We start from the raw sequence: 288,358 nt of genomic DNA, 5'->3' as shown, positions 1-288,358 counted from the left end.
AATGGCTCTGTGCTTTTCCCTGGCATTGATGGCCTTGCTGTGCTGGGGGAGCTATCTTGTGGAGACAATGAGGGAATACATCTCTCTCTTCCTACCCAGAATTTATGTGGATTCTTTTATTATGCAGGCTCCCACAGTCCTTGCTCATCCTTACATGATCTGTTTAATTGGTACTGTAAGCTTATCATGGGGTTTGTGGAATCTGATATCATGGTGGTGTATGAGAAAACAAATTTTGAGTGAGGAGACATCCAAATGCTTCCTGAAGAAGTCAGTTCCTGGGTGGCAGGGTGCGTGGAAGGATTTGGGCAGGTTCCTAGGGCGGTTATCACCTCCCATTGCCTGGGAGTTTACCCATGAGCAGGTAACCAAGCCTGACAAACTGACCCATCAGCTGATAGAGGGGTGTCTTGCCCAGCCCAATGAAAGCCAGCAGCTTCTCGCCCTGTGCTGGGGCCTGGCCTGTGCCTACAGAGCCACAGTTCTGCACTGTCACAGGACTGTGGCTGAGGCAGGGACACAAACTGTGTGTGAGGACATGATGGTTGAGATAGGAACCCAGACCACAACTACTACTGAAACTGTCCCTGTAATGGAAAAGGAAAGGTGGACAAGGAGAGCAACAAGTCCTTGTTGTCAATTAGAAAGGGGGGAAGAGGAAGAAGAAAAAGAAGAGGAAGAAGAAAAAGAGAGGGAAGAAAAAGAAAAGAAAGAAAAAGAAAAGGAAGAAAAAGAAGAAAAAGAAAAGGAAGAAAAAGAAGAAAAGGAAGAAAAAGAAGAAAAGGAAGAAAAAGAAAAAGAAGAAGAAGAAAAAGAAGAAAAAGAAAAAGAAGAATCATCAGGAAAGGAAGGGTTTGATCAAGAAACCAGTCCTTCAACAAATAGATCAAAGAAAGGAGTGAAAGAATTCAAACAGGAAACAGAAATTACCCAGTCTCTGACATCATCAGAAGTTCAAGACCTGCAGAAAGAGTACAGCCGCCAGCCAGGCGAGCGGATTTCTGCCTGGCTGCTTCGATGCTGGGATTGTGGGGCTGATGGTCACCTGCTGGAAGGCAGGGAAGCCCAGCAGCTGGGATCCCTTGCTAGAGATCGGGGAATTGGAAGAGGAATTGGAAAAGAGACAGCAATTTGCAGTCTCTGGAAACGACTTGTCTCAAGTGTGAAGGCAAAATATCCCTTTAAGGAAGATCTTGTGAACTCCCCAGGAAGGTGGACCACTGCACATGAAGGTATCCAGTACCTGAGAGAATTAGCAGTGCTAGAAGTCATCTACAGTGATCTAAAAAATGATAACATCTCTAAAGATCCAAAAGATGTCCCTTGCACAATGGCCATGTGGAGGAAGGTAATTCAAAGTGCCCCTGCATCATATTCTAACAGTTTGGCAGCAATGTATTACCCAGAAATGGAGACACCAACAGTAGAGAGAGCATCTTTTTGGCTCCAAAACTTAGAAGAAACTCTTTGTACCCAGGCCAGCGCCTCAGCTGTTAAGGGTAGTCCAAGAAATCAGTCTTCTCCTGCCCTGATCAGAGGGAAAGAGAGGGCCAGACACATGACACGTGGTGCACTGTGGTTCCTTCTGTGTGACCAGGGGGAAGACATGAGGAAATGGGATGGTGAACCCACCTTTAAGCTGGAAGCCCGTGTCCGTGAACTGAGAGAGAAGAAAGCTGAGAAGGAGGAGAGCTGTGAGAGAAGAGAGAAGGGGCCATCCCACAGAGCTGTCAGAGTAGTCTCTGCAGACACAAGACAGCAATCAGCAACCCCCCAGACACAGAAGAACTGACATTACCTCTCTTGATCCTGGCGAGGGGATTTCTGGTCTGGCACTGTAAGGGTCAGACAGTGAATGCTCCAACCAGGAAAAAGAATAGAGGGTCCCTCCCTTCTGCCAGGAGGAGGAGAGGGATGACTGGTTGTACTGGATTTGATAGCCTGGCATATCAGACCCAGAGAAGTACACAAGGCTTTGGTAGATACTGCTGCATAGTGTACGTTGGTGCTATTGGGGTACAGGGGCTCAGAACCCATCTGGATCTCTGGATTGACAAGCGGATGCCAAAAATTGTCTGTTTTGGAGGCTGAAGGGAGCTTAACAGGGGACAAGTGGGAAAAGTGCCCCATTGTGACTGGCCCACTTGTATCCTTGGAATTGACTGTCTCAGGAGAGGATACTTCAAGGACATAAAGGGGTACCAGTGGCTTTTTGGTGTAGCTATTACAGAATACAGAGAAGATAAAGTAGTCATCCACCCTGCCTGGTCTCTTAGAACATCCCTTCCTTGCAGGAGAGCTGCCAGGTGAAGAACAGCAGGTGGCAATTGCTACCAAGACAGTGCATCAGCAGCAGTGTGGCACCAACTGAGATTCCCTGGCTCCCATCCATGAGCTGATTCCTCAGCTGGAGAGCCAAGGACTTATCAGCAAGGCCCACTCACCTTGTATCTCTCCCATATGGCAATTGCAAAAGTCTGATGAAGAATGGAGGTTAGCATAGGCTATTGTGGCCTAAATGAAGTCACAGCACCCCTGAGTACTGCTGAATCAGACATCAGACATGTTATCCAGTGTGGAGAGTGTCAAATAAACCTGGAATTGATGGCCCCAGGGGGTGGAAATACAGCCCTATGATCTTCCATGTGTGTATCACATCCCTTATCACCCACAAGCCTCTGGAAAGATTGGGAGGTATAATGCACTGCTGAGGACTATGTTGAGAGTTGTTGGGCAATGTGGCGTGGAAGCTTTGGGATGCAAATTTAGCAGAAGCCACTTGGCTGGTTAACACCAGGGGATCTGCTAACCGCCCTGGTCCTGCCCAAGCTGTGGGAGGAGACAAGGTCCCTGTGCTACACATGGGGAAGCAGCTGGGGGAGTCAGTGGGGATTTCTCCTCCCACGGAAAAGGCAAACCCATTTGTGGGATTGTCTTTGCCCAAGGACCTGGGTGCACTTGGTGGGTAATGTGGAAGGATGGGGAGACCTGGTGTGTGCCTCAAGCAGATTTCACCTTGGGAGAAAAATAATCTGTGGTGTGAGTTTTATGTTGCAGGAAGTAAAGAAGCAAGAGTGACATGGACTGGTGAAGAGTGAATTTTGTGGGGGGCAAGGCAAGTGTGACGACAACCCGAGCCAGGCTGGTCAAGTGTGCTGCTCCTCCTGTCCTGAGCACACATCCTGATGGAATGGAATCCAAGTCATGGACTGTTTCTGAACATATGGACGAGCAGAGGAAGCCCATGGAATGGGAAAATGATATCTATCTGTGAAAGGACTGGGGATAATAATTAATGAAAATGTATGGATGTGTATGTTTGGTATAAAGGTGGTTTAAGGGTGTAGTTTAAGGTCTAAGTGTTGGTAAAAAGGGAGTTCAGTAATGAGAAGTAAATACAGTGCAATAGTTAGAAGATTAAATTTTGTGAGATCTGAGTATGACATGAATGGTATGGAATAAGGGGTGGAGATTGTATTTGGTCTGGCTGAGGTGGAGTTGTTTTCCCCATTGCACTGGGAGCTGGAGAGGAGCTGATAGCACTCCAGAGTGTTGGCTGCTGCTGAGCAGCGCTGGCACAGCCTCAGCTCTGCCTCTCCAACATTCTGCCCCCACACCAGTAGGCTGGGAGTGGGCAAGGTCTTAGGAGGGGACACAGCTAGGCCAGCTGACCCAAGCTGACCAAAGGGATATTCCATACCACATGACGTCTGCTTGGATATAAAAGCTAGGAAAAGGAGGAGGAAGTGGTGAGCATTTGTTATTTACAATGTTTGCCTTCCAGAGTAGCTGCTATGTGTCCTGAAGCCCTGCTTCCCAGGGAGTGGCTGGACATCACTTGCTGATGGGAAGTAACTCTTTGGAGTTTTTGCATTTGCCTGTGTGCATGCAGCCTTTTATTTGGTTTTAGTAAACTGCCTTATCTCAACCTATGAGTTGTTTTCCATCTTATTTTCTCTCCCCTGTTCAGCTGAGAAGGGGGACATGATAGAGTGGCTTGGTGGGCACCTGGCACCCAGCCAGGGTCACCCCCTTACACACCCTTCAGAGGTTTGCTGCCTCTGGTGTCCTCTCCAGTACCTTGGTAGCTCAGGGCAACCATTTTTAAAGACCTTGCATACTATACATGTAGTCACAGTAGATGACTACTACAGATACTGCAGTAACAGAGAGTATAAAATTAAACCCACCCAGGTGGATGGACACTTTGCAGAAGTCAAAATTCTTTTCAGTTGTTGGGGTGAAAATCTAACCTTCATCCAAATTTTAGGGAACGAGTGATGTAGGGAGCAAAAGATATCTCTGAAATTCCTTTACTGCAGAATTTCTGTACTGCAGAATTTCTTGCAGTACAGTAATTTTGTGTCATGTATGAGTGTGCTGTAAGCACCATGTGCCTGTGCACTGAGTCTGTCTCACTCAAAAAATGTTTCAAGGTGATTCCTGCATGTAGCCCTATGGACAGTAGCATTAATTTTTAAGGTTCTTTAAATTGTTAGTTTTATTTTCTGTAGTTTACTTTTCACCAGTGGCCATCAGGTGAGAGTGAGGGCTGGAACACACTCTGTGGGATCTGCAGAGGATGCAGGCAGTAGGTGACTGCATGGTGGTGGCACATCAGTTGTCCAACACTGATGCTGGCTGAACTGGACCTGAACTTCTGCTTGTGCTTCTTCCTCTGGGGAAAGGATCCTGATGCAAAGAATATGGAGTTGTCTCTTGCATTTGGCTTGCTGACAAATGGGGCCCCAAAAGGTTAATATAAACCAGGCTCATAGCTCAGCATTATGGGAAAAACCCCAAAACCAAAAAACCTCAAAAACCTTAAAATAAACTTGGATCCATTAAGTGAATAATGCAAAACTTGGGTAAGACAGATAGAGTCACCTTTATGCTCTCACTTTGTGGAAGAATTAATGCAATTTAAATACCCTCAGTGGTATACATCCCAAATTCTCTCATCATACAATACACTTTGCTAGTTCGATTTTTTTTCAAAATAAATCAAACTCAGAATAAAAAAAAGGTATTTAGTGATAAGGATTAGAAATACAAGTGAATTGTGTGTAAATTATTCACCTGCATACAGAAAGGAATGTTTTGCAATGTTAATTAAAAGATATATATCAGGGGACTTTTCTTTCTGCCAGCCTCCTCTCTCCTTGAGATTTGTGTGGTTGCATCTGAAATAAAATGCTCTGTTCTCATAATAGCTTCTTCAGTCTTATGACTTTGGGAACAGACAATTTAGCAAGAGCCCTATCAGTAAAAGATGAATTGTTAGATTCATGTTCCACACAGTGATTTTATTCAACAACTAAAAGATTAAGGGCAATTCTTTCAGGAAAGTCCCCTGAGTTTGAATGCTTTCGTTTGGAGGTGTCTCTGGAGGACATTGGAAGTAGAAGGAAATAAATGTAACATGTCTTAAACTTTAATCAAGTCCAATGTATGGTCAGAAGTACTTTAAAACTTTGATCATGATCATATCATTTTGGCATAGTGTCACTGCAGAAGAGTAATAGGATTTTTGGGATGCCCTGATTTTTCATTTCCATGCTTTGTGAGGATTTTATGTATTTTATGTTTTGTCTCAGTTTTTGTCTGCTGACCCTATTCTGCTTGGATTGGAGACAGCTTCAAGAAGACAAAAGTAGTATTTTTAAAGTAAAATTACTGATACTGCTCTCTGTCTTTGTTATCCACACTGATATTTTTTTTTTTCTGGGAATGTAGAAGGTGTGGTGAGAGCTCTTTTATGCTGAGCCCTTAGATTCAGCACAAAGGAACTTTTACAAAAGGGAAAGACTTGCAAAGAGGGGAAGTAAGGCTACAATACTGAGGTAAACCATGGGACTTCACTTTCAAAAGTAATCCTCCCTGGGCTATAATAGATTTAAAGGAATTCTATCTAAATGGGCTCGAAGGAAATAGAGCATCAAATTTCCAAAAAAAGATAAACACAAATTACATGACACTCCTACTAGCTTTGATGAAAGGACTGGAGGCTGTTATGTGTCAGGGCAGTTGTGACATTTTGCAAAGCCAGAATTGTGTCATGCTGTACAAGAGAATACAGAAGAACTGTTGGAAGTGGATTTCCAAGGTGTCCTGCCATCCATAGTTGTTATTTTATGGAAGGCACCACTGGCCAGAAGGTAGCACTCATGGCCATGGAGATTTCAAGGGAAGACAAAGAACCGTCATTGTTCAAGTCAGAGGCCAAGGGTTATCTTACTGTGTCTGACAGAGCAGAAACAGACAAAATTATATTTGACAACTCACTGTCAAGCCATGGCTAAGCAAGGTTCTCAAAAAACCACAAATATTAACTTCCATGAATAAACTGTTCATATTTTCCATAGATGACTGAGGCAAATGTCAGACATTTGTATTTCTGGAAATATTAAGTGAAGAAGTCTGTTATCTAGTGCTATTAGTGATAAAAGATGAAAACAAAGGAACTTCTGGAGGACAAGTTGAATAGGTTTGTACCAAAACTCAGAAAGAACCGGTGTATCTTTATTTGTAAAACTGATGTAAATATTATTTCAACAGTTTCATCTAACTTTAGGAGGGTTCATTGCTCCATCCTTTCAAACACTGGGCCTTTTAGATCAATTTCTTGCTTGAAGTAAGAACCAGATCCACAGACTCAGATATGTTACCAGTGCAGGGGCTCCTTTCTATGCTGGACCTTCACCTGTGTCTTTTTGGACAGCAGAGATTTCCCCCAGAGAAAATACAGGCAAGGCATCCCTACTCTGTAGCAAGCAGCTGCTGTAGGCTGTTTCATTAGCACCTTGAAAACCCTGGTCAACAAAGTTTTTTGTTTCTGGTATCTATTTGAATGGAAACCACTTAGGACACATGCTCCTGGTAGGTAGACAAGGACACACACACACACTCTATTTTTCACTCTTTCTTTGTGTGTGGGTGTGGGTTTCAGAAGGCTGTAGTAGACAAGATGAGTGGATGTGTTTCATTTTCTGCAATATTCTGAATGAACTTTTGAAAGCTTATCTTTCTCCTTATCTGTCCATTGCTTCTGGTGGACAGTCTGTGGTAGTGGGTGCACACTGGATTGGCAACTTCTGAACCTGCTTGCAGCACGAGGTGACAGTAACAGCAGAGCCACTTCTCCTTGGCTGGCACTGCTAAACTTGCATTAGGGAACAGAGTTGGGTTTCTGCAGTAGGAGCAGAAAGGATTGTTATAGGATTGGATTCCCAGCTGTCTGAAGGAGAATTTCCCTTCAAAGGGACGTGAGCATTTCTCATTCCACCCTTCTGCTCCCCTCAAATAATTGTAGGTAAACTGGGATGATCAAAAAGGTGGCCATAGGAGAGAGGTGAAAAGACTTGACATAAATTATGCCAGGTGTGATGACCTTTTGTACGTAGCAGCATGTGGAAAAGGTTGTTGTATATGATTGTCTTCAAAAGAATCAGAAACAAAATTTGGGGAATGATTGGCAAATCAACCTTGTTTCAGTCTCTGGGGAAATCAGGGAGTCCATTTCTGGGCACATGAAAAAGAATGTGAGAGAGCCCTCACACAACTTTACACAGGCAAATCATACCTGCCCAGCCTGTTTGCCTTCTGTGATACAATGACCACAGCTGTGAATGCAGGGAGAGCACTGGATCTCATTTACTTCAGCTTTAATGATGTGGGTGAAGTTCATGTAAACTTTAGCAAGGCTTTTAAATGTTGTCTCCCATTATATTAATGTATCTAAATTTGGAACTTGTAGTCTGAATGGGTGGGGATCTAAATGGTAAGAAGCTCTTTGGATGGCTGGGCTCAGGGGATCACTGGGTCATAAACCTTCTTCCTGGGAGCTGGTCCTGAGTGGAGGTCTGTCCTGTGGCCTGTCCTGTGTGACACCATTGCCCTGGGGAAGTGCTGCAGAGCCCTTTTCCTTGGCAAGGCTGTCAGTGTCACTGAGCTGGAATGATGGCACCATCCGTGCTGCCCTCCAGAGGGACCTGGACAGGCTGGCGAGGGCATCAGGCAGGAAGCTGTGCAGCTCAACAAGGACAGCTGGACTCATGCAGCTCTCCAGAAATCTGCAGGGAAACACCCACTAACTCCTGTTTCAGAGATAGGAATCCATTGAAGCACTAGAGACAAGCTTATTGCTTCATCCATGGGGATCAGCACCAGAAAGAAAAAGCAAATAAGCAGAGTAACCAATTAGCCCATGCTGAAATGGTCCTGACACAAGTTTACAGCTCTGCAAAGTGTCTTCTTTGGTTTTTCTCCTTGGACAAAGATATTCCATGCTGGCTTCTCTCAAAGAGAAATGGATGAAAATATATCACCATCTTTTCTAAACCTTTTCTGTAATTGGGATGAAGGAGAAGGGAATCCCTGGATTATGTAATTTTTTTATGTAATTATTCGTGTTTTAGTTTTGCTGTGCCTCCGGCAACTTCACAGCTTCCCACATCTTGTTTATGATAAATTTTCGACAGATTCAAAACTTGACAGCTATTTTGGGCTGCTGTATTTTTATTGCTACTTCAGCACCTGGAAGTGAACAGAGCTGTTTGAAATGTTATAGTGGTAGCAAGAAGTTTCATGCCAGAGCACTGCTTCTGAGTTCCTCAAATAAACTTCCATAGCAATGGGAAATTCTGAGCTTAGCCATCCATATGACTGGAGCAATTTGGAGGAACTTGTCTGGTGTTGGAGTGGTGTTTTCATTATTGCAATTTTCTTTCTATATATCCTGTTACTCAGGAAACAGGAGATTTCCAGTGAAGACATCATATTTATTGGAAAGGAAGGTGAAATTTTTCATGAAAAGGGTGAGAGAAAACGCCCTAGAATTGCACACAGGCCTACACTGTGGGTTGTGAACTGATGCCTCTGTCACCTTGTCCTCTGTGCAAGGTGTGAGCTCTCACTGGAATGGCTGTGTTTGCTGCTGCTGTGAGGTCTGGACGTGTGTGCACAGCTGCACTACCACACCTGCCCAAACTACAGTGATGTTAGAGGCTCTGGGAAGCAATGAAATGTATCCAATGGAGCTGAACTTGATCCAAAAGACATCCATGGGATGCCACTTGCTTAAGTGCACAAGGCTGCGTGTCCTGGGACCTGGGCATGAAAGACTCAAGCACTGGTGATGTAGGTCCACTTTTGTGGTCCAAAGTGTCTCTGAGAAGCTGGGGAGAGGGTCCCACACAGCAGGTTTATTTAGGCACACAGTCATGTTTGGGACTGCTTTGGGAAAGTCCTCTGCAGCAGCAAGGTGTTGCTGGATATTTTGTGTCATTTTTACTTTAGGAGGCCAGAAGAGAGGTGCAAGTGTCTGGCAAAGCAGGAGAAGGGCACTTTAATCCTGTTGCAAAAGTATCAGCTTTGAGCCTTGTGGAGGGTTGGCACGAGACAAGGATGGAATGGGCAAGTCCCTGTCCCTTTGTGTGCCCTGGAAGGACATGGGGCAAGGTGCTCCAGATGGCCACGGGGTCATGCCCAGCCCTAGAGAACATGCAGACCTCCCAGAGGTGTTTTCCTTGTGGTAGTGTGCCTGTGAAGCCACAGTTTATTGGTTTGCTGTGATTTATCTGCTTTATGCTAATAGAGAGCTGTTTCTGCAACTTTTGAATTTATTTGGCCCAGAGCAAGACCAGCCAGCTCTTTTGTGCATGCTGGAAGCCTACTGTGAGAATCAGGAGTGAAAATGAACATAAATGAACCCAAAGAACAGGTGCTGCTGTAGAAGGCTGGGAGTTGGGACTAAACTGTCATTCACATGCACAAGCACAACTCCTACTGATTTCATATCTCACAGCTCTACTATCTACATGCACAGTCTCTTGTCACCCTGTCCCTGCCATCCTTTCCATCTTCTGTGACCAAATTTGCCACCAAATGAATTCCTACAGCTTTCCCTAAAGCCACATGGAATTTCAAATATGTTTTACATTATATTTTAAGTACAAGTCTTGTTTTCACAAGGATCAGTACCACTGGGAATTCATTTTGTTTTATTAGCAGGTCTTGATTTTTCACAATGCAAATGTTAGTGAGCTTTTCTGAGATTGGACACATTAAATTGCTCCTTATGATTCCCCTGTCATCTTGCTCACAATACCTGGGTAAGTGTAGATTTGCTAATCATACCATGGGGAAAGTAAAAGAAATTTGCCAAACAGACCAACAAGGAAAATAAATTGGTGTCTGTAATCTGAAATTGCTTACTAAAATGTTAAAAATATTAATGTAATAGGTTGGTAGCACTTAAAATGTGACTCTTTAGATGAGGACAGAAGCAAAGATTGAATTCAATATGGATAGAAACCTTGAGACACTCATACCAAAACGCGTCTCTGCTCCTGTGTCCTGTTACCCACTCGAGCAAAGATCTGATTGCATTCACCTGCCTCACATCAGATTCACTTCCAGTATCAGCATCAGCACTTTTCAGTTATCACTGTATTGTGATCCAAGACCTGAATTTCCACCGTGAAAGACCAAACACCGACCTGAGCTGACTTGAGCTGTGCTGCTCAGGCAACCCCGCACCTTGTCCCACGATGCCATCCAGGGAATGGAATCTGTCCCTCCACTGCAGCTTGCAGCTCAAAGCCAGACCTCTGCCAAAGCAGATTTGCCTGCAGTCCATACTGGGCCCATGGAAGTCCCTGTCCACACACACAGAGTCTGGAGACTCCCCAAAGGAAAAGTTTTTGGCCACCCCAGTCCCCTCCCGAGGGGCCAGGGCCACCCACGCTCTGCTGGCAGGAGCCAGGGGAGGGAGCCTGGGTGAGGCACAGGGAGTGCCAGCCCTGTCACACATTTCTTGTCACTTCCCCAGCAGACCTGGCTGTGCTTATTTTGTGTTCATTTTGTGGCTCTCCTCCTCATTGTGTAGGAATGAGATCTGCAAGGGTTATGGCACACTCAGCCTTAAGGAAGACATGAAATAACAGAGACAGCTAGCAGCTAGTGGCAGAGAAAGAGAAGGAAAGAAAGGGAGATTTAAAAAAGGATTCTGTGAGTGGAAAGTTGACACTGGGTTCTCTGCAACCTGGGATAACCATTGATCCAAATGAGTACATGTACTGACTGGAGCCTGGTTCAGCTGGGCAGTGCAACTGGTAAGCTCTTTAACTGCAGGCCAGCTTTCCATTTGTGCTTGTTGGCTACTGTTATAGACCCATAATTTTTTTTAACATGGTTTGTTTGGTTTTTTGTTTGTCTGAACTAAGTATTAAATAAGTTTTTTCTCTCTTGGAAATAAGCAAATCAGCAAACATGCTGTATTAGAAGGGGTGCTTTAATGGAGAATGTGAATGAGCTGAGGTTTGAATGGCCAGGTCCCCCTTCAAACACTGATGTTCTCAGTCTATTGTTGCTCAAGCAGCTTCTCACAAACCTCTAACTCTTCTTGGTTTCTCAATTGTTGCCCTCCCTGAAGAAAAGTGTTAGGAAAATAAAATTTAAAAAATAGCAGCAGCGCTAGAACAAATGAAATCCATATTTTTGAAAGAGTTGAAAAATATCAATATTTGCTTTTAAAGGCCAGCAAGTTGTTACTTTAGAATTTCCATGTGGTCTGCAAAAATAAGTTTATCACACCATCCCTATGTGGAAGTGAAGGTATCAATGTGTTCAAGTGGCAGAGCAAGCTGATGGGAAGCATGGATGGAACAAGCTGGGAGCTTGCAGCGTGTTCTGAGGAGGGCAGGGCAGAAGGTGACATTTTGGAAGCCAATGTATTTTTAAATGGGGCTGTGGTTACTATTTCCCTTTACCTTAAGATTTGGCTAAATTTTAACTCTATTTTATTATTATTTAAAACACTGTTCGGCAATCAGGGCACTCATGGAAAGGGGTGTCTGGCAGCCCTAGGGAGCAGCACCCTGTCCCTCAGTCTGGGGACAGTTTCTCTGTGCACATTGCCCAGCCTTCCCTGTCCAGGCAGCCACCACCTGCCCTGCCCTCCTCCCGTGGCTGTGTCCAGCCTCTCCTGCAAGGAATGATGCTGCAGCAGGAGGCACCTGGGAGAAGCCACACTCTGCTGGGCTCTGGGTCTTGGGTTATTTGCCTTCATCTTGCCTGAAGCCTGGGCTGCCAGTCCCTTCTTGGACACCTCTGTACCTTCACTGTTGTTTCTGCTCCTGTGAAACCTTTTGTTTTGCCTCATTCATATTCTTGGGAAAGTGGCTAAATTAAAATAGATTCTGTAAATTGCATGGATAATATACAGCTTCAGTGACATGGCCCTGAAGTTTTTATTGGTAACTGTAACATCTTACTGCAAAGTCTTTTTTGCACACAATTCCTCCCCACTAGGTTATGGAGAGGTTATTGCTGAGGCAATAATTTTCTCATATGCTTGTTTGTGATTTTGTTCTTTCAGCTCACAGGAGAGAGAAAATCACTGTCCAAAAACAGCATGCAGAGCCAGGTGCCCAGCTTGAAAGTGTGATGCAATTTTAGTATGGGGGGAGTGTGAAGCAGGAATTTCTGGATGAAATTTCCCAATTTGTGCTGTGCAGAATTCATAGCCTGAGGGATTTCCCTTGGCACTACCTTTAATCAGAGAGAATCTTTCAATCACTTGCTTTCTGCCTTAGCAGCATGTGGACAGGTGGTTGGTGTTTGATCATGACCCCAAACTGTGACCACTAGGTGCAATCCTGCTGCTTGCTCCTGCTGAGGAGGATGACAGAGCCTGATTCCTGCTTCCACCTCTTCCTGCTTCTTGTCTCTGACCACACTGGGGGCACTGCCAGCAGCAGGCAAGAAAAAGTACTGTCAGGCCAAGGTATATATGCTTCCCAGTTCTTATATAGTAGAGTAATGAAAAAAAGACCTTTGCCTGGAGATCTACATTTTCAAGAGTCACTACAAGCTTGGGGATGTAGTTTTGCAGGATGGTCGGACCAGAGCTGTGTGTTTCAGAGTTGGGATCCCACCTGCTCACAACCAAAGCAGCTCAAGTCTCTGCTCACATTTAAATTCCTTGTACTACATCAAAAGACATCCAGAAATTTTGCCTCAGTTGTGCCAAAGCTGCCAGTGCCTTCACTGGACCCAGTCACCTGGTCCACCTTGCACCTCCTTGGTGGACTTCATCTCAAGGGGCTTTCTAGCCTTAATGATCCTGTAATCCTTATTTTGCTCCTCAGTTTACTGAGCCCTGGCTTCCTCCCAGTGTGACAATCCTGGGTGCTTAACAACTGCATTTGCAGTTGTTGTAGGTGAAGAGGGTCTGTCTCTGTGTGTGTGTGTGTGTGTGTGTGTGTGTGTGTGTATGTATGTCTGCCTGCTCAGGGCAGGAGGAAAACAATGCCCTCAAGGATGGTATGGCAGATGCTTCCTTGAGTTGCAAATTACAATACTATGTAATGCTTATTAATGTTCTAGGTACAACGAAATAAATTGACTGATCTATTCATCCATTCTCTGATGAAAAGCCACTCATTTGGGCTGGCCTCATTTCCTTTGTCTGCAGCTCTCCTATTTAATTTCCTCTTCCATCGAGACACCACACATCCAAATGTGAGTGTTGTTACCATGTTCTGCCTAATTAGCTATAATCATCCTTGTTGAGGGAGGCTGGATTCAGAAAAGTCCAGTAAAAACTGAATCTTTTCTCCCTCCCCCACCATTAGCCTTGGCTATCAGGCTGGTTTTTTCGTTGTTACAGTGCTAACCACAGCTGGTACAATGTCCATAGCTCAAAGGCCATTAGTAGGGACAACAAGCATGGAAAGCATCTGGCATCTTCTGAAGGAGGGTGAAGGCAGGCTTGAGCACCATCCTCCAGCTGGAGGCAGCCAGCAGAGGATGGACCAAAGCTTAGTTCATGGTGTAATCCTTTCAGAGGGGGTTATGACGTGTTATTTCCAGTACCTGGAGGCCTGGGAAACCATGCCAGCAGGGATTTTAGGAGCCTCCAGACAAGGAGATGCCTGGGCTGGATATTCTCACAGTTGTTACTTTCATGTGGAATTTATTTGCACTGATATATTCCTTGATTTCTCAATTGTTGCCCTCCCTGAAAGTACTTTTTGGAGACGTTTACACCCTGCTCTTGATGGAGCTGTTCTGTACCTATGCAACCAATCCTCCCCATGAGGGAGGAGCCAGGCATCCTACTGAAAGATGTTTTCTTGCAGGAGCAGCACATTGCCTGATGCATAACTGCATTGCTTGACCCTATGTGTGCAATGTGTGATGGTGCCCTGGGATGAGCCAGCAGCTGATCCAGCTCTGGGTGGATCCAGTGCTGCTCCTCAGGAAGGGAGGCTGGACCCAGTGTCCCCCACTTAATGCTCTCAGGCACATGGTGACATTCATCATGCTGTCCTGTGTAAGGACAGGATTCAGACTTGATGACCCTTGTGGGCCCCTTCCAGCTCAGGGTATTCTGTGATTCCCTTCTGAGGCTTTGGACACTCAAGAAGCATTGGAGTTACAGGTCAGAGCAGCAGCAGCAGCAGCTCTGCTGGCTGTGCAGGGCAGTGATAGGCATGCAAGCTGAGGGTCACACTGTAAGGGCTTTTCCTGGGATTCAAGAAAGCTTTGTAAATGAACCATAGAGAAAAATGGCTGTAATTTTTCAGAGCTCACTGTATATAAAGATGACATTTACCCAGAGGAGAACTGTTTCCACAGCATACAGACATCTGGAATACACTGTTAGATTGATCCCTTGTAGCTGAAAATTACCATTACTGTTCAATTGCACACAGACATCTTAAATTATTAATGGAATTCCTGCCTGAGGGTAAACATTGTAGATTCACATTCTGAGATTTTCTGAGAGCTCTTTGATTGCTCACAACTAGGGCTGTTAAATACAGTTATTTGCTTTATACATCTTAAATGGATCAATATCAACTGAAGAAATATAAGGGGCAATGGAGAGTGAGAGCAAAGGAGTAGGAGTAAAGCTACCATCAGTATCCCTTGCATCTTAAGGGATTTTTAAATCTTGCTTGAGGTTTTGTCCCTTAACCTCTGTGGAGCAGTTTGGGAACCAGCCCCAGACCTGCACACTGCCCTTATAGCCATGGATATCTCAGGGCTGTTTCCTGGGGTACCAAAAGTCTGCAGTTTATGAAGGGGGAAGGAGAAGACCACATGGCCCTTGCAGCAGGGATGCTGTCCTGGGCAGTCCCACGAGCTCTTGGTTACCCAGAGAACTCATCCTTGTGCTTTCCTTTCCTTAAGAGAAGTTATATTTTACTCCTGGATAAGAATGGCTTATTTCTAAAGACACACCGCTGGAGATGGCACACAGGGTTTCAATCTGCTCTTTGCTGTGTGCTGCACCTTTTTTTGGCACCTGTGTCCACTATTATTGTTCTTTCTACTGTTGTTCTTTCTACTCCTGTCCCCTCACCAGCTTCTTAAAGCCAACTGCCACAGAAGAAAAGCCAGGCTGAGATGGAAGAAGCTGCTTTGCCTCCTTTCCAGGCTGCTCTTTGTTCTCTTCCTCCTTTTGCAGCTGTCTTGGGGTAAGGTTTCCTGAGAGGGTGTGAGCCAACAGAACAGTTCCCTGCTGCCAGAAGGGGTTGGTTCCCATCCCAGCCCCTGGCCAAAGCTCCCACCAGCACCTCTGCCAGGGATGGCATGCACCAGGCTCCTCTCTGAGCAAAAGCAGTGGCCAGGTTTGGCCATTTTGCTGGGTGAATGGGAACAGGAGAGGGTCTAAGGAGGTGCTAACCATGCAAGGTGGGGGTAGTGGGTCAGCAGCAGCAGAAGTGGGACCAACTCCCTTTTCTCAGCCACGAGCAGCTCTGCAGGCTCAGCTGGGCACCCAGCTTCAGCTGCCAGCAGCAGCTCAGCTTTTCTTTCTGCAGGTGCTTCCCAGGTGCCATGTGTGTCCAGGCAGAAGGGAAGAGCCCTCAGGTTCAGGCAGACACCTGCTGGGTGCTGTGAGAGGGTGCCAGGAGCCCATGCTCTCAGGAGAAATGCAACAGAGAATTTCAAGCCCTCCCCATTGGCAGGATGGTGCTGTTTGCTATTACAAACTCGGTCATGCAAAAAGAGGAAAGCTTCTCCAGACAAAACTGGCACACAAGCAGAGTGCTAAAACTTTGAAAAATACTTATGTCCAGGCTCTGAAGGATGTTTCTTTTTAATTCTTGTAAGCAAAATGACTTTCTCTTCAGATAAAAGAGAGACCAACCCAGCTATTTTCTTTTTAACTCAGCCTAAACCTGTGAATGCATTGGCAAATCCTTTCTTATATCAAGATTCATTCTCACTCCTACCATTTCTATCTATTCCATTCAATCTACACATTTCTTCATAAAATCCTGCTGCCCTCTGACTTCCCAACAATGTCAGAAAACTTCAGCACTGAAGTGAGGAAAATGGTGATTTAGTATGCCCTGTAGGACAAAGAGAAAAGATTCTCCTAACACTGTGGAGAGAACTGTTTTTATATTTGATGCCCCATTTGCCACAAACAATATCCTAATACAAACATTTAACAATCTTAAATCAAGCATGTCATTATTGAGACTGCTGTAACACACCTAGAATCACAGCACAGTAATTAGTCCTTACAGTGCCTTTAGTTTGGAGCATTTTAAAATGAATGCTGACATTCAGAGATATTGTAGGGTATGTTCATAATTTTCAAACAGTGAATCAGATCATTTCCTTCATCCCAATGTCAGCAAACATGTGGTCTGCTATAATCCACACAAATGTATTTGGGATTTGAAAATGAGAATTAATTAACAAGCTTTGTGGGTCTGGAAAGAATGGATGGAGTTTCAAAGCCAGCATTGGGGCCATATATTAAGTGGATTCTGTCACTTTGCAGTGTGACCCACACACGGTGAACAAGCACAGTGTAAGGCCCAGAAGTAAGCAAACAAAAAAAAAATTTAAACAACGTTGCTTTTGATGGAATTACCTCTTAAAAAACTTTTAGGAGGTAAAATACCACACAGGCAAAGCATGATCATTCCAAATGCCCCAGGAAGCAAAAGCAGAAGGGATATTGATACTACAACATGTTTTTGAAGACTGAAAACTCAAATCTGACCCCTGAAGACATATTTAGCTGGACTTGACATTCAGGCCCAGAAGGCCATGCCAAGTCATTTGAAAGTCCAGGACCTCGTTTTTAGCTGGCTCTTCCTCCCTTACAAATGCACAAATGCCATTCAAAGCTGACCTAGAAAGAATTACATGACACTAATATTGCAACATGAGCCCACCTTCAGGAGATGTTGCACACTGTGATTTTCTCTAATACATTGTAGTAGTAAAGCTGAGGTTCAGAAGGGCCAGTGCAGTAATTTGTTAGCACTGGAGTGCAAAAGCCATCTGACATGAGACAGGAAAATCCAAAACTGTGATATTTCAACCATCTGCCAGGGCTTCTGATAAAACTACCCCAAATCCCCCAAAGTACTTGAACACTGAATGTATCACAGTCCATAGTGTGGATATCAGGGCCAGCAGGTCAGGCTAACAACCATCATCAAATCAGAGGTATTGCAAACACTTTTCAGACATGTACGTGGCCCAAATCCTTCAGTGGCATAAATCAACCTGATTAGAGCCAAGGAGGTAATAAAGGGTCCCCTTAAAACACAAAAACCTCCCTTGCAAGTCACTCTCCATCAGAGGCATTTGCAAGGGCCATGGGCTGGCTGCCAGGGCCCCTTTGCTGGGCCATGCCTGAACAGAGGCATTTGTGGCTGAAGGCACTGCACACCCAGCTTCAGGCACTGAACCCTCCCATTTCATGTGCCCTCAGCTTATTTTTTACTCATTGAGCACTGAGCATATTCTTCTCAGCTGTGGAAAAGCTGCAGATTTTTGCCAAAGACGTTGTTAGAGAAAATATTTCTCCTTTAGCTATCACTTGGTATTACCAGCTCTCACACTTGCCAGATGACTTATGACAGAAACCTCTCTGTGTCACACACCTGCTGAACTGCATCCACAGTTACTTTGGCCCAAGGCATCCTGCTCAGCAGTTCACTGTTTCTGTAAGGAACATCACCACCTCCTGGCTTACTCTGAGATCACTTTATTGCTAGACAAGGCTCAAAATGGAAATAAACCAGTGCTAGCCTGCTTACAAAGGACTGAACCTGCTGCCCATCCTGTGTTTTAGCTGTTCTTTTCTCTCTGACTCTTCTCCCTGCTTGCCACAGCTTTACTTAAAATAATATATTTTTAGCAAGGAATCCTTTCTTAACTGTTTTATTCCTGCTTGCATGTGGCCATTTTATCTTTGTGCTCTTGAAGTGCCAAAGCATGTGGCTTTACAGGAGTGGAGTACCTCCATGTTGTGTTGATATGTTTATACTAATGAAGTATCTTTTAAATGTGAGCTGTTTGAGTAGAGAGTCCTTGATCTCCAGTTTCCCTCATCTATTTACCCCTTCTCTCAAGTGTCAAGCAATTTGCAACCATCAGATGACTTCCTAACATTTTACAAATCACACATACAGAAGGAGCCCTGGGGGACAGCACTTTTTTGTCTTCTCAGAGATGATGGGAACCCTTTCGTGAGCTGCATGAAAATTTGCCACTTACAGAGTCTAAAATGCCTGACTTTGACACACTTCTATTTGTGTAGTTGATGTGGTGCCCTCAGTGTCTGCAGGGGCTGCACATGACTGGGGTGTCACAGATGTCTGACCCAGCAGGCCAGGTGCCAGGGGATTCTCTGGCAGAGCATTGGTGTTTAAATTTTGTTAGAGAAGTGCACTTCAGGAGAAAGTTGAAAAACTAAATAAAGTCACCAACACAATGAGCCTCATTGTTGCATTTCAGCTTTTTTGTCACCAGCCTGATCTCAATCTCCCTTGGCAATTTTTTCAGATTTCTCCTTCTGAAATTGGTGCAATAATAGGCTAGTGAAGATCTAACTGGTGAATTGTGTTACTCCAGCCCTGACCTTTAAAATTCAATGCTAACATGGTTTGAGGCTAGTGAACAACAAAAAGAAAAACCAAAAAACCCTATTTTTTATTTAAAGGGATTTTTGTCTCTCTAAACAGTAATCATTCCCAATAAAGTAATAAAAATTGAAGGGTCTTCAGACCTCTGTCTTATATTGAGTACTGAGTTCAGAATTAAGTTCTGTAGCCCTTAGGTTAGGCTGTAGGAGAAACAGCAGACAAAAAAACCCAAAAAACCAAAAAACCAAACAAACAACCAAGGAGTGGGTGAGCTGGTCTGTCTGTGCTGTGACAAACACGGGGTTAACATCAGTTTTCTTACTCACTTGTTGGCTTCATCCAGGTGGAGAGTAGCTCAAGAAATCCCTCATGCTTCAAGCATTCCCCCAGCAGTGGACATGCAGGACCAGGGATGAGCCCCAGACAGCTTTTCTGTCCCAGTGCTGCACACCAGCCCTCCCCAGGAGTGAGCAGTGTGATGTGTGCAGGATGGGGGTGCCCAATTTGCTGTGGGTTGGAAACATCTGGAGGTCTTGGCTAAGGGAGAGCTGCTCTCCATGGCCTGTGGTGAGAGAAGAGCTGCACATCCTGCATGAAGAAGCAAGGGGTTTTTATCCTGGCAGCCCAGGAGGTGTATGAGGGAGGGGGCTGGCAGGAGGGTCCCTTTATGGGTAGTGTGGTTTTTCAGGTTCCAGCCCATCCCAGACCAGGCTGCCCTTGCACTGATGGCACTGTGCAGCTGTGGCAGGCATTTCTGAGCAGTTATCTCCCAGGTCCCCATCTCAGCTCTCTCACATGCCTTTTGTAGGCTACAGGAGCAGGGATGGGGGTGTGACTGATGCTGTGTGTGCACGAACACGAGCTCCTGCAGCGTGCCTGCACAGAGTGCACGGTGCTGCCATGGAATCAAGGCATGATCCTCCCTCAGGTGCCACCTTTGGGCTTCCAGGGCAGAAGGTTGGCAAGGCCACCCCAGGTTATTTGGGCTGACAGTGTAGAGGTCTTGTGGCTCTAACAGGGATGCCCTCAGCTCCAGCATTCCCAGCTTTCCATCTCCCTTGACTCCCCCAGTCCACCTGCTCTGCTCATAAGGAGGAATCACTGTCAGGCTGGTGACCCACAGGGGGACAACCACAGTCCTAGCCCATGTCAGTGAGCAGCTGTCTGCTACCTGCTTCAGGCTTTCAGGGCTTTTCTAGGTGAGTTCTCCTGGTGGCTTTCCATTAAAACATGCACCTTCTCCCTGATAAGAGAGTCTCCCTGGGTGTAAAAGCATTTCTCAAATGTTCCAGTAGAAGGCATACAGGTGGCACGTGTACACCAGGTCCACCTGGGTTTCAGGAAGGTGATAGAAAAATGCTGGGTTTGCTCCAGGCAGAGGCTACTCTTCCTCTTCCCCAACAAAGCCATGACTCTGATGGCTTGCAAAGAGGCACGTGCTGAGACCAGCTGTGGTGCCCCCCAGCCCAGAACCGGGCAGCCCAAAGCAGTAGGACTGTCCTGCTGTCTCAGGGATGAGCCAGTGAGCAGGACCCTTGCCCTCCTGTGCTGTGATAACCCTGTGGCAGCACAGCCTGTAGCTCGCCCAAGCACAGCTTTCTCAGAGGAGGCTTTGTCCTGCCAAAGGGAAACACCCAGGTCTCCTCCTGCCAGGCTTGCACTGATGTGATGCCACTTACCTGCCCTGGTAAAAGTGACTTTGTACTAAACACTCTTTTAAACAGCCTGCATTATTTGAGAAAGGCCAGTTCCATGCAGTTTCTAACAAGTGATGCAGATTTTAAGTTGTGGACACCTTCTGCTGCAGACTGAGCATTCTCTGAAAAGTCAGGTCAGGCCAGTGGACAGTGCTGGCCTTTGGTTCCTCTCCCACGTCACTTTATCCAAGACCTTCAAAGAAACAAGGAGACAGAAAAGCTTTAACATTAGCTTTAGGAGTAGGGATATAAAAGGAGAGATAAATAAGCAGCTGAAAGGAGGATATGGGTGAAGTCTGAGAGAAATTTATGTTGCTATCTACATTATTCAAAATACTTGTAAGTGATGTGTGAAGAAAAGCATCCACCATGAGATGGGAGGGTTTGTTGGTCAGAGAATCATAGGATTGTTTAGGTTGGAAAAGACCTCTCAGACCATTGAGCCCACCTGTTAAAGCAGCATGCATGTCCACCACTAAACCATGTTCCTAAGGGGCCACATCTGCAAAATTATCCCAAGGTATTGAACTGTGACCAGCTGCAGACAGTTGCAGAAGATCTCATGGTACAAAGTAACTGTGACTAAAGGCAGAGGTGAAAGTTGGTGTTACAGCATTCACCCCAGGTCATGTGAGGAAAACAATCTTGACTACATACACACAAGTATTGGTGGGCTCTCCATTTCCTCTAAATGCATGAGAAATATCTGATAGTGCTTTGAGAACACCATTTCAGTGTTAAGGAGTAAAGAGACTCTCAGTAATTACTAGGAAGAGAAGGGAGCACAAAACAGCATGCATCATTACACTGTAAATTTATGATGCATCCTCTTTTCATATACTGTCATCTCATCTCAAAAGGTTATCATGGAAATGGAAAAGAGGCACAGGAAATAACAAGAATATGCTCTATAGATCCACTTCAAAAAAGCGCCGAACAGAATGTGATTCTTCTGCTTGGGAAACAGATGATTGAGGAGAAATATGATGCAGCTCTACAGAATTGTGTGCTGCATAAGAAAATTTATTCACTTCTTCTCACAGGACTGTGGGTCACCAAATGAAACCACCAGAGACAGCAAATGAAAAGGAGCACTTTTCAACAAAAATTGAATTTTCACAAAATACTGATTTTTTTGAGCTCATTGGCGAAGGATGTTGTAGTAGTCAAAATTATGAGCAGCTTCAAAAGTAATGGGACAAACTGATGGAGGGGAGGCAGTCAAGGGATATGGGAAACTGGTGTGCAGACACACACTGACCAGGGCAGGAGTTGGTGGCAGAGACAGGCAGCAGCACCAGGGCTGCAACAGCAGGAGCACAGCGAGGAGCTGGGGCAGGAGCCCGTGCCCAGCCCTCGCTGCCAGGGCACATCTGGGCAGCCCCACTTTGGTGCCCCAGGGCAGACAGACGCCGATAACCGGAGCGAGTTCAGCCCTGCGGGGCTCAGGGCTGGAGCCTGGCCATGAGCAGAGGCTGGGGCTGCTCCAGCCTGGGCAGAGACAGCTTTGGGGGCACCTCACAGGCACCCCAGAGCCCCTGGGGAGGGGAGGGAGAGGAGGCAGCCGAGCCCTGGGCAGCAGGAGCTGAAATGGGAGGGCTCAGGCTGGGCACTGAAACATTTCCATGAGGACAGGCAGGTCCTGCACCGGGAGGCTGGGCAGGCTCCATCCTTGGGGATTGTGAAACCTGGCTGGGCAAAGCCCTGAGCAACCTGGTCTGACCTCACTGCTGGCCCTGCTTGCTGTGGTGCAGGAGGCACCTCCTGTGGTCCCTTCCAGACTGAATTTCCCAGTGATCCTATCCTCTTATCCTCTGATTCTGTAATCGCAATTCCTTCAAGGAAAAATTTTCAGAGGTCAGAAATGGGGAAAATACATGAGGTAAAATATTATATTGAACAAGACTGGTGTGAATTTGGATTCAATGCATCTGTTTATTTTTAATGTGTTCGTACAAAGAAATAAATGTAGACAGTAAGAAAAAAATTGAATTTTATAAAATTGGAGGACATTTCTGGGGATAACAGAGCATGTGAGGAGAAACCCTGAAGCCTGAGAGTGACCTGAGCCTTATGACAGTGTAAAACTGTAACTGCAGTTGATTCATGTCTATCCTGAGGAGGTATTTCAAGGAAGAGAAAGTAGTTTAAGGCATCCATTCTGTCTTGTACATCTTCAGCTGGTTCCTTTTGCAAGTTCCTATTACTCAGCCAATCAATCACTCCTGCCCTGCGGCTGCAGAGGTGTCAATGAAAGCCTTCAGTACCCTGCACAGTCCTGAATGCACTCAGTAGTGTATCAGACAGAGAAAAAAACCAGCTCAGACCTATGTTCCTAGGCAGAGTTTGTAGGTTTTGTGGCTGAGAAGATCTAGCACAGGTGTTTTTCAGAGCAACCCAAGCTACTGGATCTGTAGTGTAGAAAACACAGATGTGTTTTTCACCTAATTTCACACAAGGCCATTTTCCACCTAATTTCAGCCCATGTTTTGGTACTGAGTGAATTCCTGAAAGAGTTGCAAGTGGAAACTACAGTTAAAGAGCTGTTGGTCTCTTGGAAGTCCCTGGGTGATGTTTCATAAATGTCCATGGTGTGAGGAGGCTGCAGCTCACCTACTGATACAGAACAGATGCTGTATGGGAACAGTGTGAGAGACATTTCCAACCACTTCTTGGTTGCAGAGAAATCTCTGTGCTGTTCAGCAGTATTCATCCTTTTTTCTTTTTATCTTTATAGCTTTTTATAAGAAGGACAAACCAGCTCCACCATCAAGTGCTAGACAGATGCTGGCAAACGTTTTTCTCATGCCATGGGACTCTCTGAGATAGTTGTGTGCTCATGAGTCATTTCATGATGATGCACATTCATTTTACCCTCAGGTAAATGTTAGGCACAAGTGGGCTTTCCCAGCAGAGAAGAAGACCTTGGTGACATTGCATCTGAAATCTAGACCTAGCACTGCCATCACAGAACCACAGAGGCACAGAATGGGTCTGGTTAGGAGGGATCTCAGTGGTTATCTTATCCAAGCACCCTGCTCAAGAGGGGCACAGCGCACAGGATTGCATCCAGACAGTTCTTGATTATTTCCAGTCAGGGAGACTCCACATCCTCTCTGAGCCACCAGCTCCAGTGCATGGTCACCCACACAGTAAGGAAGTTCTTGCTCATGTTCAGGTGGAACTTCCTGTGCCTCAGTTTCTGCTCACTGCCTCTTGTCCCATTGCTTGGCACCCGTGAGCAGAGCCCGGCTCCATCCTCTGACACCTCCCTTCAGACACTGACAGACACTGACAGAGTCCCCTCTCAGGTGTCTCTTCCCAAGGCTGAACAGCCCCAGCTCCCTCAGCCTTTCCTCTCAAGAGAGATACTCCTGTCCCTTAAACACCTTTGCTCTCCTCCACTGGGCCCAGTCCAAGTGCCCTTTGTCTCCTTTGTACAGAGGAGCCCAGAGTGGGACCCCATTGTGTCTTAGTCAATGCCTTGTTCCACTTTGTGTAAGAGCTGGGGAGCAGACTTAGAGCATCATGTTTCCCTGTCCCTAAACAGCAATGCCTGATTTCCTAGGGCAAGACATCACACTTCCACATTAATCCATATAGATGTTTCCAAAGTTTGATACTACAAATCAAGCAAGAAATTCATTTCAGAGTGCAGGAGCCCTGTACTTTCTTTCCCTCTCAAATCAGTTCCAAATGCTTCACTCAACAAGTTTCTCCTCTTTTCAATTACAGTTCTCCAGTGGTAGCAAATAAATTTATTTCAAACATACACTTTTCTCTTCTTTTCAATTATAGTATCCTCTCAAGTAATTTAATTTCTTTCAAGTCTTCAATTCACATCCAACTCTCTCTCTAGCAAATGTATACCTTGTAACAGAAATGCATTCCAGGATCTATTTTTCCATGGAGGTTTTGTAAGGTGTTTTTTTTCTCCATTGCCTCTGAATTGGCTGAAGTGGTTCCACAAGAGATACTTACTCATAACACATGAAAGCTGCACCAAACAAAAGTGGCCTTTTGTTTGGGCCATCTCCTTTGGTTCCAGCAGCTGCCCTAGTCCAGCCACAGGAGGGACTGGAGTGCTGAACATCAGAGCTCAAAACCTTATTTCAATAAACATTTATTCACTATGATTTGCAGCACTAGCTGATGGGATAGTGAAACCCATGAAGGCCCCATCATTAGCTGCTGTGGGCTGATATTTATCCTCATCTTGTCTTCACCAAGTAAGAGCAGATGTGGAGAAGGACAAGGACAGGGCTTACGAGGCATGTAGGTATGGACAGAGGGGTGAAGGAGCTGGAGTTCAGTGACTTCCTTGGAGCCGAGGTTGGGATGAACAGTACAGTGTCTGACTGCTCTGGGAGGGGTCTCCTGAAAGACTGGAGGACAAAGGAATCCTAGGAGGGGTGTTCTGAAAGACTGGAGGACAAAGGAATCCTAGGAGGGGTGTCATGAAAGACTGGAGGACAAAGGAATCCTAGGAGGGGTGTCATGAAAGACTGGAGGACAAAGGAATCCTTGGAGGGGTGTCATGAAAGACTGGAGGACAAGGGAATCCTTGGAGGGGTGTCATGAAAGACTGGAGGACAAGGGAATCCTTGGAGGGGTGTCCTGAAAACTGGAGGACAAGGGAATCTGCCAGTACGTGCACTCGATCCCTCCTGAGAATGAACCCAGGACTGAGGTGACCATTTGTGTTCCACATGTGCAACACTGCATGTTCAAAAGGGGAAAGGTGGTGAAAAATGCACATAAATCCATTACAACAAGCCCTAATTTAAACTGCTCATGTGACAGTAAGGGGTTCAGGGAGTGAGGCTGTGCATGGTTCTCACTTGGCATAGCAGAGATAGGTGGTTGGACTCTGGGATATTTGTTAATTCAGCCACTTGAGCCAGTAGCTCACAGAACAGGCATGAGTATTTCTCTGATGCTTTACTACAGCCACCTGTCAGAGGATGGGTAGAGCAGTCAGTAATCCACAGAGATCCCCAAGGAGCTTTCTGCTGCCTTTGTTGGCTTAATCACAGCAGCAAGTAGTGATGATTCAGGCTTTCCTTAGAGCTGTGTGAGGGTCATGAGAGTGAGGGACAGCTCTCCTGAGTCAGCTCTCTGAGCTCCAGTGATCTGATCTCCACAGCTGGCACCTAGGGACGGAGATTCTGTGGTGTTTTCCCTGTTCCCACCTGCTCCATCCCCTGGCAGGTCACCAAGCAGGCAGGATGGCTCCTCCCATGGCCCTGGGCAGATGGACCTCAGTGCCTGTGGTGGGCAGCCACCAGCAGCTCCTGGTGGCCGTGGCCAACAGAGGCTCACGCTTGCTCTCATTCTGGACATCAAAATAGAAAGCATGTTTCTGTCTTCAGACTCCTCAGCTAATAGTGGTTTATTTCTCTCTGGATTTGGCTTTTATTGTGCACCCTAATTGACACCCACTGTTTTTTTATTGAATCTGTTTTGATGAGTCTTTTTTTTTTTCCTTTTCTTTAATCTTTTGTTGTTGTTTTGTTTTTTGTTTGTTTGCTTGGGTTTTTATTGATAATTCTCTCTCCCCATTTCACTGTGGTTTCAGTTCATTCAGTAGCTTCCTAGTTCTATAGCCCTGACCCAGGATCTGGCACAGGACTCAGTCTGTCTCTCTGCCTATACAATGCCATTTCTTTCCTTACAAAGGCTTGTTTTCCTAACATCTAAATTGTGCAGAGAGGCCCATATGTTTCCATAGCCCATGTGCTCTAAAGCATAGCAAACCACTATTTAGAAAGAGTGCTCTGCAGTCCCCTGTGCAAGCCCAAACACACTCCTTGGCACAATGCCACTCCCATTTACAGAACAAAGCAGTCTCAGGGAGAAGGTTCTCAAGAGGGCACCAGAGCTGATGTGCACAGCAGAAATACAGATGCAACCAGAGACCAACTCAGCCAGTACACCCAACATGTAATAATCTGCAAGACAGAAACCTCCCACATCTTAAATGCTGCACAAGGCACATGCTGAGTTCCCCTTCCTGCAGTGTGCAACAATTAAACTCCTTCAGAGGTTCCTAAGTACACTGAAACCCACCTCTAAGCCATTTGGAGTGGACAAGGGATTGTGTGGGAGTGCACAAAAAACATTTAATGAAGCTGGGGCGTCCTTTCCCATTTTTCCTCTGTGTCAAACATCTGTTCTCACAACAGTCTCCCAATTTACTCCCCTCACTATCTGAGAGGGATTTTTGTTCTCACTGCACCAGCACACCTCCTTGAAAGCCTTGGTAGTGGAAATGATGGGAGTGACTGGAGCTTGCTTGTGATCTGCTCCAAAAAGCACCTGCTCTCTCCTGGCAGCTGTGGCTTGTGCTGAACAGGGGAACTGCCCCTTGCTGCTGCCCCCCAGGCAGGGTGGGGAACATCTGCTCCCTGCAGGCAACAGGGACAAAGGAGCTGTGTGCATCCTGCTAGGATGAGCCAGTGGCTCTGCACACCTTTGGGTTCAGGCACTGGCAAGGGACAGACAGACAGAGTAGCTGCTGGAAGGGTTCTTCCAACCTCTTGGCTGGTTGTCCTCCTTGTCAGTCCTGTTTCACCCAGTTAATCGATTCCAGGGGGAAATTGGATGTGGAATCTCTTCTTGCTCCAGAGTCTTCCTGCATCATTTAGGCTTCCACAAAGCAAGGAAGCCCTCTCCAGGACTGGGACCTCCTTCCCATCCTCCCTCCTCCTGTGAGCTATGCACCTCCATTGCTGCAGTTTGGTATCCTAAGTATTGTATGTCCTTGCTTTGGTTTTGGTTTCTTTTTCCTAGCAGATTTGGAATATTCAGTTCCGGCTTATTTCTCTCTCTCTTTGCTGGTGCCTCTTCACTTTTGGTTTTAGGGTATTGCCCAAGCTCTGCACACCCTCAGGGAGCAGCAGAGAATCCAGGATGGGGTGAGAGCAGAGCTGTACTCAGGGCTGCAGACAATAAATAATGTAAGGAGGGATGGGGAATCCTACACGTTCGTGTTGCCTGAGAAGTCAGAAGGGGGTCTTAAAATGAAATCTGAGGTAAAGGAAGGATTTTTTCAGACTGACATGTTACAGGAGCAGGATGTGGAGGAAGACTGTTCTTAAATGTATAATAAATCAAACTTGCACATAATCACTGTGGGACACAATCTGTAACATTCAGAGTACTTGATATTTTCAAATAGGTTCCTATGGGAGAGGAGGAGAAAAGACAACATCTCAGTGTTACTGCCACTCCACGTTGGAGCTGCTGTTTTCTGAACTTCTTTCAGGATGAAAAGAGGCAATCATGCTCATGTTTACTGTCTTTAGTCCCACAGTACCCAGCTGACCTGGGTCAGTACCCAGCTGTCCAAGAGGTCCCCTGTGCATGACTTGGTTCCTCCACTCTGCAAATCGAGTCCAAGGGATGATCCTGTTCTCCATTCTCTGGATTCAGCAGGATTATTCCCTCAGCTGTTCTGCCTTTACTATTGGGGTCATGGCAGGCTTAACCTCAGCAGACTACCAAAGACCTAACAAATGGAGCTTGTTACTCTGGGCTTGGTGCCACGCTAACCTGGTTACAGAGCACGCAGCTGGCACACAGCTGGCACACAGCTGGCTGGGGCTGTGCAGGGCTGCTCAGGGCAGCTCACCAACAGCCTGAGGAACACAGGGCTGCTGCAGCCACCAAGCCTGTGCCACTCCCAGCAGGGGAGGCCTGGTGCCAGGGACTGGGAGTGCTGGTCCTGCTGTGCAGAGGGGTCTGCCAGGGGTGAGGGCCATGCTGCCACTGCTGCTTTCCTTCCCTCTGGAACCTTCCATCCTGCAGCCCTTTGCCCCTGCAGGCCACACAGCAGTCTAGCACAACCCCACCCTGCTGATGGGCAGGGCTGCCCTGCCAGGAGAAGCTGGCTTTGCAGGCACCTTGGAAATGTGGAGGTGGGTGCTGCCACTGTGGTCCAGATCCTTGCTCCTTTTCACACGAGCATGGATAATGGTGATTCTTTAGCTCCAGAAGAGCAGTTGGAACACTCTTGCCTCCTGTAAAACTGCCATCTACCCAACTGATGGAGGCAGCACTGCTCATGTAGAGAATTGCTGTGAATTCAAAAAAGGGGTGATCAACGATGTTTTACTTGATGTCAATGCCAGCCTGTACCTGCAGGATGATGCTCTGAGATGAAGAGTAAAGATCTATCCAGGAAATGGTGACAGTTTCAGTGAAACAGTGTCCAGCCCATCAGCTAATGGAAAACATCTCTGTGATTTATCAATACTAGAATTTCAGCTGAAAATGCAGATTTGAAATATTAATTATGAATATAGTCCAATAAATAAATCCCTGGGCATTTTATTAGATATACTGTATATAAAAAATCCAAAGGATTTTACACTTCCTAGAATTTACAGGATTTTCTGGTAGGACATCTTATAGTAAGAAGAACTGCTTGATCTCAGGAACTACCATTTAAGTAAGTGCTTTTCTACATCATGCATATACTTTTTGCTTGGTTCTTCTTAGATTGTGTACCTTCCTGATTTTCATAATTTGTCTTTTTGGTACTGATTTTTAGAAAATATTTGTATTATACTGTGTGTCGAACATGAAGCAGAATAAATTCAGTTCTAAGCTAGGTAGCTAAAGTTACTGACACGTGATCCAAGTTGTAACACCTTTTAGAAACAATGAGAATAAAGGAAATAAACTTCAACTTCTCCTCCCCCATACAAAACCTGCAGGCACTATGAAGCTTGTGGCTGGAAAGCACAAGTGTCTTTGGTGACACTGAGCTGCCAGCTAGCACTTACAAACAGCACTTGACCCTTCAGTAACATCACAAGGAGAACTCTTCTAATACATGGTATTTCCTGTGCAGTAAGATTACATTGTACCTTTGCAGCAAAAGAAACTCAGACAAACTTATTTTTCTCCTTCAACTTATAGTTTTAGCTGGCAAGAAGAAATATAATTAAGACTATGCAACTTAATTTTGTGTTCAGCTTCAAGTACTTGGTTATTTCCCTTGTGGAGCCCTGCTCAGATTAGTGATAGAGCCAGGGCACTTGTCTTCAGTGACTGCACTTCAGCCAGCTAAACCTAATTCCTGCTGATCTGGAAATGGTTATCAAGTCCTGGATGTGCAGCTCCATCTCAAGGAAGCAAAGAGAAGTTACTCATCAACAGTTAGGCTTCTTGATGAGAGAGATGATGCCCAGCTTTCATTCTCATACCACAGGTAACATTCACTATGCTTTTTGGGGAATGGGGTATGATTTTGAGAATGATAAAGCTTTTAAATTGGATATTAATAATTACCATTCCCAGAACTGAAGTAGATGGCTCTTTTATAAATTATTCCACTGTATTAAAAAAAATTAAAGCCAGATATGCTTTAAAAATAAACCATCTGCCTTAAACCAGAGTTCTTTTGATCCTTGCCTGTGAACAAGCAGGCACCAATATGAGACAGGAAACTCTGGGAAAGGAAGGAGAGGTGTGAAATGTCTGGGAGTCATTAGGCAGTGCAGCAGAAATGTAGTTACCAGTTGCCAGGAATAGTAAATCCTGCTTACACAAGACTCCTTTTTTTTTTTTTTTTTTTTTTTCCCTGATTCAGCTGGGTCTCAAGGATTTTGGCTCTGTGAATCTGTGCTCCCCAGTCCTGCAGCAGCAGAATGGGATGCTCCCAGGGTACCATCTTCCACTCCTGCCTCTGATGCTTCAGCCCAATTGCTGCACAGCACTATCCAGAATAGGAAGGTGCCACTTCTATTCCTTTTTGTCCCTGTAGGACATCCACCACGCTGCTCCATCCCCAGGTAACCTGACCCCAAACATAGCATCCAGGACTTCCACCCTGGAGCATCAAGAAATTAATTTTAGCTGCAATTTGACACAAAGATATACTTGGATTTAGGGGCAAATAACAGAAAAAGAACTACAAAACACTCCAAACCCAAAAAATCACTTATTAGAGTCCCAGAGAAGGTGTGGGGTTTTTGTCACAAAGGCCCCTAAAGGCACAATTAAAAAGAATTTCACCGGGTTAGTCACCAGCCTGGAGAACATGTATCAGGGCTTGAACATGTCAGTGGGAAGCTGCAGTGTGTCACAGGTAATGGCACCAGCAAGGGAGGGAGGAGTGCTCCAGCCCCCTCACCCTCTGCTGCTACTGCCCTGCATTCCCAGATCAGGGCACCCAGAGGATGTACTGCCCTGGCTGTGCCAGCCTGGAAACACAACCTGGGCAGCTCTGGGCTGGGGAAGGTGGTTTGCACCCACTGGGGGAAAGTGGCAGTGCACACAAGAGGTGGAGATGTGTGCAAGGCTGCAGCCGACAAGTGTGTGTGTAGCAGTTGTACTGGAGGTGGTCCCTTGTGGGACAGCAAGAAACCCTTTTTTCTAGGTGTGTTTTCTACTCAGGACTTATTCCCATGGTTGTGAGGCAGCTCTTTTGGATGTATTACATCTGTAACTGGAATGACAGAAGCTCGGTAGTGATTTGTAACTTGGCTATAAACAGGAAGGTGGTATTCAGTTTCTGACTGCAGGAGGACAATAGTTTGTTAAAGCAGTGAAATACACTGGATTACAGAGTGTCCTTTGCTAGCTTACTGAATGAGAGACAGAGCAAGGACAAGGATTTGGTCAGTAAGATGCAAGACCAGCAACCGGGAAAGTTCACAGGGTGTGAAAGTTATTTGTACCTGCTCTTGAGGCCAAGCAGCATCTCATCTTAATCTAATACCTATCTCAAATGAAAGCCTTCCTTCCTCACTGTTGGAAGTTTAGACTAGATTTTATTTGGAATCAGGGTTTGTTAAAAATATTAAGGACTCTAACTACGTAAGAAGTAGTGTAACACTTCCCTCTTCCAGTGCTGCTAATTTTAACTACTCAGTCAGAAATATTCTGTATCAAAATACTGCCTGAATCTGTACTGACTTGTACTTCTGCCAAAATTCTGCAAATGGTTTTGAAAAAAAAAAATAGGAAGGGAACTACATTTAGGGGGAATTAGGGCAAAAACATCTGTATCAGCCAGAAAGAAATAAACTGAAATTTCACACAAAATTGAGAGTCAAAGAGATTATGAGGAAGATGGTAAGAGTAACCAGTTACTGAACTCCACATGACATTTGCAGTGGTGCTATCGAGTTACATCTGGCAGATGGAAAGAAAACTTTGCTTTTGGACAGCTACTTCCAGAACCAAGGTAAAACAAAGCAATGCCTAAAAAAAAAAAAATGTTTGCTTGATGCAAGTATTGAGAATTTGAGACTTGGACACAAGGCCCAAATATGAACAGTGCTACAATACTACTGCCCTTGGCAGGCAAAGAGCTGGTGAGACTTTACCTCCAGGTGTTTTAAACCCAGCAGCCTCTTCAGAACTGCAAAGCACAGCTTCATTCAAACAGCTCAGCACTGCTGTCAGCAGAATCTGAGACTCGGTAACTCAGGCCTGAGGAGGGCTTGGGAGCTGACAGCCTTCTCAGACTGCCTCAGCTGGTCTGGCACAGCAGCCCCAGGAAAGTCTTCTGCATTTTAACAGCAAGATACTTAAAAACAAGGCCTCTGCATCATCAATAATTGCATGTAGCTGCCCACAGCAGGAGGTTTGGAAGTAGATGATTTTTAAGGTCATTTCTAACCCAAGCCATTCCATGATTCTGTGGTACAGAAAGACACAGCTGCGCCTGGCAGAACTCATTTTGTGCTTGACAATCCTTTACCGACCAGCTCAGCACAGAAGTGCAGCTGGATCTGCTGAGCTCATATAACTTATTGCTCACATGTGTCTCAAATTACAAGGCAAACTGAAATCCAGAAAATCCCAAGGAAGTATGAGAAATTTTTTTCCTGTGAGTGTGGTGTGGGCTCACAAGAGCAGCATACACTTGGGTATGTATTCACCAACCTCAGCCATGCTGGGATCTGTGATTCCCTATTTCATGTTCCATTGAAGATTTATGGGATAATTTAAAAACAAGACTTCAGATGGCTTTTGCAGTAAATAAATATATTGTCTCAAAGAGCACCTGCAAAAATGCCATCTTTGAATTCTCATCCTTATTTGATGTTTTAGAATTTATACATCTCAGCTCTTGCCTGAGTCATCCTCTGTCACAGAGCTCTACTTTTGCAACATGAATACACTGCGAGCATCTTGTGCCTAGTGACCCATACAGAGTGTAAAGGCTAATTCAAACACTGACTTCTCTGCAATTAGTAGCACTTTGCTTAAAAATGTTTGAATGAGACTATAATTTTTTTTTTATTTACAGACAGGCAATATTTTAACCCAGTATTTTTTAAGCTGAAGGCTGATGTGACTGTCATACACCAGGTTTGTGTTTGCGTAATTCAATCAAGGACAACTTGTTGGGCTGTTCCCATTTGCTTTCATATACTGACAAAAAGAAATTCACCAGCAGCACTGAGCAAGATTATAAACTACTTATAAACTACTGAATGCTTTCTCAACTTGCTGCTAAAATAATAACATCTAAACAAAATATTCAGATACAATGTAATATGTTTCTTTATTTTTTTAAAATCCAATTTGTAAAGGTCCCTTTTTAAACAAAACAAGAACAAAAAAATCAACACAATTCAGAGGGCTTATCTCATTTACCATATTCTTCCCTACTCTTCACTTATAACACAAGCAGCAACTTATAGTATTAGTGCTCATATAGTGCACTTATATGAATTTTGATTTGTGTATTAAGCATTAAATACAATGTATTTTCTGTGAGCATAGCCCGAAGAGTACACGTTACATTTTCAAAGCATATGTTAAAAAAAAAGACAATAAATGTATACCCAGGACAGTCAAACTCAAATATTTTGACTTGGCAAATTCTATAACGAGTAACAGCAATTTTAAACTGCGTACAAAGCAGAACAGTGCCAACATGCCTCCAGTCTGTGAGCTATGGTAAAACATCAAGCACACATACAAAGGAGAGAAGCCAAAGAAACCCACCACAGAGCTAACCTGAGGCACACCCAACTGCGACCGAACAAAGGCAGCTCACGTTCCCACTCTGTAATGCAAAGAGCCCAACAACAACAAAAAGCATTTCTACGCTACAGAAAGTGAACAGCAACTTCTTCCAAATTTGTCTCCGCATTTTAAAACAACTCGCTCGAAAAATTTAAAGATGAACATCTAATTATACCAAACAAATGTACAAACTATAAAGTCAGAGAAGCTCCAGAAGATTGCCACTTTCACCCTTGCATAGTGAGAGCTGGCATTGATATTGCTACCATAGCTTCAGCAGAAGATACGGAAAAGAAAAAAAATTACCTCTAAGTGATGCACATATGTAGCATTTTCTTCACAAAATTCAGTTAAACATTGTTTTAATAAAAGGGAAAACAGCTCTAAAAAGGGAAAGATAGTGTTCACAAGCTTAGAAAAAAAATACAAAACCAGAACATTCCATAATAAAAAAATAAAAACAATAAACATTCCATCATGACAGCACCTATTTTATCACTAAATAAGCCCCATACATGCAACAAACTACAACTATTGTATAAGGCCATCAAATTAAATGTTTACTTTTCATATAAACAAAGTGTAAAAATAGCAACAAGTTGCGATCTTCAAATTTAATGCTATGTGAGGATTCTGTCCCCCCAGTTTCATTTGGTAGCAGTTTCAATATGGTTTGATATAAATGTCACTCATCTAGGAACCGTGGTACAAATACATTGTGCCTAGGACAGTATTGTCATATCTCTGTTCGACCTTGACAGAATTGGAATGCTCAACAACACTACTGAGTTCAGGGATGCTCTCAGCAGTATCCCCAAAACCATGATAGTGTCCATAGTGCAAAGTGTCCCCGGGGTCTTCCACCCAGGAGGGCCGGTTAGAAACACAGCTGCTGGGGCTCCCATTGAGGTGCAGGGATCCACACATATCAGTGGAATTGCTCATGGCTTTCTCGGGCTCCTCGATGCCGTTAGCGGTGTGCAGCCGGTGCCTGCTGGGAGAGGTGACCCCAGGAATGACACCATTGGGTGCTAATGCCGAGCACTCCTCACGCCTGGCATCCATCCCACCGAGCTGCTGTGCGGCGCTGAAATCCAAATGTCCATTGATGGCACATCCATTTGTCAGTGCATTCAATATGGAGCTACTGCTATTCATATCTGCATTAAGAAATACACCTGTCACCAACAATTAACAGTAAATTGAAATACATCAAAACATCTCCACTATACTCCACTTACTTAAAAATGTTTCCATACACAGCTTTGAAAATAAATCTATCCTTTATAACAAGGCAGGTAGTTCCAAGTAATGAGATCTGACCAGTAAATTTGTGGCTGGATTCTTATGTTGAAAATGCAACTATCTATCCACATTTGTTTTGAAAATATGCCTATATTAATCTTTGCAAAGACAATGTGAACTTCTCAGATTTCTTTTTTTTTTTTTCATTTAACTGTAAGAAGTGCAGCTGACAACATTCTGGACAGTGTTTTCAAAGGAGGAATAAAAGTGATCTTTCCACCTTAACTGTAATGCCCTCTTGGGATGGAAGATTATTAAGTACATACAAGAACTGAGTATCTGTGAGACGGTGAAGGGTGGTTTTTTTTCCATTTTTCAGCCGTAATTTAACTTTGGCTTTTTTTAATTTTTATTTGTAACTCTCAGAGTACAGTATGCACTGAAGTAAGTCACATATAGAAATGTTACATTAGAGTGCTAAGATAAAATGTTTCCAAGTTCCTTTATTCAGAAAGTACTTCACTGTACCTAGCAGCTTGCTAAATAACATACTGGGCAGGTTTGTATTTAATGCTAAGTTTATAACAGCATGTGTACAATCCACATGCAAAATGCCATACAACAGCAACAGCAGAGTGTATAGAAGACTAAAAAATACTAGTAGGAAACAAAATTCTAAAAATGTGCATGCAAAAATCACTGACAACTGTTTTGAAGCAATTTCCCCTTTGAAGTTAGTAATTAGTACAGTAGGTTTTGTTTCCATGAACAGATTTCATCAGTCTGTCTGAACTGCATGTTTTTGCAGTGGTACTCAAAAGTACTAGCAAAAAAAATTCATGATACATTCTGCCTTTAAAATATAATTTATGTCTATATTGGTAAAGATGAGCAAGGCAAACATAGCAACTACAGAGCTATGTGGTGACATTTTAGGATTTTACATTCTGTCATTATCCTTGGATACATGCACATATGTTTATGCCTCCATGAATGCATAAACCCATGTGCAAAACAGGATTGCATTTACTGTGTGTATGCAAATTAATTCAGTTAATTTAGTCTGTGGGCAACTTCCCACATTTGTAAAACACTGGGTTCCCATTTAAGTGACACATAATGAGTACCACTGTCTGACAAGGAAGAATCTGGAGTTTTGGTTCTCTCTGTTTTTTGCATGGCTATTATTTGAAGTAGGAATTACAACACTGATACTTCACAGACACCAGTATGTTACAAAAGAAATGTGTCCAATTTGTAACTCCCTGGATGTACTAACTGGAGTTCCCCATTTAGTCCCTACATCAGTTAAAATAACCACATCAGCCAACCTCGCTAACCATGAATTCTCATTAAAAGTGGAAAAAAACCCCCACAAACCCATCACGACATCACAGTTAATACTTCAGGGATAAAAACGCACAGAAGGAGTTTCATATAGTGTTTATTAACTGAAAAGTGCAAACTTTTAACTGTTTAAAAATAAACCATTATAGGCTGGTTTTGCCATATCAAATTTAATAAATCTGGCACTTCTATTAGGTAATATGCAAAAGTAGCCAATGAATAGTTTTAGTGATAATTATAGAATGTTATTATTGGTTAAAAACGAGCACCTGTAGTAATACAGCAATAGTATATATTTATGAAATAAAATAATTTTTCCATAAATAAGAACACTTAGTAATTATCACTGGAAAATACCATAGTCTACTTTTAAAGTATTGATTATATATATGTATATCTATTTATTCCTAATATATTAAAATATCTATTATTATCATTCCCTTTGTTGACTTGGATTTGTGGTACAAAGCATAAACATATTTCTGGCAGAAAAAATTGATAAATAAGAAATTAATTTCTGAATGTAATAATGCACGACTGTAGTAACTCCATGTCTTAAACTACAAAGTGCAAAAAAGGCTGACCCAAGACAGTTTTAATCAAACTCTATATACATCCCCTCACCAAAAGCATCTTGATTAAGCAGCCCTTAAAAAATCTAGAGCATTAATATAGACCAATCCTAGTAACATTTTGACTGTTTCATTATGATTGGTACAAAACACAAAATCTGTTTTCCCAGGTACACTAGTTCGAAATAGTAGATTAGAACTGTGATGTCTGGTCTTCTATTTACATAAAAAACCCCACAGCAGGATCCCGCACTTATGTCATTGTGTCTGAGCAAGTTCTGAACACAGGGTGTTTGCCTAGATTATTCTCTGTAGTATTTATTGTATTATTTTGAATATAGTTTTGTCATAACATTATTTTCAAAGCTAGAATATGCTTCCCTATCAAGTCTTCTTACTATCTATTCAATCAAAATTAAACAAATAATTTAACTTATTTCTGAATTTCCTTTAACTCAAAATTATAGCAACTAGAAGCAAGGCACAACGTAACACAAGCCTCAGGTTAAAAGAGTAACAGCCATCGTGGACTTGTTTACTTGAAATGTTAAGAAATTACTAATAAACCTTCTCTTTCACCATTACAATACATTGCATGAAACAGCTAATTTTCGATACCTACTAAACTCCCAATATAATGGGTGTTACAGCAATACAATAGCTTTCAAGACTCCAGACAACAATGTGCAAAAATAAAGGACTAAGTTTTATACTTAAAAATAAAATGCATATTGATTCTTGCAACGACAAGGAGTTTGCATTGCAGAAACAGTGTATATTTCAATTTCTTTTGGTCCAACAGAAGTACTCTCCTGTTGTTTGGTGTCTTCAACCATTTGAGTGTTGTTGTAGTTAACAGGAAACTGTCCACTCCCACCTGATACAACAGCAAACTCTCTATCAACGTGCATATTGTCAGCATCGTCCTCAGCTCCTCCATTCAGCACTGGTATTAAGCCATCAAAGCTGTAAGCTGACAAAAAAAGTCATGTTTAGTCATAAGTGCCCACTTGAAAACTAGCCAAAAAAAAAGATGAGTACTTTGATTATTAAAGCAGAACAGAAAATTACCGGGGTACGTATCAGACTTTGCACCTACATAATAAAGTTACTAGCAGGATGCACAAACAGGTTCAATGAGGAGAAATTTAAGATATTCAGGCTTTACAGGGGTTGTGGCAAAACAAGCACATTGCCCAATTCACGTTTGTCTACTGTCAGTTTAGACTGCTCCCTTTTTCACTCTCACGGGCCAGGTCCCAAAAGCCACCCTTATCCACACCAGACTGCTCCCAGGGATCTCTTCAAGAGCTGAACAAGCAGACCTGTCTTCTGAAATAAACTGCCAAGGGGTTAGACTGCTGGGGGGAATGCTTTAATAAGATGGGCTTGATTTCACTACTTCTTGTACCTACCCAGAGCACTGCTCCACTACTACCCCAGCAGGCCCTGCCCTGCTCTCACACTGACACTGACACACTTTTCTACATACACTGCACACACTCTCAGTGTTATGTTTTAAGTGCCTGCTTTGGCAGACTGCAATTCAGCTCCTATTATCTTGGGCACAACCAAAATTTTCATAAGCTACTAATTTTTAAAGAAGTCCTTAAGTCCTGAAGTGTTCCAGGGCCAAAGAGATCACTGAGGGCTTAAATGACTTCAGGGACCTTGGATCAGCAGGCTTCAAATTACCCTAAACCAGGAAAGGAAAGACTTTTTGTTTTAGTTAACTAGAGGAATATGTAAGTGCAATTTCATGTTGGCCAATTCCAAGGTTCAGTTCCAGGAATGCTCTCCATCACACCTCACAGAGAACACCCAAAGCATCTGTGCTGAGGCTTGGGACACCCAGACAGTGGCTATAAGCAGCACACACATCGCAGAGCACAACCTGCTGAGGGCTGGATTACAGGGGTCAGGATTATGACTGACATGAACACAGCTGTGTGTGACCAGTTGGCCCAGTGGGCATCATCATCATCATTGAACCTGTGCACCCTCTGCTGATCTTCCCAGGAAGCAGGATGAAATTTCTGGAATTGATTTCAGAAATATGGACATAAAATTCAGTTTATGTTCCTAAATTAAAATTAAAAACTATTTGGCATATATTCTGAAAGTGGTCATCAATTTACTTCTGTTAATTACACTTAAGTAATTAGCTTCTGATACAGTGTATCATGTATCGGCGTTGCCTAATTTTGAGGTTTAAGACTTTTTTTAATACTATACACATGTGAGCAGATACACCTGTGTGTATATAAACTATTACAAGTAATGCCCATCCACTGCCCAGTTTAGTTATCCCAGGGCAAAGCACACCTTTGTGATTGTTCCAATTTGGGGTATGGCTATCAAAACCTGAGTTTTCCCTGCAAATATAGGTTGGCTTCACTCTCTGAACATCTGGAATCTCCTGTGCAAATTGTCTTTAAAGGACAACAGACCAGTGTGCTTTTAGTAAGGGTTTAAAAATAACATAAAATTGGTCTTGTTCTGTAAAAAGGCCAGCTGAGCACAAAAACGTACTGATAACTCATTACTCAGCTCTATTATTATATCTATTTGTTGTTTACCAAGATGCCTCAGGAACAGTGACTCATTCTCAGTGCAAGAGACTTTTTACATCGATGCAATAGTTATTACTGGTGCTGATGTCTTTGAGGGCAAACACGTCAGATTAGAAACTCCCACAGCTGGGATGCATCTCTTAGTTACTCCAAAAACCTTCAAGCAAAAGCAGCAAAGCTTTTGCATTTGTTTGTGAAGGTCTTAAAGAGTCATATTGTTAACAATTTCAAAAATAACCTACTCCAATTGCTTTTCCAATATTTCTGTAATTGTTCAGGAGCACTTCTTCACTTCAAGCACTGTCTTTATTGCTCAGTCTAACTGAGGTGCTGGACCAAGTCTGAACAGTGAAAGGTAAGGCAGATACAGCGCCACTCTCCTGACTGTGGGGAAACGCTGCCCACTACTAGCTTGGGGCCCATTCTGAAAGAGACAGCTGCTCAGGAACACTCAGATGGGGCAGCTCTTCAAAATGCAAGGTAAGTTAACTTGACTTCAAGCAGTGCCTCCTGGTAGATCAACAACTGAAAACATCTTATTGCAGTTGTTATGGACACTTGTGTACTGGGCAAGTTTTCTTATTCTATGTAGCTACTTAAGAAATACTTATTCCCAAAGTCTTGTATTTAATTGCCCAGAGACTCTTCTCCATAATGAAATTTATCATTTAGACCAGCTACATGAAGCACATATCCTGTTTATGATTGGCCATGGAGTTCCCAGTTAAGGTCTCTGATCCTGGTATAGGTGAAGTGGTGTTTGGATAGCAAGTACTGAACAAACAGTAGTACTGATATTGATGTGATTTATGTTGCCTATGTCATATTTAGAAACATGGTTTAGGTCTCAATTCTGCCCTTGCTATCTGGAATTAAGCACTGTTTAAGCCAATTCTATTTGGTTCACTCGAAGTAACTTATGTTAGAACATCAACTTTAACTGAACAAAGTGCCTTCAATGAAGACCTATGAAGTCCCTTTCTTGATGCTAAAGAACAGCATCCTTTAGCACCATCAGGAAAAAGGAGGTTTGAGTGCTGAATTACTCCCTTGTTTTTAGTAAGAATTTATTGGGATGACCAATAGAAAGGAAGATAATTCTCCTCCATCATGTTACTCAAGGTGTTTCTAAAAAAACCTAAAATCTAAAAAGATTTCTACACAGAGCTACCAAAAAGTATCTTTAGGTTATACTATTTCATCATTACTGGCAAAGCAGTGTCCTCAACATAGAAGGCTGGATAGGAAACCTTAAGGTTCATTCTGTTCTTACACCCTTGTGTAAGACAGCAGCTCCCCTTGGAAAACAATTCTGGAAACTTAGGGTATGTTAATTTACAGACATTACCCCTCTTGATCTGGGAAACTCTTGTGCATTCAATTTCTTCCATCTACCTTATGCAGCAGTCTCCGAACTGTGAATTAATCCCTGAATGGGAAATTATCATCAGAACATCCAAGCATCTCTGTAAATCAATGGAACACTACTTGGCCCTCCTGAAGCTGAAGAAACTGTGGAAGAAGCAGAAGCTAATTTCTGCTCCTACTCCTCTGCATAATTATTCTCAGCATCATGCAGCTTTAGCACTCTCTGGAAATAGAAATTTCTGAACAAGCCAGGATGATGACAGGGAGAACTGGGATCTTGTGGCATGGAGTAATTGTATTAATCTGCTTCTTGTATTAATATGTAATTTAGATATGTGAGTTTGTCAAAAATACTCAACATCCAGTCCAAAAGACTTTAAAACGTTTATTTTCCTTTCTCAGCACCAGTATCAACCCATCCCTTTTACCTCTGGGGTCTCACCTTCTGTTCTAGCCTTCTTCACTCCAGCAGACTCCATATCTTCAAAGGATCTCTTTCGACTTGTCCCACCACTGAATGGATTGGGACCTGCATTCTGATGAACCCCATTTATGGTGCCATTGCTATAGAAACGATTCAGGTGACAGTTCTGGAGGTTCAAGAGAAACTGGGCACATTCTTGGAAGCCCTGGGTATGTGCAAGGTCTGCTGCTGTCAGGCCACTGGCATTTCTCAAGCTGCACAATACAAAGAAACTGGATTACACTCATTCATCAGGCTAGCTGGCTGCTGCTGCTGCCCTTACTGACTATCTATCTGCTGGTGATGAGAGAAAACATACACTTAGCAAATTTTCCATTAAGAAATTAGTTATCAATCTTAGTTTTATAACTATCTTAACTTTTTGCACATATATCTCACTTCTAAGCAAAATTTGGGAGACAATACACTTTTAAATAAAATCAATATACTATGTGCCTTAAACCATCTTCCTATTTAAACTTCTCAAAATGCTTTACTCTAAAATAGTCTGAAGTAGCTAATTTTTACATAAACTTCAGACTAATTTAAGTGTTGAATTTTACCATCTTCTGCAGTTTATTCTGCAATCTATTGCTTTAACTTCAGCAAAAGATCAAATACTCAAAACAAACTTAACATGACTTGGCAATTGTCCATGGCATTCTGGTTTCTAAGGTAACAACAACATCACTATTTTTCCTAACAACAAAATACATACATATACAGTAAAAGATAAGTAAAGATGCTATACTTAGCTGTGCTTTGCTTATGCTTTTGTTGCAGGTTTGTTTCTCATTTCAAAGTGTGTGACATCATAAGTACTGGGACTTGCTTTGGTAATTTCAACCAAGACTTTTCTGTGCACAAGAGAATGGCACTGGATTTTCCATATTCTAGTGCATCAAGGAGGTTAGGAATGAAATTAGGGAAGACATGTAGATATGCGGAGGTTTAATTTGAAAAAGTGTTGAATCATGTGCATTTACACAAACACACAGGATGCCTTGTGCTCAGCAATTTAGGCTAACTTCATCAGGAAGAGCATAAAAGTGGAGGCAAGAAGGCCAGGAATGACAAAACTAGATGGTGATGCAAAAGATGCCCATTACTCTTTCCTAATATTTTTCCAGAGAGATGTAACTAGTCAGAGAAGAGGAATTTTTTTCCTTGGCTTCAGTCATTTAGACAAGTCCCTTACTTAGAAATCCAGAAACAGACCAGCTAACAGAACAAGAATTCAGAAGATTAATAGATCTGATTCTCTTGAAACTCCAGCTCATGAGAAGAAATCAAAGAACAAAGCCCAGATTTGCTTCCTAGATCATAGTAACTTACTTGCTACAAATAAGAAAACCTTTAGAAACTCTTACAGAATCACAAAACCCATAATCTAATCCAGGATTAATTTCATTCCATACAGTACTATTCTAAGTCATTATTTACTTGGACTACAAGTGAAAATCCACAGCACAGCAGTCAAGAGTGCTCTAGAAAGTAAGACTTCAGAATACTGGAAAACCTAGGCAATCAAAAGAAATGAAACTTCAATGTGGTATTAGTTTTGAATACCTACAGAAGAACTGCGAAGTGCTGAGCATCCAGTGTAGGCAGTATATGAATGGGATTAATATGAACAAAGGAGAATTAAAGCTAGCATCAGGAGAAAGTTTTAGAGTATAAATGATGCTGAATCTTGAGAGGAGTCTCTTCTCATTTTAAGAGCTGCCTATGATATCAGAAATTCTACTGTCAATCCTTTCCCCTGCTGAACTAGATGACCTGTTGAAGCTGCTGCTAAGCAACAAATACTTGACACTCCTTTACCAATTCTGATTTACTTGTGCAGCGTAAGGATGTAGAACAATTAATCTACAGCTTAGGAAACAGAAATTTTAACAGATCTGTTCAAGAAGAAAAGCTCAGTTCTCTGACTTTTTTAAACTCCTGAGCCCGAAAAGAACAATAAAAGAAATCTAAGCAAGAGCAAAATAAACAAAGTTATGCAAAGATAAAAATGACAAAACCAAAATGGTATTGAATGGCCATCTAATTTAAGAGAAGTTCAAGTAACTCTATTACTTAGCAAGTACTACTGAACACTAACTCTGCTTTTCAAAATTGACTGTTCAGTCACCATTTTCCAAAGGATCGTCAACGTAAGATGCCAAAGGCATTTGGAGATTTATAAACGAAGATCAAAGTGTGTAAAGCTACACAACCAAACTTGGGGAAAGAAAAACTAAATTTCCCAGAAAAAAATAAGCAGGATTTAGAGGTTGAATAACTTTAAAATGTAATGATCTTTGATATTTAAAGATCTGTCCATTCCTACCTCTTCCTGAACTAATATTACTCTTAATAGGTAGACAAAGATGTGCTTGTTTTACAGAAATATCCTGGAAGCACTGCATAGATTTCAAGGGACTCAAGCCTACTGGATTTAACATTCTTGCTTCTGAAGTTTAGAAACACCTCTTTTAAATGTGTGAATCTGAATTTAGCCTATCAAGTTAGTAATGAAAAGGAAAAAAGTTCAATGAAATAAAAGGAGATTATAGGTTCTAGATGACTCTGAAAACTGTTTGAACAAATGTTATGGAGCACAACACAGATGCTCTCTCTGCTCTCTTACAGTGGGAACACTAATATGAATATTTTTCCTATATCCAGCTGTCCAAGTCCATGATTTTAATCAAAGCCTGATTATTCTTGGACTTTCATATACTTTCAAATTTCTGTTAGACTGCCTTGAATTAACAGGAGGCAGTAGAGGAAAAGCTGAAAAATTTTGCAGAAACCTTCCGTCACTTTCTCAAAAACAGGTGAGAAAGATAAAAAAAAGACCTACTTCTTTAGCAGATTTCTCTAGGAGGAAAAAAATCTGTCAATGGGAACACAAAAGGCAGCAAGAGGTAGCTGTGCAATAATAGCCGATCATAACCAAATGCAAGTAATAAAAAAAAAATTGCAAATGTAAATAGGAAAAAAATAGGAAAGAAAATGCTCTTAACAGATATCACGGAGTTTTACCAGACTGGAATAGTTTATGTATTTTCAAAATCATTTAGAACTACTGTCAACAACTGTAAGGATTCTGAGTCTGTAAGAGAAAAACAGTGTAATACAGTCCTTCCAGAAAGCCTGGAGTACTTGAATGAATTAAAAAGCCAGCATACCTACTAGACCATTCTTTATAAGTGTTAATCTGAACTTGGAGTGGAACCACCCTGTAATTACAAGGAACTAGGAACACATTTAATACTAAATCTGCTGCCCATGTCTGGCAGTGAAATGTCTATCTCAGCTTATCCCAGGAGCTAAGAATTTAAGTGTCATTACTGTAGACAGACTAGATTATATGGATGAAAATAGAAATAGTTCACTGTCCCAGCCACACATAAGAGGAGTTCAACCTCTTATGTGCAATCCCTGTCAGCCCTTGGTTATGAACTGCAATTATATGTAAACTGACTATCAAGTGAAAAGGAGGGGGAATAGTATGTGATTCATTTGGCTACAATGTGTAGTAGCTCGGTGACATGGAATGCGTGGCTAAAAAAGGGAAAAAAAATCAACAAGCAGGAAACTCAGTGATAATCACTATATTCTAGTAAATTTACAGCTTTCAGTTAATAGGTGTCTCTTGAAAGGTACTTCATTTATTGTAGCTGCTGACATAAAGAATAAGGATTGGTAAAGAATATTATAACTCAAAGTAACTTCAAGACCTGGGCTGCAAAAGAAAAACACTGGAAGAAACAGTGGACAACATGGACAGAACTACCTAAAGGTCATGGGTCTTGAAAAATAAATCTTCTTTTCCACCCATCCTCTGTGACCGTGTTCACAGGGGTTCTTGGATGAGGGAAGAGATGAGAATGTCGACTCCATGTTCAGAAGGCTTGATTTATTATTTTATGATATATATATTACATTATGACTATACTAAAAAGAAGGACAAGGTTTCCTCAGAAGCTAACTAAGCTGAGAATAGAAAAGAAAAGAATGATAACAAAGGCAGCTCTCTCGGACTCTGTCCGAGATAACTTGGTCCTTGATTGGCCATTAATTATAAACATCCAAGATGGGCCAATCACAGGTGGACCTGTTGCATTCCACAGCAGCAGATAACCATTGTTTACATTCTATCTCTGAGGCCTCTTAGCTTCTCAGAAGGAAAAATCCTAAAGAAAGGATTTTTAGTGAAAAGATGTCTGCGACAATCCTCTGCTTTTTTAGTTAGTTGGAGATAAAAATCTCTCTGGTACCAGCTTTGATCTTTAATCCTAAATACCTTGAAAATAGTGGAAGCTCCAAGAAGTTTGGAACACAGTGATATTGAACCTTCAGGCAAACTGTCCTTTTGTTACTGCTAATCATACAGCAAATATGAGAGGTCTATTTCTGCAACTGCATTACTTGGAATTAAAAAATGGGGACGGAAATTTTAGCATGTTTTATACTTTGTTTTGTAGGGGTTTTTGTTGTCATTGGCTTTTTTTAAAAAACTTCTTTTGTGACAAAGATGCCAAACTTCAGGACAAGCTTATGTTTCTTTTCAAGGTTTGTCTCTCAGCTAGGCTTCTAGCTGAAAAAAAATAAACAGCAGGTCACAAACACTGCATTTTTCACATAAATTCATTATGAAGGAAGAAGCCAGCAGCAAGGAAGGTGTGGAAGGATGGAAGGAAGACGTAAGTAAGAAAATCAGAATAAGTGTTGGAAACTGACATGTGTTTTATGCTTACTCAGCAGTATTCACTGACTTGATGCAGAATTTTTTAAAGGTTGGCCTAGTAACTATCAAATCAGAGAGCAGTGCTCCAAAAGCGTACTTCCTTCTCTCTCCAGTAAAAAAGTCAAAAACTAAACACAACTTTGAAGGTCAGTCTAGCTACATGAACAGGTGGAAAGAAAAACTGAAGAAAGGACACTGAAAACAAAAGCTCTGAAAATGTCATTCCTTTTTTGGCACCTGCTCCAGACAGGAATATACATGAAGGCACGAACTGACAAACAGGAGAAAAATTCCTTACTTAACATTGCCCAGGGCTAAAGGCAGCCATCAGAAAGTCAATTCACTCCATGTTTAGAAAACACCTATCTTGCATCCCTTCCAAGGCAATTAAAGTATTTGAAAAATGACTGAGTGTTCAGGATTTTTCACTAAGCAGCATTTTTTTGCTATATACTTTATTCACTGTTCCCATGTAATTCTTATTACTAGAAACAAATTAAAATCATGAAGCACACTATTATTTACCCTCAGCCTTCCCGTAGGCTAAAAATCCAGGAGCTGGGAATAAGAACATCTTGTTTTCTTCAAAGTACAGAAGTATAAGATGCTAGTTCCAACGCAAAAAAAGAAAGCCAAATGTAAGGAAGGATACATTTTCATATTACAAAGCTATTCTAAATAGAAAAAAATCCATGAGAAAAGACGATGAAAGTCTGAATATGGATGAGTAGGTGATCTTGAAGTTTCTTGACATATGACACTTGCTTATCACACTCTGTAGTGACAGGTGTTTTCATAAATAAACTTCAAACACACACTGATATATTGAGCTAACGCTCTGACTTTTGTATATGCATTTATTCACAGACCTACAGTGCTTAAAACACTCTTATAATGTGTTTTTCTTCTCCCATCAAGTGATGTCCACAGGCAGTCTTCAAAACTGAGTGATCTTGGCATGAAGAGGACTTTTTTTTAGGATCCATTCTTCTCCCTCTGGGTTGACATCATCTGAACTCCCATTCTAAATGCCCAGTTCATCTGAGAGTCCTGGTACCCAATTAAAGCAGCTATAAAGAGGACACTGATGAAGCATGACTTTAGGTATTTCCTTCTTCTGAAATGCTTTTTCAAAAATGTTGGCTGCGAGTGTAATTGAATTGTCACTCTAAACCAAGAGACAAGTGCATTATCTGGCCAAACAGGATTGGTGTACAGAAACACGAATTTAACTTTCAGCTTAGCTTTATTTAGTAGGAAATTTTTATTATATCAACCTAATTTAAGAAGTTTCCTAAAGGAAGAAAAAATTGAAGCAAGCTTTTAAAAAATATTCAAGATGCTTCCACTATGGCTAAGCAATGGAAAGTAAAAAAAAAAAACAAAAACCAAAACCAAGAAACACTCAAAATTTAGAATTGTTTAAATATGACTTGGTGCAACAAAGATTTAGTTCAGTGTAATGTACAGAATTTACTCTTTGAAAGATCCATAGAAAGAAAACAAAGACTTGTGCTTCTCATATTGAATTATAAATGCTATTCAATTTACTTTAAAAAATTGCTTCTAAGTTGCTTCAACTGTTCATTTTTCATATTCATTGGCAGAAAAAAACTGGTAGATTTCTTTTTAACATAGAAATATCTTAGAAATACACTATCTTCAACTTATAATGTCACATACCTTGAAAAACAAAACAAACATTTGCTACACAAAAAGTCAACAATAAATATTTTTGAAAATCATATATGTAAAAAAAATCTCCTGAATGTTTAATTTGAAATAGTGATTACAGCACCTACAGCTTACTGTGTTTTTGTTAATGCCATGCGACAATCTAAGAAAATAAACCACAGTTTTCGTATATCAATGTAATATCTGTTAAAAATTACTGATCTCAACTTATCTATTGTTAGTTTACAAATAAAAATGTAGATAATTGTAAATTAGGGTAAGCAAAGCATGCAAATCTATAGATTCTATATCTGAATTCCTAGATTAGCATTAAAACCAATCACCGCAACAAATACCTCAACAGTATGCCTTGTGTGCAGAAAGGAAGCGATACTGAACATTCAATGCCACAACTGTAAGGTTTTCGGAGAAGCACCTGTGGCAGTTTCAGCAGTTTCTATATGGAATGCTCCCCCTTTCTAGGATTACTTGAAAAAATCAAGTCAATTCGAATTACGTAGCTGTAAAACATTGACATGTGTAGTTTTTACAGTTTCAGAATCTTCTGTTTGATTTAAACGGGCAATGGTGCATAAACAGGAAACTTATATCATAAGGGATCACATATTTGCAGGCAACATTAAGATTAAAAGTACATTAACATACATAAAGTGCTGTAGCACATTATTCAATATGTAAGCCATTATCATGTGACCACCTTAACAACAAGATACTAAGCCTTTTATGCCTTTAAAAGCATTATAACTTTCATCCTGAAACCAATTTTTCAGTTCTCCACTGAAATTTATATAGAATGGATTAAAGTTACCGGTCAACTCATGGCTTCAATTACTTTAAATTTAGTAGGCTGTATCTCAAAAGAATTAGTAGCTATTCCTATATACAAAAATTAGCAGATACAAGGATTAAAACAAAACAAAAGAAGAAAGAGAAAAAAAGATCAGAACACTAAAACGCCCACAGTGAGAAAAATTGTTTCCTATATAAACAGTAGAATACTAGTGTAAAATTTCTAAAGCAAAATTATTTTAAAATACTAAACTTTAAGTGTTTTAACCCTTTGGTGTCCAAATACAGAAGTTATAAAATTGTTTCAAACTTTTTTTTTCCAGATACCAAGAGAAAAATAATCTTAACTAAACAGATGTGTGTCACTGCTGGGGCAGTTATACAAATTCATGCTAGAATTACACACTGGGCATCTACAAAAGCACAAGTTGGTGCCAAGTTTTTATTTCACAACAAAGCATCTGGCAGCTGAAATTATTTTACACTTTTAAAACCAGTGCTAGAGTTCCTGTGAACATCATCCAAAATCATAGCAAGAGGAATATACTGAACAGAAGGACTCTGTTTTGTGAAGCCACTTTCTCCACAGGAAAATCAAAGTTCACTATGAATTATGCAGCTATAATTAGCTCCTAGATACTTCAGCTCCTGACTGAGCAAACACTGGCAGAAGAAAGAATTCATTAACCATGGTAGGCAGCGTTGCAGTTACAACAAACATCACCATCGGGATTTTTTATTCTATTTGTATTCCCATTTATATGCTTTACTAAAGACCTCAAGCAGTGCACTTCATTTTCAGTACCTTTTGTACAAAATATTCACATTTCCAAGTAACCTTCCCCTGATCAATATAGGCTTGACTTGGCCTAGTTCTAGCAACAATATTTTTAAATTCATATTTCATTATTTAAGAAGTGATTCCTAATAACAATTCACAAAGGGAAGGTAGGAAAGACTATGGTAATTCATGAAACAACAGTCTGATTGCAATACAGCATAACAGAAAAGACCTTTCCTACTAAAATCAAAGTATTTCCTAGATCACTAGCAAAATTTGATTCCAAATAATAATAGTACTGCAGCCACTTAAAGAGAATGTAAGAGTTACTTAGCCAACCTTATGACAATGAGAACTATCACTGCTGTTAACTTCATTTTTCTAGGAACAGAGCAAGAATTACAAATGAAGTTGCTAACAATGAAGAAAGTGTAATGGAAAACTACTGAGAACAGGTTCAGAGCAAACTCTAAATTGAAAAGATAAAACAACCTTACAATACAGATATCGACCAAGATGACTTTAGTAACAAATAAAATGACATTATTTGTCCTCAACATAGCAAATAGCTACCCAAAGGTAGCTTAGAATTAGAGAAATGAAGGAAGCAAGCTTCTATCAAATGTGCCAAACTTGAAAGAAAGTTCAAGCTGTTCAGTACAAACAGCATGGACAGTGGAAGTTTGGAAATAAAGAGGTAAGTTAATGTAACGGTACTTTTGTACCAAAAGCAGAGCAAAAATCAAGAATGAAAGGACTACAGGTAGTAGATGGTTTCATTATTTTCCCATAATAAGGACACTATCAAACTACACAGTCTTGTTGGACTTTTTTGGTGTGAAAAATAACTTGGTGTGTTTACTCAAGCAGACATAAAATCTTCCGGATTAACGAACTGCTGAAGTGCACAAAACCAGTTTAAATGAGCTTCATGAAAAAAAGTTTTTTGAACTTAGATTTTTCTCCCTTTATAAGAAAATTTATCCATCGTATATAAGTGCAATCAAGCAAAACAGAATGAAGCTGAAGAGTAATATTTTCCCTAGGTTATGATTACCAAAGCTCTTCCATGGTTTGTTAAGCCTCCACGCCATGAGATACATCTTGTAATCAGTAGTGCATGACACATAAGAAAACTCTTCTGACCAACCTGAACATGTTCTGGGCCATACCACATCTACCTCCTGGTTTTTTTGTCCAGAGGCTAGTATGTACTAGTTGGTCTACGAACAACTTTACTGAAAAGACAGAAATCAGATCAGCAAACAAAACCCAAATCAACACGGCAGGCTAGAGCAGATGTTGCAATAAACAATCCTTTCACCATGTATCTAGTCAAAAACTATTGCCAGATCAAGCATAGCACCCCTACAAATCACCACCACTGACATCTGGACTAACCATCAGAACTAGTAAGATTACTATATTTGGGATATAATTGTTTCTTTCACTGTATTTAACTCTGGCAAAGCTCCACTTCGTAACACTTTGGTTTCTCCACTTGACTTAACTGTACCCAGGTTTCTGTAGCCAGAAGAGCAACAGAATAGCTTATCTTGCAGGAAAAAAAGAAAATCTATCTTAAGGGAAACTGCACACACTAATGTGAGCATCAGCACAATATCTTACACGAAGGCAGATCAATCCCAACAAAAAACCCCAAACATTCCTGTCAGAAATCTGACCCATCTGCATATAAAAGTCTTGGTAACACTTCCATATTCTTTACCCAGCTCTCTTGGACTGAACAAAGTCAAGAAACCAGTGCTATAGGGTTTCTCACTAATGAATAAGCTAAACTATCAAGCTCACATGTATCTAGTGAATTTCATCTCTATGTTTCAGAAAGGTCATAAGTATCATTGCTTTAATGATGGATTTTACTTTATTCATAAAAAGCACAGCCTCTCATATTCTGTGCTATCTTCCAGCTGATGCTAGTAATCACTGCTGTTATTCCACCCCCACTAAGAATAATTTGCATTCAAACTGAACAGGAATTCAGTAGTATGAGTTTGCCTCAGCTTCCTGCAATTATTAGGAATACCAGTAACTCAGAAAACTACATTTTTCCAGACTGGTTTACTCTAAGACTGAGCCTCTCTCATTTTTTATCAGTCACCCATGCATATACATTCTGCTTTGGTATTTCCAAATCTTTTCTTCAGACTAAATCCAAATTACTGCCCTACTTCATAATCACAAGCTCCTACAAACCACCTCAAGTACTGCTACAACCATAGCAACCAAACAGGAAACCAAACATGGAAGAATTTGCCAATCTTTACTTGCAGTTTTTTAAAGAAGAATTAGTGTTTCACCACTGAAATGTACATGCCACTTTGAATTTGCCTTCCCATAACAATTTACATAAAATGGGAAAGGCAGAATAAATTCCAACGTGTGTATCCTCTACACTGAAAAATGGTCACTACAAGAATACTACAGTGATGGCCCTTAAAATGCTTGTTACATACAATTAAAAAGAATTGCCATATATTCCTCATTAATTATACAGCAATGTTTAATAATGCAACAACAGCAATTAATCCAGCAGTTTAACTAGTATCTGGAGGCAATCAGGTTTATAAAAAGAATGTGTATGAAGTGGTCTGAGTTTGGAAAGTACCAAACAGATTATACAAACTCTAATATACTAATTAACAGATAAGAACCTCTCAGCTGAAAAAGCACCTAAATCCAAATGATCAGTAAGATCCTGAAGCATTACTCTCAAGATGAGGTTAATTTAATGACTGTAAGAAAGCAGAATGTTGCTTCTTCTACACTGAATCTATGCTGTATTACAGCTTCTGAAGTAAAGAGGTGACATCATTCTGGCCCTTCACAAGTATGTTAACACCAGAAATGGACTGCAGTTCAATATTAAAAGTTTGGTAATTAAGTTAGCTAGGCAAGAAAAACAAGCTCACAGTAAAAACCTGCAAATAGCTCCTAGGATCTTAAGAAATCAAGAAGATATCCATTAACTAAGACAGGAGATTTCTGAACCCTGAGACCCTTCAAGAAAAGAGGCCATGTAAGCCTCCCCCCCAGACTGAAAGGAACTGAGGGTTTGCATCAGAAAGGAATGGCTGACTTCTGTACTGTCATGAGAACAACAGGCCACTGTCTCTTCACTAGAGGTGACTGATTTTCAGAAGTCAAGAAATCTCAAAACTACAAATGAGAAGAATAAAAGCTGAGATATCACAAGAGTGATCACATGGAACAGAAATACAAGAATTTCGCAAAGGACTAATCCAGCAGCACTAAAAAAATCACAGCAGACAGATTTCTGTTATGGAAGATGGATAGCAGTTGTGAAGAAGAAAAATTATATTAATATTGCCTTTTTTAACAACACAATGCAGTTTGTGACACACAAGTTTGACAAGAAGAAATAAAGTTAAGTAAATCTCTGTCAAAGAATGAGAATAAAGGTCTTGCTGAAAAATTTAGTATCAGTGATAGGACATTTCTGACATTGAATTTACACACTCAGATGAATGCCAGACAGCTTTAACAAGAAAGTGGCTGAAGTGTCTGCCTGATCCAAATCAACATCACTGTATGAATCTGTCATCTGGTGGAAACAGATGTACTGGTTTATTTATCTCAGCATGTCACTGCTTCTACTCAAACCCTGAGACCAGAGTATATTAAAATTAGAAATTATCTCTTTAGATAATATGTCTCATAACATGCAATCATAGTATACAACCCAAATTTACCCAAAACCTGAAGATTTCTTGCAGGCAAATAAAAAGCTTTTCTATAATACTATTCAAATATCATGATCAGTAAAACCTTTAAGCAGTCAAGAATTTGTGTTTAACTGGATGGGTACATACCAAGCCACAGTCCATTCCACAAGTTACACCTCTCTCTATCCCAGGATAATACAGTGTTTGAAACTTCTCTCTTAGTTCTAAATCAAGACACTAAGGAATACACATCTGCTTAAATGACAGCTGCAGAAGAATTTTTATTCAGAGATAAGTGGACACAATGCACAAGTGCACTATATGCAAACGGACATGAAGCAAGTCAGGATAATCAATAGTTGCATCTGCTTCTTTTTGATTCAACAGTGTCCTGTGTTTACAGCTGAATTTTGTATTTTTAAATATGCTGTGATACAAGCTGTATAACTACATTAAAACACAGCATTTACATAAGAGTGCAAAAGAGCAAAACAAAACATGGCACCAAGAAGGCTTTTCCTCTACACAGAGCTGTGGACACTTGTCTGTCACCATGATAAATAATACACAATTAACCATACATAAATTGCATCAATATGCCTTTTAGTGAAAATCCAGCAGTAATTATGGATACTTTAAAAGGTACTATCCACATTAAAAAGTCAGTTACACAGCAAACCTTTTCACTCATATGAGGACATTGTGACCACCTGCTTCCCCCTCTTCAAGGGTCCATGAATACCATAGTTAGTGGAGCAACCATTTTTATGGCTGTAGGACATACTGTGCACAGAATATGCTTCAGCTAAAATGAGAAGGTAAATACCACAAAAAAAATCAAAATATTTTCACTAGGGTACAATTATTATTTTTTAATATTATTAAAAATTTACACAGGAATAGAGACCCAAATTCTCTCTCATCAATTAGGAAAACAATGCAACAAGCTTAATGAGATTTATACTGCAACAGTATAAATAAAGACATCCTGTCTTTCTCTGCAAAAGCAATACACTAGTAGCAAGCCTGAAATATAGTAAACTAGAAAAATTCAACTGAGGCTATTCTATTAAAACTAAAATTCTTACTTTTATCCTTGACTATTATCAATAGTCTTTGTCTTCCAATATAACCAAAGGAGGATATAAAGTAGAAATGTGGTAAACACTGATAATAAGGTTTCTCTAGTCCAAGTTACTTCATTTTAACAGCAATAATCACTAATTAACAAAAAAATACGTTTCTTGCAATATTACATTAGTGGTTACTAGTGTCTGTGTAATAATGAAATCTTAGCATCCCTGTTCTACTTGCTATAAAAAACTAGGGATGATGGCATTTTGGACCTATATTATAAATACCGTGTAAAGGTGCTGGACTATTTGGAGTCCCAAGGGGTATTCCATTCATCCTTATGAAACTAGACTTCAATACTGTTAACTACACTAAGAAATAAAGAAAAAAATGGATTAGAGGATCTAATCCCAGTAAAAATAGAAAGTACTTATTCATCATCAGTACAGATCAGCAGTTTAATTATAGTTAGTGCTATGTTCTGTATTTCATAAAGTTCTTGCCTTGGTTTTATCAATCAATTATCAGTCAATTTTATCAGTCAATTATCATTTCAGTTAATATATACAAATTAAAACTCAAATATACAGCTAAAATCCCTCTCCTTTTCTTCTAACTGGAATCATAAAATAAAGGAATCAGAACTTCCAAAGCATTTACATTTTCATGTTTTTACAAAAATGAGGAAATCTACATAACCATTAATCAGGGCCAGCTTTCAAAACCAGATGACCCAAAATTAATCAGTGTCAAAAGCATATACATGGATTTGGCCTAATTTAACATACTGAACCTGGAAACTAAGGAAAAAAAATCCTCATCCCTATCAGTCAATAGCTAACTCCCTCAGGTGACAGGGCCAAGTCCTTATTCTCTAAATGATTAAACTTGGGTTGCTCCACAAGCCTTTTGCATTTGCATCCCTGATTTTACCATTCCCATGATAGGACCTGATGTTTAATTACCTATTTGAAACATAGATGGAATTCAAAGTTAGGAAACTGAGAATTCACGTTGTTTTCCTGTTCATTAAAACTGCTATAAATCTACACTGCTTCTGCTGCAAATAACTTTGGTCAAAGACAGGTATCACGCATTTCACATTGTTTATGTAGTTCCACAACTTTTCTTTTGATTGGCTACTTTGTTAAAACCACAAGATTACATACTAATTGATGATGATAATTAAGGTTTGCTCAATTCCACAGTAAATTTAATTCCAAGTTTACCTTAAAAATATCCAAAAGTGAGTGAAAAATGGGAAATTATACATTCAAGACTGATTTATTGTGCTTGTCAATAACTGAGACAGCTTATTTCGTTTTTCTATAAAGAAATCTCTTCATACAAAGCAATTAGTTCACTACTATTAACCTAAAGGTAATATACTCCCTGAATACTCTATGACACAGCTAAAAGAGTTAAATTTTATGGTAGATTTATCAAGGCAGCATTACAAAAACAGTAAGATGGAAACCAAAGGGTAAAACAAGAAATTAACTACATGATTCTTATTTCACTTACAACTTCAAAGTTTCATAGTGCAGGTTAAAATACAGTAACTAGTTACCATTTAAGATAATAAAGCTAGTTCTAATTAAAACATATTGCTAAAGTATTGATATTATTTATAAGCCATAGAGCTTATACTCAACATTTCTAGGTGAAAACTGCATCCATTTTGTCCATGCTGTAAGTTGCAAAAGTTTGTGAGCTTTTCTGAATGTTTTTGCAGTACATAAACCTTTAAAGAAAAAAGTTAACAGGGCAAATACACAATACACTAACAAACAGTAATAAACTAATGGTGAAGTGTGTGAATTGCTGTTTTGCACATAATGCTGCTTTTGCATTGTTTTCTATATTTATTCATCAGTGCAAGGTGTAGATTTCTTGTAAAAAATAACTACATGCTGAATAAACTGTATAGTTTGGGGTCATCTGACAGAAGCACAATAAATATTTTACTATATCAGATGTATGTGCAACACTAATGTAGCACAATGGTATCATTTAATTAAAATTAACTTTATTACTAGACATGCAAAATATCTTAGGCTTCATTACAGTTGGACATGTCTAGCTGTCATTATTATTTGGATCATGTGTCTGCTGTTTTGACTTTTCTTTCTGAAATTAGTATCTATGTTTACCAATCTAAGTTAGTCAGCTACACACACAACAATCAACAACAAGAAAAAATACCTCACTTACTCTATTTGCGCACCATGAGCCACAAGGGCACTTATGGAATCCATACTACCAGACCGTGCTGCTTTATGAATAGGAGTTTCACCAACATAATCCTGTAAAGACAAACTACATTTTGTCAAGCATAATCTTTCTAAAAATTAAAGTACTATTATTACATTACTTTAATTAAGATAGCAGATATATAAAAACAGCATTTATTATAGCTAGTAAATACACCAGGTACTTCATCATTACTTTAAAGTCTGCAGTTGGCTGTCAAGCACATTAGACTTTTAGCAAGAAGTAACATTAAAGACATTTAACTCACAAGATAAGCTTTATCCAATAGCTCAACAATCAGCAGACTCAGATTCAGAAAACTGGTCAACCCTCCCAACATCCACCACCGCAAGACGTTACTCTAACACCTTCATTTCCTGGCACTCCTTTCCCAATACACTGGGCTGCACAAGCCCTCTTGAGCTCGGGAGCAGCAAGGCTGAGTCTGTGGGACTGTGCTGCTTTCAGATCTTGCTGGCACACTGACTCAGTCCTTGAGGCTGGCACCATCAGTACTCGGCAGGAGAGGAGCCCATACGCAGAGCTTACTGCAATAGAGGTATGCCCAGTGTTCACAGGACAGGCCAGATCTCCCCCAACACATACACATTGATTCACATCCTATATATTTTTCTTTTCTGATTTTCTGTCAATTTATATTCCATTAGTATTAACCAGCACATCCAGTAATTCAATTCTTTTGCATAATGTGTGGACATACTGGGGTAGAGTATTGCTTTTCAGGCAACTCCCCGTCTTTCTTACAGGTAACAGGGAGGATCTACAACAATTTTACAAATCCAAGCAAGCAGCAAGTAAATTCATACATCATGATCTACAGGCTGCAGAGGAAGTTTAGTACTTGCAATTAACCATCAGTATTAAGAACCACAGAGAAGAATCTGTAATGAAACATTGCCTTGGAATAGCAAGTAAATGTACTGGTCTGTTAATGTGATTCATCCTCAACACTTCCACAGTGTAGCAAGGGTTTTTTGGGTGGTTTTTTTTTTTGTTTTTTTTTTTTTTTTGCTTTGTTTTCTTCCCCTTTCTCTTTGTCTCCAAACTTTTGACAGGCTTCATTAGTCTGTTCCAGATATTAAACATGCTCTAACTGTATGTGCCTCAGTTTAGCTTCCCTGTTCCTTTTATTAAAATATCAACATTAGGTATTAAATTAACACAGCACCTTTACTGATTCACCAGTGTTTACACACAACAGTGTTCATGCCTAACTCCACAATACTGGCTAGACTTTAGCTCTACTTGAAATGTGAATACATGCAAAATATGATCATACTACCTAGAAGCTACTAAGTGTCTAAAATTGTCTGCCAAGCTTTTGAGAAATTTAATCCTATCTTTTAGGCCATGTAAGTATAACTTGAAAATGAATTTTGGATTATAATGTATGTATTCTCTATTCTACTTGACAATTTTATTTCATGGTGAAATATCTTTATAACAAGTTACAAATTCATGGAGGGTAAGCCAGTGCTTAAGACATATATTCAGCCAGACAGTGAACTACTTAGCACACTCAGCAGGGAACAACAATGGCACCAAAGTTTACTTTCTTATAAAATAAGGAAAACTGTTGAGGCTGACAAAGTTTGGACATAGGAAAGAGCAGCAATGTCTTAGAGATTAGAAAAAGGCTATAAAGCCCTTCTTCCAAAGTGGATGTCTGCAGCTGATGGATAGAAGACTGCTTTCCAATGAAGTTTATGCAAATTTTTCCTATTTGTAACTTCTCCTGAAGTAACAGGAAGAGAAAGAAATTTAAGAGAGGACACAATTTTTAAACTATCATACATTGAAATTTATTTGAGGCTAATTTATCCAGAAAAGCTTTCTTTGGGTAATAAATTTTCCAGTCATAAAAGCTGTCTTCAATTCATCATTCTGTTACAGTGTCCTCCCCTCCTCCCTTTTATTAAAATGGCCAAAGTATAGAAAGTAAGTGATTTGCCTCTTTTGGTCAGCATTAGTATCTGCAAGCCCAAGTCTAAGTTACAATAGATTTACTCAATATGAAGTTCAGGTTAGGGTTAGTTGGCCATGCATATGGCAGAGATAAAATCTTCCCAAGCCCTAAAAACCTGGCACAGCCCACAGTAAGATCTAGAGAACTGAATTCCATCATTGCTGTGGGGACACACAAAAAGGATGAGACAAGACCTTTGCAAAAGGACTCCCCAGCATTGCATTAGAAGGATGAGCTAAGCTTATAGCAGCTACCACTTCCATCACCAAACAGAAAAGATTAGTATTTCAGAAGGGAATATATGTCTTGAGAAGAGCTGCTTTTAATCACTGGCCCAGAAAACCATGTGTCTGAAGTTAAGGAATTCAAGTAATACTTAAAAAACAACAGAATAGACTTAGGTTTTTATAGCATTCCTTTTAATTACAGTACCCAAATTTCAGTTGTCATTACTATTATGTTGTTTTGAAATTCTCATAAGGGGCCAAATGTATTTGCACTGAAACACTTTCCTAGCTCTCCTCAGAAATTCTCTCTAGATTTTAAGTTTGACTAAATGGAAAATACACATGGGAAAATATATACATCCCACTGAAAGATGGCTTTTATATCTTTCAATGCATAGAGGAGAAAACAAAAGTATTCTGTATGAGTCTCAGAACAATTGTTTTGATTCAACAACTGGAATGGATGTGACCTAACAGGAAAACAAAGTAACATTTTTTTCCAAGAAGTTTCTGCGAGCGGTTCAGGGTATAGCCTGTCAGCACATTCTCACGTGTAAAATACTTCTTCCCTATCTCTTTTATCTCACAAAAGAAGTTTTTTATTTTGAGAAGCTCTATTAATTCCTCATTACCCCTGATAACACCTCATAATCCTTTAAACTGGTCACACTCCCCATCTGTGCTTGAGTCTGAAACAATCCCTTTTGTAATAATATTCCAGGAAGAGAAGCATCAATGACTCGTACTGGCCTTTCACAACTAGAGCAGAACTCATCCCTCTGTTGCAACACTGCACAAACAGCCCAAACTTGTCTCACAATCTAGAGGATGCATTCTAAATAAATGAGTAGAAACTCAAACTAAGTTTCATTAATTTAGCATTCATGATAATACATTTGATTGGTTCTGTGGTTACTACATATTTTGTGCACAGTGCTCTTGAAGAAATGACAAAAAGAATTCATGAACCATCACAGACACATTTAGTTTTTGCAACCCATTGCTGAATGCCTTCCTCCTTTCCCTTGGAAAGAATGGCTACCCTCTCACACAGACAAGGGCAGTCTTCTCCAGCTTGGCATCATGACTAGATTACCTTTGACTTTTATTTCATTTTACTGCATAAACATCTAGCTTCCTTCCTTATTATCTTTTTATTTATGTGGCTAAAGAGTCTTTTGCTTTTTTTGGCTTTAATCAGTAAATCTATCTCAGCTTGACTAATCAGTTTCCAGTTCCTCACTATGCTCTTAACCTCAAAAGACACTTCCTCTACTGATTACATACTTTTCTCAAACTCTCTTCCCAGGCCTCTTTCATGTATGGGTATTTTTTTCATTTCAGTCTAAAGCCATTTTTAACTCCATTTTTTCCTCCTTCTGTCTTTTGGGACCTGAATTCTGTTAGCTTGAGGATGGTCCAGTTGAATTCAGAGCACATTTCCTATTTTATTCTCCAAATTCCAAGTCCCTGGACATGATTCAATTGATTTCACTCACTGGTACCCTTACATTCCTTCCATTTATCAAAAAACAACAACAACAACAACAAAACAACAAAAAAAAAACCAAAAAAACCACAACAATAAAAAAACCCAAATAAAAGAAAACCCCAAACAAAAAAAAACCAAACCCCAAAAAACAAAAACAACAAAAAAAAAGCCCCCCAAAACAATCAACACAAAAATAATCAAAAAAACCCCCAAACCAAAACAACCCTCCCAGCAAAAAGCAACTTAGTTGCAGGAATTTATTTTTAAAGTAAAAAGCTCCCACACATATTTACACTGAAAACTTTCAACTATGAATACTCTTTTGGATGGGACAGAATTGATTTTCTTCATAGTACCTGGTAAGATGTTTTGGGCTTGTGAGCAGCAAAGTGTTTTTAGTACACCAATGTTCTAGCTGGGAGTAGGCTGGGATGTGCCCCAGCTGGGACCACTGACCCAAAGGACCAGAGGATTATCCCATGCCATGTGACGCCATGCTCAGCAAGTAGAACTGGGGCTGCCATTGCTCCAGTGATGCATCACTGGCTGGCATCACTGAGGTAGTGGTGAGCAACAAAGCTTTTTGTGCTGTGCTGTGAGGTTTTTAAAAATGTTTTATCACTTGATTTTCTTGGATTTCTTTTTCTTTGTTTCCTTTTTTTACCAGTTAACCTGGTAGTCTTTATTTCAACCCATGAATTCTCACACCTCCCTGCTGATCCTCCCCCTCACCTCACCGGGTGGGGGAACAAGGAAGCAGCTGTGTGGTGCTTAGGTATCCACTGGGGATAAACCTCAACACTGTGCAAGCACTTCTAAAATATTTCTAGTAGTGATACCTGACTAAGACACAGAAGCCCTTACTTGAAAAGAAATACAAACTAACCCCATTCCTTAACTGAACTGACTGAATTCAATCCTCTATCAGATGATCACATTTCCAAACATTACTCATTTCTTAGAACCTGTATCCTATCCTTTCTGAAGCTAGGAAGCAGAAACTAGAGAACACCGAGTACTTTCCTCCTTTGCTAAAAAGGCTTTTTGTGCGCAAGTGAGAACTTATGGAATCTTTTTATCTGGATTTAGACCTAATTGTTGTTAAAAATAAAAACTGTAATATACCCAAAGAATGTTTTCTTCCTCCCTACCAAGGATATCAGCCTATTTACAGTTCTTGCTCCTATGGGTAGTCTAACCCTCCCCTAAAACTATCTGACACCACTGCCATGTGATGTTAACTGACTGCATGAATAGTAAGTTGCATCTCCTGTAAGGGTGCAGTATTTCTTTTCCCTTCCCTTTATGACAGGCCACACAACACTTTTTTTGGCCAATCAACAAAGGCAACATACAAAAGAAATGTTTAATAGGCTGAGGCTAGAGGGAAAATATATTTAAATGAAGTTAATGGTTTTTTAAATCAGAAGTACTTATTATCTGATGTATCTAACATATACAACAGCCCAGAACCAATCTGTGTTGTGACAAGGATAAATCAGAAAAAAATCCTCAGGAAAACTAGCAGGATAATTGCTTTGCACTGTTACAGTGAACTAGAGCAGGCAGGCAGCCAAATGCAGGTCCTGAGTCACACTACTAACAACTATTAGCAGGCACAGCCCACTGAGGGGAAAAAAAAAGAAAAATCAGAAACAGTAGGACATTGTCTTGAATACACTGATGGGTAGAAACAAACCACTGCTTGGCACTTCAGCTTTCCTCCTGTGTATTGTTATATGGTGATCCTGGGGGTAAGGAGCTGCCCACTGATGAGAGACAGATGTGATTCTAGCCAGCACAAACAGTTACATAAGAGGGCTGGGCATCACAGGATATACTCACAAAATTTATTTGGGGAGCAAAGTGAAGTTGGGACAAGCAGTTTTCAGCATTTGTCCTTCATTGCTGCTGCCTGAGAAATGTCCTGGGCAACCCTCACCAGCAACAAGATAAAACATGTTTAAGTTTTCCTAAACTTCAGGGCAGGCAGCATGAGCTACAATACAATACCTCAGGGCAGATATGAAAGCATGCATGCAAACTCTACTGAGTACCGGAGGTTTACGGTAAAACTGAGAGACTCGAGTGGATTCCTTTTCAGAAGCTATCCTTTTCTTTTTCCAGAAGTGAAGGGTTAGTCTGTAGCCAATGACCAGAAGTCACTTTGGAAGGAAAAGTTTACTAGTTTAAATATCAAGCATTCCCAGATCTTTCTCAGCATGTGTTTTGTATCCAGTGTCCATGGAACACTTGTCCTCACACAAGCATTAGCCAGTGACTATGTCTGTTTGGAGTACAGCATCAGTCAGCGAGCTGGAAGGAATAAACAAAATACACATCAGGAAATAGTGCTCCAAAAGCTCAAAAGTGTGGGTGGAAGCCCTAGATGATCACCTAAAAGTGCTTGCAAATTAAATAAGGAACAGAGATCATTTAAGGAGTTCAAATCAAACAAGAATAGTAGAATTTGACTGCAATTCAATAAACAGCTGAGGAAACTGGGGATAGCAAAGCATGCACTGTGCTTTACATAGTCATGTATGCAACATTCCAACTATCTGTGGGATGAGCTTTCTGCTTTAGTTATCACCAAGGCACACTGCCTAGCTTTCAGTGCTTGTGCATGAGAAAACAGGGTGACTGACCAGTTGTATCCTACAAACTTCAGAGACTTTCTGTTTCTATTACCATTTAATTAACCAGAGGTACCTTATATTGTCACTAAACTGAGTCTGAAATACCTCTGGTCATATGTTCCATTAGTATCTTGTGGGTGCAAAAAAAAGTTACTACACTGGAGAGTAACTTGAGCCTACCATTAATGACATAGAAGGCACCCACCATGTCAGCTCTCAGCACCCACCTCTGCTGTGTCCGTGGTCTGTCACTGCCTCAGTCTGACCACATAAGTCTATAAGATGCTATCATCACTATCTGAGAACCTGACAATGTGGAAGATCATTTGCTCTGGCAACAAGCCAGCAACATACAGACTTCTGAGTCACTGTCTTGCCTTAGTAACTTCTTTAAGCTGGAATGAGTCTCCTGCCCATTTTTAACTGCCTATTATACTGCCTTCTGTTTTCTTTTACAGTCATCTGCATGTTGCCCTCAGCCCATGGAGAGATCTCTCCACACTCTTCTCCTCTTCTTCTGGGAGCTAGCTGCTACTTTTCTTCTTTGCTACAACCTCACTCACTACATGTGATTTTTTTTCCCCCTCATGTTCCAGGACATCAAGCTTGTTCTTCAACTCCATTTCAACCTCACTGGTCAGTTCTTCTCTTTATCCTCATAGCTGGAAACTTTCATTCTTCTCATTCATTCACTTTCATTCATTCTTCTCTTCTCATTTAGCAGTTATTTGTATATCTTTATTCTGTGCATGCCACGTTTCCTCTCTAATCACCATTTCTTTACATTCTTACCTGGTCTCCAGATGCATTTACAGCTCTTGTATTTTCTCTTCTGAAGATTCTACCACTATGCAGCAATAACTTTTTGCATAAGTTATTTTTGTCAGGTATCAAGGAGAAGATGCCATCTATAGCCTCTGCATCCAGCCACCTTCATTGTTTCTACAATTCTCCTGATGTCTCACAGCTGTTCTCAATGCACCAGACTTCTTTTCTGAAAACTCAACACAAACTTCCCCATTTCTTATTTTTGCACAGCTTAAAAAAAAAAAGAACCAAACTCTAGAAATGCAAATGTTTTAGTTCTTCAGCAGACTTAGCTTAACTTTACTGCATATAAAACGCAGTCTGGCCCTTAAATATTTTAAGAAAAGTATGATGCAAGATTTAACAGGCCAGACATTTTATGGATGCTGTGCTATACCACAGCTTTTAACAACAGCATATGCTGTAGTATTATTACTCTCAGAATATTATTAAAAATACTTTTGATTACCATTAAAAAGGATGTTATGGATGACCAGCATACATAACAGATTCATTCAGTACTTTATAAACATTTTCTTCAAAAACATGATGATAGTTTTTAGGTATTGATTCTGTTACAGTACCAGAGAGTACAACACTCCTTTGCAGGAATTTTGCTATATTAATGCACTCCCTGCTACCAAATAAATTACATACTCACCTAAACTAATTACAGTTATAGTAAAAAAATGGGCAAAAGAAATTTTTAAAATCACCTATTCATTCTTTGTTAGTCAAGTACATGTTTCTGATCTATTTTCAGAAAGCTACTAGAAAAGCTTTAGAAATAATCTAAAAGAAAAACAACATAAAACCAGATGCACCTTAAAATAAATCAAGGCAGCTCTTACTAGTTAGATGTATGATAAATCATGAAGCACCACAAAGGTCTCATGGTTCTGTAGGTAATAGTAAATTTTTCTATTATTAGCAAATTTATTAAGTATTATGTTCCTCACTAGTCTTTTTCTTGCCCCTACAGCAGCACTACAATATCAGGGTATTTGCTAATGCTGCCAATACAAGGCAACATTACCACTTAGTTCGAGAAGCAGCAAGATGTCAACTCCTAAAACAAATATCCCCCAAACCCCTAGAGGCTTAAAGGACATTTATTAGTCCTACCTCTACCTCAATGTAAAATGTCTATAACTGATAATTAAGTCACTTGACTTCAGCTGATGTCAAAAATGAAGCATCTGTATGTTAATGTAAGGCTCATACATGTCATAAAAAGGGATCAAGACACTCCTTGCAGAACTATATGCGCACATGAAATACACATTAATCCGTACCTGTTTGTTTATGTTGGCCCCCACTTGAATCAACCAATTCAGGCACTGTGGATGTCCTCCAAAAGCAGCAATGTGGGCTGGTGTTTGAGCAAAACGTGTCGTACTGGCATTTACAGAAGCTCCAGCTCTTACTAACTGCATTAGGCACTCCAGCTTTAAAGACATGAGGGAAAATAAAACCAAAAATGTTACACAGATGTGCTATGACAATTAGCATGTGGTAATAAATACATAAAACCCAGAAGAGCTAGATTTACTAGTAAGACTACATGAATGAAAAATAAGACAGAATATGAAATTTAGGACTTCCTCCCTTCTCCTTCACTCCTTCCCCATTTGGTCATAGACCACACCTGAGAAGTACTTAATTCTCACCTCCAAAATGGAGTTTCATCTTTAATTTCAGAAAAGAGAAAAAGAGGACATAAACCCTTCAATCCTAACTACAAGAGATATTCAGTTTCCTTTTGTTAAGAAGGTGGAAAGGGAAGAAAGAAAAGTAGGGGAAAAAAAGGGCGAGAGTTCTGATCCAGCAAACATAATGCTAACCAGATATTATTAGGTAACATTTGCCAAAACAAAAGTGTTGTTAGGAGATATATAGATGCTGGACTCGTACTCCCAGCAGAGTTTACATAAAGCTAGATCATAAAAACAAGAGATTTTTCATTTCTTTACTGTATTCCTGGAATGACAGAAGATTAGTCAAGAAAAATAATACTTAAGAATACATATAATGTGTTAAATCTATGAAAGGAATCAATTCCACCATTTTCTTGTTATTTCAGATAAGAAACTGTTTAAAACAAAACAGGCTGCTTGTTTGTGACACCATAAAGATAAAAGCTTTCTTTTCTTTTAAAAAATTGCAGTAATGGTCAAGTTATATTCTGCCTTTTTTTCCTAACATACTAACCAGAAGTGTCAGATAACCAGATACTATTTTTAAAGGTTCATAACTTGTCATTTGTAGAAACTAGGCAAACCACAGCTACGATGACCTCAACTTTCAAAAATAGTCAAAACAACACTCCTTTCCTGTCACACAGTAACATTGTATTGTTGATAGGAAAAGAAACTCACCATGCTGAAATAAACAGTTTAGTCTAGGCATCCATTTACTGTGGGTAGAAAACAAATACCCCTGCACATAGATGCAGCAGCAAAACAAAGACCCTTATACCAGCTCAGGCATTGGTTCATATAAAACAAATCTGTGGTTGTCTCAGTGTATCACCATTAAAGAAAACATCAGCCACACCACAGCTGTGGAATAGTCTGTCCATAAAGGAGCAATTAAAAATCATCTGAATGTGGGCTGGCAGCTTGACTCAGATAGAAGCATCAACATCAGGATAACATTCTCTGTTGCTGTGTGTCAGCCTTTCTTTTTCCCTCTCTTAACCTGCAAATTCCTGATCTTGCTGAATTACAATGAGATGAAAGTACCAAACACTGTAATGAAGTATTTTAATTAGTTTTGCAAATACATTGTCAACTTTGTTTCCTTCCCTCATATAATTCAAACAAAACACATGTGAACCCTATCCCTTTGGACACACAGAAGTCATTTTTTTGGACTGTAATGGAGTTAAGGCTGGACACAGTTGTACCAGGAACTCACTAACTGCATGAAGTAAGGGTGAGGATAACTGAAATATTGCATATTAATGAATCTAGCTCCATAAACATCAACATTGCCAAAGAGAAAGTACCTTTTCAAAAGAAAATGAGCACTTTTGTTGGGGAAAAAAACCCAACGTATCCAATAACTTAAGAAAATTTATAACTCCAACACTAGACTACTGAACTACATTTTGTACTTGCCAATATTGGACTTTCCATGATCTTCACATGTTAACACTCATAATATTGTTGTCAATCTTTAGTAGGTATTAATTAAATTGTAACACTTCAATTATTAATAAGTCATGTGATGGAAAACACCCCTTCAGCTACAGAGGTTCATCTGTGGCAACTGAAGGCAAAAATAAATTTCGGCCTGTTTTTAGAACAATAGACTTTATTAATAGAGTTCATTTGAAAACACTTCCAGACAAGCATTACAACTTCAGGAAAGAATAATATTTCCTGCACAGGCACCAGGCTGAAAGAATTCCATAATTAGACAGGCATTACAGTCCATCTACTGAAAAGGAAAAAACACAAACTGATTCACCAGCACTACCCTGCACTGCTTGGATCTAAGAGGGCCACACACCATGATTATCCATGCAACTTCACTTTTAAACATTTTCCTTTTTTTTTTTAATACTCTGACTTTAGAGTCATAGAGCTTTCAACTATGAATACGTTTCATCCCATTAAAGGTTGAGTATGGCTCTTCTGTATCATGGCTGTCAGAAAAACCTGCTTCTTCCAACATTATGGAAGAATGAGATTAATTCCATCCATGAACAGAAAAAGTCATCATGACAAAAAACAATACCTCACTTGATCATTTATGCTCGAGATCAGGACACACAAGTCCACTTTCATTAAATGACCTAAATTTAATACAGTAGATATTTTCCAACCTAAAGCAGATGTTAAACTGATTTAGTGAAGAAAGACAGGCCTCTATACAGGCCACAACACTGGAAAAATACCAAGCAGGAGACAGGCATTTTTATCTCTACCACTTTTGTTCCAAAAGAAACAACATATTTACTATTTTGCTTCCTATAATGTGAACAGTCAAATGACAAAAAACAAAAGTGGGCAAAGAGCACAAGCAAAGAGATGTGGTCAGGGAAAATAAAAACTCAATTGCAAGTGATTAAAAAGAAAATTAAGTTTAGTCCAAAACAATGAACTAAAATTAATATCAAAATCAATTTTTTATGCAAGCCCTGTATTTTCTACCTCTCTGGTAGCTTTTTTAGACTATTAATATTTTTACATTCTGACCCATCTTCTCAGAAATCTGTGGAATACCAGTGTAATTTAGGGCACCATATAATTAACTCCAATTAAAATACAGAAACTCTAATGGGATTTAATTCACATCTCAGGAGACAAGCACTTTTCTGCAGTCAGGGAATGTCCTGAAATGCAAACTCCACCACAGGTACTCCACACAGCAAGTAAATTTGCACTTGCTGCTATCTCTAAAAGAAGCTCCATGCTGTCATTAAATGCCCAGATATTACAACTAGAAACACAAACTGCAATACCCATCACCTCCAATTGACTTTGCTGGTATTTTAACTATTACCTGCAAACTGTAGAAGTGTGCTTTAGAATAAGTTATTCAAGAACCCTGTTTTCACTTTTAGTTGTAAGAGACCCCATTTTTACTGGGTGTTACAGCGGTATTTTCTCCCCCATAAGCCACCTTTTCTCTTTCACATATTCATTTACAACCAACTTGACTGTTGCTGCTAATTCCTTCCTGAAGCATATCTACAACTATATGCAAGAATTTAGCTCTACATAGTTTCACTGTAAAATCCTTCTGTACTGCCCTTTGATGCAGGGAGAGCCATCTTATGTTCAACTTGTGCCACAGGCAGAGGGAAAGAAAACTTTCTTTGAAGTTCATCAAATCTGGACTCCTGCTGTGTGTGCTGGCACACATGTGTGTACATGTATGAACTGGGTTAGATTTCATTGCTCACAAGTAGCTCCAGGAAAGAACTAAACCAATTTTGTCTTTTGAGTGTCCTAGAGAGCTGCAGCGAGAAGCAATGGTCTGGTGGACCACATTACTAATTGGCCCTGTATCACAGACAGACACAAAGTTCTGTCATCATATATAACTTTTTCCAGGAAAAGAAAAAACCAAACAAGTGAAAATCCCACAAAATCTAGAAAAACAAAGAAGTGAAGAGAAAGAGACCTGTTCAGTAACTGTTAACCAATGCTTCAAAAATTAACATTTGAAAACTGTGGTACTATGAGAAACAGAAGAATTTTCCATTTCCTTTTGTTGAATGTGAATTTGGGAAACAAAAATGCCATAAATGCAAATGTAAGACATGCATCTGAGCAGCTCTTGTCTCACTGCTGGCAACACTCTGTTAACTGGTGAAAGGTACAAGTGTAATTGTGTCACACAAACACAAAGCCAGTCGGATTTGGGCTCCAATACACTACTCTAACTTTTTCAAAGTGCTGTGCAGCCTTTGGCTCTGAGAAAATAATTTAACTAGACTATAAAGTATGTAGATAACTTCCACAAATTGCTGCCTGGGTCTGATGGCTTTTAGGACAAAACATATGAAAAAAATTCTGTAAAACCCATGTACAGCCTATGTCATCTCTGTAAGACACATTTCATCTGCCAGATTTCCCCCCCATATGTAACACCACCACCCATCAAATTCTGCCCATACCTAAGAATGAAAATAGCAAATACAAGCACAACGTGTTGAGGCCGACTTGTTCCCTTTGTTTGCTCTTGCTGCAAGTCTCTTCAACAGAAACTGGAATGTACACAAAAGCTCACTCAACCTACGATGGTTAGCAGCCACTTAAGATGCTTAAAGGAAAAAAAACAACACATATACTATCCAAAATCTACATCCAATAATTAAGTAAATACTACCTCGCAAAAGCACGACTGTCAGAAGCTCATACTGAAAAGAACAGAAGACCGTAAGGCCAATCAGTACCTTAATACTTCCTGCGAGTGTATTTCAGAAGGAAAATAAAGGCACTCCACTTTTTTTCGGAGTGCAGATTATTAGCTTCTTTCTCAACCGATACAAGACTAGTCTACATTTTGGATTTTGTGGCTTTAGGGTTTTTTGTTTGCCTTTGTTTTAGGACTGGAAGACGACTTAGTTAAAGCTGCTTCTAAAAGCTTCTCAAAGAAACAACTGCAGCTAAGATCACATAACGTATAGAAACCATCTCCTAATGTCCTTTTATAAACCATGACAACTGCCTAAGTACATCAATCTTCCTGCTCTGGCACACAACCAATAAGTAAATAGAAGTATATGGGAAATGGGAGGGAGAACAAGAACAAAAGCCCCTCGAATTCTAAACTCAGACAAATCAATGAAGGGAAAAAAACAGATCCCAATCCTCTAGGCTGGAATCCTGCATAGTCTGAAATACTCACTGCATCAGAAACAGGAAACGCCTATATTAAAATCCAGGAATTAGAATACCACTCATTCTAAGATGTGCAGTTAGCGGAGCTACTTCGTATGTTTTGGTCTTTTCTGCAATGCAACGGCGCCAATGCAGAAAATTCCATACGGATGAACCGCGATTTATTTTTCCTACCGAAGGCAAAAGGGGAGCGCCTTACAGGCACAAGCAGCACCTTCTGCCCAAACTCCTACGAGCCGGTTGTCATAACACGGGCACCACAACACAGCGGTCTCCAGGCGCGGAGTCCGAGCAGGGCCCGGACCGCGCGCAGACAAAGCGCCCCGGCAGGCAGGGCCGGCATGCAGGGAGATCAGTCGAGGGCGGGGAAGAGGTCGCGCCGCGGCGGTGCCTCCAGCCCGCATGGCCGGCGTCCCCCGAGGGTGTCCGGGGGATATCGGCCGCTCCTCGCCACTCGCTCCTGTTGCCGGTGGCCCAGGCGAGGCGCGGGGCCGCCGCTGCCAGCCGGGAAAGCAGCGGGGAGAGAGCGGGGCGGCTGCCGCCGGTAGCGGGGGTGAGGATGAATGATGCCGAGACGGCAGGTGCCGCCAGCCCCGTGACCTGCGCCACCCACGCCTCACTGACCGCGGGGACCGGAACGGAGCCAAGCACCAGGGCTGTCCGCTTCGTCCCGCCCGATTCCCTGAGGAGCGGCAGGAGGCGGTGAGCGGAGGGGGGGGCGGCGGCGCCTCCCGGCACAGCGCGCGCTAGGGGCAAAGATGGCGCCGCGATGCGCGCGAGCGGGAATCGCTCCCTCCTTCCCCTTCTCCTTCCCGTTCCCACCCCCGCTCCCGCCGCCGGCTGAGCCCGGCCAGGCCCCACCTTGCCGAAGTGCGCGGCCCAGTGGATGGGCGTCCAGCCATAGAAGGAATCCTCGGCCGCCAGGTCAGAGCGGGGCGAGCTCTGGAGCAGCGCGCACAGGGCGGGCAGGTCCCCATCGCGGCAGGCGCGGTGCAGGGGAAAGCGCAGGGTCAGCAGCTCCTCGCTGGAGAAGCCCGCCTCGGGGCCGGCTCCCAGCGACATGGCGAACGGGAGAGCGGTGAGAGGGAATAGGAAGGAATGGGGGAGGGAGAAGGGGAAAGAGGAGCGGGCGGGCGCGCGCTGCCCTGGCGGGAAGCGGCGGCGACTGCGGCTGGCGCGCGCGGCCCCGGCACAAAGGGAGCGGGGCGGGGCCGCGCGCGACGCTCCGCCCCCCGAAGGGCGGGGTCGCGCGGCCCTCAGGGAGCCCGGAGCAGGGCGGGCGGAGCGGGCCGGCGTGAGGCGGGGCGCGGTGCAGTGAGCGGGGAGCGCGCGGCTGCTCCCCTGCACACCCTCCCGTCCCTTCCCGTTCGTGCTCCTTCCTCCTCACGCCTCCCGCTCCGGCTTCGCCTGTCCCTCCTTCCCTCTCCCTGTCTCTCCGCCTTTCCTCCCTCCCGCCTTCCCTTCCCCTACCCTTTCATTCTCTCCCTCCTTCTCATTCCCTCTTCCTCTTTCTCCCTCCTCCCCTTCTCCCTCCTTCTCTCCCTCCCGTTTCTCCGTTCCGCTCTTCTCTCTCCCTTTCCTCGCCCGCGCCCGGATTTTCCCTTGTCCGAAGCGGCAGAGCCGCTCTCGCCGCCGCCCCGGGCCGGTGTGGCCGCAGCGGCGGGGGCAGGGCGGGAGCGCCGCGGGTGTCCCCGCCGGGCCGTGTGTCCCCGCCGGGCCGTGTGTGCGCAGGGAAAAGGTGCCGGCAGCACTACAGGGCTGAGCCGCGGGGTAGCGGCTGTCGTGGTTTGCTCCCGTGCACCACGGACGTGCTGTCAAGCCAGCTTCAGCACTCGGAGATCGCTGTGGGTTTGTGCTGCTCAGTGGATTGCAAACCAAAGGATAAACCTGTCAGTGTCTGGTTAAAATGACAGTGCCTGATTTTAAATTGTTTGAACCAGAAGTCAGTCCCTGAGTAATGGCTCCGCAGAATTTTTAAGGAGCTTCTCTTTGTTGCTAATTGTTTTCTTTGTTAACGTCTTTTTCTGACACTAGTAAAATTTAATTGATAAATGAAGAGTACAATTGTTTCGATGTAAGTTCACTCACCTGTCGCTGAAAATCGAGGAATCACAGAAGCATGGAATGCTTTCAGTTGGAAGGAATCAATCCAACCCCCCCGCCATAGTCAGGGACACCTTCCACTAGACCAGGTTGCTGAGATCTCCAACTAACCCCCCCTTGAACACTTCCAGGGGCTTCCAAAACTTCTCTGGGTGTCAAGGAGTATTCCTTGTTCAGTATACATTATTAAGCAATGCAAACCAGGAGTTATATTCTGAGGCAATGAAGGAACAAATAAATTTCTGTTAAATTGTCAAGAGATTTAAAAAGCTTTTATTTAACATCAGTCTAATTTGATCATTAAGATACTGTGAAATATCTTTTTCTTAATATAGGACTTCTGACTTCTCAGAAATTGTGATTCTGTAGGCATTCCTCACATTTATTTGGCTTCTTTGCATTTTGGCATGTATAAAGCTGTGTGTGTACAGTACCCAGTGCTCAGAGATAAGGTTCTAGCACAAAGAAAAACACCTGCAGACAGGAAGAACTGCACCTTGGCTTACAGCCCAGCATGAAACACCCCTCTGGCATATACATCCCATAGCAAGTACTCTTTTTGTACATATGTTAAGTCTTAGGAAAGGAATTGGACAGTCAGCATATGAGGCCATTTTTTAGCTTTCAAGAAGGTGATTAAGGAATTCATTCATTGTGGAAAGGCACTGATAAAGAGTGGGTGTTTGGTTGGATTGTACTGCTCTCATGTAGAGAAGATCCTTTCCAGAAAGCTGTTGCAACAGCAAACTGGAGATTTGGCTTAAGATTTTCCTTAAAAACATCACAGGGACGGCCTGAGCTTCAAACCATGGATTTAGACTGTAAAAATAATAGCAAAATGAAACACCTTTTTTTTGTTCTCAAAGTTTTGTTTTGATCTGCACATAATAACATACAGCTCTCTGTATTTAGGACTAGAAGAACAAGTCTGGTATCAAGATATTTAACTCCAAATTCACAAAAATAATTAACTTGAAATGTGGCTATATTTTTATAGCTGTATCAAGTCAGAATATGAAGATGGAAATTCTGCTTTCAGAAACTTTTGCTTTAACCTTAGCTGTCTTTCTATTTAAACTGTAAATGCTTATTTCCTTTTTTTTTTTAATCTGCAAAAGAGGACTAATAAAATCCTGTTCTGAGTGGTGGTAAGAAGCTCAATTAATCAAAGTGCTTTAAGGTAAAAAACATAACACTGTGATATGTAGACAAGGCGTTTCAACATGAGGCATTACTGCAGCTGATATTTACATCCCCTATATATTATTATATATTCACCAAAATAAAGTATCACTTCAGCTTCTAGAATGCTGCCAAGTTATAGATCTCAGAATAATGTGCAAAGGAGGATGGATTACACATCAGCTCTTTTATAGATGGTGACACTGAAGCATGGGAAAGCGAAATGCTTTGGCCAGGGGAGGGAGTACTTTCAGCTACAGCAACTTTCAGTTCAGTCCCTTATCCTTAGCCTTACAAAAATAAAGATTTTATTGGCCCCTTTTTATGTTGGACCTGGCCTTTGTTTTCAAAAGCTCTGAAAGTTCATCATACTAGATGCACTTCTGATCCTGGGTTATGGGGATTTTTTTCCCATATGCAGCTAGGCAGATGCTAACACTTTTATATCTGCATGCCTGGTTTGGGGATTAAATAATGCGGATCCTATATGATGGAGCAATTGAAAGAAAAAAATAAAAAAAAAGCAAACCACACAAAAACCAAAACCAAACCACACAAACCCCAAAAACAAACAGGGAAAAAGCCAAAACAAAACCAAACCCCCCCAACCTATACCACAGCTTATGTCATAAAAGTGGACCTTACCAAAATGTCTGGTATTAAAGGACATGGTTTCCCAGGTTGAAAAAGCAATGTTTTTTATAGTGTAGTGTATAAGCACTGACATAGTTGTTCACATCTTGTTTATAACTATCATAAAAGGCAATAAATGTAAAGACCATGGGTTATAGTGAAGGGGAACAAAAAGATTCCTGGCCTTGAGAAGGTTAATATTCACGATTTGCATGTGTTTTTTGTCTCATACAAGGATATAGAAACTGCCACACCAGACAAAGGTAGTCTGGCTAGTTTCCTTATGGGCAGTGACTTCATTTACCTGCCAGTGATTCCTACAAGGTAGACAACTACCACTTTTGGAGGGGTGGAAGGAGAATGCAGGGAGGGGAAGAGGCTTTAACAATGCTGTGCAGGAATTCAGCATGTGGAAATGAACTCTGGTATATCTTGTTTTGTGACTAAATTCTTTGTTATGAGGTCAATCTTTTTTATTTCCATGCTAGTGATCTACACCAAAAGTTCCAAAATAGCACAGCACAGTGCTCTCTATATGAGACTGATTCCTTAATCAGTCTGTAGTTGGCATATGACTTGTGAAATCACATTTGTCTCTCTATTTTTTGAAATGTGAATCATTTTCCAGATACACGTAAAAGCATGTATGTTTTGATATTTTGCATTTCATTTGACTTCCTTAAAATATTTTGGCAATGGACTTCATAAGTAAATTAAATTTAATAGAACTAAAATCTTTAACTACTGTCATACCTTGTGAAACTGAGGACATGGAAATTCTGGGATTTCTAACATTTCCTTACAATTACATTATTATTTATTCTTTTGTACTTCTTTATCATTATTGTGGCTTAATTCTGTACAGAACAAGACACATCTTAAAAAGCTTTTCAACAGTCTTGCTGTGCAAAAGATCAGATACATAAAATATAAATCTGTTTTGTGATTCTAACTTCTTTCTAGGTTCTAACATTTCAGGTTCTTTGCATTTGCTGTTTTATATAAAGACATTTTTGTGTTTGATATTTTTAATGTTTTTTAAGCTGAAGTCTTTATTGGAATGCAGTAATTAGTATTGTAAATAGTTACAGTATTATTTACTAAAAAGATACATTCTTGGTTTTTTAAATTACTCAGAGAGTTCACCTACTAAACTTAGTAGAACATAGTTGAAAAACGTAGTTATTTGCAGTCCTATTTGCATTAATTTCATCCTCAGTTCTATTCTTGGTCTTTTAAGGGAAGTGAGAAGCTTTGTTTCTGTTTCTGTCAGATCAAGGAGGTAGACTTCATGTTTTGTTGGGGCGTTTAACAGAATTAAATTTCGAATAGCAGAACAGACAGAGGAGCTTATAGGCAAAGTGGAGTGGAAGAGATTGGCTCTATTTTAGCTAAGTTTGCTATTATGTTCTCTTTTGGCTAATTGCACAGAAATAAAATGGTCTATAAATGAAGGCTTCTTGAATATTCATTAGTCTAACAAGTATATTTTAAAAGTAAACTTTAAAGTTTAAAGTAAATATTACTTTAAACATGTGGTTTGTGGAAAAGGATTTGCTGTGTTACTGACCTGTAGTGTACTTGTCCTCTCTGTGCCACTCTGATATAAATAAATTATATTTGCCCATTTTTCTTTTCAGACAGGCTGAATATGGAGCATGTTATAATAACTTGTACTGGACAAAGTCAGGATTCTGTTGGGGTTTTTTGTTGTTGTTGGTTTTTTTGGTTTTTTGGGTGTTTTTTTTTTTTTTTGTAAAAAGTACTCTAGAATTTAATCAAATACAGAATTCATTCAAATTCCTCCATTCTTGCTGTAGCAAGTTTGCACTGGTTAACACTTAGGGCTTTATTTAGTTGCCCATACAGACATTCTAGTGCCATTTGAGATGCCCAAGAGTATTTGTCCCTGTTGCCAGCTGCTGCTGCAGAACAGGATAAGTTTACACAAGTTCTCTGCTGTGCCTGCACAGAGCTGATAGATATCTTGGGAGTCTGAAGGCTTCTTAGGCTAACACTTCTCCACAAATGTCATTTAAATTGATGTGCCCAGTTACATAAGGAGTTCCTCAAATTTTGTCTGGTCCTGCGTCCCATTAACCTCTTGTCTTTGAAGGTGGTTGTCACAGAGTTGCTGTTTACATCCTACATTATGCCCAAGTATAGTTCTGAGTCTGTGAGTCATTGTAGTTGCTACTTGTGTTTCCTTCTGTTTTCCTATCTTTGAGGGTGATTTTCCCAAAGGACAAACTTATTAAGATGTTATTCATCTTCCTTTTTTCTTTCTTTATTCCTTTTTTCCTTTTTTTCCCTAAAACTCTCAGTGAACTGTAACGAAAATGTGACATTTCTTTAGATGCCATGATTTTTTTTAGCAGTGGTGGGAACTTTACATCATTTTTCTAGTGTAGAGACTGACTCATAATTTTCAGGGAGCAGTTCAAAGATTAGATTTACTTCCTATTTTTGCTTAAATTAAACCACAGCTGACTGATGCACCACTTGAAGGATGTTGTTCTTATCTTGATTTTTAGCTGTCTTCACCTTTATTCAGCGAAGACCAAGTGTTCTATTTAAATCACTTCTAAAACAGAATAAGAAATAAACACTTTTTTTTTCAGATGGAAGTTATTGGGTAAAAGAGCTGAAACATTTTGTAAAAGCTAATTTCATAAACTTAGAAACATTGGTGTTCAAGTACTAAAACTGAGTGTGCATAGTATGTGAGGCCTCTGGAGGTACAAAGATCAGAAAAGTAATAGCAGCAGTAGCTGCTAACATGGAAAAAAAAAGTCATGAGTGGAAAAACAGTAAACTGAAAATCCTTTATCCTCCTTTCCACTCCTCAGTTCTCAGAGTTTTGTCTGGCAAGAAAAGCAGGGAATCTGTCTGACTTTCAAATAATTACTGATGTATTACTCTGTTGGAGGCTAGTAGCAAAGAGCAGCTGTGCCCTGTAGACAGAGCCAATTTCTCCCTTTCCCATCCCCCATTTCTGACTGCCTTCCCTGGAGAAAGCAATCTCACTGTTAAATAAACTAGGGTTGGGTTGCAAGACAAACCAAGAGTTCATTGGGAAAATATTTACTCATGCGTAAAGAAGCCCTTTTTAAAAACTTTGCTGCTTAGGAAACGATGCGATTTCGTGGGTAATAAATAAAAACGGATTTGTTGCACTACAGTTGTAAAGCTGCCATCTTTTATGAGCCTGGGAAGAGTGACCTTTTTCATCATAAGGCTTTGTCAATTCTGCCTCTGTGCAACTCTGCTCTCCTCTTTTTCATATGTGAATCATCTGGGCTGTGCTCAGCTGAGAGGTCTAGTCCCTAAAAGATAAGGTCTGAAGGTCCCTAAAAGATAAGTTAATTATAGTTCTTGGCTTTTTGACAAACTACCTTTCTTTTTCCCACATTCCTTACCAATTTTAACTGAAAATTAACATTTCGTGAGTGGCAAAATACCAGTATTGTGGTTAAAAACAGTACTGTAAGAAATCAATACCAAACCATTTCCATTTATATTGAGCCTGAATCACAGTAACAAGAAGGTTCTTCAATGTCCTCATCTTCAAATGGTGTCCTGACTGCAAAAATAAAAATAAAATAAAATAAAAAAGTTAACATTTAGGGTGAATATAAATCTCACTTGCTGATTTTGGATTTAGTAAGTAATTCCTATCTGGAAAACTGAATGGGTTAATTGTGTAATAATCTAGAAACCTTCACATGGGAAAGTATTTAATAAAGGTGAAAATGCCATTTCGACAAAGAGAGGAAACAAAAATCCAGAGGAAGGTGAAGAGTATGAAACATCTGTCTCTGAGCCTAGCAATTGTTCTTGAAACCCATTCTTGAAACCTTGAAACCCTAGGCAGTGAGATCAGATGTATTTGGGGGGTTTAGTTCTTACTTCTCAAAAGGACTATGCTCCTCCCCAAACTGTGGTTTAACAAAGCAATTGTGGCACCACATTTTCATTGGAGATTGGTGCCTGGTGTTTCAGGAGAGGGATTGAAAAAAAGCTAACCAGCCTGTGTTATCAGAAATGGTTTCTATTTCAGCTTGCATTATATGAAAGGAGCCATCTTGTGGTTGTCTCCTTTGAAAATAAAATGTTGCTGTAAGATTGCCTTGGAAAGTGGAAGTGAAGCATGTTTCTACACCTCTGTAAAGATTTTTCTTCTGTTGTTTAGAAATGTAACCTTCCAAATAACACTCGACCTTTCAAATGTTTTTACTCAGAGAAATTTTCTTCTATCAGGTCTCAGTTCTACCAAATCTTCTGAATTAAAATAGCACATCTGTCTGTTCATACAGGATTAAACTAGATGTGTTCAGTCTGATTTCACTGCTAATCAGTTCATCCCAGCAATTTCTAGTCCTCTGAGCTCTGTTCAGACAAACACAGTAATCTGCACTCTAAATTTTGCTTTAAACTAACAATCAAGAGCATGTCCTCTGAAATACAGCTCTTAGTGGAACTGTTTGTGATGCTAAGTGATATATCTATATTTATGTCTATATCTCTATATCTATATCTCTACCTCTATCTATCTATAGATATGTAATCTTCATTGAAATGTGCTCACTAGGAACTCTGGGCATTCCAGGTACAAGGCATCCCTACCCTTTGCTCCTGGACTTCTAATTTGTCTTGGGGAGCCAACATTTAGATGATACAGCAGTCAGATTTCTTCACCTCTTTGCTGATACACAATAGCACTTACCAGTTTTAGAGTGTGATAAATCCACAAAAAACAGAGTAGATAAGCAAATTGATTTTATGTAGATTAGCTCACTGATGCTTGTATCAATTTATTTAAATATATTTTTAAAAATCCCCACCAAATAACCCTAGTTAAACCATATAAACACAAGCTTCAGTCTCATGTTCAATTTCCCTAATAACTTTGAGTAAGGTTATGTATGATTCAGCTTCGGTAGCCATCTGCCTACTGCAGTTTTTAGTAACTAAATGTAATATCCAGGACAAGGATCACCAGAACTTGCTGAAAATACAGAAAAACGTTACAGATTTTATTTTATTGCTTTTTGATACTGATTGGAAGGCAAAAATGCATGGAATCTATGTTTGTGGTAAATTTGTGCACATATGACAACTAACAGATAAGTTAAGTCTTACTTTAGAATGTGCCGTTTGAGGTTTATTGTGTTCCTCAGAGCTGAAGAAAAGATTATTCTAGAAAAATGCAAATCTGGAATTGGGGTTTGAAGTGAGACTAACATTTGTTCCTGCTGAAGTGGAAGGTAGACTTTGACATCTAGGAGAGACAGGATTAGTAATAGTTTTTACTACATCTAGATTGGAAAGACATTGTAAAAATATATTTTGGGAAAGTATTTGAGACATTGGATTAAAATTAAACCTGATAGAATTTTCAATCAGAGAATACTGATTGCTTTTTTACTGAAAAATATGCGTGGGCTCCTTCAGAATATGTTTTCTTTGTTAAGTATAACTTTTTTAATGCAAATCTGATTTAAAAAATATGAAATAGTTCAAAACTTCATACGAAAATTGGGATTTTTTAAGCTGTTAAATGAGATGCTTAAGTTTCTTTTCATTGTTTAAATATCTTACTGATATCTTTACTTTTTCTTCTCAGTTAAAGAGAAGACTTAAAAAATTGTATTTTTCTTGAGATGGAAAAATCATTTTCAATGTCACTTTAAATAAGATCAAACAGTCAAATGATATCTCAGTGTTTGAGAAAATTACTTAATTGAAGCACCACAGTTGTAGAGAGCATAAGCAGGGAAATGACAGGTATCATGCCATATAGAATTTGGACATAATCTATCAGTAAGACTGTGTTTGCTCTGCTGTAAGCAACAATAATTTTCATGCATAATCATAGATATTTACTTTCTATTTTAATTACTGTTCTCTATCTTGCACTAGTAAAGGAGATACAATCTCTGGAATGAAACATGTAGGAGAGGATTGTAATCTATTTCTTGGAAATAGATTAAAAGCAAATAAGTTAAAATATCTTCCCTCCAAAAGTTTTGCTGGTATGACAGTGATGATTATTCTGAGTGCTGGAATAAGAAAAACAATATATATATCGGATTATTTGTCACACAAATATGCGGCTATATGGGAAAGCAAGTCTTTCAATGTCCAGGATTATGGAAGATGATGGATTAGAATAACTATTTAAAATAATATTGATTAACCTGCCTAATTTCTGTAGCTGTTTGGATACAGAAAGTCTCCTTTCAAAAACTGAGTCTGTGCATCTCTCAAGACATCCACCAGTTACCTAGAACCACAGCTTGACCTCTGTCTCTACATATTTGAATGGTACTGGAAGCAAAAACTTATTTTTCTTATGTTTCCACAAAAACATGTGTTTACTTTGGTGAAACTGAAATCACAGATTCATAGATCCCAGACAGATGTAGTTGTGGAATTTTTTTTTGAAAAGGCATATAAAAGTCCAGAAATTTGACAACTATAGCATATTCAGAGGAGAATAAACACACATTCTAAGAAACGTGGAATGTAAAGAAGTTAAAACAGGATCAAATGCAAGAATAGACTGCTTGGAAGTGAGTACCTTTTTAAAGTATTGCATTCAGAGGGATGAATGCAGTACTAAATGAATGAAGCTCCAAACTCATCTTTCATAGAGTTTAGAGTGCTAAACTCTATGAAAGCTGGTGAAAAGTACCAGCATGTACTCATTTAACAGAACTGATCAGAGTTGATTAGAATTACCTGGATTCAGCATCCAGAAGTTTCTTGTTGCTAAGTGAATTTGTAGTCATAGATACATTTCTTACCTAGGTCAGCGCTTCCATATTAATAAACAAGAAGTCGAGTAGGATTTTCCCTAGGAATAAATCACTGCCATGCACTGTTGATGGAAGCTTTCAGCAGATCAGCCTTATAGTTCCCTTTGTCCAGATTTTTTTGTTTCTGTTAACTATGATTACACTGAGTTAGCAATCAAAAATTGTGTTATTCAAAACAGTAAGGAAAGCATTTATAAACTGTTTTGTGAAATAATTAAATGGCACAATCTGGAAGAGAATGTTGCAATGCCACAATCTGGAAATTCATCCAAAAATGAAACTATTTGTCTCCCTGCTTCTCTTTGCACCTTGACATATTAAATGAATGTGTAATTTACTTGATTGAAATCTTTTGCTTCAATAGTAAACTCCTGATTTGCTAAAAATAAAATACTTTTGACACAGAGAGACATTTCGAACATCTTTGGAGGAAAAGGAGCTTTATCTGTGCTCTGAAAAGTTTACAGATATCATGTACATGGTAATGAATAGCCAGTGAGAGAGTCCAGTGGAAGTTAATCAGTGATATTTCCTGTGAATTCACCTTCAGATGGGTGCTGTCTCTTTTTGTCATTTACTTTGGTATTATATTATAACAATTGAAGATTTGGTCCTTTTTATAAAACTTTAATCTTGATTAGTATACTGTATTTTTACCACATCCAGTAGATGCCAGACCTCATTTAAATCAGCTAAATTCTGCTACAACCCTATTGCATGCCCTTGGTTCTTGCAGACACCAGCCTGTCTTTCAGCAGTGCCATCTCTTCTGCAATATCTAAGTCTAGGTTCTGATCTGATTGGAATCATGTTAATTTGCACTGAACTCACCAAATTACAGAACAGCTTTGAAGTGGTGATTTTACTGTATAAATGTGTGCCAGTGATAACTATTTGGCTGGACTGAAGAAATGGTTATGGACCAATTGCAGCTGTGTAGAAAGTGACTGCAAAGACCTTGCCTTATGTGCAACTTCAGTACATTTTCCTCAGACTGCTGGGTGTATCAGAATACTTTCTGAAATAACACAGTTCTCAGCAGGAAGTACCAAGAGTAAATGCTGGCCTGAAAGCAAACCAAGCTGATTTGCTTGGTTAGGCAGAGCAAACCAACATGGCAGCGTGGAAGCCTCTCCATGGAGTAGTTTTTATTCTATCAGATGCAGTCTAGCTGGCTGTAGTAGCAACATTCTTGTATCAAAATATCCTAACATGCAGATATTCTTTTTATTGACCAATCTTTCTGACAGGTACAGAGATTTCAGGGAGAAAAGATATATCTTGTTTAGTCATGGTGTTCCCATTCTGAAGATATTTCTGAAATTAGACCTAGGAAGTTGTATGGAGCATCTTACAAGGAAGCTTAAACCACAGCCATTATTTATATCAACATAAAGTAGTGGTGTAACCCCAAAGGAATGGCAATGTGTTATTTTAAGCAACCTGACAGGACATGAGAGGCTGTCTGATATCACACGTTGGCATAAAAGTTGATGCTGAAGATCTTTAGCTGTACCAGGTTTTGAAATGAGAGATAGTACCATGTCTAAAATGTGTTATCTTCTTTGAAACACATGTAATTTTCTCCATGCTTGGGGAATAATTTTCTGCTAATCACAGTAATTAAATGAATGGCCAAACTTGCAAATCTGCCTTGACTTTCAAGCATTTGAGAAGCTGAGCAATATCCAAGCAGTTTGGATACCAGCCTGCATTTTGGTAGAATGGGTTTGGTTCATTCACTGCTTGAGGTTTCTTATGTTGTCCCAGAGAAGACATACTGGTCCAGACCTACAAAGACTCTTGCTTCCATTTGTAGCAGCTGAAACCCTCTTTAAATAGTAATTGCCTTCTTAAAACCTTCTGTGGATCTACACCTAGGTCCATTTTCATTGGGAAAATATCTGGGAGAACTGCTGGGACTCCATTGTTCCACAAGATTTGCAAGGCAAAGTATAATTTATGTAAAGTCCCAAGCCAAGGACACAGAAATAGAAATACATAAACAAAAGCTTACAAGTTTCTATAATACGTCACCCATGAAAACATCTTCGATACTAAAGCTGTACTATATCCATACCAAAAGGCGTATTATCACTGGAATAAAAAAACAAACCCGACAAAACCCCCAAAGTACAAGCTATAAAACTTTTGAGAAATGCTTTGGGTTTTTTTCTCAATGAAATTGTAGGAAAATAAAGCCCTTTGTGTGGATAAGAGCCATTTGGCTTAAATAACCCCAACATTTGGTGCTATAAGCAAATTAGTATTGAAAGAATTCCAGGCTGTTGTGATATATAGTTATGCAGAACAATAGTTCTTTGCTTTCTGTGTGCGTATCATTACATGATTTTTGCACACATTTCACACATTTAATAATGTATTTTCTTAGCTTAATACAGTGTATGATTTGCATTCAAGTTACAGAAATCATAACCTAAACAATTATTTGTTTACCTGTACCTCAGAATCAAGAAGGATTATTTCTCACTTTTAAAAATAGCTCTCTCACCAGGTGATACCTATTTTCCAAAGGACAGGAAGCACTGGTGTGTTTTTGCCTCTTCTAAAAGTATTTCTGCTGCCTTTGGAAGGGAGCAATGTAGGTGACTAATTACTAGCACTCACTCGCTATCACTGGAGCCTAGGTTAATGCCCATCAATTTGAGAGGCACGTACATCATGAGATATGTGATGCCCTCTGTCCCAGCATCACCCCTGGCTCATTGAGGCAAATTCAGCATACTGGATCCATACCCATTCTCAGGGGAAGGCAAGGAACAAATCTGCTGTTTTAAGCTGCTCATTCTGACTTGGGTTAGCCCTCCATTCAAAGTTGCACTATATAGGAGCCAAGGCACCTGTTTGGGTATGAAAACATCCAAGGTTAGATGTACTAGTGCTCCATCTAAATCAGTTTGTAGAACAAGTGTATAAGGTTTTTGATGGTACTAGACTGAGGTTCACCCCTTGTAGAACAAGACATGGTAAAGGCAGCAGCAGGACCACGGTGTTAAAAATCACTGCTCTGCCAGTCTGTTTCAGCCTTGACCAAAGACCAAGATCTTTATGATTCATTGTCAATGTCTGTTCTACCTTCAGTTTTGACTAGAAGAAAAAAAAAAAAAGAGAATGTTTGCCACTGTTTATGGTTTTAAATATTCTAAGATGTGCTGAGAAGTGTGACCTTCAAAATTAAAGTTATGCATGTACCATGTACCATGTGTATTTGGAACCTTGTCTCAGAGCCTGCATACTTTTCAAAATGTATAGTGCTTGGGATGAAAAGAAAGTATATTTAAAATTTTCATTTTTGGGAAAAAGCCTAACTAAAATAGGAATATGAGTCTGTAAATTCACTGGGGAATTGTAAGGATGGTTGCTGATCAGGCCTATAGTGAATTTAGGAGCAGAGCTTTTAAAGGGAGATGTAGCTAGCTGACGGTTTGGGAAAGGGCACAATGCTGGAGTCTCAAACAGATAGGATGTCTCCTGAAAATGAGAATCAGGAAGGAAAAGGCTAATGATTTTTTTCAGCCTGACTTTATATTTCTCACCTCTAGCTACCCCTTTGGACTATTCTGACCAAATACTAAAAAGGTCTTTCAGGGTAGGTCTTATGTAATAAGTTCCATTAGTTGAGTTTAATCCCGCTGTTTAGATTTGGGACATACTTAGCTATTTCTTAGAAGCATTACCTCAATTTTATTCAGATTTTCCATGGTTTTACTGCCAGGCAGTTTAACTGAAAGTAACTCAGTTTTCCCCTGTGTCTTATATTGTGGGAAAGAACCTGTAACTGCCAAGAGTTCCTATGATGCTTTATGATGTTTTTTCTAATACTGATGTAATTCTTGCACAATATAGGTGTTCTAGTGTCACCCAGACTCTACAGTTACTATTATACAGATGAAATACTGCTGGGAATATAAATGGGAAAGCCTGTTGTTCAGAACTACATATTTGTAAGAGCAGTGTGTTAAGAATAGGAGCAGTGATGGTGCTGAATCACAAATGGTGAGGCTCATCTAGTGATGGCTGTGACACTTCCTGCTCCCAGCTGTCCTTTCCATCCCATGACACGGGGTTTTCCACCCTCAGTGCAAAGATAGTTCAGCTGTTCAATGCAGCAGCTGCTGAATTTCTTTAATTTGCAGCCAAGTATATTAAGGTAAGCCCAAATAATTTTTGGGCTACCTTAAACTAAATTAAATTGTTCTGCCAACAGTAGTACTTCAGTTTTCCAACTGACACAGATGCAACTAAACAAAAATCTTGGGGGAATGGGAGAGATGACTTTTATCAATTACCTCAATGGACTCAGATTATTGGATGGAAAAGAGGTTATATCATTATTCTGTGTTGAGAAGCTCAGGAGCATTTTCAGGCTCTTTGGTGTGGGTACATGCCTTAGCCTTAACCCAGCTCCATATTCTGATGAAGTGCACATCCAGGACAAGTCATCACTGATCTTGAATGAGAACAGGAATTCCTGCTCCTAGAGCTCAAATCAACTCCAGACTCAGTTTAGATGTCTATGGTGTAGATTTCTACATATGATGTATGTGTTTAATGCACAGAAGATTCAGTGAATGCAGTCAATAGGTCTCTGACATGAGTTTTGTATCTTGTTGGATTATATCCTCTCCTTTCATTCACCATTCCAGAAACAGTCACTGTATCATACTCATCTCTCTCTTTCTATAAGTGTTAATGACTACTGGATGATCTCCCTCTTCATCAATTTTCCTCTGCTCCATTTGTTGGTAATACTTCTCAAGTCTAGTTGGGATGTAACTGCCAGAGACTTTGTGTTCTCTTGCAGAAATCTCATGAATGTTAGTAGATTGAACAGTGTTTGCTCTGCATTATGGACTCAACTTCTAGATGTGCCAATAAGTCTACAAACAGAAGACAGACAACCTGCATCATTTGGTGTCCCTCCTCTCACACACAAACTGCCATGTGTCTCACTGAATCAATAAGATTCGATTAATGGTACATAATGGCTTGTTCTTTTTTCTCTCTTTCATACATGTGAAAAGGCATTATCTTATTAAACTTCAGTTGTGCCTTTTCCTCCAGTGTTCTCTTTAAGAGCACAGCTGTTGTATTGGGGCAAATTACAGTGAGCCCTTTGTAGTTACTCTTATCCCTTGGTGACTTCATCTGCCATGAGGTTGTCCATATAGCCAGAGCACCTACAATTTTCTTCCAATATTCCCATCATCTTAATACTGAAAGAATTCTCCATGGATTTGTGAAATGTACCCTTATGCTGACCATCATTATGTTTCCCTTCCATTTCATTACTTTCCAGGGTTTTTCATTAGTTTGTCTTTTTAATGCTGTTCTTAACAAGTGTGCCTGAGATTAAAGTGAAACATTGTTCAGGGAGAAAAGAGCTTCTGGCTAAACAGATGTCACTTGAAGGACTATATAACCCTTTCTTTTGGCAACTGGCACAGATTCTGGCTAACATCAGTGGGCATCCTGCCCTCCAGCAGATGGTGAGAAGTGTGGAGAGCCAAAAGCCCATCTACAAACGTGGAATACGTTGAAGAGTTTATGTCTCAACAAATGTTGAACGAGCTTTTTTAGTCTGAACTTCTGTGCCTGCAGCCAGTCTGGAGAAAAGGAGAGCTTTTTAACAAAAGAATATTCTGCATCAACATATGGCTGCTTTAGTGTTTAGAGCAGATGATTGTTATGGGAGGGTTTGGGAGAGGGAGATCGTGAAGTAATCAGCGTATTAGAAGAGTAACTCCATTTATGGCTTCTTTCAATTGGGAATACCTAGTAAGAGACCAAAATGCAATGTTTCTGGTTCAGCTAAGTTTCAAAGAATTAGTTCTGAAGTTGGAAAAACCTGTAGCATAGTTGTTCAAATTAAGTTAGGTAGCCTTTCACGTGTGTTTTAATAGAAATTCTAACTTGTTTTCTTATGGCTTAGTCATGTTTGCCAATAATTTTGAGAAATAGGGATGGTTTTGATGTCAAAAACCATCTTGCAAAACACAGAAGTTATCACATGGATCAATGAGAAGTTTGTGTGGCTTCTTATAGTCATGCTTAGGAACCTTACTGGTTCTTAGTTTTTAGGGGAAAGGCAGTGCCCTACGGTACTGTAGCTGGGCCAGGAAATGTGTATTGCAACAAATACAGATATACATAATTAGGTCAAGGCTTTTGCCTTACATTTTTCTGTGGCTAGAAACACTAATATACAGACTGTACTGTACATGTGATTTGTCTTTACTTGTAAATGTTGAATCCCTACCCATATGAGCTTAAATACTGAGAAGGTTTAAATCAGTTGCCTGGCATGCTAGATGAAGGAATAGCAAACTGGGATAAACTCAAGAAATTTACTGGATAATATGGAGAAGGAGATTTACCTGAGTCCAAGCAACTCAGCTGCAGAATTTGTATGTTTTGTGCATGATTGTAGGGGCAGAACTGACTTTAGCTTTGAAGGAAAGCAGAGGCAGGTATTAAAGAATTGTGAGGAACACAGTTGAGAAGCTGAAGGAGCTGGCTTCTTGTTTGCTGTGCCCTGAGAAGAATATTACGGGTGCTTGCATGCCTTGGAGCATGAACCAGAACAAGGAGAGGCAACAGGCAGCCTGCACTCCTCACCATCAGTGCATCCAGGCTTCTGAAGATTGCCTTTGTTATAGCAAAAGTTTGTCTCTAGGGAGTTCATGCAGAAATGAGATCAAATGCAATAAAAAATTGGTAGTGTGTGCACGTTCCTATGGAGGCTTGTTTAGAGACTGTTGGAATTGTTCACTTAAAAGTTATAATACACAACTATCAGGTAATAATGATTTTCACTCACTGTCAAGGCTGTTTTGTTGACTGAGGGATAACAAGTCTCATTGTCATTTACCCATACTTTTTTGCATCCTGCTTTCACATTGATTCCCCCTTACACTTTTTTGTTATAATTCATGATGTTTTAAATTCTTTCATTTTCAGAGTGGCCAAAATCATATGCTTTGGGTTTTTTAAAGAATTTGATTCTCTGTAGATGCGTTATTTCATTGCATACACGTTTCTATAGCTGATGATTATAAGGTCAATCCCCGAGCGAGCTCACTAGCAGTGTGCATTCAGTAGCACTCCTCATTAGCTGGTTCATAAAAGCATAGGGTTTTTTTCAGTTCTTTGTACATTGTACTGGAGTGAAGTGTCCCATGAACTCAGTACCAGCTTTCTTGTATTTACCAGCCTGTTTTCTATTCTTTTAGCTCAGCTAAAAATCACTGTGATTACTAGCTGGTGCACAATCTCATGAGCAACGTGAGATTTGCTTAGTAATAGCATTTTATTTAAATAATGAAATTTGCAATGGAGTTGAATTACAGTGCTTGCTACAGAAGTATTTTCAAGCTTTTTGTCTTTCTAATATTTAAAGCACATGTGGCAGGTGTAAGAGAAGGGAGGACAAAGCCTAACTCGCTGGGTAGAAAAGTGTGTCTTTGTGTTAGCACTGTGAAAAAGGCCCAATCAGGGACCTAATCAAGAGACTGCAGAAGCTAAAGGCTCTCTGTGATCCACAGGCCTGGCATGGGGCTATTGTGTACTGGTTTATAGTTGAGGCATTGTGTTTAGTATTCTTATGGAGCCCTGCACAGGGTATGAATAGGAAAATGGAGGCCAATGCCAGTTCCTGTTAATTTTTTGTTCTGTACAAAAATCTATTAGCGATTTGCCACGCACCCTGAAGAGTCCTACTGTCATGTGGTTTTGTTTCCTGGCCATGTCTCTGCCAAGATATTTTCACAATCCTTTGTTCATTATCCTCTCCTGGCCCACGTGCTGCACCTGTGTGCCTTTGAAGTGGTTCATGCATCTGGAACTGTTTGTCAGACTCTGGACAGTAGTTTTTCTCCCTTAGGAAATCTGTCTCTCCCTACTGTATGAGGAAATCTGGCTGTGTTCCAGCCTGCTTGGAAGCGTGGCTTTGCAGAATGAAGTGTGTACATGTGAATACCGAAGTGAGTACTTAAGTAAATCTCCAGAATAAATCTGTGTGTGTTACCTGAGTGAGGGCTGAGTGACAAGTCAGATGATTATGGAGCCATATTTCACAATTCAACAATTACCTGCTACTAGATCCGAATCCACACAGCTTTTAAGGTGTGTTAAATGTTTTTCTTTTTTTTGTTATGCCTGAAAAGAAGAGCTTTTTATCCTCATTTACCAATCTAACATAAATACTACCATCATTACTAGAGAAATTAATAGCTTTAAGTTACAAGAAGATTCATCTGATAGCTATTCATGCTCTTGCCAGGTCAATAGAAGGACTCTATTGATTTTTAGTACTTCCAACACACACGTCACAAGCTGCAGAGCAGTCCAGTGTCCATCTATTGCCTGTAGGAGTGCTTTAGCCACTGGGCTCTAGGTCGAATTGAGGGCAAAAGAATTCATTGCTCTAGTTGAAGCTTGGCCAATGTATAGCATGGGAAACTTAAGGAGACTCTCAAGTGCTGTATGTTCAGCTTGGGGACAATAGATCTAATATTCCATTAGATTCAAATTTACATGACTTCTGCATAGAAAATAAACTGGCCATCTGAGTCTGAATATATAGGAGCAGAGCCCTGCCTTTTTTCCCCCACTTAAAAGCTTGTAGCTTATCAAATTATCATGCAGGCATTCAGTGAGCAAATGTGTCATGTCAGTGAACAAAAATTAATTGAATGTATTTATGCCTGTTACCATGGTTAATTCTACATCCTTATTGCAGAACTGCTGGGAAAATTAGAAGATTATTGGCATGGTTGATTTGTATTCCACATCTAATGCATAATACATTTTGCTTTCTTATTTGTGAACAGAACAGTTGGGACTTAGCGTGGACTTGACAGAGCCACCAGGCACTGCCATCTCATGTCGGTTAGGTCTTAAGTAAATGCTTGAGTTAGAGGATGCAGGGTTGCTAGCCTTCATGGTTTTAGTGCAACTTCTGGTGCTTTCCTTAAGATTTCAGCCTTTTGTTGGACTTCAGCAAAGCATTCAACATGGTTTCTTTCAGCCTTCTCCTGCACAAAGTGGTAAGTGACTGCATGGGTGGTCTGCAAGATGGGTATGAAATTGGCTGAGAGGTGGCACTCAGAGGGTAGTGATCAATGGCTCGTACTCAGGCTGAAAGCCTGACACAAGTAGAATTCCCCAGGGATGAAAACAGGACCCCATGCTATTCAACATCTTCATAAATGGTCTGCATGATGGGGCTGAAAGCAGCTTCACCAAGTTTGCTGGTGACACTAACCTGGGTGGATGAGATGGACATGTCAGAAGATAAAACCCTCTCATACAGGGGCCTGGCCAGGCTGCCAGAGTGGGCAAGCAAGAGTGGTATGAAGTTTAAGGAAATGTGGCTGGAGAGCAGTCTTGCTGAGAGCCCCCTGGGGCTGCTGGTGGACTCAAGCTGAGCAGGACTTGGCAGTGTGCCACTGCAGCAGCCAAGGCATCCTGGGCTGTATCTGCAGGGTTGTGAGTGGCAGAGACAGAGATGTGCTCATCCCACTCCTCTTAGCGCCTGTCTGGCTGCACCTGCAGTGCTGTGTTCAGTTCTCATCCCCACAATTCCAGAAAGTGGCAGATGCACTGGAGAGGGTCCAAAGGAGGACCACAAAGATGATCAAAGGGCTGGAGAACCCGCACAGCAAGGAAAGACTGAAGCAGTCAGGCCTCTTCTCCCTGGAGAAAAGAAGGCTTGGAGGGCATCATCACAGTATTCCAGTAACAGCTGCTCCAGGAGAGGTTTCATCTCTGTCTAAAAAAATTTTTTTTGCAATGGTAACAATCACTTACTGGAACAACTTCCCCAGTGTTGGAACCCCCACCACTGGAGATTTTCAAGATGCCATTGGACAGTGTGCTAGATAATCTCATCAAGGCTCCCTTTCATCATGATGTTGGGCCAGGCAATATTTTGAGGTCACTTCCAAGGTGGGATATTTGGCGATTCTATTGCTGTTTAAAAGCCTGCTTTCTTTTAAATAAAAGCAAACTTTTTAGTCTTAGATATTGGAGTGTCTTGAAATGTTTAAAATAATGTGGCAAGAGCCTTGAAAGGCAAATAAAAGCAGCTGAAAATGAATTGTTGTAAAGCAAATCTGAAACTTTTTGCAAGCCAACTCTCTATATTTGAGGAATCAGTTCAGAATTTGTAAAGGCATAGAGCATTCAATATTGTGAAAAGCCTCTCTTTGGTGCAGTTGGTATTAATACTTATGGAGTGGATAACTGAACTGGTACCCCAAGTGGCTTGCTGAGCTACCCCCTAAATTCTAGAGTTTATGTTCCTTGGCACCAGAAATGCTTATACATTTCCAGCCTTCTGCAGTCAGTTTAATTATCTCCTCCTCTATTATATTTCTAATAATCTACTGTAGTACTAATTATGTAATCTTATTAATTTTCAAAAATATTTTTCAAATGTTCAGATTCTTTAAGAAATCACGTTTCTCTGTTCTGAATTACTACCTTTATGAATGCATCTCAGCTTTCATTGGACATTAAATACCTACACAGTTTCTGAGGAAATGCTTGAAAATATGGCTGGAGCACACTCTAGAGGCTCAAAATTTCAATGGCAGATAAATTATCCCAAATTTATTTGTATAGCAGATATCATGATTTTGAAGCAACTCTCATGATTTTTTAAAACTTTTTTTCATTTCTAATGAAGATTTGAAGCAAGATTTGTGAATACTATGGATTTCTTTATCTCCATTCTTCCAGGTAAACACATTTTATTACTCTTAATCTGCTGACAGGGAGCTGGGTTTTCTATATTCTGCTAAGTCTTATATCTAGGTCAAAGATGGATGATAATCTGCCAGTTCATAGAGGTTCTGATATTATTTCTGTCATATTTTGCAAACTAGGAAAATTTATCTTGGTAGATTTTAAAAAAGAATTGTGTCCTGAAAAGGACAAATCCTGCACTTTATAGAATTGTTTGGAGAACCAAGATACTAGTATACATAAGTTAAAAAATTCTAAACAGGTCTGTGGATGTAATAAGGTTGTAAAGAATTTATTATGCCACTTAAAAAGGGTCACTACCCTACATGGTAGACTTTGTGTTCTCTGCTATTTTACATCACGTTACATGACTGGAAAGCTTGCATGAAGGCTAGGCAGAGCAAGCTTCCTAAAAATCCTAATTTATATGTTGTTTCAAATAATCCACGTGCCTATGCATCTTCACTTTGCAGTTATTTTTTTTATCTGTGTAATATTTCCAATCAAATGTGAAGCTCTTGAAGTGCAGGAAAAGGATTAGTGCATTTTTTGGACTGCTGACATTTTAGGAACATATTTAGTAACAGGTTCATGTTACTCTCTTGAAGGATGGTGCTAAATGTCCAGTTGAGTGACCTAGACAGCTGAATGCTGTCACTATATCTGAGCAGCAATTTGTGAAGTCATTCATGATGTTTCTAACCTGTTAAATAGGCAGCTATGAATACTGTCAAATTTTTGTTTTTATTTCCAGCTATTTGTTTAACATACCTGTTGCCTACTTGGACTGTGTTGATTGTATACTATTTTATGCTGACACCCTAGAGCCCCAGTGGTGAATCAAACTCAGGCATCCGTGTCTGGGTGTGGAGCCCACAGGCAGTAATCACAAGACCTTTCTTTTTTTAACCTGCAGTTGTTGTCTCTGTTCCCACTTCTCTGGCTGGTCACTGCTTCATTACACAGAAAATGTGCCCTCCAGTCCTCTGTCCTACATTGGCCTTGCTGCTTATTTGAAGAATTTGGGGCAGGTTCAGGCATAAGCAGTAGCAGCCCTCCTGGGCACAGGTTCCAGGGATGTGCAGCAGAGGAGCTGACCTGGCATGGAGCCTCTTGGCACACTCTTGCTGTGAAGACTCTGCAAGTGCTCAAGCCCTGGGGCTGTGGTCAAGGCAGCTGAGGGATGTGCTGATTCACCATGTCCATGCTGGAGCACAGATTCCCAATCTGTAGCCCATGAGCTAACATTTACCTTCTGAACAGGTGGCTGGGGGTTATTTTCTCTAGTTGGTAGAGAGCCTGTATGCTGTGGAAATGGTCTGAATGACTGTTCAGCTCTGTGAACTGCTGTGACTGTAGTTACCAATCCCTGGCAGAAAAGACACAGCTGAAAATCAGGGATAAAAGGACAGGGGTAAACTGGAAAATGCATCTGAGCATATCTTGTCCCTAAAAGGTATGGACCACTACAAAAAATAAAAATTTTGATTCAAAAATTTCCCTGGATTTTGGCTTACAATTTGAGAAAGCCAAAGTATTTTCATTTGAAAACTCAGGGAAAATTTTTAAAACTGCTATTATTTTTTGTTAAAAGGGAGATTTCAAGGCAAATTTGGACATGGCCAATGTCACACTTTTCCATCAGAAGATAGTTCTACTAATCTTACTGGACAGTTTTCAAAAGCAGACCAAATAACGAGTTTTTCTGCCAACCAAAACATACAATTTCTTTCTAAAAAGAAATTTAAAATATTGTTTAAGTGGCCATGACATTCATTTGCTTTTGATTATTTTCAGCATTCTGCATCCCTTAAAATCCCAAGTTTGTCTGAACTCTCGTTACAGAAATAGTGTGGGCAGTACAAACCACCTATTTCTATGTGCATGTGTAGTCAAATTCCCGCAGGCAGAAAAGTTTATGTTTCAACATAACTACCAGTAATGACAAAAGAAAAAGGGGAAAAAACCCACAGAGGATAAGTAAAGTGTATACAGAGGAGGGAGAGAATGCCAAGAAAGAGAGTATGAAATACACCATGTGACTGGAGTCAGAGTGGGAATGGTTATTCTTGGGGTTTGACCCTCAGGCCTGGGATTTGAGCTTGAGCCTTCTCTTCAGTACCTGATTTTGGTGCCCAGTACTGATGCCAGGAAAGACATCTAAGACAGTTTATATGTACCATATATACCATATATACCAAATATACCATGTATACCATGCTACTTTCCAGCTAAATAAAAGTAATTCATAGCGATACATAAGACAGAGTATTCTTAAGGAAGGCATCATCCATACATATTCTTTCAGTGAGTTTGCTATGATTCTATAGTTCTTATATTTTCAAAAATTGTTCCTGTTTATGCAAATGCAAATAATGCTTTCTGTTTCGCTACTTTATATGTGCAAACAGTACTGCCATATATATATGTTTAGCTAAAGGCTAGGGAAAAGTCAATGTGGAATGGGCTTGTTTCTTATCTGGAAGTTTAAAATGTTTATTGATATACCACTTACAGTAAGTCTTGAGAAAGATTATTCTTTTTATCAATCTTATTTTAACAATTACAAAATCAGTAGGTTTATTTGATTGTTAGTAATGCTTGGATATTTTTAAAGATCTTCACATAAACAGGTTTTGTTTAATTACTATTTATTTGCTACAGGTTAGCCTTCAAATACACTTATTTTTAACTGCTTGCAAAAATGCCTTTATCCACTGCTAAAGTACAGTAGGACAATTACACTACAATAGAATTAAGAGAATCATGCAGTGGCTGTATTATTTTGAGCTACTGTTGCACACATGTATGTGTAAAATCAGTGGGGACAGAATTCACACTGCCTGAACAAAATTTGTATGTACTGAGCAGTGTGAACTCCCCAGTTGGGGAGAGCCTTTCACTGCCAGAACGTGACAGGAAGGAGAAGCTGCTTCTGGCAGAGACACATGATGAAATTAATTCCCCTTCATTGAGTTCATCCTACTGCTAAGGGGAGGCACTGTAGGAGTAACTATTAAGAGGCACTGCTAAGAACATCAGTGAGCTCAGCATACTACGCTTTTCAGCTTTTGTGATTTTATTAGATATCTGGATGAGGTAACCTCTTGAAATAGCTGAGAGGAAGAGAAAGGAAAAAAGATGCTGGTTGCCTAACATCATCCTGCTAAAGAAATTGTATAGTGTCTTGCTAACACCAAGAGGTTAATTTTGAGTTGCTGTTTTCTTTATCAGGAAGGATATGTTAAAAATTTGGGATTTTTTTTGTTTTGTTTTTTTTTTCCTTGCATATTCTTGAAGAGTAGATCAGACACATTTTTGTGAATGCAACTTCTTGTCCTGGAAAATCATATGCAATCACCATAACTGTTTCAGTCTTTCTGGTCTTTGGTGACCAAAAAGAAATCCTGTTTTATGCCTGCATTTTAAGACCAGAAGTGAGAATGATGATTATTTAGCCTGACATTCTCCTCAACACAGGTCACATCTCAAGTCAGAGTCACAGAGGTTCTGCTTCATAAGGGGATGCTGTCTCATCTGCTTATTCAATACTGAGTATTAAAATGCCTTGAGCTTATTCCTATATATAATTTTTAATGTAAAGGTGATTACTATGAGTTCCCATAAGCAAATACTATCACAAGGAAAAACTGGCTATTTTTCTCTAAAATCCATTAATTACTGATCTTTAATTTATAGCTGTAATTCTGGTTCAGATTGTATTCTAGATTGTATTTTAGATTTAGGGAATTATTTGTGGGTTTTTAATTGTTTGATATATGGAAGTTTCTATATGAAACCATTTGGCTTGAAAGGACATCAAAGTTCATCTAGGGCATCTTTCTGTTGCCAGGCAGGAACATGTGTAGATATATCCCTTTTGACAGATACTGGTCTAGTGTTTTCTTAAAGATTGCTAACAATGCTAAGGTTATGGCACCTCTCCAGAAACCTGTAAGGACATTTCCCCATGTCCAATCTGAATTTGCTTTGCTGCAGTTCCTTTTCCTTGCATGCACCACAGACATGAAAAACACATTATTTCCATATGGTTTGTAACAGCCCTTCTATGTATCTGAAGATATGTTCCATCTTTCTGCATAGGACATATATTTTGTGTGTTGTGCTGTTGTTCCTGCCTTGCATTCTCACTTTCCCCTTGCTATTATCAGTAGCTTCATTAGCACATGTATCTATTGTTATTCTTACTGTCCTTTCATTTTTGACTCAAGTACTTGGAGTTAGAATCTTCACAGTGAGTAACTTCTTGATAGTGAAACATCAATACTTGCTTTTGCATTTTATTGGAATTATTATTATCACCCTTATTTTGGGAGCTCAACTGGCTGTCATGGAGGGACAGTTTCCATTTCATCTGAGCACGTCCTGTGTGAGATAACTCAATCATGAACATTTGTTACAGGAAATACAGTTGTAGCACATTGGGGTTTTTAAATTTATTTTTAGACTTATGACTAAAGGTCAGTGTCAAAGTTCATGGTCTAAAAGTGAATATTTTGTGACAGCCATCTTATTTTTAGGTCTCAACTTGGAACAGGATTTCTCTTGGCTTACATGGTGATCAAAAAGATATACAGCTGTGATTTGGAGTAAACAAATGCCTTTGTGGAAGCTAAATTTGCTTGTGTGAGATTTTAGTGTTTACAAACCTAGTAAAAGAATAATATTTGACTACAAAAAGTGGAAATCTTTCAAAGTTTGTTTGCTTAGTTGTTATTTTCATTCTGGAAGAGGAAGCTAAATTATAGCCAGCTATGTAGTCCTGTAGGCATGATGTACCATAGTTTCTCAACTCATTAGGTTATTTGGCTGTAAATTAAATGTAAAAATATGTGTATTTCAGATAACCTACACTGTTAAATAAATTCACCTCTAAAATGTACTTTAAAATAAAGCAAATTATCTTGTGCTTTGCAAATTAAAAAGTTCAAACCAAGTCTTAAATAAAAGTGTCTTGGGCTCAAATTTTGACCTCTTTATTTTGTGGAACAGTATCTGCTCCTCAAACAGTCTTGCTGTGTCTCTTTGAGGAGTAAAGCCAATCTCCATGTGAATAAGACTATCCCAGCCTTGTCACACATTATTCAATTATGTTTGATTACTGCTACAGAAGATCTGCTCTTACAGTTGTTAAGGCAAAGATGTCAGTGTGTTTATTTAGGACCGAGTAAAAAATATGGGATCACTTTGTGGCTGCTATTGTTAAATCAAATACATTACAGTCTGGTTGTGTGCAATGTTTAAATAAATATATATGGTGTTGAACTACTTGATTCATAATTTTTTCCAGTTGGAGTCTTCAAATGCTAACACCTTTCCTTTGAATGAACTTGGATACTAACTGGAAGAGCATAGATAGATAGACCTCATGTTGTTGTAGAATTCATCACTTTATTACTTTCACTTCTTATTTTTACATATGCATGATCTTTAGCTATGGTCCAAACACAATGTTGCACTTAATAATTCAAAATTTGCTGCAACTTCTGCATAAAGACCAACCAGTATTCAAAATCCAGAGAAATTCAGGACAATTTTTCCTGGACATGAATTATTTCTTCATGCATTAAAGACAATAGGAAAGAGTAAGGAAGGAGAATCTTTATAAAAGTCCTGTCACAGTTCTCTCCACTGCCTTTTAATTTGGCAAAAATGAAATTCGGTATTCAACATAATGAGCCATGAAGCTTGGGAAATGTACAATCTTCCTGTGTCAGTATTTCTCTCATTCTTGTGCAGTTCTACAGTTCAGGATAGTGCAGTGTTGTTTGGTCATGTATGAGCAGATTTCTGTAGCTGCAGAGGAGCATCCTTCCTGGAAGGACGTTCAGGGCAGATTCAGAGGGGTCTGTCCTCACTGGCACTGGCAAACAGCCCCGTTCCTCTTTTCAGGCAACAGCAGCAGTGAATGGTGTCTCTAACTTCTCATTTGCCATTTCAGAACTGTAGGAATGGCAGGAAACAGCAAGGCTTGCCTTTTCATTTGAAATATTTCATATATGTATGAAAGTTTTGTTTAAAAAAGTATTTTTATATTTGTTTGAGCAAAAATAGTACAGCTGTACAGGTGTGACAGTAGCCAAAGGCATTTTTCTCCCTGCTGGTTTAGAAAACAACTCCAAACTTGGAGTTAACTTCTGAACAGCTTTCTTGTCAAGAACAAAATGTTGAAACTGCTCAAGGGAGCCCACTTGTGAAAGACCTGCTTTCTGGAGCCTCAGCCTCATCTGTGCCATATCTGTTACATCGTCTGAGCCGTGAAAGTTTGTCTCTCCTGTATCTGCTCATTCCATACAGGTTTATATGATCAAATCCTCAGCCTGGGAAACTGCAGCCAAGAAAATTACTTTTTAAATATTATTCAGCTACAAGTTTTATAGAATGGTTTATTCTCATACACAGAAGTTGCCACAGTTGAAATTTGTCTGCTGCTGTGACATCTTTTGAACAAATGATAATATGAGATTTTATACTTCATCTTTTGTACTGAAATTTAGGGTAGAAAAAAAGTCAGAAGTTGGCTTTGAATTCTTTTGCTACTTCTTCCTCATGTAAAACTCCTATTTACTTTGGGCAAATTTGCTTGAGTGTGAACTTTGGTGTTTTGACTTCTGTGTTAGTTAATTAAATAATCCTGTTTTCAAGAAGGACTTGACTAAATCTTTATATTGTAATGTAGTGGTGTAAATCTGGTTGAGACAGCCTTGTGAGTTTGGGTGGAACAAAATCATGAGAAAATAATGTGGGTTTGAATTGTGAGAATTACACTCTATTTCAGGTGCTTTTTTTTCTTTACATTCACACCAACATTTTTTTTAGGCTTTATCCCAATTCCTAGTATATATTTGGAAGGTTAAATAGGTGGATTCAAGTTATTTTGGTGGTGCTATTTCTTCCCACTGGCATTAAGCTGTGACATTCAAGCCACAGCAGCACAGCAAAGCAGCATTTGAACACCTCTTGTGTACATTATTTATGTCAGACATCAAAGAAGAAGGCTCCCATTTAGATCTGATCCCACCCATATTATTAAATTTTAAGATTATGTCGATACTGTTGTGAGTTAAACATAAAATACAAATTGGTTACAAAACGTTTCTTAATGTTAAACTACCTCAGATTGCCTCAATTTGTGTAATTAGACAGTGAATATAATTTACATGTTGAGCAGTAGAAAAACTTCCTTGTACTAACATGGATACATTAAACAATGTCTCCAGCAAATTTCCTTCCCTTAACATCCTTTGCTTCTTAAGTTATTGTTTAATACACTTCCTAATCCTAAATTAGTGCGGGTAGTACCGATTTAGTACTGTTTGGCACTGATGCAGTGTTTGCACATTTTCTTCTGACTGACATACATGATAAGGAGATTTTAATTTCTGAAATGAACAATTACAGACACTACAGTGTTTTGTTGTTGAACTGAATATGCAAATAATTATGACGAAAATAGGCAATGGTCCCAGGAAACCTCTGGTTTCCAAGTCCAGTCCAATTAGTAAAGAAGGAAGCTTTTTTACACAGCATTTATCATGGTCTGTTTCACTGACCAGATAGAGATTCTTGACAGAGATGGACTGAACACTCTTCAGGTTGAAAGATAACTAGGTAGAGAGTCAATCCATTAAATCAATCACTGATTAATCTAGTACAGGTTTATAAATATCATCACATCAAGACATCACATGAAACATGGTGAAAATACAGAGATCTGCACTGCTTTGAGGGTGCTCTAGAAAATTCAAGGTAAACACTGAAAATCTTACTTTGTTTAATTAAAACCAAAAAGCTTCTCTTACCTATGCAATGTTGTTTCTTTCTGCAGCAGTATCTGATGAATAGCTGGAACTTCTGGAAATTGGCTGAAATGTGACAGCAATGTCTGCAAAGCTGTCTTCAAAATAGGCTTTACATGTATATAGAAACTCTCCACTGGGAGCATAGAAAACATGAACAAAGAAAAAGGAGACAAAAATTTCAGGCAATCTTTACCCTTTCAACGTTTCATAGTCCAGTTCCTGTGTTTAAAAGCAGGAATATCCCATTACTTGGTTGGAAACATAAGATTTAAGACAAGGCCAACAAGTAATGAAAGCCTGATGCTCTCCTTATAAGGGGCATTTTTATATGGGGTAATAATTTCTGTGAGGTTACACCTAGAATCCTAGAATCATGAAATCATTATAGTTGGAAAAGACCTCCAAGATCATTAAGTCCAACCCTGGATTGAATACCATCGTGCCCACTAAATTGTATTGTGACATGCCATGACTACTTGTTTTTTGAACACTTCCAGGGATGGTGACTCCACCACTTCCCCAGGTAGCCTGTTCCAATTGAAATGGGAAAGGTTGCAAGGAGAACATGGCAGGGGAGAATATGGCCTATGAGGGCAGACCTTACAGAGAGTTTGTTTGCTATATGGTGGTGGCACCTGAGCTTGAGAACTCTAGGAAATTCAGCATGCCAGTGATACTTATTTCTCCTTTCTAATCAGCTCTGGTGTAACTGTATGTGCACCTTGGCTTTTATAACATTGTAGATCTTTAGGATTCAAGCCCTCCAAAAGACCTTGTTTGGTAAGACGCTTGTCAAGTAAATGCTAATTTATCAGAGTATACTTATTAGTTTTATTTGGCCAAAATGAAGAGCACTGAGAGTTATAATTGCTGCCAACAGGACTATAAGCCAAGGAAAAATACACAAGATTAAGTCCTTAAACACTGAGAGCTTAAAGAGAAAATGGTAGAGAGCTGAGCCAAATAATCATAATCCATATTTGTTGGGTGGCTGTAGTTTAAATCAGAAAAAAAGAAAGTAGCCAGAGGTATCCAGAGATTCTGAGGCAAAGCACAAGGTTTCAGCTGTTTCCATCTCTGTATATTCTGTCTGAGCAGCTTCTACAACTGGGCCTCCACCTTCTTCTTGGTACCCAGTGACAGCACCCCTGAAAACCCTTTAGTGTAGGGAGGTGAGGCTCCCATTAGCTAGGTAAGCCTATGGCAGGACTTAGTATTTGGTTTCTTTCAAAAGGAGCACTAGAAAACCATCTTATTACTGATTGAGAGTGTCACAAATACATCTGAACTGGTGATGATACAAAGGTCTATAAGCTAAATTAACATAACATATATCAAATATCATATCATATATCATATCATATAATATATCATTACGGGTTGGAAGGATGCAGATGCTAACTGTAAGGCAGATAGTGCAATTTATTGACTGTAACATTTAATGACTGTAACATTTATTGACTGTAACCTTTATTGACTGTAACATTTATTGGTCAATCATTAGAAGGCTTCAGTACCTCCTGCATAGGAAAGAGGCATAGTCAACAAATAGTACTGTAGGACTAAAAATAACAGCTCCATCAGCTCCCGTGGTCTCTTGCAGAAGCAGTGCAGAGAGCTCTTGAAAGCCTGATGGAGCCATAGATGTTCTGCTGCGCGCCAGGCTGGGGCTCTGGCCCAGTGCCAGGGGAGCAGGCTCCCAAACCCTCCCCTGAGCATGCCCTGCTGTCAGTGGCAGCAAGTGCAACCCCCACACCCAGAAAAGCACAAGGGTGACCCAGCAGATGGTGACACTTGCTGTCCTACAGGGAGACAGCAATTTCCCCTGTGAATGGGGAGTAATCCAGTTTTACAGTTTTAGCAAATGTATCCAGTTTGTTGTCCACTCATACAACTATGAATAAGAATCCTCTTGCAAACCTCACCAGCCAACCAATCCCATCAAAATCAGTTCTCCTTCTCTTTACCTGAGCCAAGTGTGGAAATCTTGTCATAAATACACTCATGGAAGAGCTGTATATTTTGATGCTCCTGCTCCATGCATTGACTAAGAGCTTCTATCATCATGCATTCTCTTCCTCTGTCTCATTCCCTGTGCTGCCCTTCCATCTGCCCACACTTCAAAAATGTCTTCAAAACTGTCTGCCTACTGCCTAGGATTTTGGAGTAAAGTGGAGAAGAGGCAGTGGAGTAGCAGGTTGCTACTTCACTCTGGTAATTGCTGTGTGTTTAAAAAAAAAAGAGGCATAGATCCATAGCAAACTTTTATAGGATTGAAAAATTTGAATACAAAAGGGCTCTAAAATAAAATCCAAGGGTCACTATGTGTAGCTTCCATCTCTGTGAGCCTATATCTCAGAGAAGAGGGTTTTCTTCCATTAACCTAGTTCACTGAGTGCATTTTCCAAGCAGAAATGAACGGGTGTCATTAGCATTCACTCAGAGTGAGAGAATGGCTTTGACTGCGGTTCTGCTTATTTGACTTCTCTCACTAAACTTATCCATCATGATGAATGCTTGGCCCACTTTGATTCTGGTAGGAGTAATGCACAGTCTGCTGGGGAACAGAGCCTGGGCAATGTCCAGTCCTGCCACTGCACTCAAACCATAGAATCCCTTTAGCCTGCACATTTACACCCCTCTAAAAACAGCTGCGTTATTTGCCCTGCTCTTTCTTATCAGCATTGAAAATTTTTATGGCTAGAAGAAACAAATATATTTTACTGATTTCCAGCACAAATTTATTCAGGAACTCTTTATATCCATTTGCTCTTGTGCTAGCATTGTCCTGAAACTTAGATAGCTGCATGCCTATCTGTGATATTTACCCACTGGTATATTTATAGTTGGCCCTCCTGTACCCTTTCTCAGGCTTTGTTTCACCAGGGCAAACAAACCGAGTTCCCATAAGATCACTGTCAGTCTTCTAATGACTCTATTGCTGTGTGATTTAGTTTTTCCAGAGAACAAGTGTCCAAGTTTCTGTGCTGTAATCCAAACGAGTTTCTACTGATGACTCAGTAACACTCTTACATTTACTTGGCCAAAATTCTTCACCAGATACAGTTTAGAATCCAGTTTGCCTTTTTTTATGGATAGTCAAGTCAGTCCCCTGTGATCAGAGCTCTTTGCAAATTGTTGAGCTCGCTGTTTAAAAATGTCATAGATTCATCAACTTTAAGGGAGCTGTGTCAACTTCCACCAGCTGGGAATCTGCATCTGATATTTCAGCTTGCAGGACACAGCTTTCTCTGCGTCTGGCCTGAAATGGTGGAGCTCACTGCCAACTCCCCTCCCCCAAGTCCTTCCACAGGGGAACCACCGATTTGCTTCTGTCCAGCCTGCAGTGTTAAAAAAGCACATATTCCAACTCATGCTAACAAAATATGGGGCAGAATTTGGAAAATACTTTTCATTCATTATGCATTTGCTTAAAAACATCCAAGAATCTCAGCTCCTTTTTTTGTTTGTTTAAATTCAAAACATTTTCATTCATTTTAGTAATTTTGATTTCTCGCTGCTTAATTCTTGTCCTTCATTTTTTTCTGAGACCTTATTAAATGTGAATAAAGCTTTTGAAATGGCAATTAAAACAAGTTTCTTCCTGTGGAGACAGCCTAAGTGTGACTGTGTGGCTGCCTATTGTCCTGCTTCATTTCTTCCTTTTTCAGGTCTATCCTTCATCTTCCATCATCTGTGATTTAGACTAAGCCCTTCATGGCAAGGACCTTCATTTTATATTCATCTCTGCCAAAAGCAGAGACACTTACTGGTTTCTGAAAGTATAAAGAATGTAGTGGATCAATGCCATTTTCCTGAACTGCACTTAGAAGACAAAGGCAGCTCTTGAATTGATGCTCTCAGGAGTGCAAAAGCAGAGCTACATTTTGGGCTACTGCAGACTTGCCAGAGGACTCTGTATATTTCCACCTAAAGATCATAGACAGGGTAAAAGCCACAAAAGCACGAGTGACTGTGATAAAGCTAGGATTGCCTCATCAAATCAAGCAAATGCTAACAAAAAAATTGACTGCATAGAATTAGGATAGCCAAAGACTTAGCAGCAGATTGGACTCGGAGCTCAATCAGAGCATAGTGTCAATAGGCTGCGTTGATTTAAAGTAAAGACATGGTGACAGTATTTCTGCTTTTGGGTAGGCCCTAAAGGCACTTGCACAGGAGGCAGTAGGGCAAGTGCACTAGATCCTTGAGAGACTTGAGATCTGTAATCGGGGGAAATAAATAAGGGACTTCATCTCCGGGGCATCTCTCCCCCAGCTAAAAGCTCTCATGATGATAAGCATCCCTGTTTTCCCTCAAACTCTGCAACAGGTACCTGCAGCCTCCATGAAAGAAAGTGGTTTTAAAGCATCTTTTTTCTTTGGTTTTTTGTGTGGTTTTTTTTTGTTTGTTTGTTTGTTTGGGGTTTTTTGGTTTTTTGTTTTTGTTTTTGTTTTTGGGGATAGCTTGGACACTGGTATATTCAACACACTGCATTCTGTGATGCCTATTTGAGAGGCCCAAGCCTGCCTGGGCACCCATGGTGCTGCCCTGGAGCTGAGCAGGGCAATCCTGAGCATCATGCTGCTGTCACCCTTGGTCAATCATCTGCTCTCAGAGTCCTGGATTTGTGTTTCTGCATCAGCACTTTAGTTGCTCTCTGTACGGTACTTATTTATTCAGGACAAAAAAAACTTTTCATCTGCCTATTAAAATACTTTGCAACTTGGAAGATTATGAAATAATTTGCTCTCTGTTGTGTTTTTTGTTGTTTTGGTTTGTTTTTTTTTTTTTAATTCATTGAGGCTTGTGGCAGTACCACACAGCTCATTGATCTGCATCCCAAATTCACCAGCACAATCTTTGGTGTATGGGCTTCAACTGACCCCTTCAGCTGAGAGGTAGTCAATCAACAGCAGAGAGCTGGTGACGTTGAACTCGTGGTAACTGTTTTCAGGACCTGCAAAAGACTAGCTCCTCTATAAGCCTCAAGATTCTTTTGAAAGGTAGGTTTAAATGGCATGGAAATACATCTCTGAGTTTAACACAGAAGTGTGCTTTGTTGGGGTGAGGCTTTTATTACAGAGAGATGTAAACCTCCCTAGGCTAAAACTACAGAGATAATTATGTATAGCGTGGGAACCCCAGCACAGCAATTGATCCAGTATGACCCCTATATAGCTAATTACAGATTGTCAAGGCAATTTCTGTTCAGGCTGGACTGATAATTAATCAGTTACCTCCACACTGAAATCCTGACCTTGGCCTGGCACAGGGAAAACAGAGATTTGTGCATCTGGCCAAAGCACCTCATTGCTGCCCAGGGGCAGGTAGACAAGGCATTAACAGCTGAAAATGGAAAACGGCAAATGGAAAGCCAAAATGAAAGAGTAGCTTTCTTTACCTGCTCTTTCCTTCCTCTCCTGTTCTCCCTCCTCCAAAACCAATTGCTCAAGCTAAAAGAATAAATAAAATCCACAGAAGTGTAGTCATCTTTTGGAGACTTTCAGTTAATTCATACCACAGAATAGAGGTAGTATCTCTGCTGATAACTTTTTGGTCAAATTGCAAACTGGCAATTTATTCCTGATGTTTTGTCTTTCAACCACTCACTAATCCATGACAGAAATTTACCTTCTACCTCACGCCTACCTGGTTTCCTTAGTAACTTCTCATAAGAATATGACAAAAGCTTGGGAAAGACCAAATAAATTGTCAACTGCTTAATCTTTATTTATACAAAATTATGTGCTGTTAAATCTACTAGACCTCTGCTAAAGCTGCCTGATGTATTTCAGAGAACATTTATTTCTTTCTTGTTCAGAAGAGGTCCAGATTTTATTAAACTGAGACACCTCCCCCCCCTCCCCCCTCCAAATATAAGAATCTTTTTGCTTGTGTGAACAGATTTAAGGCCTGGAGGTTACCTGAACCTACCTGCATGCTTCATATATATCCTTTGTTTATGAGAACCAGTACCAAAATTACTTTTTCATCTTTGCATAAATTTAAAATGTTTTGCAGAAAAAAGTGGTTAAAATCATCCCTCTATGACAACTTCACAAAAAATTTAGATTATTTAAATACTATCAAAATGGATGCTTGAATAAAGATATCATGAGTTTATGATTTAGAAGCAACAGTGGGACCAGAGTCAAGACATAAGAGAATCAGAACATCTTTAATTGAGAAACAAAGAAAGAGTGCAGAGTTGCAATAATTGTATGTTTCATTGTGTGTGTTACTTCAAAACTCCCACCATGGCATGCGCTCCACTTGCCAGATACTGCAGGTGCAAAATATCTGTCTGTCCTACAAGGTTGTAGTATAAATGGACAGTACTGGGACATGCAGAAGGAAAGAATGAAACAAGGGAGCTGTGCAGAGAGTTCAGGTGCTTTGCAGTAAGTACCTTGTAGGGGAAAGTCTGACAAGAAAGGAAGCCAAGAAGGGAGTGGCATGCTCCTAAATCTTTTGGGCACTTTAATTTTTTTCCTTTAAAGATCTGGAAATGGTTTTCTGACCTGTGTCAAGCTTCTGTTAGAAGTCTCCAGGCAATCCATCCAATCTTTCCAATGGCAAAGAATTGCCATGTTTGTGTTCTTCATAGCTGGCAAATCATTGGATCAGAAGTTGTTGCTGAAAATAAATATGGAAAGGTGTACAGTTAAGAGCAGAAGAATGGTGAGGAGATAGGTCATGGATGTCAGTCAGTGACAACCCAGATATTGCTTATAATTAAACCCTTTCTGCTTTGTTAAGATCATGTTCTGTGTTGTAATATGTTGTTACTTCCATTGCCTTTGGATGGGTTTTCCCACATCATGCTCTCTGCTGTAATCTGCCATGTGTTTTCACCTTGTTCATGTACCCATCACATCTCTCACATGAAAAGCTTCATAAACTCATGCCCATTGTTTTCTACTGTGGGCCAGCGCCAGGGATGGCCCCACTTGCTGCTCACCTTGCTTGGGAAGCTACTGGGGAACCCCTTTCGGGGTTGCTGAGGTAATAAATGCCTTCTGACCATTGCTGTGTGCATTGTACTTGTTTCTCTCATCCTGCTTGAGCCCAGGTGGGCATTAATATTGGCAGAGGACAGTCTACTGCTCTCACCTCGACCAAAAAACAAAGAGCAAAAGGAAAAACAAATTCTGGAAGAGGTATCTACCTGAAGTGTCAGAATTTAAGAAAATCTGCACCTGTTATGCGTTAGGAGGAGATTGAGTGTTGAAATTAGATTATCTTGTATCAAATTGAAATACACTTCTGTCTTTCTGGGCTGGCCAGTGGTTTGGGAGGAGATTCTGGGTCAGAAGAACGTACCAGAGCTGCTGCTCAGGGACTGTGATGGTGGTGGATGCAGTACACCAGGCTGGAAGCAGAACAGCAAGGATGAGTTTGGGTTGGCATTATTCCCTCTACCTCTGCCTTGGAGGCGTTTTGCCCCTCGAGGGGGTCAGATGGGGTGAGAAGGGAAAGGAGGGACTGTGGTGGTATCGCCTCTCCTGGCGTGTGTGCTGCATCAAGGGAGGCTGATGGCAACGGAGGGACCCTGGGAGCCCACACCAGCCAGCTCCTAACAAAAAAATACTGATTGCTCATAGTGCCCTGTCCAAGCAAAGCCTCGAGGAATGGTTTTTGTCAGAATAAAAGGCACAGGAAGGCTCTGTTTCAGGTTAGCCTTCACAGTACTTCTGAGTATTGGCGCTGGCTTCCCAAGCGGTGCCGCATCCCATCGGGATGGAAGCTGGCGGGAGGCGCTCCGGGGATGGAGCATCCCGGCAGGCGCACGGCGGGGATGGCGCGCACCGGGGCGAGCCCGCTACCCGCCCGCTGGGCCGAGGTTCCCGAACGGGTTTCCGTGCGCAAGGGAACGGCGGGCAAAGGCAGAGATCGCATGAGTGCGGCCGGTCGGGCCGGAACCCGCTGCCGGTACTCCCAGAGGTAGACGGTCCGACACCGGTCTGCCCGAGCCTGGCACCGAAGGCTTTGTAGGGGTTCGTTCTCTGCGCGACGGCGCCGTCCGAGGAGGAAACCAGGGGCCGGGGTATCCCGCAACTTTTCCCCGCGGCCGGCAGCGCCGGCGGCTCCGGCTCCCGCTCCCGCCCCGCTGCGCGCCCGCGGAGGCGCGGACCGCCCGCCAGGGGGCGCGCGCCGGCCGCCCCTGGGAGCGCGCAGCGGGCGCGGAGCGGTGCGCGGGTCTCCGCGGGCGCGCGGCCCCCGCCCGCTGCCGCTGCCAGTGATGTCATGGGGCGGCGGCGGCCGCGGCGGCGGCGGCGGCGGCGGCGGCGGCGGGGGGGCGGGGAGGAGGCGGCACTGCAGCTGCATGTGTCTGTAGCGGCGGGGCCGGGGCGTCGTCATCTGCATTCACATGGGGGCGGCGCCGCCGGCCTCCGCCTGAAGCCCCCGCCGGGGGAGACACAAAACCCACGCGAGGCGCGGGGCGCCGCGACCCCCGCCCGCCGCCGCCATCGCCATGAATTCGGCGGAGCAGACCGTTACGTGGCTGATCGCCCTGGGCGTGCTGGAGTCGCCCAAAAAGACCATCTCCGACCCCGAGGGCTTCCTTCAGTCCTCCCTGAAGGACGGCGTGGTGCTGTGCCGCCTGCTCGACCGCCTGCTCCCGGGCACCATAGACAAAGTAAGTGCCCGGCGGCCCCCGCCCCGCCGCCCTTTGTGCGGCCGGGCCCGCCGCCCCCGGCCCCGCCCGCGCCGCCCCCCGCGCCGGACGGGGGGGACCCCGGGCCCGGGGAGGGCGGCGGGGGGAGCGGGGGGCGGAGTGCGGCCGGTTCCCCTCGGGGGCCGGGGGAGAGCGGGGAGCGGCAGCCGGGCTGGAGGGGCTTCCCCCCTGAGGGGCCACTGTTGTGCAAGTGTTGGACCAACGCTCCGCTCTCCAAAGCGGAGTCCTAGCTGTGCACGGGAGATGCATTCATTTTGGGGGGTGCACTATGGACCCTTCCTTGCGTGCCACGAGCCGGCTGCAAACTTATCTACGCAACTGCTGGAACAGCCGGTGCCTCACCTCGCTGGGGAGGTGATTCAGCTCATCCCTTTCAGCCTCTGAAGGACATTTTAGCGTTTGATGCTTAGTTTTCTTGAAGGCTGTTTTAGCGTTATTTGGGTCCTTTACTGTTCGGTAGCCTGTGGAAAATAATCTCATCCTTTTTTTGGGAGGAGGCTGAGAAAACGCGTTACAGCTCTAGTTTGCGTTGTGTTTGAAGAAAACGTAGTCTGTCAGGTAACTTTTATGTGTTCTGTGAACGTACGTAATTCCTGTCGTAACTCAGCCAGAGGGAGAGGGGTTTGGTTGTGCCTCAAAACTTGGGACAGTTCCGTTGTCTCACCTGATGTTCAATAACGTAGTGCACGCAGAGATCCACGTATTGGCAAAAAACTTTCCTCGTGTGCCAATCTAAGGTAGTAAAGAGAAGATTGATGAAGGTCATCTGCTATGATGATGGGATGAATTCTTGCTTGTAAATAACACCCAATTTTTCACTTTTTGCAGTTGGCAGAGCGCTCCATTCGTTGGAGCCTGCTGACAGTGGGCTTTTGTTACCTTTTGTGGCTCTACTTCAACTAGTGCTCAGACCCACAAAGTTGTAACCAGTGCCTTGAGCTCAGCAGGACACTGGGGCTGGGCTGTCCCCCTTGGTTCTTCAGTTCGCCACCCACTGGGGTTGTTACTGTTTTGTGTTGTACTGTAGCGTGGAGGTCCTGGCTCTGGACTGGAGTCCCATTCTGCAGATGTAGTAGATCATTCCTGCCTCCCGAATTTGCAGGTACATTGGGAGGTGGTGTGGGGATGTGGAAACCTCACAGGAGCCCGCAGTGCTATTGGCGGGCGATGGAAGTGATGAGAGCGGGCACAGTGTGTCCGTGGCTGTGTGAGTGTGGGTAACTCAGGGACCACCATGGTGGCCACGGGGCTAGCTGAGACAGCTGAAGCCCCTGCCACTGCTGCTGCCAGCTTTCCCCACCACCATTTCCCCGTAAGTGGCTGTTCAGGCAGTAGAGCTGAAGAGGATGTCGCTGCTCCCAAGGGGCTGCAGCTTTGTGAAGGTGGTACGTGAGGTGCAAACTGCTGTCCAGTTCACTGGGCTGCAAAGTGGGGCTCCAGAGCAGGTAAATGTCCTGTTCTGCCATCGGGAATTGTCCTGTTCTGCCATCGGGTAAATGTCCTGTTCTGCCATCCGGGGTGACACGTGTGACGTGGGGATGGGGGTAAGTGGGGGCTCCTCCGCCTCACTATCCACTGGCTCTGACAGGCTCCGCCCGTGCCTCCCTGTCCCCAGGCTCTTTTGCCTGGTGGCACCAAGCCCAAGGAGGGTTTTGGCAGCCTTTCCCACACTGCTGCTCCAGGCACGCTCCCTGAGCACCTCTTGGGCTTTGGGTTCTGAACTTTAGGGCAGGAAAGGTCTTTCCCCTTTGTGTAGATGTCAAGCCTAGTAAAATGGGGTCCTGCATTCAATCTGGGAAAGAGGCTCTACCAAAAAACAAAATAAACGAAAGAGCATAACAGAAATAAGTGTTAAAAGAGTGTTTCCCAACTTAATGTGCTCCTCTGTTACAGTACAGTTTGGGACAGCTCGGTTATTGAATGAAAGGCTCTCTTTTCATGTCAGAGGAGCAAACACCCCTCATGTTCGGGCGGGGGTCCCTTCACAGCACCCACATGCAGAGGAGGGGTGGCAGAGGCTCACAGCTCCCCGCAGCCAGCAAGGACACCAGCCTGGGTGCGAGGAGCCGTCAGTGGAATCATGGTGCAGCAGCGCGGGGTTTGCAGCGGGCTGGGATGGCAGCAGGGCACCAGGAACGCTGGCATCTCCCAGCCTCCCACCCCCCCAGCTCGCCCCGTGTCCAGCAGGGTGCTGGGACAGGAGTCCCCGCTGACCCTGGGAGTCTCCTGTGGCTCTTACTTAGTTGTAAGTCTGGGGAGAAATAGCCCTTTTAATTTTTTTTTAGGGGGATCTTTGGTTTTGTGAGGGTAACTGCTCTTATTTCCACGGGTCACTCACAAAGCACTTTCTAATTCATAGATGTCTCTCAAACTCATTTTTCTAACTTTTTCAATATTCTTTATCTGTAGACTCAGAATTTATACTCCATACCTCTTTCATGTTCTCATCTATGTTATGTCTGAGCTGTTTCCGTGTTACTTTATTCTCTCTCTTTGTTTGTTGGTAAACAGATATAAAATTTACATCCTTTACTGTGCCATGGTATTTTTTTCCAAGTCTTTTTGGCTACTACTTTTTGTTACTTCTTTTATACTGAGTGCATTTAAAATATGAGCCTTTTTATTCCTTATTTGCCCGCAAAGTCTCTAGTTTAAACTGGACATTTTTGAAGTTTAAAAGATATAAGGATGTCCCACAGATGTAGATTGATTCAGTTCTTAAAATCATTTGAGATCATAACTTTCTATAAATATCTGACATTAGCAGACACTTTGAAGACTTACAGAGCTCATTTTTCTCTAAATACAAAATAGTAACTAAAGCCAAAGAGAACATTTAAAAAATTACAAAATATAAATATGTAGGAATGTTTATCAGCTTGGAGTGCTTTTAAAGATGTTTTCGAGAAAATGTTATAAATGTATTTCTTTCTTTCAAAAACAGATTAGAAAGAGGATTCAATATATGCAGGAATGTAGTAATAAATTTTTTGGCATTTTGTGTTTTTTAAAGCCTCTGGGTACCCTGAGAGTAATTAGCAGGAGATTTTTAATAAATAAAGACTGTGCGACCATAAAAGGAGTCAAGCACTTGAAGGTCAAAGAACAGAATTTTCATAAGTCAATAAAACAAATTGGTGGGTTTCAAGGCTAGTTAGTATATTCTTTCTTTAGATTGCTCTGTATTTGTATACCAGCATTGCACAGAACAACCTACAAAGCTTCTTGCCAGGAAGTTTTGGCTGAATTTGTTTACATTACAATCATATTCTATCTTGAACAGGAAAGGACAGATATTAAATTGACTAGATTTCTCTAAGTCAGAATGAAAATACCTTGAAAAGTAATGTTGTTACAGACTGTTCCTTATTTTTGGGCTCACATTTTATGTCATAATCATTCCTTTGCATTTTGAAAGAGACCATGACAGGGTAAAACAAAATAGTTGGGTTAGGCAGTGTGATGGTACTACACAATAACCTTGTCCTGAACACAGGAAATGAACAAAAGTGAGGGCAATTATTAAAAAAAAAACAATGCAAAATCAACAAAACTGACAACAGCTTCCCCCACCCTGTCCAAAACCAGCTATGTCTTAGTTTTTTAAAGCGTGGAGATCTATGCTGAAACGTGGTTAGTTGATTTGCTCCAAAAGATAGGGAATTGCTGAATTTAAGTAATTTGAATAAAAAAGCCATAATTTCAAGTTAGAGGGTTTCAGCCTTGTGTGCTAAAACTGAATTACTTTGATGGCAGGGAAGGGATCCCCGTGGAAGCATTGCAGTGCAGTTGTCTGCCGCTTAGATGCTTTTCCTCTCAGAGATCATTTTCCAAACAGATTCCTCCATCGCAGACCAGTTTGACCCACTTTCAACGCTGTAAACAGAGATCAGAATTGGAGCGGGAATTTTCCTTGTCTTATGAGGCTTCGCGCTCCATTAAGTTTTGTTTGTGCTTTTTATTTTTGGTCAGCTGTTCGACAGAAAGCGCCGTTTTGAGAACAGCTTTGTTCTTTTTTTGGGGAAAACGCAGAAGACGCATCGGGCAATGTGATGCAGCAGCCATCTGACACCCCGTGGTGCCCCCCCTCCGCCGGGGCTCCTGGAGGGCACGGCCGCGGCTGGTTCGGGGCTCGGAGCCGGGGCATGGAGCGAGCGGGATGGGCGGCTGGGCCCCCTCCGTCCAATGGACCATGGCCAGGGGTGCGCCGAGCGTAGGACTGAGCGAGGCAGGAGCTGCTCTGCTGCGCGGGGGAGGCTGAGCCAACACACAGCCGCTCCCTCCGGCTGCGCCCGCCGCGCTGAGGTGGGAGACGGGCTGGCCCCGGGAAAACACACGGCTCTGCCTCCTGCTGGATGGGACTTGGTGCATGGCCGAAAGGAAACGTCATCCCCATTCCCTGAGGAGGATTGGGTACCGGCGTTGACATTAATTTGGTTATTAATTGGGCTAGTACCAGAGCTGATGGCAGCAAAGATTAAGATCTTTGTACAAATACCTCATACATCTGTATGATTCTCTTTTTAATGGGAGAGGTCTTTGGCTAAATGAGGCGTTCTGAATTGTAATTTAGGAATAAATTAACCCTTTGTGATTCGCAAGGCAAATGAACTGTTGTGTATGAGCACAAGCACTGAGGGTTTGGGCTGCCACGTGTGGCAGCCATGTCACCAGCCTTGTCCCCATGATGAGCGTGTGCCCCTAGGCTTGGGCAAAGGGATATTTATGCTCACTTATCTCTCATTTCACACGTAAATATCAGGCCTAAGTATACTTCTCTCCTGCTGTGACAAGGTGTGACCTGAACATGATATGTCACGTGTTGAACATGATATTTCACGTGTTGAGAAGGAAGAAGAAAGGAAAAGTGTTTTGGACCCAGAGTTAATAACAAGTGATGATTTTTGTAGCCCAGTATATTTGCAAAGGGTGTAATGCTGGCTGGGGGCTGAATGTGGAGCCCAGACAGAGCTTGAGAACATCCCACCAGAAGGTAGAAATTTCCAGATGCTATTTGGCCCTGAGCAACCAACATTTTGGAAGTTCTTCTGGCAGGATATTGTCACCCTGAAGCCTTGGTGAGACTGTTTGGGTCTGCCTGGCTGACCCCAAAGGCTGTTCTGCCTTTGCTCACTGAAATCTGTTGGGAAGGTATTGTGGTTGCTGTGTGCAGCAGCAGCAGCAGGTCATCACAGGACAGGAAGCAAAATCTGCATTTCAATGTGCATATGCTCCCTTCCTTCAGCAACAGTCCTCCCAGGGAGATTATTGTGCTTCTGGCAAGAATAATCCATGGTGGACAGGTGTGCCTGCCGTGGCTGTGTGCTCGGGGAACGCTGGTCTGTGTATGAGCACTGCTGCTGCTCCAGGGGGGAAGCACTGCAGGGATGAGCCGAGAGCCTGGGGAAAAGTTATCCCAAACAAAGTCATTAGGGTGCCTTTTTCCTGAATACATGCTGTTCTCATCAGTGATACTGTGAGCTTTGTAGGATTCTTTGGTACTGTTACAGACTTGTCATTGACTGTGCTACTCCTACTGCCTTGTGAGAGCAGGGATGCAGGAATGCTTTGAAGGAGAATGCCCTTGCTTTTCCTGTCTATGCACTGGCTCTGGAATTCTGGCAACTGGGATATTATCCAATGAAATATGGTCTGCCTGTGCTCATTGAGGAAGCAGAGGACTTGTCTATGTGCATTGCTTTTTTCTTGAAAATCAGATCCTGTCAGTGCATAAAGACCTGGACTGAGTTCAATAAGAAGAGGGGGCAATTAAGGAAACTGTTGGTGATTAAATTGTTTTTTGTGAGAAAACGTGGAAAAATAATGTAGTTCTGCTGGTCTTACTCTCACTAATGTCTTTTCCACAGTTTTTATATGCATTCTTTCTATGCCTGTACATAATATGGACAACGAAAACGTTAGCCCTCAGGTGCCCTACTGCTACCCAGGCTATCCTCCAAATGTGTGTGTGTGGAGAAAAGGAAGCACTGTGGAGATGCCACCAGCACGCTCCCCTCTGGTTACACTGCGTGCTAGTGGCTGATGGCACCACATTGTTCAGCTGAAAATGTTTATGACTGTAATTCCAGCCTTAGAAAACTGGAAGTCTAGCTTTAAAATTGAAGTGTGCAGACCAGGTATGAATGTAAGTGTATTTATACATACACACATGTATATATTTATATAAATTTATATATATTAAATATAGTATGCATATATATTATTAAAATCTGGCTATGAATCACTGAGGGAAATTCAATATATATCTTCCTTAAATAAAAATTTAAATTAATTGTTATTCAGTGGCTGTGATTTGAAGAGCTGTAACTTTAAAACATTTGAAGCATGACAGGGCTTGCAAAAATACTGTGAGCTGGCAGCATGGATGCAGTGTCTTGCACTTTGGCTGGCTGAGCTTTACTCCCTGATCCTCAGCCAGGGTGACACTTCTGCTCTCTCCCTCACTTTGCTGCCTAGGGCAAAGCCATTTTCTCTCCACATCTCAGTATGATGTGGTTGCTGCCATTACCCACCACCAGAGTCACAGAACCATAGAATGGTTTGAGTTGGAAGGGACCTTAAAGATCATTTAGTTCCAACACCCCTGCCATGGGACGCCTTCCACTGGACCAGGTTGCTCAAAACCCCATCCAGCTTGGCCTTGAACACTTCCAGGGATGAGGCACCCATGACTTACCTGGGCAACCTGTTTCAGTGCCTCAGCACTGTAATTGTGGTGGGGAGTTGAGCAGGGGTGGCCAGCTTCATCTGCAGGAAGTTTCCTGGGTGCCACTCCTCATCACGGATCACTGACACCCCGTGGGCAGAGGCCCCTGTCCCTTCCTGGCCAATGAAACACTGCTTGGGTCTAAGTGCATTTAATACGGGTCTCCATTTTCCTGCTCTGCAGTGAGTGCTATTGGATGATGTTGGCAGCTTGCCCAGAAGAGAATCCATCCCTTCTGTAGGGCTTTGGTAGTCCCATGGAATATTTTCATGGGGTGGGGGGAGGGGGAAAGCAGTAAAAACCATATACCCCCCACTGGTGCAGCTGTGCTGTCAGAGAAGTGGTTTTGTTGGCTTTGTTAATGTCACTGGGGGAAGTGGTACTGTTAGACTGGCAGAGGAATTCCCTCTCTGGCATATGTTACATCCACACTGAGGAGCTTTGCCAGCATATCTAGCAGCAGAGCTCTCCCAGTGTAAACAAACCCTGAGTGATTGGACTCCTGAAGCCTGAGCTTGCGCTGCATCAGAACAGCGATGCTCCACAGCAAACACTGCAGGCTTTACGTGACAAGGGGTGCAAAACCCTTCCCCACCAGGCTTCCTTCACAGGGGAATGAATCTCTTTGGCTCAGCTCCTGCCAAGCCCACACCTGGAGATGCACTTCATCAGGCTTTTTTCATGCACTGACCTCAGGGAAATACACATCTTCCCATGGACATTTAATGCTGGCACCCCTGGAGCTCTGCAGCCTGAGGCTGATGATGCTGCTTGGGATTGGGGTCAATTGCATGCTAGTTGATTTTCTCTTTTTCTTTGAAATAGCAAGAAAATAAGCAAAACTACAGGAATTAGGAATATTAGTTCTTAGCTTTTAGGAAGGCAGGGGAAGCAGTTCACTGCTGCAGCTGCAGCCAGACTCTGTTATGTGTATGTATCACATCCTTCAGGCACACTCCCATGCATGTGCTCTTGTAGGACTCCTGCCTAGCTCAGGCCACAGCAGGGGGGCTTTCAGGGTTCCTAATAGCAGTTGCAAAGACAGCTTGTAAGTTTTATGTGCATGGCATTCTGATTTTCTTAATGCTGTGCCAACCTATGTTTTCTGTCTGAAATACAAAAATTAGATGGAAACTTGAGAAAACAAAAGTACCATACGGACTGCCATGGTGCCTGCCCTTAGACTACAGTGTTTGTGTCTTAGGGCTGGGTTAAAACCTGCTTCATGGAAGTCAATTTATAGACTTTCACAAAATCACAGAATCAATCATGTTGGAAAAGACCTCTGAGATCATTGAGTCTTTGAGTAAACACCACCTTGTTAAGTCAACCTTGGCACTAAGTACCCCATCCAGTCTTTCCTTAAACACGTCTGGGGAAGGTGACTCCACCACCTCCCTGGGCAGCCCATTTCAATGTTTAATCACCCTTTCTGTGAAGAAAAGCCTCCTAGTGTCCAACCTGAGCCTTCCCTGATGCAACTTGAGTCTACGTACATTGATGGGAATTTAATCAGGGTCTAAGGGAAGTGGCAAAAGTACTGTACTTCTACTGCAAGAAAAAAAAAAGTACTGTTTTCCTGAATATTGTTTAATTCAGGTACATATCTGAAAAGATGAACTCAAAACAGCTGAATCAGTTTTACAGAGTCATTTTTGGAGGGCAGATTAATGGAAAAAAGCAGCTCTAATTTTTGCATAAGGTCCCATTTATAAAGGCTGCCACAAGACCTGGCTGCCATTTTAACCAAACTACACATTTCATTTGCAAACTTAGCTGAACTTATATTTTGAGGGCTATTACACTAAAGAACTGAAGCAGCTAAAGCAGAACATTTGTGTGTTTGAATGTAGGTCACTGTTAATGATGGCCAGTCAGGCAGAGGAGCATTTCTGAACGTGTGCAGAGGAAAAAAATCAGAAGAGCTGGAGGAGTCTTCGGCCAACTAAAAGTGCTTCTGGCTTCAGATAGCAAAGTGGAGGTTGAGGGAGCACAGAGTGGTGGCCGATGAATTGGTGTGGCCTGTTGGGCAGTAAAGAAGAGGTGGTGGGTTATGTTTGTGTGGCTAAATGTGGGATTGCATTTGCTGATTTAGAGAGTGGTGGTGTGTGTGGTCTGAAGGGGGAGAGATGGAATACAGGGACTGGTGTGGGGATGGTAGGATGTAAAGCAGAGGAGTGTCAGATGTGGGGTTAGTCATGCTGATGGCTTTGGAGTGAGGTAATGAGATCTAAGAGCCCCTTCTGTGGCTGTCACCAATAGTGGTGTCCAAGGGCAAGAGGTTTGGGAACCTTTATGCTCTATTGTTAATAAAAAATGGACACTAACCACTTTTCAGAGAGTTCTTCCAAATGACACTCAAAGGACTCTTGTAAGTCTAGGAGATGACTGGAATTTGGGACACTAAGTAGATACCTGCTTTTACCTTCTGCTGTGTCTTGATTAACTTGGTGTCTGGGTATCCTTTTCAGCAAATAAGAATTTTAGAACATATCATAAGGTACCTTTCTTCCTCTTTGTATTGTATGCAGAGTCTAGCTGATGTATAGAAATGTAAAATTTCAGCACATAAAAAAAATTTAGTGCATGACTTGTAGAAGCTTCAGTCTTTTGCTGGATCTAGCTCTTACTATCTATGTGTCTGTCTGTCTGTCTGACTGCCTGCTGCTGTGCTTTCAGAGCATGGGGGGTTCCCTCAAGCCAAAATACAGGTGCGTAGTCTGTGCTGACTGCTGTGCAGGTTATTATTGAAAAGTTTGTGGGTTGCAGGTTTTATAGGGTGGGAAAAGTCAGTGCTAAAGAGCTACAGTAGTGCAGAAACTGTATCACGCTAAGGTCTGGTGCTCTGTCAACCTGATTTTAAAACAGAGCTGCACTTCATTGAGAATCCTGATCTATGTTTTTAGTTTAGTTATAGCATCCTGCTAATGTGCCATCAGTAGGATGTACAGTTCTTTAAGTGATTTGGCTCAAGTGCAGAGTGCTCCTTACTTGGAGATGTGGAAGATGCGATCCTTAGGAGTGCAGCTGTGCCTCCTGCCGTCCTGGGAGGAGCAGGGACTCCCATCTGCAGTCCTGTCAGCCCAACTGCTCACTGACTGTGGAGGAAGTGCTGCACCTGCCATTGGTCCCCAGCAGTGGATGCTTCCTCGAGAAGCAGAGGATGTCTTCCTGTGTAACTGTGTAGCCACTCTTTCTTTTCCACCCCCACAATCCCCAGGGAATTTGTGCCTCACAAATTTGTGCCTCACATTGGCAATTTGTGAGGGCCAGTGGTCTGGGACCGAGCAGGAAACCCGAATGCCCGAAGGGATGGGCCCTGCTGGGCATGGGTGCAGGTGCAGGCAGGAGGCAGCAGCTGGGAGGGAAGGAACCGGCAGGAGGTGTTGCACAATCTCCTGCAGCTTCACCACCCAGGATGGTGTGAGAATGGCCAGGCTTCCTCCTCATGATGCTTTTAATCTCATTTTTGTCCCTGAACACAAACCTTGGCAACAAATCCCAGCCTGTAGTGCTTGTGCAGGAGGTGTTTGCCCCATTTGGAAGATCAGTTGCCCTTGACCAGTCAAAGGGGTTGGAAGCAAGGGAAACACAGCTGCTGTGGGACTGAATGTGATCAATAGGAGCCTTTTGTTAGCTTTGCTGCATTGTGCAATTATGGTATTTTTACTGATTAGATTGTGGTAATGCTCTGTGTGTACAAGGTGCTCTGAAACATGGAGAGACAACTGTTCTGTGCTGCTAGGGGAATCTGATATAAAAGGGTCCAGGCAGGATGAAAAGGATTTCTCTATTTAAGGGCTCAGTCTTTGAACTTCAGGCTCAAGCAGCCATACACCTGAACAGAACGTTTCTAAGTGTTTGCTGAACTTGGCTACTAGTTTGCAGCTAGGTTACATTTTCTATTCATTTCTGCTTTCTAGTTTCTGAGATTGTCTTCTTACATAGTAAACCATGTTGTACTTTTTATATGTTATGCTAGATAAATGATTGATGTAACTTGCAGGTAGGAACTGTGTTCTTACTCACTCTACCTGGTAGATTCCAGTTTCTATATAAAGGCCTTGTACACTTCTCATTCTGTGACCCAGTTTGTCAAGTTGTTCAGCAGTGAATGCAAGTAAACAGCTGATTTCCAATACATATAGCTGAAGATGTCTCCTACTTTTTATTAATATCTCATGTTTACTTGAGATTGCAGTCAAAGAACTGTGGGTTTGCTTGGGTTTTAAAAAAAAATATTTATTCATTATTATACACATTCCTTGCTAATTTTCTTCATATAATTTCCCTGTCCAAATGAATTTATAGTAGCCTTTTTAATTTTTTCTAAGACTACCCCTGTCATACCTTTTCCGGATTCAGCCTCTTTGCATTGCCCTTTCTTATTCACTTGTTATGTTGATTAAAACCATAGATTTAAACTGGTCTAAAGGGATGTAACATTTAGCTAGGTACCATCTATTTGCATTGCACATTGTTCCCCACCTTTTCTGGACAGTGGGAAATGTACTCTGCTCCTTGATAGCTACAGTGCATCACATAAGTGTCCTCATTGAACTAGCTGTGGTTTCTAGCACTGCTCCCCAAGAGATTAAATCTTAATCAGAACCTGTCCCTGAACCACAAAGAAGTGGTTTAAACAGTGGCTGCTCTGCATATTACCTTCCTCTCATCTCTTTGGATTCCACTGTGGCACCCTGGTCCCTAATTAAGAATCTGTCATGCCCCTCTGGAATCCCTGTCTTTTCTAATTACTATTAACCTTTTTTATTTGTATTACTAGAGCACACAGAGGTTCCAGTTGGACACTGAGGTCTCTTTGTACAAAAAGCTGTGTATACATATAAGAAGTAGACAACCCCCATTAATGAACTAATGGTGTTGGTCTATGATAGGAAAAGGATGAAGCAAATACTGGAGAGGAAAATACCTAACCTCTTTATTTCACTGGCTTTATGTACATGCAACCTACTTTTTATTAAGCTAAGCAATTTGGGAGTATGACCCCACTTTCATTTATCCTTTGTCTCTGTACTGATTATCTGTCTGTCAGGTGGACTAGGACTTACCTGCCTGTGGTCTGCTTGCATGATGTTCTGGTACATTTTGAATAGTCTGTGAGGCTATAAATGTGATCTGTGTGAGAGGTCATGCTCCTGAGCTTCCTGTAACTATAAAGGATATCATGTACCATATGTGTGATTTTATCATGGGCCTGGCCCACATAACTGCCCTTCAACATTCTGTCACAGGGCTGGTTTTGTTCTTCAGGTCCCTTACTGTGTTTCTCAGCTGTCTGTAGGAGAAGGTTACCAAAATCACATTAACATTTTCCAGGTAAATAATTGGTTTGCTTCATTTTATGGGATCATTAATACTTTACATTTCTAGCAGAATGCAAATGCTAAGATATTTTTAAATTCTTTATCCATATGCTTCTGTCTTCTGTTGTATAAAAATGCTTGCAGCCACAGAGCTGAGAAAATGTACCCTGCTATGTACCCTGCTTCTTTTATCATTCCAAAGTCTTTTCCCTTGTTTTGAAGGAAGAAATGACATCTCTAAAGATTTACTGTAACTTATTTTATTGTTTTGAGGAAGATGATTTTTAACTGAAAACATGCATTACAGTGCTGGTGGGGCTAAGGTCTCAGTGGTGTATTTGGCATGTTTTTTAAGCTTCCAGATCGGATAGGGAACAATTTGCAGGGTTTGAGTTTTCTTTCCTTGTTGTTTCTTTAATCTTCAATTGAAAATTTTTGCCTTTCTCTAATCATGTCTCTCCTTACCCTCTCCCCTTTCTTCCTCCTAACTCCCTCCTTTTTTTTTGGCGTCTTTTTTCCAGTTATTGCTCAGTCTTTTATGAATTATGTGTGGCCTCTTATGAGGTGGTAGTACTTGTCTGGGTTTCTTAGAATTACTGAGTTTAATGTGTTGGAGACTTTGGGACATTTTGAGTTAATGTGGATTACGAGACAAGACATTTGCTTCTTTTAAGAGAAACCTGGATTTACTGTGATTTCTTGGGAGACATTATTCGTGTTTGAAGAGCAGAAGTAATGTTAAGGTTTCTCAGAATGAAAAGAGGCCTTGATGAACAAAGTAGATGAAAAAGAAAATGGTGGGTACAAAAAAGAGGCAATGAAGTAGCACATGTAAAAGGAGATAAACCTCAGTTAGTATGCAAATAGTTTAAGATAGAACAGTTATAAATTGTAATTGTTGTGTGGATATTAAGAACATACAGGAGAGAGCATACTAGAAGCATCAACATGAAAAAATTCCCAGCATCTTATTCTAACAAGGGATGTTGGCATGATAGCTTTAGATTTCTAACTAGAATTAAGAAATAAATTAATAGAGCAATCAAAAAGTGTTTCAAGCAAGAGACATGAAGGTTGTGGTGTTTTCAGGAGGGCTCTCTCACCTCTTGTGTCCTTTGAACTTACTGAATTTATCTTTTGGGCTGTAGTCCTTCCGTAGGGCTTCTTTAGGATTCCCTTTATGTTTTAGTGTAGTAAAGGGTTATTATTAATCACAGTGATTTATCATAGTACCAAACAATTTGAGGAGTTTGGAGGGTGTGTGTATGTGCTCTTTCCTTAAGGAAAGGAAGATTCTTCAACTCATATCCTTACCAAATTCCTTGTATTACAGACTAGTGGCTTTCATATAAGACTCATCTGAATTTTGTTTAGAAAATGATAGTGACTTGTGTTTTAAATTTCTTTGTGCCAGGTTCACCCTGTCATACTGTCACATTTGTTAATTTTTGTGGCATCAAAAATTACCTCTGTGGTAATAATTCTGTATCAAAAAGTACCTCTGTGGGTCAGAGATATCTTTGTGGGAAGGCACTACCTTGGTTTCAGCTTGACAGAATGTTTGGAGTCAACCTTATGTGAAGTTCCCAGTGCTATGCAGGTGGATTATGCTGTGAGTTTATGTAACCTTGACACACATGCATGTAACCAAACCTCCTCCGAGTGTAACGCATGATCAAAGGCCGTGTGACACTGTGTGTTGCAACACCTCGGGTTCCAGCGGCTTGCCAGTGCACTTCTGTGCTAGGTTTTCCCCTTCTGACAGAGCAAGGTGTCCAGTTTGGGCAATGATTTGTTTGCTAAACTACTTCACAGAAATCAATGAATGTATTGTGAAACGACGCTTATGTGCACACAGAATTTAGTCCAGCTGTGGTAAGTTAAGCCACATCCCTGAAGCTCTTGGGGCAGGCTGCTTTTCCGTGGAAGGGCTACACTTTGCTTTTGGGGTCTACAGAGTGTGAGCTGAAGGCACCGTGAGTGCAGCTGCAGAGAGCTGACGGCTGCCTTGCCAAAACCTGTCTTAGATTCAGTCAAGGGTTTCCTCTATGTGAAGCTGTTTTTCCTCTGGGGTGGGAAGGGGCTGTTAAATAAACCACAGATAAAGGACGTTAACATCAGACCCTGGAATTGGTAGATTATTAACTCCGGGCGCTGGTATTTTCCGCGGAGGTCTTCGGAGCATTTCTGATGTATTTCCTCGTTAGAAAACCGATACCCAAGGGTGGACCGGAACCACAACGAGGGCACCGACGAGCCCCGCGGGCGACACCGGCCACCCGCGGCGTGCGCGTTGTACCCCGGGCGCGGTCACTGCCTGTCCCGAGCAGGGGCTGTCCCCGGCTGCGCGCTGGGCCGCTCGCCCTGCAGCCAGACCCGTCACGGCACGGGGGTCGGTGCAGCAGCAATTTGAAAAATTCAGGAGCACGGTGCGGCGAGGCCCGCGGCCGCTCTAGCCCGCGGGCGGGGCGGGGCGGGGCTGGGCTGGGCTGGGCTGGGCTGGGCTGGGCTGGGCTGGGCCGAGCGGGGCTGGGCAGGGCCGAGCGGGGCCGCGCCTCCCTCATCCATCCATCCCTCCCTCCGCCCGCCCCGCCGGGGCAGAGCCGCCCGCGACCGCGCCTGGCCGGGGCACCCCTGCCCGCGCTCCTGCCCGCCGCCCCCCGCCCTCGCACGCCATTTCCTGTGCTCCGTGTTTACTTCCCGGTTCAAAGCCTCCAGTGGGATCGATCGGCGCCGCTGCCTGCGGAGGGAGCGGGAGGTGAGGGGAGCGGCGGGTGGGGGACGCCGCTCCGATGCGGCGCGGTCCCATCTCCTCCCCGCGCTGAGCCGCCCGCCTCTTCTCTTGCAGGTGTACCCGGAGCCGCGGACGGAGGGCGAGTGCCTGAGCAACATCCGCGAGTTCCTGCGGGGCTGCGGTGCTTCCCTGCGCCTGGAGGTGAGTCGGGGCTGGGGGCGCCCGGCTCGGTCCCGGGGACGGGGGGTTTCTCGCCCTGCCTTTGTGCCTGGGGACGCGGCTGACAAGATGGTGGCGGCCGCCCCTCCCCTGGCTGCGGGCCCGGGGGGCTGCGGGGAAGCCGGGGCTGCCGGGGCGCTGCCCGATGCGGCGCGGTGGCGGCCGCGCCCCGGCAGGGACCGCGTGGAAGGAACGCTCGTGGAAGGGAAGGGAAGGGCCGGGCCGCCCGTGGAAAGGAAAGGAAAGGCCGTGTGTGGAAGGGCCGCGCCGCTGCTCGGGCAGGGCGCGCCCCGTCCCTGTGTCACTGCAGCCACGAGTGCCGGGGACGGGGTTTGCCTGGCCCCGGGGCGCCTAAAACCACTGCTGTTCCGTGCGAGTGAATTCTCGGTACGTATACATTGTGTCCGCTTTATTCGTGGAATCGCATTGGAAGCGCAGTGGTCGGCTTAGAGAAATTAAGTTGCCTACAACCGAGCGAAATGCTAATTGAAGAAAATGGCAGGTGCTGTTTCTTCTATTTAAATTTGTGTTACATAAAAGCCCTGCAAACTGCCATCTTTTCCGAACGTGTGTTCCCAGGGTTGCAAATTAGGTTCTCGAATATTGCTGGTATATTTAGCTATAGCAAGTACATACTGCTGTCGAGTTTACTTTATGTTGGTGTGTGGGAAGGAACTGATGAGATTAAAAACAGGTTTCAGCTTCTCTGCATTGGGAAGTGAGAGGTATTGTCATTTCAGTTCTTGGAGACATTTTTTTTTTGGGTGGAAAAATTGGTTTCTGGTGCTTCTGGACTTAAATTAATGTAGTGTTGTCTTAATTAATTTGCAGGGTCTTATGGTACCTCTGGTCTTGCCTGTGATTTTGCCAGGCAGTAACTGAATGTCATTAAAAAAAGACTCTGATTACTTTCCTGAGGCCTCTAAACAGTAAAGTATCATTAGTGAAATAAATGATACTTGCAGGACTTGCCCTTTTTCTTAGGTTCCCTCATGGATAAAGATGGAAATTAAGACCGCTTTTAATACTCCTCTTGTGAGTAAGCCCTTACATTTTTACCTTCATTCCCTTCTCCCTGCCAAATACGTAGAAAATCCCTTAGTATTTCTTGGGAGAAGAACCAAATTAAGTTCTGAAACCAGATTCTGGGGTTAACAGTGCATTATGTCAAGCATTCTTTTTGCTTTGGAGCAGCTGTCACTCCCATTTGTATTTTCTAGGGCCACATTGAGCTTTTCATGTTCTGAGCATTCAAGGGTGTGAGCAGATTCAAACTTCAGGTGGTAGATATTCATAAACTGGGGAGGACTGGGGGAGGAGGTACTTCTGATCTCAATGCAGAAATAAATTGAGTGTTGTAAATGTTAAAGAGGGGGGAAATGGCATTAATATCGTCCTCTCCCCTTTACTAATTTCCTTTATCAGGTCTCTCACAAAGCTTGAAGCTATTGCAATTGTGACAGGCTGGGAATAGTTACAGTGTTGCAGTTTGGTCTCTAGTTGCAAAAAGCTTTTGTCAGCTCCTTTCCTTGGGGTGCCGAGAAAATGAAGAAAAATGATTGAAAGAAAAAATAATTTTGCTTTTGTTCTGAGAGCCTGAGTATCTTTGGGAATAGTCAAATTGTTAACCTGGCCTCAGGGGCTTCTCAGCAAGAGTGCCGGAAACACCTTTCTTACGTGGAGGTAACTGGCAGCAGTGGCTTCCAGCTCAGCATGTTGGAACAGGAATTACTCCCAAGCTACCAGAGAGTTCAGAAGCTGGCAAGAAGGGGCACAAATGCTTGGGCTTATGGAGTTCTTGTGTGTGTATTTATGGTTTGTATGTTGTCTGTTCCCTGTTGTTTTCTCATTAATTTTTCTAACCCCCTAACTGTGGCCAAAGATGAGAGCAATGGCAGCCTGGATTCAACTAGGGAGTAGCTGGCAGGGGCCTCCTGGCCATCCGCTACTCCTGGGCTCTTTCCCCTCCCTCTGTTAACAAGGTGTGAGTCAGCCCTGGAGAATCTGAGCCTTCCTCACCGTGGGAACTGGGGAGATGCCATAGCTCCCCTGTGCAGGGTCTGAGTAATGCTTCCTGAGCCTCAGTCAGGGTGTAGAGATTGCATTGAGCACAGAGTGTGAGGAGCATCTCTGGAACCGCTTTAGGGGATATTATCAGAGAGGGCAGATGAGCTAAAAAGGAGTTAGTGGTGAGTACAAATATTTGACAAAGGGTTAGATGTGTATCTGGTATCTTAAATAATAGAAACATTTGGACAATATGGGTATCAGAGGAAGCTCTAGGGTGGTGTGGGGAGATGTGACATTATTCTATGCACTAATGTGGTACTTTTCCTAATAAGTGTTCCACAATGTGGAGATTTTTGTGATTTATACAGGTTGTGCTTGAGCCTTACATTGAATGTGAATTATATGTAGTTGGATCAGATGATTTCTCTGTGTGTGATTTTGTGAGCCTGCTGAAAGCATGGTAGTGGTTTGGTTAGCCTAAGATCAGCATTGCACAAGCACTTCTTGCTCCCAGATCTGAGCTCATCTTGGAAGCAGTGGTGGTGTGTTTTTTAAGAAGCCATGTCAGAGCTCCTTGCCTTGCTGGAGCTCTGTAGGTCTCCAGTTTAGGGGACTTTGTTACAGCACGATTGAGAATTTGATAAACTGCTGTGGTTAATGGAAAGCTGCACAGCAGTAGATGGCTTCTTAGAGATGCTTCCATCTGTGCATCCCTTTTTTAGAGGACATGATAACTTTGGTTGCTTTCCTACATGTAAAATAAGGGACAGAGATGAGAAAATCTGTTGGTTTGGAAAAGTGCTGGTGTCTAAAAGTTGTTCTTGTTTTCTTCCTCTTGCTTCCCAGTAAGGTTGGGTTGTTAAAAAGATAATAAAATATTCAGAAAGTGTATTTCAAATTCTAATGAGGAGGATTGCTGTTCCTCAAAGGAAACGAATGGTTCCCTTCCCCCACCCCCCAGTATTTTTTGATATTTAAGTTTTCCATAGAAAAGAGAATACTTAATTTGGAGCTTGCAGCAATCTTTGTACAGCAAAGCATAATTCCAGAAATAACCAGAAGAATGTGCTGCAAGTATTGGGTTTTAAAAATTATTTTTAACAGTTTTCTTGTATGCGGGTACAAGGAACTGAGACCCATTAATGAAAAAATGTTCCTAAGACCTCCACCAGGGACTGAATTTCCATATTTTTTCCCTTCTGAAAGCCATTAGTGCATCCTTAGAATAATTGTAGTGTTGAGTAGTTTATTCTACTTTGAGCCTTCAGTGCTGTTGCTAATGTCTGTATAGATGGAGGGGACTGTAGAGTAGCCACCTGTGTTGTCAGTTCACATCTTACTGTGCGCCTTTTCCTTAGGCAAATATGATATTTGCTAGCTACTGTTCTTGCTATTTTTGCTTTAAAGGCTGTTTTCTCACCCAGTTTTCTCTTTGGGTAGGAAGACATTTAACTGTACTCCCTTCTGAGGAGCATGACCTGCTTTTCCAAACAGGGTCCTAGATACTTGTTGTACCTGAGGGGCTTAGTTCTAGAAGAATGTGGGTGGATATGTATAGTTAAGAAGGAATTCACTGCAGGTGTATCTTTCACAGAAATCTTGCAGAGGAGAGAAAAATGAAAAAGTGATGGCTTATTTCTACCTGAGCCCTAGCAAGTTTTGCCATTGTGATTATCTTGTAGCTGTGTCATGTTACTCTAGTTTTGTTTTCTTTCAAAGGAGCTTGAGCTTCCTGAATATAATGCTGTCTTTTCTTATTCTATGACCAGAGCTGTTTGACAGCTTGCATTGGCCCTGGAGAAATCACTGTATAGTTCAACGGCAGTGAAGTTTGTTGAGGGACCAGTTGAATGTAGAATAATAAACAAAAATAGGTTAATGGAAAACCATGTTAGTATCTGCCTTTTAAAGGGCAGAATGTTTGACATATCCTGTGAACAATGCCACAGTCTGTGTGATCAAATTCCGTAAGTAGCATCTTGCAGGGGTTTTTTTCTGGCTTTCATAAAATAAAAGATTAATGCTTGCTTATCCGAATGTTAACAGGTTTCTTGAGCTCAAAAATATTTTGTATTTCTGACTTTTATACTGATGGGTGAGATAGCAACTGCTTAATGGAAAAAGGCAAGCCATGGATCTTAGAACCCTTTCTCTATCTGCTAAGAGACCTGCTTGCCTCTAGGATTCAAGGATGGTCATTTTATTACAGAGGCAGCAATGCCAAGCCCAGGAATTTATTTCTATGATAAACTAACCAAAGAAGAAATGAAGCAAACCTGGCAGTCTTACACAGTCTGAGATCCTGCGCTTGTATATTATAAAATCTCTTGAACAAGAGGGATTTGCCCTTAAGGTTCAGAACACTGCATGCAAATTTGTAAAATAAAATTCATAGCACTCAAGATTTAATCAAGATATACAAATGCCTGTGAATGGCTATAATGGAGCTCCAGCCTTGGGGAAAAGTTTGTGAGGGGTGCCACTGTCACTCTGTTAGAGCAGGTATGCTTAGGGGAGCAAGGGAACCTGTCTGTCTTCTTCCCTCACACCCACACCTAACACAGCAGTTCATCTGTTAGGTGATGCTTCTTTCCCCTGAGCCTTGCCCACTTCTTTAGATCATTATGGCTACAATCCTGCTGCCAGTGTGGACTTGGAAAGGTATTCTGCCAGCTGACTCTCAAAGACTTATTTGTATAAGGAAGGTGTAGAGCTGTGCTGCTAATGTGGATGGACTTGGCTGACATTCACTTGTCAGTGAATTAGGAATAAATAGGTTTCTAGTACTGAAGACCTTCATGCCAGTCTTAGGATGATGATACAGAAATTAAATCATCTACCTATCCTTTCAGCCCTTGTTCAGAATATGATCTTTATTTTGTCAGGAACAATATTCCTTAGATTTGCTCCTGGGTTTATTCCAACATAATGCTTTTCTAACCCAGAAGGTGTGCTGCCAAATGCCTTCATGATTCTTAAATGTCATAAACATTTTCCAGAATTTCAATGTTTTAAAGTTACCATTCTTTGCTTATGGACTGCACATTGTGGGGTTTTATTTTGAGGCTGAGATTTTATTGGTATATTTTTCAAAGGGGAAAAGTTGTATCTTTTAATTAAGATGTGTCTACTGTATTCCTTCCCCCCAACTCCCACTCTGATTTCTACTTGTTCACTAAACTATTCTGAATATATTTTAGATATTGCTTACAGCAAAGTGCCGTGTGTCTCTGCAACTTGTCTTGTATGTACAGACCTCTGACGTGTGACTACTTCTCTCTCTCTCTCACACCCTTAATTTCTATCCTTTTTCTCATGTGTAAATATGTGTTTTTAAGACAGGTAGATGCTGTTGCTTGACTTATTTACATTATTTTCATAAGCATGGCTTCTTGTGATACAGAGAATTTTTATGATAGACGGAGTGGCAGGCCTAAACACTGAGACTGTGTTTTGTGTGTTTATCAATCCTTTGTATTCCTATGGAAGAGAAGTCTTTGAATACTACTTTAAGGATGTCTTACAGATAGAATGGTGGAAAAATAGTATTTTTTTTCTGATATTAACCCAATTCCTTATCTTGTATACATTTGTGCATAATGTCATGCTAGCTGAGAAGGTGACACAGAGGCAGGAACATATGGCATTGGACAGGGAGGAATGATAGTATCAGAAACTGTTACAGTTTTATTTAGTAAAAGACAGTCTGAAACACAAATGTGCATGGTAGCTTTTCAAATCCTTACGTGATTCCCTTTTCACTTAAACCTTCCTGCTCTTTCTGTGAGAATTGACTTCTTGTGATTCTGCCTGGTGTGAGCTTGTTGCATCAGCAGTAGCATGATATTGTGCTATCACCTCCTGAATAAAGTGTGTCCAGTGGCTTTCATTAAAGAGAAGAACGAACCTCCTTATTGGGGTACAGGTTCAAAAGCACCTGATACACGATAATTTGAAAAGACTTAGAAGAAAGCTATCAAGTAACAAAAGTGGATACTTAGAAGAAAGCTATCAAGTAACAATAGTGGATTACAAGAGTGTCTTTGTAATGAATGATGTAACAAATAGTGCTAGTATTTTTTTTAATGTGCTAGTATGTTGTTGGGTTTTTTTTGTTCATTTGTTTGGTTTATTTTTTTTGCTGCTTGAGGTCTATATTCAGTACTTTCAAGGTAAAAAAAATAATCTAAAAATTTTGAATTAGACCATGAATATTTTAATTCCTGCCAGTTCTTTTGTATTGCCCGATTTGTGGTACTTTGAACGCAAACATATAAGACAGTGTGCATATGGAGACTGGCACAATGGATCTGTCATGGGTGCACATTCCTTTCTTTGCTGCATGAAGCAAATGTGAAGGAGAGTCTAATGTGTCAGAATACACCCAAAATGTTTCAGACATGTCTTGGTGGTCAGCATGCACAAGGCAAGTTGTAGTGACATAGTAAATATTAACTAGTCCTCCTAGATTAGGCTGGGATTGAGTTAATTTTATTCCTAGAAGCTGGTATAATGCTGAATTTTGGATTTAGAATGAGAATAACGTTAGTAACTCACTGTTTTGTTATTTCTGAGCAGTGCTTACACTAAAGCAAGGACTGTTTAGATTTTTGTGCTGTCCTGCCAGGGAGGAGATTGGTGGATAGGAGGTTGGAAGGGGACCCAGCCAGGACAGCTGATCCCAGCTGACCAGAGGGACATCCCACACCGTGTGGTGTCATGCTCAGCACTCAAACTGGGAGGAGGTGACTGGGGGGTGTCCACCTGCTGCTCCTGACCACTGGCTGGGCCCTGGTCAACAGGTGCTTGTGCATCACATTTTTTCTATATTCCCTTATCATTGTTATTTTCTCTTCCTTTTCTGCCATATTAAACTGCTTTTATCTCAACCTATGAATTTAACCTTTCTTTCCAATTCTGTCCCTGATCCCATTTGTTGGGGGGTGGGCTAGGGGATGAGTGAGTGAATGGCTCAGTGGTGTTTAGCTTCCTGCCAGGTCAAACCACAGCACTGGGATAGATCTGTTCAGAGCAGTTTTGCAAATGAGTTGCTCTGTGCTTTGGGAGAGGCTTCTGTGGAACTGCTTCATTTGTGGTGTTTCTTTGGATCTTGAGAATTAGATGAACCTTCATCTAGCAATTAAAATGTATTGCACTATTAATAGTAAAAGCACAGAAGACTTCAGTGTTATGCTCAAATATAGCAGATTTTTCACAAGAGGATTTGGTTGCTTCTTTGATAGAAGAGTTAATCATCTGAGGGAAGGTGTGGTAACTAGGAAAGTTGGGAGAAAAGGGTGGGTAGAGAGAGTTGCGGGGTTTTGAGCACAACTTCAGAGCCTTTAAGGCTTAAAAAGGGAGAAGAGTGTGCTTTGTGATTTATAGGTTGTTCTCCTGACTTGTCAGAGGACTTCTTGCTCTCTGATTCCTTTAGCTCTGTTGTGCCCTCCTTTGTTGTGAAGCACAGTGAGGAGCATCTGCTCATCTGCTGGTTTTCTGAAGGTGGGAGCTGTGGGAAGGGGGGGCTCTTCTGATTAGCCCTGAGCAGGGAGCAAGCAGTGCAGAGGTGGTGGGGATGCCAGGTGTGAAGGCAGCTCTTGGGAGGGGAGCAGGTGAGCTGCTCTGCCCCTCTCAGCAAGGGAACAGCAGGGACAGTAGGAGATGGCATTGGGACAGTGTGGCACCTGCTGTGCTCAGCAGAGAAGTGCATTTCAGAAGTCAGGTCTTGTTTCTGTCAGGACCTGCCTGCCTTTTTACTTCCCAGAGGATGGCTATGGTCTTGTTAGTTGCAGTTGTGGTTTTTATCAGTGCCTTGTGAGGTTGGACTTGGAAGGTCTCAGACTCCCTCCCTACACATACACTTTTTCTCTTGAATAGTTTTGAAGAGATTTTTTAGCTGGCAAGCATACTGAAAATAGAAAAGTAGATAAATCTTGAACTGTACAAGTACAATTGTGTATACTGAACACAGCTACATTGTCATTAGCTGTCAGGTTATTTCCCAATCATGTGTGTGACTGAGGAAAACAAAAACCCCATACAAAATAGGTTATAGTTGGTGGTGTGTTGTGTGAAGAAAACTTGGGTACCTGCAGACCTTAATGCCATAAAATGTTTCCTTAATGTATGCATTTGGACTAAGAAAGTCCTCAGAGCTGAAGTGCATCCTGCAGTGTGTGAGATAACAGTGCTCAGTCTCTTCAGGAACCTGGAAAACTTTCTCCTCTTGTGACAATGACTGTATTGCATCATTTTGGCAAGGGAGGAATTCTGGCAGAGCAGTTGCTTTGAACCTTACCTCAGATGAGGACTGTGCAGGAGAGAGTCCGTCCTGGCAAAGCAGGCTGCTGCTTTTGTTTGCCGTCATTTTGCCAGAATATTTTGACTTTTCTTTGAACTTAAGAGTTGACATAAATCATTTCAGTTATCTGTAAATTGTGGAGTAACAAATCTAGGTCTTTTATGAGTTGCTCTGATTTCTTAAGTGCTTCCAGCTTTGCAACTGTTCCTGACTTTGGCTTGCATGTAAATATCCTGGCATGTGTGGGAAAGGTGATATGCATTCTGCAGTGGAGAGTAGTTTTCACAGGCTTGATTTTGAAAGATGGTGTTGAGGAGAGGGGAAAAGCACATTGCTCTAATTAAAAGGAAAAGAAATATTAGAATATGGTGATTTCTCCATTTCCTTAAGGGGAGTTATCTTATTGTGCTCAGCTGAATACACAAATGGCTCTAGCACTTGCATGTTTCAGCTTGAGCCCTCTATTTCTCTCTAGTTAACTGTGTTTAGATGTTTCATCAGATATTGGGCTGGTCCTGTCAGTATTACTGAGAGCTGGAGTTTGTGTGAAGAGCAGCATGGTTTTTTAACACTTCTAGCTTTTCCCAGGTCTTTCTGTTTTTCAGGAAATACTGAAAAATTCTAGGTCATGGGGAAAATTGTAGTACTGAAAACCTTGGACACTTTTTACTGAATAAAAGCTGCCTTCAGCTGTGTGCCTCTTCCTCTGGGATGAAGCCAGCAGGATCCAGCTGGTTGGGTAACCTGGGGGCAGGTGAGGAGGGAGATTCAGCTGTGTGGGAAAATGATGTGGTGTTTTCAGTAGGTGGCAGTCCTTCTCTGAGTCAGTCCAGGGCCAGTGGTCAGCCTGGTGACAGGGAGAGGCAGGCACAGAGGGAAAAAGAGGGAGCAAAGTGTTTCTGTCAGTGCCATCTTGTGGGCCAAGTGTAAATGCACGGGCCTGAGCACTGGTGCCTTGGAAAGAAGAGGGGTTTTCCTTCTTGTGCAGGGCTGTCTGCTTGAGCGCTGTCCTGAGGTGGCTCTGCCCTGCTGGCAGCTTTTGCTGGGAGCCTGTGTTGTGTCTTTACTTTTGGGACCAACAGGGAGAGGGTGAAGCATTCTTGGGGTACCCTTTGCCTTCTTCAGCCCTGGGCTAGAGGTTCATGTTTAGCAGATGAAACCCTGATTAATTCTTTTTTCCCAAACTTCAGCTGAAGTAATAGACTTCTTCCAGTTTTTTGACTGTTGTTGGCCACACTTCTTTGAATGGAGTGTTTAGAAACTGTTAAGTAGCAGTTGCCTTTGAGTCCAGTTTACAAATAAAACATTAAATACTGAGCCAAGCTCCTTTGATACAAATCTTCAATGCTGCTTCCTTCAGCAGCCCTATAAAAGGTAGTGGTGCAGCTGCCTTAGGCTGTGAAATGATAAAGGAAAAACTAGAGGTGAGGGAACCCAAAAACAAATACATGCTATTACTAGCTGATGTAAGGGCATCTTCACACATCCTCTCCTGCTAGTGCTGAGTGATTTTTTAATATCTAGATTAAAAAAAAATATTCCCATGCTCTCCACTCTTATTTTCTGTCCCCTACCCTGACATGTTTTTCTTGAGGAGGATAGAAGACTTATCAGAGAGAGGACTAGTGATGTTTAGTGAGAATATGGTGATAATGTGCTTAATAATTTTTGCCAGATATATACTTGTTAAATAACTTGCAGAATTCCTGCCTGATCAAGTCTTCTCCATGTGATGTCCACTCTTGCTTCACAGCAATCCCTAGGTTGTTTTGCATGATGTTTTTAGGAGAGTGTTGGCTGGAAATGCCAGCAAAAGCAGTTCTCCTAGGCAAGTACTGCTGAAAACTGAACCACTGCTCTAGCTTTAATTAAATTATCTCTCATTTCCTCCCCCTCCCCCCTTCTTTAAGTTCCCTTTTGAAAAATTTCAAGAATGGGTACTCTGGATATGTTTTCTTGTTGCCCACCTGCCTGGCAGTGACTGAGCATGGCAGAGAAGGGCACAAGTGTGTCAGCAAGTGTGTATTGTCTGTGTATTATTTTTACATCATCTAGATGAGTTTACATTGTGTTTCATGATTATTTCTAAAGAAATTGGAGTAGAAATACATTTTGCTTTGTTTTTAGATGATCTGACAGATTCCCAGTAAATTGTTCATTGCTTCCCTGCCAATATGTGTATTAGACTTTTCTTCCAGTTGTGACTGGCCCTCAGAACTGGATCAGTTGAGTGGTTGGCACAGAGGACTCAGTGGAGAAGGGAGGAGTCTGGGATGTCCTCTTTTGACAGCAGCAACCCAATCTCAAATAAATAGACCTTTACATACTTTTTAACTGGAGCAGCCTATTCTTCAAGTGTTTTGAGGTTCATTCAGTCAGTACAAAGCAAAGAGAGTGGGAGAGGGAGTAGAATTTATCACACCCCCCCACGTGTTCACTTAATTAATGAATAGAAATGAGGTAAGAAAAAGACAGTTCTGAAGTCTTAAGTCTCTTAGCAGAAAGTGCCTGGAAGCATTTGATTTTAAATCATCAGGCACAAAGATTCCTACTTGTTAAATTAACTGGCTTTCTGTTCAAAACACACTGAAATGCCTTTTATTTTTTTTTGCATGTTCTATATGTTTATTAGCGTCATAGAGTGCCCTCAAAATGTGCACTTTAGGCAACTACCGTGTTTTGTCTAAAAGCAAGCCTCTGCAGAAATCATGATATAGTTCATCATAGCCTTTGTTGATAAAGCATTTAAATCATGTATATTAAAGCATTTAAGTGTGTGGAGATAGGGTAATTGTTCACTTTTTTTTCTCTAAAGATTGATGCCAAAGGTTTAGGAAAGTGTTTGAATTACAAACATGGAACAGGATGTAAATCTATACTAATCTAATCATTATTTGAATAGGCCATTTAAATCCATCCACCCTGTGGGCTTGTGAGCAGCATAAAGTAAATTACAAGAAAATGCATTTTCACACCCTTTGCCTTAGGCTAGTTCTTCATCCTGATGTCACATGAACATTTTGCAAAAGATAAATTTCATGGATAAATGCAGCTAAAGTTATTTTCTGTACTTGGCAGTAAAACTGAAAGAGAATTCTTCATTGTTAAAATACAAAGTTGTAGTAATTACCTGACTTTGATATTGTAAACTGCTGATAGTTAAATTGACCACATCTACGTATTATTTATGGCCTAAGTTAATTAGTTGGCTTGGAGGGCTCAGCAGTTTTGAGGATGCCAGTCAGCTAGTTGTTTCCTGCCTGTACTTGCTTGTTAAGATGGCTTATCTCTTAATTTTTTTTGGTTAATATTTCTTGCTAGAGGTATTTCAAATGTCACTATAGCATTCAAAACTAAGGGAATTAGTGTCATTTTATTTATAGCTGTTGTCAGCAAATGCAGACAACATTTATGTGCCTTTAGAGCACTCAAAAAAAATCTCAGGTCTTGGGAAAGTACACTTTGGGACAGAAGTGAAGACTGTTGTAACTTAGAATGCTGCACTTTGTTGTTTTCAATTGACACACTCAAAACACTGTAATTTGGTGTTGTTTTGCACAGGTGTAAATAAATCAGCTTTTGTATTGGTCTAGTTTAAAATAGGTAAGTGGAATACTTATCTTTGTATTGTAAAAGCATTGCAAGACTGGAACAACTGTAGGCTTAACTTTTGCACATCACACTACCCTCAATTCCATTTCTGATGTGGATGTTGCTTTTTGGGTTTGGCATAGCAATTTCTTAAGTGTTATTGGGCTCCCTCTGTATGTGCATTTTGCTAAACAGGTAATTGCTCATTTTTTTCTAGGAACCTTGCCTGGTTCCAGCTGGAAAGCTGTTCATTGCTCTTCCTTTATCCATTGGATGGTCTCAGACTTGGATTTAAGTATGAGTTTGGAGGCAGAATTAGTAGGTGCTGTAGGAATGTAGTGCTTTCCACAGTATTTTGTTGTTGTTGTTGTTTGGTTTCTGAAGGAGTGGTATTACCCTTGTTTCATGGTGCTTGAGCTGCAGCCTTGGGTGTCTCTGGTTTGACACAGCTCCTCTGGGCCTCAGCTGGAGCTGTGAGTGCAGAGCAGGCTGAAGCCAGGCTGTGCTCCTAGGGGTAGATAAACCCTTGTGGCAGTAGAGCAGCAGTGACACGTGCCATCACTTACCTGTTTCTTGCCCATCCATTGTCTGGCATGGATGCTTGGCAGGCTCCAAGGTGAGATGGTGCAGGAAGTCAGCTGGTAGAAATAACCCTTCTAACCTGCTTGCTTTCCTACCAAATTGACCTTGTGGAGGTCAAGAAGGAGCTGGGGCTGGCACAAAATGTGAGGATAGATTATTGTGCAGTGAATATGTAGATCATCTTTAGGTGATCCTAGACTTCAAAAAAAGCAGGGAGAAAGAAAGTTCTCTGTGGCAGCTTGGTGATGTGTGGGAGATGTGTGTCTCTGTGTCTCCATCTCAGCCTCTGCACCTGAGCTGTCAGCTTATCTGCCAGTGGTGCTAAGCTCAGGTTTCTGCTTTGTGTTGAGCTGGGCATGTTCTCAACTGCTGTGTTTTCTAAGTGTTGATAGCAGAGAGATGATATGACTTGGCTTCTACACCAAGTTCTTAGTAACTGTTTGTTTCTCCTCTCCCATGCTCTTTCTTGTTGGCTCTGTTTTTCCACTTGTGTTTTGAGTTCTAATCTTCCTTTCTGCAGTGTTTTCCTAGGTGACTTGCCTCTGTTTCCTCATTCCTGTCATTCCTAGCTTAGCAATCAGCTGTCTAACCCTGATTTCTGATGTTTCCAAGGTCAGTGCTGTTTCTGGCCAAAGAGACAAGTATTTTTCTGTCTGTTGCAACTGCTTACTGTAGACTCTGTGATGCCGGTCAGGTGCTTGAATCGCTGAGAACTATTCCAGGAAAAAAACTGGATTGATTTACTTTTTAGCCAATTCAGTTTGTTACAGCAAAGGGGGGCCTGATGGGCTCAAAAACTAGTGGGAAAGGGAGAGTGCAACTTTGTAGCTGAGTGTGTAGTTAAAGCAAGTGGGTTTAGCAGAGGCTGCAGGTGTCTGTAACACTATCCTTTCCTCCCTGTGGCTTCAGCTCTGTCTCACGGATCCCAGCTAAAGTTAGTTATGGAGAGGCTTCCTCTTATGGTCAACAACAGAAGCCTCTCCAGAGGATAACCTGTGGTGGGTGGTATCAAGTCTTTAGGGATGCAAAAGAAGATGGCATTGACCCAGACAGCTGAAAAATACTGTCCTAAATTTAGGTAAAACTTATTACTGGCAGTGTCATTCTTTGTCTGGCAAGCTCCCCCTCCTCATTTCTGGATGTGGCTTTTGTTTTACATGGTTTGAATTGGGCAGTTGCTTTTTCTTGGAGGTAAAACTTGTCAGACCTCTCCTTGTGCCCTGTGAGAGACTTTGACTGGCTTGAACTGGGGGAATGCACTGCCATGCTCAGCCCTTCAGATAGGGTCTTACTTGTTTTACTTCACTACTGAAAGTGCTGAAGCTGGATAGAGTTCTATCTAATTGCTGTAATTGCTCTCAAGTTTAGTCTGTTCTTGGTAGTAGTTAAGGCAGGTCTCATCAAGGAGTGTCCTCACTACCTACTGAATACTAATAGTTTCACTAGATAAATGACCCAAGGGAAATAATTATATTTTCATGGCAGTGTCTACCCTCAGGTAACTGTGATGGTGCTTGAAGTGATATATACTGAGGTTTGTTTGAAATAATTCTGGTTTTAATATTACAGACACTTTTTTATCTTTGTGCATTTTTTTTTCTTCTGTAGAATAGGGAGGCTTTGTGGTCCAGAAGAGGAAGCCTTGGGTGCCCTTCTTGTGAGTTAATGAAGGATGTGAAATCACAGCATGAAACTCTCTCCTCCTTTGTTTTCCTGCCTTTTAAAAAGTCTCTCTGAGGGAATTTATGCAAGCAGATGCAGCCTTCCCACAGGCAGTGAGCTGTGGCTTGTTTGACATTCAGAGAACTTGCACTCAAGCAACTTGGAGAAAGCATGGCTGCTCACCTGCTCTCATGGCTGGAAGAGTTTTTGACAGAATACCTTGGCCATTAGTTGGGGTGGCAGGTGGTACTGGGAAGGATATACTCTTGTGTTGGAAGACCCAGTGGCTTCTAGTACTTGGAAATTAAATTGTTCAGAAAGCACTAGAATCATGGAGTTTAGGGGGGTGAATTGCCATGAAGCAGGACTTGAATTGCTTTGGTAAAATCCAAGTATTGCATTGTGGCTTAACTCCATTTTAAAAGGTGGCATCAAGTTTGGGATTATGGTTTGAATGCCTGTCTGAAAGGAAGTCCGTGTAAAAGGCAGTGTGGAAACCAGTGCTGCAAGCTTTGAGCACAGTCTTCATGGGTGGATGGGATATTTATTGTTGGGTACACTAAAACTAATGATGTTGCAGGGCACAAATATGAGGAGTATGTACTGTACCTGTACAGTGTATGTGTATTGTTGTATCAGGTGTGTTGTATTGAGCAACAGTCCAATCAGTGCAAAATAAGGCAGGCTCTTCTAGAAGCCTGGCCAAGGCTTGGCAAAGCAAATTCTACCTGGCAGATTGATAGTACAGAACAAGCATATTCAGTCAGTGCTTAACAAATGAGAAGTACTTTTAATGGATACTTTATGTCAGATTTTTTAAAAGTGTATGTTTATTTCCAGAGCTACTGTTACTAAATAGAGGATAAAAAGAGTGTTCTCTTGCTACTGATCACTAGGAGTTGTGATCTCTTGGAAAACTTCAATTTTGTCCTAACTTGTGCTTTGTTTGCTTTGCATTGTTTCTTGCAGTTTATTTGAAAGAGTTTCTCACCCACATAAGAAGATTTTTTTTGGTGTTTGTTTTGTTTTTTGGAACACAAGTCACTTTCTTGATGATGTCATCCATAAATATAAGTTGCTGGCAGTACCATTTTGAGATAACAGCTGAAGATTTTTAAGCAGTTCCACTTTGTTGGAATCATGTCTTTGCATTTCTTAATGCTTCTGGAGCATCCAGTTGGAAAGATTTGTTTACCTTTTAACCTGTTTCTAGAATGGCACATTGTACTCCGTTATCACACAGGAGGTGATGCTTCCTTTTGCCACACACAGCACCTTTGAGGGTGCTCCTCTGAGACTGGATCTTTGTCATCACAACCCTAGTTACTGCTTTTAATGAGCAACTTTTTGCTTTTCTATTTCATTGCATTGGCATATTCTGTGTTAATAAATCAGAATATTTTGCAGTCTGCATGTCTTGTAGAAGTTAGATTTCCAGTGCTGCATGACTCTGGAAATAACTGGATCTCTGCTTTGGTGTCACAGCTAAGAGGCTGACATCTTGAGACTGATATTAGTCACATTAGTGATCTCACTAGGAATTGTACATGGGCTTTTTGGGGAGTGTAATGGAAATAATAATCTAAAAATGGTTTATATATGCTCTTAGTTTGGCTTTTTCTGAGACTTGTGCTAAATGCCAGTGTTACAGCCGTTTATGGCTTTACAGTGATGAATTGTGTTTCTGAGGATGGTGTAGATCCATGAGCTTTGGTTGGTATCCTTTCATCTGAAAGTATTATGTAAATCATAGTTTCAGTTTTAAATGCTTCCCTGTAAGGGTTTCAGTTGTACTTGAAGCCTCATTGTTAACTCAGCAAACTTGACTTTGCATATTAGAAAATTGTGAGCCTCCCACAGAAGTCCCATTAGTATAAACTTCAACTACACAGTATCAAGTGTGAAGATGGGTCAGTATAATAATCCGTGACTTGTTTCTTCTAGACTAAGGCTAACTTTTTTGTGGTATTTAAATAGCAAAGATTAAGTGGGGATAAAACTCTCATGTGTTAATGTATCACATGAAATTTTTTAACAAAATGCTACTTCTGTGCCATAACTTTAACATATTGCTGTAGTGATATTTGGAGCTGTTTCTTCTTGCTAATCTCCTTGCTGTTATTTAAGGTTAGACATGATTGCTAGCTAATTTTGAAGTGGTGCAAACTTATGTTGGTGTTTAGGGGGTGCATTTAGTGGTATTAGCATTACAGTGTTTGCCCCTTTTGGTGGTGAGCAAGGTTTGCTGCACATCTTTTGCTGTGGCTATGGACTGCTAGTGTGAAATCAGGTAATCCCAATAGTCCACAGTCTTAGACACAGCCCTGCCACTTTCTGTGACTCACCCCATGATTCTGTGATCTGTGACCAGGTCCCACAGTGGAGAGGTGTGGGGGGCACACCTGTGGAGGCAGCACTGGCCATTGGAGTAACAGGGTGCAGTCAGGCTGAGCTAGCTACAGTGTTCTCTCAGTCTTCTCAGGGGTAACTGCTTTCAGAATATTTCTATGTCTTCTAATATTAATTGGACAATTTAATTGCTTGGCTCAACTTTTAAATCCTGTAATAATTGTGAAACAAAATTTGATGCATGGTTTTGAGAATTTGGGAAATAAATGCTAATTACTGTTACTCAAGCACTGTTTTACAGAAGATTTTTTGTCATAACTACACTAGCATAAAAAACTTTTTACTTAGCTTGGTTTTGGACATTAAAAATGTAGAAATAGTCTTACTGCCTTCAATGACCTAAAGATAACTATGCAAGTTCACATCAAAGGCTAGCTTACCTTATCTTGTGAGATGCAGGTCTGTAGTAGTTGCCTGGAAGAAATGGTAAAAATCCCAGACAAGCTAGTAAAAATAGAGCATGATGCCTGCTGTTAAATCTTTCCAGCTTCTGACAGTCCATAGCTGAGGAGCTTCTTGTGGAGTCACAGATGTATCTCTATATATTTAACAGCTCAGTGGAACTCCTTCTGTAGCTTATTTAAATAGCTTTCTAATGCTACTTTGAGCTCTCTTTACCTTCACAGCGTCCTATGGCAGTAAATCCTATGTCTATTATTATTTTATAATAATTTCCTTTGTTTCTTCAGCTGGTGGCAGTGGGTGCCTTTGTTTTTGTGTTGGAGATCTCCATGCTTTATGTGAGTTCACATGGCATTAAGGCACTGCACTACATCCTATCTCTTTCCAAGATGAACACATTTTGTTCACTTTTTCCTCATGTGAATACCGTTATATTAATTTAGTTGGTTTAAACAGTTTGCATCTCTGTACCCCTTTTTGTTTTGTAGTATCACAGTGGACCACAGCTGTATTTAGGCTACAGAAATAGTAAAAAAGTCAGTTTGTTGCCTCTAACTTTCCAGTATTGTTTTTCTTGGACTCCATGATTTGGCTAATTAATGACCTGAGGTTGCTGTCTTAGTGTCATTTTTTACCTGTCAGTGTAAATAGCTAATTGAGAACTCATTTCTGTACAGGTATAATGATGGAGCTTGGGGTTTTTTTTCCCTATTATTTTGCCTTGGGGTAGATTTTGCATTTGTTGGCACTGGATTTTGTCCCTCACTTTAATGTTTGGCTGTTTATGACATTGTATGGTGGCTGTTCTGTGAGTTCAAGTTTTGATTAATTCAAATAATTTCATATGCTCATTAAAGTTCTCTCTCCTTGCCTTGTGTGAAATTGCAGGTACATTGTGTTGAGTAATGTGGCTCCCAAGTTAGATCACTATTGGTCACTTTTGGTACTCCCTTCATGGTCAAACGCAATTGATGGTATACTGTTATTTGTTTCTTCTGTTGCATTTCTGAATCTTCAAGAGGAGTTTCCTAGCTCAAATGACCTTGTTTAAAATAAAACCAGTCCTTGTTGTGTTATCTTTTCAAAGGATATTCAGATATGGTGTATTATCTGAACTGCCCTATGTTTGGCTAATTGCTTTAAGATGCATAGAAGCATTTTGGAAAGGCTCCTTCCCTCTACCAAGGCAATGTTAATTCTTTTCTATTTCCCTATTTATGCCAACCTCACCAATTCTGTTTTCTTTTTTCTGTTACAACTTTTAATAATTTACCAAGCTTAGGCATTTGCTTTACTGGTCTATAGATCTCTGGACCTCTTCCCTTCTTTCCTTCCTTGATCTTTAAATGCTTGGTTCATGTTTTCTGCCTTCCATTCCTCTGCTGCTGAGGCTGTGCCAAGTATTATGTTGCTCCCTGTAGTTAAAATTTCAATTTAGTGTCTGAGTTCTTTTACTGACAGGTGTCATGGAGTCCTGGCAAATCACAAAGATGCTGTGCTTGGTCACTCACTATTCTGTGAATTCTAGCATCAAGATGAATTATATTTACAGCAGTGCCTGGGAGAAATGCTGTATTTAAAGGAAATGGAATAGTCTGCCATTTCAAGACTTAACAGAACTTGTTACAAGAAAATGAAGGAATAGAGTCCATGTGAGGTGCAGATAAATTGAGTCTTCTGTCAACAGAAGAGATGAATATGTGAGATCAATAGGTTCTCAGTAACAGGCAGCATGGAGAAAGTGGAAAGGTTATTTTCTATTTCTCTTTGCAGAGGAGCTAAGGGTTACTCAAAAAAACCCAAGCAATTGGCAAGGTCATAACAAATGAAAGGAAGTGATTCTTCACCTTGTAACTAAGTTGTGCAAATGATTTCTGTGGTTTTTGTAGAAGTTGAAATTGCATCATTTATGAAGTGACTATAGAAATCTAAAAAATCCATTTAAGACCTTTAGATGCAGATAGTCCCTGAGACAGATGGTTGGAAAAAACCTCGATGAAGTATTACTATATCATATTTGCCTTTCTCTATTCTTCCTTATTGGCAAATCTGAGATGCAGCTTTTGGGCCTGAATAGGCTGTCACTGATTTTTCTTCAGTGCTTGTCCTGGTTCCACAGATGGCATCGCTAGCTGCTGTTCGGAGGAGTGCATGCCCTCTGCTGGAGATCCTTGCTGTCGAGGAGCAGCACTTAAATTACCAAAAGGGCTCACACCAAAGTCATCTTTGCCAGTCCCTGAACTGCTGTAACTTGTAAAAGGACAAGGTAGCATACCTGAGTATTGCAACAGATTCCAAGCTCTAGTGCCTGTGGACAGACACATTCCTGACCATACAGGGCATCAACCACCACGGGCCTGGACTCCTCAGCATTGGGTGCCTGCATTCAGGTGGTCATTCAGGTGATAGGATAAGGATGTCTCTGTATGGTTGCCATTGATCTGATGGTGGCTGAGGCTTGCTGTGTTCAGTGGATGGCTATAGGAAACCCAGGATGTGCTTTCTGGGTCAGGGCCCAGGCAGCACTGGTGAGGCAGTGTGTGTTGCCAGTGAGAGGCTGGAGTGGGGACTCTGTTCTATGAAGGCTGGAGTGGGAGTGGTTGTGTTTTGGAAAGGGCATTGAAGTTAAGGCATCTGCAGTGGGCGAGGTGACGAGGCTGGGAGAACCCTGGACTGTGGAGATGAGACTGTTAAGAAGGAATTAGGATAAACTGTTGGGCCTGACTGCTCACAGTGTCACCTCTAGCTGCCCTTGTCAGCTTGGCTACCCAAGCCCATCATATAGTATATCACCTGATGAATCAGAGCTATTAAATTCTTGCAATAGCTAATTTCTTAAAGGAAGTTATCTTTATTTCTTTCCAATTGAATTCCCTGACATTACTATGAATAAGTAGAATTGGTGTGGATTGAATTTTTGTGGTTGCTTGTAACCTGCTAGAGGGCAACTTTTATTAGTTTGAAATGTGGAAATTCTTATAAATATTCCCATAAATATGAAGTTTGAATTTCTTTTTGAATTTCTTACAGAAACTTACTACTGAATGATGCTGGATGATTTGCTGTGGCTGGACTGTAGCTAAGTGTTTGGGTTTGGTTGTGATGTTTTTTTTTTGTGGGTTTTTTTTTGGGGGGGGTTTTTTGGGTTTTTTTTTTTTTTTCCCCTGGCAGATGGGATATATGGGATATTTCTCTCCCATGCATTTGCTCAGGTGCTGGTCTTGTCTGATGCTGGACTGGTTTAGCTCATGACATTTGCAGCAAGCTTTCTACTTGCTGGATTAGTTTTCTGTGAGTTCACTTTAATGCCTCCCCTGAGTGAAAAGCATATAAAGTGGTGTGAGAGAAGGTCTGGGAGATTTTGCTCCTGAAATCTTGCACTGATCTGTGGGCTTGCAGATCCAGAGCAGGAATGGTTTTACCTAGACATGTGCTGCATGTCTCTCCCTGAGGTGTCTGCCTGGTCCTTCAGAGATGACTTGTCTGCTGGCCTGGCAGCTGCTGGATGCCCTCACCTTACAGGCTGTTGCATAAATTGGCTTCAGTTTCAGTTTCCTCTCTTCCTTGGCCAAAGACACTGGGCCCCAGGGGTGCCCAGGCAGCTCCACCAGCCCTGCCACAGCAGGAGGGGCTGGTCACTGCAGCAGATGGTGGTGAGGCTTGTCTCTGCTCCCTGGATAAAGTCCTGTGCCTGCTCCTTCAAAGTGGGTGTTAATAAATGGTGAAGGATGCTGGATCACATTGTTGCAGGTACCTGTGAGAGAGGGAGAGATCCAGCCCTCGGCCCCTTTTTAAAGATAATTTGTTCTGGCTGGAGTCATAATGGTAACCTAGGGAGGGAAAAGGATGTGCTGGGGAGGAGCTGTAGTTCAGGGATTTGCCTACAGCTCTGTGTTCTTCAATCAATTTTTAAAAGGGAAGTATTGAAATTAATTTACTGTAGTTGAAACCTGAAGTGTTGGTTTTGGGGCTTGTTCGTTTCTGCTAACTGCTTGAGAATTACTTCTTTTCCATTTTGTGATTCTAAATTAAATGAAAGTTTCAACAAGCTATATGAAAATTGAGTCAGCCTTTTTTCTTAATTTTTGGCACTTTCCACAGTGTATTAACGAAGCAATTGAGATTTTTGATTAAATCCCTTCTTACCAGAAGGGTGTAACATGTTTTTTTCTTTATTTTCCCTTTAATTCTTGCATTTCTTTGTTATCTTTATTCCCCTCTCCCACTTTTTTTTACCTGTGTTTAATCATACTTAGTCAAATTCTGACTGTTACCAGAATATCAATTCCCCCTCAGTCTTTTTTCTTTGGCTACTAGTACATACTTAATGTTAAGAATTTTCCTGTTTCTTTTGTTAACATGTTTATTTTAAAAAAGTATGTGTGCACACAGCAAAAAGAGACTCCCCAGCTGATAAGCAGTGGGGGGAAATAAGCACACTTGAGGTCAGTGGGTCTGTGCTTCTGGCTCGTGCTCCGTCCGTAGTTCATTCTACATTGATGCTGAATCCCTGCATCATCTGATCACTTGGCTGCACACATTTGTTCCAGATGAAATGTGAGCATGTGATGGCATTTAAACTGTGGTTGAAGCACGTGGTAGTGTAGTAAAACAGCCAGCAGGCTATTTTAGGAGGGAGATGATAACCTCATGTAGTAGAAAATCTTTTGCAAAAAGATGCCTCCTTTCACCCACCTCCAGCTCTTGCTCTGGGCATGCCTGTAAAAACCCTGTCTCTGAACACTACTGTTCTGAGTCAAGTCTGCCTCAGCAATCCTACTGTGTGCCTGTGGTACTTGGACTTGCAAATGGAGATTTGGATTGCAGGTAACAATCCCTATTTTGGAAATAATAGGCTTTCCTAGGGTTTTTTTTCCCTCTCAAAATTTTTCATTATATAAATTAAGCTTTTTTGCTTCATTGTATAGGCCTCTCTTCATCTCTCCATACATATGAAACTAAGCTGATACTTCAGAAATTAGTTGAGACATGTTGGCAGAACATGCATCTAGACAGAAGGCATCTGAAATCAGTTATGGCAAGCCATCCTTCCTGTGTTTTTAGGTAAGAGTATGGAGATGTTCACAGTTTAGCTGATGTGTACTTTTTTTATTTTAGAAAATAAATCTACAATTCAAGTATGCCAGAAGTAGACTCTCCCTTCGTAACATTTGAAACCTAGTTGAAAATTTGCTGAATATATCAACTTCCTCTTTCCTAGGAACTGGTTTAATCTGAGCCTTAAAATATTTATTGTGTCACTACTCAGTTCAGCCATTGGGAAGGAGATGATTTCATTCTGAGTGCTTATGTTCATTAACTACTTCCAGACCCTGGCCAGGCCCTTTGGGCATCCTGTTTTGGTAGTCTTAATCACTGTCCTTGTTGCTCTTGTGTGATTTTGATTTCCACTGTGACTGACTGATCTATTTCAGGTCAGTTTTCCTTTTCAGTGCTTCTGATACTTTTAGTTAGCATGAAGCCTTGGTCAGGAGTTTGTGCCAGAGACCTTTTTTTAGATTGTTCTTTCATTAAGACTTTTTCCTAGCTTGTTTCTTTTTAACTTATTATTGAGGAAAAAAAAAGAAAAGTCAGGAAGAAATCGCAGATGTATAAAAATGATGATGCCATAAGGTATGTTTCTTCTCTCAAATGGGAACAGTTTACAGATTCTGTTGCAGTAACTTTACTTGAAAGTTGGACATTCATGTATTATGGAGGAGAAGGTGGGACACTGATCTGTGAGCTAGCACTAGTACTACAGGGCAGGATAATGTTGAATGAGGGTGGTGACAGGATGATTGCCCAACAGAGTCTGAAGTTGCAGGAGCTGTGGAATCGAGGAGTAGCTTCCCAAAATCATAACCTAATACTATGATTTAAAAAGCAGTGCAGCCACTCAAGGGATCAGCTACTCCCCTTACTTGCAGTTGTTCATGTCTAAGAGGGATTGTAGTCTTGGGAAGGTGATCAGTTTATAGTGTTACAGACATCACATGGACTTGGAAGACCAAAATCTGCCAGATTTTCTGGTTTTTTGCAATTTCAAATTATTGACAAATGTACTGAAATAGAGTACCAGCATCTGGCTTGCAGGCAGCCCTAAAACCTGACTTCATAGGCTTTCTTATGTGACATTGATCTTTAATGGACTATTCATACAAGAAGGCACTGGTTTCATGAAATAGATGTGTCTGCTCTCAGAATCAGCATCAGAGTCCTGGAGTAGCTGTTAGCTTTGTTCTTTGTGATGGATAGGGTTGGAGGAAGAGTAGTAAGACCTAGAAGCTGCTTTCCTTCTCTACAGTCTATTTCATTTGGGAAAATCCTTTACCTTGCTCATGTTATTTTCTCAAGAAAATATCTATTTAATATCTTATGTTTATAAGATGTACTGGCAGTGTCTGCCTTGTGCAGTTACTAGTGAAAATTAAGTTTCACCATTTTTATCACTGACTGCTTACTCTGCTTGATAGCAGAGCTGTCTGTATTTCCAAATGTATACTTGGTTTTTTTTTTTCCTCAATGCTGTGTGTCTTCTTACTGGGACACAGTATTCCCTTTGCATTTTGGCCTGCATTTCCACATCTGTGTTTCCTGATTTATTTTAGGAGACTAGCGTACATGGTTGTCTGTGAATACCAGTAAGAGATGGGTTTTGCTGGCTGAATAACCTGAATTTCTCAGGGTATGTTTCTGGCCAATTTTCCTGTTGAGGTGCCTCTCTTCATTGGCACTAGAAGGTGCTTATGCAATTGCTGTTTCAGCCAAGCATGTAGGTGTAACCTGTTACATTGGCAAGAACTGAGATGTCTCAGCTTCAGTGTCCCGATCAAATTTTCTTTGGTAATTTAATTCCAAGAACTTTTATTTTTGCCTGTAGTTCTAGAAGTGTGAGCTTCCTTAAGCCGTGTTACTCAATTGTGTATTAATACTGTGTGCTACTGAATGTCTTTATCTGTCAGCTGAGATTATCACTTTGTGATATCATCTATAAACCAAAACCTACAAAGCAATTTGAAAGTGTTTTAGGATGAAGATTGTAATAAATGTAGTTTTTGTTTTGCTGTGCAGGTAGAAATTTGGAATAGGCTTGTTCTTATGTTTTCTTACTTACAGAAGTGTAGGCAGTGCTAAGCTTTCTATTTATGCTTTTTAAATTACATCTTGTTTTGCTACTACTAGCAAAGTAGTTGGTGTTTATGCTCAAAAATACAAAATTCTATGACATCTTACAAAAGAATTCATTTGAGGATACTAACTTGCAGTGTTACATTCTAAAAAAAGATTTTGAAAGCTTAAGCAAGTGTACAGTTCATCTCCAAAAAGAAACAGCATTTCTTTGTGTTTCTTTTTTAGAAATGATATTTTTGCTTGTGTTGATGAAAAATAGGTTGTGTATGTGAGAAGTTGACTTCGAAGCACTTTCTTAGGTAAAATGTTGTTTAGTATTTGAAATTAATGCTCTGTAGAATCCTTAGTGCTTTGATGTGTCTGGGTTTGGGCAAAAATTCTTGGAGCTGGAAAGCTTTAGAATTCTAAACCAGGTTTTTTAACCTTTGTCCTCTTTGGATTTGTGTTTTAAGTGTGTATCTGGATGCATGCACACACAGATGTGCACACAGACACTACAAACTTCCACATACATTTTTACAGCTGGTTTTGCTTGTTTTTGTGGATATGTCTTAAAAGCATTACTAGTTGCAGGAATTAAAGCATTACTAGCTGCAGGAATTAAAGCTTTCTAGTTGATGTGGTGTTTTAATAGAGTTAGGTTTTTACTTTTGAGGAACAGGTTTGTATGAGCAGCAAAACTTATTCCAGACCATCTCTTAAGTTTTATTTATTCTTTACCACTGATGTTTCTCTTGTGAAATGTTACCAAATGGCAGAGAAATCATGTACTGCAGGTCTGTTCTTCCAGTTATTTTCCAACCTTTCCTTTTAGCTTACTCTTAATTTTTGAAAGAGAACTTATTTTTTTGTTAGCTTTCTTTTGTGCTATACAGTGCTACATTTGGGCAACAGTATGCTTCATAGAGATTTCCAGAACATTTGTAATCATCTCTTCTCCCCTCACCCCTTCCTTTCCTCTCAGTTGTCATAGTTCCCTGCTTTTCTTATCTCTCCTTTTACTGCTGCAGCTTTCAGATGATAATGCACAGCTCGAGCAGCAGCTGCTGCATAATAGCTGCAGCACTGCTTAGCGCTGACCTAATGTGAGAATAAATGAACAAATCTGTCATTTGCTTCTGGGCTTACCTACAGGATCTTTTATTCAGCTTGGGTTTATTAGATGTCATCACTGGAAGGTGAACTGTGGATGGCCTCCGTGGCATCCTCTTTTCAGCTGCTCCAAGGATTGTGGCCCAACAAAGAAAGGTGTTGGGATTCCCAGTGCTTTTTGCAATTACCTGTTTCTTAACATGACTTGCTTTTTTTCTCTACCACTTCTTTATTCATGCTGCCATGGCCAAGAGCACTGCAGTGAGTGCAGCAGGAGCAGGTGCAGTGACACGTTGTGGTGTCACACTGCGCTTTGTCAGGCCACTCTGCTCATTTCCTCTCATTTCCTCCGGCTGAGCGAGCCAATGTTCTCTTTCCTCAGCTTTTGGGGACCTGAGGCTGCAAAACTGAGCTGGAAAGTGTCCTGCTGCTTTAGTACACACAGCCCAGGGCTTCTTTTGGGGCTGGCTGGGGAGGTGAGCAGCAGCTGCCCTGTCTGTGCTGCCACATGCCTGGGCTGCTCCTCAGCTGCTGCAGCTGGTGATGCAGGACTGTAAAGAAAGCTGTCACCTGTTTTTGTCAGATGATTTAAGTGTTAATGCTCGCTGGGAATACTGTACCTGGGTATATTCAAGACAGTAGTTTAGCAAAGAAAAACCTTTCTATTTTACTCTATTTTACTCTTAACCAGAATATGAACTTTTCTTGCTATGACTGTTAGATGCAACTTTACTGATGCTCTGCTGGTTAAAGGATACAAGCAAGTTAAGGTTTGTAGAAGACATATTTGAAGAAAGTGTGTGTCAGAAGAAAGCTTGGCTGAACCACCCCCAATTTTTTTTTTTCTGTCTCCAGTTATCGACATTGCTTAATCAGGTGAAGTACCTTTTATTTTAAAAATACTGCCTCCTAACTGGATTCTGACTTTAAGGTCTAGAAGGGGGAAATAAAATAGTATGAAGGTTACATGAGGCCTTAAAACTGACTGATTTGAAGAAAAGGATCTTGCTGCAGGCTTACTGCTTGCTGTAGTCTGCTCTCAGATATATTTTCAACTTTATTTTCTCATTTCCTTTTTCTTTCATCAAGCTCTCTTGTAGTGTTTTTTTCTTTCAGTAGGTACTGGTTGTTGCAGGGACATGAGGGATAAGCATTGTTATGTTAGTTTTATTTCCTTATTGCTATTAGACAGAAACATTGAACAGAAGTCTCCATCCACTGGGGGTTAGTGGTTTAGATGACTTAGAATGATCCTAATAATACATTCAGGTAATTTTTAATGTTATGGAGTTCAAGTATATCCATGCAGAGTTTAATCTTGTTTAAAATCAGAGGGTAAATGTGGTAGTTGAACAGCCAGTATGTGAATGGAATGAATCTCTAAGGCATTTTGTTTGGTGTTGAAGAAATGTCAGTGATGGAAAAGTGAAAATGGCTGTGATGAAGAGTTTGAAATCTGACTTTATTAATAAACTTCATTAAAATTCCAAATGGAGAATGACCATCCCGTGTATATCTTGCTGTAGGGGTTTTGCTGCTGTTGCCACTTAACCACATTATGTAACATTTCATTAATGACCTGGAAGAGGTCATAGAATTGTTATCAATAAAGTATGGAGCCAGTTGGAATCTGGGGGCAGAAAATGCTTGTATAGTTGTGGGAAGCCAGGCTTGTGTGTTTGGAATTAGTGTGGTGTGTGGAAAGGGAAGCCAGGATCTGTGGGTGGGGGTAGGCAAGTAGCAGGCCCTGCCAGTCAGTGACCAAAAGTGCCAGAGTGCTCTAGGGTGTTATTGATAGTGCTGTTTGTAGGTCACTGCTGGCCTGATCTGCTCTGCCTTCAGAGCATGGTATCCACTGGGGGGTGTTGTGGTGCAGCCACACTCTCACTCTGCCCTGGTGGCGTGGGGCAGAGATGCAGAAGGGTACAGGTGAGAGGAAACTCCCCAGGTGAGGTGAAGGCAGTGTCATGGGTACAGCTGAAGCTGTGTATGCCAGCAAAGCAGAGCAAGGAGTGAATCCATTCCTTCCCATGAGCAGGCAGATGGATGTTCAGCCAGCTCCAGGAAAGCCAGGCTGCCTCACTCCTAGTGGTGACTTGGGAAGGCAAACACCATCGCTCTGAGCATCACCCCATTCTCCTCCTCTCATCTTAATGCTTATGTGCATGTGGGCAGTTCTGTGGTATTTAATAACAAAGGTGTAGTTAAATACTTTGTTCAAAAGATTTGGCTTAGCTTGGTCCTCATCTGATCTGATTTATGATGGTTTTATTTTGGTATTCCTTCTAATGTTTAATCTGACTCTTGGTGGAAAGTAAGGATTGAATGAACAAGAGGGTGAATTTTGTCACAGTAGAGTCTACAGAGTTATAAATTTTGTTTGCCTGGAAGTTGAGGACATATTGGAAATATTTTTTTCCATAAACCTTTGTTTAATGTCTATATATAGCTGTTTCATACTATTCAAAAGACAAATCTTAATATTTGCAAAGCAATACCTTTCTAAGTGTTTGTAGTTTTAGGTTTACAGAGCTGTAGGGATGTGCAGCTTTGAATTCATGTTGTGCTTCTGCTGTGATTAGAAAAGTGGGTTATGCCAGTATTATAGAAGTAATTTATGCAGACCTAATTATTTGGTAATATATTGTGTTATAAAAATAATTTGGCTTGATATTTGGATCTCAAAATCCAGCTTTGATTTTGCAATTGAAGAATTGGGAATGCTGAATGATGGAGGGGAGTTTGCTATCCAGTGTCACTGAATGAGAAGTTATTCTTCTTAACATCAAGATAAATTGTAAGAGTCAGTTCTACAGCTGATTTGTCCATAATTACCAGAATAAAGATTACAGGCCACATGCAAATCAGACTTCCCTTGAAAACCTGGAGTAGATTGTTTTCTCTGGCTACTTGATTTTCTTGCTCTGTCAAAATTTTCAGATATATTGTGAAATGAGCAAACCTCCACTAAGATGGGAGAAGGGTGTAAGTGGTTAGCAGGGTTTTTTCCCTTTTTTTTTTTTTTTTTTTTTTGTTTGGCGTTTTATTTTGGTGGGGTCTTTTGGATTATTTTGGGGTTTTTTTGTGGGTTTTGGTGGGTTTTTTAGTTTTGTTTTGTTATGGGCTGTGTATTTCCTTGGGTTTTGGTTTGGTTTTTTTTTAGTGTTTTTTTTTTTTTTGAGATAAGGGGTTTATAATCAAGAATTAGCCTTAAAATTTTAGAACACTTATGTTATTTCCCTCTCCTTTTACCTCTCTAGGTTAGTTATTTCTTGAACATTTGCTGTGTTAGGAGAAGACCCCTCTGGAGGGTGTCATGTCCTCCTCCCCCTTTATTGTAGGCTGCTGCTGAACGTACTGGCCATGATCTGCTGAGGGTGGCTTCCTGTCAGAACTGCTTCATGTAAAATCACAAGGAAGCAAATGTTTCTTGCATCCTCCCATTGTGCTGCTTCCTGTGAGCAGGCTGGATGCATGTCCTGGATACAGGTTTTTTATGGCACTCTACGTGTTGGGATGATCCAATCAAATTGTTCTTGGTACCCCCTATAGTCTGAGTGTAGCAGGAAACGGGGCTTCCTCTCAACCTTTTGTTCTCAAGTTAGCCTGACTGTGGAGAGCTCTTGGCTCTATCAGAATCCAGAATGAAGGTGAGATTAAAATGGGTTGTTTTAAGGTTTTGTGAGTTTAAGCTATAATTTGTAACCTTTTTTGAAATGTTCCCTTTCTTAGTCATTCTCTTTCTCCCTTGTTGTCCCTTTCTGATCCAGTTCTGGTTTCTGCATGAGCACCTGTCTTGTGTATTCAATTTTTTTAGGATCAGGGCTAGGCTTTTGTGATTCTGTTCACACTTCAAGTTTGTTTAAAAACTACTACAATAAGTGTGTAGCAATGATGGAAATTTCACACTCTTAATACTTTCTTGTTCCATAGCAGCTTAATTTTTTTCCCCAAATTGAGCAGTGGTTAAGCTGATCTCCAGCCTGACTTTATAAATTATGCTATTAATAAAACCTATCATGTCTGTTTGTTAAACCAGATTATTTTTTCTCCTTAATGTCTTTTTTGTGTACATAGTCTTTTACTATTCCTTGTGTTTGAGGAAAAGCCTTACAAAATTCACATCTAGGCAATTCCCTGGTGCCTCTCCTTACTCCTTACAGCTTCAAATAACTAAGAGAAGTATTTTAAAATTATCTGTAGTCCAGTGAAACTTGTTGAAGTAGTTATTTGACTTTATTTATGTGAGCAATAACTGCTCAGAGTATACTGTTGTGTGGCTCTGACTGCTTGATGCTGTGTGTGTTGTGTGGCATTGCTTTTCTGAGCTGTGTAAGTGCTACTCAAGCTTGAGGGATGTTGGCACCTGTACAGCCCAGCTAGAACTGCTGCTTTCTGGGACCAGAGATGATCCTCAGTCTGAGGGGGGAGAAATGAGCATGGTAGATACCTCAAATAATGTGGATGCATTGGGAGTTTTGTGTCATTTTGTATTTTTTTTTCTTTTTTAACTGACTAACACAGTCATTAAATGTTTCCTAAATCTGTTCTACCTTTTCTGTGATACTGCATCACCAGTCAGAACTGGTCTGGCAGCCCCTTCTGTGGTTACTTTCATAGCTTTTGTTAACACTTTTGCTTCTCTTGGGTTAAACTGGCCTTTCTTTGTTCCTTTCTCGCTTCTCCCCTGGGATTATGAGTTTTTCCTCTCCTGTCTGTGAAGGCTGTTTTCTGGGTAAGGACTTTCTGATAGTGTCTGTGGGATGGGTCTGTTGTCAGAAAAGTGAACTGGTTTTTGTTGACTTTTTAGATAAAAACTGCTTCATTGCAGAAAACTAAATATCTTTGTTTCCTAAATCAGTTGGAAGAACTGCAGCAGCTGTCTTTTATTGTCAGCTTTCTAGTCTTGTACAAAGGAGTACTGTGAGTTCTTTCAACCTATGCAGAATCTATTGCAAGAGCTATTTTCATGAGACTTTGGATGAGTGTTTCCATTACCTCAGGCAAATATGGGTTTGTGGGGTTTTTGCCTTTTTTGAAAAAATGTCCTCTTTTCCCCAAAAAAATCCAGATGTTTCATGTCATCACCCAGTGCTTGAAAGTTGCTGGAGTGTTTTCTGCAAGATAATTCAAGGTTTGGATTGCCTTACTGCAGTTAAAAAATATTTGAACTCTCCTTTCATCTGTCCTCTTCCCAAACCTCATCCTTGATCTAACCTGTCCAGCAATTTAATTCTTTTAAAATTCATTAATGTTCAGGAATGCTGTTTTCCTCTGTGTCTTGTAAAGAGATAGCACGTAGGTTGTAGTAATTATTTTCAAAGTACATTATGAAAAATCAGGTACAATGCCTGTGCACTGCCACAGAAAAAGAAGAGTATGCCAAGAGTAATAGTACATAGTAACTTTTTTGGCCAAAATATCTTAGGAAAACTTCTTCTGATACTTGTTTTATTCAGCATTCTTGTAACTTAAATGATACTCGATATATTTACTTTGTCAGTTCTTCAATTTTTATACAAATGCAGCTGTTGCTATATTATCTTTCCATTTAAAAGTGTCATAGTTTGTTGGGGGTTAAAATTTTTTTAAGGAGAAAAACCCCCCCCCCTGTTTTACTGGTTCATAACAACCACCAAAAGACTGATACTTTCAATACTTTCATCATGCAATAGCTTCTACAGTTGTGGTTTGTATGTACAAGCTTAAAGGCTTGTTTGTTAACTACTTAACTACTTGGTTTTTGGTTCTTTTTCAGACTTTTGATGCAAATGACCTGTATCAGGGACAGAATTTCAGCAAAGTTCTTAGCTCTCTTGTGGCTTTAAATAAGGTGACTGCAGGTAAGTAGACTGTTCTGTCTTGTGCTGGCTTACTGCTACTTTCACTTGCATCAGTGTATATTTATATCTGTGTTGTACCCATGATAAAGTGAACATATGCAGCATTTTAAACAAGCTTTTGTTGAAGTTCATGCTTTTAAAAATTTGCAGTGGCTCTGGGTCCTCTAGTCATGTCTTCTGCAGAAGGAAGCTTTGTGGTAGAGCTAAGGCTAAGCCTTTAAGCTGGAAAGCAATTTAGAAAAATTGTATTTTTCAGAAAGGCCTGTTTTTTAGGTTGCTTTTCTTTTTTTCCCTCCCAAGTTTGAACTACTAAAGTTGAATTTTGCTCCGTTCTGTCATTCTCCTATTTGAACAGCTTGGCAAGATTTTTGCCCTCCCCAGCCTACACTTCCCAGTGCTATCCTTTCTTGCCAATAACAAAAGGATATCCAATGTCTTTGATCCCCTAAGTCACATATTTCATTCATTTAGCAGCTAGAAGTCATGAACCACTCACCTTAAGTTCTTTGGTGGGAAGGGAGAGAGCTGTAGAACTAACAGACAGGTGAGAGGTGTCCATCTATCATTGTAGGGTGAGGCTGTGCTAAATTATGCCAGCTGGACCCTGGGACAGTCAGGAAATGTTGACATTGGCCCTTTTGGTTTCCTCCTGTTCCACCATCAGCAGCAAGTTTCAGTACTGGTCATCAGGTCAGAGTATGAGAGACAGTCCAAAATTGAGTCTAAAATCAAATATGTGTCAGTTTTTGTGCAAGGAAGAAAAGGTGATAGAAAAGTCAGTGATGCATAATGTTGCTTGATTTAATACTAATGAGATAAGTATCTTGTCACATTTATAATCTCTCATCTGTTTCATGGGAGAGTTTGTGGTTTGGTGGGTTATTTTTTTCCTTTCATTAGAAAGCATCCCTTAAAATTAAATTTTGCAACCAAATCTTAGTTTTAATGAATAGGTTTGGAGTAATACCCTTGACTTCTTTGAGGCTGTTTACACCAGTTGGAGATACTGCCTCTCATCTCAAGTGTAAGTGCAAATGCAAAGCGGTGCAGTACATCTTTAAATCTGCTGTAACTGGCCATTGCTGCCTTTGCTGTAAAAGTGAAGAAAAAGTGTGGCTCTTTTGTCCAGATGTCTGTGGATTAAGGCCTATGTCAAAGAGCCACAACTGCAGCTGGTTAGAAGGGACCTGGGCTGATCCCTTTCACGGTGGGGGCATGGGGTGGTGGTATGGAAACCAAAAATCAAAACCACACACAAGCCGTGGTGTTCCTAGGAGCAAGCATAAACCTTCTTGATCTTCTAAACAATTTTCATTAACTGGGTAATTGTGTAGCAGGCATTTTAGACTGTATCTCTCTGCTCTGCTATTGGAAGATGGATTTCAGATTCCCATGTGGATCTGCAAGAATTTCAGGCATACACAGATTCTTCAGAGATAGGCCTTCCTACAATATGAGGAATGTGAGGAAGGGGCATGATTGCAGATGAAGGACTTGTGTGGGTTTTCACTCCACTGAAGTATCAGTCTCTGGAGTGGTGGCATCAAGGAAGGAGGCTGCAGCCAGCCCTGAACCTGGCTCTTGGGAGCTGCTTTTGGTGCAGCCCCTGGCTGGCTGTGCCCCCCTTTTTGGCCAGCAGCATCTCATCCCAGGGATGTGTTAGCCCAGTGTCCAGGGCTGGGGCTGCCCTGGTGCCCCCAGCTGCCCCACTCCTGGCTAGGATGGTGTGATGAGCCCTGTTCTGCTGCTCCCTCAGTGCCTCCCAGCCCACAAGGGACCCCAGCAGCCCCTGATGGCACACAACCCTTTTAGGTGAACTTATCACATGGGTGTGCTTCTCAGAGGGGAGACAAATGGAAGAGGGGAAATGTTTTGGGAGGGTGTTGTTTACTTGAGACGCAGCATTTTCCTTTTTTCTATTCCTAGTCCTCCCTCCAAAGAAGAAAACATAGCTTAGTTGGCAAAAAAAAAAAAAAAAAAATGGGATGAGGCAAAGGAATGTAGGAAAAAAGACGGTGGAAGGAATGTTTTAATTGAGAAGGAGATGGGGGGCTGTGGGAAGAGCTAAGAAACAGATGTGGCTGGCTTCACTTCAAGCAAGTTTTATGCAGTTAAAATTCTTGGCTACTAGCTAAAATGATGCTGGCTAATTACCTTTAAATAGACTGGTAGTGAGTAGGAATAGAGAAATACAACCCTAACCCTTCTCTCTCTAAACAGGCCAAGTTGTTTTCTTGTCTGTGTGGGGAAGAAATTGTTGATGTCTCAGGATTTTAGGTTATTTATTGCTATCATTTTTTGAATCTTGAATTACTGAGTAACTGCAGATACATCAAATCTGCTTTAAGCATGTGAATTTTACAGAGATAAGCAGAAGTTCTAGATGCAGATTGTTAAAATTCTAATATTTAATTTTTTTCCCCACCCTCCTACAGACATAGGGCTGGGCAGTGACTCTGTATGTGCACGTCCCTCATCTCATCGGATAAAATCCTTTGATTCTTTGGGATCCCAGTCTTCACACAGTAGAACTTCAAAACTCTTTCAGGGACAGTATCGGAGTTTGGTAAGTTCTGTGTGAATGTAATATGCTGTGGTGTGGTATTTTTTTTTCCTCTTTCTTTTCCCCATTTCTTTTTTAATGAGTTTTTAAAGTAAATTATAGTGTAGCAAAGTAACTGTTTCTTCTCTTTCAGTTCTGTATTTTTAGCCTGTGAGTTTGTTTTGCAGCTTTTTATATGATGTTTCAAAATACATGCAGCTTTTTGTGAACTTCAAACTATTTTTTCCTCCTTTAGTGCTCCATGTTGTCTGCATAGACAGTATCTTCGTGGATTTGTGTTTTTCTTCTCAGTGTAAGGACTTGATTTTCCAAAGGCAAAAATCTCATTTTCTCTCAGAGTTTAGAAGTGATGATTGAATGTTTTTCAAACCTCTGTGAAGGTGATACTTCTAGTTTTGGCAGTAGTGGTAGTTGTTCCTGTTTTCTGTTATATTTCAAGGTTGATCCTTTAACTTGCCTTTGGGTAACTGAGTTGTGTGGGCCTTTGTTTTATAGTCCAGCTGAATTCAGGATTGCATACCTCATGGAAATTGTGATAAAATGTACTTTTAGTCACTGAAGGTTTGCAAGGAGGGTTCAGGTCCCTAATGAAAGCTGCTTTATCTGTAGCTTTATTAGGTGTGTAATGTATTTTATCAGCTAGCAGAGCCTGTGGAAGTTTTTGCCCAAGGCCACTAATTCAAGCTCCTGTTCTGCTGTTCACAGCCCACTCAGTTTGCAGATGTAGCAGTTGGTGGGACTGGCTGTTAGCTGGATCACTGAAGTGATCAGAGTTTTCAGTGTTTCTATCACTTGGGTGATCTGAGTTGCTCTGTGCAAAGTTAGAGGAGAGAGGTGCAAGAAGGAGGGAAAAAAAACTAGTGGCCAAACCCAGGAAATTCCTAGTTTGGTTTTGTTGGTGTAGATAATCTGTTTGGAACTGTTCCCACCAAGTTTGAACTCATTTCCTCTGCTGGAAAGCCATCCTGGCAGAGCGTAGGATTTGTAGTTGACCTCACTGTGCCGTGTTTCTGCTTATTTAGTGGCTTTTTACCATTTACTAAACCAAAACATTCTCTCTTGTTGAGCAGAGAGAATGAAAGCACATAATGTACCAGCAGAGGACTAAGGCAGAGGCACTTGAAAATGTGCCAATCTAATTGTCAAACACTGGGACTTGCACTGTCTTGGGACTTTCTGCACATTTTCAAAGCTGTGTTTGCCCTCATTTTCCTGTAGTTTCTCAGCTGCTAACTCTGATGAAAGTCATCTTGAGTTGTGATACAATAACATGATTGCTGGGGTTATGAATTAAGCTGACATGTAAGATCCTAGTGGCAACATGCAGTCTTTTCATTACCTCAGCTATATAGGCAACATGTAGGGGAAATTCTTGTACCTGGATAGCTGACTAGGACTGCTTACACAGTCATTTTCTCACTAAGCTGTGTTTTTAGCTGTACAGGTATTGATTCTTGGTTATCATAGAGGCAAACATGATTTGTAGTTCTCTCAGTTCCAGTGCAATGTTTTTAAAGTTGTCCAAGTATCGCACTTTTTCAGCATAAAGGTTTGCCCAAACTCTCATGAAATGCTTGAATGGTGCAGATACCCAAAATTGACATCCAAGGACAAAATGCTAAATTTCAAAATCATTAATCTGAAAGACTAATTAGTTACTTCAAAGAACATTGAGATGTTAGGACAGAGTGATAATCTGCCTTTGCACCCATGGTAGGGGATGAGCATACACACATACATAGTGTATATGGACAGCTGCAAGTCTGACTGCTGCAGGCTTCCAGCTTTGCTAGCCTTCAGAAAAATTATTTGGGAGTACTTAGTCAAGGTAAGTTGTGTAACTCTTTCATAGGTTTTGTGAAAGAACACTCCTTCTTTGGCAGGCTGTGGAGACTTGTACCTTCAGCTGTGGAATCCACTAACCTGATCTGTTACAGGAAAAAAGAAAAGGAAAAGGTTTTGTGCTGCAAAATCTTGATATATCTAAAATTAAATTAAACCCAACTCAGCTTCTCCCTCCTTGCAGCAGAGAGAATTTTAGGAAAATGCTCTCTAATGTAAGCCTTTGTTTCTTTGTAGTTGTCCAAGGCAGTTTCAATTTATGCTAGTTATAGAAAAATGTATATGTTTGCTTTTTTCTTTGTGAGAGCAATAATTACTCTCATTTTAGCTGTTAACCCTTTCTGATTTGGAGGGGTTGTAATAAGTAAAATAGATACTCCCATGACTGATAAAAATCTGTAGATTAAAAATTACAGAAATACTGGAAATGCTAAATTGCACCTTATAAAGGCTTTTGAGTAAAAATGTGTGGGGACTGTTATGTGTGGAGCAAAGGCTACTTCCGTTTTATAGACATTTCTGTTTTGCACATGGAAATATTGTTTAAGTCTCTAATGATCATTTTATTCTTTGTTTTCTCTTCCTAGGACATGACAGATAACGGCAACCATCAGTTGGTGGTGAGAGCCAAATTTAATTTTCAACAGACAAATGAAGATGAACTTTCTTTTTCAAAAGGTGATATTATTCATGTAACAAGAGTGGAAGAAGGAGGCTGGTGGGAAGGAACTTTGAATGGAAAAACAGGATGGTTTCCAAGTAACTACGTACGAGAAATTAAATCAAATGGTGAGTTTTGAAGGGGAGAGCATATTTGCAGAAATTCTTGCTTTGGGTAGAGGTTGATGGTTGGTTGATTCATTAAAACTTCTAATGCTTTTTGTTTAAGCTTGATTTTTATTTACTGAAGGTCATTCACAGCAATGATTAATGCTTGGGAACTTGCACTTCCCCACTCCAGCTCACTGTATAGAGTGGCTTCTGAATCAGCAGTAAGTGTGCAGAAAAGTCCCCTTTCTGTTTGCTTGTCTGTCATGTTTGGGCTGCTCTCACTTCCTTGGTCTAAATTCCTAGAATATGGGATTTTGACTCAGATGCTGACAGACTTTGAATTGGTGCTTTTGGTTTAAACAGTGAGAGATTTCCTACAAAAAACCAAAAAAATGAACAAGAAAGACCTCCAAACCTAACAAAAATTTACTCAGCGCATCCCATTACTTAGAAGTAAACAACTGCAGGAGGGAAACCCAATTCTATCAAAATCTTCTTTTGAAAGCTAATGTATTTGTGATTTTTCTTTTTCTTTCTTGTTCATGTGCCTTTAGCTTTTCTTCATACAGGCTTCATCTTTCCACTGAAGTTTTATTTTGAACTTTATACAATCAAAGTACCTTCTGTAAATGTCATCTGAATATCAGAAGTAACATTCCTTTTTAATCCACTAGGATATTGCTGTGGGTGACATAATTTCTCTGTCTCCTTTATTTCCTTTTTTTACCCCATGTCTTGGCTTATTTTCAGAGATTAGGGATAAGCCTGGTAGGATAAAATTACCCAGGGTCTCTGGGAGGCTTTACCACTGTTTCCTTTGTTACAGTTCCAGTGAAAACACTCATCTTCTGGGGCTGTGCTAAAGTCTTGGAGTCTTTGGCATGGCTTTTTTTTTCTGCCCCCCCCCCCCCCCCCCCCCATTATGAGGCAGCTATTCAGATGCCTGATTGCAGTGAGGTTCTGGGAGCAAAAGTCCATTTTAAAACTTACATTTTCTCCTTTGGTTGCATCCTCTGGTTTTCTTCCTTGATTTAATATCTCCAGTCTGTTGCTGCAAAATGCTAGTCTTAGATCTGCAGCTTCATTGTCCTTTTCAACCAGCTTCTCCCAGACATAGTCACAATGTAAGACTTGGCTTTAAAGTTCTTTAGAGATCCCTCAGATGCAACTTATGCTGAGAAGCAATTCTTGAAGCCTGTTTTTGGTTTGTAGTGTTTTTGCATCAGCCATGATGACCCTCTTGTCTCATTGTTATTAATTTAAATCATTGCTGCAGAGATTTTGTTTGAATTTCATCAGTTTTGACCTCTTCCAACTCCTGGAACCTAGGTAGGCAATTAAGCTCTAGAATAGAAATGCTTTAACAGTGAACATGCAAGAACCAGAAGTTGCCAGTAACCAGAATTAAGTGGTTCTTGTTTTAAGAATGCTGCACTTGGGTGAAGTAAGTAGGAAGGGACAAGCTGTAATGCCAAGTGCAGTCTGATGCTTGTGACTCCTTGCAGCCCTGTGTGATCCTTGGGGCTGGCATGGTTTTTACTTTCACTTCTTGCCCTCAGAAGAAAATTCTCCCAAATCTTTTTCCTTCCACTTCATAGGTGTATTCTCTCTGCCACAAAAGTTTATCCCTTGTGGCTTCTGCAAGACTTCTTGCATTCTTGGACTGCTGTCTCATACGTTAAATTTCTTCTATGGAAGTTTCTTCTATTTGTGCCCAAGCTTTTCTCTGCTCAGGAAGCTTAGTTCATTGAGTATTACAAAGTTGAAATGACTGAGCTGTAGCTCACTAGCTTTCTCTGTTTTCCTCCTCCATTTTAAAATTACCGTGGTTGGCTCTTTCCAGTACTTTATGGAACTTCACTTGTCCTCTCTGGTTTCAGATATGGATATAGCTAGTTCTCTTACTATCAGTTCAGCACAAGAGGTACTGTGTAATTTATCAAAATAGTAATTTTAACCTGCTTTAATGCACTTGTAGGTATACGTTTGAGTTGTCTGGAGTTGATTTTTTTTATGAGGAGGATGGGGGGTGGTGGAAGGAAGCATGACATACCAGGAGCTTCTTAGTGTGTTAGTAACTGTGGAGATGCAGATTAGCTTTACCCCTTCATGTATGTATGCATGCTGGGAAATGTTTTCTTCCTACTACCCTCATGACCATGTTAGTTGTATTTTAAATGGTGACCTGACTTCTCCTGCTTACTTTTGCTTCTTTTTGTGTGATTGTGGTCAGTGTATATATTTGTGATATTTGCTCCATTTCACTTTGCATCCACTTTTTCTGGTTTTTTTTTTGACATGCCACTAACTTTTAAAGGAATTATCATTCTCGAGAGCCTATTCTGCTTATGTTGTTACTAGTGGGACTTCTTTTTTAATCCATACTTTTAAGTTTACTGATTTCTTCTTACTTCAAGTCCATTGTTGTAATTTTGCTGCACTTTTTCTTTTATTGCTTGTTTCCATAAAATGTGTTATGAGCATTTTTATTCTCAACTAAGTTTTGCTTTATGGATATTGTTGAAGATCCTAGAGAGAGGGCTTTTCTGGAATTCTCCTCCCTTCTGTATCCAAATGCATTGTCACGGTCCTGCTGCTGGACTTTTTTTGTTCTGCTGTCCTTGTGGAAACAAGGATGTAATGCTGTTTGTTACAAAGCTCTGAAGTTGTTTGAATAGGTAGGTGTTCATGAGAAGCTTCATCTAAGTTAAATGTAATTTCTCTTGCCTTCCTGTGTCCCTGCTCTTCTTAGTTTGTCTTCATTAGGAGAGTTGGCATTTCTTGAGTTGATAATCTTACACTGGCCACTTTTCTTTATTTCCTAGTAACTCTATAGACACCTCACTTCAGGATTTCCCCAATTCAGAAGTATTTTAAGTGCCTTTATGCCTCAAGCATGAGGTTGAAATACAGAAGTACTCTTTTGCCTTACGTATTTTAAAAGTGGTTAGAACTTGCAGCCGTGCTAGCTCAAATTCAAAATGTGTTTTCTATCAGTGTTACTATCAGTGTTTTCTATCAGTGATTGATTTTTAAAAAAGATCCAGATAGGGTTTTTGAAATACATGCTCTTGATTAAGGTCTCTCTGAAAAAAATGTTCATCCTGGACATCTCATTTGTTTTCAACATACTCTGTAAAATGGTCTGGCATTGGTAGTATAACTCTAGGCTTCTTTCTTCTCTGAAATGTAGCTGAAAATACTGCAAATACTTAGAAATTCTGTATAGGATGATGCATTCTATGGAGAGCTCCCAGGACATGACTAAATAAGTTCCTGGGTTTCACTAAATTAAATCCCCTCAGTCTGATATAACCTGACTTCTGCAAATTGAGTAAAAGAAGAAATTAGTGAAGTTTTTTATGCATGTGTGTTTATGTTTTAATTCTCACAAACTTCATAGGCAGTAGATGTTTAGATAAATGGATTTTTGTTCTAAATTAAAATCCTCTAGTGTAAAAAACCTGTAGATATGTAATCTTAGCTTTTACAGTGGCTCTGAAGTTATATATTCAAGGAAGGGAAGAAAGAGATGTGTGGCAATGGAACTGCCTTTACCCACATTGATTTCTTCAAGTGTTTAGAAGAAAAATAAGCTGCATTACATAAATGACACCAGCAGAGACTATCACATGATAAGGTATCTCACAGTGGTTGTGCCATGGCTGTAACTTGTTTGTTTAGCTGTGCCTGGGTGATTAGAGTTAGCACACAATGCTAATGAGGTGAGCTACAAATGGTTGTAGGACACATACTGAGATTGTTGAACAAAGCCCAGCATTTCATTTTCTTAGGTTAGACAATGACTATGTTGGGGGAAAATAAATGTGGTTGAGATAGAAAACTGTTTTTGTTTTGCTTTTGAGTGTGCATTTATTCTGTCCTCCTCCCTGACCTATGGAGAAAAAGAGGATTTGTTTAAAGTTGTGATAGTTATGATCAAATATGTAAAAAAAGCCAAAACTGTTTTCTATTCAGGTACATGCCTTCACTGTGAACTTGAGAAAAAAAGGTTCATTTCTCTCTCCCTCCTCCCTGTGTTTTCCATTTTCAAACCCTCTAACATCTTATGTTTTTAAATGTTCTTTGATCTCTAGTCAGGAAGTACTTTGAAATGAAAGGATTTTGGTTTTATCCTGCTCTACTATTACATGTGACAGAGGGTAGAAAATAATGTGTAAACTTCTTAAGATATTTGACAGTGTGGCCTTATTGAGGTTGTTTTTGCTTACGTAAAATGGAACAGGAAGAGGTGAAGGTGTAGGTGGAGCCTTGTCTCTTAGAGTGCTGCTTCTGTCTCACATGGTACTTAGAGATTTGGAGACCTAGTTTTGAGGGCTCCCTTGCAATGAAAAGAAGGGTGGTTAGCCAGAATGGGATGCACTTGCTTAGCTACTGTCAGATATTAATCAGATTTAAAAAACCCAACAAAACACATGGTCCATTACTGAGTTGTGTCCAAGCATAATCCCTTTAAATGGCATGAGATTACTCAGAAGGGAATACAGCTTTGGACAAACTACATTTGATATGTCACAAAGTTTATTCTAATTCTTTGCAGAAATTAATGTATCATTACTGCTCTAGCCTCTGTTACGCTTTCTTGACAGTTATTGGTATCAGGCACAGTGCAAATTACAGTGATAGTGTTTCTTTTAGTTGGATGTTAAAAAAACAAAATCAGTGTGGGGAAAAGGTCAGAATACAGTGGAGGAGTAGAGTGCCAGCTGCTTCCATCCTGTGGTGTGTGAGGGAAGGAGAAATTACACTTTTGGCTTGGGAGAAAAAAAAAAGCAAAGGGAAAAATAGCTAAAACCCCATGAAGAATGTTGGTTTTTCTCTCCCCAACCATGTACATTCAGAGGAGTATTGTATTCTCTTGTCAAGTGTAACTCTACAGACATCAATAACATAGAGGTTGGCACCAGTGAATGCTGTTGGGGCAGAAGTGTTGGTGTTGTCTGTATTGCAGAGTGGAGCTCTGCAGCAGTGCCGGAGCCCTCTTGAGAACTGGGAATGGGTTTAGGTCTGCCCTCCTGATGCTGGACTTGAACTGATTAGTCTAGGAAGAAGGAGCTTGCTTGTAGCACTTCGCTGATAGGGACCACACAGCTTTTGGTGTTCTTGTTGACACACCTTTCCTCCCCTAATGTGAGATGAAATATCCCAAACTGGATCTTTTTATCTAGATCACGCCCCATGGCACAGGAATCGCAGAAACACTCAGGGGTGTTCTGTAGCAGTAGGGTCAAAGTGCTTTAGTAAAGTACGTTCTGAAGGGAATAAATTCTCTCTGGAGTAGCACAAAGTAGAGTGTTGCATGAAAATGAATATGGCATAAACTGAAGACATGACAGAAGAGAGAGAATGTGGGAATGTCAGGTAATGTGAAGGCATATAAGTTAAAATAGAAAGAAACAGAGTATTGGGAAGGATTGGGTAAATTTCCTTTTTACAGCCAATAGACATTTGTAAAGAATAAAATAACTTCATTTTAGGGAGTTTGTGGCATCTTATACCACTTAGGGGAAGGTTATAAAAGCAGTTGGTTCCACTGAGGATAATTATTTCCTGGAAAAGTAATGTTAAAAGCCTGTGCTACCCTCATTCTCTCACCCATGGATGATCTGTTCAGTGAAGTCCATCTGGTTTGCCACTAGACAATGCATTATCAAGTGTGGCTGAGGGCATTTGAATGTGATGCTTTGATCACAAGAGAGATGGACAGTGGGAACTTAGCTCTTGGTTTCAGTCACCAGCAGGATACCATCTCTTCCTATACTTGAGCAGATGCCTGCCAGCTTTGGATTTGATCATATGCTGAGCCATTTTCACTGTGCTTTCAGTGTTAATGTAAGGGATGCACATTGTGCCTGCAGAAAAGTAGGGAGATGCAAAAATCTGTGTGGGAAAAGCTGGTGTCTGGCTCAGGTCACTCCCTTCCAGAGTTTTGAGAAATAGAGCCTCTGTGGAGTGGGCAAGGTGCCAGGCTTTTGCTGATGTTTCAAAAACCCATGGCCTTCATAAAGATGTAGTGTGCTGAATAGGGGTGGTTCCTCCTTGAAATGTTTAATGAAATATGCTCTGTTTGCAAAATACTCTAATGTTCTATTACCAAGGATAATAAACGACACTTAACTTAGCATAAACAAAGAAAGTGATTTCTTATGTTCAAGATGAGGATTTTCTTCTCTGTAATGCATTGTGCAATAAGCTAATTGCAGCAAGACTGTTTCTTATTCCTCATTATGAAGCAAGGCACTGCTTGGAGGCAGAATACCAGACATGATAGACAGATGGACTAATTTGCTGTGTCTGATTCTGTGTTTCTGCAATAGAAATGGCCTTTACATTTTAAAAACTAAATGTTGATTATAACTGTTCAGGCAAAATTATATGAATGTGTGATTCTTTTTTTCTGTCCTGTCTTTAAATCTGAATTTGGACATGTGAGTGCCTCTGATGGATAACTGAATCAGCTGAACAGCTGGCAATATAAATGACTCTATGTTTCAGCAAAAAAACCTCCCACTTTCTTCAGCAGCTTAAGTGGAGAGGTATTTTTGCACCCTTTAAATAACAAAGAACCAGAATTCCATGATCAGCCAGCTTAACAATGATCAGCCATCTGTATTATAATAAATTCAATGACAAGTATTTACCTTTATCCTTAAATAACTCTTGTTCCTCCTTTCAAGACATCTGTATTATGATAAATTCTGTGACAAGTATTTACTTTTATCCTTAAATAACTCTGGTTTCTACTTTCATGTTTTTTGGCACTTGATAATAAACCTTGAGGTATTTAGTGAACGTGAAAGTCACTATAAATTGTAGGGTAAGTTCAAGAGCTTCCACAGAGTGTAAAAGCAAATTACCAAGTTTGTGGGAATGACATCATTTTCATCATTCAGTACAAAGAAAAGAGTTTTAATTGTCCCATATAGAGAAGCATTATAGATGAATACATAAATGAGTAACCATACATATGAGGTGATTTTAGGTCCTTTCACACTGAGTGTTTGATGGCAAATCTGCTTGAGTTTCCAGCTTGGTTCTGAGGGGGTGGGGGGAGTCCTGTCATTTGGAATTACTTGGCTGTATAGCAGAGCACATATGCATTGCAGGGCTGGTGGCTGAGAGCACCAGTGTTCCCAGCTGGAGAACTGCTGGCTCTAACAGTTTTTGTGCTGTGTGTCAGCTTAGATCTGATGTGGCCTGGCTAGGCAGGGGATATTAACCAAAAGGGTTTTACTGTCATCCCTGAATGTGGTAAGGAGAATGTGTTGTTTTTTTTTTTTTTTTTCCTTTGCACATGTTTGGCAGTTTTAAGACTTTATTTTATTTTTAGATTAGCTTCTTTGAGGGGAGTTCCACTGCAATACAGAGCAAATCCCCTTAAAGATACTTGCATTTGTGTGCTTATGGGGACTGAGCTGCTCTTTGTGGGCTGTTAGCTAAAGCCTCTGGGCTGCCAGGCTGTCCTGGTACTGGAGATGAAAGGGTGATCTGCACCTGGAATCAGCTTGCTTAAGCTGGCATCATCCATGAGCTGCAGCTGGGAGCCTGAAGAAGCCCTAAATTGCTCAGGAGAGGTACCACAGGGAGTGTTCTGCTTATGATGCTGCTTCCCTGGTCAGCTCTGCTGTCCATGGGAATTTTCCATAGCTGGTCCTTGGCTTGGCTGACTGGGCTTCTCCTGGAGAGGTGTTTGAGACTTGCATAATTTATTCTTAGCCTGAGGTATCAGGTAAACTAGACTTAAATTATTCATATATCTTTATTAAAATGTGTTTGAAACAGGAGCTTGCTTTTAAAATAAAGGTAGAGCCTTCAGTAGGTATGATTTGGTGATGCTTCTGTGGTTTTGTTTGGAGCAGTTCAGTTGACAATTTGCTGTTTTATAGCTTGGAGGCGAATTACTCAAATGCTTATTTGACATTTGCATATTAGAGAAGCCTGATTATTTAAGAAACATACAGAAATAGACAAACCAAAATGTCCTGATAAACAGAGTCTCACAAGCATTTTCAGTTGGTTGAGTGCACAGTCAAGTGTGAGAGATCAAGAAGAGATGCTGCAAATCTTAGTTGCTGTTTCTGCAGCATGTTGCTTTAGATTTTCTCTCACCTCATGTTTGTTCCTCTGTAATTGACTTAGAGGAGTGGCAGTGGTGGGAGGGAAGGCTTTAGGGGAGTGTGTTTTCTCTGTCTCTCTGATCTGGGCCAGCACTTGGGTAACTCTCAGGACTGTTGTTTTGATCTAATTTGCAGATTTATGTTGTCCTTCTAGGAAGAGTATGCACTACTGAGGGATAGATTCCCTATGGGTTATAGGAAGGATTTATTTTTATGAAGAACCCTGTTCTGAAGTGCAAAAATATTTTTATTTTATCCTTCATTAATAGCAAAAGATAATTTGTTTTAAAAGATAATTTGTTTTAAAAGATAATTTGTTTTAAAAGATGATTTTTCTGGGCATAAGGTAAGTCACTTCACTAGTACAGTGTTTTGAATCTTATTTTGAGACTGAGTGTAATGTTTCACTTCTGGAGTGTTCAGCTTGTGATTGGTCACTTGCTTTCACAGAGTTCATTAAATCAATATTGAAACTTAATACTGCTATTGTCTGAAAGTGTGTATATGGTTTGGAAATGGCTGTTACTGATTTTTTCTTTTTGCCTTTTTTTTTTTAATTGCAGTTTATAACAACATCTTGTTTTTAAAAAATACATTTGGAAGTGCAAATTTTATTAACTGCCTTTCTGGTTCCAGGAAAAAGAATGGCAGTTTTTCTGCTTGCCTTCAATGAGCTAGAGTTTCATTCATTGTGAACATACTGATTCTTTGCCAGTAATTTCAAGTACACTTATGAATGTTTCTCAGTGAAACACCCTTTTCACTGTATCTTGATAAATATTTTAAAGCAGTTTGTTTGACCTCTAGTGTTGAGCTGTGAAATTGCACCCCATTGACCCCAAAATATCTTTAATTTCAGAAAAACCAGTCTCCCCCAAATCAGGTACATTGAAGAGTCCACCTAAAGGCTTTGATACATCTGCAATTAACAAAAGTTACTACAATGTGGTGAGTGATCATTTTTTCTTCCATGTGAGCTGTTATATACCGTAGAATGTCATTTAACTAAATGCTCTTATCTGGAAAAAAAAAGCAAACAAGGCAGTCTTGCCAGGAAGTACCAAAACTAGATAAGGGTATTGGTGGATTTTCATATAAATAAGATCATTATTTGTTTAATAGAATATCACATATGTAGATTCTTAAACATGGTGCAAAAATTACAGTCTAAAGTAAGTGAATGATATTCATTAGTGTAATATTATGCTCATGTTTTGCTAGTTCCTAATTTCCTTTTTTTCTCCCGTCCCCCACATGTGACAATGTTCCCCAATCTCCTTGAATTACTGAAATTCTGCTGTGTTAAACTAATTAAGTATACTTTTGTCCTTTTTGTTGAATAAGAGACTGTTTCAAAATGTTCAGTTTGCTTCCATTGTATTGATGTTTGTAAATCAACTCTGTTGCTAACCTAAGGAACCTCTCCCTTTATACTGTGCATAGATTTCACAGCAAGGCAGTACAGGCAGAGTGAGCCTTTAGCACACCCCCCAGGAATTCTTAACCTAGTACTCAGGTACTAGGTTGCATGTAAGAAACATACCCAACTCTGTCTTTAAGTGTGTTGTAACCATGTTGAGAATCATTTATTTATCGAGGAGATACATTGGGAAGCTAAACAGCATCTTACTGTTTTTGTTAAGCACTGCTCCCTGCTGGTGTAAAACCAAACCACAACCTTTCCTTCCCTTTTCTTCCAGAAGCTGTCATGGGTTTTCATTTCTATGTCAGTTTTTAAGAAAGATCATAAAGCATCATTTTCTGGTTTTGTCTTGTGTGGTTGTGGCTTGAATAGCACCTGGAAGAGCAGAGGGGTTTTGTCTGTAGTCCCTAATTGAAAGCTGTGAAGCAGCCTCCTGCTCCTCCATCTGGCTCTGCTCCTGCCTCTGTCAGTAGCTGCAATTCTGTGGTGAAGGGAGGGCTACAGTTCTTTGGCTACTGCATCCCATAACTGCTGGTCACAATGGAAAGTATCCATGCAGGCACACCCTTCCCTCAAACTGCAGGAAATAAAGATCTTGCTGTGCTATATCCAGTGACAAAATAGTGGATCGATTGAATTTATTTTTGTTTTCACTGTATCTCTTTATAGTGTTTTTTTTCTTTTTAAGTTGTTGTAGTGTGTGGATGCAAATTTGAGAGATGAAAGCGTTCTTAAGTGAAAAGAAGAGAAAGTAAATGTTGAATTTGTTCAGGCACCTAAGTTATACCATACAATTTTGAAATATCACCTTTGGTTTGTGTGATTTTTATAATGGTTCCCTGGATAACCCTTTCTAATTGTGGAGGCTCAAGGTACTATACTTTGGGAAATACAGCTGTGGCTGGCTTTTTAAGTAGTTTAATTAAAAAACAAACAAAAACCCAAAAAAGTTATATGATGGCCACTAGGGTCCCAAACCCTAGTGGCCATCATATACCTACTCTTAGGATTAGTTTACTTTGTCTTGCTCAGGTGCAACTTTCTTGGTACAATTAACCTGATGTAATGAGATGCCAACTGTTTTGACTGCTAATTACTTAACTGTTGATGACATTGTAGGGAGTGAAAAGGACCAGTTCACAATAATACACAAATATGTTGTAAATCACAGCACTGATGCTAGAGTGGTGGCCTTGAGTCTGTCTGCAATGAATTGGATAATTGTCATTTTCACATTTTTCCATAGTGTGGCAAATGACCCTACTTTTTTTTTTTTTAAGTCACCATTTTATTCTTCTGGTTTAGAAAATGAGAGGCTGTGCTGTACCTTGCCCATTGTTTCAGAGAAGTAAGATTGTATTGCTGTGTCTGAAACCTAAATTAGACATGTTGCCATTTAGATTTTCTTGAGATACATTTTGTGCTTCTGATGGCAAAATACCTATAGAATATTTTCAATTTCTATTAAATATGTAAGATTTTTGCATGTTCTGCATGTAAATAAGACAAACAGCAAAGCCATTCACTGAAGTGAAATTCTGAGTTGAGTTTTTGTTCTATCTTAATATCTAAGCTGCAGACATGGGACTTCCCTGTGCTATATGTCATCAGTCTGTACTGATAATAAAGCTGAGGAAAAAGCAGAAGATCTCTAAAAAAACTTTTGGCAACTGGTAGCTGAAAGGATGTAGCTGGAGTGAAGGAGTAAATGTTAAAATCTGTGTTTAAGGTTTTCTTGGCTACTAAGCTGGAGTTGAGACTGGTACTCTGGGACTATGTACTATTTTTGGGTTGTTGGCTGTCCCCACACGTGGATGTGCTGAGACTCTATAGTCACCCCAGTTATTTATTGCTGTTTACCCTGGGGAAGGTTTTGTGCAGGCAGCACTTGAAGATACATTTTTTAGACTGAGGACAAAATCAAAAGGCCATTCAGAAAGTGACAGGAGAGGCTCCCTTTCTGGGAGGAGGACTGGGATAGGTTAAGGGAAAATACTTAACACAAAGAGGAGACTGCTTTCCCCACTTTCCTCTTTGCCCCCTTGTAAACACGTTCTTTACTTCTGTGGATTCACAGCTCCGTCTGGAGTTCGTGAGACAAATCACATGCTTCTAGTCTCAGTGTGCTTAATTGTTGCTCCTTGCACTACATGTTGCTGAGCAGACACATTTGTTATGTATGTGCATTTGGCCTGGCTCAGGAATTCAGGTTAGTAGAGAATGCTGAGGTTCTGTCCTCCATGAAATGGTACAAGTCTATAGTAGTAGTGTGTAATATGAACCAGACTTGTGATGAAGCATTTTCCATGTAGAAGTAATTTAGTAGCCTATTACTGAAGAAGTGGGTGTATTGTTGCATGTTATTCCCTGAAGACAGAGCAGGCATTACTCTGAGTTTTATTTTTGCTTCAGATCCCTTGAGAGTTTGTAACTCTGTATCCAGAATAAAATCAGGTTCTCTCCCTTTACAGTTGCTTTGAAATTAGGTAGCTATTCTAAAAGCAGGTGAAGAAATGGGCAAATTTCTTCAGTTATGAGTATTTGGATAACCTTGTTTCCTTTTAAGTGTTTGAGAAGTAGTAGAAAATAAACACTCCTTTTGAGGTCACACTTTTAAAGTCAGATCAAGTTGTCTACTGAAGTTCATGTAAGATTTTGAGGACCCTCGTATGGTATACTTGTGCAGTGCTTTACAATGCCCCTCTCAAGGGCCTGTTTTAAGGAGTTCAGCAAATTCTTGTGAACCAGGAGAATGACATACTGATCACAATTTTGCTCAACTTTGTGATATTTTGGTGAAGTGCCATACTACTGTGATAAAATGTCAGTGTGCTACAGGATCATGCCCAAGTGTATCTCTGAACTCTGCCTTTTCTCCCACTGATTTGGAAGGCAATCATCTTCGTGTAGGTAATGGTAAATCCTTTTTTGGGTGGTAGGGAGAAGGCTGAGGTTTTGTGTGACAGACTGTTAACCATGTTGAATTTTGTATGCCATGTGCTTGGGAGAGCTGGTGCTTTCTGAGCTCAGCTGTGTGTGCCTGCCATTCATCAGTGACGGGCTGCAAAGGCTGCAATGCTGCTCTGTCATACCCGGGAGGATCCTGCAAATGTTGTGGTGGAGCTGTGGAAACGAGGTCTGGGAGCTCTCATGGGGTCCTGCAGCAGCCAGAGTGCTCAGAGAGCAGGAAAGGGAAGAAAGGTGATTATTAGATCATGTGGAAGAGATGTGGATGTGAGGAATGTAAGGGATTTCTGGTGCCAAAATACTGAGTTGCAGTAATGACTACTTGTCACTTCAAAGCACAGTCCAATAATCCTCACAGCTTCTCAGTGAGGTAGGTAAGTCAAGCTGGAAGAATGCAAGATATTACAGAAATTATGTTTTAGAGCTATGTAAGCAAGGTTATTCTTTAAAAAATGTATTCAAAGTAAAAAAAAACAAACTTGTATGCAGTGAAAACTGTACTTGTTTTAAAGAAAGGGTAATAGATTTAATATGTTCTGGAGACTGTTGAAACTGTATATCTCAAGTATTGTGTAACATTGTGAGTTACTAGAATAAAAAGATGTGTGAGTGCACCTGGTACTCTGCACAGGTTTTGTAGCATAGTTTTATTTACAGTGGCATTCATTTTCCTTTTTCCACTAATTGTCAGGTTACTAATTCTAGTTTAAGCTTTCTTGTTATTACTTTCCCCTGCCTTTAAGTCTTTTTCCTCTAATCCCATGTTCTCCATATGGCAAAGAATATCCTCAAAGAAAAATCCAAACTAGCACAAGGAAAATAATGAAGTGTGTCCAACATGAAACTAGTTTGATTTCAAGCTTTTCAGACAGCTGTTTATAGCACAGAATGGAAGTTATCTTTGAGAAAATGGAATAGTGCTGCAGTCTTTCAAGATCTTTAGCAAATTTGTTGATTTTTATCTTTCAGAGTCTTTTAAAACTGTTTGGATCTTCATCAGGACACTGTGGTTTTGTCCCTGGCTTTCAGTCTCCTTTTCCCTACTAATTTTTCCTGCCAGTGTAATGACTTTGGGCTGGGAGATTTTTGTGGGAAAAACCATATTGAAAAATATTGGTTTTGCACTTAGTTTTGAACCTCATGGATGCCAAGTACTTTTATATTTGCATTTGAACTCTTTGCTTTCTTTGTTTTATGTATATAAAAGAGAATATGGAATTAGTTAGTGCTATGATTGGCAGAGATATTTTATTTCCCTGGTCTAAAGGGTCAAAAAACCCTCTTAGCTTTTTAAAAATTTGTGTGCCCATATTGTACTTTATGCTGTAAGTTCCAAGTAGCCATTACTTTCCCTGTGACATTTTTCTGTCATAGTGTTTAGCAGAGAATGGAGACATTTTAATCTTCAGTTCAAGATTCAGACTTGCAACAAAAGAATGGACTCAAAAATGGTTTCTCTCTCTCTCTCCCCAAATGAATAGAAGCATTCAAGGAATAAGCAGAATCAGTGACACCAATGAAAGGAACAGTGAATTCTTCATTGACATACTGAACTATTTAAAGTTATTTCATCAGGTTTGCATTTAGGAATGAATGGCTTTTTTTATTTCCTAAGAAAGAGTATTGACTACAACAGTGAATAATGCACTCAATTACAGTTGTTCCTATAAATGCTGAAATGAGATATTACTATAGGCTTGGCAAATATGGCATGTAACAAAATGAGGTTTGTGCTGCAGCTTGTGACCACTGACTAGCAGTAAGTTTTTGAAGTTCAGCTCTGTTCACTAAACTGCATTTAATTCTGATGGTTCTCTTACTAAATAACTTTTGGAGGCAAAAAATAAGTTGCCTTCTAAAAGCACTGTAGGACCTGATTTGATTATATTGGAGGATGTCCTAAAGCAGGCTCCCAAGAAATGGCCCAGTAAAATGTTTTCCTGTACATACTTGGGGTTATTCTACTTGTTTGATTTATATTCAGCCAAAACCCAAGTGTGTGTGCTGTATTTTATAAATACCTGGTTTTGCATCAGTCTATTGTAATTTTCTTATGGTAGTGTACTCCCAAGTGTAAGGTTAGGCAGCACTATTTAAAAATAATGTAATAGTGCTAATTGTATTGGTAAGTGAAGTTGGAAATTACTTGATCTTTGTAAATCTGTTAATATTCAGGTGTTCTAGCAGGTTATTTAGTGCATCTGAACACTCCACTAGCACTATTAGTTGCAATGTGTTGTAATTGAGACTAAGAAACTGACGCTGTTCATTTCTCTTGCAAGTTCTATTGTGCTTTACCATCCTCTGATGATCTGTGACTGTTCTGAAGTACATAGGGGGAATAATTACCCCTGGTTTTGGAGGAAAGCTCTGTGTAACTCAAATTTTGCAAAATTGTAGTGATAATCCTGTAGGCTTACCTTTTTTTTGTATATAGCTAAAGGATGGCTCATCTGGTGTAGTGTGGGTTTTTCCCCTGTGAATTTCATAGATGCATAGTATTCAATATTTGCTGATATTTGCATTTTTAAAGTAGGAATTCTCATTTAAGTTTTTCTCATGATAAATTTTTAGTATGCTTTAAAACTGGTATTGATAAATCTTAAAAAGTACCAATTAGCAATTGTCATTTATTGTAGGTGCTACAAAATATATTAGAAACAGAAAATGAATATGCTAAGGAGCTACAAACAATGCTTTCAAACTACCTGCGTCCATTACAAGCCAGTGAAAAGTATGTGAGTTTGTCCTGTGTTTTAAATTGATATCTCTCATGTATTGGGGAGGGTTAACATGGTCAAAATGTGGATGCCAGTGTGAATTTACCTCTGTGAACTGTGTGATTCTTGAGGCAGGGATTGCTTTTATTCAGCTTGCTTGCTGACTGAAACAGTCTGGTCCTTGATCTAAGAACCAGTAAGCATTTTCTTTTAATGCAATAGATAGTATTAATGCACAGTTAGTCAATAGCTACAAACCTAAATATGTTTTATTTGCTTTGGCTCCAGGTTAACCTTGACAAATACTTCTTACTTAATGGGAAACCTGGAAGAAATAAGTTCTTTCCAGCAAATGCTTGTACAGTCTTTAGAAGAATGCACCAAGTAAGTATCATGCATACTGGACAGAGTAAATGCTAACATGCAAATATCTTCTATTATTGTACTTGTTACTTATTTTGTTGGGTATAGATTTTTTTTCCTTCAAGACTTGTTGCCAGAGCAGCACAGTAATAGATGTTTGGAGAATGTATTGATTGTTTGTACAGATACATGTTGCAATTTAAAAGATAGAAATTTTGATGTAGTTTAAAAGAAGTTTTGGATTTTCATGATGCAAGTGCATACCAGTAGGAAAGTGGTGGTTTTGGGGACATGAATTTTAAATATTTTCTTCAAAGTAAGAGAAAGAAAGAATGGAGGAACTTTATGTGATGGTGCAACAGTGGAGAAGGAGGTAAGTGACTTGGATGCAGGACACTGTGTGAGAATGCTTGTACTTGGTATTCTTCTAGCCTGAGCAAAAGTGGTCATCCAAGTGTGCTGGGAGAGGTGTGCAGGATAGGCAGAAAGAGCAATCTGAATTAAATTAAACCCCTCAGTGCTTGTCCTGCACCATATAGGAAGCGTGGAGCACAGAAAGAAGGGCATGAAGACACTAGTCCTCCTTCCATAATTTAGGCTGAAGTGGTAACTTGGTATTTTTCAGTTTGTTACCACAGAACTTGGACATGTAAGAAAGAAGGTGACCATACTGCCTTTGGATTGTCCTGACAATTTTCTAAAACTTCACTGAAAGTGTAATTTACATTCATTACCTCAGTTGTGTCATTTTCTTTGCCTATATTCTAGTTTTGTCTGACCACATGGGGAGCTAAGACAACTTCCTAATACAAATTTTCTTGGTTTCTGCCAAGTTAGTAATTTGAAGTTCTACTGAGGGCTTAACAAGTTTCAGTTTGCTGTGAGAACAAGTTAATGTCTTGGATGGAGAAGAAAATACCCCTTTGAGCTTTGGATCACCTCAGTATGTGTTGTTTTGACCTCTCCCTCCTCTCCCTGAGCTGCTCTGTGTGAAGCAGCAGCCTTGTCATGACAAAGGAGAGGCTGCATCTCCCCTAGGCAGTGACATATTCCTGGTACTGTTGCTGACTTGAGGTCCCACGTCCTCCCAGCACCTGTCTTCTGTCCCTCTCTCCTGCCTCTAGATAACTTAGACCAGAGAGAGGGGAAGGGAAGATGGTGGGTATTCTTGAAATAAACCATTCTTGAAATGGTCTGTCTGATGCTGTGAGAAAGAAGGATAGTCATTCTGGAAGGTTTGACTTGATCAGTTAAATGTCTAAATCTCTGAAAGTGTCCATTTGTTGACATACTCAAATGTTTCCTTTTGTGTCTTGTCACTGCTCTTTGGTGTCTCCTTTTCTTGTTACCATGATTTTGCCTCTTTGTATCACAAGTTAGGGAAATGAAATACTTTGCATGGAACAAACTGTAATCTTTTAAAACTTTTTTAAAGTGGTCTTAAAAATGAGAGGAAAAGAGTGTATATATATATATATATATATATATATATATATATATATATATACCTTTGTACTATACCTTTAAACAAATATTAATACAAACTTCATTTTGACCTGCAATGTAAGTTAAAGTGATATCATAATGGAGCTTCAAGCTCAGAAATCGTCATTAATAACTCTGCTTGGCTTAAACTGTTTTAAAGCACCTATTCATAATGTCCTTTATTTCTTCTTTCTGCTAAGTGAAATGTTGCTATGTAATAAACTAGAGGAACATACTGGGTACTGGTAGGTGGGCAGAGAAAGTGATGCCCTGGAGTTACATTTTGTCTTATTTTCATTTCATAAATATGCTCATCATGCTGAGTTGTATTTTCAGTTTAATTTTCATCATAGCACATTAGCTTGAGCATACAGCATCCTCCTGTTTGGAATCTAATCCACTAATCCATCATGGTTCCCATCATGTAGAAGAATGCTTGCTCTGCTGCCTTCTTTTTTTTTTCCTTGTCATTTTGCCATGTTTTTTTGGCTGGTGAACCTGTTCTGTAAACTTAGACTAGCTCCCAGGCTGAAAATGGATTTATCATTTTATTTTATTTTTGGCAGAGAGCTTATAGTTCCATCATTGAGGCACTTCATATTGCAACATCCGTTGTGGTGTTTTATTCTAACTTGCCATGTCACAATGACCAAATGCTGTCATCCTGCCAATTGCAATGCTGCCAGCCTACCTTGCTTGACAAATTCCTTTTCTTGGGCATGAGAGTTAAATGTTTTTTGAATTCCACACCCACCTTGAGACAGTTTGTCATTTGAGTTTTCTCTTTAACAAATCCTGGCATGTACTTCAGTGGCAGAAACTTTACTGTGCTTTCCTCTTTTTTGCCTGCACCACTTTGGCTTGTTTAATCCTCCTGGTGTTAAACATTGGGTTGTGCATATGATGCTGTAGTGGGTTCTTTGTGTGTTTTGGGGGAAATGTTGTTTGGGTATGGTTTGGGTTTAGTTCTGTGCCACTCTCCCACCCTGCCCACAGCCTTTAAGGTCTTCTGGTTCATTGTTAAAGGTTTGTCCTCTTTGAACTTTTCCAGGTTGATGTTATTTCCACCTTTGTAACTTCTCTTCTTGATTTACTTAAAAAGTAGTGTATGGAATAAATCCAAATAGCATTGAGTGAGAATCTTCTAGCTGACATTCAAAGGTGGTTTTTTTTGGCTGATCAGCTTCCAGTGCACTTGGTTCAGGACGGAAAAGAACTGTAACAGACAAGGCAGAGAGATACTGTTGGAGCCTTCAGCTGTGAAAGAGCAGATTTCTGACAGTGAAACATAGCAGGAGTGTTCTTTGCTCTGGTCTCTTGAAGACAAAAAGTGGTCCAGTGCTCTAGGTCTCATTCCAGGTCTGTGGTCCTGTGCCAAAGATCAGTTCTGCAGTAGTTCACACAGCGGAAGAGTCTCTGTGAACAAAGTCAGTGTCCATCAGGTGATCTCTGGCCTGATACAAATGATCTTGATTGGAAGTGTTGCTCTTTGGGTATTTTTGTAGCAGGAGAGTGGACCTGATTTGATCTCCTGCTCCAAAAAAGATTCTTCCATTCACCTGGTAGTAGAAGTTGTCAGTCCATGGCTGTATTTCTCAGTAAGGAGGGACACGTGACACACAGCCTGGCTGGTGACAGCAGCCTACATGACATGATATGATAGATAGATATGATCTAGTTACATAGATAGATCATAGATAAATAGATATGATCTAGGTATGAGCTCTGTAGCAAATGGAAGTCCTTTATGTAGTATCACAGGCTTACCTCCTTGCCCTGTAACAGCCAGGGGCAAGGAGGGTTTGTCCTCTCTTTCCCTCATGTCCCTGCTCTTGCAGCCACAGGAACTGTTGTCTTGTTCTGTGTTTAAGTGCAAGCAGATATGTCATGTTTGGGGATGATTCTGAAGTGGAATGGAATTTAAAAAAACTTCAAGCAACAAAAACAGAGAGGCCAGAGTGTGAGGGGAGACTATTTAAATCTAGTCCAAATCTCACTAGTATTTCAGGTTTTGTTTTGGAGTGCAGATACAAATTAAGTCTAAGTCCCAGTATCATCCTTTACTTTTGGTTATCATGAGTATCAACAGAAATAAGGCTATTGATATTAAAGGAATTTGATTGCAGTGTCTTTAGATATCCTGAGACAAACATGCATAGTAACTGATGTCTGAGAGATAAAACAATTAGACAATTAGTGAAAGGTGTGGTAGTGAAGAGGGTGACAATTAGACTGAAGGATTGTGAATAAGTTGAGTAGTGCCTAATTGGTGCAAGGAGTCTCTCAGAAATTTGCAGTGGCCCCTTATTTCATAACTTTATTAACTGTGAAGCCTCAGGAAGTTCTTCACAAACTGCACCCTTTGGGGCTCAATTACACTTACTTTTTATTTCTTTCTTCAAATTGCCATGCACTGGGTGCCTGTTGTAAGTCTGCAGGAACAGAACTGATAGCTGTTGGATGCAACTCCAGCAAGCAGACAATGTTGGGTAGGTGAGATGTAGTCACATGGTGATTCCTCTAGCAAGTGTACAACAGCAGACGCTTTGTTATGGTTCATTTACATTTGCAAATAGAATTAAAACATGTATCTGGCCTTCTTTTAACAGAAGTTGGTATAACTTAAATATATCTGTAAATATTTATATGTGATTCCTTTTTAATGGAATTGTTAAATATGAGAATAATGTTGGGATGATAACTTCAGAGTAAACTGTAAAATAACTATGGTCTTTATGGACCACGTTAATTACTAAAAGGTTTATATGATGTGGTGATAGGCATTAAATTGTTGATTTTTTTCAGCAGGTAAAAGACACATAGATAGTTTATCTCCTGAAAATAGTAGAGCACTTGCAACTAAAATGCACGGATTAGAAAAGTTAAAGGGGATGAGTTACCACCCCCTTACAAAGTCTATTAATTATTTTAATTCAACAAAGAATGTGCTGTATAAAGTGGCAATGCATGTGCAACATGTGAAAGAGAATAATGTCAGTCTTTGATTCTGCTAAAAGAACAGCAGACTGAGAAGACACAGATGTCTGCTTGGTGCAAACAGCCATAATTCACCCTCCACCCCCATCACTGTAGTATGAAATGGGAATTTAACCATTTTTAGCAACTGTTTATTGGAGCCTCTTGCTGTTTAATACTGAGTTATATGCCTTGAGTATGTCTTCAGAGTTTGAGGCTTTGGCTGCATCTATTACTCAAAGAATGTATTATTAGCTCATGCTAGATTTATTAAAGGGGGCCAGCTGCTTGGCAGGAAATGCTGCTTGGCAAGGCTGTAAGAATAGCATTCCCTCAATATGCTTGGTTTTCCCCTAAACACCTGCAAAAGCAGCCACTCTATTGACTGCAGAATCTAAACTTTTTAAAAATAAAAGATGCAGACTTAAAATATGAGTCCTAGCCTTTGATATAGGGAGTGTTGATACTGTGACCTGAGTGTGTCTGGTGTGATGTGTTAGCTGGGCATTCAGCTGTCATTTTCTGGGTGTCTGTAATGAATGTTGCTCTCAAATAAGAGAGTATGTTTCCTCTGACTCACATTTGGAACACCTCTACAGTCAATTTTTACTTCATTTTGGGTGGTCTTCCCACACTGTGCAGAGGGACTGAACAGCTGATTAGGAGACAGACTTACTGTTTTGGAATTCAGGGGAGAATTGCTTGGGAACTTTGAATTTTGACTGCTGTGAGCAAACCTAAGGACTGGGACAAGATGACTGTGTTTGAGCAGAATGGGAACATCCCCTGACTGCAGGAGTGGTTGTCCTGGAAAGCTGAATGGTTTATTTCCTATTGAAGTTCACTGGAACATCTCTCACTTTTTTCTAAAGGGGAAATGCTTAATATTGATGTTTAGGAACTTTATGTACACGTCTGGGACAACAACAGAAAATACTGACTTCTGTAAAATTTTTTTTCCAGGAAAAAAAATATTATTCCAAAAAGAATTGTTGGAGCTAATCTTAGAATGAAGCTCTTTGACTGTTAGCAGTATTTGCATCAAGTACTCAATGAGGGCTCATGTGAAGAGTGAAGTACTGGTTTTGAGAGTAGTTAAAAAGATTAACAACAACAGTAAAATCCACTGCCATGTCTTGCAAAGAAGCAAAAATTCAGCATATTTATTTTATGCAGCCTTTGTGGAAGGAGAGCAAGTGCATGGAGAAATTGAAACATTTCATCTTGCACATGTACAGTGGTTTAGACAAGATGTCAGGAATAAGTTTGTAATCTAGGACTGATGAAAGCTGGTGACCCATCTTCTGGTTAAGTTCAGTGTGGGTTATACAATTGGCCACACAGCCTTCTGCTGAAGAGGCTTAGTCCTTCTAGTGGGAGCTGCTCTTTCAAAAGAAGAGTTTCATCCCTTCTGTCACCCTTATGTTATTGCTCAAATCCAAAGCATGGTCCCCTACCAGCCACTGTGAAGAAAATTAACTCTACCCCAGCCAAACCAAATATACACTGCTTTTTTTGGCTTTAATTTATTTCTCTGTCTGGTTGGTATTACAGTATTTTTATGTTTATTACTCTGTTTTTAGATTGCCTGAAGCTCAGCAGAGGGTTGGAGGATGTTTTCTAAATTTGATGCCACAAATGAAAAGCTTATACCTTACATACTGTGCCAACCACCCATCAGCAGTAAATGTCCTCACAGAACACAGGTATGTTAACTTTGTGGTCTTCTGAGTCTGACACAAAAATGCAAAATACACACTTGAGAAAATACAAAAATACACTTGAATTGTAAAGCTGTGATATCTCTTTTGGCATGTTTGTTGTGGTAGAACTTGTTTGAGAAAAAAACCCTATACTTGTAAATAAAAGACTAAATGCCCCATAAAACAAAGCTGTTTCATGTGGTCAGGACAGCTTGTCACTTTTGGCAGTGTTTTATCAACTATTTGAGAGAATTTTTTCATTGAAAGAACGCATGCTGCACTCTGAATGTGTAAAACAATCTTTACCGATTGTCGTCTTTGTTATAAAAATGTTGAGATAAAAACGAGTTTGTGCAATTATGGCAAAACTGACATGACTTAGGCTTCTTAGACAGTTGGTGCATTGTAACTTAGCCCTGTAGATGCCTGTATATATGTCAAAATGTATTATACCCCTTGCTTTGCTTTTGAGTGGTGTGAGAGAGAGAAGTGTGAGGTTTACAAAATCACTATTTTCTGTAAGAAGTAGGATGCTTAGTTAACATGATGTAGATTGCTCAGCTTTTGGACAGACCTTAAATTTGCATGGAAGATGCCCTGTATCATCTTGAGGGAAAAGTACTGAGGCCAGAATTTGATTAAAATAGTCAGCTTTCACAAGCTTTTGCTATATACTTGTGTTCTGAAGTAACCTTGTGCTGAAGCAGCTGTCAGTTTGGGGCTATTTATGCTTGCTTCTGGTGCAGGACAGAGCCCTGACTTCTTCTTGGAGGTCGGCTATAGTACAAATTCTCACAGGATATATGTTCTTCTTGCTTCACACACCCCTCTCCTCTTTGTCTTGTTGTGTTGGACTAAAGTAAAGATATTTTGAGTACTCTTAACACTTAGAAGACCAAGAGGATCACAATAGATTTTTTTTGTGTAGTGCTAGCTTCTTTCAGGAACTCAAATTTTGTTTTAACAGCCATGTTGTGGTATGTTTGTGAGCTTTACTCATAATGTTATGAAGAAAAAAACCTTCTAGTGACCAAATACTCTGAACTTTCATGTCTGTTAATAATACATGTAACTATATATTCCAACGCCAGCTGGAAAAACCCCAAGCTGCAAATTCACATTACAGTATAGGCAGAAAGAAGGTAAGTTTTTGTCATTAAAATTCAGCAAGACAAAAATATTTTTAAACTTCCCTGATGAAATCCCTGTGTGTTTGCTTTCTTTCAATTTACCCTCTTAGTACCATTTTCTGTAAATGGTTTTTAATACTCTTGGGATTAGAATTTTGTTTGTTTGAGTCTCTGTGCTCTTTCCCAGATGTCTGGGATTTAACCTATAGATGGAAGATGACATGTGACAGCAAAATGATCATTTACATTTCTTTAGATTTGGGGATATCTGTAAAGGATTATCTTGGAACTTGGAGAAACGGTGATAGAAATGTGAGGGAGGAAAGCTATTTCTTCTGCAAACGGAGAAGAGAAACATTTCTTCTCTTTCATGTTTCTTTTTGTGTAAGATGTCCTAAGAAAAATTCAGCTTCAGGTCTCTAAAGTCAGCTTGACATCAAATCCTGGTGGAGAGAATATAAGTATGATAAAGGATAATTTGGTTCTGGAAGTTTGTTTGTATGAGATAGCTCAAGGGAAGACAAGTTGAGATGGACAGTTTTCTGTTTTAATGCTATTGTGTTACTAGGCATGAGCCAACAGAATTGCATCCTATTCTTTCTGATTACCCACCTTTTATTATTCTATTACCTTAATTTTTGTTGTTCAACATTGCTGGAGGTAGCAAGTGGCCTGTCTAAATATTCTGCTTGAGACAGCTGCCATGAAGAAATCAGAAGGTGGCTTTAAGCAGTTCTGCATCTCTGCCTCTCAGAATGCTGGAAAACTTCTGAATTACATTGTTTCAGAGCAGAGGAAAAGAGAGAAATAACAAACTGGTTGGAGGCATGAAGAAATGTAAAATACTCAGAACTGTCTCTTTGTCTGTTTAGCTGAAATGATTTTAGTGTGTAAAAAGTCCCCTATAAACCTAAATTTTAAAGTTGCTGTGAGGTTTGAGGACAGCTATAATTGTAGTAATGGTGAAACAATTACACTGCAGTTTATACTGGGTAAAATACCAAGGTTTAAGGTTCTTAAGGAAAGGCAATATAAGTTGGCTGTTTGTCAGTACAATTTTAGAAGTGGGTCCAAACCCATGTGTTTTAATATTAGCAAAAATAGGGCAAAGAAATAAGTGTATGTGGAATACTTGGACTTTATTATCGTGTTGGTAGCATCTGTGCTGTTCAGTAGCATTTTAGAGAAGAAAAGGGAACTGTCTGGAACAGTTTGATTTGGAACATAAATCCTAACTGTCTACAGAAGGTTATTTCTTGCCATGAGCTGTGTGCAATTCATAAACTGAACACATACACTATTACTGTACCTCTGAAAGCCTTTTTACAAAAAGCCCTTAGCAAATGTCAAATTCTTATATCACAAAATTTGTATTTTCTTCTCAGTTTATTAGGGTGCTTGTTTTTCTGGGAACCCATACCAACAACAAAAAAATCTCCAAGATAATTGCTCTAAATGCAGATTTAAATTTTTTTTTTAAAATATATGACTTTTACTATTTTTTTTTTTACTGTCACTGACTAAAAAAAGCTTTAAAGAAATTGGCTAAAGCATTAACTGTTTTCTTTCTTCAGAGTGATTGGATCACTTACATTAAAATTGTAAGCAGTTGTCTGGTTTGGTAATGGGGATTTTACATGTCATTTTCTGAGCTATCAATGGTGCTCTTCAGGCAGTGTTGTGAGATCTGTTAAAATGTTGTTGGCACCTTGTAAAGTCTCTCTGTTTATGTGTAAGTAAAACATGATATTAATGTGCTCAGAAGTACTGTACACTTGTAGAGAAAAACTTTCTTTGAATAGCATTCTTGTGAAGTCTGTTCTAAATAGCAGTCCTGGGGTGGGGTTGGAGATGTAAAAAAAGGGCATTCACTTGGAATCTGACTGTCTTATTTCTCCCTTTCTTTTAAATGCCATCCACTATGAATGCAAATCTGTTTCCACTTTATCTTTTGTCATTTGTTTCTTGATCATATGCAGCAGCAGCATGGGGGCTTTCATTCAGTTAATGCAGAATAAGGGTTTGTGTGTGCATATATGTTCATGTATGTGCATGTTTATGTAAATACACAGTCTGGGCTGAAGGGGGTCAATTCTGTTATTTCAAGAATAAGACATTTATCATGTTCACATCTTCAAAGCCACAAACACCTTTCATTTCATTAAGTTAAATTATTAATAGACTATTAAAAGACTATTAAAGTCATTGGAGACCTGAGTGTATGTGAACATGAAGAAAGGGGAATAAAGCCAAATGCAGCCCATATGTGAGTTCAGGTTCCAGAGCTATGTGTTTCTGAAGATCTATTTGTCTCTGATGATCACAGCAACAACAAAATCTTTCTGTTAAGTTTGGGAACAGATTCTTTTCTTGGTTCCAGTTGTGGCTTTATAAGTTTTATCCAGGTGTTAAAGTTTGTGTACAAAATAATTTCTCCTATTTTATACTCTCTTCAAATTTGGTAGATACCTTTTTGTCTCAGGAATTATTTTGGAGCTATTGCATACTTTTTCCCAGCATTTAAATTCCTTCTGCTTAATGAATCAAGGTCTTTGAAGGATTAAATAATTTTTCCTCAGATTTGTCATTGTATCTTTTAATTGACTCTTAAGCCACTGGCTAGAGCTGAAGAGGTGGAGTTTGCCAGGTACAGTTGGGTGGTGCTCTGACAGAGCTCAGAGTTTCCCACGTTCCCTTCTCAGAGTGGCTGTAGTGCCACTGTACACCATCCCTGTTTTATTTACTTTATTCCACAACAGTCTCAGCTTTTTGGCTCCATTGTATCAGGTTTAGTTTTGCTTGAAGATCCCAGTTCACATCCAAGGATAGGTATTCCAATAGTTGGTATTTTTTTAGGAGATAATTTTGCTTGCTGGTGAGACCAGTACTACCTTGAGGGTGTAGAGTTCAGTCAAACTAGCACTGTTCCTGTGTGTGCCTCTGATCATAAACATGTGCTTGCCTTCCAGTAAGAGAAGTAACAGAACAAGCAACTGAAGGTGTGAAAGAGTGAATGTCCTGCAGATTAAAATGCACAGTTGGATACAAAGTACAGAAATGGGTAATTGGAGCAGGATAAGGAGTGCCAGGAACATGAAATGCTACCTAGCTGGAAAAGATCACAAGCCACAAAGTTCAGTGCAACAAGAAAGTCTAGTGAAAAGGAAAAAGAGAGCAGGCAGAAGCTAGGACTGGGACTTCCTATGGACTATATCCAAAAATGATACTTGAGTAGGGGATTTACTGGAGTTTTGATAACATAATTTAAAAAAACAAGTGTAACAGGCTCCACTGATCAGTGGACAAAAAATTCTTTTGAGGAAATATGGACAGTACAGACCCAATAACCAGCATCAGGTATGTAATTTTGGAGGGGTAGAGTGGGGTGTTCAACTTTTTTACTTTGTTTAAACAGCAGTATATTGATTTTAAAATAGAAGAAAAATCTTACCAGAAGAAAATTTGATTTGATGAAAAGGCAGTTGAAAATGACTAACACACACCTGCCTTTTTTTTTTATTTGGCAAAGTGGCACATATCAAGCCAGTTCTCAGCAGCAAGAAAGCTATGCACAAATCTTTACTTGTTGAAACATTAATTTTGCTAGATTCTTCTGTTCTCTGAGATAACATGTCCCAAACATATTCTACACTTGCATCACAGACCTAGCAGTCTGGATAAAATTTGTGGAGCTGGAACATGACAATTACTCTGAGTAACTGGAGCGTGGAATACAGATCAGCTTGAGTCAGAAAACTCTTTGTGCTTCCCCCACTTTGGTGGATCCCTGAGCCTGCAAGTGTGCAGGCTGATGTCATAGGCTGAGCAGCAGTCTCTGGGAGAGGAGCTGGGCTGGGAAGTGTAGCCCTAGGAAACTAAAAGCTGCAGCAGAGGGGTTGCTGAGCTGAGCTGTGTCACAACGCTCTCAAAATGCGGTGCCTGTGTGCAGTCCTCAGACCCCTCAGCAGTGATAGCTCATGCTCCATCTATTACAAACAGAGACCTCCTTCAGAAGTGTAAGTTGTGATTTTAAATGTTTGCCTTTTTAGTTCCTGGATCTGCTTTCCTCAAGGTTCAATAGCCTTTTTTTTTGTTTTCCTTCTGTTACTTGTAGGCACATCTGAACTGTGTTTTCTTCCCTCTTCCAGTGTAATTTGCAGCTTTTGAGGCAGCTGTTCCGAGAAGGATTTGAATATATTAGTAGGGCTTAATGACAGTTTTCATGGTGACCTTTAAAATATCTCAAGCTGTGAACCAACTCCAGTCTGGAGTGGGGAGAACTCTTCAGCTTGTGATTTCAGAATAAATGAAGCACAGGACTTTTGTATGCTTCTCTGCATTTTATTGTGTAAAGTGACGTGAGTAGTGAATTAAAGTCTCATCTGCCTCTTTCTGAAAAGCTACTTGCTTAGGCAGTTGTGACTGAGTTGATGATTTCACTGTTCAAAAGATTTTCCTGTTCAGCTAAATGATAGCTTTTTATTAAAACATACTCTTAGCTGTGGGCTGGAGTTTAATTTAGCACATACTGCCTAGGAGACTGTGGTACTCGCAGGCATCAATTGAAATCGTGACATGAAAGAGCCATTGTCTTTGGCAAAGCAGCTGACACAGGCTTTTTTCATGTTGCAATTAATTACAAAACAGTTGTGAGCTGTTGTCATGTTCAAACAGCATCGTAACCCCCTATGTTTCTGAAAGTAAAAGTAAACCCTTCCATTGTGTCCGGTATGCTATTTGTCTTTTGTGACTGAATGAAAGACACTCGCTTTAAGCTTTGAGCTGAAATAACATCCACATTTTGATGGATATTTTATGTCCACAAAGCTGCAGAGATGCCAGGTTGGTATAGCATGAGTAGAATGCTACAGTGGTCTGCATGAAGGAACTGCTCAGACAAAATTTTGGGTACTATTGTATTAAAGGAGTGTGTGCCTGTGTTCAGACTAGAGCTTGAACAAGAAGGCATGTCAAAACTTGTCAGAGGGAAGCGTAGAAGTGTATGAAAGAAAACATTGTCCTCTTGGGAATGTTGGGAGGAAAACTTCGTCATTCAATTTTAATTACACCTATTAACACTGCTCCCTGTTGATGCCATTGCTAAGCCTGTTTTTCAGGACTGTGTATGTTTCAGGTGAGCTGAGGTTTAAACTTGCTTCATAGATTGCTATATTGTGATTAAGTAAAAAAGGTGATGATCAACACCAAGTGTCACTTGAGCGGAGAATGGCATAACCACTGAGTGCGTTTAGTTAAAGGGATTGCAGAGTAGACAGTGAAAACAAGATAATACCAGCTTTTTATTTCAGGTTTCCAAGAAGTCATTCTTAATTCAAGCTACAGTACATTTTCCCCTGTTTTTTCACATATCTTTCATAATGCTGAAGTTGAAGAAATGCAACAATGATAATGAAAATTAGAAATGTGAATGTGGGTGCAAAAGTAACCAAAGTTTCTCCTACAGTAAAAGCATTAAAAAAAGGGCGAGGGGGAAGTGCGTACATTGTCTGAGTGGATAGGTTAGCAAATACTATTTCCATAAAGCATTTGTATGCACTCAACAGTATGGAGATGGCTGAAGTAACTAGGAATGGGGGGTTTTGCTCTTTAGCAGTCTAAGGGCAAAAATGAGGACTGTTCAGAGCACTGTTAAATTGAGTAGCCTGTGGTGTTTGAGATTGGCACATCCTGTGGAAATGCAGCTTTGCAGGGGTGAGAGAATCTGTGTAACACACTTATGGATTGTGCTGCCTGAAATGGGGAAGAGTAGTAGATACTGTAAAAGGGCAGAGTTGGAAGAATGAGGCAGCAGGGGCTGTGTCTGACTGAAGCAAACAAAATGTAAAGAATGAGTTTAAACAGCTACTTCCTCTTGGTTCTTGTAGGAAATGTCTTTAACATTAAGAAGATGAAGTATCGAGTACTGTGTGTAACCTGACTTTATGACGCTGAAATGGGTAGGGCTGATTACAGGTGCAATGAATGGATATAACAGAAAAGTAATGACTTGCACATGATGAGTATCATACACATAGGGAATTGAAATTTAAAACCAGTGAGTGCTGTCTGGCAAAAGGGCTTTCCTGGTGAACTTTGGTAAAGCTTCCTGTGTAAACTGGGTGTCATACCTTATTACTTGCTGGAAGCAGTTTCTTTTCTTTTAACTGAGTCAGGAGGGAGAGGAGGTGACACCACACTGTAGCCAGGAAGCCTGGTGTTTCAGGGAATTACCCTGAATACCAGACCATGAAGTATTATATATATTCAGGGAATTACCCTGAATACTTGACCAAGTAGTATATCATCTAAACCCAAGACACAGTGCAAGTCAAACTCTGTAAACATTTGTTTAGGGTGCCACTGCAGTCAGCTGTCAAGTTCTGAAGTGGTGTGATTTTATGCTACACAAGGGCTGTGATTAAGGAAGCGTTAGGCAAAGTAGGTCTTCAGCCTCTAGGTATTCAGAGCTGCCCAGCTTTACTTAAATTTAAATTTAAGCTCAAAAAGTACTCGTGTTCATCTGTGTTGCATTATAATAACCCTTCATGCAAGGTATTGTAGGAAGTTTTTTGAGGTGTTTTAATTTTGGCTAAAATCTGTTTATGTCACAAGCTGATTCAGAAGGCCTGGAGTTGCTGATATATCCTGTTTTAAGAGGGATGCAAGGTCTTTCCCAAGTGTGCCCAGCTCTTCTCTTTGCATCTCTAAAATGCACAGCAGATGTTGAGAAATCCCCTCACCCTCTTTCTGCACTCTGTAGTTAAATGCAGCTGAAATGGCACAAATGCATACAATGAGGAGAGCCTGGGCCTCCTTAGAATGGGGACAGAAAGCTCTTGAAAGTGTGGTGTGAAATGATGATGGACTTGACAATTCAGAAACAATGCTGTCTATACATAAGTAAGGTGTAGTGTAAGTAAATTCTAATTAACTAATCCAAAGACAAATAAACTTGGAGTAAACTGTGTGGAAGAGTACGTTCCTTTCTGTGAACTGGGGGAAACTTAGGTGTCTGAGAGGTGAAGGATCCAGGTGGGATGGTGGGTAGAGCACTTACATTGGGATGGGGTGGGAAGCTCACAGCTCATAGAACTGTGGAATCATTTAGATTGAAAAAGACTTTTAAGATAGAGTCCAAGTGTAAACCCAGCACTTCCAAATCCACCACTAAACCACACCCCTAAGCACCATGTTTGTGTTCTTGTTCTGTTGTCTTCATCTACTTGGACAAATGACATGAATAATCAGTGTCACTTGTTCTGCAGTGGGAAGGAGTGTGTGTGTCTTGAATGCAGTAAGATGTTACATTTTTAATAAATGACTTTCTGAGTTTTTACATAGATTTTTGCCTTTAGAATTGTGTTCTTTTACAACTTGTATTTTATGAAGCCTGGCAATCAGCCCAGATGCTGCCATATCTTCCACTCTGAATGGAGAGGGCTCATTTTGTTCTTGGTGATTTAAACTCTTGAAAAGCTAGTCCTCCTCCACCACAGTCCTTTAAAATCTTTGCATTGTAAGCAGAAGATGTAGCTATTTTGTTTCCTTGATAGCAAAGGGAGCTGAAATTCTCAGATCTGGTGTTTCAACTGAGTTGCTGTAAAAGTTGAGGGGCTGGGCCTGTTCTGAATTATTGAAATAACCAAAAAATATCTGGAGAGGGGAAGTAGCAATTCATGATACACAGAGAGAATGGATTTCTTACAGTGGCTTTGCTGTGAAAAGATGTGTGTTGTGTAAGTCCACACTTAATGAAACCCTAGCTCATTAGAGAATAGACTGCACTGATTATTTCTACCATTTTTATCAATGCTGGTAATTTTTTTGCATTAACACCTTGGATGTGAGATGAGTACTAAATATATAAGTGTGAGAGAAAAAAACTACTGAAAATTTCTGTCTTCTTATTAGTGCCTGACACCATGAAAATACCTATTTTTAATTGTATATGAAGCATTTGACTCTTGCTTGTGTGTTACTTGTGTAAACTACCTCTAAGGTCATATATCATTTTACTAGAATAAAGAGCTGAGTAATAAAATACAGCTTTATTCTGTAATTGTTGCTTGAATGGTGCAGCATTTAGGAACTGTCTTTGAGCACTGGTTATCTAGAACAGTAGATTTGTTCCTATGTGTGTTTTTCCCTGGTTAGGTCCCAAATCTGCACATGGCTTTGTTCCTGTATTTTGTTTAATACACAATACAAACAAAACAATAAACATGTTTTGTTTGGTCACAGCACTTAAGTTACACTTGAATTAATTTTTTATTTGGCCTCCTTTTTATTGGTATACTTCATTGCAGGTGAAAGATTAAATTGTGAATACTATGTAATTTATTTGTTTTGATGATTTAATCTTAATTTGCTTAAATATCTTGTGTACACAGTGAGGAACTAGGAGAATTCATGGAGATGAAAGGTGCAAACAGCCCTGGGATCCTTGTACTGACCACGGGCCTCAGCAAACCTTTTATGCGTCTGGATAAATACCCCACGTTACTCAAAGAACTTGAAAGGCACATGGAGGTATATCTTATCAGCATTTATGTTCCAGCTTAATGATGATTTGACAACAATTATTTTAAAGGTACATGTCAAACATGATGGGACCCAAAATTGCATTTGCTTGCTCTTCAGTCAGCCTTCTAAACTGCAGGCTGCAGTGGTTTATGTAAAAGTCAGTGAAGTAAAAATTCCTCTAGAAGATAAACATTTAAAGTAAAACTATCCAGAAAAGCTAATCATCATTCCTAGAATAGTCTTACCAGGATCTCCAGTTGACTTGACATTAAATGTGTCCACTGCACTCTACTCGAGGCCCCTTTATCTTGCAGAGGGAGTGCTGCTTTTCACCTCAGTGTGCTGAACACATTGGCAAAATAGTCCCTCTGACTTCTAGTGAGCACTGTCCAAAAGTGATCTTTACAGGACAAGAAGGTCTTTGAGGACCTACTCTTTTCACCTTTGCATTTTACAGATTATATGTTTGGAATGGGAAAAAAAGAGAAATAGCAAGTGTGGGGGTCTTGTCACACAGATTGTTTTGCCAGCCAGTGACAGCAGAATGTGCTAGGTAGTCTGTAGGAAATCACCTTTGTGACAAAGCTAACCTGCTAGACAAAATTCTGTTAATGCTTTCCTCTTGAGATTTCAAAATCTCTTATCCACTAGGTCTTGTAAAACTTCTTTGGTTCTATTTTAAGTATAACTAGCATTGTGCTAAGTAACTGTGGTTTTACTACAAGCCAGACCCACCAGTGTTTAATATAGGAAGGCCGTGAAGAGACTAGATCAGTCTACAACTTCAGTTTTGCAGAATTGTTTATTTGGTTTTAGTTAAGCCTCTAACAGTTTTTAAAACTATTTTTGCTAGAACTGAACCTTTTATATATGTTTTCTCCATTTTTTTTAGGATTATCATCCGGATCGTCCAGATATTCAAAAATCCATGACTGCCTTCAAAAATCTTTCTGTAAGAGTGATAAAAGAATAGATTATATATTTTAAGTAGAATGTTTTCTAATTACCTCTTCCTTTATTACTTAAAAGAGTGAAGCTTTTTCATAAATTTTTAAAGCCTGGAAATCAATGCTGTGTGTAGGCAGAGCTAAGGATGGTAATTTGCTGGGGAGTTGTAGTAAGTAGCCTATTGGTATAAGAGTTGTGCAAAGTATTCTGCACCTCTTTGTCTGCCCTCTCATCATACTTCATCTCCCTTTTTACTAGTGCTTGCATGACTAGTGTCCTGAAGAAGGGCTTCTTTACAATAAATGAGTGCATGTTTTGATTTTTTTTTTCTACATGCATTCCTTCTCAGGGAATGGCATTGGATTTGAGAGAGGTTGAAGAGAAAAGTGCTAGTGAAGTTCAGAAGATGCCAAACTTCTAGTAATAATTGGAACAGGAAGCCTAATTTCAACAGATAAGCGGTCTGCTACTGTCTTTACAAAAAATGAAAAACTATGCCTCAACTGCAACAAGCAATGATTAATGCAGTCTCAGTTACAAGAAACTTAATGTGTTGTGCTTCCTCTTAGGAATGTATGCTGATGATAACCTGAAAATTTTTATTTTTTAAATTAGAAATTTAGTGTTATCAGTGTTTAGAAGAGGATTATGAATTGCATCCTGTTGAGTGCTATAAAAACAAGAGAAAACAATTGAGAAAATTTCTCAACAGAATTTTGTTGAGAAAAATTCAAATAATGTGAGCAGGTTGGAGTTTCTTAATAAAAATAGGAACATAAGGTTATAAACACTCGGGTTTGCACAGGTGGCATGTCTCTTCTTACTGAAAGATGCTTTGTTTTGTAGATGTGTATTTCTGATAGCTGTGTTACTCACTGCTACTGAGCATGTCCATTTTTGGTTAGTCATACCAAAATTTGAAGTATAAAGGAAGGAGAAAATTGAGTAAGAGAGCTATTACTGAATTTGGAATGGTAATTGAAATCAATGTATTGAAAAGCTGTAATATTTAATTTAGTAAAACTAGTTTATAAAAAATATTGGTAGCAGTCATCTAAATGAAAGTGCTTCAAGTAAGCTGCTGTCTTCTGTGCATTACAAGCACCGCAGCAGTAAATACAACTGTAGTGGTATTTCTACCCTTAACCCATTCCAAACTGGTAGAGTTTATAGAGATTATGTTTTCTCTGTGTTTGTTAGGCACAATGTCAAGAAGTACGGAAACGGAAAGAACTTGAACTGCAAATCCTGACAGAAGCTATTCGTTGTTGGGAGGGAGAGGACATCAAAACACTTGGCAATGTGATTTACATGTCCCAAGTCATGATCCAGTGTGCTGGAAGTGAGGTAATGTCCTTCTCATCTTTACTCTCACTCTTCCAATTTTGAATGAAATTCATTATAATCATTACACAGCGGAAATAAAAAGAGTGATTCAGAGATGGTAATCTAAGCTAAAATTTTCCTGTGTTGATTTAAGGCATGTTTTTACAAAACCTGAAATAAAATTCCTCGAAGATGGATGGTCTCTTCTGTAAAATTTACTGAAAAGTGACTAAATACAACAGTTATAAATACTGTAAGATTTTTGCAGGGCTTTTTTCAGAGGGCATGATTGTACAAGGTTTTCCATGTGTTGTTATGTTACAGGATCGTGGTGCATACAGTGTGTTTTAAATAGCAAAAGGTTTAAAGTTTTATGTTGTGAGGTGTCTGAGACAAACTCTTTTTTGGCTGTTATGGGCACATTGCTCAAGTAGTAAATCTTGAAATACAAGCTTGAGAACCAAATGCTCTTTGAGAAATAGAATAAGGAGATACATTAGAAAGTTAAAAGTGACAAAGTCCGGTGATTTTTTTCCTAACCAAAACAGCAAATAAAATGTTAAGAAAAACTTGTCCTACCAGAACTAATGTTAAAAAACTCTTAAAGCAAGTGCTAACAGAAAGGCAATGTTATACAGGTTACTGACATATTTTTATTGCTTGTTGTTCTCCTGAAAAATCCATGAGGCTTTGAATCTGATGAGGGCTTTTGAATTGCAACCTCATTCAGTCCATTTCCTCCCTTAGAACAAAGAAGTCCATAAATATGAAGGAAAAGTAAAGTGTTTATGCAACTGAATATTTAGAAGTTAGTCACTTGATATTTTTCTCTCAGATATTTTGTTAGGTGTTAAAGTAAATAAATAAGATTCAATAGAGTTGATAGTGCATCTTCTGCAGTCATGCCTCTTTTTGAAGCCAGCAAAACAAATCACCATCCCCCACTCTCATCATGAGGTAAAATGTCAAATGTAATGGACTTCTAGAAGTTTCTGTTTAGTATCACAGCTTTTTGGCAAGATACAGAACAGCTTCATTTGTGCAACAGCAACTGGGTTTGGTTTTGTCTTTCTAAAAATGATATAGCCATTTGCAAATATTTACTTAAAACCATTAAAACCTGCTAAGGACTTGTAATTTTGCAAAGATGCTTGAAATTAGGATGGTGGCTTTGTCAGTTGATATACTTATGTTGTCATTACAATATTAAACTTTAATGCTTCTCCCTTTTGTTGTCTATAGCAGTAGATTCAGAGTAAACTTATTCCTCCTTCCATAAAAATACCCTAAAACAAAACCACAATGGATAACTTTGTACATGAAACCAGAAAATTAAAACCAGAACAAAGTAATGAGTGCTTTTGTTGTGACTATACTAATTATTCCTTTGCTTTTTCTGCTTCTGGGAATAATCCACAGTTTAAAAATCTGATCTCTAATTTGAGAGACCACAGTCTTGAAATGACTGTAACAGTATCCATCTAAATTATAGGCTGAAATAGATCCAGTATGTAATTTTGGTTTTACTGAAATTGGCCACACAGTTGTTATCATATTAAGCAAGGTCAGTATTTCACCCAGAATGTAAAATTCCTGTTTTAAAATACAAGGCTGTAATCTGCTGGAAAAAGTATAGGCATGTATTAGTAGCACTTTTCAAATGGAAAATAAGTAATTCTGTCTACTTCTGTCCTTTTTTCTTCCTTTTTTTTTATTTTTCTAAATACAATGGAGAAATAGCTTTGCACTGAGCAAATATTTGTGGAGTAATCATCCAGTTATAATGCTGATAGCTTTTAGTAATAGAAAAGTGGGAGAGGGGACTTGTGATGGTGTATTTACTTTTTCATTTTCTTCTTTTAACAAGGAAAAGAATGAAAGGTATCTTCTTCTCTTCCCTAACATTTTGCTAATGTTGTCTGCTAGCCCAAGAATGAGTGGCTTTATCTATCAGGTAAAGTAATACATTTACATGTGTAAAAATGTGTTGGGGGTTGTGTTCTTTCCAAATGATATTTCATAAGAAACTTGGAAGGATTATTAAACTTTTGCATTTATAAAGATGGAAGGTAATATTTTCAATAAGAAGTGGTCATCTGTCTTATGAAATTCTGGCCTAGAAGCCCAGGGTTTGATTTTCTTTGTAGCTGTGACTATCACCAAAGAGACATAGTTTTTTTTACTCTGTTAGTAGTAGCTGATGAGAGGAAGTATTGGTAGCTTTTTAGATCTGTTGGGAAACCAGTGTTGCTGCATAGGTTTGTTAGTGCTCTTTGACTGCTGCTTGAGACTTAACAAAATGGCACAGCCCCCTTAACCATTCATTAGTGTGAACTGGGCTGTTACCATCAGTTTGTTCAGATGCATCCACATTCGTGTTTTATCTTGGAATTGGTGGCACACTTTCAAGATTCATCTTTTCTGTTTAATGAGCACTGAGTCACAGAGTAGGAGTTGTTTTGGGGCTCACAGACTAGATTCCATCTGGATGAAGTTGAAGTCATGCTCCAAATGTATGCTTGAGATGCTCTAACTATGGGAAAAGATCAAGTACATGGAGTGACCTTCAGTCCCTGGCCCCAGCCTCAGGCTCCCCAGTGTAACAGCACCTGAAATGCTACAAGGTGGCCCTAGGGGCCTTAGCACCAGGTGTTTCACTTCACCAATCCTCTGCTCACAGCTGGTGGACAGAGTCTTTGAGCTTTCTCCCAAGTTTCCTAGCTGAGCACTTGTGGCTGTTGTCCCACAGGCCTATTCCAGAGGTGGAGCAAGTGCTGTAGTGCAGGGATGCCATTTATCTGGGCTCCCTGTAGCTCTAGGCTGTGTTTCACAAAAACACTTGCATCTTGGGTATATAGTTGCAAAGACTCCTGAGAGAGGCAAATGTGCAATCCATGACTTCCCAAGCCTTGTAAATGTTCAAGTAATGCCATGCAGGTTTGGGGCATCACAGTAAAATACCATAAGACAGGGAAAAACTGCAAACAAGTTCTAAAAGGAGACAGAGATTTCACCTAGTAGAAATGCTTCTATAAAACAGAGACTTGAACAGTTCATTCCTTTCTCCTGAGCAGTGATTTGCCTGCTTCAAAGGAATGCTGAAGGTTGGTCATTGGGTGTTCCTTCATGATCAGCCACAGTCAGTCACAAAAATGTGGCTTCTTTTTTTTTTAATTAAGAGCAATTAAATTCCAAAATTTGTGTTTGGATTCGTACCTTACCTGCCACAATTGTAGATGGATTTGTCTGGAATGCTGCTACATTAGGTGGTTCAAGAGGACAGTCCAGTTTGTTACGTTTGTGGCACTGCTAATTATCCCAATGTTGATGGAAAAAGATGGTAGAAAAGGCAGGTTAGTTCTGTGTTCCAAGTGGCACAGACAGAATTTCTGGTGAGGATAGATTCTTCTGTACTGATTACAAAGCAGCTGACTGGAAATTTAGTATGTTAACAAGCAACATGAAATTAAAGAGTCTGTCAAGCTTTATTTTTCCTCTCCTATCACTTCCATTTCTTCTTCTTCCCACTTACTTTATCCCCTAGATGTACAGCATTGTTGAATAAATAAGCCATTTTCTGTGATTTGTCTTTAGCTTCTATTCAGAATAGCTGCAGTCCTTTCTTGGTGTTCACTATCCAACCATCTCTTGAAAGCAAAACTCTTAATTTCCTCACAACCTTATGTGTGATAGTCCCAGCACTGAGAATGTCTCAGATTTTAATGACTGCACGTTCACAGCAAGGTGAAATTATTTCATCACTGTTTGTGTCTGAGACAGTTGATCAGAGCCCATGTCTAGAGAGCATAATGTGGGCCTCCTGGACCTTTTTTCTGAGGTTCACATCTCAGAACTGGAATGGATATGGGCAGAAGATGATGCAGTTCTCCCAGTCTTTCTCAAGGAAATTATGCTGCTGGAGGCATCATCCTACATGACAACTTTGTTGCATTTCTGAATAGCCCATTTGTTGTCAGGCTTCAGATTTTCTGGTTGATAGTGCTGATATCTACCACAGGAGCTAAGGGGAAGAACTTTTAGTAGTGCTAAACTGAAGTCACAAGGAGCAAGGACCATACTTCTTAGGAGGGCTGCACAATTGTTTGTTAAGAGAAGGGAAATACAAATGATTCACAAGTTCACTTACATTTTCTATTTTGCTGACTTTGTACTTTTTCTTGCCCTGTGGTTCAGGGGATCTCTGTCTCCAGTGTACCCCTATATTGCCTCCCCACCTGTGTCAGCAGTTCTTGCACATCTCTCTTGTTGTGGTTTTATGCTGTGTTATTCATGAACCAGCAAACATGGGAAAAAAGGCAAAAGAGCAAATTTTTGCTGCATTTAATAGTGCACATGGCCACCATGTTTTCTTCAGTGGGGAAGTTGCCACAAGAGAACTCCTCCTTTCTCTTTGGTATCTTGGGCCTGAGCATGCTCTGTGCCTACAGAATACCAAATGCTTTTTCGTTTTCAAGCTTGTAAGAAACCTTTGTCCATTCTGCTGTCTTTAGGAAAAAGGAAAACATAAAGTTGGTTTTTATTCTTTCTGCTGTGTTGGAGCCAAAATTCCACAGTACATAGTATTTGTGCTCTTGCCAGTATTTGCTGAATAGTGTTTCTGTGCAGGAGAATACAGGATGTCTTAAAGAACTTCTCTTGAAGTTTCAGTAAAGCCTTTCTTCCCAAAAATACTCAATTTTATTTATTCATCTGTGTTTCTAAAGGGTCAAAAAGTTATACTAAACTGACTTATTTTTCCCTGCTTGACTGGATTTAAAATGGGATCTCCTGAAAAATTAGTATGTTCTTCTGAAGAAAACTTACAAATTTGAAGGTGTTCACTGCTTTTTTTTCCCCTCAAAGTGTTTCCATGAGGGGATTTAGTAGTGGCTTTATTAGAGAAATAAGTCTTCAGTAAATAATTGATGCATTTATTTAGTGAAATACTCCTTTATAAACTTACTTGTTCTACAGACCTTATTCTGGGGACTAATAAGACAGTTTGCAAACAAATGTGCCTAAAGAAGAGTCACTGTTGCATCTCACTGTTGTCATGTAACATGATCCTGAAGGTCTCAGTTTCAAGAACCTGAGACTGAGGAATGATCACTATTGTGTTTGTATGGAATTTGTAGCCTGAATAGGTGTCAGCTAGACTTGGTGACATCACAGATGTCATTTGCAGAAGCTGGAGATATGAAAAATTGCCATTGTGAGATGTTTGTATGGATTTTTGAATGTTTTTAAACCCATTGGGGTGTATGTGTCAATTTACTGTGAATGTCTTTTGTCAGAGCTTAAAGTTTATATTTTCTTTAATTGGTAATGTTTTTATGTATTTTGTATTTAATGTCGATGTTCTCATCCTTTTTCTTTTTAAGGGAAAACTGCCTATGACAGGAATGACTATTACAAAGCTAGAAGACAGTGAAAACCATAAAAATGCATTTGAAATATCAGGTATTGCCCATTAGTATTTTTATTTACTAGTTATTCAAGCATATACTGTTTCAAACATCAAATGCTCACTCTGAACAGAGGAAAAAACTTTTTTATTGTGGGGGTGACCAAGCACTGGCACAGGGTGCCTGGGGAGATGGCTGTTCTTGGAGGTGCTGGAAAGTTCCCTGGCCATGATCTCAGGCACCCAGCTCCAGGTGCCTGTGCTTGAGCAGTGGAGACCTACAGAGGTCCCTTACAGCCTCAGCCATCCTGTGGCTATTCAGACTTTGTAACACAGTCACCCAGAGCCTCACCTGAAGGCTGCTTTTTACTGCTTCTCTTAAGCAGTTAAGGAGCTCTTTGCATGGGATTCATCCTAGAATTTCTGTATCTTAATAAATGGAGGTGTAGCCTTGGAGAAGATGTTTTGTGATTAAGCGGTTCCAGGTACGCTCTTTACTGAAAGAATAGGAATTCAAGAGGCTCTGGAAGAGCTTTGAGCAAGAGTTTTCTTCTAGAAATTTTCCACCTTTTTCTGAGAAAACAAGATGCTTCTTTAGCATCTCTGATGTTAATGATTGTTGCCATTCTGTTGTAGGTAATTTCTATCTGTTGAGTCATTTATTTCAGCATGTGTGTCCTGAGACAATTTAAAGAACAGTGCAGGGTCCCCATGGTGGAGTTTTGTATCTTCATTAAATTCCTGGATCAGTTCTACATCCAAGCAGGTTGCATTTAAAGAAACTGAATTTGACTATCTCAAGTATGATATCAATGCCATGAGTCACAGGGGAAAAATTGTTTATATTGAGAAAAAAATGGTTTTTTGTGATAATAACTATGCAGCTGACCTCAAGGGGAATGCAATGGGTTAAATGGTGTTAAGTGCAGAAGTTGAAAGTTATCTTTGGTTGACGTTACATTCCCAAGTGACTTTTGCCTTAGTTTTAATTTTATGCCTTATTTTATAACTTCTCCTGTGTTGTAGTGTACAGACTCAAGAATAACATTTTAGGCAATGTGCTGGCTTTGCTGGGGAGGATGGAGAAGCATAAGGCTAGTAGATGAGCCTGTCTCCTACTCTTGTCATTTAAGGTTGTGCTTAATTACTAGAGTTAGGGGAAAAAAGTAGAACTCCTGTGCTAGGCTAAGAATAAATACATGGAGGCGGTGTGTGTTACAACCTGGAAAAGTGGGATGCTGTTGTACTGAAAATATGGTTCAAATTTTTGCTTAGTATTGAGAGGACATTATGTTTTAAGAAATAAGTATCTTTTTTAATCATGTCAGATTGACTAAACTGTTATTTTTTCATTTCCTATGTCTTTCTGGTGTCTATCACCTAGGAAATATGATTGAAAGGATATTAGTATCTTGTAACAACCAACAAGATTTGCATGAATGGGTGGATCACCTGCAGAAGCAAACCAAAGTCACAACTGTTGGGAATCCCACCATTAAACCTCACTCTGTGCCATCTCACACGGTAAGAAATGAATGAGCAGAAATAGGTTATAATTAGGTTGTCTGGCAAATATAACACCATGGAAAACCTTAATTTTTTTTAGCCATTAGTAACAAGAACTGAATTTTGTCACTGTAGTTTAATAGGTAAAAAGATAATTCTGTTTTTAATTGTGTGAACAAAGAATAAAATGCTTAAAACTCAGTGTAACAGTTAACTGGGGTGAAAGAAAGTTCATTATCATTACTTTTTCTGTTTTGACCAAGTGCCTACATCACCATCTTTTAAGTATACTTAGAACAGTAGGTTGTAATTGGTGATGTACTTGACAAGCTATGGAGAAACAGTAATTTCTTTTGGGTTCTGCATTTGAATTGTTGGATATGAATGATTCTAAATTTAGCTCCACCCTTAGTGGTGAGAGAAGTGGGAGCAGGGCTGCTTGTAGCTGTTCTATCTTTAGTTTGTGCTCCGTCTGTGGTAGACAATAAAAAAAAAATTAAGCTTCTTTTTTCCAAAAAATAATTTAGTGTAAAATTTTTTGAAGGCCAGCTGTAATAAACAAGAATTCTATAGCAAGTGGGATTATTTCACCAGTCCTTGATGACACTATGTCTCCATTATGATAATATGCCTCCTTTCCTTTCCCATCATGTTTGACAGCTTCCTTCCCACCCAGTGACTCCCTCCAGCAAGCATTCAGACAGCAAGCCAATACCACTGACTCCTGCCTACCACACTCTCCCTCATCCCTCCCATCATGGGACTCCACACACCACAATCAACTGGGGGCCTCTGGAACCTCCCAAAACGCCCAAGCCATGGAGCCTGAGCTGCCTGCGGCCCGCCCCTCCTCTGCGCCCTTCAGCAGCTCTCTGCTACAAAGAGGTGAGTGAGGGCCAGCAGCCAAGGAACAGCACACTGTGGCAGGCCTGCAGTGGGAAGTTGTAAATTTTTTGTGGTGGCTGTGTGTATGTGACTTTCCTTTAATTCTGTAAATCTCGTAAACAACAGGGAAAAAGTGAGAGTTGATCTGCAGTGCAAGATTTCTATTGCAACTTCGCTGCTGTAAGAGATTCTTCTGTTTGGCTGTATCAGTTTGGTTGTACTATATGCTTATTTTGTAATTTAACTTGAAATTCTTTTATGCTTTCATGTGTAGGCCACTAAATTCTACAATGCATTAAAATTTCAATAATCTTTATAGTGTTTAGCCTACCATAACATCCAAAACCTGTCTTGATCAACTTTGGTAGGTCCTGCTCAGTCACCTTTTTACTTTCTTGTTCTGCGTTTTCACAGAACATGTATTGTATCCTTAAGGTAAAGGGTAGACCAGCATCTTCCTTTTGTTCCTGAAACTTAGTATTGTTCCTATAAGTTACCATGACCACATTTTGAGCAGAAATGCTGTTGGGTTTGCTGTTTGTGGGTTTTGTTTGTTTTTTGTGTTGGTTTCGGGTTTTTTTTTTCCTGTAGACCTCTGTAAAAACAGACCTAGACTTTTACAAATTTTGGCTTTGAAGAGTGTAGTACTTGCCAAGCTTCCTTGCTAGGTCCCTCTTTTACTTGCTTCCCAGCAGACAAGTGAAATGAGTTGTCTCTTCAACTGTTCAGGAAAAAGACCTGTCAATGTATTCCTGCCTCTTCTCTTCACTCTAGCTCCCAAACAGGCTGAGTGCCTTTGCAGCAGGTTTTATGTATATTTCTCTTAATAGAACAGATAAAATACTTGGTGTTCTGTATAATTGGAGGAAGGGTAGAGAGGAAATCAGCCAATTCAAGCGAATTGAACATGGCAAAAAACATTAGTAAACTGAATTTTGGTGCTGTTAAAAGGGTTTTAGTTAATAATTCCTGCATGCATCTTAGAAGTTAAATTTTTGAAATACTGTCTAGAAGCTCTACTTTTTATTTTTCCTGTACAGGATCTCAGTAAAAGCCCTAAAACCATGAAAAAACTGCTTCCCAAACGCAAGCCAGAGCGGAAGCCATCGGATGAAGAGTTTGCACTGAGAAAAAGTAAGAGAGACTTGAGCAAATATCTGCATAACACAAAGACTGGAATTAACATCAGTTTAATTTCTGTAAGAGTTAGGTCTACAGTGTAAGCAAGTTGCCTGGTTTCTTCTCTCATGTCAGGGGACAGGGGTAGGTATGTCCAGAGGATGGTTTGTTATAGTCATCTTCTGCTGTGATGGCATTTACAGAGCTTTACTGATTGCTGCAGTGGATGTCTGCTTGTCAAGTGCCTATTTCTGTTTGTTACAGGAGGAAGGGAGGTTCACTAGAGAGCCAGGTGAAGTTCAGTGAGGTAAACCTGTCTTTTAGTACTGTAGGCAACAAGGTGAAGATACTGAACCACTCATGCAGAATACTTCGTAGCTGTGTTCTTAAGTTGGTCTTGCTAGGAGCTTCTGTTGTCCTGGGTGTTGGAAAGCTGGTTATTGCTGCTGATTTGAGGTTGCTTCCACAATCACTCCTAGGATCCAACAGTCTTCTCTTATCTCCTGTAAATAATGTCTGTATCTAAATAAATTGCAGATATTTAGGTTGCCTGAAGTATGAAGAAAAACACTGATCTGAGAGAGACTTAGTAATGTACAGAAAGAGAGAGGTCAAAATCTGGATGTTGGGATAATTTGAAGTGGAGGGAGTGTTAATGTTATCAAGCAAGCACAGTATTCACTTGTCAGTGTTGCTGTAATTCTTCCCTAGATAAATGTGTGTGAATGAATAATCCGATTACTTGTATCAATAAAAGACAGGGTGTTTTATTGGACAGATTTTTGCTGTAGCTTTTGCTTCTCTGTGTCTGTCTTTTGCTCATGGGCTTTTTAAGAGTCTGTGCCGTGAGTGTTCAGTGCAGGAAGAGTGTTATTGTGGCAGTTGTCTCTCACAGGCTTATATAGAGTTGGAGAGAAAAAGCTTTTCCTCAGGGTGCTCTTGTTTTGTCTTGAGGTGTTAGTCCTTCTGAATGTTCTGTGAATTTCATGTGGAAAAGGTAAGGTAATGAGTACAATGATTCTCTGTTCATGGATGAGCAAGTGGATGTTGTAGTTCAGGATGTTTTATCCTTACAGCAAGGTATTTGTTTAGGAAAAATGAAAGTACTATAGTACAGTATCATTTCAGATGATAGTTGGAGAGTGGAGATTCAGTAGTTGTAATGATGATGGTGAAGCTGTCAACTTGCGGGTTTAGCAATTGTTAAAGAACACAATGGGAGGAGTTAAGGATTTTTACTTGGGGGAAGGAAGGAGTCTGTAGCTTGCACTGTTCTTCTCCTGATTTGATAACTTTTATTGAAAGATATTTTTTGGTGTGTTTCTTACATATTCTTGGTATTCATCTTCCCTAATCAGTAATTAGAAGCTTCTGTTAGTGTTTCTTCAACATTCTCAACTTTTTTTTTGTGGAGCTGTAAAAGTTTCCTATTTCTGTCAAACTTAAAGCATTGATAGAGAGGTCTGGGTTTTGTTACTTCCCTTCTCAGGGATCCAAAGGATTTATGGGCTATGTTTTGAGAACTGCTGTGTCAAATTAGCATTTCAACAGACAAAAGAACTGAGATGTTTCAACTGACTGCCCTCAAGATGCTATTTCAGAAGTCTACTATTTGCCCTGCCACTGTAATTATACGGTGCTGCATTGTAACTACAAAATCCAATTATTTTTCCTGCCTTGAAAGAGGGATAACCCATACTTTAGAGTTCCTGCATCTCTTAAGCTGTAGGAAAATTATATTGGGTCAAGATAATTTCTGCAGTAGCTAGCTTGTCCCAACAAATGTTTGGAAAGTTGGCTTTGTTCTGGTGATGATAAATCACAAAACCCAACAGGATGCATTGGCTGGCAGAGAATACAACTGAATTTTGATGTTGAAGGCTCCTCAGATTCATGTAGCAGGAAATCTTCAAACATAGTTATTTCACAGGGAAAAGAGGAAAAATGCTTTTAAAACAACAGATTGTCTTTTATTGCACATAGACTTCTGCTTTAATCTAAAGTAATAATGGTAGAGGTAGAGGTTCACTCTATTGTGAGTGAACAATTTGACACTATTTTTACTGAGTCACCCAATGAGATTTACTGTGGAGCTTTACCTTTTGGAAAATGTTGCCATATTAAGCTTGAATAGTTAAATTTGTTCACTAGTGCTATTTCTGTTGAAGTCTGAATAGTTTAGAGTAGTCACTTTTCACAGATATATATACATGATAGCAGCATGTTCCCTTCTCCATGCTGCACTGAAGTTATGCTGTTAATTCTGAGTTCTGTTTTCAGTTGCATGCTATTGGGGGGGTAAATCTGGTTTTTTACATATATATATATATACACACACACATATACAAACACACATATATATACACACACAAATGCAAAAAGTTTTCAAGATGTTTTCTGTGAATTAGTATTCTGTTCCTTGATTTTGTTGATTAAATTAATGGAATAGTATACATATTGAATTGTGTGTTTATATAATGACTTCAATATATAGGGTTTTTTCAGTAAAATGACTGGATTAGAATGAGTCCTCACACTTCAAAACACATTCTGTACAATATCAGATGCTCAGAAAATTTCTTGAATGTGTGGGTGGTTACTCTGAACTGAATTATTTCTAAGCATTTCAAAATAGTATTTGTCTTTTTAGACCGTTACTTTTGTTCATTGAAGTTTCATTTTTAAAATGGTATGATTAAAACAATTTTAAATGGTTGATTAGGCTGAACTTTGGACTCAACTGAACTGTACTGATTTTACAAAGGCCTTTCTATATTAAGAAACATGCCCATGTTTAAGATTCTGTTTTTCCCATTGATTCTAGGTACAGCTGCTTTAGAAGAAGATGCTCAAATTCTTAAAGTCATTGAAGCATATTGCACAAGTGCCAAAACACGTCAGACATTAAATTCAAGTAAGTTAGCCATTTCTACCTATTTCAATACTTTCTAGCTAAAACATCAATAAGATAGTTTGCAAAAGAGAGTTCTGTATATTCTCAGGCCTTTGCAAATAGTAAGTTGGACCTGCAAATAATAATAACCTGTTTCTGGTTTAACATCAATGTCAGGTGTTTATGTATTGGATGCCAAGGACCGTGGTTAGAGGCTATCATTTTTTCAGTGTTTTGAAACAATCAAAAACAACAAAAACCTAAATGTAGCTATTTGTCATGGTTTAAAATTTTACTAAAGCTTTACCAATGAATAAGAGATGTCTGAACTGAATATAACAGCTAATCAGTATGCTTTTGGATAAATTTCAAGAAGCTGGTAAGTAGGAGAAATGAAGAAGTCATTGTAATTTTGGAGGACTGTATTTTTGATGTGTTCTGTTCAACAAAGACTTCGTCCATGGAAAAGTAACCTAGACCTATAAAAATTTCTTTAATTTTATTGCCACTAGTTGTTTTTAGCATTAATTACAAATTTTAATCCCGTCTCATAATTTCAGGAGAAATTGTTCTCAGATGTGTGTTGCTTAAAGCCATTTTTAGTTTCTCAGATCAATACCTAGCATATTGAAAACCTGTAACGTGCCTCTGGGGTCCTACTTCATTTAATCCAAATCAAGGTTGCCATGTGGAGTTCCTCTGTATTGTAAGTAAAACATTGCTCAAAGCAGGGGAGTCCACCAGCATGTGTTCCATTTACACAAGGAAGGAGAAAATGCTGTTGCCTTTGTTCCATTTTGCACTGTTGAATACAAATTTAATTTGGAGATCCTTGGAACACAGTATAATGAATTTGAGGTACTTGGCTGGTTTTGCTGGAACTAGAAGGCTGGACATCATAACTTCTTGTCCACTAAAGATGTTTAAATTTTGCAACATTAATCACTCTTACTGCTGCCTACAGTGCTCTAGGCCTGCTTTGCTTCCCAGCAAAAGCACTTTGTGCTGACAATTGAAGTCTTAAAGCACAATTGCATACCTAGTTCTTGAATTTTCCTAATACATGTTTATTTGCTATTGCCACCTTGAAAAAAACACAGCTACTTTGTATTCCTATGTAACTTACTATGGGAATATGGTAATTATATTAGACTGTAAACACTTCTCAAGTAACAACAAAAGCCTTAATTTTAATTTTTGGGTCTTAATGAACTGTAGATCTCCAAGATCATGAAGTCAGCTACTACTACTATTTTTTTAATACTAATCTTTTTACAGTCCTACAGTCATTTCAGTAGTTGTTTAATTGGATAAAAGGAATGAATGAGTTCAAAGTTCTGAAGATATGCTGTTGTTCCAAACAAAATCAAATGAGATGATTGCTGTTTAAACACCTCAACTGTGTTCTGTTATTTCCAAGGATAATGTGACAAGAAATGGTTGGGAAAACATTTGCACTTGCACAGTAGTGTGTGTGTGTGCAGATATGAAGTGGATATGATTTTTTTTGCTTGCCTATTTTTCCTGTCTATGTATATTTAAGAAATATACATAGTGCTGTGGGTATCATTGCATACATCAGAAGTCAGCTCTTTTATTTGCTCTTATTTGCAGCAAGAAACAATTTTTTATTGATTAGGCACACAGCTGCTTTGTTTGGAAAGCATAGTGTTGTCACCTAAGACTAGGTTTCAGAAGGTCCATTTGTAAACTGGAATTGGAAATGGGGGAAGAACCAATAAACCTGAAATTGCTTCTGTTGGAGCAGTAGTCAGTGTAGAATAATAGAATGAGAGAGTTGCCTGTCATCTGTGAAGTATGCTGGTTTTTACATACTCCATTCTTACCTCCCAGTTCATATTCTGCCTGTCCCTGACAGCACTCACTGGGCAATTCCCCTACTGCACCTTAATCTGCTGCTTTTGGCAGTGTCAGTACAGCAGAGCTATGGCACCAGTGCAAACTGGTAAGGTGTGGTATTAGAGGTAGCAAAGCAGCTTTTTATCAGTTTTTTGGGTGGGAAAAAGTGGGATTTAATTTGTGTAGGTAGATGGAAATGAAAGAGCAGAGTCTGACTTTCTTGCACTTTTTGTACACTGAGCTTATTTTGCATTTCTGTTTCAAATGAAGACTTAAAATCCTCTGCAATATCATGTGTATGGTGGCTCATAACATGGCCACTTAGATGGCTTCAATCCTTGGATATTGCCAGGCCTTGAAAAATTAAAAAACCTGTCCTTACTATGTTTGACCAATGACCCTAGAGATCTAAAAATATTGAATCGGGGAGATGGACTCAGGCATGTAGCAACAGGTGTGTGAGGGCTCAGAATGGGCTAGGCTGTGTCATTGTTAGGCTCTTGGCCATGTTTTTCTGAGTTAATTTGCCACATGGTTTAACAAATAACAAGGGGTATGGGCACAGAAAAAAATGTGCTTTGACATTTTTTGGGTGCAAGATGTTGCTGCTGATTTAGTAATCAGCAGCCCTGCTCTGCATGAGAACTTTTGCTTTTCTTTTTCCCCCTTCATTTTCCTCTTCACAGTGGTGACACAAGCACTTCTGTTGGCTGTGTTGTGAGCTGGTGGGAAAATTACCTGCTTGAAAAAACTAACCCTACAAAAGATTTTTCATCTGAAGCTGTTTCCTGACCTGGCTCATGAAGCAGCTGTACAAAAGACTGTGTCATTGCAAGGGAGGGAAAGGATGAGGTACAGATACGTGATGGGGAAGGGGCTGTTGCTTTTCACATTGGTGCTGGATCATGCTGGCTTACTGTGTCTGTTTACTGCTCTGTGCCCAGTCAAATCCTCCCCAGACCAGAACTGACTCTGTATTTCAAAAGAACCTAACTTCCTCTTCAAAAAATTCTACTTTCAAACAATATTTTGTTACTCAAAATTATCAACTGAGACTGCCTAGAAACTTAAAAACCACTTCAAAATTGTATTGTAACCATTCAAACATTATATGCTGAGTGTAATTTATACCTAAACCCCAAACAAATTTTGAAGAAAAAAAAAAAACAAACCCAACTTTGGTGCCTTTTTAACAATATTTTCTCTTTTCCTTCTCTTCCCATCACCTTTTTGCTTTTATTTCATGTGTTTGGTTGTGGCTATTCCTTACGTTCTCCTCCTCATCCCACCTCTGCCTATCCACATCCACCATTTCATTTCACCTATACATCCTTAGCATGGCAAGGCACTGACCTGATGCATAATCACGTCTTGGCTGATGATGACCAATCAAGTCTAGACTCCTTGGGTCGTCGCAGTAGCCTTTCTCGTTTGGAGCCTTCAGACCTCTCAGAAGACTCTGACTATGACAGTATATGGACAGCCCATAGTTACAGAATGGGGTCTACATCTCGTAAGAGCTGTTGCTCATATATCTCTCACCAGAACTAATGCACTTCTGAGCTTTTTCTTAACAAATGCTTGTTGTATCACAGCCTGCTTTTCTTAGATGTTTTCTTGCTGTTCCTTGTCTCTTTAATGTGATATTTTAACAACTTCTGAGGGAGCTCCTGAAACTTCAGTTATACCTGGTGGAAGGCTCTATTGTCAATTCAGTACACGTACAAATAAGTCATTCTAAAAAGTGTATATCCTGTTAAGGATGATACTTCTTGAGGGTTTTTTAACTGACAGATGTTAATTTGTAGCTCTGAATGGTCTTTTTTTCTTTTAACTTGGTCAGTGTAGTAACAGGTCCTTTATTTTCTTTTTATTTTGGATAAGCACATTTTTATATTTTGTACTGAAGCCATACTGGTTTGAGAGCTGAGTGCCAGCTATATGGAAATACCTTAGTGGTAGTGGTTGGATTTTCTACATATTATTAACAAAATACATAGCTGGTAGAGTAAGTGAAATGCAGCTTAAAAATTAGCAGTACAAGAGCTGTAAAATCATTCAGATATTCACATATCTGGCCTGTTTGGAAGAGCATTTGCTAATCCATAAAAATTTCTGGTTTTATACTGCTGTCTTTTGCTCATTGCTTAAAACGTTTATATGAAGGACCTTGCTGCTCTTTCCCCACCCCAGTCCAGCAATTGTCATGAAAACCTGGCAGTCCATGCTCATTACATGCAGTGTTTTGGTACTCTCATGTTACCTGTGGTCATACTGTCACTTTACTGTGTGCAGTAGTGTGGCAGAAAGCAGGGTTTAGATGTTTGCTTGCCTGTTAAAATACACAACTGTCAACTCTCAATTGACCATTCTTCTTGAAAAGACGAGAGGAAAATGATTCCCCTGATGGAGGCTCCAGTGTTCAGCATCTGAAACTCTAGGTACAACTGTGATCAAATTGGCTTGCTTGAAGTTCTGAATAATAGAATGCTTGGCTTTTGGGTTGTACTGTTTGGAGCATGTCTGTGACAGATTTTATTGTGTCTTGTAACTTCTCTCATAAGCAGGTTTGTTTTCAGCAGCAGCTCTTCACTTACAGTCATGTTGGCTTTTTCAGAGAACTGTGACATGCTGTGCACAGCTGAAGGTCTCAAACCTGCACCTGGGGCACTGCTGGGGTGAACTGTGTGTGTGTGCTCTGACTTGTTGTTAAAGTAATTGGCATCAAAACGAAAATGGCATGTTTTCCAAATCTTGGTAAGCATTAGGGAAAAGTGTGGTGAAAATGATGAAAGGACAGAAACAGTTCTCAGTTTCGACAGGGTTCCCAAGTGCCAACACCCTTATCATACTATCCAGTGTTCAGATACTACTCTATGAACAAGTTTAGAGTAATTGTGATGAAATTTAACTGCAGCCTGGCAACTTGATCAAACTGTTTAAAAGGTAATCAGTACCTCTCTGCAGGTCACATGATCAGAAAGTTGCAATTGCTAGGAGTGCATGATTCCAGAAGGTGGTCAGTGTGGAGAAGATGTTTCAAGGCATTTCATGTCTTCAATTTATGTTCAGTCTTGTTTGATCCCCTGCTTTATCCTCTCTCACTGTTGTTGGCATTCTGTAATGTTACTAACAAAAGCAGTAGTGCTTACCAAGGAGGGTTTTCAGGGGTGCATTTTCCTGCTGGTCATATATTAATGTAATGACCAGGAACTTGTGTATGTTGAACCTTTTGCAAATGGAGGAGTCTTGCTTAGAGAAATGAGATAAGTAGATGTGCTCCATATCATTTCACAGCACATTTGTAACCCACTTCACTCCCTTCTTCTTTTCAGTCAGTTTTTTTGTTTTGGTTTTTTTTAACATATATGGCAAGTACGGATTGTTTTTTGCCCTGTTTCTTATGATGTGGTGTTCTAGTTGAATAATGTTTTCTGCACTGGATAAATGATAATTCTTTTATGTCTGTTTCATGTTATATAGTGTAAATATGAGTTTGTAATACAGTTGTTGCACTTGAACTTTCCTTATCACACAGAAAGTTTTGTTATCCAGATCCGAAGATTTTGACTTTTTATGCACCAAAGCTTTGACAGTTTACCACCATTAATTATTGTAGCATTTATGTCATTAGGTACTATCATAATTAGGATCTCTCATATTGTGTATTCTCATATTAACATCACAGCACATTTAAAACCATTCTACGTCTTCAATGTTACAGGCTGTAAACTATTGTGAACTGATCAGGAGTATTAATGCAAAATGCTTGAAACAAACAAAAAAAAAGGACAAATGTGGAAATGATGGTATTCAGTCCAAAGGTTCAGTGTTTCTATTTTTGTGGAACTTTAGTCATGGTAATAACAGTACCTTATGTTTATGCAATTCTGTAAATTGTATGTGTACAGTTACAAATACACTGGAAGGATGGAGAACCTGAATTGGAAGGTAGGTTCAAGCCATTGTCAGGCCCTCTTCTCATGGCTTATGCAGTGTTTCCATATAAATTAGTACTTACCATAAGCTGAAGCCAGCCAGTATTGATTGGGTGTTTTGCATAATCTTGCCAAAACACAGTAATGTGTATATAGTGACGTAAAACATAGAAAGAGTAATATATATTGTGCACTTCATTTGTGAATGGGAGAAGCCATCTTTAGTAGGTGACTGCCTTTGGAAAATGCAAAATGGATGTATATCTGAATGTTTCATTGTACTGTACAGTAATGCATATTGTTTGTGGTTGCATATATCAATTAAGTGTTTTGTTTTATATGAAAAGGACATCTGTTATGTACAGTTGAAATAAATTTTGCATTTGCTAGACTGTGACTTTAATATTTAATTATTACACAGGGGGAAAGGACATCAGAACTTGTAACTTAACACATCCTCTTCTCCCTATGCCTGCTTTCTCTTCCTCCCTTCTTCCCAGAGGAATCAAATGCTGACATAAGTGTGTAATCTTTGTTTAATGTAGTTCACATCTACAGGAAATTCAGTGTAATGGGAAGTATGTATTCTTCTATATCCTCTTTTTTGTAAAAATAATTTCAGAGACATTGCCATCTATAGATTGTTTTTCTGTTGCCTTCCTCTCCTGTTAAATTGATTTTATTTTGGTCCTTTTAGGTTTTTTTTGTTTGTTTGTTTTTGTTGGTTGGTTGGTTGTTTTTGTTTTTTTTTTGGCATGCGGTTTTTTTGTTGTTGGTTTTTTTTGTGGGGTCTTTTTTTCTTGGTATATTTTCAGTAGAAGCATGGGCTGAATTATTGGAACAATCAAAAATCTACTTCTGCAGGTCCTATTGTCAGAAAGAAGTGTTATTAATATACTAAGGGTGTATATAATGTGTTTTCATGATTTAATATGACAACATTTTTATTTTAAAAGCAAGAGTTATACTTAATGTTTCTGCTTAAAAGTTGCTTACATATGGGTGAATTTAAACAAATCAGTAAGCTAATATATGTGCTAAAAATATTTACATCAGAATAAATTTAATAACCACCCCTCTCTATTAAAAGGTCATAACTTTGTTTTGCTATGATTGTAGCAGCTCTAGTCCTGCAGCTATGGGCTTGGAAGTTCTTGCATTGGTTAGTGAAATACAGGCAGTTTAGTGGAGTAGCTCTTTCCAAATCTTGTCTTAGGGATCTTCCATGTCTTTAGATGGTGTATCTGTCTTCTCAAACTATTCATTCTGTTCTTACATGACTAACACATATGAAGTTATATTTTGGTCCACTTTGTTTCCATTTTACTCATCTAAGCATATTGCTGTAAACTGCCTAAATCAGTCATCTGAGTCATGTGGGGTTTAATTCCTGTTTGTGATTCTCTTGGTTAAAAAAAGACAAAACAACTTCATGCCCAAATATTTTTTAATATTCCCAAGAATTTGCAAATATATATAAGATACAATGATGCAGTGATCTAAAGTTTAGCTGATATTTGGCTTCTGATTTGTGTTTTCTTTACAAAGATAATAAAGGATACCCTTTTGATTTTGGCAGATCTGTAGCACAGATTTTTCCAATTTTTAAATCTCAACACATGCAGAGTCTGGGAGCAGCATTTTTAGAATTGTTTGTATTAGAACCTCATGAAAAATTTATTAAGAAAGAGAAGATTAATTTGGCATGTCTGATCATCTGCTTTAACATATTTAATACAACAAATGCAGTGGCACACTGAATATTTAAAATGACAATTAATTTTTTTTTGTCTAAAATTTGCTTCACTAAGAAAAGTACATGCCTGTACATGCCAGTGGTTAATGGTGGATCTGAACAGTTGTGTATGCACATACTTGTTTTTCAGTGGCAAGTCACACTCCAGTCATTGAAACTCAAGTAAATTTAATTTCTGAGAGCTTCTTAGCTTGTGAAGTTGCTGAAAAACAGAATTGTATAAAGTACTGTTTCAAACTTTTGACCTTTATCCCTGCCCTGTTCCCCTCCTTACCCCTCCTAATCAGAGTAAAGGTATGAAGAAGTGAAGAAAACAGCAATACTTAACAGCCATGCAACAGAGTCTTTGCTCATGGCCTCAGATAATACCGTGCACTTCTTGAAATTACCACCATGCCCACACCTCTCACTTCCGTACCTTAAATTAGGACACTCATAGTCTTCTATGAGCCTTCTCCTCCCTTTCACCAGCTGGAGGAAACCGTTCTTGGTTGATTGGGGAGAGCTGTCTTTTTAACTGATGCCCTGAGATTAGCTACTTTAGCAGATAATGTGAATAACCACCTCCATTTTTCTCTTTGCTTAAATGTTTCCTGACAGACATGGTCTTTGGACATAGGCAGAGATTTAATATCCAGTTAAAGCAGAAAGGTTTCTGAATTTCATTCCCCTTTTCTTTCTTCTCTTCTACAAAACTTCTGAACTCCCTTCATACTTGTTTGCTAAATGATTCAAAACAAAGGACCAGGCTGTTTACCAGTACAGCTCTTTCTGAAGCCTGGCTTCTGTCAGGAGCCAGGATGGTGCCATATAAAAATAGCATGGTGCCCAGAGAAATTGTGAATGCCCCATCCCTGAGAGTGCTCCAGGCCTGTTTGGATGGGGCTTTGAGCAGCCTGGTCTAGGAGAAGGTGTCTCTGCCCATGGCAGGGGGTTGACTCTGTGTAAACCATTTTGTAAGATGTCATGCTCCTTTTGGGGGGGAGTGAATGAAAGGCTGAGGTTGTGAGTTATGATTGCAAACAGACATCAGTGAGAGCCACTGTGACATTCAGTCTCTTCCTGGTTTGGTGTTAAGACCATACTCCAGGGCAAGGAGTGACACTCTACCTGTTTTAGGCAGGTATAAACTGGACTCTTGTTATGAAATCTTTTAACCATGGAAATACCCAAACAGGTTCCAGCTTTCCTTATTTATAGAAATGCTCAGAACTGCTTGCTTGTTTAAGACAGATTGATTTAGCTGGAAAGGGGATCAGACACTGCAAACCAAAAGCAGGGGGCCGTTCCTCAGGGGCCTATTCTTGTATTTCAGGTATTCTACCACATAATGTAGGGGGTATTACTAAGGCCTGTAGCCCTGCTCTGAATGTCAAATGGGCTATGTTGTTCCTGGCTTTACTCTGGAGGCTAAATTTGCTAAATCTATAATTTAGAGTATGGTTTTGTCAAAAAGCATTGTAATTCTTATTCTCCGCTCTAGTGCTGAGAGGTATTGATATTGAATAGATAGCTTTCTTTTTTATCATGGAATTTCATTTATGGAAACTTAATTGACTCATGATTGTAGTGGTCAGTTAATTGCTTTAATTACTCAACAGACTTCTAAACAGCGGGGTCATTCTTCCAAGACCCTGGTTTTAAGAATTCTCTATTGAGAAGTTATGCAACTTATTTTGCCTTGATATTTGTTGATACGTGCTAATGTTGAAATAATTGTTTGGGTTTGTCAAACATAGTTTCTCCTCCCATCTACCTTACTTCCTTCAATACCCACCCCCTCCAAAAAAAACCTGCAAACCAAATAAAACCCTGTTTTGTGTAGCTTGGGGTGCAGGGTGCCCATCTTAAAAAAACCCAAAAAATCAAACAAACCAACCCCCAAACCCAAACTAATCCAAAAAAACCAACAACAAGAAATCCCCACTTGAAAAATCCCTACAAGCTAACTGACTAGTACTTGTTGTTATGTTGTCTCAAGGTGAATTGGGCAGTTGAGGTCAATTTAAATATAGTCATTTGGCCTTTTTGACTTGGAATAGGGTCTTGTAATAAAATACAGTGTGAAATTTGGGTGCTTAGAATAGAGGAATAGCAGATATGGCAAGTTAAAGTAATTTGATTCTTCCACCCTATTTCATGAAAATGTGGAGTGTGTCTCAAAGGTGTTCAGGATTATCTGAGCTGTACAAACTTCCCAGACTGTCGTTTCAGTATTAATTCAGTGGGAAGTGCCCACTGTACTGTAACACAACCCTCTCTTCATGTCCTAAAGCTGTAGCTTTTACAGAGGGAAATGGTTGCACAGGGTGTAGGCCTAAAGAACTTGATGATGGCACAAGGTGGAATTTAGGGGATATTGCTGAGTGCCAGTGATGACTCTGCTTGAAGTTACTTCCAGATGTGTAATTGCAAAAAGTAAAAAAAAAACCCAAAAACAAACCCAAAACCTTTAAAAAAAGGATCGCTGCTGGCATAAATGGTGCAGAAAAGCAGGATTTAGAAATAGCTTTCTTTTGCCTTTAGAACTTGACACCTCATGTCTTGTGTTACTGTGCACGTACTCATTTGATGACCAGATCCTTTGTGGCAGGATAGATGTGATGTGTGTTTGTACCTTTGATACTCAGAATGTGCTTGTGGGGTTTAGGAAAAAAATCTGCAATAAAGAAAAACCCTCCAAAGCTCACAAAACCCAAACTGTGATCAAGGAGAGAAAGTGTGGGGGTTTTTACATAAGTATGAACCATAAGAGCAGCAAGAGTTCTGACATACAGATAAGGGTTTGTATGACCACGGGTATTGGAGCAGTGAAGGCAGGAGTGGAACTTGTGTTCCGCAGTGGTTACTGTCCTGTGGCACAGGAAGGTCAGTGTTGGCAGCAGCAGTGTTCCATTGGGTGTGTTTGTGTAGCCTCAGGTCTCCTTGTGTGTATAATAATGTTGGTGAAGTGCTTTGTGTGTCTGTGCAGTGTTGTGTGCTGTGCTCTGCTGTACTTCCATCAGGATGTGCTGCTGTAACATCTGCTTCACATGCATGTGTGTGTATAACTGAACAGCTGGGACATTTGCTGTCAAGCTGTCTCCTCCATGCTATTTGTGCTTTGCAAGGACCCATTACCCTGCCCAGGCTGGCAGCTGGATGCAGCTCTGTACAAAGGGAAAAACATGTGCTCCATTTGGGTGATGGGAGTCACGGATGAGAAACCTGTGCCAGTTCTCTCCCCTTGGTCACTGTCTCCTTGGCCTGTGCTGGGCTGAGGTACAGTTCACATCAGTACAGAGACCCAAAATGCAGTGATCTGGTAGCAGCTGCTGCCAACTAATTCCTAATACAACATTTAATTCAGTTCTGTGGTAGCTGCCAGGCTAATAAAGCAGAGCAGTAAGCAATTAACTGAAATAAACATGAGAGCTTTTTACAGAGGCTGACAGCACAAACAGGGAAGTGTCCTTGAGCTCCCTACAGAATTTGGATGTGTTTGTTTTATAGGTTGTTCCTCCTGGAAAATAAGTGGAAGTGTATTAACCCTTAAAAGATTTCTTCGCTCCGTAAGAAGAACTTACAGCTTTTGAGGACAAGATCCTTTCTCAAATCTGCTGTTCTCTTTAGTCTATATAATTATGACAATCACATACTGATACATTAGATCTTTACTGTAAGCTTAAGGAAACTTTTTTCTGCATTAAAGACATTTGTCATTGTTTGCTAAAATAATTTAAATAGCTAAACATGTACAGCTAAGATAGGATCCCTACAAGCTCACTGTTCAGAACTCAAGACTGCAGCTGTTTGGGAAGTTAATATTTTGCAATTATTGTGATTTATTCAACATTTTTGTTTATTTGTTAATATTTTGTATTTTACCATGAACCTTCAAAGAAAAGTGCTGCTAGCACAAAGCAGCTGTTCAGCCACTGATTTCTCTGGGCAGGCAAGTGCTCTGTAGTACCAAGTTATCAGTTTCAACTGTATGAGACTTGAGAAATTCCTGGTTAATGAAAGTTCACTACAGTGAATTTGTGACAGGTGTACCTTGTTTGTTAAAACTGATGTCTTAGTTAAAAAATGTAAGAACTTCAGTGCTTTATCTGCAGTGTTTGAATTCTGAACAAATGCTTAGACACCAATTTATTTACAGACCTTCTTAAAAAAACCCAAACCTTTGTAATCTGTTGCAGCTGAATCGAATAATGTTTATAGAATTATGGGTGGATGCACATTTCTGAGTTGTAGTTTTTCTAGTCAGAACTACATTTTTATAATTATATGTTTTATTTTGATGTTATAAATTGTAATATGTGGAAAGTTCTGAAGATGTTGGAATGTTTTGAGTTTTTATCATCAAACCATGAAGTGCTTTTCAAAACACCTATTAAATACAAAGAGTGTGTGTCATTTGGTAGGAATGTATTGTAGGATTAAAAGGTTCTCTGTAAGAGTATTTGCATGTATATGTGTGCACACACAAAGTGGGATGCTTACAGTGTCTTGGGGAAAATGGTTTTTACTTCTTTTTTTTTAGTTGCTGTGTCATTTGATACCACTATTCTGCTCCTTACTGACAGAGTAGTGGGTTTAGAGCAGAAATATATCTTGGATTTGTATCAGTGTGAGATCAGAATCTGTCCTTGACACTTAAATTGCTGTTATTTAAACACAGCTATGTCTTTCTCAATCTGCTGTGGGGAATTTGCACAGCTTTTACAGATGCTTGAATAGTGCGCTGTTCCTTGAACAGTGTAACATCCCCGTCCATGACTCGGGAGTTATGTCACCAGTGGGGTAGAGGTGTCACACAACCTTTTGTTGTTGTAAGGCTGTGGTTTCAAAAGTAAAAAATGTGTCAGTAACTCATGTGTAGAGGGAAGGGAGAAATGGAAAGTGGTATACCTTGGTCATGGGGATGTATCATGTGGTGAATGAAAACATAATCTTTAAAATGCCCCAGGGATATTTGTGAGTTGCTCATTTTGTAATTTATTTTTACAACAGGTTCCCGTAAAGAATCAGCTCCTCAAGTCCTGCTTCCAGAAGAAGAAAAAATTATTGTAGAAGAAACTAAAAGTAATGGTCAGACTGTTATAGAAGAGAAGTAAGAAAATGTTTAATGAATGATGAATTAAAGTAGTAAACTTTGTACTCTTCCTCCTCCTCCTGTCTCCCATTATAGCAGGCTGTGTGTGGTGTGTTTGTAGTTGGAATAGAGCTGTTTGGAGTATGCTGCCAGTCCTCTCAGTGCAGCTGGCCTTCATTTAAATGTCTGGTTCTTTGTATATGCTGTGCAAGCTATTCCACCCATGCCAAGAAGTGATGTGCTTCACTTACAAATAGTTTTTCCAAGTGCTGTCAGATTTCAGTATTAAATTGGTGTCATCCTTCTAGTTAGCCTGTGGTGTCATTCAACTTTCTTGGTAAAGTGTACATTGGAAGTGAAACTACAGTTCTGTTCTAAAAAGCTTTAATACAGAAACCAGCGGAGGTCCATAAATGCTTGACAGGTGTTTCTTGTCACAGAAGCTGGTAACAAGTCCTTGCCTTACTGAATATAAATAAGGATTACAGACAGGTATTTTTTTTAACACAGGTCTGAAATTAGCTATTAGGTGTGGGGTGTTTTTTATTTAATTGCATTTCATTAAACAGTTTTGTCTAATAATAGTTTTAGATGTGTATTTCTGAAAACTGTTGTTACAGATTATCTTCTTTTTTTCATTTTAGAAGCCTTGTTGACACAGTATATGCATTAAAGGATGAAGTACAGGAGTTAAGACAGGTTGGTAACTTGCTACATTTATAGCAACATGGAGAAAGAAAAGATGGAAGGCTTGTTATAAAACTAAATATGGCTTGCAAGTTCACTTTAAAAGTCATGAGCTTGAATTTTGGCCTAGATTTTCTTTTAAATGTAAAATATCATTTGCAAAAAAGCACTCCCTGTTGTTGTTATCAGACTTTTGAGAATAGCATTGAGGACTGCTTCTCTGAAGTGAATTACTAAGCTGGTTTTGGATGTTGCCGTTTCTGAAATGGTGGAAGTGTTAAGCAAATTCAGTTGTGCTATATCACCAGCAAAGTAAGATTACAGAGACTGAGAAATCACAGTTGCTCGAGAACACTAATAAAGGCCTAAATAGAACCAGATATTTATAGTTCTAAAATGATACAGTCTTAAAGTAACCTGAACACCTCTATGGATCAGTTCTTAAAACTGCTCATTTCTAGAGACAAGAGTCCTTTTCAGTGCCTATCACGTGTTGGTTTTTTTTTTAATCAGGGCTTCACAATAGCTCTGGGTGCTTTTTTGTCACTTGTTCTAAATATCCACCATGATTAAATAAAAATATCACTTTATCAGGGCATAGCTTGTTTTAACCATGTTAATGGTGCTGCATGTAGACTTGGCTTAATGTATAGGTGAGAAGAAGCATTGGATTTTCCTTACTATGCAAGGTGTGAATTTGCTTACCACTCTGACTCCAGAAGTTGGATAAAATTTCTTGTGTTAATTTAAATAGGATTTGTGTTCAAATTTCTTCAGGTCTGGGGCTATAAACGTGATTTTTTTTTTTGTCATCTGTAACCATGCCTAGTATTTCTAAGGATGTCATGCATATTCCTTGAAATAGGACAGTTGATGTGTTGCATACTTAAATTTTGCTGGGTTCAGCATATAAAGAATGAGTATCCCAGGTTAGAGCTGAATTTGGCAGTCTTTAAAAAAACACAATTCATATAATAAAAGCAGCAATAATAGCCCACTAATAGTCCTGCTGGCCTCCTGCTTTTGTACGGAGAATAAATGTGCAGCCTCACTGAAGCTCTGCACAGCTCCATGACGCTTATATAAAAAGTCACCTTCTCCTGAGCTTCATGTAACAGCTCTCTTTTCTGGTGCCTTTCCAAATAGATGTTCTTCAGAATCTTACATCTTTCAAGTTAAAACATATTAAAGCCTGATTTCATTTTCTAACATATCAGGAATTCAGGAATCTCTTCTTAAAAGCATTTATTGGTCCACTGCTCTGATGCTGCCAACCAAAGAAGGGGCAGAAATAATCTCTGAGATGGCAAGGGCTTGGATAAAGGATCTCTGGGAGTACATGGTGTCCTGGCTGGTGTAGGAACCAGACTGCAATGTGGGATCCTTCCTAGGGCAGCTTCCATCAGTTTTTCATAGCTGTTGTTCCACAGGCAATACACTTGAGCTGGTCCTGAATTGGCAGACTTAACTTAAATCTCTTCCTACATAAAATAATGAACTTTCCAAATAATGAAGTTTCTTAACAGACTTGAGGAGGGAATGCAGTTAATGAGGTGACAGACCATTATTGTGTGTACAGACTAGAGAACAAGAAGCTGCAGAGCAGTGCCATGGAGAGACCTGGGGGTCCTGGTCCATGGCAAGTTGACCATGAGTCAGCAGTGCCCTGGCAGCCAGGAGGGCCAACCCTGTCCTGGGAGGCATCAGGCACAGCATGGCCAGCTGGGCAAGGGAGGGGATTGTCCTGCTCTGCTCTGAGCTGGGACAGCCTCACCTCGAGTGCTGGGGGCAGTTTTGGGTCCCATGATAAAAGAAAGACATTGAGCTGTTAGAATGTCCAAAGGTGGGCCATGAGGATGGTGAAGGGCCTTGAGGGGAAGCTGTGTAGGCTGAGGGCATTTGGTCTGTTCAGCCTGGAGGAGAGGAGGCTGAGGGGAGACCTCATTGTGGTCTATAACTTCCTTGTGAGGAGAAGAAGAGGAGCAGGTACCAATCTCCTCTGGTGACCAGTGTCAGGACTTGAGGAAACAGCATGAAATGAGTTAGGGGAGGTTCAGGTTGGATATTAGGAAAAGGTTTTTCACCCAGGGGGTAGTTGGGTACTGGAACAGGCTCCCCAGGCCCAGGTCACCAAGCCTGTCTGAATTCAGGAAGCATTTGGACAATGCTTTCAGGCACATGGTGTGATTGTTGGGGTGTCCTGTGCAAGGTCAGGACATGAACTTAATGGTCTTGATGAGTCCCTTCCAACTCAACTCATTCTATGGTTTTATGATCTCATCCTTTTTCTAAAATGTCTGTAAAGGACAGATAAAGGGAGTCCAGTTGGACCCTTGGATTGAAGGCCTGTGTATGTTATTTTACCTTCTGGTTGCTTCCCTACTATTCCCAGCATCACCTTGACCTGTACAGGATTAAACAATGTGAGCATTCCTGTGGGTTGATCCCTGTCATCCTTATGGTCCTGTTGTTAATTTATTTCAATATTGCCTGATGGCACTAAACAGTGAGAACTCACTTGTTAATATACATGTGGAGAGATGGTGTTCCTTGAAATTCAAACTTCTCTTAGACTGCTGGAAGTCATCAGTCTAGTTTAAAATCTAGTCACAAAACACTTTTCAGAGAATGTATTGGTTTTAGGATACTCCTTTCAACTATTTACATTCCTAATGAAGCAAGGTGATTTGCATTAAGTTTTAAGCTCTTTGGAGATTGAGACCAGTTAAAATCACAGGAGGTTCTTACAGGGGATATTTAGTCTGCTTACTGCTCATTTCCCTTCTCCATTAGCAACAGATATATTCTACTCCTCATTGATCAGATTTGAGCAGAAGAATTCATGATTATTGGCCATCTGTTAGTAGCACTTGCTGTATAAAGGCCCCCTAAGTACAAATAGGAAGTAGCTCAGTTTCCATTTGGGAGCTTTTGTTGCATTGTGTGAAATAACTGTGTGTAACTTGTGAAGTTAATAGAAGCTTTGCTTTTGTACAGCTAATATCAGTTTTATTGGGAAAAGCCTTCAGAGTTTTTAAATGACAGTGTATGTGTAGTGAGATCTGTTAAAAGCCCCCAAAGCCAACCAGTAATATCTCTGTCTCTGTTGCACAGGATAACAAAAAGATGAAGAAATCATTAGAAGAGGAACAAAGAGCTCGCAAGGACTTGGAGAAGCTTGTTAGAAAAGTTTTAAAGAATATGAATGATCCATCTTGGGATGAAACCAACTTATAACCACTTTTTCTTTTCCCCTTCTTCTTTCTATTGAAAGACCAGTTGTAGAACTGAGCTGGGAAGCCTTCTGACATTAGTCAGTGTTGCATCAAGAGCACTATAAAACAGGATTTAACTGGATCTAGTGATGTCTTGCTCTGAACATACAGAAAGAGTCAAGCCATTTACTGCAGCAATCTGTACTTTAAGCATGGAGACTGTGGATCCTGAACTCTACTAAACTTAATTTGTTTGCATCCAAATTACCTCATTTTGCAGAAAGTGCAGCACCTGACTAAAAGTCCATGTTTTTCAGTGGCTTTTTAATTAAATATATATTTTTCATGTAAATAGCTGTAATTTAGAATGCATATGTGATTGATGTATCAGGGCTGATATGTTGGGGTTTTTTTCTTGTGTTATTATAATGGTCACAAGTGTTAGAAATGATGGCAGTACTGTCTTACCTAAGAAAGGTCAGAGTTCTTTGTGGATAATTATGAATTACTTCTAAATTACCCACTCACCACACATGCAAATTTAAACCCCTATTTTTCCTATTTACCACTATATTTAAATCCTTTACTGTTACCTGTTACTTTAAACAGTTTACAGTTCCTTAAGAACAGTATTAAAATACAGGAAATTGTTTATTGACAGTAGAAACAATTTTTAGCAAATCTAATGCCCACAATTGACATTCACATACACTTGTTTGGCAGACTAATCTATTGTGCTTTGACCACCAAAAGACTGATGTACTTGCCTGCATTTTATGACTGTGATTTTTAGGTGTTTATGTACTACAGTTTCTATTGTTGTGCTTAAACATACAGCTGGCTGATAACAGATCATACAGTTTGTTAAAGGAAAAAATCAATCTAATCCAGAATTATGTGAATAAATTGTTGCTATTTATATTTTATGGTCACAGCAATTAAATTTTAGCTAACCTTTGTGCAAAAGACACATGGACTAGGCCAAACTTCATTCAGAGCTTTGTTTCTATACCACTATATAATTTTTGGAGTTCCCATACTGTGGAAGCAGTCATTCCTTTCCCACCCTTTTTTCTTTGCATGTTGCTGATTTCTGTCCTACTGGGATTTAAATGGAAAGAAATGTGGAAGATTTTTTTTTAATCGTACTGTAACTCATAATTTGCACTGCTGACAGATTTTAAAATGCATAAAGGAACATTAATTCCCTAGTCTGATAGGTGCAATCACTGCAGTTTCTTGTATTTAAGATAGGAGATGGATGATACATCACTGCAAACGGTGAGCTTCAGATGAAGCACTTAAAATACTAATCCCATTAAAGCTCATTGTTTTCATGGATTTCATCAAACTTTGGATTTCTCTCCAGACAGTGCAGCTTTCTGAGGGGTTTGTGTTCAGTTGAGTCAGAAGTGCAGGTATAGCACAGACTTGAGTCACACCTTCCGTCATTCTGATTTTCTACTGCTCTTTTAACGCCTGCTAAATGTAATGCTGAGACTTCAGCAAATGTTTGTACAAACTTTAGTGAGTTGGAGCCAGGATGATTTGGGTTGTAAGAATTGTAATGCACATTTTGAATCTAATGAAAAATCTACTTTTAAAGCTACCCACTTTTTTCAGTCAAGAACAGCTTTTTTAAAATAGGAAATTCTGTCAATGATTACATACTTGAGAAACAATTCTGTAGGAATGGATGCTTCATAACCCTGAGTAGACAAATTGTTTTTTTTAGGAAGGTGAATATATTTGTAGGTGTGTTGTGTTCCTGCAGTTTAAAAATGTTTTCCTTTAATTCGAAAGGAGGAGAAAATGAAAAATATCTACATTACCAGTTTTATATCTTCACAGAACTTTAAATTTGTAATTTATTGTTACCAAAATCTTCCCTTGATATTTGCACAAAATTGTGGACTGATATTTTATTTATCTTCACGTTTAGAAAATATCCTTGCTAAAGACTGATACTAACCCCTGAAAATGCATACTATCATGGCCAAATTTAGACGTGGGAAAATCAATATAATTAGAATTTTGCTAACATTTTCACTTTGACATCCAGGGTATTTTCAGAGAGATTTTTAATTTTCATTTGAGCAGATGTGAAAGGACATTCCAGAGGAAGAAGTATAAAAGGAAAACATTAAGCTTAGTAGTATTTAGCAAATTTTAACTCAGGAACAACTTCCATCATAACAATTTCTTTTGCATTATATTGTAAAGAGTGGTGTTGCTATGTAAATCTGCTGACTCTTAGTACCTGTGATATTATAATTTCTGACAGTACCCCTACACTGACATCTAATGAACATGCCTTAAACACTGGGATGAAGCAGTTGTTAAATATGACCAGGACTTAGGGACTGATTTTATTCAAGGTGGATTGAGAGGACTAATTTTTACACAAACACACACACAAGAAAAAGGAGGCAGAAAAGAAAACTGACCTAATATTGTAGGTAGCTTTTGTCTCTAGTGCAGAGAGCAGCTTCCGACTTTAGGGAACCAAGAAGTACCTGAACTTGTTTTCATTGACAATTTGTTACAGTGTATATAGATTGTAAATGTCACCATGGACCTTCTGAATTGTTGGAAACTTTACATACGCATGGATAAATGGGGCACTGTTTATTTAACCTATTAAAGGGTTGTTTGTTTGCTCTCATCATTTAGGGATGAGGAGATGAAGCCATTTCTTATCCTATAGATGTGAAGCACTTTCAGTTCTGAACTGTCCAAAATGTAGCATAACATTTCTCTGTACTTACTGATGTATGTGTGTTTGTCTCACCATGTCATGACATCCTAAAGATTGAATAACTGACTGCTTTTGTATAAACCTTTTTAATGCAAATCATTTAGGGAATTTAGAGTATCTGTTTACAGTGTCTGTGAAGAACTCTAGTTTAGATGTCACAATAATATCCTGGTATCCACTACTAAAGCTTTTATGCTACATTGTAATTAAACCATGAATTTTTTCCCTTACCCTATGAAGTGTTATGTTTCGTCTAATATGTGGGCTATGAGATAAAGGGAAATTGCTTTATTTTTTTTTTGCCATTCATACAAATAAGCACCTCTCCAATTTAGTAGCTGCTATACTATCTTGAAAGAGTTTTTTCATGTTCTATTATAATAGTAAATTGATTCCTGGAGAAAAAATAAAAACAAAGCAAGGGTTGTTTAGAGGGCTGAGGAGGAGGATCTTAACTGTCTTACATTGAGAAATGTTCACTTTATTTGGCAACCTGACCTGCTCAGGTAATGTAAGAAATGGAGGAGATCAAAGACAGAAAATAGTGAAAGGAAAAAAAGCAGGAAACACTAGAAACTGCATCAATTGAGTAAAAAATGTCTACATGCATGATTTATCTGAATAGACAGAAATTTGTGATGTATGTGCCATAGAGACATTTTGGGGTTGATGCTGCCTGAAATGGGAGGAGTGGGGTGATTTTTATGGTAGCAGAATCATCAGTGTGGCTTTATGCCAGATGGTGGGATGGGTTGAGGAAAGTGCAGAGAGCCATTTGTTTGAAAAGATGGTTTCAGTCTTTGGACAAAGCATTTGACAGGATTAGTAACATCTTGGGTGTGTGAAATGATAGATTTATTCCAGCTTAGTTCAGCAAGGAGATACACTTGGAACAGAGGACTTTATTTGTAGCAGTTTATAATTATTCTCAGAAGTCTCACTTTGCAACTTTTCTTTGGGTTCATCACTGTTAAGATGAATATTTTACACAATTTGAAATGGTCATTTCCTTGTTACCTGAAGTGTTTTGGGGATTTTTCTTTTTGAATGTTTTTTATTGTGGTGGGTTGACCATTGCTGGCTGCCAGACCCTCACACAGCCACTCTTACACCTGTCCCTCAGCAGGAGATGGGAGAAGGAATAAGATGGAAAAGCTTGTGCATTGAGATAAAAAACACTGATTTCCTATTGTTCACAAACAAAAAAACTAAGCCACCTTTCCATTACCCCACTTAGGCTGAACTTGACTCTTCCATTTCTGTTGCCCCTATCTTCCCCTCTCCCCCCACCAAGCAGTGCAGGAGGGTGGGAATGGGGGTTTTGGTCTGTCTATAACAATTCCTCTTTCCTGCTCCCTCTTCATGCTTTTCTCTGCCCCAGTGTTGGTCTTCTCCACAGCTGGCAGTCCTTCAAGGATAGATATGCTCCAAGGTGGGTTCATCCTGGGCTACAGTTCCTGCCAATGATCCTGCCCCACTGAGGGCTCACTATGGACTGCAGAATCCTTCAGTGCATCTGCTGCAGTGTGGAGTCCTCCATGGGCTGCAGGGGAAACCTACTTCACTGTGGTGTTCTCCACAGGCTGCAGGGGAGCTTCTCCAGCACCTCTAGCACCTTGTTCCCTTTGTTCTCCAACCTGGGTGTTTACAGGACTTTTTGTTGCACTTCTCCCTCACTGCTGCACTCTAAAATGGGTGTTCCTCAAGGCACTACCATTTTGTCTGAGGTTTAGCTGTGTCCTGCTTGTTCAAGGGATGTCTCAGTTACATCCTGTTGAACCTGCTACACCTACCAAGCTCAGAAATTCAGGTGCAGAACTTGCTGTTACCCACTGTCACAACTTCACTCACTGTGATAGGTCATGAGAAGGGAAAAGAAGGAGCATGTAATCCTTGATTGTGGGAGTGAGGGGCCTCACTACAATAGGCAGGGCTTGTGTGGGTTAATATGTGTATGTGTTTATCTGTAGATACTCCCTAAGTCCCACAGTGCTGATGCTGAAGGGTCCCAGAAAAGGGGAGTTTGCACTTTGGAGAAATGCTGATATGAAATTTGAGATGAATTTGCTCTGCAAGACATGCTTCATCATCTAGAAAAGGGATAGAGGCTTGTCATATTTTACCTTGTGTGGCTGCCTTAAAGCCACTGTCCAGGCCTAACTCTTGTGTCCTTAGGAAGACACAAGAGCTACAGTTCTGCAAGTTACTATGAGTAGTTACAACTTTGGTACTAATTACTTAGTGCAGGTCTTCACAGTCCAAAATTTGCCCAGGTGCTCCCATTAGTTCCTGCACATTCTCACTGATCTCATTGTGTTTCTCTGTTGAATGTGCAAAGGCTCTCCTTTGTGCATGGCAGAGCTCACTTCTGGTATTCTTTTCCACTTGAGGTATCTGCTGTCTGGAATCTGTCCCCATTTGTGTGGGTGTGCACACCTGCAGGCATATCTGCTGGCTTTCCAATAACATGGCAGTGCTAACCAGCCTGGGAAAGGACGCACATTTTGCTGAATCAAAAACTTAGCACTGTACCAGCTAGTAAGACAAAAATTAACTGTCCCAGTTGAAACCAGGACAAACCTTTTCCTAATGTCTATTCTACTGTCATATGCAGGCCTGGTGCGATTCCCCAAACAGCCAATTTTTTTCTTATTGTATTGCTAGCCAAGTGATATTCTTATTGTATTGCTAGCCAAGCACCTGTGATAGCTGTGTGTTTGCAGTAGACAGAGATGAACAATACAGAAATAGCGTTTTTGCAATATTTTTCCAGCAGGGGACTGTGTTAGCTTCTCCTATGTCAGAAACTTCTCACTTTCTCTGAATTTGTTAATATTTCTACTTTTGTATGCTTTATAACCAAATGGAGTTAGCTTTTTGTATATTTTGGAGCAGATTTCAAGCTGCAGTAGGTACAGTCTATTAAATACCTTTTGTCCTGTAGTACAGAGGTAGACAGTCACAGTTGAAAGTGTTCGTGTAGCATTTGACCAAGCTGTGCCCATGGGATTTGTGTGGGGTTTTTAGCACTTCCCGATGGCACACATGACTTGTTATAGCATCTGTACATTCAGCATCACAAGGGCTCTTTCAGCATAATGCAGTGTGGAGGTAACACAGGATCAGATTTATTGTCAGGCAGAACTAAGCAAGGAATTTTCTGTGATCACTACCTCATTTAAATCTCTGGCCTTGGTCTACAATAGGCAGAATTTCAGAGGGACTGAGAAAAATCTACTGCTACAGCGTGTAATACGTGAAATCTCCATTCTGAGATTGAATTGAGAAAACTGGCATGATGCAATGCATGCTCCATCCACTGCACTTGGTTTCATCACTGCTGGGAATTTATGATATAGGTTTTTTAACAGTGCTGGGAGGCGCAAAGAGCAGTGCATTGAAGGAGCTTGGTAACTTCCCTATGCTTGAAGATAAGTGTTTGAAAACACAGGTTCAAGAAAGTGCTCTTGCCCTGCCATGACCAGATTTTCAGCAGGATTTCTGCCACTGCATCCAGACCTGGCTGCTTGTTCTACTGTCTGTCCCATCTTTACTTTTCAGGTCCCCACTGAGCCTTCTTTACCAGGCTAAACAGTTCCAGCTTCCTCAGCCACTCCTGTGATTCATTCTCCAGACCCTTCACCAGCTCCATTGCCCTTCTCTGGACACATTCCAGTGCCTCAATGTCTTGTAATGAGGGCCCAGAACTGAACACAGACTTTGAGGTGTGGCTTCACCAGTACCGAGTACAGGGGGACAATCACTGCCGTGCTCCTGCTGGCCACACTATTGCTCATGCAAGCCAGGCTGCCATTGGCCTTCTTGGCCACCTGGGCACTGCTGGTTCATGTTCAGCTGATGTTGACCAGCCCCTCCTGGTCCTTTTCTTCCAGGCAGCTTTCCAGCCTCTCTGCTCTGTAGAGCTGCCTGGGGTTGTGACCCAAGTGCAGGACCTGACACTTGGCCTTGTTGGACCCCATACCCTTGGCCTCAACCCATCAAACCAACCTGTCCAGATCTCTCTGGAGCCTTCCTGCCCTCCAGCAGATCACTATCCTGCCTAGCCTGGTCTTGTCTGCAAACTGACTGAGAGTGCACTTGATCCTCTCATCCAGATTGCTGAAGTTATTAAACACAACCGGCCCAGTGCTGAGCCCTGGGGAACACTTGTGACCATCCAGCAGCTCCACAACTCCATTCACCACCATTCTCTGGGCCTGGCCATCCAGACAGTTTCTCATCCCTTGAGCTGTGCACCCATCTGTGCCATGAGCAGCCAGTTTCTCCAGGAAAATGCTGCAAGAGACAATTTTGAAGGCTTTACAGGTAAACAGCAGGGATGTTGGACTAGATGGCCCACTGGTGGTACTTTTAAATCTTGACCCATCTATGACTCTGTGAAATGATGGAAAGTGTCTCAATGAGGACTTCTACCAGTTCCCTCAGTATGTTCAGGTGAGTCCCATTCAGCCCCATTGGCTCGTGTGACTAAATGTAGCAGATCTTCAATTATAGGAGCTTCGTTCTGCTCCCCATCTCCCTCTTCCATTTAGGGTACTGGTATTTTGGAATCTGTTTAGACATGATTTTAAAACAATTCAGATGAACTGGGTTCTATTAGGAACAGAAATGCAAGAAATTTCTTCAATATTTCTTCAATGCAAGAAATAATGTAATATTTCAATGTATTTCAGTGTATTTCCCACTAGTAGGGAAGCACTCGATTGAAAGAAAAAACATGTAATTCTCTGGCTATTTGGAATGACTTCCTGCTTAGTAAGAGCATCAGATTTTACCAACATCCACCATGAAATACTTAACATGAAGAGTTCTGTGTTCTGCAAGTCTGTATATAAAGAGCTCAGATGCATCTGGGTAAGTTGAGAGGCACTGGTGTATGGCAGGAGGAAAAGTGATTTCTACCTTAATCATTATATGTGTCTGTAAGGCTGAAATCATGTGCACAGCCTGATGTGGTGTGTGTCAGGAGGATTCTTCTTGGCAGAAACTTTTGAAGGTTAGTTCAACCACCCTGTGGAAACAACAGTCATGCTTTGAGCTGCACTCCAAACCAAAAGCATGATGGAAGTGGGTTTGCACACAGGAAAGTGGATTTGCACACAGAAAAGTAGGCAGCCTTGTGCAAAGGTGCACTGTGGGGGGGACATGACAAAGGAAACAGGGAGCTGTGACATGGGGCTGACTTGTGATGCAAGAAAACCACAGTGAAAATGCCCTTCCAGCAGGGCAGCATGTTCTGTGTGCTGTGCACACTGGGAAGAACAGGAGTGTGAAAACTTGAGTGGGAAGTGGCAGACAAGTTGTTGCCTGGCATTACTGAAAACCCTGGCTAGTGGAAGAGGTTGGAGTGACAGGCTTTCTTTGATGGGGAAGCAGGACTGAAAACACTGCAACCCACAGGCACTGTCCCAGAGGAGGTGGAAATTTTGGAGGGTTTTTGTCCACAGAACATGAGCTCCTTATTCTGCTCTTTTCTGCTAGTGTTCTCTTCTATGTTATGCCTCCCATGTCCATGTGCTGACAACTATGATGCTATGTGAAACACCATGTGACCTTACTGAGCATCAGCCCACATTGTGGGGAAAGAGTGGGATGCAGTCCTGAGCAGCTGGAAAAGCTTCTGCCCTGAACCTTTAAGCTACTGATCTTGGCTGCACTGAGCACATCATTTTTTCTCAACCTCATTAGAATCCCTTGTGCCTTTTTTTCTGTTTTATTTCCAACTGAACCCATGGCTTTCCTGAAAGTTCTCTTCATAGCTTTGCAAACAAACTCAGCAGACTGCCATGAAGAAGCACTTTTTGCTAGTGTGATTCCTCACAGCTTCCCTTCAGCTTCCAGGTTTGGCCTTTGCCTCTGAGTCACAGGTCATCATTGACTGTAAATTCACTGTCTGTGTTCAGGCAAGATCTCCACAGGGGAGATCTGGATCTCTGTCTACTGGGAATCTTGTCCAGTAAGGTTAGAAAGCAGAGATGTAGTTTATTCTGTGCATTCATGCATTGTGCAGGCAGTAACTGTGCACATGGTAATGCATTAAACTACTCAGTGAGCTATTACTTGGGTCCTAGGAAGAAACATGCTGCTTTAAGACTGTCCTGTGTCTTGCCTTGACTGTGGCTTGCAACATTTGGAAGTGCTCTATGAGTAGCCTTAATAAGTAAAATCTTTAATTTCGAATTAGGGAGAATAATTTGCAGGGTTTTTTTGGTCTAATGAGTGTTGGTTTATGGAAAATTAAAAGAACTCATTCCCTTTGCCAAACGTGGTTGAAGTCTGATCCTCCATCAGGAGGTTCAGAAATCCTTCAGATTTGGAGGGAGTATGGAAAGCAGAGGAGCTGGCCATTTTCACCAGATTTTGTGGTGTTTGTACCATTACTGTGTACAGACTTGTAATGAACCAAGTAATTACTTGTCAGTCTTGAAACAACTGAAAATAACACAATGGAGCTGGGCTATGTCAGACACCTCAATGAGACACTGGCATGGGTTGCCCAGAGAAGCTGGGTACCCATTCCTGGTAATGAAGTGGATACCCCATTCCTGGAAATATTCAAGGCCAGGTTTGATGGGGCTCTGAGCAACCTGGTCTAGCAGAAAGTGTCCCTGTCTATAGCAAGGGCTTGGAAGTAGATGATCCCTAGGATCCCTTCTAAGCTAAGCCTCTCTGTGTTTCTGTGGGGTGCTGGGATGTGGGTGCCTGTGTGGGAGTGGCTGCTGCCCAGCACAGCTGAAGCCTGCCAGCTGCTGGAGGCTGTGTCTGTGGACAGCCATAGGGTTCTGTGGATGTTTGCAGTTCTGCTAAAATCCCCTTTCTAAAGCCAGTAACACTTTGCTTGTTTAGTTGCCAAGTTCTGTTTTAAGAACAGTTGCCCAACAATTTTGGAATGTTGTTTCTGGGCTTCTGTCCCCCTATTCAGAGTGAAGTAATGCTGTGAAAATATAAAGGTAATAAAAACATAAAAAGTTGAGGCATATTGATTGAGGGAAATCCACTGACTTAGAGGAAGCATCTGCAATTCGAACAAAATTGACTAGAGCAAAACTACACTTATAAATCCCACTCTATGAACTTGTCATAGACTTGCACCTCTTGTGTCTTTGGTGCATTGTCCTCCTGCTCATGGCTCAGGGTCTGTCCCTCCCATTAAACTCTCTCTCCCCCTTTGATTGCTGGCTCTTGACTGCAGAGTCCATGAATTTTGTGCTGGCTGATGTGGTCCTGGACAAACTCTTTAATCCATCTCAAGGCCTCTGCAAGGGCTGCTCTCCAGGCAACCCCAATCATATCTCTTTCTGAACCTGCCTCTTTTTCATCTCTCCATGAAATCCCCTGGTCTGAACCAAACACTCACCACTGGCTGCTTAGATGCTGCTTAGTTGCTGTCCTGCAGCAGTAATTGTAGGATGTTGTTTGGATGTGTTCTACAGTTGTTCACAAAAAAATATTTTACATTTATCTGATTAGATGGATATGAAACCAACAGAACTGTCCACATTAAGCTGAGAAGTAAATGAAAAGTTGTGTAAAACAAAAAATAAAATCCCTCCTGTGTGACAGATGTCTTCTTTAGCCCCTGTTTTGTGGAAGTGATACATGTACAGGTGAAAACTGCAGAAATTGAGTATATGAGGGACTGAATCCATCTATTTGCTGTAGCTGATGCTGTTGTGTAGGTTAGTATTTCCCTCTCCTCTGCCAAATTTGGAGTATTAAAACATACCTGGAATACAATGACTGACAATCTTGTGAGTTTCCCTTCCTTCCAGGCTTTGGAAATGACTCAAAGAAAGTTATCTCTGAGCATTTGGCTTTGAAATAGTGATAAATGGGACAAGTTGTTACTTCATAAATTGTGGCTTAGGAAGCAAACTGCTTTGGATGAAAATATTTACTTTGCGTTTACATGCCTAAAGTGCCAAAAGCAAATGCTGTACTTCCATTATGTGAGGCCCCAGAAGAATACACAACCTGTCTTCAGGGCCAGAAAAAACCACACTGGATGAGAGATAATTCTGAAAGCTAAACAGTCAATATTATAGCACTTCACCACAAAATGGTACATATTGTAAATGAGTCATGCCACTGCTCTTAACTGTGGTAAAGCACTAAACAGGATCCAGAAGTGCAGTGTTGCAGTTCAGTCCTGTACTCATCAGAAAAACAAAAAGGGAGAGTTTTTGCAAAAGCTGAGTGCTTCTGAAATCTGGTGCAATTGACAAGATTTTGAAACATGACAGACAGATAAGGTTCACAGAACATTTCAGCAAAGTCTAATTTATCTTTGTTCACTGTATGGGACATTGCATCATGAGGAGATTGTGTGGTTTGAATAGAATAGAATGCATTTTCAGTGTGGACAGATTTGTAGAAAAAGAAAACCAGGTCCAGAGAAGCTTGTCATTTATGTTGCATTATCTTTGGAACAAGCACAATCCTAACAAAAACCATGATGTAGGGATACAGGCTGGGGAAACTGGAGATCTGCTAGCCCCTCTTCTTTCATTTGTACTTTTCCCAGTGTTGTGCCATTTGTGTCTGAAGTAGACAATGAAATGTGTGTTTTATTCTGATACTTGGGTGCACTGAGCCTGCATGAATTCCCTAGAGCTCCTGGATAATGCTCTTGGCTACTTGGATACCTGCATCCTCTGAAGGGCAGCTCACCTGGGGCTCTGGGAATGCCTGCAGTGAGGAGGTGATTCCAAGCGTGGCTGTTCACCACCAGTGCAGGAATTACTTTGTTTCACTACACCAGGATCAGGAGCAGTGGCACATAGGAGCAGTGGTGGGAAAAGGATCCCATGAAGAAGATGTAAATTAAGGACAGCTCACAGAGTACAAGTGGAAAAAAGGAACATCTTTGTGAAGTCATACTGAGTCCCCAGAGGACAGAGAACAAGTTGCTGCGTGTAAGATTTTCTGTGCTCGACGTGAGGGCAGTGGGACTTGGAGGAATCACATCAGTCAGGAGCAGCAAAGCAGCATCATGAGCTGTACTGTACTAGCGCCTTCAAATTAGATACAGAAGGCCCTAAGAAACTCTGAACTCCAGGAGACCCCTTCCCATACATCTTCCTCCTGCAAGTCTGGCAAAATCCCACCTGCTGGGCTACATCGGAGTCTCCTTAGCACGCTGGGCTGAGGAAACAACGCGCTCTGTTTTTGTCACAGGTGTTTCCTATATGTACATTTTTACCCCTGCTCGAGAGCAGAGCTCAGCCTGCCCCTGCTGAGGGCCGCGCTCCGGGCGGGCTTTTGTCACGGGTGTTCTCTATGTACATTTTTACCCGTCCTGGAGAGCAGAGCCCAGTCTGCCCGTGCTGAGGAAACAACGCGCTCTGTTTTTGTCACAGGTGTTTCCTATATGTACATTTTTACCCCTGCTCGAGAGCAGAGGCCAGCCTGCCCGTGCTGAGGGAGGGCCGCGCTCCGGGCGGGCTTTCCCAGGAAGGAGCCACGGGTCCATGCGCGGGGGAGGGGCGCCCCCTGCCGGCCGTGCCGCGCCCTCAGGCGGGCGCGGGGCCCAGGGAGCGCAGCGGCAGTCAGGGAAAGGAGGGGTTAAACAGGACCGTGCTTCAAATCCTCCCAAATTATCCCTTCTCTCAGCACCTCTTCCTGTTGGTCTGGCATTCTCTTCATTGCTCTGTCTGCCTTCCTGTGGTGGAACCCCAGCCGGCAGCCCAGCCGCAGGCAGCCGCTCACTCCGTCTTCCTCACTGGGACTGGGGAGAGAATTAGAGGTGTAAAATTGAGAAAACTCGACTCGTGGGTTGACATAAAGACCGTGTAACAGGCAAAGCAAAATCCACACACACCAGCAAGGCAGAACAAGGAATTCATCCACGACTTCTGTGAGCAGGCAGGTGTTCAGACATCTCTGGTAAAGCTGGGCTGCCCAACACCTAATGGTGACCTCAGAAGACACAGACCATCTCTCCGAATGTCCCCCTGCCCCGTCCTCCTTCTTACCCCAGCTTTACATGCTGGACATGACACCATATGGTGTGGGATATCCCTTTGGTCACTTGGGGTCAGCTCTTTTGGCTGTGTCCTCTCCCAGCTCCTTGTGCACCCCCAGCCCCTTTGCTGGTGGGGTGGGTTAGGGCAGAAAAGGCCCTAACATTGTGCAAGCCCTGCTCAGCAATAACGCTGTGTTAACACTGCTTTCATCACAAATCTAAACATAGCACCACCATACAAACTACTACAAGGAAAAAGAAATAGATTCTGATCAAACCAAGTACAGCTTTCAGATGCTTCACAGGTTTCTAGAGACTGCATCTGGCTGGATCCAACCTTTTGCATGTTCACTGTCCATTTTCAATAGAATATTCTTTTGTTGGTCCTCATGAATTGGAAGATCTGTGGTATTGTGTGGTAGTTTCCATCACCATAGCTCTCATTTTCCCAAAAATGATGATCCAAATTTTTTCCTGCAGCTATCATCAAGGATAGCTGCACCCCAACAAGTGGTATTGAGAATTACTGGGAAGTTTTATTCCTAGTTGGAACTGGGATTTGGAGCACTATCTTGTGGTAGTAGTGAGGCGCAGAAAACCTGAACCCATATTGAAAAAGAAAAACGTCCTTCCAAACTATGTCTCCTGTTTCAGCTCAAGGATATTTAAATATCTAAATCCTGTTAGTTCTTCAGAAAATTTCCCCATTGGTCAAGAGAAAGACAGAGCAAGCTGGTCAAGCTGGTCTTTTAATCCTTTTTTTTTTAACTTAGCTTTCCTGTTTAGTCAAGATTTGACTCCAGGAAGACAGGCATTAAACCCATACCAAATGTGCTCCAGAGTTAGGTTGGGTTCCCAGGTGCTTGCTTTATGAAAAATAAAAAAAAGAGGTGGGCCTTTGCTGACATTTGCCATAGTCACTACATTTCAGAGCTCCTAGGCCTATATTGGGATTAGAAATTTGACTGTAGCAGAGAGGAACAAGCCTGAATTTCCTCATCTCCACCTAAGCACTGGTAGTAGGATCAGCTGAAGCAGTACAGGCTTTGTTATGGGCTAGGTACATTATTAAAAATGTTCAGGCAAGAAGAGACCTTGAAAGGTCTTTAGTCCAGCCTCCTGCCCAGAGCAGGGACAACTCTGAGGTCTGGTCTGATTGCTCAAAGCTTTGTCCAATTAGGTCTCAAAAACCCTCAGGGATGAAAAACTCACCAGAGAAGCCAGTGGGCTTGAACTGCTCATGCTGCTGAGGGAACATTATTCAAAACAGCAGGAGTACAGACAGGCTGGGCACATCTGTGAGGCTGCAGTGTAGCTGGTGCTGGTCCTAGCTCAAACAACAGTGTGGTGCTTGGCTGCTTCGTGTTGAGCATCAGGGTATGTGCCCCTATACCACAAGCCACACTGTGTACTGCAGCATAAAATACCCTGGGATGGTGCACTACAATGCCTCTACTTCCATAATATAAATTTAAATTTTAAAATGGGACAGAGCTAATTGGGAATGGGCTTTCCCTTTCTTCTTGGTGGTTATGAGGAGGCAGGGTTGCAGGTCGTGCCTACAGTTCTGGACCACAGGCACCTCCAAAAACACAGCTCTAAAGGGCTTCTGTTGTAACAAAACCCTTTTAAAATTTTGATCCATCAATGTTTGTGTTCCATTAATATTAGCTCTGCATCTGGGAGGTGTCCTCTGATGTGGGTTCAGTGTGTCCTTTCCTGTTGCAGGCAGTGTCCTGTATGAGCATTTCAGTGTGCTAGCACATAGCTTTCCCCCCAGTTTTAGTCTTTTACCTGGTTGTGCTGATTTTTCAATTCCATTTCCACTTTATATTATAAAAAGATTTCTTGATTAAAATGTTGAACTACTTGTAAATACATTGAAATTGGTCAGTCACAGAGCTGTACTTTTCTTTATTCTTTTTCTGTGGTACACATTCATTATCTTCCTCCTTTTCTGTCAGAATGGGAGTAAAATTCTATTCTATAACACAGACGTGAAATACTAAAACCTCTGATGTGGATAATTTAAACTTATAATACAGTAAAATGTGGAATAATTATATATTACAAATCGAATCTCAACATTTCTATTGTATTCAGTCTGTCTTGTGTTCTACTGGACTATTCAGACTGGCATCAGCAAGAGTCTTCCACTGAAGTGTATTATGACTTGTAGACTGTGTTGTTATGAATAGTCAATTCTACCTTTATTTTGTTTGCTTCAAACTTTAATTTATTCTACATATGCATTACAGATTTCATTTTCAGTGATTATGAAGATAATGCAGCCACTTGCAGTGAAGTTAAATGAAATGTTAATGTTAAATCCACTGCCTTTTTTTCCTCTCTTCTTTTTTTGTTTTCTATTTTGTACTTTTTGAACAGCATGCTTATGAAATACATCACCAAACAGTCCCAGGAGAGGTGTATGTAACCACAGACCCTGCTCCTTTTGTGGGTGAGATGGTTATCACACAACTAACATTGTTCAGATGTCAGACTGCTTCTTATTTTGGGATTAATGTCTTTTCATGGACCAACTTTGTGGTGCTCGTGTCTCAAGCAGAAGGAGATGGACCTGTGCCCATGAAGTCCACCACAGTCTTTCTGCTCTTATTTCGAATTATTGATGCCCTTGTGCCCCTGCATCCTCCTCTGATGACTGCCATCACATTGTTCATACTAAAATAACCAAGAGAACTTCATCAACTGCGTGGCTAATGTGGGAGGAAAATTTGCAGGAATAATACCCAGATTCCAATTAAAAAATATTTAAAGGCTCATTATAAAAATGTCCAGGACACGTTATGTATATTAATCATTGAGCAATCAGTCTGTGTGGAGGCAGCTAAGAACTGATTAGTGTATGAGTTCTGTCCAAAATGTAAGCTGGTGTTCATAAATTGACATGTACTTGCATTTCAGAGGGCTGGTTTCACCTTCCTCTTATAGAGCCACAGGACAAGGAGACATATTAGAGAAGAGAACAAAATCTTTATGAGTAAAGGGACGGAAATAAGTTTACTCAGAAAAATTATTGAAGATGTTTGCAAAAATGTAGAGCAGGCATGTTTTCTCCATGAAGGAGATAGAAACCTGCAAAAGAGCACCTTCAGAGAGGAGTGGGATAGACAATTTTCCCTTACCTTTTCCCATATGGGTTATGCACATCTAAGTTAAATCTGTATTCATGCAATTCTATGATTCTTTAAATACTGTGTTGTTAAAAATCTTGTTGAAAATATCTGGTTTCCATATAAGAAGTCTACCTGGACTGACTGGAGAAAGTTAACTAGATCAGTGCAAGAATTCCTCCAAGGACTTCCAGGGTACTGAGCAAGTTCACAGATGACAAAAAACTGAGAGGAACTGTTGCCTTCCTTGCAGGCAGGGAGGCCCTGCAGAGAGACCTCAATAAATTAGAGGATTGGACAATCACCAATTGTATGAAGTTCAACAAGGGAAAGTGCTGGATTGTGCACTTGGGATGAGGCAACCCTGGATGTACAGACTGGGGAATGAGAGGCTGCACAGCAGTGCCATGGAGAGACCTGGGAGTCCTGGTCCATGGCAAGTTGACCATGAGTCAGCAGTGCCCTGGCAGCCAGGAGGGCCAACCCTGTCCTGGGGGGCATCAGGCACAGCATGGCCAGCTGGGCAAGGGAGGGGATTGTCCTGCTCTGCTCTGAGCTGGGGTGGCCTCACCTCGAGTGCTGGGGGCAGTTTTGGGTGCTACAATATGAAAAAGATATTGAACTATTGGAGAGTGTCCAAAGGAGGCCACAAAGATGGTGAAGGGCCTTGAGGGGAAGCTGTGTAGGCTGAGGGCATTTGGTCTGTTCAGCCTGGAGGAGAGGAGGCTGAGGGGAGACCTCATTGCAGCTACAGCTTCCTTGTGCAGGGAAGCAGAGGGGCAGGCACTGATCTCTTCTCTGTAGTGACGAGTGACAGGATCCTAGGGAATGGCCTGAAATTATGTCAGGGGAGGTTCAGGTTGGATATTAGGAAAAGCTTTTTCACCCAGAGGGTGGTTGGGTGCTAGAAAGGGCTGAGCCAGGGAATGGTCACAGCACCAAGCCTGAGAGAATTTGAGAAGTGTTTGGACAATGCTTTCAGGCACAGGGTGTGACTCATAGAGATGGTGCTGTGCAGAACTGGGAGTTGGACTCAATGACCCTGATGTGTCTCGTCCAACTCAGCATATTCTGTCAGAAGCTTGGACAAATAATAATGAAGAATAAATATACAAAAGGTATAAAGCCAGAGATAGGAAAGGCATTTTTATTAAAAAATTATATTAAAATGAAGACAGTATCTGTGTGAAAGTGGGTAATGGGATAAAGGGAAATGCAAAAAGGGGAAAATTACTGACCTATAACTCTTCAGCCTGGAGAGCCTTGCAAGTGAGGAACTCATCTTTGCTCAACAGATTTTAATTTCCCACTGAAGAAAAAGGTTTCTGACATACAATTTAAGGTATTCAAGGAACACCAAAATGAGCTGCACAGGCATGTCTTCATTTTCAAAAACATGTCCCTGCCCATAGCAGTGGGATTGCAACTAAATGATCTTTATGGTCCCTTCCAACTCAGGCTGTTCTATGATCACAGCATTATGAGCTTACAAGACCCAACATGCCCCTCATTTTATTTTTTTCTCCTCATAATTCCTTTCTCTTTGTGAAACAAGTGTGAAACACACACAAAAGTGTATGCATGTCCTTCAGCACCCATTTCTGAGATCGGGGTTATCTCACATGTTACAACATTTTCTTCTCTGCATTTCCCCATTTATTTTAATTTACTCACTGTTGAAGTAGCAGGTTCATGCTGAGTGTGGGGAAGATGGTGTGTGGTATTTTTTCTTGTGGCATAGGGCACCTTTAACTCAGACTCAGTATGAGACTTTGCTGAAAGAACTGTTGTGCACAAAAAAGGGTATTGTTTTTCATACAAATCTCTTTGCCACAAAAGTGCTGTAATAAAGCCTCATAATGGCGTTATTATAAAGCAGAGCACTAGGGCTCAGGAGCTCAGTCCCTGAGTAGGGACCAGGTGCCTGAAGCTAGCTCGCTCATGCCAAGGCCGCAGGGCTACCATCTAGCAAGCATGGTGATTATCAGCTCTATAGTGATTGCAAGCTCTCAGGATTTCAGCTCTGCTTGCTGGGTAGTGGTGCCCTGGGCCGGAGGCTGCAGCAGACGGAGAGAGAGAAGGAGAAGGCACAGGCTGTTCCACGAAGATGGCTTTATTTGGGGAGGTCCGTGAAGGGTCTCTGCTCTTCTTCTTTCTCAACTAATGGGGTACAGTATGCTTCTTTTATAGGGTTGGAAAGGATCCAAGCTTGACCAATAGGTAAGGGGTTAACATGACATTGCCTTATAGGGTTACAGAGATAGGTTAAGGGGTGGAGGACAGGAAAACAGGAATTTTCTTTTGCTGTTTCAGCATTCCTATTGTTCATATCCTCCATGGTGCTTTTCCTAAATCTATGGGGTTTACTACAGTGCTGCTTCATTGTGGCTGCTCAGATTGAATCACATGAATAGTTTTGGCCAAAAGAGGGAAAAATACATGACATTTTGCAATGCTTGATTGAAATGACCCATAAAAAAATCACAGTGCTTCAGGATGGGTTCACAGTGCAGGTCTGTGCAGGGAGGATGCCATGCTGCTTTCCTCCCTTACTGAGTGGTAACCTTGGGAGGGATCTGCTGGGTGGTGGGGACACAGGTTCAAACCTTCCTTGTCCTGATGCCAGTGAGTCTGTAAAGCAGGGATAGAAATCCCTTGACCCTTTGCCTTGGCTGGGTAAATAGAACACTGAAATGCTTCCTGTTTTATGTAAGTTTATTTACATGCCAGTACAAAGATATTCAGGGACTTGATTCCTTCATGGTAAAGGAAATGTGTCCTAAGGTGCCTTTGTGACTTTGCTAGTGTTTCAGCAGTCAAACTCTAGCCTTTTAAAACTGGGTTTTTTTAAATGTCATGGCAGTTATGATAACAATTTTAACAGTACCTCTAGTGATACATAAGGGGGCTCCTTTATTAGGCACCATACCTTTTAGCATAAACTTTTTTTTTTTTTTCCTTAATGAGCAAGGCTAAAAAGTACGATTTTGTGGAGGGTTCCAGAGGTAGAATTATCTTCCAGACTGCAGGAAAAATCTTGTAAGATTCTAAATCATTGTTTTTCTGTATATGTTTTTTTCTGGGTCTATCTGAAAGGAATCAGTCACTTAATCTTCTAATCAAGATAATTTCCTTGTTATAAGTCAAAGGTGGAGACCAGACTTTTCATTTAAGGAAAATGAGAAGGAAGTCCCAGTTAAGGGTCTAAATCACCCATACTATTCCAATAGTATACTACAAGTGTCTCAAACTTGTGAACAAGTGTCACATGTTGGAAGAGGAAAACTGTTCCAGTGACGACTAATATTAATCACACCCCTAAGTGTGTGCTGTCCATGTCACTCCTGTATGTAATGTGCAGGCTGCTGCCATCATTATTTAAAGGAGGAGGAAGAAATAATGTTGAGGAGTTGTAGATGACAGAGTTTAATTGTTTTTCAGCCTTTGTGAAAGTGCTTGCCAACTTGATAATACTTGTCCTGGGCATCTTCATCATATTTATGTATACAGCAGATGAGTGCTTTTACTCTATGAGGAAAATGTAATTCTATTGACTTTGCCAAAATTGAATTAGTACTATATATAACTTGATTTCAAGCTTATAGGGGCTTTCATAGATATTGAATTCTTTTTCTTTTTTGCTTTTTTTTTATCCCCAGAAAGGTCTGTGCTGCTGGCCCAGGGAATACCGAATGAAGATAGGGTATGTGGATTAACTGTGTGCTGAGGCACAACCAGGCTGTTTTGAGTATGCTGTCCTATAAGCTTGGATGGTGATTCAGTGCAACTCACTCCCTTCAGCCATGGAAAAAGGATGATGGATGGATGATGACTTTATCCCACTTGAGGGAGGGTTTGAGAAAAATGATTTGTGCTCTTTTGGACAGTGCTGAGCTGCTCAGGCAGCTGGATCCTGCCCTCACTGTGCAGTTCAGCTGCAATTAAGACATCTAAATGTGGGCACCCTTGTGTGTGTGCTAGGTGTCTAAGCTGTCCTGACAGCAAGTCACTATAGTCTGTGGAGCCTGGAGAGTCATTCATCTGATGCGTGCTTTAGGATGTGAGCTGAGCCTTGCTCTGGGGCCCATTACTCTGCTGAAAAGTGGAACTTCTTCCAGTTACCTAAATAAAATATAAGCATGTCTTGACAAATCTGGTGTACTAGGGAGGTAAGACATTTTCAGCCTCATGCAGATGTCTTAGAGGACGTGCGTGAAATCTCTGCCCTGCTGGAAGCCACTCAGAAAACCCAGCTCATCTCAATGACAGTAGTCACACTGACTGCCATCTGCATAGGTCCTGAAATATTCCTGACACCAATTAAACCTACTGAAAAGATTCTGGTCTCCCTCATTCATTCACAAAGGTAATTTGTCTATAAGGTACTGATCGCCACTTCAAAGGGATCCTTTGAAAGATTTCAGTGTGTTCTCTGGGATTTGTGAGGGAATTGTGTTAGTGATTTTGGCCCTGTGGTGAGACATAACTTCTTTATGGACTTCTAGTACTCATAAATGCAGAGATTTTTTACATTTTTATTTATGAAAATTTGGAGCCAGATGGATATTTTTTTAGCAAAGGTTTTTGAGAATTCCTAGATGGGACAATGGGGAAAGAGGTTGTGAATTTGTTTATACTATCTTCTCCTGGTCTTAGAAACACTGGGGGTTGTGAGGTGTAGGGCTGTGCAAAGTCTGAGTGTTGTGATGTTTGCTTGTGGCTGAACAGTGGCTGAAGTCTTTCTTTCTTCTTGTTACACAAGTTAAACCAATGGAAACAATATTTGGCTTCTCCACACTATAATTTTTGCTGAATTGTACAGTGACTAAGGTCCACAGGCAATATTTACCACTGCTTTCCCCCTGTGCCTTAGGCTTCCACTCATTAATATCAGCCTCCCTCTGCTCCATGGGTAGTAACAATTGCTTCACAATGACTGGAGAAATGGAGGGTCACTATGGGATGGTTGCAAGGTAAGATCTTGCAAATGTTCTAAGTCCCAGCATTTCTAGAGAGGGTTTCTTGGCCCTCCAGTAGGAGTCTAAAGAAGTTACTTCATCTGGATTGATTGATTTTAACTTTGTCCTTCCTGACAGAGGTTTTAGTTTTTAAACTAAAACCTTCCTTTTCAAAGGAAGATGCCTATAACATGTTGTTTGCTATCTTATATGAAGAGGTCCAAGGAAAAATAAAAAATGTGTCATTTTGGTTAAAATACTTTGTCCAGGAATTAAAAAAAAAACCACCAGGGACTTGTTTTGTGGTTTATCATAAATCCATAATCAATATCCATTTAATAGAGACAGGCTTTAGCAATCATTCAATTATTTACTTTCATCAAACATATTTTGATGTTGAAATAATCAAATTATCCCAAGAAATTTAGAGCAGTATCAGATAAAAGTCAAACTAATATGGAACCATTGGCAGCGTGATATTCTCTCATTATAAACTGGTCAATAATGGCTGATTAAATGATATATAGAGACTTAAAACATTTATCCAAATAAATTGTTGTTTTTAAAGTCAATTAAATGATAGCTGGAAAAGAAAATAATGTGATTGCTGTTGTATTAATGAGATAATGGCCATGTCATTCCCACTGCCTGCCTGCCTGGTGAATATCAGTTTTTCTTTGTTTAATATATTTAGAAAACTCACATGCTTTAAAGACGTGATGAGATAGCAACATAGAAACTCTTGTTGTGGGTCCAAAAGCACAAATATTTATTATCACTAGAAATCAGAGAGGGTTTTCAATTTCTTATGTTCCTAAACTAGGTGTTGCCCAGTATTTACACAGAATGCTTATCTGTAGAGTCACATCACAGCTGGATGATGTAATTTGTTACCCCGATGAATGAGCCTAAGCAGACCTCTTCAAGATTGTAACCATCAAATCAGCAGAAATAAGGAAAGAAAGAGAATGTATTTAATTTCCCTGGTGTAGAGAGAATCCATAAAAGGAGGGCCTTTTCTAGCAACAGGCGTGAAATAAAGATGAGGAGTCACCTGGTTGTCCTTGTTTCCCTAAAGGCAGGGGCCAGCTCAGACCCAGCCATTCTGAAACTCTGGTTCTGTAGCTGGTACCTACAAAAGAAGCTTTTATAAAAATGGGATCCATTTGAGGTCTAAGAAGAGAGATAATTCACCTGACCAAGGGGGGAAATACATCATAGCCAACAAGCTGACCAACCTGGTATGAAGAGCTTTATGAAGGAATAACAGGAGTGAGAGCTGATGACCACATTCAAGTGAGGTGGTTGGTGGTTGGCAAGTAAAAGGTGCAGGGTGATATTGTCCAGACAGACCCTGCAAACAGCAAAAGAGGACTTGAAAGGACCTCTGAGTGTATACACATAAATGAAGAAATACCTACAGGACAGCATGGTGGGCAAAGCTCTTACCTTTTCTGGGCTGTCAGTGCACTTGGGTGCCTCTCTGAAGAGCCTCTACAGCCATGCATGCAGCTCAGGAGCAAACAAGGTTTAGAGGTCTGTGTGCACTTGCACAGAGATGTGGTGGGGTAGTTCATGCTCCTGGAGTGCTGCAGTGGAGGGATACAGGCTCTGCAGAGGGGCAGGCTAGGAAGACAAGGAGAGAGGACAGCATTTGTGAGAGAGGACAGCAGGACTGCATAGAGCCCTGCCTAGGAAAGGATGATGAGCCAGCCTGGCACTCACAGGATCAGGGTTAGTGGATGGTGTTGCAGTGGGCGTCTGCTCACTGCCTGAGCAGGAAGAAGTAGATGAAACAGTTTTTCAGAAAACTGAAAAAAGTGGACTTTGGGATCCTCAGAAGAGGGAACAAGTCAAAAAGCCAGACAGTAAGCTCAGACTTCAGAAGGGCAGAATTTGGCTTCTTCAGGGATATGCTTAGAATAATCCTATGGGAGATGGCCCTGGAGATAAAAGGGGTTCAGGAGATTTGGTTGATACTGGAGGATTGCTTCCTTCTAGTTCAAGAATAGTCTCTGACTATTTAGTATCCACTACTACTAAGTGCATACTTTTTAATAGTAAGATCCTCCTTCAGAAATGTGGGACCCAGAGGAAAGTTTGGAGCAAGAAAGACTTTGCTTTGGTAGGAAAAAAACAGATTAGAGAATACTTAAGCAAACCAGACCTGCATAAATCCATGGGGCCTGATAGGATGCACCCATGAGTGCTGGGGAAGCTGCCAGATGTTTTTGAGAGACCACTCTCTATTATCTTTGAATGATAATGGTGACTGGGAGAGATGCTTGAGGACTGAAGGAAAACAAATGTCCCTCCTATCTTCAAGAAGGGCAAGGAGAGCCCAGGAAATTATAAGCTTAAACAATAAGTTTAAAATGCCTTAAAACAAAGGAAAAAAAATCACTTGATATTTGGCACTGTGGTGCTGGGGTTTGTAAGACATGTTCCAAGCCTTGAAGGTTACAAAATGAGGGATTGTTCTGGGCATTACATGATTTCAGGCTGCAGCATCTTGCCATGGCTAGGTCTTCTCTGAGTAAGGGCAGGCTTGTCACATAAGGCTTCCAGAGAATTTCAGCATGGAAAGGGACATATTCATGGTTTTTGCCCAATGTCAAGAAACAATGAAGAAAACTAGAAAGACAGTTGAAGTTTTAGTACTCTAATTTAATACTCTGAATGTCAAGTTATGTGTTCTTTAATGGGTGATTTGAAGTTCCTGTCCTTAAATATACCAACATTACCAGGACAGGCAGGCTGAAAATGTTTGTGGTGTTAATTTGTATGTCTAGTTGCAGAAATGTTTAAAACTGTAGCACTTCTTTAAACTGATTATTTTCCAGGTATGCTCCAGGAAAGGAAGAGACAGAGAGTGAAAGAGGCAGAGGTCCCTATTTACCATCCCCAGTTGCTTGCTGAGCTTTTCTTCTGACTGGCTCAATACAGTACAGATGATGAAGTAGTTTCTAAGAAAAAAATTATCTATTGTGCACTAATGTAGTTTTCAAGGAAAATCCCTTCTGAATCATCACAAATGTTCTGTAATAGTTATTAGAGGACCTATTTTGCATCCATAAATAATTTCTTTTATACTTAACTTCAAACCAAGTGTCTTTCCAGCTTGAATTAAAGTGTTGCTTTGTCAGACCATTTGTTGTTGCAGTAGCTGGTTGATTACAGATGTACATCTTTTTTTTCTGGTCTTTTTAGAGGGCAAATCACTATGGTAACCACATTACAGAAAATTGCTTGTTCTCCTTAAAATACCCTTCAGAAAAAGGTCATTTGTTATTAACATTTTCTGACTAAATCCAAAATGTTAACAACATCAAGAATATTATCACTGTTTCTATACTCACATGGTTTTTTTTTCTTTACCATGCACCTATCAGTTAACTATCAAAACAGGACAAAATATTGAGACTCCAAAACAATTGTGAAACTGTAGACTTTTAGGTATGTTTGAAATATCAAGATTCACTCACCATGCTGTTGATGTGCATGGCTTTGTTCAATTGTTTTCAGTTCTCTGATTCTGAGAAAAATGCAGGCTGAAGTTACTCTTTCAACCTCTGTGTGCTATGATGGAAAGGAAGGGCAGGCAGGCATGTGACTATTATGGGCAGCTGTCTGTTGTTGATTTATGAAATAGATGTTCCGGGTAGTCGTTCAAAAGGCTGGAAATGGCTGGTTAAAGGTTTCTACTCTCAGGGCAAAATGTGTCCAAGGGGTGTTAGATGGGAAAAATCAGGTCTGATTGTAAAATAGAGTCCTAGTCTGTGAAGTGAGAACATACAAAGTTGTTCTCTTCCTGGCATATGCCACTTGTGTTCTGCCTGATTGGACATGTTGTTTCTTTGCCATTTTTCATTATCTACATTGCCTGCAAAGGATCCTCACATTTGTATAGTTTTTTTTTTGGTTTGCAGATAGCTATTTGCAGCTTTTATCTACGCTCAGTAAACATCAACAAAAAAAAATCCCCTTTCTTGGAGTTCCATCATTTTGGAATTGACAAACAAGTTAAAAAGGCTGCCAAAAGAAAGCAGGAGTTGGAGGAAGTTAATTCACATTGATGTGTGCATGCCACTGATAGCAAGTTATGCCTATGACATTCTGACATTGCCTCTCAAAAAAGAGAAAGAGTGGAGTGGAGTGAAAGACTAAGAGGATGTTCATTTAATTGGAAAGCCTACTGAGATCTGAGACAGCTGAGGCAAAGGATGCACCCTTTTTCTGCACAATGGCATTGGCTGAAGGTTGTATATAAGGTGGCCTTATTAAAGTGACAAGGCAATTTAATTCTTTTGTGCACAATGATTCTACTTCATTGATTTACAATGGGAAGGATATAATTTTGCTAGTGTTGGCAAAAAGCTCAAATGTCAGGCTTTTCAAATTGCCATACTTGCCTTGTTCAGGATGAATAATGAATAAGTCACCTTTTGTCTACAGTTAAATATTCTTGAATAAATACAAAGAACATAAAAGACATAAATGATTGCCTGATTTATATTTAAAATAAAGATCAACATTGTGATAAATGGTTGAAAATGCTTAGTGTGAAGTAATATGACTATGCTGATAATTACATTATCAATTAAGGGGCAGCCCAGGTGTGGAGTGTTATAGAATGGATGCCAGAGAGAAACCTCCAGTGTGGAACATGCCAAACTTGTCTATCTGGAAACTGTGGGTGAGGGAGTGAAGAGACCCTTTGCTGTGCAGGGCATCACATGTTTTATATTGGACCATTTCATGTACTGAAACATTCATTCTCTCAGGAATCTGTGGCTGTTGTTTCTTGCTTTGTCATTAGCAGGATGCACTGGTCTCATTTCTGGAAACAGATATTGCTTCATTTATTCCTGGTGGTTTGAGTGGTCGGAGAAGGCTACGCATCATTTCTCAGGATCTGTCTTTAGTCAGAGAGGAGCAGATCTTAAAAACCTGCTGAGTCAAAGGTTTATAGCTGGCAAAGTTCTCAACACCTCAGTAAAATCTGGAACAAGTTTGAAGAAAAAGAGATGCAAAAATATACCGAATACTCTTCATCATGTGATTCCTAGACCATGAGTGAGCAGCAAGGCTTGCCTCCATCTGCACAAACATACACATTCCAGTTTATCTAAAGTAATTGTATTAACACTACACCTACTCCTGATCTGTTGTTCTTTTCATTTTAGAAAAATTTCTTTGTCTTTATTTAATTTCTCAATGTCTTAAGATGATCAGAAAGATGGTGCTGGCCACAAGAGTGTGGTAAGATTCCTCAGCCTTGTGCAAGGGCAGCATGTGCTTTTCTCTTACTCTCTTCTGTGGCAACTTTGATTGTATCTTGACCATCCAGGCTCTCCTGATCTCATATTCTCATTCTTCCCCACTTTCCTTTGTTTAGTGGGTAAAAATAGTCTCTTTTTTATCCCTTGTCCCAAATTGCCAATCTTCAGAGCTACCCTTGCTTTCAATGTATGGATGCTCCCATTTCTTTTGTCCTATTGCATTTCTCACTTTCATGGGATATGTTACAATGCAAAGTGGGAAAGAGCTGTTTTACCCTCTTTCCTGCCCTTTTGCTCTAAAAGCCCAACAAAATCCAGTAGCTCAAAGTAAAGTGCTCCAAGTGCTCCTACCTTACCCACTATCAGTGAGTGCAGGCACACAGGTTGTGGTAATTGGGAGTGGGGCTGTGGCTGAGCCTCATCCCCAATGGGCCACAGCTGTGAAAAGCAGGTGAGCAGCATTGACAGCAATGAGCCATGGAGGGCCCAGGTGCACTGAGCAATCACCAAAGGGAACAGAGGGCACACAGGTGCAACGCATCAACATGAGGGGTATAAAAGGCTGGGCTAAAGGACGAGAAGGGCAGACTCTTGCAGCCTTCTGATGTGATATGATGTTACTCTGAATGGGTGGATGCCTGAAGCCTGCTGATGAGGTATGGTGTTACTCTGTTGGGCAAATGCTGAAAGATTTCTGCTATTGTATGGCGATATCTGTGTATTGTGGCTGTTTCCACTGTGATCTATGCTGTAACAAGTGTGCTGCTTGTTTAGTTCCACAGGGGGTGACAGCAATGGCCAGTACTAGTCTAGAGCCAAAGGTGCCTTCTTACACTCTGTCCTGGAGTTTTAAGCTAGATGTGGAAGAGGGACTGGTTTTTTCCTTGCTGTTAAGAGTTCATGTGGGTATCCTTCAGCCTCTCTATCACAGATTTCTCACTACTTGATGGTTTTCTGAAGGAGTTTGTGTTTTGGTAGCTGCTGTGTAAAAGCTTAAGGTGTTCCCTCTTTTCCTAGTGTTTCCTGCTTTTTATAAAATATTGTTGGCCAGTGATTCCTGTAGTACCAGTTTCTGATGTGGCTTTTAATTCCTAGGGCTGAATAGTTTAGAAGTTATGTTAAATAACTCTTCCAGTTGGTCACTATTAGAGAAGAAAACCTAATTTCTTGTGATATAATCTGAAAAAATATATTGATAGGGATTTATCATTCTGAAACTGCCAGGTGTGTTTCTTCCTTTGTATTCACTCATCTACCATTGAATAGGATGAAGTTTTGCTATAAAGAAGCACATGATAAGAACATGAACATGTCAGGCTACTTTTAGATATTCTGAATGATTTTAAGCTACATATGGCTTAAAAATCTTTATTGGGCAAAAAATGCATCCAGTGTGTGCTTCCATTTAGCCATGCTGTATGGACTATCATAGCCTTGGCTGTGCCTTTTTGTTCAACGTTGCTGCTGCAGATTGAAATGATTGAAAAGCTGCTGTACTTCTAGAGCTGTGGAAGCAAACTGCTTCATGGTTTCTTTAGGTCTTATGATAACAGTAAAGTTACAGGGGCTTTATTTGCAAAAGGAGTCTTGTATGAGTAGTGTGGTGAGCTACAAGGGCAGTGAGGGTAGATTGGAAAGCACAGTGTGCAATAACATTCCTCTTGAACCCTGGGCAGAATCAATTAGTGCTTTATCTACAGCACTTGTGACATCATTCTCCCAATAAGGCTGCATGGTCCAGCTTCTGCTCAAACCTTGCTTCCTCTGGTTGTGTTTCAGGTCCATTTGAGATCCTGAGTTCTTCCTGAATTAGGAGATTTTGATAAGTCTTTTTCACTGCTGTTTTTGGCTAACTCCAGCTTCACAATATAACCATGAGACAGAGGAGTGAGGTGTTTTTTCTCTCTAATAAAGCATCAGACTTTTCTATGAAAACTTGCAAGAGACCGAAATAATATGTCTGTGTGAACACCCATTCGTTATAACTCATAAGAACCCCCATGGGATTGCTCTTGTTTTGGTTTTTTTTTGGCCGCTTGCTATCACGAAAAGCAAATATGAAATATCATCCTGGACTTAACTGGTAGTTCAATCAGAATAATACATGTAGTTTGAAAACTACTCCTCTGCAGAGGGAGAATGGGCAGATGAGACATGCACCTGCTATTCCAGTGAGGACCAAATGGGCACTAAATTTTCATTTTCACCCAAAAGGAGACTTATAGAGGGAAATTATTTCCAAACCAAGATCTCAGAATGATATACTAGCTTATGTTGGAAGGCATCTCAAAAGATCACCTGGATTAACCTTTGGTCTAATGCAAAGGCTGAATAAAAAGGAAAAGAAAAGAATTAAAAAAGAATTAAAATTTTCTTTTTAAAATTTATTTTATTTTTCTTTATTTTAATTATTTCTATTTTTCTGAATAAAAGCTACATATAAAGTAATGTTACATTTGGTCACTTATTTTAATAGCTATGCTAGCCACATGGGAATTTAAAAAGTAAGGGCTTACCACTGCAAAAATTTGTTTTCTTTTATTTCATTGTCCTCCTGAATTTGTGCAAATAGCTTATGGACTTTGTGAATGGCTGCTCTGTTGTAATTGAGATGCTAAGTCTGAAGCCTAATAACAATGTAAATAAAATAGTTATATCATTCAAAATGTGTCATTTCAGTAGAAATACTGACATGTGTTGGCAATATGAAAGAAGATAGTACGCAAATCAATACTTTTCCATTCCCCAAGTTCCATTGTAAGCATAAGATTTTAAAAGGCTCTTTTCCAGTGTTTTATATTCAATTTAAAATGTCTAAGAAATTGTGTGATTTATTTTTGATAGGTTACACTGGTGCCCTGCTATAGCTAATATTTTGATGTTTGCTAGCATTTTGTTTGCTGTTTCTTTGAGTGTACACTTTAAAAATCTGTTTAGAAACCTCTGCTTTTCATAAGTATTGCAATGGAAACTATTCATTACTAAAGTCTTTCTGATAAAACAAAGTATAAAACCAACATCAGTGGCATTACTTTGTACATGCCATGGACATTAACGATACGACAGTAATATGCAAGGTCTTGGATAACAATACCTTCTGTTACCCAGTAGCAATTAAAAAAAGAAAAATAAAGGAAAAATAGAATAATTAAAATTCTTTAACTCCAGGTACTTGGCATGCATCCAGAAAATGTTGAAAGAATGGACTATTTAAAAGATTCACTTACCTAGCAATATGTTTCAGGACTTCTTTGCTGGGTTTGTTTTTACAAGAATAGACACAGAAGGATATATTTTAGTACTGGGGACTATTAGTGCTAAGAGCCCAAATCTGAGCGAAGGAGTTACATCAGTTTCTGCCATTCTCACCTCTCCCAGCTCCATTCATTAGTCATAAGAAATGTCCTGTAAGGTGCTTTAAAAAAAAACCAAACATTTGATAAGGTGGTTTATAGTTCAAAAATAGAGACTGAGGAAACTGGAAATATAAAGATGAATACTGGTTTTTACTCACTTAAGTGATTCTAGCAGCTCTTTTTGTTTTGACATTAAACCAAATCTCCAAGTAGAAACTGAATGTTATAGTTGCAAGATGCAAGGATTTATAAAGCACTGTTCAGGTAAATGGCTCTCCAATCTCCTTTGTGTGAGAAACCACTGCAGTAACAAACAGAAAGTGGACTATGTTTTCTCCACCCTTCTTTAAGAAAAATTCTGATAACTGTGCAAGCTCCTGGACTTATTCAATAACCTGAAAAATGCAGTTCACATTACTCTGACCTGTCAGCATAGTTTAGGTATAATTTGTGGTCGGGGAAGAGATCAGTGATAGCTGTTCAGAAACTGTCTTGTGGGTATACAAAGACTTCTTTATAACTGAAAACTCAGGTTAAAAATAAAAATTCATTCTGTTCGAAATAGGAAGTCAATGTATCTTTTTTCCCCAGATGGAAGTGGGTTGTTTTCTTTGTGCTTTAAGAATCTGCTGAAGCAAAGCAGTGGGTGCTACATCGATGTTTCTCAGCAATTGAGCTGGGTCTCTTCCTTGGTGCATGATGAAACACTATCCACTTGTGGCCCAAATCTTTTAGTTCTCCAGCTTTTGCTGGAGTGTTTTTAAGATCAATGTCATGCTTTTTCTCTTCTATTTGTCCCTGTGGCTGACTTGTGATAAATATTTAATTTTTTTTTTTTTTTTAAGCAGGAGAGATAATGTACTTATGTGTCAGGATGGGAGGCCCCCAGAAGAAGCTCCTGCAATGCCATTGCAGAAGGCAGTTTTGGCTGTTGTGAAACACTACTGTGGGGAGACTGTAAGCAAATAAGTGCCCTCCCAGCCACTCTTTGCTAGCCTATCTTGTCCCTCATAGTCTTGTGTGCTTCACTTCTGGCCCTCACAGGGGCATGGACAGGAGCATGGGTAGAAGCTGAAATTTCTAGGAGAAAGAGAATATCTGTATGTGACTGTCAGTCCCTTCTTTTGTGAACACCAGGTGATGTGAAGGTGTAGTCTGGGTGAGAGACAACTTAGCTCCCTACAGGCTTTGTGCATTCTCAGGACCAGCAATGAGGGATTGTGCTCTGAGGCCACTGGAGGAGCACAGCTCAAGTTCTGGATTCAGCCTGTTAATTGTGAGACAATTTTGCACATGGAGAAAAGTGGTTTTAAGGCTCTGTTTGAAGGTTGCCTCTGGCTGATGTGGTGCAAATGTTAGTGCACACATTGGCTTCCTGTAAGACCAACATTTGTTCTAATTTGATTTGCTTTTAGGAAGCCCACACAAGATTTAATCAACTTGCTTATCTTGCCAGCAAGTAAAGACCAATGGGAGCAGATATGCAATAAGCAGGAGGAAAAATAACGAGCAGCTCCTCCTTTACCCAAGAGTCATCTGTAAATTCCAGCCTGGGCACAGTTTTCCATGTTTTCTGAGCCTGGTTGTTAGAGTAGATTGTCAATAGGGTAGCCTAAAAGACGATTTGTTAGCAATGAATTCTCTTCCCTCCTTTTCAGTACTTGCTTTGCCTTCTGCCTTTTTTTGGATTTAAATGTTTGTGATTTTCACCTCTTTATCCATCGTAGCACACCATTGACTGAATAATACACTTTTATTAAGCTGCCCTCTTTCTGTGAAATAAATGCCAGCAATAATCAGTCAATCATTCAATTCATATGAATGTGGAATTTAGATGTGGCTGTTTGAATTGGGTTTATAATATACCATTTCTTGGTACAGCATGTTCTTTGATAGTATTCTTTTAAATGACTGTTTCCAACTGCACTGGAAAGCACCTATGAAAGAAATTGTTTGTGATGCTATACTTAGTTTAAATGTCCTTTTTCCTTCAGTATTTCTGTCTGTATTTCATTTCTATGCAAATTATATCTTTGTGAGTTAGTAAAATTTTACAAACCAGTTGAAATGCAGCTATGGAATGAATTATCAGAGAAAATTTGGAAAATACGCCCATGAAAGGAAAATTGAGGAAAACATTTAAATCTAATTGTGTATTATTCAAAGAGAATTCCAGAGCAACTCTTGGGCGAACATTACATAAATGTATATCTACATTAAATGATGAACTTACCACAGGTAATATACTTGAAGGTTCAGGGACTATTTTCCTGTTAGCCTATGCGTGTAGCACTGCTCAGCTGAAATAACAGCCTAGGTACACAAACGCACTTCACTTGCTCATGGGGAATTGCAGAGAAGGAACTGTGCATGTTATGCTGCCACAGCTTAAAGAGCAGTGGCACTGCTCCCCACAATCCCAGTGCTCTGTCTCCATTACAGCAACAGTGGCTGAGTTTAACCTTGAAGGAAGTCAATCCTTGATGACCAAGAATCATTTAATCTCCTCAATATCAAGTATTCAGCCCCTCTAAATTCATTAGCAGCTGGCAGATCAACTGTGAATACTCTGAATAACTACCAGAGTGAGCAATTGATCTCCAAAATGAGATACTTGATGGCTCTGTATTTGTCAGCCAAGAATAGTTTCTGTGATTTGTGCCTCCATGAGATATATGCTTCCCCTCATGAGGCAGACTGGCTTTGTGAGTGGTTTCACCCCTCACTTTACCATTTGCCTGGGAAGACTCTGGGCTGATGTGCAGAAGCAAAGGTACTAAAGAGCCTTCAATGTTTTCAGAGCTACCAGGGGAGAAAGCAACTGGAGTCCAATCCAAAGGTTGTGTTGGTGTCTCCAGAATCCAGGGGAAACCATAGCAAAGCTCAATGTGAACTTTTTTAAACATGTATTTTAAAAATAGCTAATTTCTACTCATGCCTCTGTATTCACAAGTCCTGAGCTGCATGTCCAGAGGGCCTGGCTAGAGCAGGAGGATAATGGGTGCCAGTTATCTTCCATTCCTTGGATGTCCTGGGCTTTTCAGCATTTGGTTGACAAGCTGAGGTCACCAAGATGCACCTTTAAGGAACTGACTGCAACTGGTCTTTTCAGGCATCCTGACCCCTTTGTGTAACTCCTTAATACTTGTTCCCTTTTAGATTGTTATGTTTGTCTTAATATTCCAGCCCTGCCTGTCACCTTTCTGGCATCTCCTCATAATGCACACTGTCTTTTATTTAAGTCTAGGTGCCTTCTCTGCCTGGGTGCTCTGTGGAGGTGTGTGTCTGGGTGCTGGGAACTTGCTTATCTGGGTACGGTTGACACCTGCCACTGATACAGCTCTGCTTCTGGTTTTCCTTTCTTTTCCCTCCTTTCCTTCCACTCCCAGATATGCCCATTCACTCTCCATTCCTACCAATCTTAATGCTTTTATTACAACTCTTTTTTTCCCCACAGATGAGTTTAATCTGTTTGGGTTTCTGCACCCAGCAGAATGTCTCCTCATTTCTTGTAGAGTGTTGGTGGTGGCCTGTTTCTTCTGTAGTGCAAATAGACCCCCAAATCCTGAATTTTCTGGGGTACCCATGTAGCTAAGGACCAGATTAAGTAGAGCACCTGGGGACAAACTGAAGTGCAGGAAAATTTAAGGTGCTGAAGGTCAATACTGCACCCCCAGCTCCCTCCTTCTAGTAGCCCCCTCAGCCTGGAGGCTTATATGGTGCTTCCAGCTCGAGTTCCAAGGTTCTTTGATGGCTCCTAGATTGAGCACATGGCTGCTTAGATGATGCCTAATATGGCTGAAGGTCTATCAGCAGCTGTACCTGCCTCTGAAGAACTTGGTCTTCCAGGAACTGTGCCACATGCACTTAGACAACTCAGCCCCTGGTGAAAATCGGCAGGAATTCTGCCTTGTGAGGCTGGCTTGGAGCTGTTAAGGTCATTGCTTGGGGGCTCCCAGCTCAGCCTGTGGCTCTGAAAGGAGCTGTGGTGCTGAACAAGGCATTCTGGCTGATGCTTCAGGGGCCAGGTACCCTACACTGGGCCTTCCAATGAAGATATGTACGAAGCTTCCACTAAAAATGTGCCACAGCTCTGCAATGAAATCCATCCATTTATGAATTGTTGTCAACTGTAGGAACACTTATACTGAACAAAGACAACATGAAGCTTACACATTCCTCTTATTTAAATAGTCACAGTAGTCCTCATCAGCAGTAGCTCTAGCATGGTAATTTCTATATTTTTGTAATGAATGCTAAAGGAAATTTAATCTTTGAGTTTCTGTCAAAGATAACTTACATTGTAAACTAGCAGTGAGGTTTCAATGTCTGTCATTCCCTGAAGGGAGGGTGTCAGAGCATGGAACCAGGTGCCAGATGTGCCAAGCAATACAAAGAGAGGCAATGGGAAGAAACTTAGGCACAGGAAGTTCCACCTGAACACAAGGAATAGATTTTACTGGGAATAGATTGTCCAGAGAGATTGTGGATTGTTCCTCATTGGAGATTTTCAAGAACCAGCTGGACACTATCCTGTGCGATGTGTTTTAGTGTGACCTGCTTGAGCAGGGAGCTTGGACCAGATGACCAACTGTGGTCCCTTCCATCCTGACCCGTTCTGCAATTCTGATTCCATAATACAGAATAGAGGGTTTATGTGCATGTGTGTGTGTGTTAGGGTTTTTTCTACAGTATTTTCTGCTATGATGGGTATGAAAAAAGGTCATGTTTTTAAAAAAGCTCATAATTATGTACTGAATGCCTAAGTTTGTACATCCAGTATATTAATTATGTGGTGAATACAATGCATAGCAGCTCATACGTATTAGACTTTATGTTAATTTCCAATGCTCTCAAAAAACCAAGGGGATTCATTAGTTGGATGCAATTCAAAAAAATCATAAAAATTAATGAGTGTTCAAATAATAGCCATATTCAGACCATATTTTTCAGGACACTAAAAGATAGGATTAATTTTAGTAAGTTTAAATTAGATGTCCAAGTCCACCTTCAAGGCTTCTCCAAGCCTTCTAGATTTTCTGTAGGAAGTGTTTAGAGACGGTCATCTCCAACTGAATTGGAATAGAGGACTATAAATTTGCGGATGATCTAGAAAGATGACAAGGCAATTATTACTCGTTATTTTTCACAAGAGAAGGGCAAAGTCAACATCCTGTCTTTAAAATGAACATAGTGTGTAATTAAATTATCTGTCACAGGATCCAGTAAAATAGTTTTAAAAATTATTTTAAAAGCTGTAGAGAAGTTCAAGAATAAGTCCATTGCTGGGCTATTGCATGTATTTATTTGACTGTGATGCTTGCCTTGGAAAACCCCTGTGCTTCTCAATGATAGGGGGAGGATATACTGGGGACAAATATTTCCAGCTGCTGGCCAGCATCAGAAACAGGATATTATTCTGAACTGATTTTTGCCCTCCTCGGTTCTGGGGTTTTATATTCCTTTGTATCCTTAGGTCTAGAGCATCATTAAAATAACACTGCAGTAATACTGAATAATCTCAGCACTGTCAAAACCTTTGTAAGCGTTATGTTCCAAGAACAATCTATTGTAATATTTCTAAAGGCAGTTCTGAGGTTGTTTTACCAAGGGGGCTCGTGACAGCAAGAGCAAAAGCTGACTTCCTCAAACACAGTGACCCTGGACTTATGAAGTGAAAGTATATGGTGGGTTTGATGCCAAGTTCCCACCAAAGCCTTTCTATCAGTCCTTCCTGAGCGGGACAGGGAGCAGAAAGTAAAATGAAAGTTTAAAAAAAAAAAAAAATCTTGCCTCATTCCTCCCTCCTTCTTGGACATAAATTTCCTCCTGATTCTTTACCTCATACTCTTTCAATGGCTCAAGTTGATGGGAAATGGGGGCTGCAGCCAGTTCATTACATGGTGTCCTGCCCTCCATGGGCTGCAGGGCACAGCTGCCTCACCATCGTCTGCACCACGGGCTGCAGGGGAATCTGTGCTCTGCCTAGAGCACCTCCAACCCCTCCTTCACTGACCTGGCTGTCTGCAGGGCTGCTGCTCTCACATATCACTCCTTGCTCTGTCTACAACTGCTGTTGTGCAGTGACTTTTTTGCCTCCTTAAATCTGTTATTCCCAATGTGCTTCCACCATCACAGATGGACTCAGCCTTAGTCAGTGGCAGGTCTGTCTTGGAGCCAATTGGCTACGGTGCCTACGTTGGGACATGGGGGAAGTTCTGGCATCTTCTCAGACAAACCACCCCTGTAGCCCTCTGCACACCAAAACCTGGCCCCACAAACTCCATATGAAGAAATATGTAATTCTGCATTGGACATCTGATTGTAATTTCAGTTTGCCTGACTGGCAGATGACAATGTTTCCACTTGGAGTGTTGATTCTTGAACAAGATATGGAGGTGAGTTGGGAAAAGTATTACAGAGTTTGCAAGAAGAGCCTTCAAGAGGGATATCTTCTCTGCACAGTCCTTGGTTTCTCACCTTGGAATAGGAAGTGTTGAAATTGAGCAAAGTCACCCACATCTTGTTTTGGACATTGCAAGGTATGAATTGAAGATTTTGGTTATTCTTCTTTCCTGGTCCTAAATATTCACACAGAAACGGATGGGATAGCAGAATAACAGGATAAAAATCTGCTGAACTTTGACTACTGCAGTTGGAGTAGTTCTCTCTGTGACTGTCACTCTCTGATCTAACCTGCTGACAAAGTCTGTATTTTCAACTTTCACTTTGCTTCTGTGTCATCTGACCTCAGGGTAGAGTTCTACCCTGCTATGTACTTTACATTTGTATAAAGGAAAAATTCAAAATGGTTTGATAATTCAGGCTATTAGAGCAAAATATGCCATATCCAGCACCTCAGGGGAGGTACAGAGCTGCAGTATCCTGTGCTATGTGCCTGCAGCTCCTCCCTGTTGTGAGGCAGGAGATGTACTCCCAGGAGGCACAGACACATGGAGCACACATATACACCACATCTGTATATACATGGCTGGCCACAAGGTCACAGACAGACACACAGAGCGCTCACACAAACACAGGCAACAACAGCCTCATCCTGCTCATCCCTGAGCAGAACCAGGAGGTCTCTAGAGAGAGCATACCTACCCAAACAGGATGGATCATTCCAATGGCTCAGCTCAGACACTCAGTCTGCCTCATGGATGGCCCCTGGGTCCCAGTCCCACAGCTGCTGCCCTCTGGATGTATGAGACCTCCTATGTAGTTGCCAGCAAAGACCACATCACTCATCTCAACCCCCCCCCCCCCCCCCCACCACACCCTGAGCTGGCTGGGTCTCCTCTGGGCCCACAGCCACCACTACACATGGTGTCACCCTTAGAGACACACACAAAGTGGGTCTTGGTCCTAGAGACCCCACTAACTCTGGGAGCTGATAAGGCTTGGCTGGTCCCACCTATAACCTGCTCCTCTCATGGTCTCACCACTACAGACAGACGGACACCTGGCTCACACTTCATGTCCCCACAGGTATCCCTGCTCGTGCTTGCACGCTCACCAGCACATGCACACTCACTGTCCACCATGGACATACAGACCCCCTGCAACTGAGCTCACCTTGGGCTGCTGCACTCAGACCCCATAACACACCCCATAACACACATGTGCCCAGAAAGCAGAGAGCCTGCACCCAGGAAAGGAGAAAGGAGTTTAATTAGGGAATAAAATGGCCTGTATTCATCAGGCAAAAGGCATGGGTAGACAAGTGTGCTGACCAGCTCCCTATTTACATGTATCCAGCCCTTTTCATCTGCTTATCCCTCTATTTTCCTACATTTGTTCCTTCTGCAAATCACCTAGATGTCTTCTTTCTCCACCTTTGTTTTCTATCCTAAGTGTCTCATAATAAATCCTGGATAATCCCAAACTACTTCCCTGCACCCCATACGCCCTACGCCTGGCAGCCCCTCTCCCAAATCAGAAGGATGACATGGAGAGCTCTTCCTGACAACTCATCCCATGGACTCCATGTCTGGGCATCTGGTGGCTCTGCTGGGTCCACTTGGGAGGATAGGGCATCCATGCTTTGGGAGGGAGTGCTTCACTTAGGATCCCTTCCCTGCCTTCTGTTGTCTTTCTCTGTTCCTTTGTGGGAACCTAACTTGTAACACTTTCCTGTGCAGCAGGAAATGGTGGGAGTCTTGGAATTGTACTTCTCTGCATTGCAGCTGGGGAAGTTGGAACTCCAGGTGTATGCAGTTGTCTAACCAGGCTGTTCTCCATCTGCCATGTTCCAGTTTCTCTTCATGCAACCATAGGCTATGATTTGTATGCATAGTATGACAGGACCAAGACATTCTTTCTAGAAATGCAATTATGAAGAACATTGACACCAGAACGTGTAAACATTTCAGAATAGAAATGGAAATTTTTGCTCCAGGCCCCCAGCAGAGTGCTAGTCATTCCAAACAGCTGCTCTTTTCCCCAAATATAGATAAGGAGATTGATAACTTGATTTACTGTTTTTAGAAAAGCATTGAATCTTTTTTCTTCTTAGGAGCATCATGGTCAGTTTAGAGTTCTTGGAATCTGTACGCATAGGATTTGTTGAGTTGCTCCACCGAAGAGAATTAATGAGCTAGGTAAGGTTGCAAAGGGAATCCTTTGCTGTGTCATTTTCATGGAGGCAGCTTTGCAAAAATGAAAATTCCAGTTACCTGTTTGCAAAGTTGGGTATTGCCAATGCCACAGCACTTTTCTACCAGACTGCTTGAGGCCTTCAACTGGCCAGCTGTCAGTGGGCTGGGAGGACAAGTGACTTATTCAAGTGTGCTGGGGATATGTGTAGTACAGAAGAAAGAGTGAGCAGCACTGCTAGTTCAGATGTATTTGTCCTCAGAATAAGAACAAAATCAGGACACGTTCTTGCTGCAGAGGCTTGAATAGAGCCTTTCTCTTTATAGTGGCTGAAAGACAAATTCAGCCTAAAAGTAAGAGTATGATGAAGGAAAATCTAACAGTACAGAAAATTAACCATTGTTATAATTTATCAAGGTCAGCAATGCCCTTCATTGAACAAATTTTAGCTCAGTATTCAGGCATACATTCCAGTACAAGAAAGGCTTTTGAGCTTGAAATAACACATAGAAAGACAATCTTATAGTGCTATAATGCACAAGGTTGGACTAGATGATTTTCTTTTTCTCCTTTCTCCTTCAGGTCTGTGAGTTTTATGTAGTTCCTGTCTGCAAGAAAGAGAAGCCTTTTTATTATGTGCTAAAGGTATAGCATTTTTCAAATGAGCATGTGTGCAAATGGGATGACTGTGATGGGAAATGGGGACACTGGTTATAGGGTGATAAAAAGCAGCTGGTGCTAGGATATTAAGACATAATAAAAATACACCTTTCTCCATTACTAAAGATAAAACAACTCAATTTGCATAAAGAGGAAGCTAATGCAATGTGGTAATGACCAAATACCAAATGAAAGAGAGAAACACAATAGAAGAGAGGTCAACAGACCAGAAAGGGATTTAGGAGAGTGGGAAGCAGTAGAAAGAAGTGATTGTGTTTGCCAAAGATGCTGCTGTGATACCTGTGTGTGCAGAGTCCCATTCAATGAGAAGAACTGGATCACCATTCTTTGAAATATCTTTCTTTTTTTTTTTGGTGCTTGAGAGCATCTCTTAAGATTCACATGTCTGGTACATCACACATACCTACTTGAATGCCTTTCTCCATGAGAAAAATTGTATCTTTCATCAAGGTAATGTATTTTTTTTAAACTGTCAGAATCATTCGAATGAAATGCATGAAGAAATCAATAACAGAATTGTATTAAAGAAAAGCCACAGCTTTGCTCACAGTTAAAGGTTTCAAGTTCAATAATGTTGGACTTTAAAGAGAAGGAAAGAAATTTCCTTCATTTTTACTATAATGCACTTAATGCACCATACAGAGAAGAATAGAAATGCTGTCCAATAGATCCTTTGTGTTTTCCTCAACCTTTGCTGTCAGCCTCCTTTCCCATTTCTTTTTAGTTCTTATTCATTTTCAAAAAAGACCCCTCCACTGTGAACAAATTTAATTCCTTCCAGTGGCACTGCACCAGATATCACTGCATCCTGTCACAAACCATATCTGTGATGTTTAGAGAACTATCTTTTATTTTGAAATATTGGTAGAAAATATATTCCTGGTTCTGTTCTTCCCGAGGTAAGAAAGATAAAAGAGTGGGCTACTGCCACAATGAGTACATTTTTTTCAAACAAACCTGTTCTCAGTATGTTTATACACAGTGAAGAAAAGAACCAGATAAGCAAGATGTAATTTCCTTCTGTCACAAATAAGGCTATTTATTGAGGATTGTTTTCTTAGGCAAAGAAAAAAAATCTTTCTTTTCCTTTTATGTTAGAAGTGCAGGACTGCCCTGAACCAGCTGCTTCTGTTTGGAACTGTTCTCAACTACCTAGCTGTGATTCCTGGCTATACTGTAGGGATTGTTGTCCTCAGTGTTTGTCTCTTTGGTGTCTCTAAGTTGTCTTTTTCCATTTAGGTGTACTTCAGGCAGTCATTTATCACAACCTCCCTTTGAATTGAGCTTGCTTTTTTCTCTTGCTGTCTTTGAATATTCCTCCCACTGACAGCTACTCTTTCTTTACATTCTTTTTACATTAGTTTGCGTGGGTTTTTCTGCCAGCTACCTCTTACAAGAGAGTTTTGCTTTCTGAGTTGAAATAGCATTTCTGATAAATATTTTTTTTTTCTAAAGTAAATACTTTTCTGGTGAGGGAGAAAGGATTTCAGCTATGGAGCAGACAATTGCCTGCATCCTTACAAATACTTAAACTGGGGTTTAGGTTTGCATGGTTTAGTTCTGACTGTCTCTGTGTTAATAAATTGCATAGTGGCTCAACACTGCCCTGTGCCACTCCAACTGAAAAACTGGTTACCTTCCACCAGGCACAAACTCTGATCTGGTTTCCAGTGGAAAATCAGAGTCTCCAGGAATACTTACAAAAACATGAATGAAATTAAAGATCTGATGTCCAGGGAGAACACAGTCAATGGGACTGACTGACAAGAAAGCCTTCACTTGCTCCCACATCCATGGCATTGCTTTGGGCTGTTCACTCCCCATGCCAGAGAACAGTTTGATAGAATGGGCTCTGAGTCCATCAGCAGCTTTCCCACACCCTGCTATAATGCAAGCTGCAATGACACAGTACCTCTTGGCTCTTTTTCCAAAGATCCCATCAAAATCCCTCTCCTTTTGGGAGGGGGGAGAGAAAAAAAGGTGCTGGTGAACCCTTATTTAACTCTTCACGCGCACAATAGTAATGCTGTTGGCCAGTTTGTACCAACTTCTTCTCTGTCCATGGACTTAGACTGGATAGAAGCATGATCTCTGCTTGAGATTCCCAAACTGCTGAAAAAGGGAAAAGGCTGCTGGAAGGTTTGCCTATGGTAGAATTATGAAAATTGAGAGGATGTTTATTTTTACTTTAGTAGTAAGTCTAATGCATTTCCTAGAGAGCTGGCAAAAATTAAAAAGTGTGAATAATAAAAATTCAATAAATTAATTAATCTGACTTACATTTATCTGATCCTAGTTGAATTTGAGATAATATCAAAAGAGAAATTTAATTTGTAGTTTCAAGTTCTGCAGTGCCTATCCCTCCCCCTTCTCCTGTAAAAAGCCTCTGTGGTGTCCTGTGTGTAACTTAGCATCCAAGTGCTGAAGTGCTGGCTGAACTGGGATCTGGCAGAGCAGGTGCATGACTGACAGGGCTTTGACCCACACTTGTAAGGCAATGATGGAACAGTGAGCCTGTCTCTAAAATGCTGACACTTGCCTAGTACTAGCTGGTTCAAACAGTTTAAAATGCACTGTGTCACCTCCTTTTGCAAAGCAACAGTTTCTCCGTATTGGCCAAGTAGTGAATTTACTACTCATGTTCTAACGGGTCAGACCCTCTAGTTTTTGGTTTTTTTTTATTTCAAGGTAAGGGCAGCTTTTACATCCTAGCTTTGCACCCAGAGACTTATTCCCTCTCTCTCCTGTGCCTGCACTCTCACTGCAGTCACTTAGGAACAGGAGGGTCAAGATTTGCAGGGAGATCCTAAGCACAGCTTTTACCTGCAGGGGAGAATGTGCTGGGACAAAGTTTAAGGCTGCTGCTGGAGTTAGATGTGACAAGGAGCCCACTGGTCTGGTGGAAGGTATCCCTGACCATGGCAGGGAGGTTGGAACTAGATGATCTCTAAGGTCCTTCCCAACACAATCAATTCTGTGACTCTATGAAACACTGAAAGGGCCTACAGTGAAGGCTTGTGGGAATATTAAAGATCAGGAAGCCATGTGGAGCAACAGAGTGTCTGCTTGAAACCCTGGTATTGCTCTTCTGTGTGCCCAAGGGCATCTTGATCATATTTTGTCCAAGAATGAAGGCATAGGAGGGATAACTCTGTATCATCACTGTTTTGGGAAGCTTAAAAATGAAGACTTGATACAGGCAAGTCCACTTGTTTTAAATAAGCTCTTGTATTTTACTGGTGGCTTGGCAGCTTCCCTTGGTTTTTCCTGTGTAATGCTCTAATGAAACAGTGTGGACAAATCCTGTGACTATTTCCCTAGTTACTGTTGTCCTGGCAGAATACTTAATGCACATTCATAACCATAGCATTCAAATCTCCCAGCTCCAAAACATCAGTCTCTTGTGGGTGTTGAGGGATGGAAAACTATTATGGGTTTCCACCCTGGTCTTTTAGACGGGAGCTGTCCACTGGTGTAGCACCATGCCAGCGATTCCTGCATTCCTGAGTGGGGGTTTACCAAGGAGACAGCAGGCTGTTTGCTGCTGGTTTGCACGGTGCCTTGTGTGAGGGACTTTTTACACCTGTCCTGAGCATTACCTGTCCCAAAGGAAGATAGCTAGTGTTAACAAGTGAGAAGAGACATAGAGTGCACCTATGGATTATTAGAAGGGTCCAAACCCACTGTCAGCTCAGCCTTTCAGGGAGCAGCAATATAGTAAAATACTGTCTATTTGTAAGTTTTCCCTGGTCTATCAGATCCTCTCTGTTTAAAAAAATGTGGGCTATGAGACAATAGATATTTTCAGAAAGCATCTGTTGTAAACAAAAACGTGCGCACGTGTGTGGCTGCATATAATGGTTGCACACAATTTATGAGAGTGCTGCAAACCCAGCTAGATTTTGTGTGCAGATATATGTGGATATATATACCACTTTTATAGTCTGCATGTGTGTGCACACACACATTTAATTACACAACAGTATGAGTTCTCTTTTGGTGCTCAATACTCTTCTGGTCTTCAGTAGTTTTTTCACTCAGAAATGGTGCCAAGAATAACTGAATTTGTGGTCAAAAATTGAGTGCCTGGGCAGTGGTATTGTACCAGGTGCTCCTAGTGCCTTCATGTGCCAACAAGCCTTGTGAGTAGGAACTGGAATTGCTCTATGTAGACAAATAGCTTTTCCTAGTTGCAGTACACTTCCCTAAAAACAGTATTTTTCAGAATGCAAGTGGTTGTAGCCCTCCTGTCTTTACTTGGGTATACTTACACAAGTGAACAACATTTTCAATGTTTTATAGGTGTTAAATTACTGTGGAGTTAAAACTTCTTGAATTTGAAAACTGAGTAATTGTTCATTGTCTGTGGTCTATGCCATTCTCTTTTGGCTTCCTGTTTTTGGGGATTTTTTTCTTTCCTTGGTTTGGATGCAAAATTTTCCAGTTTCCACATCAGTTTGCCAGTTTGGTTGTCTCAAGCAAAGGCATAGCCATTGCCACCAACTCCTTAGAAAAGTTTCAAACACAGTAAAAAACATAAAATGAAAGAATGAGAATACTTGAAGATGTGAGATGAGACGGTTTAGCAAGCTGTATGTTGGAATTTTGAAATACACCTTTGTACTGAGCTCCTGTCAACTGACAGTGGTCTGTTTGTACACTGAATTTTGTAGCGAGCTACCCGACTGTCAGAAATAGCTGTAAAAAAATCCAAATTGCACTATTTTTCTAAAAAATCAGTTCTTTTTATGTACGTGCTTTTTCTTTCTGGCACTGAAGAAGGGGTTTTCAGGCTTCTTTGCTTTTATAAACTTTCCAGATATTTTTCAGTAAGAATACTCACTGAAATGTAGAAGAATAGGTTATTTTTTAATCTTAATTGCAATTCACAAAGGACTTTTGCAGTCAGACCATCCCAGTACAGAAACTCTGACTCACTGAAATGAGCATCAAGCCTAAACCCTTTTGGACCTAGAGATGAAGCTCAGGAGTAGCATCTGCCTTTAGCCAGAGCTTAAACCTTTCAGCTTTTTTGTGAGCTGTGCCCATTCTGAAAGAGAACCAGAAAGGAAGTTCAGATTATTCTGAAATTCCAGGTTTGGACTCCAACAAAACCTAAAGATAACCTTTTCTTTCCCTCTGAAATATATATGAGATTGAGAGGAAAGCCTGAAATGTGAATCTCTGCTCAGGACAGGTAATGTTAAAAAATGCACAATGAAGTAAAAGGAATAAACACAGCATGAACCGAGATTTTATTTCAAAGTTTCTGTGTTAGACAAAGAGCCCCAAATGGGGCCCTATGGTAGCCACTACAGTTTATTTTCCACTTTAGCTTTTCAAAAGGAGATGTCCAACGATTGAAAGATGAAAATGAATTAATGGCATTTTTATGGTACTTATGAAAAGAGAGAAATTGTCTCAGAATTACTAGCCTTAAATTTGCTGCATTTGAGTAATTCCAATCTGCTATATATGAATTTTTGTGGGGACTTCTTAATTTAGTAACTGAGCCAATTCAAATTTGTAGTAGTACAGAGGCTGCTCTCATAATGTGGCATCCAGGTGTCTCTGGTAAAGTCCATGCACTAGCATTTCAATTCTACTCTTCTCTCATACATATACTACAAAGCATCCTAAAAAAAAAATAAATTAAAAATCTTTCTGTCCAATGCAATAAAACCAATTTATGCCCTTTATGGTCTGACAGCTTAATTTTTATTTCTTGAAGAAAGAAAAATCATTCATTTCCTGAACCAAATTTGGAGTTATAAAATTTGTTAAAAGCCTCAGAAATTAGCAAGCAGCTTTTAGAAATGTTTAACTTAAAAACAGCCAGGAAGGTTTGGGTTTTTTAACATTTGTTTAAAAAAATTATATTCCCTCAAAATGAGACCTTTGTGCCAAGTTTTATTCTGGAGCACAGCTTTACAGCTGAGCTAAAACCCCCTATAATAGGAGAAAAGTGACAGACCCTTAACTATAGTAGCATGAACAGCACTGCTATAATTCCTGGGTGAACTTTGTCCCTGGATGTGTGTTTTTGGAGTGTGCCGGGGTGACATTCAGCCTCTACATTCATTTTTATGATAATTCAGAGTAAATTGTGGTGCAATAAACTCTTCAAGCCTGTCTTTCTTGTGAAAGCCATGAATCAATCAGCTGCAGGCTTTTTTGGGTCTTTTCAATGTATAGTGATCATTTAGATTTGACATGCATTGTGAGACCTTGGCTTAGCTCCTCTCTATGGTCTGTCATTAATTCCAGCCTTTACTGTTCTGAAGTACAGTGAAGGATGACTGAGAAATCATTGCCCCTCTTCAGCTCTGTTATTGCACAAAATAGCAGCGCAATAATTTTTTGTCAATGTTTTACTCTAAAAGCTTTCTACATCAGTTTTGAAAAGGAAGCAATAAAGCCCATTCAATGGTATGAATAAAAATCCTTTGAGGTTTAGGCGCAGGGCTGCTTTTCTTCAGCTGGTAATCAAATTGGAGCTAAAATGAAATTGAGTTTTCTTATGAAAATAGCCTTTGTTGCTGGGAAGGCTGGTAATTCATAAACAATAACCTGCTCTTTTGTGTGGATAATAATATATTCATGTTCTTTCAATAGGGTAAAAGCCAGACCTAGTGCATTATGGTACAGTAAAAATAGCAGAAGGAGCTTGCTGGAATAATCTTGAAGAAGAGATGTAGCATTCGGTGACTTAAGCTTTCAGCTCCCATCTGAAATTGTACTTTGCTTTTATTTGCGAGCAGGGTTTTAGTTGTTGATTTGTTGCCGCTATACAATATTTGGTTAATTGTGGAAGATCTCAAGCTGTGCTCATCACTGCTCCTGCGAAAGCTGCTGCCAGCTGCTAGAAACAGAGCCTGCTGCTACAGGATGTACACTATTCACAGGAGCAGCCTCTCAGCGTTGATTATCACTGAAGAGTTGCCTGCTCTCCATCACTGTGCGCCCTGCACGCAGCCGGAGCGCGGAGCGCGGGGAGGCAGCCTGCCTGCCCTCTCCTCAGGGTAAGGAAAGGCGTGCGCCGGGACAACTTGGCTGGGAATTTTCCAAGCGCTGGTGGGGAACAGGCTCCCAGCCCCTGGGAGGGTGGCGTGGGCTCAGCCACTTTGGAGCCGAGCGGGGGCTGGAGGAGGATGTGAGGGGCAAGGAGTGAGGGTTTCCAAGTGCTCTGTGAGGTGCTCTTGGAAATGTTGCTTTGGGGTTCGGTGTTTTTTTCTTCTTAGCTGGGCGAGACTTTGGAGGTTTGATTCGGCACTGGTTCTGGTTGAACTGGCGTACCTTGTTGTCACATCTGTGTTTTGTGGCTCGATGCTAAAGGTCTTGGTGTGGCTGGAGGTTGCTCCCCGATAGGCTGTGTGAGCAAAGGCAAGAGACTGGCAGAAAACTCTGGGAGCATGTCCTGTCTGTAGTGACTCTTTTTCTTTGCTTCAGCTTGGGGGGAGTGGAGGGTGAACTTCAGTCTGAGTACCTGAAATTACCTCCTTCCCGCTCCTCTCCATCAGTTTATGCTTTTAAATTGTTGGTAGCTTTGATAGTGTTGAGCTCTGAGTGGTGACAAATTTGCATGCAGACACAGACATGCAAAAATGCTGATTTGGAGTCTGTTTACATGTAAGATGAAGACTTGATCAGCCTCACCAACGCTGAGGTGAGAGACTGCTTAAAGATTTAGCTGAATTTTGACTAGTCTTCCTGGCTGGATTAGATATTAAAGCCACTCATCAGAGTGCCCAGGGAGAAGCAGGGTGAGACATGATAGCTGGTCAAAACTGTGCCATTACTTGTGGATTTTGGTGGCAGGGAGGACTGAACGTGTCTTGGTGGCAAGTCAGAAGCAGCTTTGCAAAGGGCTTTCTTACAGTGGAAGGGATTGTAACCCAGACTCTGCAAGCCATGCTCTTTTAAACTGAAATAAGAAATGGATTAATACCAGGTGCATTGTTCTCCTTATAACTTACCCAAGGGTTTAGAAAAGTTTAACAAACCCACCCCCCCTTGCCAGTCCGGAATGTATCCAAGGCAGATAAAATTAAATGAGAATTGTCAACTGCAAAGTCTTACAATGGGGATTATTTTCAAAGTAACATTGACATTAGATCTGTACCGTATGCAAGGCTGTCTTGAAGTAGTTGCAGAGGTTTTTATTCATTTTTAACAGTGAAATTACATGCTTAACAAAAGGAACTTTTAAAGGCACAGTGGTAACTGACAGTCAAAGCAATATATGTCATTATCCAATTAGTACACACAAATGTGTTTTTATTATTCACTTAACATACCTCTGTGTTTGGCTCCCAGAAATACAGTGTTTTATTTCTCAAAGTGTTTTAAGACTGGTATATGTTTTACTGCTGCATTTGGAATAATATTTGTGAACATTACAAGTATTTAATTGTTGTAGCTTATTGGGTTAACTCTGTCTAGAGAAAAATCTTTAAAATCAAAAAATTGTGGGTAAATGCTGGTTAGACAAAATGTAGCATGCACTCAATTCCAGTTTTCTTCACAATGAGAAAATTTGCTTTATATTACATTTAAAGCTGAATTGAGATAAATAATATTGCTTGTGTTTAAAAGAATGATAATATAACTAAATTTTCAAGTGCCTTTGAATGGAATGTATGTTAGCATATAAAAGAGCATCTGTTGGTACTTACTAATATGAGAACAGAGAGTCTATTCAACAGAACCAATCTTTTTGTTTTGGTAAAAACTATCTAGCAATGTGGTTTTGCATTTGTTTCACTGGGAAACTGACATGTGGTGGTGATATTAGCTTTTTAATTACAAGTTCTGGAACATTGCATTATCAGTTTTCTTTAGGAGGAAACATTTCAGTTGTAGTTGGACTGTACTGTTGTCCAAGCACCAAAACCACACAATAGGTAAAACAAGTTTGCCAAGGAATCCACTCTGTCTACAGCTTCAGAAAGAATTTTCCTTCTCTTGCCATATTTGAATAAGATTTAGTGAATTTGTTTGGAGTATGTTTCCTAATGTTTCTGATGTTGGATTCACCTTTGTCATGGAAATGCAGGTTTTTTTCTGGGTTTCGGAAAAAATGATGCACAGAAAGGATGTTTCATTTAGGTATGAGGTGCTCTAATGAAGCTCTGGTATGTGCACAGACATCCATAAAAACAAACCACGTCTTTAAATTTCACTAGCATTAGACATTTCCCCCACTGACAGCACCAGAGTGGGACAGCTGTACACTAAAGAAAGTACAAGCTTCCCATGAGAGAGCTGCTAATGCATCTCATGCCCAAGTATTATTCTGTTATTTAGCAGTGTTATGGATTAGGAATAAGTACCTAACAGAGAAACACTGTAAGACCTCCAAACTAATGTCATGATGCCTATTTTAGACATCATATTTAGACAAATATGATGTTTATCAATGTTAACTTTATGTACTGCTGTAACTCACAAAAGCAGATATTCTCAATTGCAGTCAGCATTTGTAAGTTTATAAAGGAACACATTTGCAGTCTAGGCAGCCATAAGTTACAGGTCACTTATAACACACAAAGTTGTCCCCTGTTGACATAATTGGTTGGATGATGCTCTATACATTTGTCTTGAAATTTTAAGTTTCTGCTGATGCTGGAATCTAAATTCTTTACTGAGTACAGTTTTCCCTAGAGGTACAAGGCAAATGATAATAATTATTTTGCAATAAAAAGCAGGTTCCAACCATTGCAGGCAATAGTGTAATTGAAGGCCATCAAACCCTGTAGTAAAATAAAAATTAATATCTTCAGGTTTGGAATATCTTACCTAATGAATGCACCCTACTACTGGGAAAAAAAAGGTCCTGACCTTTTACACAAGAAGGTAAACCAAGTGAATTAAGTATAAACATATTTTTGCATATTTACTTTCTCTGTACTAAATGTATTTAAATTTTCCAGCCTTGTTTTTCAAGTAGTTTGTGGTCACCTTGGCTGGATTTGCATGCAGTTGTTTATTCAAAAGGAGTCGTCAGTAAAGGCATATCTGGATAATTTATTCAAATTAGAAATCTGGTGCTAGAATAGCTCTGGCACCAGCTTATCTGGTAGGCTTTAAAATGTGTAAAAATAATATGTAAGATGAAAAATATGTTAAACGATTTTCATCAATAATTATGATAATGAAGGTCACAAAAGTGCAACCCATATTTTGTGGATGAATGTCTGTAGAATGCTGTTTCATACACCTTCCTGCTTTTGCTCTTCTGATCATTATCTTTGCTTAAACTGTGTAGATTTTGGTAAAATGCTGTACTTCCTTATGTAAATTGCAGAGATAAAAGTTGAGAACAGCCTGAAGTTTCAATACTTTCACATCTGTCACTTCAATCCTTGAAAACTGAGAGCTTGTTTATGGGTGTCTTTTTATTTTCAAGTTAGGTGTAAGGTTAGCACACTTCAATGTTTATTGTGTTCTCAGCTTTGAATGCACTCTGCCTTATCTGTGTACTTGAATCCACGTGGTGCATATCAATGAAAAGCTTTGAGTATTTTTATTAAGACATCCAGCAAGAGCTCTGTAAACAAGGCTTTGCCTTCTAGAGCTCAGGCTTTGCATTGTCACCTGTTGTAAACATACTCTTACTTCCTCGTTATGAAATGTGGCCAGAAAAAAGAGCAGATCTCTGTGTGTGGTGCCTTCTTAATGTAGCTATTTGAATGCCAATGTTCTGCTTTGAAATAGGAATTTTCTGCATTATGAGGAGGGCTGGTTCCTCAACTTTTCTTAGTGTGATAGCCTGAGGGCCATGTTATTTTACAGCATAATTCAGCTCATTTTATCCAAACTGCTCTTAAAGGTAGTTGGAGCAGCATCTTTCTGCTTTAAGCCTCTGAAACACAGTACAAATAAGTCAATAAATGTAAAATTTTTGCTGGAACTTGGCTACTTAATGAAAGAAAGGAGGTATTCTACTTTAATAGCTTTTAGAAGTTCAAAATGGGCTGGAAATAAGCAGAGGAAAATCAGCTAAACAGTGACCTGAAGCAGAATTCCTCCAGTTTGCTGTTACAAATGGGCAGCCAGGATCATAACCCTCCTGTGTCTAGTACTTTGGTGTTTCTCTGGTGATTTCAGAGAGTAGGTAAAAAATGGAGGCTGGCATGGCAGCTGGGTTACAGTTCAAAGGCCTGGGCATCCTCCAGGTTAGATTATGAAGTTGGAGGAGAAGGAAATGGTGGCTGGACACAAGTTTCTGGGATTGCAGGCTACCCCACAATAACAGTGGTATAAATGGGCAAAAAGCACCCACTGCAACTGTAGGGAGTTTTAGTCACACTACACAGCTGTGAAGAATCAGATCTTTAAGGAAGTAAATTCTTGATGAAATGATCTCTCAGAATATTTCTAGCATCATCTCTGATGCCACCGGTCAAAGAATACATGCTGCAAAATCAGACCAATGCATATTGAGTATGAACATGGAGGAGGAAATATAAACTGGCAGTGCTTAGGGATCCGGAGAAGACTACCACAAAGCATGAAACAGTAAATTTTTTTTTAAATATATGATGTGATGGCCTTTGTGATGAATGTATTTTTTTCTTTATCCATACATGGATTTTATTTTTTTCCCCCCACTGGTTTTCTCACCTCTCTGAAATCAATTAAAACTTTCTCTTAATTTTAGCTTATCCTTGCTCAAAGTGCTGGTCCTAATTTCCCCAGAGCATTCCATCATTTAAATATCTGTAACTAATTTCAAATCACATGTGAAAGTGATGGGAAACACTGGGAAATCAGGTGTGCACTCAGACTAAAATGCTAGCTTTGCAAAAGTTTTTCAGGTCTCTTCTTTTGTCAAATGTAAGAGCATTGAAGTTGAACAGCCTTTCTGTTTTGCTCCTTAAGCCATCCATGTTTGCTAGTGTTAAGGTCATCTATAAAAATATATTCTCACTGCCACACTGAAGCCAAAGAGAGAGCAACCATTTCAGAATAATGGGAGCAAGAATTAATTGGTGTGTCCACTACACAGTACCATAGAAGAAGCAATGATTTAGGGATACTCATTACTGTAACTGTTATGGCTACTCATTTTCATGGTCTAGGCTTGTAGCACATCTGAAGCATTAAACAGCCTTCCTCAGACAATTTACACAGCCTTTTCCCAAACACTGCTTACACTGAAGAAAGAGCACAGTTTATACTTCTACCAATCAGCAAAGATCCAAAACTTAGAGAGTGTTACAAAAATGTCATTACAGTCTCCCTAGGAAATGGAACATCCAGCTGCAAAGCATTTATAAAGTACATCAAATACTTCATATTTCATAGCAGCTAGCAAAATGTGTCTTGATTTATCTGTTTGAGAGCTCATCTCCAGTGTCTCTTTGGAGTTGGTCTTAATCTTTCATCAAGGTCTTTCATGGAAGTTTTTAACCATATTGGAATAGTGAAAATGTTGCATTTAAACCATATTGGAAATGTGGTATTATGTTGCATTAACTGACAATTTTTTACAAAATCAATGTAAACATGCCCATAAATGTTAAAGGATAAAATGACATTGGACTCTTCAGTTGTTTTATTAGGCTGAGCTGCAAATATGTAAGATGAATAATGGACTACTGATTAACACTTGACTTCATAAGCTGACATAACTGTACTGAAATCATTAAAATAATTTGTCAGCTCATAGGAAGATTTACTGTAATGAGTTTTTAAAGTGAATTGAATAGTTTCAATAGGTCTCCAATCCAGAATAGCATTTTAAATGAGACTACTGCCTGTTAATTTAATAAAGCACTTAAAATCAGGTAATACTCTGGTTAGTCTAACAGAATAGGAATGTGGGAGTTGAGTTACTCAAGTCTGAGATGTGCATCAGAGACTTTGACATTGATGGCCAGCGTCCTCATCAGTCTTGTGGCTGGAGTGTAAAAGTACTGTGTTGAAAGGATATAGAAAAAGATCCAGTTGATATAGATCTCTGATCTAGTGGAAACCTTTCCATTACAGGTTCAATTCTGGCTGACCAATTTTTGTCTTCTATTGACAGTGAAAGCACATTTTGCTGAAGATGCTGCCTCAATGTCTCAATACTAGTCTAATTCAGAACAGACCATATTTTTTTGTGGTACTAGGTAGATAAACATTCAACTTTGGATGTGTCTGAATTTTTATCCTCCTGAAAAACCATTTGGAACTCAATTTTTTGATGTCAACCCACTCCAGAATAACACCAGTACATCATCTTACAGAAGTTCTGTCCAGTTACGTATTTGTACCTCATATTGTGTGAGTAGGGGAAAGAGGGCATTGATCCTCTTTCAGTATTCCTCTCAACATTATATGAAAGCTTAGAAAAATGCAAGTTTAGTTATTTATAAAGATAAGACCAAAGTTTTTAATGCAATAAGAGATCTCATTTTCTGGAACACTGGATCTCTGCTGTCCCTAGAGATCAAGCTTTTGTGTGTGTCAATGCTGCTTTGGACGGCAGCACAGCAAAAGGAAAAAGTCCTGTTCAAAGAAGTGAAAGAGTCTTTAAGCTGCAGGAGTCCATGTTTTAAAATGGACTGAAAAAATGTTTTAAAATGGTCTGAAAGTAGGGATACGGTTGTGTGCAGAGGACCTGGATCAAAGGACACACGTGGTGATGACAGGCTGCTGAAAGTCCCATCCAAATGCCACTGTAGAAACTGGCAAAGAGATAGACTCTGTGAACTTTTGTGAACTTCCTGCCGCGTTTTTGGGGACATGTCTTTTCATGGGCATTACACACATTCTGTGGATATAGTGTGTGTTTTTAAAGGCTCTCTTTACCTGGGCAGATGTGCTCAAGCTCAAATACTCTTGCTCAAGTACTCTTTGTTATGTAATTCATCACACAAACAAGATGTGGTGGGTAGTGCAGGCTTGAGCAGGAAATCAGGAACATCACTGCACAGTTTGTGGCATGGATCCAGCACTGAAAGGGATAAGGAATTTTCAAAATACTACTAAATAGAACAAAATACTACTAAATAGAACATGAGAGAGCTTTATAACACAGGAAGGAGATGTGTCAACTCTGTGATTGAATAATTGTATTCATTTTCCAGGTAGCTGGGAGAGGGCGGCTGTTGCTGTGTAAAACTGACACAGTATAAAATCCTCTGAAGACAACATTAGACTTGTTTGGAAAGGTGGACCTAACTGTATCTTTTGTGTTATAAAAATGTGTGAATTTAAAGCCTATGACTTCTTTTCCTTTTTCAACTTAAGAAAGTCACAAGTGACTGTTTTCCTGGGTAATGTTGACAAATAGAAATGCTTTGAGACTAGCTGTTCCTAAGGGATAGCCCATGGCACAATCATAGGTGGCAATAACTTACAGCTGGTCTCATTCCAGACTGGATATGACATAGAAACCTAAAGATAGAAAGATATTTGTTCAGTTACTAAGCTCTAGCAGCTGTGATATGCTGTAGTGATTCTGTATCTGACCACTGTGTTTCTTTTCTGAATGTCCAGGGGACATAATGCTTCCCATGATTTTCATTCTGCAAGAGAGTGAAATATCTACTAGCTTTATACAATAATGCTTCTCTCAGTAGATGATGGGCTACTGTCTTATGCTCCACTGAAGCTGATTGTCAGAAGCAGCAATGAGGGCTTGCCAGTTCTTTGTGGTAGCCTGTCATGTGGATGCTGACCTTGTGCAGCAGTGGTATTGCATCATCTGGGTACAGATGTAACAGGAATTAGCACTCCCTGAGCCTGATACAGACACAGCCTTGCAGAGCACTACAGTGGGCCCCCCTCCTCACTGGCACCCTCCTCACTGAAGGCTTTCCTTGTTTTAGTTTGTGCTGGATCCTTAAATGAAAAGAAGTAAATGCTGTCAGGGCTCATCTCATTTTAGTGTTGAGGAAGAAGAGGAAAAAGCAATGAGTGTCTTTCTTTTCTGCCTGACTTTCACTGTGAGGAAAGGGAAAGCCAGACAGCATAAAGGACTTGGTTGAAAAGGGAACAATCACCTCTCTTAATCAGGACAATCTTCTCCTTTTTCTTTGCTCTCTCTTCTGTTGCTGGCTTTGTTACCTGTTGGCAAGGAAGTGTTGGGATCCTTTAAGCTCCACAGAGATTATCTTTCTTTTGATCTTCTACCTTCTTTGCTTTTAGCAAAGGAAGAGAAATCTCTGCATTGTTTTAATTTCCTTTAAATCCTGCTAGGTCTTTCTAGGCCATTAAGCTGTTGATCATCTAGTGCCATTCTGAATTTCTGCTGTCATCTCTAACCTGCTGGGAAGACGCTGTGATCTGGGGCTCTGCAGTGACATTGGCAGAGCATCTCGAGCTTCTTTGATATGTTTGTGGGCATGGGTTTCTGGAGTGCCTTCAGCTGTTCATTGATAACAAGAAGAGATCTCTCCCATGCTACTGACTCATACTCTGATGTAGGATGGAGCTCTGCAAAAGCTGGCTCCTGACTTGTGCAGAGCTGTCAGTCTGTGAGGTGCAGGATGTTTTGCTTGCTGACCTGATGGAAAGGCCCTTGTTTCACAGTTAAAGTGTGCCTGCTTTGGGTTCATATTAAGACACTCTTAGGGCTGAAGTTCAATTTAGTACTTTAAGTAAGCTCTTAAGTGCATGTTTCAGCAGAGGCATCTGCTAGATCTGCTGGCACACAGAAGTGAGTTCAGGTAAGGAACATGGTCTTTAAATAATTTTTCAGTGAACAAAGCAACTGAATGGGTTATCTATAGAAAGCTTGTAATGTGATGTCACATTATTACTATTATCATCAGAAATTGACCAATTGGGGAAAATCTCTAAGTCACTAGCCTTCAAAACTTTCTTTAATCAGGTTTTTCAAAAAACATGTATCTGAGCATCAGAAACATCTTTGTACTTCCATTAAGCTGCACAGCAGGCACATCACACGGTCCATAGAAGCCATGGGGAAGTTATGTTTTCCCCACATGCTTATTTTTGTCTTTTACTATTTGCATTCCCTAAAAACTGCAAAGAATTAAATACAGATGAGGATGAACTCACATCATTGGAGATGTTTCATGTTATGCCAGTAACTTCATTTTCCTTCACTGAGGAATAAAACTTGTTCATCTCTCTTAACTGAATTATGTGCATTTGTCAATAAAAAATGTTTTTTTCCAATGATCTTGTATATTTCTGCAATCAAAAAAAACTTGACACAAACAGCTAAATGACATAAACATATGCATATCCTTGCTTGCTCTTGACTGAGACTAGATGTTGTGCTGACCCTCTACTCAAGAGAAAAGCAGATTTGGGCAAATAACTTGCATTGTCTTCATTCCCAGCATAGCTTAACAAGGGGTAGCTATCTGTTGTTTTCCTCTGTACATTGAAGCTAAGTAGTATTGCCATGTTTTCACATATATTGGTTTGAGGGGCTAACTTTGCAAGCATTTCTCAATGAATTAGGCATGATGAAACCCAGCAGCAGTTAGAAACAAATACCTGTGACTTGTGACTGAAGGTGTGTTACAAGTGACAATAGGAATATTCCTGAAACAGTCTGATTTTCATCAAGTCAGTGTAAGATTCAACAACATGAGCCACATGATCCAACAATGATTGTTTAATAATATTGTTATTATAATCTAATTAATGGAAGCCAATATATTAAAATAATCAGTAATTGCAATACATTAGCTGCAAAGGTAGTAATTTGGAAATATTAGTATCCCACACCTATGTTGTAATTCCTGTAGAAAGATAAAATACACACCAGCTGAAAGATGACACTAAAACAATTTGAGAAATATGAGAAACTCTTAGTTTATTTTGGTCTACCTTTATAAACTCCTCCATTTGATTACAGCGAGACCTTTAATTTCAAAATAAAAAAAATGATATGGAATTTAATTTCTTACGCCTGAGTGTTTCAGCAGATATTTTCATGAATGCAATATGAGCACATCCTGGAAATGGATATTGGGCAGCAATATCTCAACAATTTTAAATCTTGAAAACTGGGACTAAAACTGGTGAATGTAAATTACCATAAATATTTCAGTGAAATATGGTAGATGTTAGCTGAAATATTTTAAATTAACACAGGAAAAAAATAATCTTAATTATATTAAAGACTTCCTATTTTATGGATTATGACTGGTTTTATGTTCTTCATTTTATGTTTAACAAGTTTGAAAATTTATGAGTAGCAACTTGTGCATCCAGTACAGAACTTTTGTGCAACACTGTGAAATAATTTTAATAGCATTTATATAAGGATTTGATAAAGCCAGAACCACCGTGCTGCTGAGGCCATCCAGTCAGGTGTTGATGTGTGTGAGAAGACAGAGCTCTGCAGGTCCCTCTGCTGTCTCCAGCTGCTTGTACCAAGGCAGGTACTGTATTTGTCTGGTCAGACAACTGATTTTAGGGCTTGTGCAGTGTCATAGAGGATGGTTTCAGTAAAAAAAGAAGCTTGAAACCCCTGTGTAGTGATGGAGAATGAGATTTGATGGAGTGTATTTTAAAGTAAAGGTGTTCCCCTGGTGTTAATCTCCATTAACTTCTGCTCCTTTTAGCTTTTCACAGCTTTTTGCAGTGTCAGAATAATGTTTCACTTGCTCTTGGGTTGAAGTAAGGGTCTATGGTATTGTCTGTCCTATTCCTTCACAAAGCATGAAAAGTCCTCTCCACTCTGAAGTTTTTCAAGCCTAACTTTTTAGAGGCATCTATGAGCTCACTTTTTATTTTCTGCTTTGTTCTCTGCTTCTCTGGTAGGCTTGTCAAAGAGAGAGTGATTGACTAAAATTTCATTTTGGAGGTTATTGATTGCACAGGAATGAAATGTATGGAAAGACAGGAAAAAAATAAAATGCAAGTAGTTTTGTTCTGTTTCTGAGGAATAAAATATAAACCTAAACATGGAGGGTTATGCTAAGATGCCATCTTTGTTTCCAGAATTGGAAGTGCTTGGATGCTGTGTTATTTAATACACTAAATCCTATATGATTTGAAGGCTTGACATGAGTCCCTCTCTGTGTGCTTCTGTAACTTTGAGTTGAATGCTTGCCATTGAGGAATCTCTGAAAGCCAGTTTGGTTATCAGGTCACTGTGCAGGGTCCTCAGACAAATGGCAGGTGGGTGGTACAATGGGGATCCAGGATGTGAGAGGGCCAGGACAGTAACCCTATGTAGCTACCTAAAAATTTTGTACATAAGAGAGGGTGGGACTGATGTGTATGAGCATGAGGTCAACAGACCTATTTTTCAGATAAACTAGGAGAGACCATTAAACTAGGAATAAAGTTCATCTTCGTGGAGAACCAGTAGAAAGGCAAATTGATATTGTAGCACTTAAATATTTATGGCTCATTTCTGTCCCATGCCCAGCTTCACAGTGGAAAAAGTAAAGTTTGCAAGGATTGTTTAGATCTGTAGAGCTTAGCAGAGTCTTGTCTCCTTTCAATTTCTGGTGTTTGTGTTTTTCTGAGAGGAGCTTGTTTAGCAATGCAGCACTAAAGTTGGTCTAAGATAAGAAAACTTAGAAATCTTTCTGTAGCTGAAATCCTGTGACATATCTGAGGAAATGACTGATATAGGGCTGGGCTCAGCCTCTCCTCATATAATAGATGATTCAAGGAGTTCATAATTTCTCTGGCCCTTTTCTGTGCTCACCTAGGTAAGTCTATGTCACTCCTGCACCAAGGAGGCCAGCACTGGAGCCAGCACATCACATGTACCTCACCAGTGTGAGCTGGGGGGGAAAGATCCCCTTCTGTTACCCACAGACAACATGCAGCCCTAATGCAGTGCAGGATGTGAATATTGTCTTATTTCTAGAAAAAGCAGTGATCCCAAAACACTGGCCCACTACCTCCCAGTGGCTGAATTATATTCAGAAATTAATGCTTTAAAAGCTCCAGTGCTCTATTGCTGCTCCAGGTGCATTGGCCATGCAAGCCTGTGTACAGATGCTTATTAGTCTTAGGTGGAAATATTGTAATGAAGCAAATGTAGTGAGTTTGTGCTGGAAAGTGTGCTAAAAGTAGAAAGCTGGTTATCTTTCTCTGTTGATACATAGTGAGGTGTGAATGCAGGCCATGTCAATGTGCAGCAGTTGCATCTTCTGTGTTGTCTCAGGCTCCTCTCTGCGATAAAGAAACCAGTGATTTTAATTTTTGATTTCCTGTGCTGATTTTATATCAGTGAAACTTCCAGAAAATTGTTTGGAATGACATAGAGCAGAATGTTCAGCTGGCCTCTAAAACCCCATTGAAAGCATCCTCCAAGACCTCATGCCATCAGCATTGTAGGACTAAGAAGCTATAGTCAGTCTACCTTAATTTCTTAAATAAAGTCTAAGCACTTGTAATTAAATGAAAGGCTATCTTGAACAGAGGTGCCTCAAACCCAGTTTCGGATTCACCAGAATATACATAGTGGTCTAGCTGCAACAATGAGGGCAGATATCTGGAAGAAAATGACCTCCAAGTAGATGTTCCTTAAGATTATCCTTCTGGGACACTGTGAAACAAGTCCAGTATTTATATGGGAAACAGGTATGGATCTGCTGACAGTGTTTTGCCACTTCTGGTGCAAAATTGGAATATGCAGCTAAATAATTTACAGTCACACAGTGAAAAATAATATTTTGAAAACAAGTCATCATTAAAATGCATTTGAATAAGTTTCAGCCTTCCTTCTCAAATATTACAGGCTTTTAAATCTTATTATAGACCTGCAGTCTTTGAAAAGTCTTGTGTTTTATCACAATACAATGTACTCAGCAGCCATGTACACAAAACAGTGTTCTAAAGACAGCAAGGAATAACCTGCTGATAATCCTCATTGTGTGTAAAATATTGAACTGGGAGGTGGTGGGACAGTAGCAAAGCATAGCATGGGTAGGTGCTGATTTCCTGGGAGTGTCCAATGGAGGAGGTTCCCTTGGGAAAGAGCAGAAGGGGATGACCAAGTGATCTGGACTCAAAAAATAGTGCTTGACTTTTCACAGGCCTTTAGGAAGGCTAATTGGAGATATGGCTCATTGGATGTATGTTGTGGATGTTGCTGCAGTCATGAGCAAGCAAGAAGACAGATCTTACCTCAGTAAACAAGTGAGCTGAGTGTAAGGGAAAGACAAGAAGAAACAGGAAAATTAAGCTGGAGTGCAGGAGAGCATAGGATAATGAATTTCACAGAAAAGCAAAGATTTCAGCTCATATTTTGCCTTGTTGATGTCAGGTTGATAGTTTTTAAGAGAATGTCACAGGTACTGAGAGAGACTAAAAGCACATTTAGGACAGCTTGGAAAACTGGGGAAATACTTTGGAATGAAGCAAGAAAATGATGTGTACTGTGGCATTACTGTCAGGGGTAAGCAAGGATCAGAGGTGTGCTGAAGTACTCCATGGAGTGCTGGGCTTATTGTGAGAGCCTGTTACTGAGGTGATCCATCAATCCAGCAAAGGAGCTGGAGGAGTGGATCACAGCAGCTGGGATGATGAATTGGAAGGTTGGTCCTTGTAGGAGGGATGTGAACAGCTTTAAAAGGGCCTGAGGCGATGTTGAGTGCAGAAAGGAGGAAATCCTTGGAACCAGGACAAAAACTAGTGCAAAACAGGAGATAGAGGTTTGAAGGTGCAGATAGTCACCAAATGTAAAGCTGTAGAGACACAGTGAAGGCAAGCTTGGTCCAAATTTAAAATGATGCTTTATCTTCATAGACAGGCAACCCCTCAAACAAAACCCAAGGAGGAGGGCAGCAATGATGGGTACAAAGTGGTAGAGGGACTATAGCAGAGTTCAGGTGGGCTCACCAAAGACTGGTGGGCTGCAAGGGAAGTTCACTTATACTCTTGTAATAATAAGAAGAGAGGTGCTTAGCATTGCTTAAAATCAGGAGGCAATATCTTAGTAAAATGGAATTTATGTTTTGGAAAATAAACATATTAAAGGCCTCAAAACGTTGGCGTTCCATGGTATTTGAGCTGCATCAGAAGTACAGATGAGGAACCTCACAGCAACACTGAGCTATGGTTGAGCATATTTCCCATTATAGGTGAAAAAAATGGCAGAAAGGAGCTTAGCACCTCAGCTGAGTACTTAAAAAATGCATGAATGGTGAAATAGGCTCATTGACTGCAACGACACTGCTCTTTCTCAAAGTTACACGGGAACATAAGTGCCTTGCTGAACTGAGAGCCTGAGGGTAGGGATTAAAACTTGTGTTTTCTTGGCTCTCTGCCTGAGCAAAATTGGTTATGCCACACCGATCCTGAAACACAACTTCTGTCTGTATTATTTGTGGAGTGCTGTGGGGAAATGAAAGCTGGTAAGGCATAATTTTATTTGTGTGCTTTGAAATTTTATATTATCATGTATTTCTTGTTGCACTGTAATGAAGCTCTGATTTCCATATTAAAATTAATAAAATGAAAATAACATGAATGTATTATTCCTGCTGAATGCACATTGACTAGAGAAAGTTTTTTCATATTATTCTACAGGCATATTTATGACAGCCTATTTCTCTGTCTTGAGAAGGCTGCAGGTTCAGAGGAACTTAAGTCATTCACATTTTGTTTACTCAGTTACAACAGAATTCACACGTGATCCACACTTGAATACCACTTTTAAGCTAAGAAATAAGAAAATAACTTCCATCATAATAATGTATAAGCATTTTTTTTCCTGTTGCTTGCTTATAATGGGTAAGTTTAAAAAAACAATAGCACTACTGGAAAGAAATAATCTGCTAAAGTAGAGCTTATATTGCATAATGAACAGTCCTTTGCTTTATCATGGATACTGAGCAGAGAAAAAGAGTGTCACAGCTTTGATTTGGGTTCACTACATATATCAATTTCCTTCAGCTATGGCTTTTTTATTCGGGCCTCTCAACTTAGCAAAGACCAAAAAGCTGACAATAAACAAAATCAGTGCTCTGTAGGACTTGACAAACATGTTGTGCATTCTGGTGGTGGTTTGAAAGTTTGTGGTTGTCTATCATCACTGGTTATTCCCGATGAAAGCAGGGATCATGGGTTGTTCCTCACATCCCTGCAAAGCTACACTGCACTGCAGTATATCAGGCAGTCCTCTGCTTAGTGTCCAGTTACACAGGAAGCAGACCAGCAGGAAGAACATGAGAATCTTGATGGCACATGGAGGTTTAGATTAGATAATAAGGTCTTTTCAAAGCTAAAAAATCCCATGATAATATTCCATGCCTGCACCTCCCATACACCCAGCCTTTGTGCAGTCTCTACTTGTTCCTCACATGCCCCCTCAAAAAGTTCATGGAGTTGCAAGAGGGGAGAGTACGTCCCTCTAGGGGAGAGATAGAGACAAAAGTTGGGTGAGATTTTTCTAGGGCTCCTTGCAGCCAGCCCACTCTCTTAGACCATGCACCTGATGCCTCCCAAGTTCACTTTTTGAGGATGGAGGAGTGATTTGAGAAACCCACAAATAAAAGGCACTTCTCAAGTCATCATCATAACAATTCTCCCTGTCATCTTGGTGAAACATCCACCTGTTGGATGGGGAAATAGAAAAAAGCTCTTTTGTAAAAAAGCATTTTTCCTTTTTACTCTTGCCTGGCTACCTTTTGTGGGATTTATGACTTTGGAAGCGTTATGAAAAAATGAATCATTTTTTCACTAAAATTAATTTCAGAGTGCTAGAAGGCTGTCATTTATGTCAACATTTGGTTTTGTTTGGTAGCTCTCTGCTACCATACTTGAAGAAAAGCAAGCATCACTGGCAACAATTTGAATATTTTATTAGTCAATACAGCAGTCTTAATGGAAAGCTGCTATCACTGACATTCACAGCATGGGCAGTGTGTGATGACATGTGGTGATGTTTCCTGCCCAAACTTCTTGTGTGTTCTCTGAATGAAGGAGTGTTGTTGGGAGATGCTATTTCTGCTCTGGTTCCAAAAATCTAGAAAGCATTTGATAAACAGAAGAATTGCATGTTCTTGGTATGATCAAAAGAAGTTTCTTCACTCTTCTTCAATTTGTCTTTATTCTGGCCTTTCACATCAGAGAAATAAATTTTCTAGCAGATTTTCTGCTAAGGAAACTCTATTTTGGAGTATATTACCTAAAATGGGACACCATAGACTCTTATGGAAACACATGTATATAATTTATAATGTAAAACTAATATCATGCTGTAGTACTGCAATATAAGATCATGTCATGATTTTCAGTGTTTCAGTAGTAGGATAACTTTCTGATGAAGCTACTTCTGGTCCATAGTCCTTCCAAAAATATAAGAATAAATGCAGTCCTAAACTATCTCCCTCAGGTAATTTTACTGATCAGAAAACAGAGTGCCTCCATTTGTGCTCCTTCATCTTTTAGTTGATTATGCTTTGTGGTCAACAGTATTTTTGCAATGGAGCCTTTATGGGTCTATTCCCCTTTTGAATCCAAAATGAACTTCAGTTTTTATGATATGAACTCAAAAAGGGCTTGGTTATTTGTTCCAAATAACTAAAGACAATTAAAAGAATTGAGATTCTGATCTTATTTTCAGAAGTAGTTTAATGTGGACTGAGAAGTCAGCACCGCAAACTGCAATTTTACTATTCAATTCCACTAAGCTGTACATGCCCCATGTTGCTTTCATTTATGGTAGTAAAGAAATTATTCTCTGAACTACCTTTCCAGAACAACAGTGTGTTATTTACAACTGATTTATGGCAGAGAGAAAAAGATTCACCCTAATGACACTGCCAGAAATTACCCCATCTGCCTTTACAGTCAAACTTTGCCTTTCAGTGCAGTGCCAGTAAAAGTTATGTGTCTGACTGATCTCTTATACACATCACAGAACAAAATTCTGTTTTCACTTCCCTGCTAAACATGTCTTCTGATATTGTAGCACTAGTGAGTATTTGGAAGCACACTGAGTCCTTTGCCACCACTGTCCCTTTCTGTGAAGATTGTTCTGGGTGCAGGTGATCTTTTTCTTTTATTTTCTGCATGTAGAAAATGAGGCAGGGTAGGTTTCCTTTTATTACCCATATTTGGAAGGGAGAAATTAGTTCAAGTGCACTGTACTCCCAATTTGATAGTTACTTGAAATCAAAAGCAGAGGACTGAGCCTGAGGTGATGCAGGACCAGATATATTCTTCTTGCCTCTCTGCACAGCTCTGTAAAACAGTGCCAGTCACTATGGGGAATGATAAAAGGCCATAGCAACATCATGAGAAATTTTTTTTTGCTGGAGCTTTGGTGGGAGCTTTTTGTTCCTCTCCTTTTGGCTTTTGAATTTTACACGGAGAGCAGTGAGGTCAGGGGTTTCAGATGGCATTGCATAACAGAGATTTTTCTCCTCTTTTTCTGCATTTGTTTTGTGGCAAATACAGCATGAGAGAAATGTATGAAAGTAATAATTTTCTAGAGATGCCTGTTTCTGTCCATCAGTTGTAGAAGGAGCTATGGGGATCACCTACAGAGTGCTCATCTTCTGTATGCCTCCTAAATTTTAGGGCATAGTAACTCCATGCAGTAGCAGTGCCCTCCAAATCAAGTATCTCACAAATCCAGCTTTTTAGTGGTATATCTTCTGTCCATGCAGTTTGGAAAAGCAAAGCAGGGCAGTACATTTTTCTCTGTACCCTCATTTAGACACTGCTTCTCTCAGGGACCATCTTTCCCCAGAACTGCTAAGGTACCCCTCAGCAAGAGTTTCTGCTGTTGGCCTTTCCCAAATTAACTGGGACCTCCCTTCCTGACCTGTCACATTGTGCCTTTGCCAGCTGGCTACAAACTGTGCTGGTTTTCAGTCTTCTCCACACCTATGTGTTGTTAGTGCTTGTTTTATCAGTGGAGCAGCCCACCTGCCATCATCATGGCACCTTCAGGAGGCTGGGGTGAATGACAGGCATGTACACCTCAAAGGTACACAAAAAGAGCGCAGGTTTGTCACAGCAGCTGATGATGTGCAAGCACTGCCTTGCCCAGCCCCCTTACACTCTTTTGCTTCTGGAGGTGGAGTTTTAGGCAGCTGTGAAACGTCCTGTTTGAGAAATGAGCCTTCTCCAGAGAGCAGGTATTCAAAACAGGGAAGTAAGCCTTGGGTGGACAATCTAAGGATGTATTTCACTCCAGCTTTATGCACTCAGGCTCCTTTTTGCATATGCTTTTCAGTGAGTGCTTTTCTTCCTTTACAAATACAGTGGGATTAAATAGATGCCGAAACATAGGGCAAGTTATTTGATGTTCAAAACTTTGTCTTTCAAATACCAGAATACATGTCGTCCTTTAAACATTGCAGAGGCTGGTAGGCATAAATGAAACTGGGTAAATGTGCATAGATACTTAAATACCTACCTGCTTGAAATGTAAAAGCAAAATATCTTGCATTGAATTTTGGGGAGAATTTTTTAAGTGGTCATTAGCTTTGTTTTCAGAATTATGTTTGGCTGCTCATTAAAGCCCACAGGAAACATGGAAGTCTTTGTGTCTTTCAATGACAGGAGTGTTAAATCTTTCTCATTGCTGTAAAATGTTACAGGTCAGTCATTAAGGAATAAGAATCCAGTGAGGGATAATTAATATTGCATTCTATGAATGCTCTCAAACAGGTCATTAAACATTACTGTGCACTGTGGTTATTTCACCAGTCAGTGGAATGTGCCTTAGTGTTAACCTGAAAAAATATCTTGAGCCACATATAACATTTTCAAAGATTCTTAAGTCAAAGCCTCATTTATGTTGTGATGCTTTTATTCGCAGTCTTGAAGTACTTAAGATGTAGTGAAGTTGCTGTCTGCTTTTCCCCATGGACTACATTGTGAGAAAAAAGCCCAGGATGACTGTTTCTGCTCCCATCTCTACTTCTAGCTCACTGTGAAACTTCACATCACTACTTTTTCATAATTTCATTTTCTGTGTTTTCATATTGCAATTACACTGAGTTAGATTACTTTAGGCAGGCCATCTAGCATGCACTTATCTTGCTAAGGTGGATTTTTTTGTCCTTTGAAACTTACGAGGTGTGCAGAAATTCTTCACTGTTTTATTACAATAACTTGCATGAATTTTTGCTTTTGCTCAAAATGGAAAACTGCTGATTTCATATTCTGCTAGAAAAGCTTTAAGAAAATATTCTTTCAGAGAGCTGGGTAAAACTATTTGCTGTGATACATCTGAAGTGTATTTATTTTAGAATTTGTTTCTTTATAACAAATTGTCCAGCTGCAAATCAATCACTTAACAACTCCTGAGACTTAGATTGGAAACTTTCATTCACAGCTCTATCTAAATTGCAGATGCTTATCTTATCTGCAAATAAAAAGTTATAGGGAAAATATTATTTTGCATTTAAGAGCCTCATACTTTGCTAGTTTTCCTAGAAAGGGAGATGGATGTGGAGATAGCTGCAGTAGTGTTTCAAAATCCTTATTCTCTCACTCTGGGGGATTTTTTTGGATGATTTTTTTTTTTAGACTTCCATTGAAATTATGTTTCCTGAGTCATACAGGATTTTTTTTTTTTTGTTAGCATGTATTAAAATGAACTGGGGGGAAAAACACCCCAAAATGTGCAAATAAGCAGCTGGGAAATCTTAAAAGTATGAAACTACTGACTGAGATTTTGTGACTGTAAATAATAATTGAAACATCTGATTTCCAATAACATGTACCTTACTTTCCTCTCTGAAAACTCATCCCTTTCAAGATTACTCTTCAAAGCTTGATCAATATGGCTTTATTTTGTCATTAGTTTTCTGCAGTTTCTGTAAAGAGTACTTCTACTGGCTTTGTGCAAAAGTGTGACCTTCCAGAGGAGGAAATTCCCATTTAAACTATTCCCTGTACCATGCCATAACATCCTTCAATTTCTGTGACTGTGCCCTATGATGACACTGGAATATTATGTACAGGGAAAGCCAGTCATGACAGCTCTGAGGAATATAGCTCAAGCAGTGGAGATGACATGATGACATCATCATGACACAGAGATGACATATCAATAAGTGTCACAAAATTTGTAAGTAAATTTGTTAGGAAAAGCAAGATATCTTGTCTCTATATGTAGTGGGGTTGTGCAATTATTATTATTGTTGTTATTTACTGGAGGAAGATGCTTTCAGAATCAAAACCATCTAGGACTTCTTGAATGCAAAAGAAGCTTCAACATAATAGGCATCTTTGACATGGACTAGCATGCTATTTATGCCATTGGCAGCTTTGGAATCAGCTTCAGCAGTCTGCAAGAGAAAGAACTTGGGACTAAAGTGAGCGTTTCTGTGCTGGAGCAGATAATAATGGCAATATGAATACTGGGTAGAGGAAGAGTTAGGAGACAAGAAGAGACTTTATTGACAAAATAAGCTCCAGTAGCAGTGGCATTACCTCTGTCCTTCCAGCTTCTGCTGTTCTTGAGGACAAGGTGGTTACTAAGCAATGACAGAGTTGGACAGGAAGATTTAAAAGCTGTTGGTGCTGCTGGACATGGGAAGTTCACAACTGAGGCTGTGTGTCTACTCCAAGGCAAGGATAAACAGATAAATTAATCCAGCAGTGAACCACCCAGTGCTATATCTGGTCAACATCTGAAGAAAGCTTTGAATGTCTGAGTTCCCTGAGTGGCACATCCTTTCCAGATAATGACAATCCAGAATCATCTGTTTGCACTTCATTGCCCAAGGTATGGTACAGAGCAGGTCTTTTTTGGACCACAGTAGTGTCTCTCTGTTCTCAGCTTTGTCCAGCAGATACAGGCTCCTCATAGGAGCACTTCATCCAAACAGAAGGCTGAAGGCTGGATGACTTGCATGATTCATAAAAAATGCCCTCTGACCTTACCACCCCACCAGGGTGCACATTTACAGCCCTTGCACAACAAACATCAAGAAACAAGGTAAGCCCTTAAAGGACTGAAAGTCTGCATGGTATTTTGTCCAGCAATGATAAGTAATACACTCAGCATTTAGAACTATCTAAGTACCTATGGCTGGAAAAATAGCTTTTGAAGCATACTTTGTCCCAGTAGTGTGAACTGAGATGCAAGCTGGGGGAAAAAATTACTTCCTACTTGTAAAGCAAATGAACACTCTGGGTTTTGTCATGAGCTCAGTAAAGGGAAAGAAAAAAAGCTCCTAAAAAGCTTAATACAGTTAGATGATTAAAAGATTAGCTCAAAGAAAAAAACAAGTTAACTCCAAATATTTTTGAATGTACCAGTGCAATACAAGTAGGATAAAGGAAAGGTGTTACAGACAAAGTTGGAATAAAAGGGAAGCAGTTAGTACATGGTGGCAGAGTCAGGATTTCTAAATAACACAAATAAAACTGAATAGCTATTCACAAAAGAATAAAAAAAGAAATGGTCATGATGGGCAGAGATGGAGAGACAAAAAAGAAGGAGATGCATTGAAAAACTCAGACAATGAAAACTCTGCCCTGACGTACAGAAGGGAACACACAATCCAGGCTGAGTCTCATTTTAAAGGAGCTTATAAAAGGATAGGATGAGTAAGTGAAGATAACATCAGAAATGCCAAAGGAACAAAATGAGATATAACTAGCTAGAGACATCCAAAATGTACTGGGAGAGACAGAGAGACACCAAGAGAATAATTGGTCTGTGGCAAAGCAGCAAGAGAAAACTCTTGGTCAATGAAGTGTGAGAACAGT

The 288,358-nt window shown here is 40.3% G+C and overlaps 2 protein-coding genes and 1 long non-coding RNA gene across 6 annotated transcripts; 1 reads left to right on the top strand and 2 right to left on the bottom strand.

Annotated features, from left to right (window-relative positions):
• Nucleotides 1–33,106: 33,106 nt before the first annotated feature.
• ANKRD10 (ankyrin repeat domain 10) lies at nt 33,107–70,886 on the bottom strand. The gene is made up of 6 exons (XM_066545315.1): nt 70,576–70,886; nt 64,651–64,803; nt 56,165–56,256; nt 41,146–41,381; nt 37,640–37,735; nt 33,107–34,758 (listed from the first exon to the last, which is right to left on the bottom strand). The coding sequence occupies exons 1-6, from the start codon at nt 70,774–70,776 to the stop codon at nt 34,292–34,294; spliced, it is 1,245 nt and encodes a 414-aa protein (XP_066401412.1). The 5' UTR covers nt 70,777–70,886; the 3' UTR covers nt 33,107–34,291.
• LOC136553649 (uncharacterized) lies at nt 61,285–64,229 on the bottom strand. The gene is made up of 2 exons (XR_010783198.1): nt 63,341–64,229; nt 61,285–62,225 (listed from the first exon to the last, which is right to left on the bottom strand). It is a non-coding gene; the product is annotated as an uncharacterized lncRNA (long non-coding RNA).
• A 36,577-nt stretch (nt 70,887–107,463) lies between the features above and the next one.
• Nucleotides 107,464–223,968, top strand: ARHGEF7 (Rho guanine nucleotide exchange factor 7). 4 transcript variants are annotated; one of them, XM_066545311.1, is made up of 22 exons: nt 107,464–107,690; nt 122,632–122,718; nt 153,678–153,762; nt 156,198–156,328; nt 158,755–158,956; nt 167,936–168,024; nt 174,106–174,200; nt 174,475–174,570; nt 180,594–180,716; nt 190,234–190,372; nt 191,259–191,318; nt 192,515–192,661; nt 194,508–194,594; nt 198,022–198,100; nt 199,429–199,568; nt 200,211–200,435; nt 201,476–201,569; nt 204,379–204,468; nt 207,644–207,820; nt 216,997–217,096; nt 217,723–217,777; nt 220,880–223,968. In XM_066545311.1, the coding sequence occupies exons 1-22, from the start codon at nt 107,526–107,528 to the stop codon at nt 221,000–221,002; spliced, it is 2,589 nt and encodes an 862-aa protein (XP_066401408.1). In that variant the 5' UTR covers nt 107,464–107,525; the 3' UTR covers nt 221,003–223,968. The 4 variants fall into 4 exon arrangements, with proteins under 4 accessions (XP_066401408.1, XP_066401409.1, XP_066401410.1 ...); XM_066545313.1 differs by lacking the exon at nt 107,464–107,690 and adding an exon at nt 122,471–122,541; XM_066545312.1 differs by lacking the exon at nt 207,644–207,820.
• Nucleotides 223,969–288,358: the final 64,390 nt, after the last annotated feature.

Source organism: Molothrus aeneus, chromosome 2, assembly GCF_037042795.1.
Source record: "Molothrus aeneus isolate 106 chromosome 2, BPBGC_Maene_1.0, whole genome shotgun sequence".
In the NCBI taxonomy this organism is placed as follows: domain Eukaryota; kingdom Metazoa; phylum Chordata; class Aves; order Passeriformes; family Icteridae; genus Molothrus; species Molothrus aeneus.
The sequence above is the reverse complement of the archived record's forward strand: the minus strand, read 5'-3'. Positions and strand labels throughout refer to the sequence as shown.

Excerpts from the sequence above, each read along its gene's own strand:
- ANKRD10 (XM_066545315.1), bottom strand. The coding sequence starts at position 70,776 with ATGTCGCTGGGAGCCGGCCCCGAGGCGGGCTTCTCCAGCGAGGAGCTG. Across the intron at positions 56,257-64,650 it reads GGGCCAACATAAACAAACAG|GATTATGTTGGTGAAACTCC; the intron begins GTACGGATTAAT and ends TTGTCTTTACAG. Across the intron at positions 37,736-41,145 it reads GAAGAAGGCTAGAACAGAAG|CTTACAGCTTTGATGGCTTA; the intron begins GTGAGACCCCAG and ends TTTTTTTGTCAG.
- ARHGEF7 (XM_066545311.1), top strand. The coding sequence starts at position 107,526 with ATGAATTCGGCGGAGCAGACCGTTACGTGGCTGATCGCCCTGGGCGTG. Across the intron at positions 198,101-199,428 it reads AAATGCATTTGAAATATCAG|GAAATATGATTGAAAGGATA; the intron begins GTATTGCCCATT and ends TCTATCACCTAG. Across the intron at positions 217,778-220,879 it reads AAGTACAGGAGTTAAGACAG|GATAACAAAAAGATGAAGAA; the intron begins GTTGGTAACTTG and ends TCTGTTGCACAG.